General features: G+C 44.0%; 3 protein-coding genes and 2 long non-coding RNA genes across 11 annotated transcripts; 3 read left to right on the top strand and 2 right to left on the bottom strand.

Annotated features, from left to right (window-relative positions):
• Positions 1–52,636: 52,636 nt before the first annotated feature.
• Positions 52,637–177,957, top strand: TMEFF2 (transmembrane protein with EGF like and two follistatin like domains 2). The gene is made up of 11 exons (XM_053948470.1): positions 52,637–52,924; positions 54,279–54,388; positions 60,107–60,236; positions 62,991–63,017; positions 125,388–125,484; positions 145,078–145,226; positions 146,363–146,422; positions 169,848–169,971; positions 171,507–171,665; positions 176,216–176,302; positions 176,705–177,957. The coding sequence occupies exons 1-11, from the start codon at positions 52,744–52,746 to the stop codon at positions 176,799–176,801; spliced, it is 1,221 nt and encodes a 406-aa protein (XP_053804445.1). The 5' UTR covers positions 52,637–52,743; the 3' UTR covers positions 176,802–177,957.
• Positions 172,322–265,995, bottom strand: NABP1 (nucleic acid binding protein 1). 3 transcript variants are annotated; one of them, XM_053948474.1, is made up of 7 exons: positions 265,683–265,995; positions 265,437–265,575; positions 262,358–262,429; positions 260,931–261,003; positions 260,593–260,659; positions 259,716–259,787; positions 172,322–172,389 (listed from the first exon to the last, which is right to left on the bottom strand). In XM_053948474.1, exons 1-7 carry the CDS (start codon positions 265,771–265,773, stop codon positions 172,337–172,339), a joined length of 567 nt encoding a protein of 188 aa, XP_053804449.1. In that variant the 5' UTR covers positions 265,774–265,995; the 3' UTR covers positions 172,322–172,336. The 3 variants fall into 3 exon arrangements, with proteins under 3 accessions (XP_053804449.1, XP_053804448.1, XP_053804447.1); XM_053948473.1 differs by lacking the exon at positions 172,322–172,389 and adding an exon at positions 257,802–258,001; XM_053948472.1 differs by lacking the exon at positions 172,322–172,389 and having other exon boundaries at positions 258,655–259,787.
• On the top strand, positions 204,355–214,702 carry CAVIN2 (caveolae associated protein 2). Its single transcript, XM_053948471.1, has 2 exons — positions 204,355–204,747; positions 212,120–214,702. The coding sequence occupies exons 1-2, from the start codon at positions 204,355–204,357 to the stop codon at positions 212,903–212,905; spliced, it is 1,179 nt and encodes a 392-aa protein (XP_053804446.1). The 3' UTR covers positions 212,906–214,702.
• Positions 265,996–266,097: 102 nt separating the features above from the next.
• Positions 266,098–276,022, bottom strand: LOC128791111 (uncharacterized). Of its 4 annotated transcripts, none has more exons than XR_008431980.1 (6): positions 275,373–276,022; positions 275,228–275,281; positions 273,492–273,599; positions 271,526–272,950; positions 269,151–269,292; positions 266,098–268,979 (listed from the first exon to the last, which is right to left on the bottom strand). It is a non-coding gene; the product is annotated as an uncharacterized LOC128791111 (long non-coding RNA). The 4 variants fall into 4 exon arrangements; XR_008431979.1 differs by having other exon boundaries at positions 266,098–269,292; positions 271,526–272,766; positions 272,905–272,950; XR_008431977.1 differs by having other exon boundaries at positions 266,098–269,292.
• Positions 276,023–276,596: 574 nt separating this feature from the next.
• Positions 276,597–281,446, top strand: LOC128791112 (uncharacterized). 2 transcript variants are annotated; one of them, XR_008431982.1, is made up of 3 exons: positions 276,597–277,167; positions 278,615–278,733; positions 281,240–281,446. It is a non-coding gene; the product is annotated as an uncharacterized LOC128791112 (long non-coding RNA). The 2 variants fall into 2 exon arrangements; XR_008431981.1 differs by lacking the exon at positions 276,597–277,167 and having other exon boundaries at positions 277,177–278,733.
• The last annotated feature ends 6,912 nt before the right edge of the window (positions 281,447–288,358 follow it).

Below are 288,358 nucleotides of genomic sequence, written 5' to 3'. Positions count from 1 at the left end.
TCTGCAGAAAAGTGGCACAACAGGAAGGATGACAGAGGGTGGCATAACACTTAGTTCACTGGGAAAGGAAAGGACGGAGGAGGAAAAAGAGATCAAGTGTCTGTATTTCCTACTAGACTGTGACTCAGGGTGGGATTTAAGCCAAGTGACCAGATTTAATGCTTCTAATCACTTTTTTATTCTGCTGTTCTTTTTTTCCCCTCCATGACTAGCACCATTTAAGAAAAGACTTAACAGGCCAATGTTCATCTTAATTATGCTCTTTCAGGTTTGTGCACACTCACAATGCCAAGTATTCAAGGCAATCCAATTTTTTCCTGCCTTTGGCAGAGGGAATTAGATGCCTGCTCCTAACACTTATATCCTATGTGCTGTATGTCACAGCCCCATTGAAGTAAGAGTGGAAATGTTCAAATGAGGTTATAGCTTCTGAATATTTTAGATGTTTAGAATCACAAATTGAGGAAGGTAAAGCAGAGTTCGGCTGCCAGTTGAAGACTACTAATAGGGATCCCTTATATTTGAGAATTGCTGGTTCTTGGCATGGTGTGTGCACGACTGTAGTGAGTTCTAAACATGTACACCTGTGGTATCTGCATTCAGAATTACACCAGGTGCCTCTTACAAAATTATTTTTGAATGAGCATCAATGCAAAATGACAGCCACTGTTGTATTTGCTTGGTTTTAGAGTGTTCTAGGGACTTGGAGGTTTTTGGTGTAATGTGGGTTCTGGGAATTGAAGCTGCTGTAAGGCCAGTTGCTGGCTCCTGTTATTTCTTTGTCTACATCACTGGAAGACCCTTCCTCTGTGGTGTGCTTTGAGAGCTCTTTATTTGTGGCATTTATGAACAGTAAACATAAAAATTCTAAATTTTTACTACTAAATTTTACAGGAATTAATTAAATAACTGGGCAATCTAATCAAAATTACAGTCTTTTTTTTTCTTTTTTTTGGTCACTGACTTTTATGACTTACTGTTATTTCCATATTCCTGAAATATAGGTTCCTAAATTGGAATGCAATATTTAGAAATAGATTTCCCTTGGTGTGCAACTCAAGATGACATTAGCCCCACTAATTTCATGTCAGCTAAGAGCTCCTCTTGAGCAACTTAACTCTGATCCTTAAACACTCTCTAACTCATTTCATAGTTCCAGCCAGGGTATTTTTTTTCCATATGGTTGTGTTAAGCATATTCTCGGATTATTGCCAGTTTATCAGGTCACTGTACAGTCACCAGTTTACCTACTCACTTTTTCATCTTATTGCTGAAATATTCTTTGTGCCCCTCAGCACTTTCACAAGTGTTTCCAGCTGTAGTGCCTCATTATTGAACTGCATCAAACCTGATCCCTTCAGGACTCCACTCACTCAAATCTGGTTTGCTGATGTTACCTATATCTGGTAGAAGCTGTACAACTGTTACGTCTTCAAATTTAGAAAGGAACTGTGTAGTTCATTAATGTGTCCATTATAAAGATATTTAATTATGTTGTGAACATCTGAGTGGAGATAATCCCGTGGTAAAAGGTTAGCTTGTATCATTATTTTTGCCCTTCTCGATCAGGTCTTTGGCCTTCTACACTTGAAAAGCAGAGGGAGATTTTTTTTTCCAACTCAAATGCACTTGTTATCAAATACTTTGATAATCCGATGGTAACTTTGAAGTTATTTTGTCTTGTGTTTATGTCAGACAATCACTTCCACAGGATCGTGGGATAATTCAGGTTCAAAGAGACCCCTACTCCGACCTCCCCCAAGCAGTGTTAGATGTGAGACAAGGCTGCTCAGGGCATTAACCAGGCAGACCTTGACAACTTTCAAGTATGGAAACTGCACAACCTGGATCCCCCTTTCTCTGTCTTCATGGTGAAAAGGCTTCTATTATCCCTTTCACCTTCACACAGTTTTTATTATTTTTATTTATTTAATATCTGCAGCATTTGAAGTTAAAGCAATTTTTTCATAGTTTTTATTAAGCTGGCCTAGGTTATTACTTTAAAAATGTTAGTAAGTGATGGGACAACCTATAATTATTAAATTGATGCAAATCTGAACAGGAAGGGTTTTGTACAAACTTTGTCCTTTGACACAGAAGAGGGTTTTGTTGCAAAAATACTTCCCATTCTAAACTAAAGAACTGTGATGTTTTCCAGACAAACAAAATGTTTTAATATATTGTTCTGTAACAAGATAGTATTCTGTATCTTCAGAACAGACATCTGAGAGGCTGAAGGTTGCTGCTGCTGATGGCAGTTGTCACTGTGCAGTGAGTAGATGCTCCAAATCTAGTTATCACAGAAAGCACACTGGGTTAGACAGCATCAGTTTGTGCTTCAGTTGGCAGAAAAGCTGTGCTGTCCCTGGGGAGCCTGATCCAAGGCAGAAGGAAAGTTTTTCCCAAGCCGAGTTCTTTCTGTAGAGGAAATGGCATCTGCTTGCATTGTTTTATACCTGTTTTGAGAGTCTCTGCTGAATAGCTGTCTGCATTGGCATCCAAGGCTACCAACCCAACCTCACAAGCACTGCAATTTCCCTGTAATCCCTCCCATGTGAATTGAGGCACACTCTGAGTGAATTACTGGGAAGAAGGATGGGAATTGTGTTGTTCTAGTGGAAGCATTTTAGGAGCAGATACCAAGTGCAGGGAATGACTCCTGCACTGATCATAACACAGTGTTCTAAAGTGCTGTCCCTTTGTCTCCCAGAGCAGACTTAAGGGAGTGCTTGGGTTTATTAAATGTCATTTATCCCTCAGCTCTTTTAGTTCTTCTCAATCTTCTCTTCCTTCTAGTGCTGAGGAAAACACAAGTCCACACTGGACAATACTTGGTAGGTCACTTACTCAGCAGAAGTCCAGCAATGTCACTAAGAGCCAGGAAGCCAAATTCCAAATAGCAGATAACTGCTCATAATGACAGACTTCAAACTATTCAAGCTTCAAATTGCAATTACTATTTATAGTAACTTTAAAATAATGGTGTCCACATTTAAAAGACCGGCCCAGCTGTAGGGTAGATGTGAGATATTTCAGTGTGGGCCTTTCTTACGATATATGAAGTTGTAAGGATGGCTGAAATGGATCCATAGGTTTGCTAGCTTGAACACTTTAAAAGTCTTAGTGTAAATCCCAGAGTGTGTGTTTTAAAACGTGATATTCCCAGCGCTGTTGCTGCACGAGGTGGGGTGAAGTGCCCATCCAACTTGTGTCATATTTCAAACAGTGGGCATTTGAGGCTACTTAAGGAAAGAGCATTAAAAAAGGTGCGAAGCAAAGGATTATATTTTTCCTAGTACACCTCCAATTTAAAGACTCCCTGGGGCAGCATGCATTAAAAATTGTTCTGGAAGGTGTCAAGATGGCACACTGATGTGCCTAGGCTAATTTTGATCACTAGTTAGATAAATACGGTGTTAAAATTGAACTAGTGTTTGTCATCTCTTCTACCCTAACAATTTCTTTCAAATTTTATCTGATAAATTGCATTCAATCTAGGAAATTCAGCCTTATAGTTAAACTGTAAAAAATCTCAAGAATGAGAATGTTCAGCTAAGTGGCACACATAGCCTAAACTCAGTCCTTTGCCAATGGTACACATTAATTATTATTTAAGTATTTAAATATGGTCTTAGTTTGAATTAGCTGCAAAAAAATGCAGCTTGTCTTTGGGAGACTCGTCCAGATGTTCTTTTTTATTGTTTCCATCACTATAGGGCAGAGTTAAGGCTGTTTGGATGGCCTCAACTGTAATTATGCTATTGCAAGCAATTTATGAAATGTTTACATGCATATAATACATTGTATATTAACTTCATTAACCCTAATGCACTTTGGATCAGGTCCAACATTGATGTGTTGCTGAATTTGTAAAATGCTTTGGGATACTTCAGATAAAAGGCACTGTGATAAAGTGGGAGTTAGTAATTACCATAAGCATGAGGAAGTGGTTATATATGACTCTAGCCATTGACCCGTAACTCTTGGAAAGAAATTGAAAATGAAATGATAGAGACTGCAGAGTAGCATCCCATCAGAAAATCTACGCAATTTTCTAGTGTCTAATCCAGCTACCCGGTTCCGAAGGCAGAGGGTGAGACATTTTCGTCTGCTTACAGTTAAACAAAGTGCCGAGTGCTTCTTTTCCCAACCCGCTCTTGTGCTGAGCTGTAGGCTTGCCTGCGGCGTGGCACAGCCTCCAGAGCATCAGCATGGCCAGCTGCAGTGTTCTAAAGACAATCCCATTCCACAGGGTCCTCCTTCCTCTCAGCTGTCGTGACCATCCCTGTCCCTGTTGCCTTGGCACTGCGGTACACGGTGCATGTGACCCACAGTCTTTGTGATCAGTCTCCTTCTGGTGATCTCTGTTGGCCTTTACCTACGTGAAATTGCTCAGCTGAGTGCTGGCAAGGCTGCACACTGACATGGTCAGGTACCCAGCAGAACAGGAATCTGCCAGGCTCCACATCTCATGAAATCTGGGCATCGTCCGTTTGGCTACCAGCAGTGAAACTTGGCTAGCAAGAGGCAAGGAGAATGTTTCTGAGAATTGACAGCACAACGTGTCTCACTGAAGCCAGGTTAGGAGGAATTCAGTGGTTTTGCTAAGTGGGTGCTTGTTACAACTGTCCTCACCTCATCCCAGTTTTGTCACAAGGGAAAGCTGAGGGGCAGGCACTGAGCTCTGCTCTGTAGTGACCAGTGACAGGACTCGAGGGAATGGCCTGGAGTTATGTCAGGAAGGTTTAGGCTGGATATTTGGAAGAGGTTCTTCACCCAGAGGGTGGTTAGGCACTGTAGGCTCCCCAGGGAAGTGCTCAGGGTCCCAACCTTGCCAGACATCACAGAGCATTTGAACAACATTCTTGAGCAAGTGGTGGAATTTTTGAGCTGTTTTGTGCAGAACAAGGAGCTGGGCTTTGATCCCAGTTGAGTCCCTTCCAACCCAGGCTATTCTGTGATGTCAGTGTAAGGAGGGTAAGCACATTCTGAGGTAGGAAGGAAGAGAAAACTTGCCTGTCTGGTTTGCACAGTCAACAACTACGAAGTACATCTTGTCCTTTTCTTGAGATTTGTATTTGGGAGTTAAAATCATCTTTTTTTTTTTTTTTTTTTGCTTTTTGAACAGAAGATTGTTCAAGTCCTGTATATTTATATAGAATATTCTACTGGAGGTGATCCCAATGCTAACTGTTAAACTGAATGTCACAATAGCATAGCCAAGAGCTCTCTGGACAGTAGGAGAAACATGGAAACACTTACAAAAACTTACATGAAAAAGGTAAGTTGAAAATAATCATTGTCTCTTCTATTGACAATGGATAATGGTGAAAGGAACTTGGGGAAGAGGGCATGACCTCCAAAGGCTTGAGGGGAGTGGTGCAATTTCAAGTGTAAAGTGAAACATGCTACTGAAATCAGTTTATCTCTGCAAATTCTGAAAATAAGGTCCTGGAGAGAGGTTTAGTTTTTATCTCTCTTGAAAGAATCCTGCTGTCTGTGGCTCAGGAGCATGAATTCATCTGTCCTGCTGAGGGGTGTCCCTCTTCTGCCAAGTGGTCCTGAGTATCCTGTAGATTGTAGTTCAGCTGTGCAGGGGCCTGAATCCATCACAGACAAAAGGGCTGAACTTCCTCTCCATTTTCTGGTATTTAATAACTTTCCCATTGTATCAGAAATATTATTTATTGTATTTCCTATATTGGTAAATATTTGTCATGGTGAGTAATCTGCATGTACATCACAGGAAAGGTCACAACAAATGTATGATTTGACAACAGAGTTATAAACCAACTCTTTCTTCTGCTGCCAGTTTTTGTGTACAAAAGCTACTTCTCACTGCTGCAGAGAGCACAGTGGATGTCCCAGAAATGCAAATATTCTTAGTTAGAAGATGGATGTCAGAACCATCCCCATCATTTACAGGGCAGCTTTGTTTCTGGACAGAAAATGTCCTTGATGTATTTAAAAACAAAATGAAAAAAAACCCTCACACCAAGGAGTTCAAATCCTCCTCTCCCAATGAGAAAGAAGTTAACTGTGCTGTGTGGCACTAGATATAATCTGCTTACAAAGAGGGCATATTTTTGCCAGTAAAGCAATTTATTTAGAAAACCAGACATATCAATCTAAGATAATTACAAATTGCACTAGGAAAATTAAAGTAAGTACCTCAGAGGCACTTGTGTAAGGAATTTTCAAATAGAAACATACTGGATGGAAAAATACAATATGTATTGTTTCTGTCCACAGTGTAGATTAGTTGCTGCATTAATATACACTAATGTACATTTATGCACTCCTGCTAATCATATCCAGAGCACTTCTGAAGTAAATAGACTTGTCGTGTTCCAGCTAGTCCTGTTGTACAAAGCACAGCACTAATCAAGCAAGTTATCTGTGCAATTAGGGAATAGAAATCACTGGGGACATCATGTATTATGATCTGTCCGCTCTATTTTTAAGATCCTGAAATGCAAACAGATAATAAATTGTGTTAGTGGTAAATTTTTATTATTCTATCTTGAAATTAGTGTTAGACAGGCACCCAAATGGCACATATTGTCAGAAATTGCTGCCTTCTTTCATCCCTTCCCCCTCCCACTCCCCATGCATGACATGTTGTTGAAGCACCTAACTCTCCTTCCTTGCCAGAAAGGCAAGAATGGGGCTACTGTTAGGTCCTGAGCTATCCTAGAGTCAGATGCTTTTCTCTGCCTTGCAGCACAGGGAAGGCTGAGCTATCCTAGAGTCAGATGCTTTTCTCTGCCTTGCAGCACAGGGACAGGAGGGTCAGAGGGGAGAAATCAGAGGGAGTCAGGGAAGCCAGTGCTCTGATCTGTGCGAAACACTCTGAAATGCCCCTTCTGACAGAGAGTATCTCTGAGTCTGGGGGAGGGAGGGAGGGTGGCCTTGGGCTTGGCATCAGGAACCAATTTGCTCTTTTTGTTTGATTAATCATGAGATCTCTGGCAGCCTGAGTCTTGTCATTCCCCTTGGAGCTCCAAAACCGGTGTAGAATAAAGATTGTGAATAAAGATTGGTGGCAGCCATCGGTGCAAACTGAGCACACTTAGGCTTGGACGGTCCAGGAGAGTCACAATGGCCAAACTGATTTTTAAGAAATTGGAGTTGTCTTTGCACGTGGGGAGCAATCATCTCTTTCATGAGTTTGCCTGAACCATTCATATTTTGGGTAGAGTATGGGCTTGAATTCCCAAAATTACTTATTGAGGCTTCTGTGCTGCTATTTATATCCTCAGATAACTGTTGTCATAGAACCACATCTAAGGTATGTCATTTGGGAGGATGCAGCACCACACTGGTTCTGGAAATCAGTAACCAAACATGATCCATGCATGTAGGGACAGAGGAGATGTGGTCTGAACCAGGAAGAAAACTCACATAGTTAATATTTTTTTCAAGCAGAATTTACTTAATGTAGAAATTTAATCAAATATCCTTAGTCCTGCAGACAACTCTGTGCAAAGCTGTTATGGAAAGGTAGCAAACAAGATAGGAAGTCCCTTACCAATGTCTTAGAGAAAGATAAATGTACAAGACAATTGTACAAGAGAAGGATCTGGCCCACAATATTTGTAAATTCAAGTTTTCTTTACCATATCACTTGTTTCCCATAAAATAATGTAAAATTCTATCAAGTGAAAGGTGACCACTAGTATCTTTTAATCCAAATGTTGGTATGAGGATGCAGAATGTACAGAGTGAACTGTTCCATCCCTCTAGGTAGGGGGGGAAATTTCTAAATAGGAATAATTTTGAAGACTGCATACATCCCACTTGTTTTTACAGGTTGAAAAATAACCTAAATTTATTTGAAGACACTTTGTTTTTTCTGAATTAGTTGCTTATCTCCCGGTGATACAAACCAAGCACGTGTGAGATCTTTCTGAGGGGTGGAGGATTGGTGTCAGTGTGCCATAAATAGAGCTCTCAAAGAGCCAGGCCTAGGAGCTCTGAATAAAGGGCAGCTGTTAGAGGGTGCAGAGGTGGATGTGGACAGCAGGAATTTATCCCCAGTTAGCTCAGAGAGAAAACCCTCCCTGCACATGTGCATTGAGCAGGGCATCCCAGGGGTGCCTGCTGTCAGGTAATCTATCGATTGCAGACGGATTGCTGCAGGAGGGAGAAGCTCTCAGTCAAAATATGGTTCTCTTGCAGCAGCTGGAGCTGAGCAAATTTATTAACTGCCAAAAAAGTAGTTGGCATGTTTGATCATCCCCTTCCACTCTTTCTTCAGATTCCTCAATATAAGGGTATTTAGATATTTTGCTTTTTCCAGGGTGTTTGAATAAAGCAGGTTTGTTCTTTACAAGCTTTCAGTAGCAGATAAATCAATAGTTGTAGTCCAGAGGGGCAAGGGGGTGAAACTGCCAGGCAGCCACGGGGTTTAAGCCACAGCCTGTGGAAATCATCTGTTGAGAAAGGCAAAACACATTCAGGCTTCAGAGAAAGGGAAAATTAAGCAAAGAAACTAAACTGAGCAAAGTTAGTGGAAACCAAAAAAGAGTAAGGGCTGCAGATGTTGGGCAGACAGGACAAGACAAGCCATGTTGTCTGTTCAGTGCTTCTTTCTCTCCATAGTTCTTGTGTCTGCTGATCTTTGGAATTTTATGGGAGGTTTGCATTCATTTTCTTAGAAGGTTATTTTCAAAATGGAAATCCTGGGATTTGTTAAAGTGAAAGGAAATAAATTTATTAATGCATTTTCAATATTGTGGTTTTGCTATTGGGGTGCTATAATTTATAACTGGTTGCTTTTCTTGGCATCTCTTCACTGTTTGATATTAACTAAATGGAAAATTCAAATTGCAAAGTCATCTGAACTACAGATGTTTTGAAAAGAGAAGGCTTCCACTTTCCACCTACAGACCTTATAGGAGGAATATCTTGTTTTGGAGAGAGGGAAATTTAAAAAAACACAAAACCAAAGCAAAAAAATAAAGCAAAAGCAAACATACCAAAGCAAACTGAACCCCCAAAAATTAAACCCACACCCTCCAGAGGGTTACAGGAAGGTGTACCCCGAGGCCCTGGCTCAGTGAAGTGCTGCAGCACCTGCTTGGTTTCCAGGAGTGGTGCCTCTTTCAGCATCAATAACCGAGCACTTAGAGCACTGATCAGGCAACTCGCTGGTTGGAGACAAGATTAGCTTCAGCTGATCATATCTGTAGCAGCTTCTGTCTCCTTCAGAGCTTTCTCCCCTCCCTTGAACAGAAAACAAAAATAATGTGTTTTTATACCCCTGTGGAAAATGGATTTGGGCTTCTCTGGAAATGTTACCCTGCTGTTTGTATAGGACCTGCTTGCAGATGGAGTAATCAACAGTGCCTTTGTGTATGCTATTCTAGTCATCCATGTCAGAAGGTCATGCTCTTTTCTCTTAATTTAAAAAGGGGGTGAGGAGTTTTTAATAACTCTATTAAAAAAAAAAAATTACTTCATGAAACATCTACCATTCAGTGGTGCTTTGTTATACAATTCAGTATGCCCCTATAAAACGCAGTGCCAAAGCAAAAAACGGGATGAAAAAATCCTTTCAGTCCAGAAGCACAGCTGGGCTGCAGCTCTGGTGCCTTGCAGAGAATCTGAGCTCTCTGGAATACACACTTGAATTGTCACATAGTCCCAGATACATGCCTTGGATGTGGGCCTCAACCTCCATTTGATGGGATGAGCTTGGTAATTTTGGGTGAGAACATGGTGCCATCTGAGTGCTTGTCTGAGCAGCATCTGCTCTGTCAAGGGGATCGTATAAAATCCAGCTGGATTTTGGTGACTCCAGTGTTTCAGTTCTCTGTCACAACATCGGGGCACGTCCAGGTCCTCTGGGTACTATTTTTGTTAATAGAATAACTTCTCTTCACCTCTAATCTTCTTCCCACATCCTCTTCCTCCAGTTACCAGGTGAAAAGCCAAGGCTAATGAAGCATCCTTTTCCACGCTGGGCCCCCACTGGTGTCTGTAGGTTGTGGTTTTAATGAGCAGGGTGACAGAGGATAGAGGCCGGGGTGGGGTTCAGTGCCCACATTTGCCCCAGGATCACTATTAGTGTACTGCTAGTTTAAAAAAAAAAATCTAACAAAGGGGCATTTTTTTGAGTCGCTGACAGCAGCCTATTTTTGCCAAAAAATATCAGTTCAGGCAATGAAGTCAGATGAAGAAAATGGAAGTTTACAGGTGCCATGGCTAAGTGCATTCCTTTCTACCTGAATCCAAGCAATGTGCATCCCCATGATCAAAACCATGAAATATAACTGTGGCTAGTACTCAAACAACACCTTGGATGAGGAAGGACAGCAATTTTTCAGTTTTGAGACACTTGAAGATGTGACTTCTGTCCCTATAGTTGCTGAAGTTGTCTGTCTTATTTCTTGTATCCTCCCCCTACAACACTTCTGAACAAGCATCAGAGGATTTGCAAGGCAATGCAAAATGACATTGGAGATACCAGCCCCAAACAAAGACAGGTGAATGTATGATAGATACCAAAAGGTCAAATTCTGCACTGACATTTACCAAGAAGTCTCTATAGGTCTTGATATTTTTTTCTATTATCCCCATGCTTACAGTTTATATTCATGTTGTCTAGATTCTGCAGTTCTCACCTCCAAGCACACCTCTTATTTTAACCACCTCTTTCTACCTGTTCTCTTTGTGTACCCATATCTCCCATATCTTAAAATAATTGCTATGTACCTCGCTATACATTTATAGTAAGTTATTTTACTTGTTTTACTTAAAGGCAAACCATAGAAGCAAAAGTAGGTAGTCTCGTCAGTCTCACGTTATGGCCCTTTGTGGATACCATGAATTTAAAAGAAGTTCTGCCCCATTTCCTAATGGTAGCTAGAGAAAACCAAGATATTAGCTGCAAAATAGCCAGAAGACCAAGCTTATCTTTAAATGAAGAATTTCTGAAGGCCAGGCAATAGTTGGTCTGAATCCTGAACTTGAATGCATCAGTAACTTAGATTTCTCATTACTGCCTGCAGATCATGGGATATGACAGCTATGAGTCCACTGTGGTCTCATACTGACTGTAATTTAAAAGGTGGTGTTTGAAGAACTTAAAGATGACAAAGTTAAGGTCTAATTTGTTTGGAAATGCTAAAGTTCTTTGTGCCCCCTCAGTTCAACATCCATGTTCATGCTCTAAAATACAGTTTCAAGTACTTGAAAATTTATATCAATGTGCCACTTCTCTTTCTTTCTGAATTTGAGTACCTGCCATGGGTTATAAAAGGATCTTGCAAAATAGAAGGGATTTTTAAAACTGTGCTGTTTAAGGTTGTGGAGGGGCACTCACCTTGTCAAAGCTTCCTCGGTGATGGGCAATTGCTTAACAGGGTCTTTTGTACAGGCAGTGTGTTGGAAGCATTACTGTCACCTCGTGTATCTTCACTTAAGTTAAATCAGAAGGACATATCTGGCCATTAAAATGTAGTACCTAAAAAAATGGTGTGAACTGCTTGTGAAGTTCCATGTGAAACAACTTCAGTTAAAGGTATTTCTGAGCTTTCTTTCTTCTATTGTAAGCCCTAAGTCCTTACCCTCAACCAGAACATGATTGCAAATTAAATGTATTCATAAACGCTGCAAGACAAGACAATGCAAAATAAGACAATGAAGTCAGAATAATCCTGTGGTAATTGGACCACTCATAGCAAGAAACTCAAATTTTCTTTTTTTCCTTTTCTACCCTTTTGTACATTAGTTGCTTCATCAGCAAAAATCTGGGTCACATGGGGTTGGTGTTCATGGGGTTTTTAAAAACATTCCAGAGTTAGCAGAGCCACAGAAATGTGACGCATTCTTCTTGTAGTAATATTGCTAATCATAAAATGATGTGTGATTAAGTGCAAATTAAGTAGTAAAACAAAACAACTGAGTGAATAAAAAGATCATTAAACTGAACATAAGGTGATATTAGGAGCATAAAACTGCTGAGAAACAAGTTTATATCAGAGTAACAAATAGGTTCTCTAATCTGAGATCTGTATCTCTCAGTTTGTACTCAAAAAGCACTTCCTCTCTTTTAAGGGAAGCGGGTCTTTAAGTACTCAGAATGCAGGAGCAAGTTTCCCTTCTTGTCAGTCTGCATGAGCAGAACATGATTGGGAAAGAGATTACAAAGAAATAAAAGGATATTTGAAGTGTCAGTGATGACAAAGTATGATCCAATTCTGCTGCTGGTCTTTTTAAGTAGAGTGGTAAAACTGCATTTTTATGTAAAGTGACTTTCCCCTTTTGGTTCGTCTCCCTTTTTAAAGTGCATATGGAGAATAACTCGTTCCACTGCTGTTGCCTCCTTTCACGGGTGAGTTTTGATCAGAATTAAGCTTTTGATGTCAGGTAACGTTTATTCTATTTCATTGGAAATAGTTACGTGATCCCAGTCAAAGAGCAAGTGCTTTGCTCATCCTCCATCTGCAGCCTTCCTTTTAGGATTAGCCCTGGGCGCTCACCAGTCACATCTCTGAACTGCTGCATCCCAACACGCTTTTTGTTTCACCTGTGAATTGTGCAAGTGCAAACCTTTGTGTACATAGAGCACTTCTGTAGTTTTGTCTGCTACTTCAGTGGATTCTTTGTGCCATTCCCACATTGCCTATTTTTTTATTCTTTTTGGTACAATGCAGCTTGCTTCACTTGCAATGTGCTGCAAGTCATGTGTGTTTGCTGCTGGATGAGAGAGTCAACTTTTCTCTAATTTTAGTTTTCTATGACTCCATGTCATTCTTAAATAAGACTTTATTTGGCATGACACTGTGTTTATTGTAAAAGGAAGAATAGGACAGGTAACACTTTTTAAAATTAGAAATAACCAAGTGTAATATAGAAAAAAACCCCGCAAGTTTGCTTAGGTACTTCAGTGAAACCAGCAGTACACTTTCCCACTGATAGCATATCAAATGTAAAAGTTGTAGACCTGTATTTTAGAGGAAAAACTGTGTTTCAGATTTTAGGTCACTAAAGAATATTATTGGCAAGGATTAGATCTGCAATCAAAAGGTACTATAGTCTTGGTGAGGCAAACAGAATTATAAAGCTCAAGTAGCCGTGCATAACTGCAAACCAGATGCTACAGCACACTTCTGATCTAACCACTGAGCCAACATCCACATTGGAAACAGAAATAGTTTTCAGGAGAGGAATGAGGTTCATCCATTCTCTCTGAATAAATACAGTTGTCTTTGATTTTCTCCCTCATTGTCCTCATTCTATGAACTTATATATATGAGGACAGATTTTTTTTTTTCTGTGTGTAGAGAAGAAAGGCTTATTGCTGGCTTCTCTAAATTGGAAGCTTCTGTCTGTAACAATTTCACCAACAATGGGGATGTTTATTGAGTGGAAACCCACTAGAGGTTGGGCATTTCAATTAGAGAACATCACTCCTTGCCAGAGCCTACCATAGCAGATGTCTCATTTTCTAATACAGTACTGAATTCTTCCTGACATTTAAATTTTCATCATGGCAATGCTGTTCTGCAGATATGGAGGCAAACTAAATTAATCTGTTGTGCTTTAAGGGGAGGAGAAAGGGTTTGAGTCTTTGTGCATGTGTGTGTGAAGAATATGGCATGACAAATAGCAAAATTCTTGATGGCTTTGTTATGGCTGTTGTTTGTTTTTTAAGTAGTAGAAAAGTATTCTGAAGACATATGGAAATGCAAAATAGTCTAAGAACTATCTGATGGGATATGTGATGAAAAGCAGGTGTACTGTGTGGGAGGGCAATGGAATAGCCTCCAGGACTTTATTTGTAAGAATGTCCTTTATCTCTGTTTTCCTCCAGCAGACATGTGGCAAAACTGTCTTTTCAAAAGTGGATCAAAGAATGCTACCGATACATTCTTCTCATCTCCCATTTATCCTTCCATGTCTGTCATACAGCCCATTTATTTTAGGCTCCAAGGAAAGTGGAGAAATTAAATTTTCTGCCAACTTGATTTCAATGCCATCTTCCTTTGTTTCAGATTAATTGGTGCACTGTGTGATGTTCTTAAATAAGCTGTTACCTGACTCAGTGGAAGTGATGGAGAGGCAAGGGGATACCTGACAGTGACAGTACAGCTGCTCCCTTATAGGAGTCCTGTGGCTTTTCAGATGTGACTCAGGGTCTTCAGCTTCTCATCAGTAAATCACTGATGGTCCCAAGACCAAATAAGTTCAGTGCATGTAGGCACAGAAACATAATAGTGCTTCATACTAAAATTTACCCAAGGCATCAGAAAGAAAAACTTGCCCAGTACTACTTAGGTACCCTATGCACCTTTAAGGTTATTTCTCATGTCATGGGTGTGCTGAGATGCATGATCTGCAAATTACTTGAGACCTGGGTTGTCCTTTCCTGAAGCTATTCAAACACCCTCCTAAATTTTCCCACTCAGATAATTTTTTTAATGGAAGCATGTTAGAAAGGTATTGGCTTCTGTTTATGTGGAGGGGAAGAGGAACAGCCATTAGCTGGACATTTTCCCTCAAAAAGGGAACAGTCTCTCTTTCAAAATCACAGCTAAAGCAGCCTTGCTTTTATTAGATTTTTTTTTGGCAAAAGCTCAGTTACCCTGTCTCTAGGAGGAACAATGACAGCAAGAGAGGATGGAGAAAGGGGAAAGTAATGATGAGAGAACGGCTAGAAATTAGGGCCCACAGAAATGTGGGAGACCAGTCTCATCCAGGTCTGCCTTAGGACCCATCTCTGTTCTTTCACTGAAATCAGTGGCATGGCTCCCACTTCTTGCAAAGGCATGAGAAGGAATGCTGAGCCCACAGTGCTGTCTGTTTTCTTAGGATACGTGTTTTGGAGATGAAGAGAAATGGAAAATCATCAAACGCTCTGTCAGCAATTGCATAATTGACTGCTGCAGTGTGATAGCTGCAGATAAGAGCATGGGGCCTCAGCTCGCTGTAGGTCCATCCCTGCCCTTCTGCACACCTCTTGGTAAAGATGTGGGACAGACTTCCCAAGACAGATGTGCTAAAAGAAACAGAATAACTAGAATTGTCTGTATCCATGGATTTTATGAATGATATATTGGAAAGAGCATTAAATACTAACAGGAGTCCAAGTGTGAAGCCTGCATTGTTTCTGTTCCAAGCTCGCAGATGGATAATTCACTATGCAAGAGATTTTCATGACCAACATTTCAAGCAATCCTGTTTGCCTTGGACCAGCTTCCTTTAAAAAGAGAAAAAAAAAATCTTAATTTTTTGTATCTGGAAGTTTTGATTTCTTTTGGGTAGAGTGTAAAGAGAGGAAGCAAAGAAAGCTGCCTGAGGAATTTTCCCCCCCACCCCTTAAGTAACTGAGAGAACACAGGAGTCTTTGTTAAATTCAGTTAAACTGGAAAGGGGAAAGTAAAGGTTGGATGGCAATAAGTCTTTCGTAAGATGTGTGCTATGCTATGAAAGTCAGTGCCATAAGATTTCATTAGCTAGAAATTTAATAAAAACCATGAAAGTGGCTGAAGTATTAATAATATTTTAAATACTTTTTCAAAATAGAAAGCTTTAAAAGACACCTGAGCCTTTGTGGTATAAGCTCTTTCTTAGACCACAGTGAAAGAACTTCTTGTATCATCCTTACTTCTCTCTTCCCTTCCTCTATTGCTTCCATCAGTGGCTGTTGTCCAGCTTGCATTCTGAATCACCAGACTCCACACCAAAATACTCTGGGTTTTCCCACTTTGGACAAACTGAGCCTGCTCATTATGAACAGCAGTCTCAAATGCATTGCTCCAGGAGACAGTGTTAGCTATTACTCTGTTTGTCAAGCAACAAGCTGCGAGTTAATGCTCCTGGGTGCCCACCCTCCTATTTTTGTCTGATTCCTGCTTGTGTTTAGCAGACAGTGAAAGCAGAGTGCTGGTGATTTTGGTACAAATCCCTGTACTGAGTTACAGTAAATATCTAGAATCCTTCCTTGCCAAAAGGATTCTACCTTAGCATTCTTGCTGATGCCCTCCTCATTTTATTGGGCAAAATTCCCTCTTGTAATTGGGCAAATGAGCCTTCCTAAGGGACAGTGCCTTGCCTGGTGCTTAAGTGCCTGTGGAGCTGATGAGGATTTCTCATGTACATGTTCAATATCTGCATGCATGCACGAGTGCATGCTGCTTTTTAGATCTTAAAAATGTGAGCCCACTCTGGGGAACGTTTTCCTTTCTCCCAGAGGGAAGCTTTTAAATATCTATATTTAAATAAACGTAAAAACCCCTGCTAATGAGTTCACAGTAATAAGTTTTACATGTTTGTTTTCTCACCCATGTCCACTTAACACTGTGGATAATGAAGACAGGTGATAGAGCAGCACTAAAATTTCTATCTAATCAACTCCAAGATGAGGTGTATGCTGGCAAGAGTGAGGCAAAACAATGGTGTAACCACACACAAGATACCTTAAGCATCTTTTCCCCCAAATTGCAAATGTTGTTTCAACCGAAAAACAAATATTTTGCCCTCTATTTTGTTGCTCAGTCATCACTGCTAAAGTTTAGAGGTTGCTTGCCCCTTTCAACTGCAGCCTCCACATGTGAAAATGCAACATTGCTATGGTAACAAGCTGATTCTCCCATCCATAAAAATAAAGGGCCAGCTTTTCTTCCCCAGTGATAACAACTTATGTTTAACTGCCTTGAGCAATGCTGACAGGGGCAATCCTTGTTACAATAGCTGGTGCTTCTTGGTCAAGCAAATGAAAAAACTACCTGAGGAAGCTGACTGGGATGGACCCAATCATAAACCCTTAACTCTGATATTTATTGCTCCAAACAAATGGATAAGTGTCCCTCTGGCTCTCCTTCCCTGCGAGGTGCAGAGCACTCATGTTGGTTTCTTATTTGGAGTAATACATGATGTTGAATTCCAAGTGTTTTGTTTGGTTTTTTTTTTTTTAAATGAGGCTTCAATCCAGAGTGCTTTAGGTTAGACACAGTCTGGTAACAAGTACCAGGGACTGCCTTCTAAGACACTTCACAGGAGCAGAGGTAAAATGCAGTAATTACAAAAATGTACACAGCCCTCTTGCTTAAGAGATCATTGCATTGTGTCCTCTGCTAGGATTTCTGGGCGCCTCTTGCCAACCTTCCTGCTGCTGTACCCAAATGCCTCTCACGAATGTACCCAAATGCCCTGCTGAAGGACAATGCTGTTTTCAACATGCAGCTGAAAAATGAAATGGAGAATGGGAAGGAAGAGCATTTTTACTCAAATGTATTTTCATGTATTTAGAACAGCCTGGGCTAGAAATTACAGGTAGATAATTCACAGGTCGTTAAGTCAAAAGTGTGGAGCTGAAAATCCAAGTGTTTCTGATCACACCTCGAAGTACCTGAATGTACTAAGCTGGGGAGAAGGATGGTAGGACCTGTGCTGAAGTGACTTGCCACAGTAGCCCAAGAAACTGATCCCACAGCAGTGAGATGGGCAAGAAATGCAAATTGGCATCCTAGTGTTCAGTTTTCCTTATTCTGAAATGCTCTCTAGTTATTCCCTCTGTTGTTCAGGTCAAATTGGGTACAGCGGGCTTAAAACTTGGTCTCCCCAGCAGAGATACTATTTGGGAGAAGGATGGTTTGGAAATGTTGTCTGGAGTGACAGTACTTTGGTACTTGGGTGTACATCAATATCTACTGGAATCTGTATGTATTTATCTTAAAACAGAAACAACATACAGACATCTAGAGCCTGAGACAGACTCCACAAAACTAAATAATTACACTTAATGCTAAATATTTCCTGCATAAAACAAAATAATTACACTTAGTGCTAAATATTCCCTGCAGGACCTGCCACTGTGGGAAAATGTAAAGAATTTATACTTATGAAGTGTACCAGAGTGTTCCAGTAATGCTTCAAAATGCATCCCAAAACGTTGCCAATATGTCTGTATTTCACAGCAAAAGCTAATCCTTCCCAAGGTCTGAGGGCGTGAAGCCATGTTTACTCATTGGCTAATAGCAGGCTTCAGCCACTGACAAGTCAGCCCACTGATACACAGCATGCAGTGGTAGCTGTTACTGCAAATGGACAAAAAAATATAGGTTTAAATAACTTGTATGGCTTTTTGTGCTCTTGGTGTACAAGCATCATCTTGTGCAAAGGTTATCCAGGGCCGTTCCAGCCCTTTCTGTACTTTGCTTAATTGGAGTCCACAAGCATTTGATAGATAAAAAGATGCTTCTGCAAGCACATTTGAATTGAGGTCTTTGAGATTTCAGAGAATTTTCTCCTGCCTTTACCGGTTTATAAGACAAGGCACCTGGGGAGCACTTTTCATTCCTGCAGCCATAGCTCGTGGGCTTGCTCAGTGGTAGGAGGCTAGGTCAGACAGTGTCTCCGTGCTCAGCACAGCTCCCTTTGAAGCACTGATGTGATGCCATTCCGGGGTGATGGCAGTCCTTAGGAAGCCTATATTCCCACCTCTTTTAAGAGACTAAAGGAAATAATTGGTTTGTAATGGTTGCCAACAGGGCAAACACTGTGAGAGGGCTGTTATGTGTTTCTCTGCTAAGTGATCACTCCATGGGACCTCCTTCACCGATTCTGAACACACCTGGGGCAGCTTCCAGTATTCCTCCAAGGCACCGCTCTGCGTGTGCTCTGCTCAGGCTGAGAGAGACAATACCACTGCTAAAAAACTTTGGCTGCAGCACTGCAGGTGTGTGATGTGGGTCCACACTTAGTGTATCTGATCTGTGCATCTCTTCTGCACTGACTGAGGGATTGACAATTGAGTCTTAATTGTTAATACTGTTGGAAGATTTTCTTTTCAATGATTGTTCAAGTGTAAAAGTCCACCAAACACCATCTTTTCTCAATGTGGATGTTTTTTATAATATCATTTACTTTCTCCTTTCTTCCTCCTTGCTTTCTTACCTTGTTCAGTAAAAGCCTTTTCTCCAGTAGTCAACACTGAAGCAATGTATCTAAGTATAATTTTTGCCTTTGAATGCAACAAATAATTAAAGAAAACTATCCATTGCTGCATGTGCTACTTCCTGGGACCCTACCATCATTATCAGTGTGGAGTACAATTGCCTTTTTTTTTCCCCTGAGGAGGGAATGAGGCATGCAGAAGTTTGATCAAATACTGTAAGATTTCAGTGCTTGTTCTTGGTGTCCTCAATTCCATCACCCTGTAAAATTAGTCCTCTTCTACCTCTTTGGGTTTTTCCTCTCCCTTGCTATTTTTGGTTTTGTTTTGGGTTTTTTTTTCCCCTTTTTACAGTAGTGGCAATATCTGTAAAATGACCCAGCAGTACAAACTGCTTGAAAGCTCTCAACCTTTATAGATCAGTCTTAAGAATTTGTGATGAATTTTATCACCCTTTAAATGAAAATGTTCTTCACTTCTACGTGTTTCCTGTTCTTTTTGAAGTTTTAGTGTGAAACCCCAACAGACCTCAGTGGGTGAATTCAGGCTGAGTACAATGGGTAGAGGGGTGTGTTTATCTTGGAACATTTCTCACTGTGGAGGAGAAGAGAAACGAAAAGGGAGAATGACCTTTCCAATCCTGTCTTGGGCTTTACTTCTCGGAGATAGAATGAAAAAAAGAGAAAAAGACATCTAGGTTTGCCAAAGACCATTATTAGAATGAAAACAGGCAAAACTCAATAGACAAATTATCTTCCTGTAACAAGTCAGCTACAGATGTAAACTTAGATTAAATCACGCTTCTCTTAGGGCAGCAGCATCATATGTGACAGCGCAAAGTAATTTTACCATTTAGATAATTTAATTGCAAATAGAGGGGGTTTGAGACTATAAGAAAAATTTTGGTTGTGCTTCTGGGGCATGTGGCTTTTTGCCTGGGGGTCCTGTTCCTCTGCTGTAGAAGCACAGGACTGTGCAGATTTCCCCTCCCTATGTGGGACTGCTGCATTAAAACACAAAGGGGAAAAAAAGATAATGAGCCTTTTTTCAATTTATATCTGAGGGGTGTGGAAGGTGTAGCAGAAGATAAATGCAAAATCAGGCTTCCTGTCCATATAAAACAAGTAATAATTTATGCACTTTTAACTGGGTGCACCTCATTACACAGCAGTAAATGTTGATGCCAATATCTTACAGCTGGCTTGCATTTGAAAGCCCTGCACGTTTAATTGTAGGGTACCATTTAGAAGGGAAACTCTCCTCAAAGACCACACAGGCATTACTGGAAAGGATTTTGTGGTGTGGGAGAGATCCAGTGGTAGGCATCCAATGGTTTGCTTCTACCTGAACTTAATGGATGGTAATGCATCTTTTATGTCATGCATAATGATAAATTTACTACACTAATAGGGCTATATGCCATAAGAATAGACCACTGCTCCAGTAAGTTCCTCTCTTCTATGAAAAATTGCTGGTGCATTGAGCAGAGGCTGACAGATAAATTGCTGGATGCTACCATCTTTGGTACAATGATGAACTATGTCTCCAGTGAAAACTATTAAATCAAAGTCTGTTAATGAAAGAAGGAGGGGAAAACAAGAAATTAGGTAAGGAAGAGAATCACTTCAATTCTCTTAAGTAAACATATATAGAATAGGACTGCTATAAAGAAGGGCTTTGCTTCACTGCTGAACTACAAAGCAATACTTCAAACTACTCAAATATTTACTTCTAATGATACATTTCCAAGGCAGTTGCTAATCCTTTATTTTTCTTATTACCTCAGCATTCAAAAAATATGTTCAACTATCTATTCAAAATACATTGAACTATCAATCAAAAGATATTCAAATAATTTGGCTTTTTTTACAAATTCAGAATTACTTGGAAGAAATCTATGCCATACCTAAGATCTCTGCAAGTCCCTCCTTTCTCTCCCCCATTTTCCTTTCTCCTTCTTACTCTTGTCCTTGCTTTTACTTTCATCCCCAGCGTGCAGTATGATTTCAGCTTAGTGGCAACAGGGAAATACATTACAGAAGAAGCTACAATCACCTCTTTAGACCCTAAATGCAGATGGTCTCCCTTAAAATGGGGCAGTAGTGCAGCTACAGGAGGGGAGAGTGCTGGCAAACAGGTGTGTTTATCTTTTGAAGGCAAATCTCCCTTGAGCAGGTGAAGGACCTCTGTAAGAGACACCAGGAGATCTTCTGCTGTGGGAGTATCTTAAGTGCATCACTAACACCCATTAGTTTGGCTTAACTTTAGCTGAAATATTTTAATGTAAATTAAAGGTAATGTTTCTTATTGGCTATCTCTTCAGCAGTGGGAAAAGAATAGAAAAAAAATTAAGATTGCCATTTTCAGCAGATTGTCACAAATTTGGGCCAAGTGGAACTGTGTCAGCTAATCCTGCTGGAGGTCGTGGCTTAGGCCTTTTCACAATGGGACTGGATGGAGAATAGATGACATTTGTCCAGAATCAAAAATAAACACAATTATCATCATCATTACAGTCTCATTGTTTGCTGCACCAAAGAGTGAATGTCACAACTGTGGGGGTTTTGTAAGGGCTATTATTAGATCTTGACCCTGAAAACATGTGCCAGAACTCTGCTAAAAAAAAAACCAAAAAAGGACATTTTATTTGAAAGAAATTCATCCTCCTTAAGCAAAATAAAAGCATGAATTTAACTCAGCTATCATCTTTGAAAAGGCACAGTTGAATTTCTTCTCTGTGAATAATGAGAGAAAATGGACAATTGCGAGCCAATTTCTGCTCTAGGGGCTTAAAATCATCTCTGCCAGTGTCATAGAAAAAAATCCAATTAACTCCAGTAAGCACTGGGTCAGGCCCATATTTTGTAGGGTATCTTGCCAGTAGAGCCTATCCCAACAGTTCCAAGCTCATGGGGCAAAACAATTATCAGTGTCAGGCTGCAGTCTACAAGGGCTGCATATGCTTGCATCAAAACTCAGTATGATCCCCCCTTTACTACTGCTGAAATATATGTCAGCTTTCATTGTGTTCCATTCCTGCACTTTTGATTAAAGAATTATATAAAGTGAAGCTGTTTGAAAATATACATATGGTATTTGAAGGATTTCAGATTTTTAATTATTAGTTTATCATGCTTCATAAGTAACAGACAGAAAACTTGTGGTCAGGGCTGTGTGCATCTTGGTTTTCCCTTCAAAGCAACTTCAGACAATGCTCTTGTACTGCATTAGCAGTGCTGATTTCTTCTCTGCTGGGGCCCAGGAAATGAAACCTTAAACAGGCTCAAGGGCTGCTAAACCAGTAACCCAAATGTCTTCATTGATTGGAAACCACTGCAAGCAGAATGAGCAGATTTATTATTTCTCCATTGCTATTGACATGGAGGTAGGTAGTAAGGCTACAACACCACAGCTCCAATGCAAACAGGTTTTTGGAGGCAGACCCAGCTCATAGTGATGACGAGTAAAAGCTTTTTGAGTTGCAGGACTCAGACTCCTGAGTAAGCTCTAACCGAGGTACCCTGAGTACCAAGAGAAATGATTTAGTGGCCACAGTGTGAAGCCACCTCACATTTCCTCTTTGGGTTTGAAGCCTGTTTCGTGAGCCCTATACCCAGTGACTGTGGCAATGGAATTAGCATGTAAGGAAAAAAGCAAATGTAAAAGTGACTGTAAGAGTTTGTGATACAGAGGTTGCACCCAGATAACTGTGAACAGTGGAGACCTGCTGGAGGCTATTTCAGCACAGGACATTTTTTGGTTTGCAATTCTGGTCTCAGTAGCCTGTTCTTTCAGTGCTCAGGCTTCCTCAGTTGGCTCCACCACACATTTAGTCTTTGCTTTTCCATCCTTTGCCCCAATCTTCTGATGATCAAAATGTCTCACTCTACCCTTGGCAATCTGGGCAAATTTCACCTGTAACTGGGTTCTCACTCTGATATGGTATTAATGATTTGGAATAATGCAAAATTTATCTCCTGATTTTAAGCTGTGTTTACCTAACAGGGATACAGTTCCCAGTCATAACTAAGTTTTTATGCTTATTGTGGCTATCCACTCCTACAGAGCACTGGAACAGTAGTCAGTGCACGTATTATTAAATGCATAGCCATTTTCCAAACATTTTCTGGCAAAACCCACTAAATTACTCTTGGGAATAAAAAGCTTAATTAATTATGCTGAATGTTCAGGCATTGGATCCAAAATACCACAATAGAGAATTTAAGGGAGGAAAAATATTTGAAAAGAAATCTTGTTATGTTCCTGTTTATGCCAAAAGCCAGATAATTGTTCAGCTTTATTTGTGAATATAAAAATAGAAGTTTTATCCCCATGATCATTTTAGCAAGGAAAATACAGATAATATTTGTCAACCATAAACAACTAATTCTAATGGGAAGTAAAGACTCTAAATTGATGAAGACATGAGCATGAGATAGGAGTTTATCAAGGAATTGCAGGGGATTATGCCTGGGACAACAAAAAAAAATCAATTTCGCAGTATCATTACCAAACTCTGATGATATAAAGAAAAAAATAAAAGAAGCAAAAATAATTCTTACATCAAAATGTCTTACCAGTATTTCCTTAACTGTCTTGCTTTCAAGAAAAGTTCTGTCCTTTTCCCCTTTGGCTTGCACAGTTTCAGGACATTTTCTTGTGGCAGCCTCTCTTCATTCTCTACCTGTGGCCAGGTGTTAATGGAACTGGTGGTCCAAATATTCAGAACGTCCTGGCAAGAGTTTTTGGGTACAGTCAGCCATTTCTTCTGCAGTCCTTCCCTCTGAAAAGGCTGCTTTTCATGTAAGCAAAGAAATGTAGTTGAAGTACAGGAGATCCCATTTTATGCTGCCTTCTAATTTATCTAGAAGAATAAGCTGCTTGAGAAATTTAATAATCATTTAGTAGTTTCAGATTCTATTTAAGATTTAAATATTATACCAGAATGAAAGCTTATATATCATTTGGTTTGACTCAGGTATGAATAACAGCAAGCCTCCCGTGTTTCCCATTAATTTTCTGTGGGAAGAACTTGGGCTGGCTGCAGCTACTACACTGCATCTAGAGCAGACCTGGGTGCTGCATCTGCCTACATGATCCAGGCATCCACACTTGGAGAGGTGGAGGAAAAAAAAAACAACGAGCCTTGCTATTAATAATAGAGTGATGTTGTGTTTCGTGGCCCTAGCTGAGGAACAAAGATGTCACGGAAGAGTGGAATTGCAAGGCATCATTTTTGTGTGAGTTAAAGTTCAAACCCATTCTTGAAAACAAACAGCTTCTAAATTTAGCATGCTTTATCTACTCTTTTTCAAGCTCCCTCGTCACCACTTTTCACCCATTAGGCTGTGACATCCGTCATCCCCTTGGCCCAAAGAGGCAAGGGATCTGATCACTTCAGCTGGGCATGAGCAGAGAGAGCCTGACACCATCAGCCAGTGCCCACCCAGGCAGAGTGCTCTGATCTCCCTCCACTTTGAAATATTCAATTAAAATAGGTGTAAAGGATTGACAAGACCCACTGAAAGTGGCTCAATATTTCAAAGAGAAGAACTTGTCATGCTGGGATGCAGGGTGTGAGAATCTACATAGGAGGGCAAAGAGAAAAAGATTTTTAGTTATAAAATATTCAGGAATATCTTGGCTCAGCTGGGGAAAGAGGATAGGAATTTGCTGCTGGAAGATAAAGCTCACAAGAAGAGTATTTCAAATTTAAACATATCTGTATTATTCATCCTAGCTTGAAAGAGATCAGGCAGTCCCTGTGCTTGGAGAAGTTGATTTTTGTTTTTTTAAATCCTGGGTTTAAGTCCTGGCCACTGTGGCCATCTTGACACCACTGATTAGGCTGTTGTGAGGTGGGTGCAAAGCCCCTTGAGTTTAAAAATGTGAATTTGCAACCCTAGGTACAAACAGCCTTTGCACTTTGGGCTAATTGTTGGCTTTTTAGCTGTGTTTTTGCACTTCTCTACTCAGGTTGATTCTGAAATCTCGTTTACTCTGGTAAAAGGAGGAATATTTTCTTCTCTTTTCTCAGCAGACTCACTGCAGGCTGATGGCTAGTTTTATGCTTCTGACTCCTTCCACTAAGAGTAAAACCAGGTTGATGGCGAGCTTTTAGTTACTCTTGACACAAAATTATGTTTCATTCTCTCTGAGCCCACTAAAAATTCATTCAAAGTTTTGCAGATTTTGAGTAGGTGATGGCAATTTCCTGAAATGACAAGAATAATGAATTCACAATCAACTTGGTATTTAGAGGAGCAGCCACGAGCTGTGCTTGCTCTTGTGAAACATAAGTGACAGCACTATGAGGATTCCCTTCAACTCTCAGTTCTCCTGGTGGTACTTGAGCATCCTGAAGCATTTTGCTGTTTGTGACTTCCAGCAGTAGCTGCTCTTTTCTTACACACTGCAAGGGGTGTGTAACAAATTACTGTGAGAGAGCAATGAGGACCAGAGAATCTGTGAGTAAGGGGGTCCAGAAATCCAGCCCAGAAATGTCAGCAGGAGGATATGTTGTAGGTCCAGCATGCTCCTCCTTCCCTGGCACAGCTCACAATTGAACAGACCTGGTCAGCTTCCTGGAGACAAATCTCAGCAGATGCAGCAGCTTTTCCTTGCATCCCAACAAATCCGTGGGAAAGGCTTGTTTCCCCCATAACTCTGCTGCCTAGTCTTACATGGAGAGCTCTGCTACATTTACAAGATGTATAAATTTTCTCCACCCAGCTGTATTCCAGGCCCCACCTCAAGTGCCAGCCCAGGGATGTGAAATGCTGTTTCCTGATTACTTGCTCACAGCCAGCATGTACACATCCTGCTATATAAATGATTTGCGGGAATTTTTTGAAAATGTCATGCACACATAAATCTTGGGATGATTCCTACTCGTGCTGGTTTGTGGGGATTGTCTTTGTGAATTTATAGTTTACAGGAAACCAAATGTGCACCCTACTAGAAATTACTGGAAGAAAATGCTAGTCTTATTTAACTGGAATGAGGAAGGCAGTTTTTCTAGCACTTGTGCAGATACTCCTAAAAAAGCAGTAGAAAAATTACTGGTACTGCATTTCTCTCTTCTTCTCTCTCCATGTGGAGCACACAGCCTGCAGGCTCTGGAAGTCTGTGATTTCTGACTTCTCTTGTAAGAAGTGCTAGTCATCTCCAGCTTGAGTATCTTTCTGTGGATTTGCGTTTTAGGGGCTCCAGGTTTTGACACTGGGGAATTCAGGTACTCTCCGCTGTCCAGTGGTAGGAACTGCCAGGAAATCCCACACCTGTGGGTGTTCCTCTCACTTTTTTGAGCCACTTTGCCAAAAACACAGTGGCTAGAGGAGGCTGCTGCCTCCTCTGGGAGGGCTGTTCCCTGGTCAGTACCCTGTGTGTCCATAAACACCTCCACCTTCAGGCAGAGTCCCTTAAGGCTGTGCAGTTCAAGTTGCAGTGTGGAAACAATGGGAGGGATCTGCTGGACACCTCCACTTGAGAGGAATATTAGGGATGTGCTAATCTGAGCTTTCTCCTCAGACACCTTTAGCTGAGCTTGACTGAGTTGTGGTGACAGCTCTGCAGTGCTCTCCTTCCTTTTATCCTTTTAGCACGAGCGCCAAAGGTAGCTCTCTTCCCTGTGTCAGGGAGAAACAGCTAAGGATGATTAAGGTTAGGGTTGGGTTAGGATTCACTTGGTAAAATGAGGCTAAGGGGATCACTTGCTAAGTGCTATAGCCCCTTCAATTCTGGGAACAGGTAATAATTCAAGACAAGATTCAGGTGAGAGTTGAGGGTGATGTTTGGATGGGAAAAGGTCAGACAAGTCCACAGACATTGTCTCCCTCTATTAGTCTTTGCCTGTGTTTATATTCAGACCACAAACCCTCAAGTAACTGCACCCTTAAATGAATGCTTTTTCACTCCAAATAATGCATACTGTTTCCCAGTTGAAATACATGCTTGAAGAATGAGTTCCTGCCATTTCTACAGCACTCATGTTTTGCCACCCCAGTAGTGCTTAGGATGTCAGTGCCACAGTTCTGGGTGGGCCTGAGGGGTTTGGTGATTATCACAGATTTGTGCCTGGTCTTTCTCCTTCATTCATAGAGTGGACATAAAGCAGATCTTAAGCGCTTGTTTTCTGTGGTATTTCAGAACAGCTTTATTCTTGACTATACAGTGGAATTTGCAAATAAGGGAGCCTTACCCAGCTTTAAAATCTAAACCTTTTGTATTTTCCAATATTAAGTGGAGGGCTTTGTTTTGTTTTGCTGTTTAAGGAAGAAATGAGGTCTGGCATTCCATTAAGTGACAGAGGAGTTCATCCCAAACACGTTTCCATGTGTTTCAGGATGGAAACCAAGCAGCATGAATTAAACTCTGTGCACACCCTCTCTGTCTTGTGCACTTCTGCTGAAATGTGTGTGGTAACAGTGTGGTCTCCTGCAGCTCAGCAGTGGGGTTGAGGATATTGCAGGATCTGGAAAAAGCCTTTGTCACTGTGTGGAAAAGCAGATCCTAGTATTCTGAAAACCTTGGTAAAACCCGACATAAGGGGAGAAACAATTGTGCCATGGCAACTTCCTTGTCCAATAATTAATAGTGGGAGTTCAGGCTCCTCAGCTTGTCCCCGTCTCCTGGCAGGGACAGGAGAGGACAGCTGGTCATATTCTGAAGTTCAAGATCAATTTATTAAAGACTACTGTTATTAGCTCTGGTTTTTCTGTTGACAAACAGGTATGGGAGCCTCTCTTGCCACCTCACTCTATCACAGGAGAGCATTATGTGTAATTAAGTCTTGAAGATAATTGTTAATTCCAGTTGCAGCATGTCTCAGACAGTGCTGGTTATGTCTGTGCTCTGAGCACTCAGCCCTGCTGCCTGGGATGGACGAGGCTGTGTTTGAGCTGGTGTGGCTGCCCCAGCTCCACCAAAGCAAGCGGGACAATGTGCTGCACATGCCCCAGTGTTCTGATGTTTACACAGGTCAGAGTCTTCCCCCAAACATGCCAGCTTCAGTGGACTCTGGTTAGGCCATATACCTACAAGAACATTGTTCTGTAACATAGAGTAATTCCCATGATGGCAAATTCCTGGGGAAGAAACAGGTTCTGTTCTCATTGCATTCACAGTTGTGTTTCAGTCCTAACAGCAAAGTAGAAAGGTCTCAGAAATATTCCAGTCAATCTCACGGCATCTTAAAATATGTCTCCCTAATTAAACAATATCCAATTTCTTGTGTGGAAACAGAATGAAGCAATCCATCTGTGTCATAGTTTTGAGGCCACGATGGACAGTGTTTCTTACTGTGTGGATTGAATAAAGACCTATAAAATAAATTATTTCAATTCTTCAAGCTTAATCCTTGCCAGCCTCTCAAAATACAAAATTGAATACAGTATTAAATATTGAACCCTTGTTTAAACTGCTCTATTTGCTATCATGCTGCTTTATTTTGATGGCTTTTGCTGCAATCTTGTGCAACTCTGTCAGAAATTTTTAGTATTGTCTGATATGTGATCTAACATGACCAATCAGAGGCATATTCAACAACATAAATTCCACCAGGACAATCAGTATATTGGCATCAAATAAGGTTTGATCATTGTTTTGCTACCAAATCTAAAGTTGAAGCTGGTAACATGGAGTACTTTTCTGAAGTTACATGCAACTCCACCGTAATATATTCACTGTTGTAACAGTCCATGTTGTAATATTAATTATTTATCTTATTTTACAATTGTTGGAAAGGATCATAAATCAGAAAACTGTGGGGAAAAGTAGTGAAAATCCACATGACTCTCCTTTCCTAACTTTTCTTCAAGATCTTTCTCCATCCCCCTTGGTTCTGCAAGCAGTGCCTTAAAAGTGAGCTTAGATTGCTACTGAACCCTCAGTGCTCCCCAAGCTTATTGAAGCCAAATTTAACATAGTTTTTAAAATGTGTTCCATAGTGTGCACTTACATCAGGACAATGGTGTTAAATTAAGCAAGACATCATATTTGAAAAGGTTTATTAGGTATGTACGACCGCTCCAGGACATGACAGGTGCAAAGATGCCATCTGGAGAAGTTCCTACCTACATTTGAATGGGATGTGAGCAGTGAAGGTCATCACAGAGGGGAGAAGGAGCACTAAACCTACTCCCTAATTCTATGATCCTTCAAACCTTGAGCTCTCCAGCAGCATTCAACTGAGCAGTTCTGTTAAATATAGTGTTTTGCTTCAGCTTTGCGTTTTGGCTGTGACTCTTTGAATTCTCATCCAGCCTCCTCCACTCTGTCTGTCTTGGTAGTTTTCCTGCTTCCTTTTCCCTGCTCTTGGCATTCTGTTCCCTGGCTCCCTTGCCAGCCTTCCCCCCTGCCCACCGTGCCAGGGAGCCTGAGAAGGGACGTGCTCCCCGGCGTGGAATGGGACAGCAGGACCCTTCTCCCTGGGAGGCGCCAGGCACGGCACAGGCTGCAGCAGGAGCTTTCTCTTCGGATGGCTGAAGAGCATCCTTCACAGCCTGCTTCATAGATTTGGGAAAGAGAGCAGAGAATGATAAGGGCTGCTGCTTTTTTCAATTTTTTTCAGTCCTTCATCTCACAATGCACCTGCCTCCTATTTCTTTAAATCTGCAGCAGAAAGATAGGCAGGAGGCTGGACGGGAGGAAAAAAAAAAGTTTTTAAACTATAACAACAGGTCTCTAAGAAAAAGGCAAGTTTTTATCTGCTTCAGCTGAGGCAGACTGTGAGTTGAATTCTGCCAAATTCTTTGTCCATCTCTCTTTCCAACAGTGTCCTTGTCTGCCCTGATCACAGTCCTCACCTTCTCTTTTTTTTACTATCCCCACATGTCGGAGAAATTCATATTCTCATTTAAAATGCTAGTGTTGCTGGCTCTGACTTCTCATATTTTCTTTTCTTCAGACTCCTGTGGTACTTGGATGTGTTTTTCTAGGCAGAGCTCAAGAATCTAAGGGTTATGTGAAAAGCTGTTTTTGTTTAAAGGAAGTATTTCTCTGGACTTTTGTTTGAATATGAAAAAAGTTTGCAAAATAAATGTTCTCTAGAGGCTCAAAAGGCAGCAAGGGTGCAATTCTCTGCTTATTGATATCTCAGGGTTTGATCAGCATTGTGGTTTTCGGCAATGTGACACATGCTGGTTTAGAGCTGGAGGTCAGTAAAGCTGGGTGAAGGGGCTGTTTTCTGCATCTACAAAGAGCAAAATCAAGATCTCACATCCAAACATGCTGGAGTTAGATAGGATTCACTTTCCTGTGCAGAGTCACCTCTCACCTCAGTATTTATGTGATCTAAAGTACCACATAAATGTCCCTTGAAAATATGCATCTAGTAAGGGCCTCATGTTTATTTTGTGTGTCAAAGCCCAGAAGAAGACAAAAAAAATATAATTCCAGTAGCAATATTCCCTTGCCATGGCAGTACCTGAACTCTGTAGTAACAAGGACTGAAAAGAACCACCCCAATACAATAATTTTCTTTCTCTGGTAAGAAACAAAAGCTCTGACACATAGAACATCTTTGCTGCTATTTAAGAGAGAAGGAGGAATATGGTGTTATGACACATGTGCTGGGGAAATGGAAAAGATTGAAGACAGTATTCTTATTTTTATTGCCCTGACAGGTCTATGTTAGTGGACTATATGAGTACATATTAAGCAGTGCTGTCAAGAACTCCAGCAGTTTCTCTCCAAAGAGAGCTCGCTGCTAGTGCTGTTGATAAATTCTAACATGGCCTCAGAGGTCACGGAACATCACCCTGAAGATTTCCATGTCTCTGCCCTCTTTGTGATGGGTAGGAAATGGAAAACTAGGCAAGGTGTATTCCTTGAACCTGAACTCAGGAAAAGAAACCAGAAAGATCCAGCTTTACTATCCCACCACAGATCAGAGGGACCAGAGTCACCACTGCCCTGTCTGAGCAGTACCACTCATCCATAGACTTGCATTAAAGCTAAAATGCAGCTAAAATGCAGCATGATCCCATGTCATTCAGGTGGAGAGGGGACCCAGAGTGCTTTACCTTCATGTCCTCCAGCAGTTTTCTGCAGAGTGGCAAAAACACATTGCTCTGGACTGCCCAGGGCCCCTTCTCACCACCCTGATCTTCACCCTAGCAGTGAAGCTCAGGGGCAGTTCAGTCAGTACTGTGGAAGGGTTGAAGGGGGGCAGTGGGTTTTATTCTGTATTAGAGGGTTTATGATCTTGGACCTGAAATTTTGAACTTTCCACTAATATATCAGGCAATCTATTTAGTGACTGGTGTTGAAACAGTTACCCAATATTTTTGCTTCAAAACAGAGGCTGTGTCTTTTTTATAACAGATTTGTGTAGACCCTAGAAAATAGAGCCCAGATCTTTAGTTGCATTAATTCAGTGACTGACGTGATTATTTTTTTTAAATTATGAGTACTCATGCGGTGGTTTGATGTACTAAGTCAGTCCAATGTTTATTAATGTCCTTCATTTTATATTTGCTTCCTTATCTTTTTAATAAAATGAGCATATTACGGAACAAATGAGGTACACTTTCACTGATATCAGCAAAAATGGATGCAATGACTGAATCATGGCCACAATTAAAAGAGAACAGATAAATCTGGAGACTCAACTGAGCAAATCACCAGATTAATATGGCAGATAACTTGTCAAGGGTTATGCAAAATGTATTTGCTTTGTGGTGCTTTGGCATGAGGGGAAGTTGAAGGAGACTATTTTGTTTCAATCCATGGCTCGAGCCTATCCTAGGCAGCATGGTGTGGTGACCTAGACAGCAAAGATAACACCAGTCCCTTCTGGCCTTAGGTCCTTGCCAAGTGACACTGCCCAAAACAGATGGCAATCCATCCTGGTTCGTTTAATTTGCCCTCAGCAGCTCTCTGTGAATGCACTCTCGTTAAATCTCACTGTTGTTGCAAGTTTCTAATTTATTGTTGGTTTTTGTTACTCATCCCTTCTGCACAGTAAGACAGAATCTGTCAGCCACATAAATGCTGTTTAAACCCTACACATTAGCAGTTTTTAAATGACATTCCTTGCTGACTGTGGACTGTACAGAAATGATGGTGGCAGACCCAGAAAGGGGCGCTTTTGTGAAATGAGAATAGCTAACGAGTAAATATTATTAAAAGTTCCCTAAAATGTGTGTGTTCACATTCATTACTGGAGCATGAAGACACTTTTTCATCATGAAAAAAATAAAATGCCTTGGAGTTTTCTCTCCTTTTTCTTTTTTTTACTTCAGTGTAATAATGTCCTGTGGTTGCCAGTGGCACCACAGCCAGTCTCTGCTGGAAGCTGTCTGTCAGGTTTTTGGGTGACTTGACCAGGCAGGAGAGGAGAAGCAGGTGACATTGATGCTGGCCAGAAAATTAGTGATTTTCCTTCCTTCTGCCCTGCAGTTTCCCATAGTCTTTTCCCAATAAAGTGGTTTTGGGATCCTTAGTGTCCCGAGCAGTCTGGTGGGAAGGAGGGGACGCACTCTGCTTGCACCCGTCACTGGTGGACTCTGTATCACAGTGGAAAATCCCATAGCCAAATAAGCATGGATGCTGCCTTTCTGCTTAGTTTGTTTGGGTTTTTTTCCCTGGAATTGCCTCACTCTGTTGTAGCCAGGTGTTCTTCCAGAAAAGCAGATTAGGGGGAGGCAGTGGGTCTGTGCCAGGAAGAAGGGTGTTAGTGCTGCCACTTAGGTTAATGGACATTAGTTCTGCTGACTGTGGGTCTAATGATCTAATCTACACAGTCACTGCCTTTTCCTTACAGTTGCTATTCCTTGATCTAAATTAGGAAATTAATAGTTGTAAGATCATAAATTGCTCTGATGACTTTTAACCTCAAATCAGAAGTTGTTTCGCACATCTCCAAATAGATTGCTTTTCTAACTAAACAATTAAAATTTTCCCAGCACAGCTGGAAGCTGAACCTGTGTCCCTCATGTGTAGTCTAAATTGTATACAATTAGCTCTTTAATTTCTATTAGAATATGAAACAGCAGCCTAAGGTTCAACAAAGACCAGACAAATCCTGTAACCTTTACAGGAGTGGCATTAGTTCCGTGTTTGTGTGGTATCAGACTGTGGTCACAGTGGTAATTTATTGAGAAGTAGTTCTGGTGCTCTTTGCAAGGACTCCAGCTTCTGCCTTTTCTCCAAAATAGATCCCTGTTACAGAGAGTCGATCCTTGCTGATGACGTAGAGGAAAAAAGCAACAGTAAGTGTTGGAGAGCAGAAACCATTCTGAAAGCAGGCAGGAGCTGAGCATGTGCCCATCTGTAACATTTGGGTTTCTATCACTGGAATAATCTTTTTCTCTTAAGAACAAACTCTCCCTTCCACTCCCACCTCCTTTGCCTCATCTCCTTACCAGGAGCAGTGTTTTAAAGTGCCACACCAGGGAGGGCAGATGGGCAGGGACAGCAGGTCACCAGCCCATTTCTCAGTTGTGGAGGCTGAGCCTAGGGAAGGGGCAGACCTGTCCACAAGGCCATGTAAAACTTCTTCAAAATATTTTCCTCTTTAACATCTTTAATAAGGAATTGCTGATTGGCAGTGCCCCAGGAGAAGGGTTGATCCAGCTTTTGTAAGGGTTGTGCTTGCTTTACATTATATTAATATTTGTCCCTTTCCTTAACCAAGGGGGATTGAGGAATGGTACCTGTGTTGGCTCCTGTATTCAGCTTCTTACTGCAGTTAAGTGTTTAAAAGGTCTCCTTATCCCCTGGTACTAGAAATATTTAGACAGCTTATTGTATTATTTAGACAGCATATTTGGGCATGCCTCCTGCAATATAGGCTGATGAGGTTTTAAAGAAAAACAAACAAAAAAAAAAAAGCCCCAAGAAACTGGGGAAAACTGAAAAGGTCCATGGGGGTTTGTCCATTTCTAGGCATACATTTGTGTTGTGTGTAGGACTCTGTGGCAGTTACTATACAGCTAGACCATTTCAAAATTTTCTCTTCCTGCAACAAATATCCTACTAATAGCCATTTTTCTTTACTTAGACTGCACTAGCCTAGGTGTGCTATCTCTGTTCCAGAGACAGGAACTGTCTCAGAGTCAGATAAAATCTAGAAAGAACAGAGGCACAGAAACACAAGCTTAGGGGCAGGGGGAATGCAGAATTAAATGATCACAGCAAATGCTGCGAAAAATCTCATCATTTTAGATGCCTGCTTGGTTTTCTCTGTTAAACACATTTATTTCCCTTTTTCCTGTCATATAAAATCAAATCAGATAAGTACACTGACAATTCATGCAGATTTATTAAACAGGTCTTAAAAAATGTAAACAAAGATACCTCTTCATATCTCTCATAGGAAAAAGAATCCTGTTAAAATTTTAGTTTAAAAATATGAGCGGAGTTGTTTTGTTGGGGATTTTTTTTGCCATTCACTATTGTAGGGCCAGGATCCAAGTCAGCCATTCATTTCAGAGTAAATGCCATCCTTATTTTACTCCAAACATGGATACTGTATGTGTCTTGTATATTATTATTAAAAGCTCCATCACAATAACTCATGCTATGCTATTTCAAGATACTGGAGCTTTGTTTTGTCCCTGTTCTTCAGGGGACTGCCAGAATCATTTGGCTGAGGTCAGGAAATACTGACACCAAGCCAGTCTAAGTGACAGATGAATCAAACCACATACTGAACTCAGATTTAGTTTATTCATTGCTTGAGTTTGGTATAGATTTTGTTTTTCTGATCTCTCTGCACACACACTGAATTTTGTTTCCAGCCATCATCTGCTGGGAAAAGAGATATGCTGTATTTAGCACAATCTAACTCAAAGCTCAGTGAAGTGTGCAGAGACACACAGAAATTTAGGTTGGACCCATACAGTTTTGAACAAAATTCACATTATATTGATTAATCAAACTCTCAAAAGCAAGAGCACTGTCACACCTTTCCAAATGGCACAGCTGTTTGCAGAGGTGGCCTTCCAGCATATGGGAAAAGCAGGATCCATCCAGCAATCTCCTGCAAATGAATCACAAATCCCAGAAATTGCCTCCAGTGAGCATCCTCTAACCAAGGAGAAGGTAGCTAAAGAACAGCTGGTTTCCAGGTGACTCAGAGAAAACAGCTGCCACCAAAACAGCCGCCGAGCACTCAGCACAACCTCAGCCAGGATTCTGAAGCACATTCTAGGTATAAAGCCAGAATTTAGTAACACAGTGTTTGTAATCTGCAGGCATAGGTTTATGTGGAAGGAGTAGAGCCAGCAGGAAAGGGGAAAAAATCAAAAAATAGAACAAAATAGAACAAAAAAAAGCAAAAAAAAAAAAAAACCAAATCCAACAACAACAAAAAAATCAAATTCTGCTTGCACAGTAGATGCAAAGAAGTGAGTTTTTGTTCCAAGATGGGGAAGAAGCAGAATGCCACTTCTCGCTTTTGGGTGAGCATATATACAACAGCTGTTGTATCTGCATAACTTTGTGAAATCTGTGGCTACTTTTCAGAAAGCAATTTACACCAGATGTCTTCAAGGAATGAGCAATTCAGAGGTGTAATTGGAACCAAACTTTGTGAGCAGAGGAATGATCATTCAGTGGCCCATCTAGAGCTAGGAGATATACTTTGTTTTGTCACCCAGAATTTTTTGCTGGTTTGGTCTTCATTAATTTGGCAGAGTTACAGACAATATTGCCCAGGGATAACATGAAGGACATTCTTCTAAGAGCCACTTAAATATTTGCCATCTCTGTATTCTGTTGACCTGCTTGGGGATGAGATTTGGGGTAGTTATATACTTAAGGATGCATTTAAACAGAAGACAAGTGATCTGGCAGTATGGGACTGCCTTTGTTATCTTTCATTATTATCTGCACAGCAGTAAGATGATCCAGGACTAGACATAAAGATAAACCACTTAGTTTCTGGTTTTGTCCTGGACTGACTATTGTATATGGACTGGGTGATTCTCTTTTCATCTAGATAAATAGGAGTAACCTTACTTTAGCATTTGACATATCAGATTTGGGAGTTTTGGTTTTATGGTTGTTGCTTTTGGTGGTTTTTTTTTCCCAGAAAGGGAGATGCTTTGAGAATCAGAAAAACAATGAAGAGAAAGTGAAATGATCCTAAGTAGAACAGAACTTCCACCAATTAGAAAAAATTGAGCTTTAAAGAAAAATTAATTGGGAGGGGAAATTAGAAAAAAATCCCTGTACACCATACTTGTGAAGACATGTTTGTAATGTGTGTGCCCCATGAGAACAGCTACCTCTGTTCTGCTGTCGTACCCCATCCCTGCAAAAAGAGTCATGAAAAATGAGTGTGGCTCTGAAAGGACACTGAGGCTTACCGTGCCTACAAGTAATGGCTTTTCTCCAGCTGTTGGGAATTAGTGGATTAGATGCCATTCCCTATGTGTGTGGCTCTTAATACCTGATTGCCACATATATACATTTTTCCTACTTCTGATGGTTTTGTTGGAGACCCGTTGAAATTTTTAAAATTTGGGATGTTGATTTTATAATTAAGTCTCAAGAGAAAAGTTACTGGGGGGATATCATTGCAATCAACAGGGCATGTAAATCAAACTGCAAGCAGAGGAGCAGTTCTCTGAAAATTCCAGCTATCCTGGGATGCTGCCTCTTCACATGCTTTGGACTCTCTTCCTGAAGCTTCCTTCTGAAGCTATGAGCTGTTCCTCTAGTGCTTCCCAGGCTGATTACATAACTTGAACCAGCTGGTAGGAGCCAACTGGTGTCAGAGGGTAGGTGGTTAGAAAACAAAAAAGATACAAGAAACAAGATATGTAAAAATAAAATCTAGAAGACAAGTTATGCTTTAAGTGGGAAAAAGGGAGGCCTGTATGGTAATTTCCTCATTTTCTCCAGGGTCTTTGAGGTTCCTTCTTTGTATCCCCCCATTGTGTGAATGCCTTACTATCTGTTGCATCTTTCTTTATAGAGACCAAAGGCATCATCCTCATTTTAGCACCATTGCACAAATCCTAACCCATAATCACACAGAAGTGTGTGGCAGAGCAGTAATGTCTCTCCAGATTTTAGGACAGTTTCCTAACTTTGTACCATACTTTCAACACATTGAGCATCCATGCCAAATGCAAGGTGCACGCAGCAGCTGATGGCAGCTGACACAGACTCATCAGCACCAAATTTGTGTCTAATTTGTCTCTAAAGACCCTTGACATGGGTCAGAGTTTCATGTGGATTTTATTTGTAGTTGGTATCATTAGTTGAATCTCCTCTTGAGATTCTTTGGTGTCTATTAAAAAGCTCAGTTCAGAGCATATCTAGGGTCTCTGTCCTTTTCCTATTTGTCTGCTTCAATGAAACTTGTAGGAATTTAATTACTTTGGAGAAATCTTTGTTTCTCTAGTTTGGTTGAAAGCAGCCAATTGAATAAATAATGTATGAAGGAGAAAAGAGTTGCATGCTCATAACCAGTGTAATCCCATAAGCCCTGTTTCCACTGGAAAGGAGGCTGGGACCTGACCTCCTCACCGTGCTGTGAAGCTTTTCACATCTCTAACAGCGAGGATGTAGCAGGAGCTATCTGCACTAAAAATGAACAATAACTGAAAATGATTAATGCCTCTGTAAAGAAAGCACACATAAGAACTTAATACTTGGGTTTGTTTGAAGCTCTCTATGAAGCTTTTTCCCCCTAAAGTTTTCACAGTGTGGTTGTAGGAAATTATTTAGCCCAAGTGGGCACATACACTCAAAACAGAGGTTGCAGCTGCAGCAGGGTTAAATAATTTCTCATGACAAGTTACTTTTGTTGTGGTTGTTCCTCTAGTTAGATGTGAACCAACTGTGATTTCATTAATAGCTTGCAGTGTTCTATTTCTTGTGTAAGTCCTGATCTGAGTGACTTAGCTTTTCAAGCAAGAGGGAGACAATCTCATTATCATTCAATAAGCCAAGCAACTTCTGCTGGTCAGAACTGCTGAAACTGGTGGGACAATGACAATGACAAGCACTTTGTTGTGAGTGCTCCTGTGATTGCTTCCCGAGGGTATTACCTGGGAAGACTCTCTTAACATCACACACCAGTTACTATTTTGTCCACTGTTGCATGATAAGTAACAGCAAAGAGAAGTCTGTAATCTTGCTAATCTACTCTTTGCCAAACTGCACGTTTTATAAATGTGGCAAGAGGAAGACAAACACTCCTTCTCCTTTCTCAGCATAGATGAAATGACAGAGTGGGAAGTGATTTCCTCTGTATTCCAAAGGTTTCATTACTTTTTAAAAAATAGAGTATAGCCTGTTAAGAGCAATGATAAATTATTAATTTTAAATTACAGCTCTCTAAATCAATACACAATATACATTTTGGTCACAGTGTTTTTTCCTCTCCTTCTTCACTTACTTGGTAATTAACAAAATTCTGTAATGTGCTATGGGTCTCCTAGGTATTACAAACACAGAGAGTATGTGGTAATTGCAATTGAGAACCCCAAGCTGGCTATTTATTTAATGCTGGTGTATCTTCATGCTTTGTCACTATCTACAGCAGTGCTGTGATTTTGTTTTCATTTTGTACATTTTCCAGAAATCTTACTTCTAAGCCATTTGACAGTCTTTAACAAACGTATCGTGCGCAGAATGCAGTTGAGCATTTGCCTCTGGAGCACCATCTCTCGTGGGCAGGGGTTCTCTGGATGAGCAGCCTTGGCCCTGTCCCTCCTCCTCAAGCTCACACCTTCCCTTGGTGGCTGCTGGGCTGGGCACCCAGCCAGACCCCAGCACCAGCCCTCGTGGCCTTCACGCCGTGCTTGCTGCAGGACCTGCTGGCACAGGGGAGGGACAGGCCACATGCTCAACTCCTCCCCAGCGGGAAGTCAGAAATGCATTTGAACTCGGATTTGGGAAGCGCTCCTGAGCTTGGCTCCAGCCACGGCTTCCCCACCTCTGTGGGTCAGCTGGAAGAGCAAATGTGCCTCTGGGGAGCCGTGGTGGGCAGCTCGGGCCTGCCCTGGGCAGCTCTGCTAACGAGGCAGGGAGACATTTTCTTTTAAGTCTGTACCGGGGCTGCTTTCCAGCACAGAACAAATTTCTGCAGTAAAGTGCTGGCTGGCATGCTGGTTTTAGGTACTGGAGAGAAAGGTAGTAGTGCACACATACTGGTGCTTTAAAGAAACTGTTTTCTCTATATTTCAAGGTGCCAAGTTGGTTAAAAGTGCTCTTGAAGGACAAACAAAGAAACAGATAATTTTGATTCAGCAAAATAACCCAGACGTGTTTATGACAATAGTAAAGAGGATCTGACCAGGCAATCCAGAGCTCACTCCCCACATCATCTGGGCCATTTTACATTCTCTGAATGTACATATGTTGTATGTGTATCAGAAGAGATAAATATGACTGGGAGGGGTGTTTGGACTGGATCTGCCCCATCAGTATCACTGAAAAATGTGCTGTTATGGCAATACAAACCCTTAACAATGGTTAAGCCTGAGAGAAAAGAGACATGATTATATACAAATAATATGCACTTGAAATAAGTATTATTGACACAAAAAAAGAGAAGCCTTCTTCTCTGGAAAAAAAACTTAAAAGTTCTAACTAAAACTAAAATGCTGCTTGAGGTGTGGAAAATCCCCAAGAGTGCTAGGAGGTCTCTTGTACTACCCCTAGTACATCACCTGGCCCTGAGCAGAGTCAGTGTCTGTTCCTGCAAGAACACGTTAAAAATCCTCCATCTGGGTTCATGAGCTCCTGAGCACTCACGTTTCCACACCACATTTAACTGACTGCGAGAGCAGCACTGCTGCTACCAGCAGTTCTGCCTTTCTCACTCCTGAAAGCCTTGGATCTGGGATTATTTTGCTTCATTTGCTGAAGCCATTGGCACTAACCCCGACTCTGGAGACAGGGGATGTTAAAGAATTTTGTACGCAGTGCTCACATCCAATCCAGATTGTTTTAGCTTTCTATTTGGACAAAGCTTAGAAGGTGATAATCACCTTTCCATGTCCCAAATAGGGCTTTTGCCAGCATGCAGCATTAACGAGCCCCACAGATTTGACTGTGCACTGTTGGAAAGTGTTCTGCCTCAGTATCAAAGAACATTTCAGGCAGCAGACTGTTAAGGCAGCCATAATTTAAATTGAAAAAGATGCTTTGGCTTAAATGTGCATAATAGATACTGTTTTCAAAACAAGGGCTGAAACTTCCTGATGCCACCTGGCAACTGAGATGGGGGCGATGTGAGGGAGTTCAAACCCCTCTGATCCCTAAACGTTGCTCAGACAATTGTTTTCAATGAAGAATTGAAATAATTGTTTTCAATGAAGAATTTCTGCCTTCTGGTCACTCAGAAAGTACTTGGGCTTCTTTTTCCCTCATGGTCCCATATCTGTTCAGAGGTAGATTCAGGAAGTACCAAGATAAATAAAAGGGTTTTACTTGACTGCTAAGTAAGCTTTTCTAAATCTCCTATGCTGTACAGTTTGCATTAGTTTTAGATTAAGTTTATTTTTTAGATTATCCACACTGGTTCAGCAATCCCTTCTAAAGCCCAAACGATGTAATAAATAATAGCTGAGGAAATCAGGAACCAGGCTCCACGTGGAAGAATCTTTTTAAGGCACACCAGATGTTCAGACTGGGAGATTGAATCAGGGCACAGGTCCATAAAAGGAGAAGCATAATAAGTGAAATTCATTTTAGCAAATTTATCTTGAAAAATTCCCATCACCACTACCAGAACAGTTCTGTAGGGGAAGCCATGAATTCATTAGATAGCCTGTATTTGCAGAGCCACCACCTTTTCTTCTACACTTCAAGGTGAGTTTTTCTTTTATAGTTTCTAGTGCTGTAATAAAAAGAAATGAGCACAAGATTCTCTAAAGTTCATAGGGAGATAATAGCATGTAAATCAAGGACTAACTATATTAGTCATGAAAGCTGATGGAAAAAAATCCCGGCTAACTAAAATAACTAACTCACATTTACTTCTGGGGGATCAGAATGTCAGCCAACTTCCTTCCAATGCTAATACCAGCCTCTACCTCCTCATATGGGAGAAATCTGGCAGGGGGAGAATGACCTTGTATAAGAATGGAAGCTTTTGTTACATGACTCACACAGCTTCTGGTACCCCTATTAATACCAGAAAGGCTACAGTTCAGTGATGTAACTTACATTAACATCGTTAGAGTTCAACAGCTCCTTCTCAAACCTGAGAACAGACTTCCATGCAAGGCTTTGGAGAGTACCACAGATTTAATGACACTCATCTTCTGTAAAAAGTTCAGGTTCAGAAAACCAAAGTAAAGCAGTTTGCTCCTACCTCAACTCAGCTCAACTTCTCAGTGAAATTCATCCTTTTTTTTTTTTAATAGTCTGAAATACTAGATACTCTTCATGCAAAACAGGTGTCAGACCTAACTTACCTGACAAATCTTACCCAGGTACCTTCCTTAAATTCCTTCTGTAGCCTGTGGTTGGACTGGAGTCGGAGGAAGCAAGAGGAAAAACATGGACACACACAAACTTGGGAGCGGAGCTGGAAATTAGGGAGTGTTGTTCCTCTGGAGGGCACAGAAGGAAGGCAGCTCACTCAGGACTCCTCACTTTTACTGGTGCCAGTGCAAACCCCCTGCCCTCACCCTTATTTTTCTTGTGGCTGGAAATGGTTTGGGCACACTATCTAATAATGCTGTATTATGTTATTAACTTATTCTACCTTATTACATAATACTCTAATATTCTACATAGTCACGCTATTGCTTGATGGGGTTGAAATACTACAAGTCTGCATTTCTCCTTCCTATTATAATGGGAAGCAGCAGCTCTGCACCCTCACTTCTGTAGATGCCTTTATGGGGCAAGATTGAGAGAAAAAGGTATCATCAGTCTAATAATGAATGTGTGAGATTTTAGCAATTACATTTTCTCCCTACTTTGCTCCTGGAAAGTGCCAGGTACCTATAGGGAAAGGGATTATGAAAGTTAGTTTTATTTTCTTGCTAAGCTAATGACTACAGAAACATACAGCGATGGTGTTCCCTTTGCTAATTATTTAGTCAGCAATCACTCTGGCTGTCCCTGACATGAAACCAAGAAACAGAAGGAGTATAATATATATAGACAGGGATTGCTGACCAGAAAAATACATCACAGCTGAGTGGCAAAGGCCTCAGGACATGCTTTGTGGAAAACTGCATTTAAAGTAACAATAAAACCAAATTTAATTAAAAATCTAATAACATTTCCAGCAGAATTTCTAGTACATACACTAAATGGCCAGTTGTCTGTATAAAGTTGTGGTGTACAAACCCTCTTCCCTGTTTTAAGAGTGACTGAATAGTTATAAGAGTTTGGTTGCTTTTTTTATCTCTATATTTACTCAATTCACAAAATTTAGACTTGGTATATAAATCACTGCCCAAACTGAGAATGAGAGCTTCTCTTCTCTTCTCTTCTCTTCTCTTCTCTTCTCTCTTCTCTTCTCTTCTCTTCTCTTCTCTTCTCTTCTCTTCTCTCTCTTCTCTTCTCTTCTCTTCTCTTCTCTTCTTCTCTTCTCTTCTCTTCTCTCTTCTCTTCTCTTCTCTTCTCTTCTCTTCTCTTCTCTTCTTCTCTTCTCTTCTCTTCTCTTCTCTTCTCTTCTCTCCTCTCCTCTCCTCTCCTCTCCTCTCCTCTCCTCTCCTCTCCTCTCCTCTCCTCTCCTCTCCTCTCCTCTCCTCTCCTCTCCTCTCCTCTCCTCTCCTCTCCTCTCCTCTCCTCTCCTCTCCTCTCCTCTCCTCTCCTCTCCTCTCCTCTCCTCTCCTCTCCTCTCCTCTCCTCTCCTCTCCTCTCCTCTCCTCTCCTCTCCTCTCCTCTCCTCTCCTCTCCTCTCCTCTCCTCTCCTCTCCTCTCCTCTCCTCTCCTCTCCTCTCCTCTCTCCCAATTAAATGTTATCTACTGTAGTTACACAGTACTAAAAATTAATTTCAATTCTCTGTAGAATTTCTAACTGTGAGCATCCCTCCTGGACCCCCTCCCCTTAGGTGTGTTAGTTCATGTATGCTTGAGAAAATCAACTCTAAATAGACATAGCTCAACTGTTTAGTTAAGAAAATCTGACTTATTAACTACGTAACCCTGCTGGGACTGGCAGTACCTCTCCTTGCACACTAACAGGGCTACTGCAGAAGCATTATCTCAGCTTTTCCCAGCCTACTTAAACAGCCCTTAAATCTCATTTAAAGAATTAAAGGGAGATTTCAAGCGTGCCTTAGTGAGGAGTGAATTTTTGCCTTGAATTATTAAAACTAACAAAGCCAAGAACTTTGCTGTTTTTAGGCATGTCTGGGGAGAAGATGCCACAGTTCCATGCCATCCCTGTCCTGTCCCCAGGTCCAGTTTGAGTGGCTGTTTGGCTCCCGGCAGGCAGCAGCAGCAGTGCTCCCTAGCAGGAAGGTGGCTCAGCCCTGTGAAAGCCATAGGCCTCATATCTTGAGAGCCATCTACTGGCACCTCGTCTGTTATCAGCAAATTGCACATCCACACACCCTGCTCTCTTACAGGGCTGGCACAGAGCAGGTTTTACATCTTCCTGCTATGACAGAAGTATGAACCATTTTAAGCAGTCTAAGCTCATAAAACATCTGCAGGGGATCTCTTGGAGTCCTTCTTGCACCAGACTCCTCCATGCCCTGCCTGCAGTGAGGCAGTGGCTGATGCAGGGCAGGGGGTTGCAGAGAGCTTCTCATAACTGCTGTGTATTTCTCCTGCACGGAGTTTAATGGTGATTGCCTTGCACCAAAGTTGTGGCAAGTTCTAGGAAGTAAAGAAAAAACAAATGGTGAAGGTGTGTTCTGGGCAGAATGTGCCATTTCCTTAGGAAGCCAAAGCCTTTGCCAGTCCTATCCTCATACCCTCACCCATCTGGGATTGAGGTCCTCTAGCAGGGCTGCAGCAGGAGGAGGGTGGGCACTGAACCAAGACAACTTGAGCCAGAGGGTCTCACTTCTCCCAGCAGCGTGGGACCATGAGAGAGCAGGGTGTGTGCTGTGCCTGGAAACCTCACAGCACAGGGAAGAGCAGGGCAGGGTCAGCAAAGACATGGATCACCAGCAGAGGAAAACACAGCTGAGAGGTTGTGGACAGGGATGAGTAACTTTGTGGATATCACAGGTGCAGGGGTATCTTGCTCACCTTCAGTTTGGGTCTCCCAGTATTAGATGCAAAACCCACTTTTCATGTGTTGGGCAGCAAATACCCAGGACGTTTTCTATTCATGTGTCACAGACCTATGAAAAATTACTCTGCCACCATTTTCAGAGTAGATGGGAGTGATATTTAGGACTGCACTCTGCCTTTAATTCCTCTTTCTTTAAATGGAAGCTATTAAACTTTCTGATTAAGGCAGCAAGGAATTCTGTATTGTTCCAGAGCTTTACTTGATGTACTTGACAAATCTTTTTTTTTTTCTTTTATGTTACCATTTGTATATATAATTTGACATCATTTTAGCTAGTGAAGAATCTTCATTTGCATTTTTTACTGTTTTGAGTCAATATGCCTGCAAATAAAGGTAACTATTATGTAGAAATTGTCTGACTGATCATAAAAAATGTTTCTATCGTACACAAGCAATGACATTTTGAATTAAAATTTAATTATATGGAGTGAACTGTTTTCAGGTTTCAATAATACTTCACTGTATTGCTGTTTTGTTTCGTTTAAGGTAAAGTTAAATGCATGTGTGGTAGCTTGCAAATCAGATAGGAGATTAGTGTGGCTTGTTAAGAAACTCTACCTAAGTATTGGTGCCATATATTAAATGGGAAGCAATATTCATTTTCCTTAGAACACCATCTCTGTGCCTGCAGTTGGTAGCCTGTTGTGTACAATGTCAGTATTGCCAAAACATTCCTTTCAGATCCTGAGATGGAAAGTGCCCAATGATGTTTTACAAAACTGTAGCTCTTCTAGGCCTCCCCTTTCTCAGATGTGGAATCTGATTTCATAATATCTAATATTTCATACATGCGTGCTGGTATGAGTGCGTGTGTATGCAAAAATTTCTAAGGATTTTGACTTCTGATCCAGGTGAAAATCCTTCTTATGCAAATCCTTCAAGAGCCTTAGTGGTTTTTCTGTTATACTTAATTTTCATTGATGCTCCATTCCCAAGGAGAGCTGGCAATGGGTCCCATGACCCTTCACTCTCTGACCTGAGACAGGCCAGCTGAAGGCTGTCCACCAGGCTCTCACTGAGTAGCACACAGGACCACACCACCACTCTGGTCACCACTTTGGCACAATACCATGGCACAGCAGTTGAACTTATCCCAGTATTTGCCTGGGGTGTACAGGTGCTGTTTAGTTCCCAAACCCTTGTGTTTAACAGGTAACAGTGTCTTTGGGTTCACACTGTACCCATGCCATGTGCTCAGGACAGCAGGGACACTCTCAGGACTATAGAAGGGACACTCCTGCTGGCAGTGCATGCCCTGGTCAGACACTGCCCATTGATGCCTCTCATGGGTGCCAGATCTCCATCCCCGCTCAAAAGGAAAGCATGGGCAGGATGTTACCTGTTAGGGTGATTTAGCAATCTATCAGAAGACATGGAGCAGGGCTTACAGATAAGGGCTGGCACAAGGTGCTGAATATAAAATGATTGTTTATTACTTCATAATGCATGAAGTAGGAGTATCAAATGATGTTAGCAGGTGCCGAGTTTAGGAAAGCTATCTTCTCACATAGTTCGTGAAGCTCATGACCACAGGTCCTCCTGGCTGCCATATGTTCATGTGGTTCATGGGAAATTCATGGAAATGAAATCTACCAGGAGCTATTAACCACAGAGAGACTCCCTCTTATCCCTGAGCAGCACCATCCACCTCAAGGGTCTGCTGGAGGCAAGCCAGAAATGGCTCCTGTGATGAGCAGTGCTGCATCTGTCTGTGGCTGGGCTCTCTGCTCTACAGATAGACACAGTTCAGGTGTTCCTGTTGACAGCACTGCCAAGCAGAGACTGGAGGGATAGGTCAGACTGCTTGGATTTGCTCAGTTGAACTACGAACTTCCCTTGGTGGCTTGCAGTAATTGTATCTAGGTAGGATACAGTGTGGCCAGTTGAGGTGAGCCTAATGCAACTTCTGCAAGCTCCACTTCCACAGAGGGTGAAGCTAAAAGTTGACGGAGAAATACCATTTGAAAATGCTGGCTTATGTCTGAGTTGTTTTTCTTTTTCATTGAAACTGATTTATTACCTGCTAGGAAGAAAAGCAATCACTGCAATTCCAATGAGGTAAAGTAGCTAGAAAGACCAAAGTTATGCTAAGGCTGCACTTACTTTTACATTATAATCCTTTCAGGCCCTTTGTCTTAAAAACAACTCTGGGCAAAGGAGCCCAAAGACAGAAAATGAAAACAAGAAATGGATGTTACATTTCATCAGACAGAAGAAATTGTTCACATGGCCAAGAAATTGATGTCACACAGAAATTGTATCTGTGAATAGCTGCTGTGGGTTTTCTCCCTGCTGGCCCTAGTTCTGAATTTCCATTCAATACTGTGCTGAGAAAAGGGCTGCAAAAGTAAAGCTCAAGTACCTCCACAACAGTAAAGGTTGCCCCACCACCACCTCTTTGAATCCATTGCAGTGCTGTCTGTCCTGAGAGATGGAGGTGATTTCTACTGCTGGTAGCAAAATGTCCTGTGCTCCAAACATGCTTCTAAGAGCAAAGGCCTTTGCAAATCAGTAATGAGAAAAGACTTTTAAGTTGGCTAACGCTGGTAGTAAACCAGAGCTATGAATTTCTTCTTCTCCTTTGAAGATATTTTGTTGCTTTTCAGAAATAAACACTTCTGAATAACCATGACTTTTTATAAATAATACACTCCCTCCTACAAGCTGCATGAAATGTTAAAACTCCAGAATGGACTATAAACGGATTCATAAATCTTTAGGATCCATGCTTTTCAATCCATCTATTTAAAACTGAAGGTAAAAGGATCACAGTATTTATTTACGTTTTCCATGCCCTTTGTGCACTTTTTCCTGACATCAATTTCATGTGTGGAGCAGCACAAAATAGTGTTCCAGTATAAATTGCAATACTTTGTTCTGTCCCTTGGCATGTGCCAGCAAATTCAGCTGAAAGCGAAGCGTAACACAAGACAGCTTTTTTGGCACAACAGGTCACCAAAGCAGTGGAATGTTTCAGTCAAAACTCAAAGTGTGAGACATTGCTGAAAGGCAACTTATCTTTCAGGCAAAGCTGAGACCTTTCTTCATCTTTATACATGAGAAGTCTTGCTCTGAAGCAGTTAATTACAATGAAAAATATGGCATGGTTTTCTCATAACTGTACATGAATTGTGCTTGGATTCCATACTAGTTCCAGGGAAGAACAAGATCCATATTTTGTCTCATAAGCAAGTGGGGGGGGGGGAAAGTCTGTCATGATGTAGATGAATGTAATCTACTTGTTGTTTATAGACCCAAAGGATCCCTCAGAGCATTAAAAATCCATGTAATATCCAAGAGTGGCATACTTTGCATGGAGATATGTGATTTAGCTGTATAAAATCTGTAAAACTGCATGTAGGCAAAGAGCTCCCTACTGCCTGTGCATTCGAGTGAAGCCATGTGTGCTTTTCCTGCACACATGAAAAATAGATGATCATAAAATCTGCTGGAGATTCACAAACTTCTGACAGAAACACGTGTCTAGGCTAAGTATGCCAACTTTTGGTCAAACCAGGCCTTAAAATACACAGAGCTGAAATGAGCATTGTTCTTCCATGGTGAGGGGAGAAATTCCAGCTTCATACACAGCAACTGCATACAGGTTGTGTATCCTTCGCTGGTCTTCTGCTGGAATTGGTAATATCCTTTCCTTCTGCCTTGGGTCTTTCAACTGGCAACTGTGCTTCCAAGAATTTTCTGGTGGGATCTTTTGAAACAGACTCACATTTTGTCAAGAAGAATTACCACTGAAAATTGGTAAGCCCCCCACTCCATTTTTCTTTAGGATTAGCAGAGACCATGTGGGCAAATCTCTTGTAGGTTAAATAGAGTTTTTCACTTTTTTTTTCCTTAGGAACTACAACTAGTGGTGGTAGCTTGCAGTAGCTCACACACATGTAGCTCTCATTCTCTCAAGAATTGTGCAGAGTGGGGTTTGGTTAGGGTTTTTTCAATTCTGTAAATGTGTGTTTCATAAACAGGCTGTGATGTGGTGTCAGCAGGGAAGAGGCTAACTCAAATATCCCTTGTACATTTGGTGGGATTTGCTCTTAGCAGCTGTAGAACTGTCAGCCCATACTTCTAGTGCTGGCTCATAGAAAACACGGTTCATGAATATTAGCTGAACTGTAAGAAGCCTTTTTTCACTGATATTCTTGACCAAGGTTACCTTCCTATGGCCTTTAGAGACATCAGACACATAGTCATAGCTTCATAGATGGAGAAGAAAGAGAACGGGTGTTGTGTACCCAGAGCTCGTGTAGATGAGGAGGTTTTGGTACACTCATCTGTACCATTTGGCTTCTCCCAAGTTCTGGGAAACTTTTTGGAATCTGCAGCCTCCCAAGAGCAGCACAGCCAAGATATAATACAAGTGTGAATAACTGAGGTTGTGTAACTCCTCTCCAGTACAGCGTCTGCTGGCCAAGCACAGCAACAGAAGGTATTACTCACAGACGTGGCTACGTGGGACTGGGATCAGGTGCAGTCTGGCCCCAGTCTCTGCCAGCTGCTGCTGCCCAGTTGGGACTCAAGGAGTGCCATGCACAGCCAGGACCCACCCTGCCCTCAGTTTGAGACATTTGAGGGCCTGCAACACCTCAAACAGCTGCTTGTCAGCTGGGAGCTGATCTCTGAGCGCAGGTATGCATGGCACGGCCACGTGTACTGGATAAATCTGCATCGGTATCAGCTACCCTTGAATACACTCATCAGCCTGTTTCTTGTAGCATGAGCATCTCAAAACTGTGCAGGCCTCAGAAAAGCTCTACAAGAGGTGGGTTTAATACCTGAGATGTAGCCTGCCCTCATCATGTACGAGAAGGGCTCTTCCAAGAACGTTGTGATTATTTTTGCTGCTCATCTGGCATTAGAGTCAAGCATGTAGCTGCAAGGAACCCCACTGGTGGCTCAGTAGCATGACCTCAGTGTTTCAGGGAGGAGATGTTGGTCGCAATTTGTACCTCACACCAGCCTAGCGCTGCCTGCGTGGTTTACAAGTAGTAGTTTTTGTGCACTGGTGAGATGGGATGGGCACATCAGGGAGTACAAGCCTGTAGATGTCAACTAGCCTAAGTGTTGAAGTATAGCTGGGAATAATGTGCTGCTGAGAGATTGTGTGTGCAGTGTCGCATTAAGAGGGTAGAATGCTTTGGAGCTAGGAACTACATGAAAAAATGATTGTATCTCAGTCTCTATAATTCAAAAGAAATTGCTAGAGAGCGTAATTGAGAAAAGGGGCTTGTGGGTCTAGCCATCCCTTTTGGAGCAGACAGATTTTTTTTTTTTTAATCTTAATAAAATGTTTTTATAACTAGAGTTTTCATATCAACAAGGAAATACTTTTTTATGGAAGATACTGGTGCTAGTCAGAGGAAAAACTGTCCTACTCTGCCATACAGAGATTGCCTTTCAGACACTTTCAGGTTCACAGTTCAGGCATCATCTTGTGCCAAATACAGGACCTCTGGTGGAACTTCCACATCCCAATGTCTGAGAACCAGTATACAAACAGAGGGGCTTCTTCATCTCCCCAGGTAGTGCCTGTTGTGTGAGTGGCTGAAAACAAAGCAGGGTAATTGTTAGTCAGCACCGTGAGCCCAGCTCGGTGTTATATGGCACTCTGGGGACAGCACAGGCCAGAGCCAGGCTCTGCTGCTGGATTTAATGGTACTCTGTGAACACTGGGTACACTTGTGGGATCATCTGGAGTTATTGTGGCAGGAGGGACACATCAGAGAGGCTCTGGCTGCTCATGTGGGAAAGACTGACCTTGCAGTTTCATTCCCCATGTGGTCTGGTTAAACTGGTCTAGAGATGAGGCCAGCAGTGCCTTTATGACCTGTAGCTATGTAGAAATGAAGGCAGGTTGGGGTGGAAGAAGGGAGGAGAGTGGAGGAAAAGAAGAAGGGAATAGAAACTGCAGGCTTTGCTAATTGCTACCAGGGGAATGGAGAGAGGTGAGACCACACAGAAGAACCAGGGAAGTGGGGAGAAGAAACAAGGGGGGAGCAAAAAGACAGGAAGGGAGAGGAGAACATTCCCCTGGTGAGGCTGTGTGACTGTGGTATCTGTGGCCAGCCAGGACATTCTTGATTTTTAAGCACGTCAGTGATATGTCAGAGAGCTGAGTTTTAACAAGCAATAATGAATATGAGGGGGAAAAAAAAAAGAAAAAAAACTTAAAACCAAAAGGAAGAGCGGATGAGGAAATAAAAGGAATGTGGTAGTATATGAAATAACTGAATGGAATGAAAAAGCCATGAAAAGAGATAAAAGGAAAGAAAAAAATTGATCTGGCACCAAGCACTCAGCTGGCAGATGCTCTGTAAGCCACAGAAGATGAAGGATAAGATTCAGTGCAACCACTAGCAGGCAGTAAAAAATTAGTATTTTCTTTCTGCTTAGGTCTTGATTAGTAAATAGGAAACTGTAGGCACGGATTTGTGTGGGTCTTCATCAGAGTTTTAAAACATATTGGAATGTGCAAATTGATACCCTTTAATTGTAGCAAAGGTTTCTGGAGTACAGGTGGGCAGAAGAGGTCAATACAGATAGCAGCAGGTGGGCAGAGCAGGGAGCTCTGTACAGGGGAGAAAGGAGCCAGAAGAAAACCTGGTTTAGAGCTTAGGGAGAAGCTAGACAGGGATTAACTGAGCGTGAAGTATTCCTTGGCTCCCGCATACCATGCCCCTATATGAAGGGGTAACAAAGAGTAGTACTGGTGTAAGGATTTGTGTGTACTCTCGGCTTAGGGGTCGAAAAGGAGGTAATGCTTTCGGGAACAGCAAACTCCCAGCAGGGTCTCCTCGCACACATCCGGGGGTCTCCAGGCCCAGAGAGAGCTGTACCCTACTCCCCGCTGCAGCGCCCACTCTCGTAGCTCGCCCGTGCGGTGCCGGAGCCCTCGGAGATGCCGAGCTGCCCCCACGGGCGGAGGAGGGGCCGGGCCAGCCCAGCCCAGCCCACCTGCCGAACGCCCAACATCCGCGCCGAGCCCCGGTCCTGCCCGGCCCGGCTGCTCCGCCGGCGGCTCCCACCGGCACGGGCGCCCGCGGGGTCCAGCGCCCGTGTTTTACAAAGCGCTTCCCTGCTGCCATCTGCAGAAATCGATCCGATCGTTTTTTATTATTCTCCAGTCTAAGGCGTCCTTGTCGCCCAAGCCGCCGGCCGCCCCATCCCGCCGGCAGCACGGCCGCACGTTAAGCGCCGGTCGCGGGCCAGGGGTCCGATTTGCCTGGCGGGTGTCTGCCGGCTCCGCTGCGCCCGGGCGCCGAGCGGCGGCGGGCCCGGAGATGCGCGGAGGAGGGGGCGAAGTTGGGCCGCCCCGAGCCCTGCGGCGGGGCCGGCGGCTCCCAACACCGGCCGCGGAGGGAGGGTGAGGGGAACGCTGCTGCCGTGCTCCCGCCGCCGGGGGAGCGAGGGGAGTCCCCACCACCGTGCTGGCAACCGCCTGCTAAAACTGAAGCCCCAGATGGGAGGAGGGAGGAGGATCCTCGGCGCAGGGCGCAGCGGGGGAGGCGGCTCCCGCAGCCCCGTGCCACATCGCCGGCTGGAGGCGGCGGGATGCTGCTCCGGGGCTGCGCTCCGTCAGCGTGCCTTAGGTGTGGGGGCAAGAGCAGCCCTCCGTGCTAGAGTGATGGTGCATTTTCCTCCGGCTCCGTCGCGGGGATGGGGGGATGGTGCCGCAGCCCGAGAAGACCTTGGCCGCTGCCTGCCGAGGCTGGGCAAGATCTTCCCTCTCTCTCTCTTCTCCTTGCTTTCCCCGCACTGCTCGTTTCTTCCCCTCGTCACCTCTCCAGCCCAGTGCCCGCTCCAGACCCTACAGTCGTGACGGTGTTTTATTTTCCTAACGTCGCAGCCGCGCGTGATTGAACACCGGCACCCGGGCGCGCGGTTGGCAACTTCAGCAGCGCCCGGGCGTGTGCGCTGTGTGCGCGCGGAGGGTGTCGCGGATGTCCCTGCCCGCGGGCGCGCTTGCCACCTGCGGCTCGGCGCCGGCCGGGGCCGTGCGCGCACATGTGCGGACGCGGAGGGGCGCGGAGAGGCGCGGCGCTGCCCGGCCCGCGCCCCGTCGGGGCGGGCGCATCCCCGCGGCCGGCGGGACGGCGCCCCGGGGCGCAAGGGTGCGGAGCACCGCCCACGGCCCCGCCGGCCGCGCTCTCCCCGCGCCGCCGCCGCCGCCGCCGCCGCCGCCCGGCCCGGCCCGGCCCTGCCCCGGGCGCTGCCGCGGGGCGCAGCGGCTCCGCCGGCCCCGCCCGCCGGGCCCCGCATCCCGCTCGGCCAATGGGGGCGGCGCGGCGGCGCACGTGACGCGGCGGGCCGGGACCTGCTGCTTCCCCCGCGCAGAGGGATGCGGGCGGCAGAGCGGGGCAGGCGGCGGCGGCGGCGGCTGCGCGGCGGCGGCCCCTCCGCGCCCTCCCCCCGCTCCCCGCCGCCCGGCCCCTATGGCAGCTGCTCCCCGCCCCGCCGCCGCCCGCACCCCCGCGCCGCCCCGCCGGGCTCCGCCGCTCGCCCCAGCGTAGCGCCCGGCCGCCGCTCGCTGACCCGCTGCCGCCGCCGGCCGGGGCCCCGGGATGCCCAGCGGCCCCGCCGCCCGTCCCTGCCGCCCGCCGCGCCGCCCGGGGGGCACGCCGCTGCCGGAGAGTTGAGTTAGGAAGTCATGGTGCCCTGGGAGCCCTCCCCGCCCCGGCAGTGCGGCGGCGGCGGCTGGACGCTCTGCGACTGCTGCTGCTGGCTGCTGCTGCCCGCCGTGCTGCTCGTCCTCGCCCGCCCCGACAAGCTGGCGGCCTTCCCTACCTCCTTAAGCGACTGCCAGACGCCCACCGGCTGGAACTGCTCCGGTAAGCACCGGAGCATCCCGCGCCCGGCCCCGCCGTGCCCCGCCGGGCGCTCGGAGTTGCGCGGACGAGCCCGGGGGAGGCAACTTCAGAGGGTGATGCCGCGTCCCGTTGAATGCACGGGAATAGCGAAGGCTAAAAGTCTTGGGCGTCGGGGCTCGCCGCCGTTCCCGGTGCGACCGCAGCCGCCGGGGCACTCCGCGGTGCCGGGCGCGGCAGCCGCGCCCTCCACCGGTGCGGGAGGCTCCCCGGGCAGAGAGAGAGCCCCGGCCCCGGCGGAGCGCGGCTCTGCGCTGGAACGGGGCACTCGGCGTGCGGGAGCGGGAGACGGGGCCGCGTGTGCGCATCCTGCGGGCGGCTGTTTCCGTGCGCACCGAACGGAGAGCGGATCGGGGTGTCGGCGTGGCGGCACCGGGAACCCGCTGCCCGTGTCTTAAAGTCAGGCTGACCTTTGCAACGGGTTTCCTGTGCAGGTCAGCAGCCGGTCCTTCTCCGATACATAAAATAATTCGTAGCCTTCTGTGGTAGCCTTCTAAGGCGAAGAGCGTTATTTGGGGTGCTGCGTGGATCGCACATGACGTGTTAGATCGGGGGGAATTTGCGCTGTGAGCTCTTCGTTTTAAACATGTAGCGATACGGTTAAAGCGCACTCGAATGTTTAAAAAAAAAAAAAATCAATGGATTCAGATCTTAATGGGTCTGAAGTCTGATATGGCTGTTTTGTTTAGTATCTTGCCACTCGCTGTTGGAGTGGGAAGTCAGCTAGCGAAATCTGAAATTCATGCTTGTATTCGTGAACTGAATGTTCAGTCAGATCTGTTGGTTTTTCCTGGAGAATATGAAGGCAAAGAGCTCGGTTCACTCAGCGGCTCATGGGGATCCTGGCACTTCTGTTAACTTAGAGGTCATCAATCTTCATTGGGATCAGGCAGACCATCACAGAAAACACACAGCCTGTTTGTCTTTATTATTGGGGGCTTTGTTGTGTCATGGGCTGGAGAAATTCCAATTTGGACTTTTGTCCAACAGATTTGTGATCGGATGGGGATAAGTTGATGACATTTCCAACCCAGAGCCATGAAATAGCATAATTACCAGGTGACTTTTGAGGAAACCGAGTCCGTGAAATAGAAAAAAAAGTGTGTGAGGTAGTAGGGAATAAGAACTGAGAGAAACACTGAGGGAGAAACAAGAAGAAAAGTGAAAAGCTGAGGACAGGGAAGGACAAAAGGAAATCTGGACTCTATCAATTTCATCAACAAGGTTATTGTGCTGTGTGCATTAGAATGCAATCATCCCGTATTGTTCTCTTGCTAGACCAAAGCTGACTTTTTTTCTCCCTCTCTTTACATTTGAGGTTACGATGACAGAGAAAATGATCTCTTTCTCTGCGACACCAATACCTGTAAATTTGATGGGGAGTGTTTAAGGATTGGAGACAGTGTGACTTGTGTCTGTCAGTTCAAGGTAAGAAGATTGATATTTCATTCTCTAATTCACTAATGAGAATACAAATCAAGGATCTCCCTTTATAACCAATCACTTGGCAATTTATTTCTGTATGTGCAGAGAAGTTAGAGGGAAAACCTGGCAGTGTGTATAAAAGCTGGCAGGAGAACCAACTGGTGGCAAAAAGACGTAAGTTTCTCTGGGAAAATGCAGGCTCTGTGGCTTTAAATGTCCCTTCAGGTCTGCAGTTCCAGGTTGTGCATTTCTGATTTTTCATCCCTGCCCTTTTAACAAGGATTTAGAGTCCTTTCTAAATTCATTTCTGATACAGATCATGGCTTATTGTATTCGGAGTTCTGATCTAGTTAAAGAAATGGATCTGTAATGTGCTTATGCAATATTTTCAGGAAGGGCTGCATAGTGACAATGCTTCTGCCTGTTTATCTGCCCAGCTGATCAGATTAAGGAGCAATCCCTCTGTTCCAAAATGATGAACTTCCTTTAGGTTTTATATAGTTTTAGGAGAGCTATTACTGAGTAGTAAGGGGTTTTCCTTCTATTTCTTCTCTCTTCCTCTCTCAGCTACATCTAAACCTCAGCCCTTCTCAAAGTCAGATGATTTCATTATGAAGGATTCCATTTAATGTTTTAGCTAACTCGCAGAACAGCTGGTCTTTAAATAATGACCTGAATAGAAGTCACACAAATTAAAGGAGTTTAAAGCATGTACCAGCACAGGGTTGTATGTGTGTTTATGCCTCAGTGTTTTTCTGCATTTTAATGTGGATTGGTGAAGTTGTGAAACTTACTATGCCGATTGGAGTGTTTACAGTAGAGCAGGCCAAATAGCGCACAGCTCAAGACTGGGCACATCTGTAATGACTGTTAATATTGAGCTTTGATTCACGTTAAAGCATTGTAAGTATCGTTTGCATTTCTGGAGCCAAATGTGCCTTCAGAGATAAAACCCAAGTGATAAGTTCCTTCATTTTAAACAAGGAAGGAATTTCCTCTAATGACAGCAAGATAGTAGTTCTTAAACACTTGTGTTTCCCATGTTAGAAGGGAATTAATATTTACTGTGGGAGTCTTTTATTCTATTTGGAGTTTGCATGCAATCAAAAATTCAGCGTAAGAATGCTGTTTTGAGCATTTGCCTTCGCTCAGCATATGCAGGTCTTATGCAAGGATTATGGTCTGGTCTGTTTTATCTTTCTAAGAAGAATCTGTAAGGCAGTGAAACACCTATGACTTGTCCCATTGCCTGGTGGTAAGCCAGGGCAGATGTTGTGCCATGAGTCTCTGGAACTTAGAGCAGCCACTGAGAGTGCCTGGGTCTTGTCTTTGGTCCCTGTTTCATGTTGACAATTGGTATAAAGCAGTGAACTCATAGCCTGCAGGGTTCAAATTCAGATGTTGCTATTGGCAGGGAAGAAGGTGCTGTTTTCCCAAGGCAGGGTGCTAATGCCTGGTGATTTGGGGTAAATGAAGCTAGGTAAACCTCTCCAGGCTGTGTGGTCCCTAGTGGGCAGTTGAAACAGATTTAAGAAAATCAGGCAGTTGGTATATGAATATGTAAATAAGATCAAAAGAATGAGTTGGGCAATTGTGGGCCCGATCACTAGGAAATGGGTTGAAATCAACAGCAGTCTTTGGTTTCACTGGCCTTTGGATCAGGCCCTGTAAACACTCAGAGCTCTTTGTCTAGCTGTGAGCCCTCTGTGGAGCCGCAGGGCTGACTGTGACCTTGGAGGGCAAGTTACTTGTGGCTGATGCTGTGCCAGCGCTGCCAAGGGCGCTGTGGTGCCGGGGGCTTCTCTAGTCAAACGCGAGCGCTTTGATACAGGCAGAGCTTGGGGGGATGTTAGCTGCTCTTGTAACATCAGTGGACACTGTGACAAGCCAAAAAGATATGCCACTGGAGTAGAAAATTAATTTCTAGTGTGGTGTCTGAGGCTGGCTAAGTGAGGCAGAGCTGACCAGGTAACTTATGTAAGGGGGGCCTCCGTCAGAATTCAGGGCTCCCATTTCAGTGACAACTCTTTGTGGTGATAGTGAGCAAATCAATAGCAGACTCCTCATCACTATCACTGTGTTTTATGTCTTTTCAGAAATTTGAGAGAATAGACGAGGATAGAGAGCTCATTTTGCCTCCATACTGATGAAAAGTTCTGGGCTGACCAGCCTGTGTCTTAAGGGGCTGAGAACATGGAAGTGGAGAGCAGGGCTTCTGCAGTCTTTGTTTGGGTTTGTTCAATCCAGAATTACAGATGCTTCATGTCTGCCCAAGTGGAATTAAAATGAATTTATTTTTATTTGAAAAGATGAATATGATCAGACTGCTCTGGAACACCCAAGTTAGACTTCCAACCCTGGAGAGCCAGCGGGTATGTGCTGAGAGAGAGGCTCATATTGGCTGGTTCTCTTGTCACAGTCTACTGTGACAGCTCTCAGTGAGACATGTATTTCATTGACAAACACCATGTCCTGCTCTGCTCAGGAGATGCAGACCCATCCCCTGTGCAGGACAAGCCCAGACTTTGGTGCTGGAGGGAGGGAAGGCACTGGGACAGTGCTGGCTCCAGCAGGAGGGCTGAGCATGTGGGAAGCCACCAGCCCTTCCTTCCCTCAGACTCAGTGGGTCCAACAGGAGGTGTAGAGCTATGCCAGCAGGCAAGTGGTTGGGGGCATGGCTTGCTGGGGTCTGTACCTGTTTGCCCAAAGCCATAGTTCTGGCAGCTGGGCTCTTCCCTCTTACGTTTCATGAACATATCAAAAAATAAACCAAATATTTCCATCAGTGTCTTTCCTCTTGAGTCACCAAGCCTGTGGACAGTTACTGTTTTTTTATGGGAGGAAGGACTCCTGTTTTTATGCATGTTGAGTTTTCCATGTGCTTCAGTGTTTGTGGAGCTGCAACATCACCTGTCCTGATGACCTGTTGGACATCATCTGTTCAACTTCCAGCTTTGTTATATTTCCGGAATATATTTTTGTGCTGCTGGGTTCAAGATGTGGGTGGCATTTTAGAAGTAGTTGATCCATGAAAGTAGGAGGAGGTCAAGCTTTTAACAGTGTTACCAGGAGGAGTAGTTATACAGGTTACCATTATCTTTAGGAAACAATCCACCTGCTTTCAGTGCACAGCAGTGATTCAGAGGCTCCCAAAGATGGTTTGTCCCTGGCTGCAACAGTGGGCACTCGAGGCTGCAGGTGCTGAGGAAGGCAGCCTTTGACTGACACTTGATGCAATTGCATGAGTCCATTTCCCTGCTCTACAGCTGTATGTTAAGAACTGGCACATGTAAGAGAGAAGTGAACAGTATGGCACTGTGCTGCTGGGTTTAGTGGGAGTTTTAACATGGGTTTCCCTCAGGGCTTGCTCAATTTACTTGGGGATGAAGCATCGTCCCTACATCTAGGGCCTGGTCTAGTGAGCCCTAAGCCAATGACAAAAACATGTCACTAGACTGACGGAACTGACATTCAACACCTGATATTCTCCAGCACTAGCAGGAGGTATTTTGTGAGCATGATGAGCTGTGAGCACAGGATTCAGCATGGGCAAACACAAGAGTTTAGCTCTAGTGGGTTAGGAACCACCTGGTGACCAATATCACAACCTTCACATTGGTGGTCTTGTTTTCTTTCCTGGGTAACTTCCACTACATTTTCCAGCTCAAAGCCAAGGCAGGAAGATATCCTTCCCTTTGCTCCTTATGCTCCTGCTTTTTCCATTTGAATCCTAGTTTTCCAAAGGTGCTATTGAGAAGAGTGGACTACTAATACTTCCTGGGATCCTGATGTCTCTTGAATGCATTTTACCATTGCCTACCTCTGGAAGAAGTTCCAGCCTAGTTCAAAGCACTCCTCTGTGTGGATTGGGATTTCACCCTGTATGTGGGGCTGTCTGGCCTTTCAGATCTGCAGCTGAGTCCGTGTCAAAGATCGTCCCTTGCTCTGGGCGAAAGCAGCAGAGGAGTTGCCTTTGTGTTTCTCAGGCAGAAAAGTTGCCTCTGTGTTTCTTGGGCAAAGAACCCGACCTTGTTTCTACATGTAAGAAAGCCTGTTGAGATACTGCAGGCCAAATTCCTCACAAATCCTTGGGTGACAAGCAGATATTACACTTAAAGCAAGCATGATTTGATGCTTCATGCTTTAAAAAATATGCACGATTGTGTTAATTGTCCTGGTTATGTATTCCAGATCAGCCTCTAGCAATTGCTGTTGAGCTTCTGGATGAAGTTGGCATTTTATGCTTTAAACATTGCTCAGATTTGGAACATAATGGTGAAAACAGCCTAGAAACATTTTTAATCAACAGTTTAAAATCTCTGCATGGAGGAACCCTTCGTGAGGAGCAGAAGGAGAGGATTTCTGCTGTTGTGGCTGCTGTTTTTCTTCCATGTTCCGCGGGAAGAGGGTGCTGAGGATGGGCAACATCTTGGGAAGATTGAAGAGAATACAATGCAAAAGGAAAATGTCATTTGTTTTGGCCCAATCAAAATGTCACTCTGACCAACTATGAATAATTTCTTGGCAGCTGCTCTGTATGGAGGCCTGCAATTAATGCAATCTATGCAATTGTTTGTGTTAATCATTTCTGTAGTCGCTCAGTTTAAAGTATTTTTGATGTTAATATCCCTGATATTTCTGTTCTGTGTTTTACATTGTGCCCAACAAACACACCTCAGACACAGCTTAATAGGATGTATGATTTCTTCTAAATTTTTACTTGGATTTAGGCAGAGGTGAGCATTTGTAAATAATAATTGTGATCATTCCATTTGTTCTAATTAAACAATGAGGCATACCAGGAGTAGGGTAATCACGAGATAATCATATCCCTGGTATAATTGCCATGTACTGGGCACATCCAAGTATTTCTAAGCCTCCAAGGATGATTATCTTGTGATAACTGCACCCCGTAGGTTGCCCAATTTTCAGTCTAAAATGAAATGATTTTTTTTTTTTTAATGAATGAGAAGGGGCAAAACTGTCTTCCCATGGTAGAGGAAATCAGGCAGAGCTCAGCAGGAGTTTGAGCCAAAGCAGGGGTGCGTGGTGGGAGAAACTTCTGTACTGGCTGGGCTCGCTGCAGTGCTGCTGCTCCTACCCACTGGCCACCATGGGGAGAGCTTGGACCTTTGTGGAGCATCTCAGCTGCAGCTTGCCAGGAGCAGAAATGTCTGTGCAGAAAGAGGGATGGACTTCGATTGTTGGTGTCTCAGAAATAATTTCCCTCTGTCCAGTCAGTGCCTGAACAGTTAGACACACGCCTGTGTGTGTGCAGACCTCCGTAGCACTGCGGGGGGGTGTGTGCAGGAGGAGGGAAGAGAGAGCCTGTTCATTACTGTTTGCTTGGAGCCATCCAATGGAAACACAGGAGCTGTTATTGCAGATGTGAGGAGTCATTTGCCTTGCCCGTATTCCTTCCCTGGGAATGACCCCTGCTCCTGCTGGCAGTCAGAGACCTCTCTGGGGCACTTACTGAACACTTTGCCCATTTAGATTACCTAATCTCTTCAAATCTGATTTTTCTTTTAAAAAATACCCCTCCCTCTCCGCTGGTAGCTGTAAAGGTGAGAGAGGATTGTCAGTGTCCCTCTCTGTTGTTTTCCCAGGGTTTTAATGCTGGCAGGGAGCAGGGTGTGTGTGTGTATGGGGGCACCCAAATGGGTGCTGTGCCCTCTGCTCGTGTGACTAACGCTGCTGCTCTCTGTCCTTTCCCATCAGTGTAACAATGACTACGTGCCCGTGTGTGGCTCCAATGGTGACACCTACCAGAACGAGTGCTACTTGAAACAGGCTGCCTGCAAGCAGCAGAGTGAAATCCTGCTGGTGTCCGAGGGATCGTGTGCCACTGGTACGTATAACTCACGCCAGGCTGCCTGCCAACCCTGCCATGCCCCCAGGAAAATGGCAAAAACCATTTAAATTCTTGCTTTGAATTCATTACTGGTTAATTTTTTGGGGGCGTGAGAAGTCACTGCCATCCTTCCCTTTTAAGTAACTTACTATAGGCTCGCAGTCCCTGATGCACTGTACCCCTGGCACTGTTTGGAAGAGTTCAGCACAGAAGTAGATTTGATTTTTAATTTCTGTCTTGTGTTCCTGATCATCCTGTGCCCTGCCTACACTTCTGAGCTGTTACAACAAGTGAGCTGGTAGCAGATTAAGTGAGCAGATGTCTGATAAATGGGCATCTGGATTACCACAAACCTCTCTGTAATCTGGAGAGAGAGAACTGGAGCATTATTGCCTGCAATCCAGTTTCTTGGGTTTTTCCTTATCCTTGTAGGGCCAGATCCCCAGCTGGTATGATTCAACAGACCACTGGTTGTAATGAGTCCTGCCAATTTATACCAGCTGAAGATTTAGTCCAAAGCACACATAATGAACAGGTCTGTGCCACAGGTGTTTTGTTCTGGACTTGAGGAAGCTGACTGGCGTGTGAGACAGCTTTGCTCAACTCTGAGCCTCATGAGCTGTTTATATCTCAGCTTGTATGAAAACAGCTAGAAAGGTGAATGAGCAAAATCTGTCAGGAAAACCCAGTTGCTTATGTGCAGGAGTTCTTGATGTTTTTCTTTCGTGCTCGGTATTTGTTAGAGGTGGGCAGTGAAGTTAACTTGAAAAGAGCAGGAGTAAGCCTTTGTTCTTGAGAGAGTTCTTTAAACTTAAAGCAGAATTTTTTCTTGGCTGAGGATGGAGGAGTCAATAAAAAGTACATTAGACAAACTTTTTTCAGTGCTGTAATTTCATGTTTCATACACCTGAGAGAAAATAAACTCCTTTCTCTGGAAATGTTGTTTTTCTCTGAAGCTGTTACCTGACAATATTCAAGAAGAAAAAAACATATGCTGCAATTTTTTTGTCCATAAATTGGTATTAAATGGAGCTCAGGCTGACAAAACCTACTGTGGTGTAGGATTTGTTCAACTTAGTAAGTTCTCTCAGCACAGCAACTGGTCTTTTTGGTTCAAACCTTTTGATTAAAGGGATAATTTCAGTGCATTTCTACAACTTTTCTGAAACTTATTTGCCTGCTGGCAATGACTGTGTTGGCAGTGTTCTCTTTGAAACACATTGTGGATTTCAGAAAGAGAGAAGGAAAAAAAGATGTTTTCCTGAAGTCTTGATCAAGGTCTTTGGCCTCTTTTTCCTTTTCCCAAGGAGGAGCTCAGTGGAGAAGGGACCAGCCATTTTCCTTAAGCTTTCCCTATGGGATGGGGCAGAGAGAGAGGGTGCTGAAGAACCTCCAGCAGGGACCTGGGCTTCTGGGAGCAGTGTCAGTGAGCAGCCCTTGTGGCCCTGCCTGGCAGGGGTCTGGGCCCTGAAGGGTTGGCCAGGAGGAGGAACATGAGGTCCTTTCCTGCAGAGAGCCAGGTACCGTGGTAGCTCTCTGTGGCAGGCAGGTGATAGCAGGTGCTCGTTTCTTTTTCTGTGCTGGGGAGATCTGGCACACCTGGAAAAGCAAAGCTTCCCAGAGCCATGAGGGCAGTGTAGTGCAGACCTTTCTTCCCTCTTTCCTCAGTAGCTCTTTTGGGAAGGAGCATCAGGACAAAGGATCAGATCAGGAAAATCCAGGACACGGTCACTGGGAAAACACTGTTATTTCTGTTCCCTTTTTCAGCCACCTTTTGCAGCTGTCCTCTGCAGCCTTGCTGAATAAATCTACCATTTGAAGGAATTCTTGCAACCAATTATTTAGCGAAGATTTTCCTTTTCTTTCTTAGTTTTGAGCAGTGATGGCATGTGCAAGCTCAGATCCACCAGACCTCTCTGTCAGTAAATGAGATCTAAAGTTCACAGGGTACTTTCATCCCAAAGCAGCTGTTCCAAACTCCTTCTGATGCTGATAAATGCATAACTGTTTCACTAAGGGGGAGGATAGGATGGCAGCCTCCCTCCCTTCCCTGCAGAAGAAACTCTTCTTAGGCATTATTTTTGGTAGCCCTGTGTGTGCATTTCCGTGCTTTGCCTTGCTTAGAAAGTTTCTTACTGAAGCTCTGTGCTTGGCAATTTTGTGATGTTGCACTTTCTAAATTTGTGACTCTCATCATTCCAGCCAACAAAATGTTGAGCAGAGGAAAAAGAAAGCACTCAGTTTTGAAACTTGGCAACAACCTTGAGAAAAATGGCATTTTAATAATTTACCTGAAGACTTTGAATAATAATAATTTAATGGTTTATTCCAGCTAGTTATAACTTGATGTGATGTCCTGTTTCCTAAAGATAATGATACAAATTTACAGATGGGTTTTAAAATCTCTCCTTGGTGAGGATTTAGCAGTGACCAGCTAGTAACTTTGTACTGCTGTTGGGAACAAAGATTTATCTAAGTACAACAGAACGAGGTAGAGACTTCTAAGGACATTGCAGCATTCCGTGGCTTAGGTTATTTTCATCTGATAGAGAGACTTTAAAGAAAAAAAAAAATAGAGACATGAGAATGATGGCTTGAGTGAATTACATTCAGATTAGATCTCGATAATTTACCCAGGGATGCCATCAAAGGCGAGGTATGCTGTAGTACACTTCACTGAAGCCTTGCTTTGCATGCTCACAGCACATACTGGAGCACATGAATATAAATTCCTTTCTGTTCTTTTCTCAGATGCTGGCTCAGGATCTGGGGACGGAGGTAAGAGCCCTCTTTTAATATCCCTGTTCTTATGTGTGCACACATTGTCTTACACAATTTCAGATTGTAAGTGGGTATAGTTTGCAATTTAAGTTCTTGCACTACATACTGTCTTTTGTTCAGCTCTGTCTTTGAAAAAAGCAGTATTTTGCATTTCAGTCAAGCTGGAACCTAATCATGACATACTGTTTTCTAGGGAAATTCAGAAAGCTGTGTTACTTCTAATAGGACTTGGAATTATTCATAGGTTGTGCTAGGAGCTCTATCTCCATCTACTGTTACAGTTGCACTCATTTGTTTTATGTTTAGGGTAATATTTCTTTTGTTTTTAAAACATGAGCCAAACCCTTGGCTCCTCCTCACTGGAGGATTCAAGCCAAATATTTTGTGGTAGCAGAGAGCATTCTTTCAAAGATGTGAAGAAATGGCCCAGGGAAAGAACAATGTGTTTTTATAAGAACAGCAACAACAAAACTGAACATGGAAATAGCCTGAGCCCTTTGTGGCCTACAGGGGATACTGTAAAATGTAGGCAAACTAGCATTTAAGTAGGGGCTTATTTTATTGGTTTTTGGGGTTTTTTTTTAATTTCTTGGCGCAGTCACAATGGATTTGATTGTCTGACATCAGTCCTCCTTGGAAGTATAAGCATTGGGTCTGGGTAGTGCCCTGCCTTGGGGTAGGGAGTGTGACTTTGGGGCTGGTAGGTCAGGCTTCTCTGGGGGGCCAGGGCTACTCTGGGTAGCTTGGGAAGGCTGTCCTGGAGAGCTCCCCTCATTTCTGCCCCAGCTCCCTGACTAAGCTCCAGGAGCCCCCTGGCAGGGAAGGGCAAGGCCAGCATCAGGCTGGGAGGCTGCTGGGGCAGCCACCAGGAGCTGAGCCAGCTTTTGGTGTGACACAGACAGCAGGGCTGGGCTCAGACTCCTGGCTGGGTTCAGGTTTTTCAAATACAGTCAAGTTACTTGGCAAAGTATCCCCTAGTCCTTGTTTGATTTTGGTTACCAAGATATCAGTGAGTGCAGTGTGCATGGAAGGTATTATTTTTACCTGTGAAGTGGCCAACAACATGAACATGAGGCACTTCAAGGGGCCTGATTTTCTGACATCAGACTCAGGCTGCTTTCTGGAACTCAGAACACTTCAAGATGCTTCAAGTCTGGCTCCCCAAAAACTGCAGCGTGAAATATTGCTAGTTTTTTTTCCAGATATTTTATTCTAATGTTCTTTTAGATTGTCTTTTTAAACCATTACACCAGAAAAATACCTTGTTCAGTGCTTACTATAAATCTGCTATTTGATTTATATGTACAATAGGGTTTTCACGCCTATGGTCAATAAATTGGTTTTCAAATGAATTTGCACAAAATTCATTATGCATGTACCAAGGAAGACAGATAAAGTTTTCAGTTTGTTTTGTAACTGAGGAGATGGGAAAACAAACTTGGCCATTTTCTGAAAGTAATGCATTCCATTCTCAGAAAGTATAGGAGTTTAAAGGCATGAATTCCAAAGACTTTCATCTTAGAAGCTCGGGTTGACAGAAGATGAGCAGAGCAGGGCCTTGGGACTGACTGTGCGGGTAGTAAGGAAGCAGATTTGTGAAGGAGACAGAACCAAGTTGGTACATGTGTTTAAAGGTCTACAAAGCTGCCTTGTATTAGTCAAGATTTAGTGGGCAGCTATGGCTGCTCTTGAAGTACAAAAGTATATTTATGTGCCCTAAGCTAAATCCATACAAGTAAATGTTGTCACTACATCACTCTTTACTAGACATGGTCTTGTTGTAAAAGCTGTAATAAATTTTGGATGTCATCACAGTAAGTCTTGTAAAATCCACTCCAGCAGTCATGAGTGGGACGTGCTCCTATGAGAAGCTCGAGGACTTAGGCAATCTTGTGTGGTTTCTGATTTTTCATGAATGTTTTTTTTTCTTATGCTTCTCCAAGCAGTCTTGGTTAACAGAATAACCAGTGCAGCATCTTTTTTAGCAAAACTCCTGCCACAGGGATGGTCCCAGCCAGCCAGCTGTGGGAACAAAATTTTCAACTGACTTGTATCTCATGGTTGGATTTCTTTGGTCTGTTGAGGTACACATCTAGTAAGAAATCAACTCAAGTTGTGCTTTTCTGGTTCTTAGAACATGGCAAGTTTCCAGCTTTGAGGCGGTTTCCCCCATAACTGACAGCAGTTCAGCTCCCAGTACTGCTCCTCCTTCAGTGGATCTGTCACATGGAAACTGTAATTGCTAGAGGGCTCAGAAATAGCTGGAAAGGGTTTGATGTGAGGGACAGGTGTAGATAAGCACACCATGTGTTCATACAAGCCTCCTTTTCTCAGGAAACTGGTCAGAGCATGAACAAAACAGCCAGAGGCTGTGTTTTGCTGCCACGTTTTCCTTTTAGGTATTCCCATCTGGGTTTGCAGGGAAGCCTTCTCAATTCACTGTGTAGGATTTGGGGTTTTTTGCTTGCCTGTCATGGATGCTGAGATCAGAGGGGTCTCAGCTTTTCAGCACTTTAATGATCTTGAGGGCTTTCCAGAGGTGATTTAATCCTCCTTTATGCAGCAATAATATACAAAAGTCCTCTTATTTGTAGAGTGATGAGGGAATCTTAATCTCATTTGATTACTGAGCCCTCAGCATACACTTTTGGGGATATCCAGTAGATGGGTAGGACAGTAGGTGTTCAAATTTCTTACTGCAGAAGACATTTTTCCCTGTAAATGAAGATGAAAAATGCAGAATCAAGAGCCATTTCAGTGTTTTGATTGCAGAAGCTGGGAGTGTGGTGTGGAATTATTTAAAAACCCACATCCCAGAAAGATACTAATCAGAAAGCCAGAAAGGATGAATGTGAAAGACTTTATACAGAGAGTAATTTAAAGAGATTCCATTCATTTTCATCTATGCCGTTCTCTAGACAACTGGGTTTTTTTAGAACCCAATGATTCATGTTTTGGTCTTGAGCAGCTTTATAATGAATTCTTGCTCGTTTCCTGGCTTCCTTCTAACAGCAACAAACTCAAGATGCAGTATTTCATTATAGCTCTTAATGGGCTAAGAACATCTCTCCTCGGTTTCATTTTCACGCTGAGCACTTCTTTGCCCTGCCTGCATTGTCTGCACTCCCAGCTCTGTTGATTGGCTTTCATTCACAGTCTGGTGGATTCACTGAAGGTGACTGTCACCCTGGGTGTTGCTGTGACCCCCAGCAGGGCAGTGCATAAGCACCTACCTTGAATTCGTTTTGGAGCCTCCTTCAATTTCCATTCAAGTCCTAATGACTTCAGTGGGAATTCTGTGGGGCCTTGGATACACAGATCTTATCCTAGTTCGATTTTTATGTTAATTCTTTATGATCTAGACTAAAGCAAAATTAAAATAAAACCAATCAAAAGAGTGATAATTCATCAGTATCATCATCACTGTTTATTTTACAGTAGCATCTAGAGGTGCTAATTCTAAGATTAGGACTCCAGGGTGGTACACCCTGACACTGTGAAGCAGTTCTTCACAGCAGGGGAGAGAATAAAAACTCTGAAGCAGAGCCTGGGTAATCAAGTTGGGCAAGGGCTGGAAGTTGCATCACTTTCCAGTGTCTGAATTGGGAATAGCACATGTTGCTTCAGAGCCAGCCCAGTGCTGGGGCTTTTGAACCCCAGTGTTTGTCAGCAAGCCCATGTGATATCCAGAAAGAATCAGAGATTATACTGCTCTTAAACTTATTCCTGATCTGTTAGACAAACCTGAAAGCCAACAACCTTACAAGCCACCTCCTTTTCCTCCTCTCTCTGCCTCTCTAGCTTTGTGTGTGTATTTTAAGGATGAGCATGGCTTGTTTGTTTGTTCATTCTTTCAATTTGTCCCTTCAATCTTAGCCAGAAAAAAATGAAGCCCTGCAGCTTTTTGTAGGTGCCAATATGTAGATTTAATGATAGATTTGGTATTCTGGTCTGCCTTTCCTGTTGACTTAGAGATGTGTGAATAAACACATACATATTATAAATCTATATGGAGCAGCAGTCATCTTGAAACACTAACCCTGAGAAAATAGGCAGGAAAAAAATTAACACATTGCAGCCCGTGTTATTTTTTAAGGCAAACCATAATGTAGCATGTATATGCTTTTTTTTTTCCCTTTAAACAACAGGTAAATGGCTACTTTGACCCAATTCCCTTTGTATTTTCTCTGTACTAGTTTTGAATGGCTCACTTGAATTCAGCAGCTCTGCTGCTTTTCCAGTGATTTCCCTTTCTGCTTTATTATAGTGTTGATTGATGGGCAGGGCTATGCAGAACACGCTGAATATTGCTGTAAACACTGTCCTAGCAATCACACTTGAGCCAAAATACACCATAAAACCTGGATACACCATAATACACCATAAATTCATTGGTTTGAATGAAGCAGTGTATAAAATGTAGTGCTGATAAACACACGTATACACACATGTTCTCAGTATAGGGGAGAATACTCTGATTGTTCTAGTTTAACCTTGGAAAGAAAGGGAATTCATATTTTGAGCTACAGATTCTTTTCCTGGGTGTAATAGGTGATTCAAGCTTCTCTCATGTGAATTCAGAATATCTGCTGACCCCACGTGCGATTGTCAACTGCAATAAGGAAAGAGGAAAGCTTCTTCTACTCTAATTTGATTTGGGAGATATAATTTAAAGCAGCATCAGAAGGTACAGAATCAACTATAGCAACGTGCACCGACTGGGTAAATACCTCTGGAGGGAATGTTTAAATCTTAAATGATTGACCTGACTGTGGTTGGTCAAATATGTCTCCTTTGTTAAACGGGTTTTTACCTTGTTAACCTCAGCATGGCACTGAGCCCAAACCAATAAGCTCTTTGAAAGGCCGGGTTTATTAGCTCAGGCTCTTCATGTCCTAACATGATTACATGACTTCCAGTTCGGGCTGGTGCTCATCTGACCTATACAAGAGTTAGGTCAGGGAAAGGCAGTTCATGTCTCTTTGTGGCCTTTAAAAATTAGGAAAGGATCAAGTTCCCATATGTTTTTGTTGACTAGAAGAGAAACACTTGGGCATTTACAGGTGCTGGACTCCTAGTGCTGGGTAGGATGCATTAGCCATTTTGGAAAAATCTTAGGAAGTATGGAGATGACAGGAATACCAGTTTTTGGACTCCCCTTGGGCTCTCATTTAAGCTAAGTACTGAGCTCATCAACCCTGCTAGGCTGAGATGCTTGAGCAAATCCCCATAGCTCCTAGAAGCTCCCCAGGGTTTTAAAGTACCAGCCCTGGAAGATGGTGGGCTTGGATTGCCTGCATTTTGCCTGTGTTTTGCTTGCTGCTTCTGAAGCTGGGATGCAAGCATCCAGTGAAAAGTGCTGTGTTTTCTGCCTGTGCTTGCTGGGTTATTGATGGGCAGCAGTCCTTGCTGTGCTCCTGGTCCCATCAAGCAGACACTGAGAAATGCCACGGGGAAGAGTTTTGATGGGCAGTGAATGATTTGTGGCCAATTTTCAGCCATTCATGCAAAGCTGAAGAAAATGAATAGGAGATGCCATGAAAATCCACAGACTTGTGTAGGCAAGAAGTATGAATGACGTTCATTCATAGCCTCTTTCCTGCATTATGCAATCCTTTAGGTTTTTGGCACTTTGTGTAAGTAGTTCAGAGCCACACAGGGATTCTATGAATGGAAGATGTTCACCTACATCAAAAAATACTGAGGATGCCCTGGTTTTGCTTTAGAAGTCAAAATTGCTTCTCTGCATAGAAACAGAGGAAAAAAAATCCAAGATATGCTGGCTAATCATGTGAAATCTGTAAATCCACTAATAACTAAGTCATCAAATCATCAAACAAATCCTACGATACTCCAGCAAACAGATTAAAAAAGAAGCGCCCAATCACAAATACTCGTTTATTGGTCTGTTATTGAAAACACAGCAAGAGAGAGATGTAGTGGTCTAGATTTGTCTGCTACATCTCTGTAAACCTGGATTAATTTTCTTTGTGACAACTGTGGAGTCACTAGAGATTAGCCGTGATGACAGTGAGAGGCAAATCTGGCCCACTGTTTTGCTTTTTTGTGCAGGGAGTTCTTCCACAGAGGAAAATAATGGTTTTTAAGCTTTCAAATGGCTCTTCCAAGCTTGCTACAAACACCTTCCTTCATGGATCAAGAGCATGTGTTCGAGCAAATGCTTCATTTTTATCACATGCTTAAATGCCATTGACTTTTAAATTTCTCTTCTGAATGTGGATGTCTTGCACAAGTGGGATCTGAGGCAATCTGGGAGTGACCAGAACTGCTTCAGATCTTTATGCATCTCATCATTATGTATTCTGTGGTTTAGTGATTGAAGAAGCTGATTCAGTGTGCACTTGCTTTGAGCAGGTTCTGGTGTGACACAGGATTTTGTTAGATGCTCTCATGAGATCTTAAAAAGAAAAAATGGGATGAAAAGTGCCAAGTCTTTCTAAAGCTTTGTGTATTCGCTTTCTCTAACTCTGCATTTCACATCTCAGCTGCATCTGGCAAATTTAATATATTCTGCACTTGATGTTTAAATTCCCTTTTGTCTAAGAGGTTTTCTTTCCTTGCAGAGATTGGGAAATGAAACCAGAAATTTTGCCTGCTATATTTGAAGTCTGTGGGAGTTTATCCTCAGGAAGGGCACAACTGATTCCTAGACACTTAGCAAACTGGAGACAGCCTCCTCCTTTATGTAAATGCACACACAGGACAAGTTTAATGAGTGTGGTGCAAGCCCAGGAATCCAGAGCTATTCATACTCAAATCCAGACGAGTTAGAATTTTATGGGAGAGCACTACCAGTTCTTAAGATGTTGCCGTGAGTCTTTTAGCCCAGGTTTTTGAATAGCCTTACAGAACATGCTTAGTTTCTACTTTAAAACAAGCACATAGCTTGTTGCTCAGGAGAATACTTGAATAGAAGGCCAAAGTGTTCAACAACAGGGAGATCTCTAAACTGCAGTTTGAAAATGTCACAACTCAGGGAAGAAGAGGTCAAAGCCGTTCCATGTTATTTTATGTGAATTTTTTTAATGCCTTGGACTTGTTGATACCATTTCTTCTAGCTGCATAGGTGTTAGGTCATGATGGTGCCTATTTAAGCCCGTTGAAAAATCAGGTATCAAAGCAGGGCTCTTTTTACCCCTGCAGCCCCAAATATCTTGCAGGTAGCAGTGTAAAGAGATCTGGTTGAGGAATTTTCATGTTGGTTTACCATAAACCTAAGAACATGGGAAAGTTCTAAAGGTCTAAGAGAATGTAGATGTGTAGGTATTAAAAAGGGGAGGGGGGGAATCAGATATTTATAGGCCTGCCAATCTGACATTGATTGAGGTAGAACAGGACATGCAGTCCCGGACCTGCTCAATAAAGAAATAAATGAGAATTAATGCTGAGCAATATGGGCTGATGTAATAGATTCTGTCAACTAATTGAAATGTTATTTATGAAGCTACAAGTTTGGTTGATGTAGTGTCCGTGGATGTCAGTGAAGCGTTTGGCATGCTGCTACATGACACTGATTAAGGAACAAGAATCGTGCAAAATTGACGTGGTATGAAATTAGTGGAGTAAAAACTGCCTTTCAGGATGTAATTGTAAGTGGATTTATCATTGTTAGACAGACAGCAAAGGGATCTGCCTTGTGCTCTTTATTTGTTTGTTTGTTTTACCAGTGGCCTAGGTGGGGACATACTTTTCTTACTGATCAGATTCTCAAAAGTTATATCTGGAAAACTAAGACATGAATAGCTCACTGTCACAACCCACTCTGATTTATTTGGTACTCTGGTGCAAAAGCAGATCCTTTAATGTGGCCAAACATAAAGCCACAACCACAGAGCAAAGACAAGAAAGCAGAAAGTGAGTGGGGAAACACCACTGGAAACAGTGATGCTCCAGAGAAGGCTGAGTTTTGGTAGGGAGTGGGGGCTTGTGTGAGAGTGCTCTGCACACACAGCAGGGCAAAGGGCCACGGGTGTGTTTAAGAATCAGGCTCTTGAGCAGGAGTAAGGATGTCAGATTACCTCCACCTTCCCCAGAGGAGGTGACTGCAGCTCCAGAGGCCCTGAGAAGCAGGGGAGCAGGCTGTGTGCAGCCAAGGGCGTGGCTGCCAAGCAAACGCAGCCCTGAAAGCTTTGATGCCTTAGGCTTTGTCCAGGGAAAGGAAAGGGCTGCTTAGGTCACCATCGGTAAGTACCAGTGTGGGCAACACAAACGAGCAGCAGGCTCTTTATGCTGGCAGACAAAGGTCTAATGAGATGCTGGGCTGGCAATTAAAGCTGGACAAACTCTGAGTGAAGTATATGTGTGTTTGTAAATGAAGGCAATAGCACAATGAAGGAAGTGATTAAAAGTTATGTAGGATTCTGCAGCACTCGAGGTTTTGACCCTTGGGTGTCTGGATTGCTCTGCTCAAATGGGGATGAATTTGAAAGTCCAGAGCCTCTGTCATGTGGAAGATCACAACAGATGCTCAGCAGCTCTTCGTTCTAGGTACTATAAATTAGTTTACATGTGGATTAGGCAGAGTATAGCTTATTTTGTTCAGCCAGATTGCTGTGCTAAGCAGTCCAGAAAGAGATTGATTATGTGGATATTTTTGTTCGTTTCAGAATCCACACAAGTGTGTTTCTCTCTGCCCTCTCCCATGTGACTGTGTACATTTACATCTGCATGTAGTGGAAGCAATGTGGGCTTTAGTAGCAAGTGGAAAACTTCATGCATAATGCTCTGCTAATTGCTCTGTATTAAAAAATAGGCCAGACTACTCTGCATTGCATCCTAACACTTCTCTGTGTTGCCAGTACTGGGTAACTTCAGTAGCTCCTGATCTCATCTGAGTTGTGACAGGCTCCTTTGAGTTTCTCTCTGTCCTGCACTGCTTCCCTGATTCCCAGTGTTTTTACTGGTCTATTCCAGCTGGTGCCTGGAGAGAGTTCCGAAGGGGAGGAGGATCCCCAGATGTTTCTGGAGGATCTGTCCAGGATTCTTTTCCCTCTCATTTCTCCAGGGCAGGATCACACCCAAGGAGCTCTGAAGTTCCAACCAGTATTGATCATGATTAAATATAATTTGATTTTTATCTGTTGCTACAGAGAGCCTCCCTGTGTTTGATGTGGTGTATGTGATGTGTTTGGGAGGCAAGAGAGAAAGTACTGGAGCAGGCTGGAATTGCTTTGGCTCATAACACATTGTCCACTAGACTCAAACACTAGACTCAGAGAGGCATCTTCATATTTGTTATAATAGAGCCTTGATAAATAAATAAATAACTTCTTCTTTTGTACAGTGCCTGAAATTTTCATCAAAAGAGGAGGAAGCCTCTTACATGAATCACAAGGCCAGTGCAGGATAGGTCTGTGCTGTAATTCATTTAGACAAATGTTGAAGTGAATTGATGGACTCAGGTTTGTTTAGATTAGTGGCCTTTTGAAAAATGAGTTGTCCCGCGTGTACAATTTTTCAATCTGTTTACATCTAATTAGCTGTTCAGATTGGCTAAAATTAAGCGGTGTCACTTGTAATGCATTCAGAGGTGAGGATATGATAAAATAGGCTCTGTTATAATCTCTTCAGCAAGTGCCTTGGAGCACTGGCGCAGTGTGAACTGAGGGCGTGTGGACGATCTGTCTGTAAGGCGGAGGCAAATAGAATCAAGCTGCAATCTCACAAATGTAGTGAATTGTCTATAGCACCTCTCTGGTACGGATTCAGAGAGAGAGCAAGTTTTGTTGTCATCCTCTCCCAGGACTCCTTTTTGGCAGATGTGCCTGGCTGCCTGGGGCGTGGTGTTGGGGCGGCTGCCCTTGTACACTGGCATCTTTACCTGTTCCACTATTGATTCCTGCATGCTACATATTCCTCCCTGGAGACAAGTCATTTGAACAGCTTGAAATCTAAAAACTGATTGCTGCAATGTCAGGTTTCTAATTCTGCAGCACAGCTGACAGCTCTGGAAAGTCCCTATCAAAGGCAGAAAATACAACATTCTTCAGCAGACTTTGTTCTGCCACCATACGGCCCCGGTTCTATTTTACTGCTCCAAAGCCTACAGGCTTTTATGTGTTTCTGACCAAAAATTGTGCTATTAATATGGAAGCTACTTGGCAATTAAGCTGTGCTTATTGCTGCATCAGTGCTTTTAGACCGTGACCAGCAAGCAGCACCCTCTGCACGGCAGCAGCAATTCACTTCTCATGCTAAGTCATGGACACACATCCAAGGAGATTTTGGCACAGGTTTTCTCAAATATTTTTTGAAAGTTTTTGTTAGTCTTTTCTTTCTTCCTTGGCTCTCTGGAAGGTTTTTCTAGGGACATGCAGAGCAATCCCTGAGAAATAGAGCATTTGAGTGTTTGCAAAATTGTGAGCTCTGCCATGGTCAGTATTGGGTGCTGTCACCTGGCTCCTGCCTCCAGCGTTCTGTGGCATGGCACAGCAGTGCTGTCCCCTCTCAGCTGGACACTCAGCCCCACAGTACAGGACACCATGGGCTATGAGCCCCCCCTCCCATTTGTGCCAGGAGTGTCCTGGTGTCCTCTCTTCCCAAGTCCTGCTGTCCCAGGATCGGTAGGAATGCACCTGTGTGTGTGTGCTGGAAATGAAAGCTCAGCAAGTGCTCAGAACTTCAGGGATGGGGTCCTGCCATCCCCTCAGGTGGCCCAGAAACAGCAGCAGGGGACCTTTGAAAGCTGGCAGTAGGAGTGCCCTGTGAAGCCTTTGCAGGCAGCATGGAGAGGCTCAGCAGATGTTTGGTGACAGCACCCAGCGCCTTTGGCATCACGAGCCCCTCCTGACCCAGCTCCCTTGGACATTGCCCAATGCTGCTTTCAGACCCCTTACATTCCCCAGAGGGAGAGGGGAGCTGAGATGAGGTTACATTGTCACAGTCAAACCACGAGATCTTGGGGATTGGAGCCAAACCTGGCTCCATCCTTGCTGTTGGAGTTCTTTCTGGTTTCCTCCTGGAGTTTTTCTCCTCCTGCCCCCATGGTGGTGGCTGTCCCCTTGCTGGAGTATTGTCTGGGCCAGGCCAGGTTCCCTTGTGTCAGCAGGGAAAGGTTTCATCTTTCCTGTGCTGTGGGATCCTGGAAAATGTGTTTCATCAAATCTGAAGCCCTCAATCCCAATGCTTCATCAGTCTCTTAAAGGTGAGGATGACAAATGACTAAGCAGTGTCTACAGGCAGCAGCAGTAATTTTGGGGTTTTGTTAAAAAGAGAGCATTTTACATGGAGAGGAACTCTTTTAAACCAGTGGAGTAAATCTATATCTGAACCCATTAGTGCTACTTAAGGGCTCAGGATACAAAGGTGCAGCACGTACTAGCACCTCTGCTATAAGGAACTCTTTTCTGGATGCCTTTAGCTGTATAACAGCTGCTTTTAGTCTGAAATTTTCCTTCTATTGTCAGGAGGATTTTCTTGGATTCCCTTTTTATTTGAAAACACTAGCATGAACCACTTTTGAATTGACAATAATACATAGGAAGTGAAAAGTTTTGGGTTTAAGGTATTCATTCTTACTTGAAAAGAGCGGTTTTAACAGGTATAAGCTGGTACTGGGCTGTCTTTCACAGCATTTTCTGTTTTCCTTTGTGCCTATCCATCTAACCTGTACCTGAAGTTAAAGTACTGCCATTCCCTCTCAACTCCTGTGCTACAACATTTGTTGGTTAAAAGAGAACCTATTGATTTCTATGGGCAGTTATGGTAAGGTAAATCTATTTTACAGAGATCAGCTACACTGAGAATAATCCATGGTTTGATACAGTCTCAAGCAAGAACTGGGGTGGACAAAGAAGTACCCTTAATTTGGAAGTAATACTGAGAAAATCTGTCAGTGATTTATGTATTGGAAAGAATATCTGAAGTCACTTTCTAGAGCATTTCAGTTATCTGCAATCAATAATAAATGCAGAAAACAAGAAGGTTTAAAGTTAATAAACAAATGGGAAGAAACTTCTACACATAGTATCCTGGGAACTCACCAGGCTACTTCACCAGGTTTTCCTGTCTTCATCTCTAGATTTTCCTGCTAGATTGCTTTTCAGCTTCACAGGAAGGAGAGACTTTGCTTTGTCTTAACTAGGGAATTATACAGCTGCTAGGGGCAGGAAAAAGGGTGGCACAAGTAATCAATCTTGCATCGTATTATACGAGATGTATCTTCTTTCTTGAAGAGATTACTAGTGCAATCTGTATAATTAGGAATATGTGCCCCCATTTGTTTTAAACAACACGTGGTGGCTAGGCACATAATCTGAGTTTTCTCCCTGCCCATTAAAGTGCTGTGCTTTCAGCATCAGGGCCATCTCTGTCATCTCTGTGTTTTCTGTGTTTAATGGCATTGTAGGACGAGCTGATGAAATGCCATTAATTTAGAGAGATGTAGAAGGAGCATAAGATCCCCAGCAGACTCTGCTCTGACTGCAGTGAACTGCACGGGGAGCTGTCAGACTGCACCAGTTGCTAAGGCCAGGTTAAATTAGTGCCCAGTTACTTGTTCAGTGGTACTTGGTGCTAGCATGTATGATACAAGTGTCACCACATAAATCCCTGCAAATTCCAGTCTTAATTAATGGCACAGAGCATTTGTTTGGTCATGTCACTTGTCAAATGGCAGTGTCTCAGAGTGGGGCAGGCAGTGAGATTTTTCTGGCTTTTAGAACTTAATACTAACTTTTAGTGTTATTCATAAGGGGTTGGACTGGTTCAGCTTGATATCTCAGCTGAGCTTATAAGCAGTTCTAGCAACCCTCATCTTCATTACCTCCCATGAGGGGGAAAAATGGTGGTGAAGGTGCCATCATCTCATGGAGACAAAACTAAGCACACTCTCATAGTCATGTTTGTGTATAAAGAAGGGTGGGAGGGGACACTGCAGAGCACCCTGGCTTTGTGGCCCTTTGGGACATATGCTGAATACATCCAAGAGAGGTGGTGAGAGAACACTGTGAAGCACAGAAGAAATAACCAGTGGTGAGGAAGGGAAAGCTTCCTTCTGCTGTCTCATCCTCCTTGCTGTGGTTGCACTTATTGTTATTGTGTGGAAAGATTTAATGCCAGAGGGTTTCATAAAAGACAGCAATCCTGCAGGTTGTGATGCAGAACTTCTCTTCCTCTAAGGCAGGCAGTCACACAAGGCTGCTGGAACATGGCTCTCAGCAACAGCAGCCAGTAGTGCCATAAACACCATCGAGACAAATGCCACATTTACCAGAGGCAGACACCAGATGATTTATCTAAACCTTAGTGTGCTGCTGGCCAGAGTATTTTTTGGAATATTTTGCATTACACTGCCATTAAACAAATACTTTTAGTAGTAATAGTCCTCTCCTAGCTTGAGTTTCTTCAAAGGGCTCAACAAAGATCCCCCTGTTTGGAGGAAGGGCACACTGTGTGCTTTTCAAGAGCTCCCGTTGTAACCACCAGCTCTGTGTAGTTTACAGGCATTGTAGAGGCTTAGCTAGAGAGTACTCCAGAGGTGCTCTTCTCTTGTCATCCTGCAGCTGACAATGTCATCTGAGGGAGAAGAATGTAGGTAAGAAATGCAAATAAGCCAAGGAGAGTGAAAATGTTGCTTTTTCCTTTGACTTGTCTTTCAAAACCAGAAGGCAATCATTTCTGATCCTTTAAACCTACCCCTAAATGAAAGGATGTCAGGGCAGGCTCCAAAACATTTCCCTACTAGTGCCTTCTGTGTAGAAGCCATTCTGACTGTGAAAAGCTGTACCTCTGCTTTTACACTCAGAATTGTAATGTTGTAAAAAAAAAAAAAAAAAGTGAGGTTTTAGGCCAATCCCAATATCCTTGTGAGAAAAAGAAGAGAAAGATTAGTGAAGTCTATCCTTGATGAGAAGCAATCCCACCTGACATTCAGAAAAGTGGGGGGGTAAACTGAGCCATGCTCACATGCAGCAAGCATGATCAAGCTTTTCACTCATTTCAGCTTCTCCTGGGCAGTCATTTTCAACTAGATCTAGTCTTCAGCTAGATTTAATTGAGAAGCTGGTTTTGCTAATGAATTTGTAGGATTTTACTGGCCCTGGAAGTTTTTGCTGTATTGTGCTCAGTATATTATATTTAAAATGTATACCACAACTGAAGCAGTTCTGTAAAACAAGCTTTAATGCAGCATCTGCTTATTTGTGCCTTGGGGATGTGAGACAACAGCAAACTGCTTACTGCTTGAGAAATCAGCACACCACCACAGGCGTTGCTCTGGTGTTAGAAGTCAGGGCAGTGCCTTTATCTGGATGCAGATCAAATTGCTGTGTTGATAATTAGAAGACAATAAGCTTGCATGAAATTGAACCAAGATGTATTGAAATCAGGTAGTAATTTTCCTGAATGCTGACTGGAAGTAAGCCATGTCAGAAGGTAACCAGAATGCATTATTGTTTGCCATTATAAAAAGGTCCATTTAAATAGCTCTCTCTCACCAAGGGCTATTTAACCTTTTGTAGGTATGAGCATTACAAGGGAGCCTAATGCATACATTGTGTGCATTATTCTGCATAAATGCATGCCCACAGTTTTTATGTTTCTATGTGCATATTCATCATGAATCAGACTGGGGTCAATGTATTTCCAAATCATGTCACTAGAGATAGCCAGGAGCAGCTGTTTGCAAAGAAGGTGAAAGAAGCTTCATCCTTGAGCTACCCTAGTGGGAAATAGCTCTCTGAAAAACACCAACAAATGCTTGGCTTGTGCAACAAAATGGGAGTGTAAATGTGAACTTGAATGGTCTCATGTAAAAAATGAGTTTGTATCTGAGAACCAGCTGTGAATAAACCTAAATGCTCTGGTCTGGCGGTATGATAATGATCTCAATAGTGATCCCTTGGCTGGAATGAAACAGATTTCACTGGATGTTCTGTTTTCCTTGGATTCTGAAAGCTGAACACAAGACCCTTCAGGCCGTTAAGGACCTTTCCCTGTGCTGCCCCTTACCTTGTTTGCCTCTGTCTGCTCCTCTTAGCTTTAACTGCTTGGTAAAAGATAGGTGTTTTCTGGGGAGCACTGCTACTCTTGGGAACATTTTCTTTCCCAGCATTTCAGCTTGTCCATTTCCCCCCTGTGCTTTTTGCACACTGCTTTTTGTGCTAATAGGACATAACTAGTTATACCTCTGTTGAGTGCTGTTACTAATTGTTAGGTGATTGACTGTGGTGTGTCTCCACAGCCTGACATAACTGGTTTGTTGCATTTTTTCATAGTGCTTCTTTCAAACCAGATGAGCTTGTGCTTATGTTGATCAGTAACTAAAAGGAAGATGCTAAGGCAGCATTTGAAAGCTCATAGATACAGTGTGGCTGTGAGCTTTGGCTTGCTCTCATCAGCAGCTTTATGGTGGGTTTAATTTGGAAATCATTATTTGGACAAAACTGGGGCAGAGCTGCATCTCAGCTGGTCCTGAATAAGCTCGCAAACATCAGTTCCTCAGTGCCTGTGCAGCTCAGAGAGCAGATGCGCTGTTTATTTACAGACAGATGTAACTGGAAGCTCAGATCTACGCCTAATTTTGCACTGCCACAGTGAGGAGTTCTAAAAAAACTGTGTGGGCACCTTGCCATCACTCAGGCAGCAGGACAGGAGACACATCCTGTGGAGCTTGGCCAATGCAACATCCAAGAAACTTCCCACTGACTCCTCTCCTGCTCTCAGCTCCACAGCACCACTTCAGGTGGTGGTAGCAGCAGAGAGCAGAGTATTAAGATGAAGTGTTGTTTCTGTTTATGGTGTTAATTCAACTATCAAAACCATCAGCAGAAGCCCCTGCTGAAACTGGAGGCATTACTGTGCTGTTCGTTTTGGCAGATGGATTGGAAGAGTTTTAATACCCTTTCTGCACTCCATGCCAGAGCAGTCTCGGTGCAGGCAAATAGAGATGACCAGTGACATTGGCTGGAGGCTTATAATTTCCAAGGCTGCAGCTGGAGGAGTGAATTTAGTGGTGGTGTAGCTCTGCCTGAAGCCTGATAGCTAAATTAAACCAGCCACAGCAGTGTGTAGGCATTTAATGCTTCCCCTAACCATGTAATAGTGCAGAAGGAAGTACAGGTGATCTGAAACTTTGCTTCCTGAAGTCTGATGCCTCAGGAAATGCCTTTGTTTCTGAATTTTCTGCATGTAAGTATTTATTCGAGCACATAAGGATCATTCAGTCATGTGCTTACAAAACAAATAAATTCCTGAAAATATGTTAAATGTTTTTAATCTATAATGTCTTGAAAAAAAGCCAATGTAACCTCAGCAGATACAATGGCTTGTGCCATTCCTCAAGGGAGTCAGGATTCAAAGGTCTGAGATTAGTGCCTTCTGCTTAAAGGCATTTAAATGGGTGATCCTTTTCCTGCTTTGTTCTGGAAGCTCACTTTCTCTAAATACAAAAGCATTTTGTGGCTATTTCTTAGACCAGAACAGAAGGAGAGAAGAGCTGTGTGAGTGTCAGTGTTTGCATATGCATTACATAATATATGGGCATATAATAAGCAAGACCGAGTTACTTACATTTTTAAAAAATCAAAATGATTGGTTCATTTATTTTTAAAGCAGGATTGTCCTTTCTTCTGTCTTTTTTTTTAAAGGCCTGCAGCAGGCACGGACTATGGAAACCTGCATTATTAAAATTGACAATCACAATAATGCTCTAAAATCCACAGGAAGAGGCTCTGATGATTGAAAAGCCAAGGAAATAATCAGTAGTCAAGGGCAAGACAGGGTTCCTAAAGGGATTCCAGCTTGTAGAGAAGAAATAATACACCAGGAAGTAACAAATGGAATTAATTGGTTCTTCAAGTAGAACAGTTACAGAAGGAAGGAGGATTATACATATGTATTATTATTTAAATAACATGGATGAATAGAGGACTACAGACCTGCGGGTAGCACACAAACACTACTAAGAGACCCTGGGCTGCTGAAATAAATCTGCATTACAGCTGGGCAAGGAAAGAGGATAATAAGGTGCAGCAGGTTCACTTGAACTTACTTTTGCTGATGATAAATTTGTTAAAATGTTAGACCTTCAGGTTTTAAAACCCCATTTTTGAACACTGAAAAGTTCCATTTGCTTTTTATTTTTTTTTTTTCCCCACGGGTCCTTGGTTGCTCCAAAATAAGCAGCTTCAGAGTTAGAATTCTGCAGGCCTGACATTTAAATGGCAGTTTCAGTTGTATGTAATTTCCTTCTTCAGTCCTTTTGGGAGTATTTTAGTGTCCTATTATGCAGTGACTGTAGTACAAACTGGAGTTGTCTGTGTACAGTGGATTGCATGTCCTCTTCCATTTTATCTCTGTCTCTAGGTGTGAGTTCTGTGTGGGAATCTTAAAAGATTTGAGAGATGTTGTTTGTAGTTTGGCTGTGTGCTCTTTAAGTGTGGAGGTACTGCTCTAATTGTGAAGTGGAAAATCTTCAGCAAGTCTAAAGGCAGAAACTGGTCATAGCAGCTACGCTGTTTCCATTAGAGGAAATCCCTATAGCATCTCTCAAATAGACTGCATGTGTTTCTCCTAAAAGGCATAAACCAACTTTTTGCTTTTCCCAGTTCTTATAATTATAAGGGATAAAAATGTTTAGGATTTCAATGAGCCTTTCTGCATGAGTGCAGATGTGACTCTTGGTGACTCAACCATTTCCCAGAACTTAACTCACCCTCTATGTAATTATTTCAAAGAATTATCCTTCCAAAATTAGAAGAAAAAAAACATGTAATTACAACTGCAATATTAACATACTTAATGTCTGCCTAATGTCTGAGCATCAAGTCAGAGACCATATTTTCAAGAAGTATATAAACTGTGAGCAAAATTACTTTGGCCACACAATGTCTTCAGCAAAGATGCTAAATATATGAGCTCTGCATCATTTATGCTGTGATTGGCCATGGGACTCAAAGAGAAAGTGAGGCAAGTTACATTTCATTGGAATTGCTCTTTCCCTACCCTCTTTCTCCTTTACATATTGATCCGGCTGTTTTGTCAAGCGCAGCAGTCTCGGCTCAGCTCACCGTGGGCTGCTGAGGTCCTGCCCTGCCTTTTGCTGGCCTGGCACTTTTCACAGCTCCTTTCAGGACAACCCCCAGCAGGAAATGTCTCCTGTGTCTGTAGCTTTGTCCTCTGCCCACTGTTGCAGTGCAGGGGCTCAGCAGAGGGCCGGGCACGGGCCAGAAAAGACAGCAGAGGAGCTGGGGAGGGTGAACCGGTGTGCGATGCTACGTGGTTAGAGTGGTCAGCAAGGATCGTGGCTCTCAGTTCCACTGCTCTCTTCTTATGGAAGAATTGACTTTTAAAAAGGAGTGAGTGCCTGTTGTGGAAAATGGGGAGCAGGAAACAGGTCAGGCCAGAGATGTGTGTATTAGCAACAGCACTGGAAGAGGAGATGCTGTGGAAAGCCCTAGAGTTGCATTTTGTTTAAGGGATTAGTCAAATAGAAACACTAGAGCCTTAGGTAAAGTCAGGTTGTATAAAATGAGCATCATTTATGAGTTTTGGTGGTTGTTTTTTGTTTTAATATAACACCTGGTTGTATTCCCTCTTTTTTTTTTTTTCAAGAGGACTTTGTTTCGTGCATTAGTAGCTGGTTTGACCCCACCTATTTGAAAAATGAGTTTTGAGATTGCTGAGCCTCATTAAATCTTGCTGGACTTCTGCTCACAAGGAGCTGTGAGAAAGGAAAGCAGCACACTCAAATAAGGGGTAGAAAATGTAACTTGCAGCTCAGTGCTACAGTTATGTGACGTGACATGCTCATGTGAATCAAATGTGCTATTTTTACAGCATGTATTAAATGTGAAATTGTGACTGGTGTTAGAGCAGTGCCAAAACTCCTGCCAATGTGCCATGTAATTTTATTTTAAGAATGAAAGGTCTTGAATGAGAACCCTGTATTTCCAGCAAATTTATTCCATTTGTCTAGGGTCAGCTATGCCCGTAGGTCATTGCCCCCTTTATGTTTGATTTCTTCCTTATACAACATTTGATTTCATCTCGGGATATGAGCAGAGAAAACCTAGGTGACTTCTGCAGCTGTAAAATCATGTACAGTGCACAAGAACGACCCTTTTGTATGAGGTGTGCTCCACATCTTCAGCCACTGTTGACTGAAGTCGCTGGAGCAGTGTTAGCTTGGATCAGCAGTGGAAGAGCATAACCCAAGAGGTGAAGAGTTGAAGCACCCTTGGCTGGGAAATAGCTCCTCCCAAAAGTGGGACACCAAACCTGTGGTACTGTGTACAGCCCAGGGGGGTGTTATTAGTACAGAGATTATCCCAGAGCATGGTAAATAGTTTGTGGATCCCTGACTTCAGACATTTGGTTTTGCCATAAAAATGTGAGGTTTCAGAGGAACTGGCTCCTTAAAATCATGTCATGCTTTGCCAAGGAAAATGCCTGTCTGCTTTTAAAACACGGGCATGGCTTTGATCCCTCTGCATCAGGAGGAGGTGATTAATGCCAGGGACAGACTGGCAATGGAAAAGGAGAGTCCTGGTGGCCACCAGACTCTTGGGGAACTCCCCAGCTGCAGCAGGAGCCAGTGGGGCAATGGAGGAACAGCAATAAGTCACTGTTTTGGCTAATTGGGGTCTGTTGAGTTCAAGGGGACAAAATAGGCAATATGCAGATGAGCTCAGCAAAAAAAGAGTAGAAGGGATTCTGACATTCACCTCTGAAGTGTTTCTCATCTTTCATTATGTTTACTTAAGTTTATATCTCTAAAAATAAGAGTTATAAAAAAGTCCCACATATATAACATGATTTCAGGAAATTATTTTATAGTAATTATAGTTAATACAATTAAAGGTGATTTGTAATGACTGCAAATTAATTACAGAAATACTGGATTTAATGAGTGGATTACTATTTGTTTTGATAAAAAAGGAAATGCAAATATCAGGCTAGACTATTTAGTTCACTTAGATCACGCTGAGCTCAATACTGCTAGATTTACAGCAGCATTTGTTTCCACAACGAGGGAGAGCACAGTCCCAGCTGAACACATGGAGACCTTTTCCTTTCAAGGAGTGTATCTGTACAACACGGTCAGACTTCCATGATTTTCCTATAATGGAAATCAGATATGATGTCTGGGGTCAGAACTTGGTATAGTTGTTAAGTACAAAAGTATCTCTTTTTTTAGTAATTTTTTTTATCTTATTTTCAGTATAAGCTTGACCATGGGTTGCTGATTGACAAGATGCTTCCACGTACACACGAGGTACACACCACGTGCCTGTTCTCCCATCCAGCAGGAAGCTGAATCATTGCTGGGCTGATCCTGTAGTGGCCTGACCCTGCCTGGGAGGATACATGGGGAAATAAAGTGTGTGTTTGTAGCCAGGGCAGGCAACTGGCAGCCTGGCAAACCCAGGGTGCCCTCAGGAGAGCAGGCCTTGGTGGTGCAGTAAATACATGGGTGTGGGAAGGGATGTGGGAGTATTGCATCCTGCAGCTCTGAAGTGAAGCAAGGGCAAGTGCAGGGTTGGGATGTCCAGGGCTTTGATGGGTGGTGCTTTTAGCTGGGGGACACAGAGCAGATACCACAGCTGTGCTTCTGCACCTTCCTGGTCACAAGTTGTGTGATGTTATCCTGCTCCCCATGGGTCTGAAATGCAGGGGAGTTTGAGAGCTAACACTGAGGCTGCCTGCGTGTGTTGAAGGTGAAAGAAACATGTGTTGATAAGACTCAAGTCTTGGGAAGTCACCAGGTTTATAAAGGCAAGAAAAGCTCCCATATCAGGGAACACAAGTGTCTTGAGGCTCTGATGGGGGACTTCCCAAGTTACCGAGCACTGTACGAGTAGAAATGCAGAGGCTTGTTCCAGAGAGGTGCACAGACCTCAGCCAGGTGGTTTCTTAGTGGGCTTGCCACCTTCACCACCCTTCCCCTGCCTTTTTCTCATCTCATCAAACCTGTCGCTTCATTTTGACTGTCCATCACCTTCTGATCTGTGTGCCACCACCACACCATCCACTTGCTCCCCTGGATTCGCTTCATCATCGAGGCCTTTGCAGCTCTAAGTCAGTCTTAAGGCCTTGGAAATGCAGTTGTATTAGCAGTTTTCCTAAGAATCCAACTCTGGTTTTGTTGTTGAAGGTGATTGACTAAGTGAATGGAAATGAGCTTCCTTCCCAGCAGCTCTTGCAGCAAATTAGCAATGGAACAAACTGGTTCCTAAGGAAGTCAGAAACTACTGAGCAACCTGTAATCAAGGTTCTCCTAATGTTGTGTTTTAAGTAGACCCATTATCATAGCAATGTCTTCCTGAAAGTATTTAGACTTCATTACCCTATTAGAGAAATTAGCATATTTTAGTTGATAAGCTTCTGGCGCATTCAAAAACTTGTAATAATGCTGGGTGTTGAAGCTACTCTAAAACATGCTTTCATTAAGGGGGGCTTGTGCCACATAGGAAATGTATAAATAGAAAAACCATAATTAAAACGCTGCATTATCTTGTTCTAAACTTAGTGTGTCTTGAAATTTAAGTGTACAACAGTATCTTTAGAATTTTCCAGCAGAATTTTTCAATTTTATTAGTATAGACAGAGAGAAAATGGATGTGGTTTTGTTGGTTGTTTTGTTGGTTTTTTTTAAAAGAGCTGAATTTCAAATATGACTGTAATAACTGTCATTTTAATGAAAAAGTTGGAATAGGTCTTTTTAGACCAGTTACCGATTCTAAGAGGTAACTGATCATCACTGTGGTATTCAGAGGAGAGATTTTACAGGAGCACATCAGGAAGAAATGACAAGGAGGATCAGCAGGGTCAACGCAGAGCCCAGTGCGAGCGTTGTGTGTAATTGGAAAGTCAACACAGAAGAGCCGGTTTATGCCAGAATTTGATCTTGAACAAAAATGAAAAATAACAGAGTCCATAAATATGGATGTAAGGACACCTTCCTTTTTTGCTTTTTGCAAAAATAGCCAAAATTCAGATTTCTGAATGCTTTCATGGTCAGAAGAATGTATAAAGGCAGTGCCTGTGGTTTGGGTTCACAGCAGCTCTTCCTCCAAAGGCCCTTAATGCAGCATGATTTCTAGCACAGCCTTTCCATCAGTGGGAGCTCCGGCTGGGTATCTCATCTGAATGAAGCCGCCTATTCTCGTGAGGCTTGTAGGGAATTAGTATTATTTTAAAATCTGATCCAAAAGTTGTGGGAGTCATGCAGAGACTGACGGAAAGAGAAAATCAAAAAAGTTATTGTGCTTCTCTAGCAGTGATAGAAAGTGGCATGTGATCTCTGGAGGGCAGATTTAACTATAGAAGAGCTGAAACACTTTTGTATTTGCAGTGCAGGGCTGCCCCACTCTGTTCCAAATCAGAGTCGATGCCTGGCTATAACAGAGCTGTGAAAGCTCAAGCTGCAGCCCATATGCAGAGCACTGCATGGGCCCTGGGGTAACAGGGAAAGCATCCAAGGAGAAGGGATCAATACAGCCACTTGATTAGCAAAAGGGTGATGCAGAGCGTAAGGCTGGATCAGTGGACAGCTTCTGATTGTAATTAGTGTCACCTCTTCCATGTCATTTCATGGTCTTCCAGGTCAGAGGGAGATTTTATAGGTTTTGTCTTTTGAAGTAGTCTGTGTTTAAAAATAAACGAACACACAAAAAAAATAAAAAGCCTGCCCTTGTTCCTGGTTCATTCACAGAAATCTTAGACCTATTATTCTTTGCATATTTCCATAAGTTAGACCTATTTCACCTTTTTAAGAAGGACTGCAAACAGGGCACTGAGAAATTTCTCATGAGCAGGTGAAGGTTTGAGTGCTCATACTTCTTAATGGGCCTTGGATAATTGGCTGCCTTATTAGTCAATAAGTGACCTTCCGTGTGCTTACAGAAAATTATGTCTTGATTGATTGTAGGCATGTTGTGTGTTTTTGTTTGTTTGTTTCTGCTGATAGGGAACACCCCAGCAGCGTGGTCAGAGGCAATCTAGGTGTCGTTCCCTGGGTGCAGCTTTGTGATGTATTGGCCAAGCTCCACACAAAAGCAGCAAGTTCCCATTCATCAGCCTGAGCTTCAAAAGCGTGGCAGGGAGAGAGGGTTGTCTCTGTACTAATGATCTAATACACACTGTTTGTATCAAAACTGTCATAGCAAGGACACTGGTGGGAGTAAGAATGCAGTCAACTCAAAGCTGTGCTTCTGGCATTATCTGGCACATTGGCAAAATACATCCTCAAAAATGTAATTATGCAGAATTCACAGAGGTCTTTTGAAAAATGTGTCAAGCTGGATGTTTACTGCGATGGTAAACCAACTCTGATGTTCCTCTCTGGGGTGAAATATGATCATGTGTGGGTGTGTAATGATGTGTATTCACACACACATAGGTATCTGCATATGATATGCAGACAGAACTTGTATAGCATTGTCTGGGTGCATATTTATGTATTTGCTCTCTCACACATGCAGCAAAGAGGTGATTAGATGCCAAAAAAGGTAGATCTTCACAATAACTTTGTAAGGCCAACAAGTAATTCTCTGAAGCGGCGCCTTACATAAAAGTTTCCATGTGGCTTAGGCTTAAATCTGTCTTCCTCCTGTGCTCTAAAAGTAAGTTCTGTATTTCAAGTGGGGTTTTGAGGTCATGGGAGCCGCCTCACAAATGCATGGCTGCTGGGTTACCTGTGGTGGGCAGGTCAGTGGGCAGCAGGGGCTCGTCTCCTGCCCACGGCAGCAGCGCTGCGCTGGGCAGGGAGCAGCCTGGGAACGTCCCAGATACAGCCAAGACACAGGTACAGGTAGTACAGGGATCAGGGAGTGCTCCCAAATCCTGCCTTTGGCCTCCCTCTGCCTGACTACTAGCGCAGCATTTGACTTTCATGGCCTCTGCTGAATTTATAGAGGTGGTTATGCCAGGAAACTCTGCTCTGAAAACGCTTACGGGCTCCGCAGAGAAGACAAGCAAGCGGGCAAGGAAAAAGTAGTAGCTCTCCTTCCATTTTACTGCTAAAGAACTGAGATGCAAGAGATTAATGGATGTGCCCAAGGTCATATTGGAAATCTGCAGCAGAGCCAGGCACTGAATCCAGATACTCTGCATCCTAGCTCAGTGCCATAGCCATATTTTTTTTTCTGATAGTATTTAAAAGAAATACTGTTCCTGGAGAGTGGAACAAATCAGAAAAATAAGCTGGTGGTGTGCGAATGAGAAAAGGTCATTTGTCCTGTTTCATCACTTTGTTGTCCAAAGATCTAATTACTTTGGGAATTACCTCAATGGCTTTCAATCAGTGCCTGTCTGTCTTAGGTCATTCCACACACCTCACCTTGTCAGTTTAAGGTGCTTTGTAAAGATTTTTTTCTCTCTCTTAATTAAAAAATAATGCTTCTGGCCAGCTCTTCTGCACGTGTTTTTCAAACCTATGCATGAGGCTGAATACCAGTAGAACCAGGCACTTGTACTCCTGACATCTGCTGATTGCTGTGTAAGAAGCGAAGCGCTTTTACCTGCAATATATCAGAGCTTTCCACAGATTGGAGGTGACTTATAAATTACACTGTGGAGTTTCTTCACCTGCAATTGAAAAGTAATCGCCGGGGTGCTGGGAGGTGTGGGCCATTCAAGAGCACAGAATTTCTATACTGTGCTGTCCCTCATGGCACATTTTAAAATCAAGAATTACTCTAAATCAGCTTGCTTTAAAAAAATGTTTCAGGTTGGTTATTGCATTTCAGTTTCAGGATCTTTAATAGTGCACTTACATTTTCAAGGGTTTTTTTCTCTGCAGTCATAAGAGTTGGGCAAGACATCTCCTCAGACATTCCCCCATCCACTCCATGGAATCACTTCTGTGTTTTCTTGGTTCCAGCACTCCAGCCTGAACAAAACCAGCAGGTATCATACATATCACAGCAGAACCATGACAATAAGTGGTTCTCTGCAGATAGCAGGTTATGTCAGCACTGACCTGGAAGAACTAGAAAATCAAAAAGAATATGCTCATTCTCAGTGAACAGTGCTTTCAGCCTGAAAGATACTTGGGATCAGTTCTTGAATGGTCCTCTCCCACTCAACTTTGTAACTCTTCCAATTCTTTTTTACGCTGACCCAGATTCTGGATAACTGGTTCTGGGGAGGACTGTAGGTGTATCCCTGAGTTCTCATGAAAAGTTTCTTCTGACCTGGCTTCTGGCTTTTGCTGATCTTTACATGGAGAGGATGGTTACCTATTCTGATTTTGATGGGAAGACTTGAGTGTTAGATTGAACAATCTTTCTCTATTCTTTCCATTCTAGCTCACAAATTTCAAAACACATTTTGCCAGCTGCTAATTTCAAGTGAGAGCTCACGAAGTCCTTCAGCAGCAGAGACAGCTCACCTTCATGGCTTGGGGGATGAATATACTGGGGTGCAGGAGCTCTGGTCAGGGCCACAGACTGCATTTTGCAAGACAGGCAAGTACTAAGAGCAAGTCTTTGACCCTAGAAGTTTGCAATCTAAGTAGGCCAAATCTCAGTTAATGGCTTGAAAATAATTTCTACAAAGCTATAATTAGGTTAGATTGTACCTTACCCTCTTTCTTTCCCCCCTCTATGAATGGAGTCAGTGACCTAAAAGCTTTGTGCCTGACTCCATCCCTTTGTTTCTATAATTAACACTGTTTACTTAGTATTTTCCTCACTGCTGGGAGGGACAAAAGCTTTTTTTGTTCCCCTTAGATGCAATTTGTATGATACTGTATTTATTTAGAATTAATGACAATAACCATGTCCTTTCTGGGCCCTTATGCAATTAATCAATCTCCCTCAAATTCTTCAGGCATTAATGAGCTCACTTGGGTGGCAGAGAAAACACAAGAGTGAAGTTGCCTCATTTCACAGCTTTCCCAAAAATGTACCCTCATTTTCTTTTCTTCTCTTCCTCCTCTCTCTGTCTTCTCTTGCTCCTTGTCTGTGCAGTTTGCTACACCTGACCAGTGTAGTACAACCTGATCTTTACCTGAGAGCATAGTTGCAAATTCAACCCAGAATAAATGCAAAGTGGCTTCTGAATGGAAAGTAGAGAACTTTCCACTTTTTCAGCTATACCTTACAGCATTTGTTCATCTGGGGATGTAGAGGAATAAACTTTTCAATGGAAAAAGTCTGTTTTCTCAGACTCCTTGCTTATTTAGTGTTAGGACATTAGCTTTCCTCAAAGATCTTGAAAGCAATGGACAAGCTAGTTCACTGGTGACTAAGTAGAAGAGCAGCAGGTGAAGTCCAGCATTTTTGTAACAGCTTCTGTGGCTGCGAGAGGCCACAGATCTTTACTGCTCTTTATTGTACAGACAAGCACTAGGGGCTGGGTTTTGCAAGACAGCACCCAGATCACCTGAGCAGAAGAAATCAAAGAAAAGTCAGCCCGTGAAATGGAGTTCCACTCTTTGCAGAGCTCTACAGAGTGCCAAACTCTAGTTATCACCCCAATGGGAGTGACCATGAAATGCTCACTCTTGGTATAAGTCAGGGATTTTGGTAGTGCTCTGCTGAGGCTCTTATTTGCTGGCAGTTGTGGATCAGATTTACATTAAGCCCCAAATTGAATAAAGCCGTGTTACTCTGCAATTCCTTTTTCATGTCAGCAGCTAATTCAAGTTACTGTTGACCAAAGGTCCTTTCACAGTCACCTGGCAACTTCTACTGAATCACATTAATCATCCTCATAAAGATGTGCAGACGTGAAAGAGCTTTTACCAGTTTCAGACTGAAAGTGTCTTTTGAAAGAATAAATGGAATAATTTTGTGGCATTTAAAATACCACTGTGCCACGCTTCAGCCTGCACATCCTTGGCTGAGTTTAAAATTGCCCTTGTGTTAAGCGCAGTGAAAGGGTCTCTCCAACGTGTCTGTAACACTCTGCTGCAGGTCACACAGAGGATTGCTTTTTTCCCTCCCAATGGGAAAAGAGTAGCAATATCAGTTTTGAAACTTTTGGACCGATCTGTCAGCTTAGTCCTTTACTCAGTGTGACCTTTATCATCCCTTATCTTATTAGAGCCAGAGATTAGTGATTTGTCTTTTGAAAGATCAAACTCATCATTTCTAGATGCTGTTTCATATCTGTATATTTATATCATACTCTCCCTTGACACTTCTGTGTATGATATGAAGCATTGGGTTTTAGCTCTAACAGTTCTAAGAGGGGAAGAACAAAACACTTAGTGAAGTGTCAGCATTATTATAGCTTAAAGAAGAATATCACAGTGTTTGCAGTCAGTGTGTGTCTTCTTGTGATGAAGCTACGTTCCTCTCTGGGAAGAGTACAGTTATTTTACAAATAAGCAATTGAAATATAAATAAGCATATTTATAAGCATAAATAAGTTTTACTGAGATTGTAGAAGGAGCTTTGAGAGAGCCAGTTCATCTTTCACAAATCTGATCAAATCAGCTAATGGAGAAAGATTTATGCAAGAACAGAAAACAGAAATCACTGGGTGTGTGTAAGAAAACATCCATAACCACGCCAGACTGGTACTTTCTGATGTGTCATTCTTTGTACCTGGAACTTGGTTTCTAAGTGTTCCCTACAGTGAAGTAGAGAGCATTGGTGTTTATTAATGCTCTTCTTTGGTCAAAAATGACTGCTTAGCACAGTAATTCTCATAATGTATGGGGTAATATTTTGGTCAAGTGGTAAACCTAAAGACTGATAGGGAAAACATTTTTTTTTTTCCTTTTTGAATTTTTTTTTTTTTTTTGCAAGAGCCAAACTTTGTAGTATTTGTCGAACAAAATGCATGAAAGTTTATTAAGCAAACTAAATAGAGGAAAATCAAAATATTTAATCATACAACTACAAAGGGAGGAATGAAACAGCTTGGCAAATTGCATTTGCAGCACAGTAAAATGTGTACCGTGTCTGCATAAGTAGTAAATCAGCATTTTTATAGTACTACTGTGTGAAGCCTCAAACTAGAGATATGTAAATATTACAAAGTACAGATATGTTTGAATATAAGAATGTAAATACACCAAACCATAGACAAAAATTAGGCAGTCACCTCCTAATAATTATTTGTAAACATCCTGTTAATCTTAGAACTCTCTATTTGATGTTTCAATACTCCATTCAGGGATGATGCATTGCATGTAAGGCTGCATTCAAATAGTCATTAGTTTGGAAGTTTCCATTGTTAGCAGGATACTGGGAAGATAAATGATGAATTGTGGTTTCCTGATTCCATCTTTTCTTTGCTCCCCATAGGCCTCGTGCTGTCTCCTCTTGATTTTTGCCAGAATCAGAACTTGCTTTCAGTCTGACTGGTCTAGTCCGAGTACAGGCTTCCTTCTGGGTCTGCAGCAGGGAAAGCAAACCCGTTGGGAGCTGCCACACATCTTGTCCCTGGGGCCTAAGAAAACCTTCATTTCCACACTGCTGGTTTTCTCTTCCATGGCTTACAGACTGGCTGTCTCTAGAGGCCTGCTCTGGAGGTCATTAAAAGCATTGGGAATGCTGATATTGCCTTAATGGCTCCATGTATAGCTAGATATTGTCAAGAGAGCTGTAAATAAATGCTTTGGGAAGATGGCTCCTTTCCCAACTGTGCATAGCAAGGGGTGGCATTTGCTGCCAAGTTTTGTGGTTTCATCATGGGCTCTGTGGTCTTTTGAACTTGCACACAAGCTTAGGATCCTCTACATGTGATTTATTGAAGATCTGAGATTTCTTTGATTGCTTTTAAGGAGTTTGTCTTGTCACTCTGTGGTAGAAAGCAAGCTGGCAATGCAGTCTAGAAACCAAAGGGGGAAAAGGTGTGCTTCAGATTGATCATTTTTGATGAAAGGTATTTTTTAAGCTGGATTCATGGTTCCTGGGTCCTCTCTCATCAATTTGAATGCTTGTCCTTGTTTGCTGAGCCCTTGCTCTGCAGCCATGCTGCTTTGCTTTCTCACTCCTCTTAACGGTGCTGGGTATTAAGGTGTTTTATCCTGTTCGCCCAGTTTACAGTCATCCAAGGTAACTACAAAGAGTGAAAACACAAAAGAGGCCTAAAGAAAGCCTGTGATTAAAGTGGAGAAGAGGATGGAAAGGCAGGTCCAGGATTCAGTCCAAATACCCAGCTCAACAGAAATCTTTTAATTGCAGATCAGACCCTGAACACAGATGTGCTGTTCCTGTGCTTTGAGTCTGAACCTCGATAAAGCACTTTGACATGAATGGATCTCTGGGAATAAACAGCAGGTTGCCAGTACAAGGCAGTTGTTCCAGTGCTGCCTGAGCAGTGGATGAGCTGCTTATTGCTCAGGGCCTCTGCCAGCACTTTGACAAGAGAGTACAAGGGAGATGATGAGCCAAAGGAGGGTGGAACCTGAAGAGGAACTTGCTCCAGTTAGCAGAAGGCATCTCATCAGACCGAGCTGAGCACGGAGCACACTCGGGGTTAGCTCCAGTCTTGCCTTTCCCCTTGAACAGTTACATAAGTGTTTGGAAAAATAACTTCGCTTGGCAGAACACGGTGTATGGAAAATGAACTCGTTTCTCATGATGATTTAGATGCCACAGAGATTATGAAGTTAAGGCTCTTGTTTTAAAGGGTTGCAGGCTTTTAACAGAGATCACAAGGAACATCATGCTTTGGGATTTAACATTTATTCATTCAGTTCATCAAGTACTGATGTGCACATAGTACTTTGTTGCAAGCATCACAGTGCTGATAGTAGCCTGAGGTTATGAACAAGGGATCTCTAGACAGTACAGAAAAGGTTGGCCTTGTGTAGTTCTAACCCAGTTGTCATATAATTTTTCCTTAGATCTGACTTGCACGTTTTGTACTTTGAACAAATACAAGCAGTGCTTTAGCTTACCTCCCCTGCTTTCTGTTGATAAAGGGCTTTACCAATTGATTCTCGAAGGAGCAGTGAAATGGGTGATTTTTCTTTTCAGTGAGTTTCAGCCATACCAGGACTGTGATAAAATCACCGGAGCCTCTCTGTGCTGAACACTAAAGTAATCAAAATGAACATTCTACTAAATTTTCACAGAAGCCTTTGAGTTAAAATTATTAAACACCTTCCATTTCCTTTGAAAACATTAACACAGTCTGGGTTTGCAGAGATCATAGAGTAATCAGAGTAGGGTTTCAACTGAGTTCATGTCAGAATTTCACTGGCTGCATTCGGGAGGAGGGAAGGGGACATGATAAATACAGTGTAATGTTATCAAAAACATTGTCCATTGATTTAGGTAAGGAATGATATTTCCATGTGCATTTCCTTCTCTCTTGTGCTTTATTTTCCCCCCATTTTTAAAACCTTACAAAAATGCTGTCACTTTTTCCATAGAGGTGAAAAGTTCAACATATAAATTCCAACAGAATCGTTGGATCTCATGGTAATTCCTGCATGTGGATCTTCCATCAGGAAAGAAGTCCAAGTTTGCAGTGCAGATCTCCCCTGATGAGAGCCAGCTGAGTATCTACATATAGAAGTGGCAGAGACCAAATGGCCCATTGATCCCAGTTCTTTCCACTTCCTTACACGTGTCCTCTCTCTCCAGACCCACAGTATCCTGTGATAGCCATTGCATTTCTTCTCAGCCTCTGCCTTAGGTCAAACAAGCCAAAGTCTGTGTACCTTTCCTATTTCCCCTTGTGCACAGAAATTATGTTGAGAAATTAGAATTGGTTCAGCATGGCCACTAGAGCTTAGCACAGCACTCCAGGAATGGGAATGGCACTTCTTTGGTGGTGAAAACGTGTCATCTCAGAAACTCTTAAGGTTTTGTTGCCTTTCTCACGGTGGCATCAGATCTCAGTCTGTCCATCACTGCCTCATTGCCCCTGTGGTGTTGCTGTATCTGCAGTGTTTCTCATGACTAAAGGAGTTCTGGTCATTGCTACAGCTGTCTAAACTTGGCTCCAAAGTCTGGATGCTCAGATATCACTGGAAGCTGATGCTGGAAGTGACTTTCCTGTTGATTACCTGGAGAGATTTTTATGCTCAGACAGTGTGTAGCAAGTGTATTAGTGCCCATCTACCACTTCAGCTCGTGGCAAGTTGTCTTCTGCATCACTCCTCTCCAAAGAGGCAAGGAATGCAGGTCAGGCATAGGGGTCACACGTGGTGGGGGTCTTAATTTTGTCACAGGTCCTTCCTGATGGACAACATGAACAGTGTCTGTGCTTTGATATGCACTGTGGCTGTTGCTCACAGGAGCTTTTTCAGCATTTTGCTCACTTGGAGTAGAAGGATGGAGATGATGTTGGTTTTTCTAGTCAAGAAACTGATGATAGTTGATGAGCTAGATGGCACCAGGCTTGTTCTCCATTAATGCTCGCTGTAACTGCACAGCACAGTGCCAGGACCCACTGTACACAATGTGTTTTCATTTGCACTAAGCTGTTTGGGGATTTTTATTCTCAGAACTCAGCCCTCTCTATACTCACAGTAACTGTTGTCCTAGAAATCTTCATGAAAGATTATTGCAGTTGTAAGACAATTTGATGAAACAGCACTCTTAATGCAATTATTTATAACAATAATCACAGAAATGAAGAAAATACATGTTGAAAAAACTTACTAAAAAGCTGGTAAAAGCAATATTGCTCACACTGTTGATTAACAGCATTCAGTTGCTTTGCATTGCTCATTACAATGAAATCAATGGCCTTGCTCTCTTTCTTTTCCATTTGTGTAAATACAATCCATGCTAATGAATATGATGTTTGAGCACATCCAAACTGTTTGTCTTGGGGACTACAAGTACCAGTTTATTTATAACCTCATTGGAATCAGATCAACATCCAGGCCAAGCTTTTTTTCTCTCTTTATTAAGAGCTTGGAGTAACTTTCATACAATTATATATATGTTGCTAGAGCAGAACTCATGTAGTGCAGGGAAGCTCATAGCACTGGATTATTTGCCATGTCTCTAATGTTTTCAGTAGCTGCAAGCTAACCCTTTAGAAATCAGTCAATGCTTTCACTAAATGGTAACATCTAATTTTTGAGTGCTTTTACAAAATCCACACAGTTGATGAAAGCAGATTAAAGGAGCATGAAATTAGTGGGGCTTGCATCTCTTTATGGTTTGTGAGCTGAACTATTACTGGTCTCCAGACCTGATTCAGAATCTCAGTAAATGAAGGCCAAAGTTTCTTATATTTAGATTTTCTAAATAGAGGAGCCTTTAAATTACCTTCTTCACACCAGATGAGCACCAAATCTCTTGTACGTTTGTGTATGAAATTACCCTCCGTTCTTCTCTTTAAGCTGTAACAAAAAAGAGTAAAATGTTGAATGAACTAACACTTTGGCATGAATTTCAGGGCCAATGGTGATTACTAGGGCCTAGGGAGAAGTGTTCCCTGGGGCCACATTATTGCCTTGATTCTAATGATGGGCTGGCGCTTGGAAATCAAATAATGCACCAGACTGTTAAACTCCCATTAAAATGGTGGTGTCTGTGGATCAGAGCTTGTATTATTATGTAAACCTCAGTCCACAGTTAAAGAAGTACTGTGTAGGAGCACCTGGAAAAGATCTGGGCTTGTCCACTGGTCCAGATGACTATTGTTATATGACTATTTTATTATTTCTATGATAATATCCATACTGGTTTAAAATCCTCCTGGTGGAAAAAGAAGACCCTGAGAGTTCAAGTTCTTCAAGCAGAAAGGTGAGTAAGTAGAGACTGGTTTTACAAAAGGCTACAGGATGCAAGCAGAGCTGTAAAAATTGTTTGTGGTCACACCTTGATGTAGTAACTTCCTTCTTCCTTTTATGCTGACTTTGTTTCCCTTTTCAAGCATGGTGCAGAAAATTATGTTCAGGAAGGTGTCATGAAGGTTTATATGCTTTATAGGTCTTCTGTGAAAGCAAGAAAGCAATGGATATATGGGTTTGTAGTGTTTGTAAGAGCCAGAGAGACAGGATGGACACCAGGAAGGTGCCAGGGATGAAAATACACAGCGGGGGGAGTGAGGGAAAAGTTGTACTTCTGGAGGAGATGGAATATTAAAGCAGTACTGCACTCCTGAAGAGAGAAAGGCTGGTCAAAACACTGTTCTGAGAATGTTTTAACAGGTAGAGAGACTTGTGTGTGTTTGCAAGGTGAGACAGGCTGTAAGACAGCGTGGAAATGATCAAATCCCAAGTAAGGCAGATAACTTCTAGAAGCAAGAAATGGCAGGTGGAGGAAGATTCCCACTGTGTGATGCAAGACAAGAGCTCAGTGGTGGGCTTGGGCTTGGTTTCTTCCCTCTGGGGAAGTGAGACATCCCTGGGATTTATTAAATTCTCTGTAATTTTAGCTTTTGCTTAAGTTGGTGTCTGAAGAACTGTTGAGCCAACTGACAGCTCCATTTTTGATTGCATGCTCTTCATGTTTAGGGTGGCTCAGTTGACATTTTGGCATGTTAATCTCACTTTATACACATGAATGTAAGGCACACACACTTCAGCCTCTTGGAGTGACTGCTCAGGATGTGAGGGCATGGGCTACATCAATTCCAGCCACGTCTGAAAGGAGGTGCAGTGCTTGCTAGGAGGTTTAAAACTTGTGCTGCCAAAACCATTTCACTGTTAAGATCATCTGCTTTCATGCCAAAATGAAGGGAAAAAAAAAATCAGGAAAAAAATGTTTATGATCCAATCAGAAGCAGAATAATCTGTGATTCCTAGAAAGCTCTGCTAAGCAAAGCTTCCACAAATGTGAGAGCCTATTGCTTAGGAAAAAAAGATGGGAAAGGAAAAGCTATTTGCCAGATTTAAAGTTACAGTTTGATTTTTGGTATTGTTTTCATTTAAAAAAAAAAAATTGCTCCAGTGCCTTAGTCACAAAAAACCTGGTCTTATATGTAATGTTCTTAACAAACAGGGGTTCTCAGCTGTCCCCAGATAGTTTTAGTTTATAAACACAAAGACTTTTGTTCCTCTGTCTTGCTCTTCTTCACAGTTCTGTAATTCTTTTTTAGAGAGTAAATACTGCTTCACCTTCACAGTCTGTAGAGATACAGAAGCACCAGCCCTACTGGTATTGCTACACTGGGATAATATGTAGCACAGAGCTGGATCCCAGATATCTCTAATGAAAGAAAAATGCCAGGTGAATTGCAGCTTCTGCCTGTTCACCTGCTCTTAGGACAGAATAAATGTGTTGTAGCAGCTGAGGATGGATGGCAGGGTCTGCTGCCCCTTAAAGGAGCCCCTGTAAAAGTCAGGTGTTTGCAGTGAGCCTGCACCATTGTGTAATGTACAGTTAGAGTAGCCAAAATAAGAATATAAGCTTGAGTTCTTGCACAAAAAAAATCAAAAAGTTTTCATTGAAAGCAGAAACTTCTGCCCTGAATGCCACATTTGGGTTAAGGACATTTTTTTACTGGAGAAACTTTAAGTTTTCAGTGAAATTTAATTTCTTACAGTTTCATTTTTCACCCATCCATCTGTCCATCTATTCACCGAGCACATTAGCTGTGTCAGTGCTGCTTTTGATGGGCAGAGCCTGAGAGAGATCCATTCCCTCTCCCAGGCCTCGCAGGGAGCTGGAGGGTGACCCAGCAAAGCAGACAAGCAATCTGCACAGCAGAGAATTTCACCTGGAGCCTTTTGTGTGCTCCTTTTTTATGTGCTGGGTTATTACTGAGTTATTACACTCATACCAAGGTACATAAACGTTGTGGGGTTTGGGTTTTTTCTTTCTCCAAATGCACAGCTATAAAACCATCCTTGCTGAGAGAAAAGGCAGTGTAACAACTACGTTCTTTTCAATGTCTTTTTGTTTCTGTTTGGTGTCTCTGGCTGAAAAATATTTCAGCCATCAAAGCTTTAATCCAAGCTAAGAGAATATGCACATTGCTCTGTTTTCAGCAGGAGATTACATTCATAAACCGGTTTTGATTAATATTAACACCAGGTTTTAGATTCTCCGTTCAGATGACAGAAGAGACCTTTGAATATAGCTTGGCTGCATTGCCTGCATACTTAAACATCTTCACATATTTCAAGACTGAAAAATCAGCCCTGTGCCTACAGTGGTACTTCTGAGGTGAGGGACTCAGAGAAGGGCCAAGCAGTGACCTCTGAAGACATCTCACAAAGGAGACAGGGCACTGTGATATTATGCACTATCACAGGGAAAGAAATCAGAATGAATCCTTTTAATCAAATAAAGATCAGAGTGTTAGGACCAGAAGATAGCTTTTTCATCTGCAGGAAATGAAATCTCAGATGAAAAATTCTCGCCAAATACTCGCAAATGTATGCTCACTTCCAGCTAGCATGAGAGCAAAGATCAGATTTGCTGTTTTACCTGTAAACAATTAAAGAAGTGAGAACTCCAAGAGCTGTCTACCAGCAACCTTAAAATGTGTCAGAACCTGAAATTTATGGCAAACTTGATGTTAGTCTCAGTCCCATTAAGTTCTCACTAGGCTTGCAAGTTAGTTGTTAGCATCAAGAAAAAGTTGGCAAATGATGGTACAATGTGCTAAGTGTTAAAAATAACAGTGAAGCTATTGTGTGGTTTGCTTAGAATTTAATGAATTAACACGAGACAGATCCTCTAGGATAAGTGCTCAGTTCACTTATGGCACTAGAGATCTTCATGGCCAGCAGAGCCGCTCTCTGAGAAATTGCCCTGACTTCTCTGAGCTGGATTTGTTTTGCTTTTGTTTGATTTAGAATATCATTATTTTTGAGACCAGGCAACCACAGGCTATTATGATTTCTTTATCTTATATCCTGCACAAGAAAAGCATAGCCCAAAACTTTCTAGAAGGTCAGTCATAATATCTCATTTACCTAATCAGATCAACACTCAACAAAGGGGTGTGAGCCAACGAGCTGTGCAAATGCTGTTCTGCAGCTGGTAAGCTGTTGTAATCTGCTACGTGAGGGTCAAAGCACGGAGAAACCAGCCTAAAAACCTCTGTTGATTTTGGTAGATCATACCCTAGGGCTTACTGACACATGCAGTTTTTATATTTGGTAGTAGAGAATGTTGTACATGTTCACCAACAAGTGATTTCTGATGGTTTGGTCCTCATGAGCAATATTCCAGATTTGAATGGAACATTATAAAGGACTTTTTTATTTCTAGTCTTTCCATTTCACTTGCTATCACAATTAAATTCTGCATTTTTTTAAATGATTTGTCTAGCAAGCAGTTGAAAACACAGGCTACCTCCTGACTGAGTGAATGATCTAAAAGTTCATTTAAAAGAAATGGATTGACCAAAAATCCAAAAATCCAAAAGCATGTGTGGCAAACTAAAAATTGTAAATTATTTATTTTCCACCTTTTTCAGCCAAAGATCTGTACACCAACATCAATATCTGAAGGTAGGAAAGTTGGTTAAAACAACATAAAGTTTCTGTTGTGTTAATGCCCATATTTGGCTTGCCATGCATGATTTTCTAATAGTCCTCTTTGAGTTACGTGTGTGCTCCTTTTGTGATAGGTGCTAAGTTTATGGTTTTCATAACTTGGAAGTAAATCTTAAAGGTTTATCAAACTTTCTAGGCTCACTATCAGTGATATGGTTATATGTGTGATCTTTCTTGAGATTCTAGCAAACTGGACCTAGTGGCTCACTGGGTCCCTTCCAAACCCAATGTTCTAAGATAAGCACATTTCTGAGATGGTAGGGATGGTGATTTGGGGTTTTCTCACTGGATTGGGTATCAGACTGTCACTATTAAATGATTGTAAAGGCCACTGTAAGAGGAGAGGTGCTGACTTTCAGACACAACATCATTAACTTGTGGTCATTAGAAAAACCCCATGATACTTTTAGAAAAAGTAGAGTAGTTAACCTTGGTGGCTTGGCCCAACTCCAGCTTTTGTAATTGCATCCTGCCTAACTAAAATTGCATTGCACTCATTCAATTGGATGGCGTATTCTTCACCTTTTACCCCAAGCTGCTGAGTAGTTCTGTTCAATATTTTCTATATTTCAACCCAGAAATATCTTAATTCAGCATTATTTGTTTTGAATGATAGTTCTTAAAGTGCTTTGAAATCCTTCTGGCTGAAAGTTGCTGTCAGCTGTAAATGTAAATTTTCTTTGTTGCCAGCTGTAAAATCATACAGAATTTGACATCAAAAGATCTATGCCTTGCACCACTATGATTTGAGTTGAAGAGCTCCTGAAAGCCCAGGCAGAGCGTGCATTAAACACAGCCCTTTGCTGCAGGGCTGCCAAAGCCAAGCAAGTAACATAATCTACCTGTGGATCAATAGTGTGCCCTTCAGGGACACTGATACTCCGGGGCACTCAGGGAATTAGCGACGTGGTGTGCAAATGCTGTGCTGCTAGTGATGGTCTCAGCTTTAAGAGAGCACGGCCATGCTCCAAACACTGCAAGAGGTTAATGTCCTGTATGCTACAGGCTTGTCTGAAATGTGACTTTTGTGGGCAGCCAAGGGAAGCTTTTGCTTGTTTGCACTGAAACCCGTCAGGGGAGTTTGGAGTGAACTGTGGTCTAAATACAGTGGTGATTGTTTTCTAAGCAACTCTTACAATATTTTTGACAAAAGACTTCCATCCATGCATCAAAGCAATTGCACTTCAAGGGACTTTATCTCTGTAGATAAGGCTGTGTGATACAGGAATTAGGAAAGGAATAAAGCTGGAATTAGTGCTAAATCCACAGTAATATTCTGCTGTGAGATACTTCGACCCGCAGTTCTTTTCAAGTTGCACTGTGTGCGCTGCCAGCCCGCTGTATGTGCTTGTAATGAAACATTAAAGGAGGTTTCAGGCACCTGAAGGTGAAAATCACCTGTTTATTGTTCTCCTGGTAGTATCTACTGTGAGAGTCAAAACCTGCCCATGTCCCCAGAAAGCAAGCAGAGAATTCAAGGGTGAACATGAAAGAGGAAATAAAAAATCTGCCTAGGGAGAGAGGTAATAAAGACAAAGCTCTGTGCTTTGCCCAAGTGTAAATTCAGGATTGTTTTTCCTTCAGATAATTCTCTGTATTTCTCCTTGATTTGTTTTCCTGTGGGACGCAGGCAGACTGCACCAGCACAGGAAATTCTGCTCTTGGGATGGCTTTTGCTGGCATCTGTGGCTTGATCCAATGCTGACCAAAGGCAACACAATGCTCCCTGTGGACTTCAGCGAGTTTGAGAGCAGAAAGCTCAAGTGCTCCAACAGTGCCTTTATTCTGCCAGTCTCTTCAGAGGGGAGATGCTTAAAGCCACCTTTCAACCAAAAAGCCTGAAAGTTTTTAGGCTTTCATGTGCTCAGACTGGGGAAGTTTTTTTCCCTTTTCTGCTGAGAGCCTGTGGCCCCTGTTCATAGGCTGATAACCTGCCTGGTGCCTGATCTGTCCGAGCAGAGCACCTTTCTGTAGGGCTTACAGAAGAGCAGAGCCTGCTGCCTGCAGAAGGGGGCAGGCATTTTCCAGCCAGGGCTGTCTCCTGTCCTGTGCAGCATTGCCACTCAACAAGCAGTGTTGTGTTATCTGAGACACAGCTTATAAAGGTCATTAGAGGGCCATGGGTGTAACAATTATGGCAAAAGGAGCAAGGATAACATCGGCTTTGTGCTGAATGTGGGGCTAATCAGGGACCCTTGGCACCAAGCATATTTTGTAGTTCCTTGTCCTGGTGGAAGTGGCAGGCAGAGGTGACAGCCTGCCCACAGCCTCTGTTGCAGGGCTTTTTGGGAGCAGGGAGACCTTCTCCCATTCACCATGCTGCTTTCCAGTGAGACTGGAGCAGGCAGGGAGAGGGGAAAACACTGGCAGTGTATAAAACAAACAGCTGACCTCTTCAGTCTCCTGGCAGCGCTACTGCAAATCTGATTTCAGATCATGTTTCAATATATTCAGTAGCAGTTAGGTTTTATTCACACAGAGCCAACCCCCTTCCTTAATGTGATGACTTTCCTTCCCTACCCAAGGAAATACTTTACCCACCCTTCTTCATTTCTGCAAATGGTTCAAATTGAGCCCACAAGGATTATTTACTCATCGACATGCCTTGCTTCATGAAACAATGAAGTCTGTGAAATGAATCATAGGCAGAGGTGGTTTTGTTTTTTAAATACCATGATTAACCCTTGCTCTTGGCTCTTTTAATATCCACTTGTATTCAGAGTATGCAGAACTGCTACTCAGACATTGTTGTTACAGTAAGTCTGGATGTGCTTATTATAAATTTATTAAATTGCTGCTGGTATTCCAGATTCCCTTAGAAATGCAAAATTCATAGAAGTATGGTTGAACTTAGGGAGTTGGCAGTTTTAACAGCTGAAGATGTATGGTCTTATTTAGTTGGGCAAGGCACAAATATTGATGTAGTTAACATTGCTCCTCCAAAGCCTGGTGATGGGGACCCTGGTATTCTTTGTCATTTTATTCTCTGCTTTCCATGTGTTCAGGCTGATTTTCTAGTTATCTACACACTCAGCTATTTTCCTCAGGTATTCTCCAGCTGTGAAAACAAGTTTACATTAGGCCTTATGGAACGCACTGCTCTACTGGAAACAGCTCTTCCACCTCTAACGACGACACGTGGTGTTGCCATAGGAGTTTCTTCTTACCTGTCTGTGGAATGTCTACCACAAACCCTGTCTCCTTCAAAGCCTTCTGCTCCACACAGGGATGCTTCCAGAGGAACGGTGACTGGCAGTGAGAACGTTAGCCTGGGCTTCTGCCAAGCTGAGCTCAGACTCTGTTCCCAAAGACTGTGCTGAGAGTGGCCGTGTTCTGGTCCTGTACAAGGACAGCATATGGATATGGTGCATAATCCCAGCTCCTACCCTCAGCATGTGCAAAGTGAGAAAATAGAGCTTTGTGGCCCCAGAATGTGGCCAAGTCTGCTGGGCTGTGGCTGGGCAGTGGGAACACACAGCTCTGCAGTGCCCACACAGTGAGCAGCCTCAGTACAGCCTCCTTGCTTAGGTCTCTTCATGTGACGTGTGGACAGTGGTTTTCTCTCTAGGAAGTGTTCCATTGCAAAAGAAAGCCAGGGTCTAAAAAGGGCCACTAAGACCCAGTGAGACACTGTAAATGGCCAGCAAAACCATCCTGTCCACTTCTATTGCCTTCAGCATCCAGCAACCACTGTTCTCCTGTGCAAAGCCACCTCTTTTCTCTAGCCCAGGACTCACATGGCTGCTCCTGCACGTTAACATGTGCTGGAAGCAGGTGTTTCCAGGATGATACTGATGAGTTTTTCTGGGGCATTCAATAGATTTGAGAGCAGGTGACAGGTAAATGAGAATGTAGTAGCTATATTTTGGTTTCTGTAGTCATCTCACCAGAACAAAGCTCCTCGGGCTCAAGGGACACCTCATCAGAGGATGAGATCTTTGGTGGGGGTCCATGGCACTTATCTCTTATATACTAATGGTGGAATTTGCTGTAATGTGATCAAAAGGTGACATCTTTGTTTCTCTTCTAGCAGAATTTTTCTAGCAGATTCTTTGTCTAGTAGCAGCGAGGTTAGCTTTGAAGCTTACAGATGGCTGCGTAGTCCTAGGAACAATAATTGCAATGCCTAAAATCCCAAACCAAATTAGAGCATGAGGATGGGTGCTAGAGTGTATCTAGAGATAAGAAGGATGTATTAGTAATAGACTGAAAGCATTATCTGCACCTGTCAGCCTTTTCAGTGGAGCAGGGTGCAAAATTGCTATGAATTCAAATGTACTTAAATGGTTTGAAAAAACAGGTCTGCAACAATATCATGATCTGAGTAGGCAGCAGAGGTTATGGTTCCCTCCTTCCCATCTAACTCCTTCCCTCCTTCCCATCTAACTCCAAAGAGGCAATAGTGATGTTCAAAATTGGTGGAAGCAATTAAGGAAAAAGCCCTGGTGTCATGAGGCCTGTCCAGGATTTCAGGACTGGTTTATGGGCCAGCTGGACAGTGTGGAAAAACAGACTCAGCCAGAACAGCATGCAAAAGAGGAATATCAAGGAGGTTTGGCCTTTTGCAAAGTACACACCAGGGAACAGTGCTCTGAAATACTATATAGGTGCTGGGGAATCCACTGAAATACTATACAGGTGCTGGGAAGTGCACTGAAATATTATATAGGTGCTGGGGAATCCACTGAAACATTATATGGTTCTGGGGAATCCACTGAAACATTATACAGGTGCTGGGGAATGTCTGCTGCACCAGACCAGTTGCAGAAGATAAATAAAAAAGGGAACAGTGTTACCAAAGACACCCTGGAAATAAATCATTGAGCTCTGATTAAGTCTCAGGGATCTCAAGCCAAAAGAATATGAAGAAGGAATGCAGATAGGCTCCAGGAAATTGAATGTCTCCAAGAATGACCTGTATCATTTTTTCCATTTGTTAATGGTACCTTTGATGTGATTTAGAGCTCAGCTAGTTGGACTATTTAGATCCATCCATTTGGATACTGGTAGCAAGAGAGAAGAGTAGCTCACAGAGACAAGGTGTTTATGACCCTGGCAAGGATTTTTGAAGCTGACTATAATGTTTTTCAACTGCTTAATGTCCTCACTGGCTTTGAAAGGGTTCTGAACCAAATACTGGAGAAGCAAGCATATAGCAGGCACACCATTTCACCTTGGCAGTGGTGAAAGACCACATATTATTTGGGATAGCATTTACTCAGATGCTTAGGTTTGCCACTGTTTTAGAAGGAGGAGAAATAGCGTGAATCAAAGCCAAAGTTAAAGTAATAGTACTGCTTGGTAAGCAGGAGCATATTTCAGCATCATTGTTTAAACAGGGATTGGTTCAGAGCAAGAAGAGCCTATTCTGACCTGTCAGGGAGGCAGTGACAATCAGTACTTACAGACAGAACAGGGAAAAGACAGGTACCTGTCCCACAGGCATGTGTGACCACAGGCTGAGATGAAACTTCTGATACTGCATAAATTCTGTTAATCTATTTATATGGTAAATAAAAAGTAGCCATTGAAAGGGCAGTAGTGGTTTAACCCCAGCCGGCCAAAATACAGCCCTCTATGAGTCACTGTGAAGAAAGTTAACCGTACCTCAGCCAAAATCAGCACAAAATCTTATGCTTCCAGAGGGAAAATAGGTAATCTGTACATGTTAATATCCAGAGTCCAGTGTAAGTATGGACTTCTGTTTGCAAATGTATTTTGTAAAGGGCAGGAATAAAATAAGTAAGAAAAAAATGTAGAAGCTGATTGAAAAACATAATGGTGTATATGCCACTGAGATTAGCTCAGATGGTCAGAGCATGATGCTAATAACACCAGGGTTGTGGGATTGATCCCTGTGTGGGCCATTTACTTAAGAGTTGGACTCAATGATCCTTGTGGGTCCCTTCCAACTCAGAGCATTCTGTGATTCAGTGATTGTATTTTTTTTTCCTTTGTTTCAAATAATGGTAGTTTGGTAGAATAGCTTAATGGATGTTTTTCCTTTGGCCGGATGCAGGTCCAAGAGCAAAATGGAATCCACTTAAGTAGGATATGCATATATGTCTTATAGGTCACATACTGCAGGGAGTGTTTTAGTAAACCTGACCACAAGTCCCTAGACACTACTTCTGATAGCTGAGAGTGTCTAATGCACACTGTTCTTGAGGGTAATTACCAGGAAATGCAGAGGGATCAATCATACTTGATGCGCTGAGCAATTATATTTATTCCCTGAAAAGTCTTTAATGTTCATGGGATGCAAAGTGTGTGAATTTCATTTTAGCATGGAAATATTGTTAGGAAAACAACAGCAATAATGAAGCAGAGAGGCACAGTGTAAGGCCATGAAGCTGCTCAGACATTAGGGAGATGATTCCCATAAAATAATCCCATTTTAGATACATGAACTAAGAAAGAAGTGGGAATTTGCAAATTGGGTTGGGGTCTTTGAGAAGAGCCATTCCTTATGTGCAGACCAAAATCATACAGGGGTAGATGTGGTGCTTTGTCAGTGAGGGCTCTGAGATGGTAAAGAGTGAAGAAAGTGAACCCAGATCCAGACAAGGATGTGATGAAGAAGGCTGTGCCTGATTTAAGAGTGATAAATACCAGGTTCTTTGAGATAAGAGAGAACTGTGTTTTGTGCTCTGCTGCGGGGTTTTGGATATGCTGGTGAGCACTTGGAGCTCTTTGCAGGCTTAGCTCCTGGAAATGGTCCATTGTGTTGGCAGAGCTGGGTCGCCTGCTTTGCAGCCAGCTCAGCCGCCAACTGTCAGGTCACTGGAGGTTTCTGTTCCTCTAAAGCATCTTTCTTGCAGCCAGCACAATGCATGGCTGTGTTTTTCCCACTTGCTTCATTAGCGCTTTGATTAAACTACCTGTGATAGTAAGACCAGAAAAGGGGATCTGTGTTTTCATTAATAAAGTGGTAACTGGGAGCTGGGCAGAGCATCTGGTGGATGCTGGTTGTGTGGTGCAGCTGGGATCCTCTCAGATGGACTCCTGCTACCCACCCTGACTTCTTCCAGCCCTCCCCTGACTTCTGCAGCTGTCCACTGCGTGCCACTGATGCTCCCACCAAACGCTGGAGGGCAGAGGATGAGTTCTGCTCTGCTGAAAAGCAAGGCCATTAGCAAACTTCCTACAACCACGGTTATCTTAGGAAACAAAGAGCTGCCAGCTCTGGTTTGGACAGCTGGGATTTTCTGGCCTGTCCACATTCCGGGCAGTGATGCAAAAGCCTGTGCTGTCCTCCATGAGTGTTCAGATTCAAAAGAAACCTGGAAGCAGAAATCAAAGCTGGTAATTGTTTCTGGTTTGTTGGAGCAGTGTGATCAGAAAGGCGGTGCTGCCCAGAGTTGGTGGCAGGCAGTGGGGCTTTGCCACCACCTTCTCACAGTGCTGCTGGAACCACAGTGCCAGCCCCCATGGAATGGGCAGGAGGAGACAGCACCAGGAGCTGCCTGCTTGAAATCCCAGAATAAGAGATGTGATGCAGACACTAAGTTTTGTTAAACTGAAAGAAGGCCTTATCAGATGGCAGGTCTTTTATGAATCACCTCTGTCTGGAGGGCTGCAGCTCATCGGGGCTGCTGGCATTTCGAGTAGTGATATTTAACCAACAGTTTCTCTTTTTCTTCTTTTCTTTCATTTTTGCTCTTTGAAGTGTCTTCCTGAGATTTGTGATGGGGCATCCCTAAAGTTCCTCCTCCCACTCAGCCAGGCCAGACTTTTTGGGGGAGCTTTTTGCTCCTGATGCAAAAGGATGACAAAATTCTCAACTCCCATGGTGAGAGCTAATAGCAGGATGTCTTCAAAACATTCAGGTGCTAGGACTTTAGGCAGGCACAGAGCCCATATGAGTACTGTTAATGGGAGAGTCATGCCTGGGGTACAAATCACTGTATAAACCAGATCACACACACCACATGAAGTCCGAGCCTGTGTTTGCTCTTTATTTACACTGTCAGTGTATTAACATGATTTCACTCGCACCCAAAATGGGAAAGCAGCTTTAAAACGGCATTTGGAAAATGAAGCAGGCAAATTATCAGGCTACAGAGAAGAATGTGTCTGGTTTTTTTAAGGTGTATTCACAAGTTAATTCAGGTAGGAAATTATTCTGACAGGTAGAGAGTAAAGTTTGCTCCCGTAGGCTATTTATGCTTTATTTAGGGCTTAAATGAAGCGCAAAAGCTCATGAAAGACAGAAAATTCTTCAACGTGGAAGACAAGCCTGTGGAGGTGAAATGTGGTTAATCCAACACCACCTTGCCCCCAGTGATTTCGACTGCTGCCTGAGAGCAGTGCAAGGAGCTGGCAGCCCCTGTTAATCCAGCCCGTGGCATGCTCAGGGACCGGGGTCAGAAAGCTGATTTCTCCACTACCTCTCTCCACATATAAATAGACTCTTTTAAGCTTTCCTGTGTATGCTTCAGGGTGCCAGGCTCCCAAGGAGGATAAAACACCCCTTGGAAACACACATGGTTATTTTCAAAACCATGCACTGCTGTCAATGGGGTTATGAGCAGACTGAACTGGGACAGTGCTGGTAGCTGCCAGAGGGCTTTTTAATGTGTGGTTTTCCCTCAAATGAGTAGTTTTCTGGTTTTCCTATGGTTGAGACATGGATACAAGCTATGCACCTTGCACTTACATTTAAATGTAGAAATGTTATTGCAGAGTCTGAGGTAATTACCTGGTTGTTCCTTTTACTGCATGTAATTACAACAAAATTCTACGGGGATAGTTTATAGCAACTCGGTGTGAAAATAAGGTACTTGAAAGCCATGGTTGTGTTAGGTGATGTTTACGCTTCTTTCGCTCTGAACAGGATTTGAAAAGAAATGTATCCACGTTTCCCATATGTTAAGTAGCTTTTCCTAAGAAATTTTCATGGTGAGCACACAGGGCTTGGTCCCAACATGTTAGGAGGCAGTTCTGCTCCCCTGAAGTCTGATGGGCGCCGACCTGAGAGGCGCTGAAAGCTGACCTCCCATCCATGAGCTAGGGGGCACACCCTCCTTCCTCATTGTGCTGTGTGTCTGGGGCCATAACAGGTAGAATTTATCCCCAGGGGTTTTCCTGAAGCCACATTTTCACAGTGTCTTGAGCAAGAAGAGCATTGCATCTTCTGTAGCAAACACTTAAAATGTGATAACTGAAGACTTTTCCTTACCACACTGGGCCAGATCCTTTTTTTCTGCCTCTCTGTATTACACATTGGATTGGACTGCTTGGCTATGTTTATGTTCCTTGGCTATGCATGGAGAGTCTGGTTGCCTTACCTGATGTGTAGCTGCCATTTCAGTGACTAGGCTTTCTTTCTTCTTACCTCTGTGCTCTATCTACCCAAACAGACCTAAAGGGTTTAGTGGGATTGTTAGCAGAGGTAATGGAGAGAGTCCTGTTGATTAGAACAGGACCTGAATCAGACCCTTCATTTTTCCTGGCTGTCACATGGGACACGTTTATTGTTCTGGCCTTTTTTTTTTTTTTTCCCTTACATCAGAATTCACCATGGACATTTTTTCTATCATTATCTAAGAGTTTGTGGAAGGAAAAATTGCATTTTAAAAAGTGCCTGCCTTGCTGCAATTTATTCCACTCTCTGTTTCCTGATTTTAGCTGTGCCCTCTTGCTCTAGCAGGGTTATAGAGGTTGAGTTTCCTCAGCACTACGTAGAGAGAAAATCTCAAGGTGATCAGGAACCGTGCATGTAATATTCTTAATTGTTTTGTGCATCATTAAAATGCTCACGGATTCCATGTACTTCGGGCTCAAAATTGCCCATTCAGCTTTAGCAGGTAATTACAGGAATGACCAGGCATTCACAGGGCACCTGTGTGCTTTTTGGAGATGACAGATGGATGTGCCTGCACCCAATCCATTGTTTTGGATTTCCTTTCTGGAAGGCTGTGTTATCACTGTGCAAAGGAACTGGAATCCTGCCCTGAGCCTGACTGCTCTCGAAGGAAAAAGGAGGGGAACAAAAGCGCACCCCGTGTGGCCCCTGGCACCTACATGGAGTGGGCACCCGAGGCTGCCTTGGCTGTCAAAGGGCTGCTCAGTGCTTGGAAGCAGGAGCAGAGGGGACACACTTTGTGCTGTGCCTCTGGCAGGTGCGCTGCAGAAAGTGCAGCCCTGGGGGACACGGAACAAAGGTGGCTGCGAGCCCTCTGCGCTGCGTGGCTCGTGGCTCTCGCGCGGGCCACCGAGGCTCCTGACACACATTCGGTCAGGCACAGGCGGCTCTGGTTGGAAGTAGGGCTCCCTGAGGTTGCCAGCTTTCCTGTCCCCAGATTTGGAGTTGACATTAGGAGCTTCACTGCTTCCATCACCTCCTGCCCTCTGCATCAGGGCACAGTCTCCACAGGTAGCATCATTTTGGCGTGAGGGTGACGAGCTGAGCGCTAACACTGGAAACTCATTGCTGAGTGCTCTGGGAAATGCATTACCTGTATTTCTGCATTAACGGAGATTTTGCAGTCCATTTAACAATTTTTTTTAAGTGTCTTCATTTTAAAGAGGTCTGTGCCTTTTCTCTAAAAGGTATTTTATTATAATGGAACAAAATCTTGGTCAAGTGGAACAGATATATTCAAATCACTGTGTCTAAGGGAATAAACCTCCCTCCCAAGAGAGGAAGATGTGGTAGGCTCCCCTACTTCTTCAGGATCAGACAAGCTGAAATCTTGACTGCAAGGTCTTAGGTGTGACCAAATCCTCCGTATTTGCAGGAGTCAGAAACTTTGAGAGATTATGAAAAAATATGCCCATACATGGACATTCATCACACACCCAGATGACATGAAGATGTTTTAATAATGTTACCAAAAAGTGTGCCATGATTTCAGTGGGAATTTGTGCAAGTAAAGATTTGAGTAGTGCACAGTGTGGAGCCCAGCCATTCCCTGGCTTGCAGGAAAGGTGTAGTCATAGGCACGTAGTTCTGGAAGTAGCTTCAACTGATCATGTCATCCATCCTCCTCAATCTGATAGGAACAACTATAGTTAGACCGTCCCTTGCTCAGACCTTGCATGGAGCAGTCTCAGAAGCCACCTCTGAGCACACCGGCTTCATTTCAGCGCAGCCTGTTCCAGCCCATGGTAATTATTAGAGGATGGGGGGACAAAGTCTCCTCATATCTAACTTAAATCTCCTTTGCTGTAAATTATGTCAATTATTTCTTGTCTCAGGATGTGGAGAACAATGGACTATCCTTCTTTTTATAGCAGCCTTTTTTACATTCCTTTTCGTATCAGACGAGTAGTCTCCTTTCAGTCTTCTTTTCCAAAGTAAAAAATTTCCATTCCCCTAAGCTCACCATGGAACTGTGTTTTGTAAATCTTGTCATCCTTGCAGCTCTCCCTTGGACTCTGCAAAGGTGGCTGTCCCTTTTTAAATGCTCTGCTGAAGCATTTCTCTACATGAAGCCAGAGCAGCATCAAGCAGAGTGGGCTAAGAATGCCTTATAAATGTGTCAAAATGTGGGGGAATAAATAGACATCGGAGTAGCCAAAATATTGATTTCTTTTTTTTAAGCTCAGAATAAAACTGAAATTGAAGCTTCTAAATTTCTTCTGCATTACACATTTTCTCTGCCAGTTGTCCTGTTTTGACCTTTCCTGTCCCCAGGAGGTTTGTACTAGCAACTTCTATTGTATTATAACAATCTGGTCCTGGTTAATCAATGTGCAGAGCTCTTGGTCTCTACTCAACTACATGTCTGTGTTTCCTCCTCTAAATCATTCATGCTTTCTCTGTTTTGGTGTTCAGCCACTCCACTAGTAACAGTTCTGAGAAAATTGCTTACCCTCTACATCAAAGGGTAATATCTTGCATGTTTCTGCATCTTGTAGGTCTGAGTTTCCTCTAAGTAATTGTTCTTACTCTGCCTTGGATTTCAATTTTAAAAAGCCTTAACCTGGTATTTAATCAGCATTGGCAGCAATAGACCATTCATGGGGTTTTATGTCCTGCAGGTAAATAGCTTGTTCCCTTCATTGTTCATTAAAAACAAATACAGTTTGCACCCTTTGTCTCTCCCCTTTAAAAAAAAAAAACAAAATGCCAAATAAAACTTTACTGTATTGCCCACCAGCAAATATTTCATTATTTATTGTGCAACTGCTGTTTCATACTTGGCATAAAAGATGTAAAATAGGGTGGGACTGCTGGAGGAATGGTTATTAGTGGTGAGGGGGAGAAGCAGACCCAAGACAGCTGTGGCAGTGCCTCACCCGGTGGTGCTCGGTGTCATTAGCCAAGACAGCAAACCCTCTCAGCGGGCATGGTGAACCCTCACACCATGGAGCACTTGGAATGGCTCCTCTGTGGCGCTGCACCACGGAGAGACACCATTTCCTGACTCGTTCCTGTTGGTTTGAAATGAGAGCCACAGTCTGCGGATGCGACCTCTCCAAAGGAGCTCCGTGCTTGATCATCCTCTTCGTATTTAACTGGGGTTTATAGTGTCCACTTGAGTCTACTGACACAGTGGGTGAGAAAATAGAGAATTAATCTTCTATCACATTGCCTTCTGTAGAGAAATTTCCTAATTAAACATAGCAGAAAATTACTTTAAAAGTAGCAGGAGGGGGGGCGGGGGGGGAATCTTTCCTCTGTTGTGAGCATGGGCAGCATTAATTGAAAAATTGTCATTTATTCATGCAAAGCTTCTAACTGCTCCTCATGTCCGCAGTGCTGTTGCTAACATGGCACTAGCTTTGCCCCTAACAAGGACTTGTGTTAGGAAAATAGAAGAATGTACTATAATTACTGTTTTGCTTCTGGTCAGTTTGCTTCAGCTTTTCTGTTCATGTTTATTGGTGTTTTCAAATTTGAGAAAAATCCCTTGATAATTGCCTCTTCTCTAAGATCTTCTCACTGTGACAGTTGTCACACACACTGAGAATTTTCCATTTTAATATTCCACTCTATTAGCTGCTAAGAGCACAGATAAGATAACAAGAAATGAACGTCCCTTTTTTAAGCATTTTTGCTTTAAAATGATAACTTTAAATGTATTGCTCTGTTTAGAAAGAAAAATCTGAGTGGATGGCATGATGGGTAATGATATGTAAATGACCATTCATGCATGAAAATCAGGGCCACAGTTGAATGTATTAAGCAATGACTGATATAATCATTATTTTGGATTTTGCATCTGAAGAAGGGGGGATTGCAGATATCAAGTGAATTGCATATTTAAAGAAAACATTAATGTGCATGTAGAATAAAGAATATTTATTACATTTTTGCATTAAGTATTCTAGTGTTATGCTGTTTGAGCTTAAATAAGGTCAATACGCTGGGTTGATGCTTTTTATATTAAGTCTGGCTCTCTTTGCCAGATCCTCCCTTTCCCTGTTTGTACAGGACACCATCAGAGTGCCAAGTTTGTAATGTCAACTCTTTTCAGCTCCCTATAATGCATTTATCTACAGAAAGCTGCCTCTTGCTCACATGGGGGAGAGCTCAGGGAAAGCCGGTTGCTCGCATTTTTAGAGCAATATTTGAAAGTTTACCATGGCTGTAATGCCTTTGTCTCTCTGGGGTTTTACAGGCACTTGCCACATCAGTGGGATGGTGGGGGAAAGTTGATGCTGCAGTTCTGCTGGAGCTCTGGGGGTTATTGCCCAGGAGGTGACAGTATAACTCACTCCTTTGCTTCCCAGCCAGGGCTCTGCAGCTGCTCTGCTTTCAAAGTGCTGCTCTCACGAGGAGACTGAAATAAGGAGAGGACAACTTGAGAGGTGCAGGCACACAGGCTGTGGTGATTGGCAGTGGGGCTGTGCTGTGGCACACAGTGTGGGGTGATTGGCAGTGGGGCTGTGCTGTGGCACACAGTGTGGGGTGATTGGCAGTGGGGCTGTGCTGTGGCACACAGGCTGTGGTGATTGGCAGTGGGGCTGTGCTGTGGCACACAACCTGTGGTGATTGGCAGTGGGGCTGTGCTGTGGCACACAGTTTGTGGTGATTGGCAGTGGGGCTGTGCTGTGGCACACAGGCTGTGGTGATTGGCAGTGGGGCTGTGCTGTGGCACACAGGCTGTGGTGATTGGCAGTGGGGCTGTGCTGTGGCACACAGTTTGTGGTGATTGGCAGTGGGGCTGTGCTGTGGCACACAGTTTGTGGTGATTGGCAGTGGGGCTGTGCTGTGGCACACAGTTTGTGGTGATTGGCAGTGGGGCTGCAGCCCAGCCTCATCCCCCATGGGCACAGCTGTGAGAAGCAGGTGAGCAGCATTGACAGCAATGAGCCATGGAGTGCCCAGGTGCACTGAGCAACCACCAAAGGGAACAGAGGGCACACAGGTGCACTGCATGAACAGGAGGGGTATAAATGGTTGGGCTAAAGAGCAAGAAGGGTAGAGGCTTGTAGCTTTCTGAAGTGATGTGTTGTTACTCTGCATGGGTTGAAGCCTTCTGATATGGTAAGGTGTAACTCTGTTTGGGTGAAAACTTAAAGCCTTGTGAAATTCTATGGTGATACTCTGTGTATCGTGGAAATCTTGGCTGTGGCATATGCTGTGTCAGAGAGGTTGTGTTTTCCTGTCTCATCTCATTTTGTGCGAAGATCTTTAAAGGAAAAAGAAAACTCCAATTTGGAATATGAGAGAAATAAGCTCCTGTTACACAGTATCTGCATTAACAGATTTCTTGTATCAAAGGCAGAAAATAGCTGTGGTACAAACTAAAATGAATACATCTTGAGTTTGGAGAACATTGTGCTGAATGTCCCCTTCAGCAGTAGCATATGATCAATTTTGCTACTTTGTCCTTACCTAATTATTGCTGTTGCTAATGAAGGGAAGTCGAGAAAAACATGTCTTAGTAGGTTAATAAGCCATCCAGAAAATTATATTAGCATGATCAATCCTTAATGATTATGGTTTCTCTGGATATTAGATCACCTGAAAGGTGTTTTTGGCAGAAATGTGAGGGGCAGTATATATCATTTCGCAGCCATTCTTCCAGGAGTGCTCACTTGGTGTTTGGAGGGAAATACAGTCTAACTTTAACTCAGGAGTTTTGACTCTCAGAAACATTGATTTACTCATTGGAACTGACTTTTATTTTATCGTGCAAGGATCTGGAAGGGCAGCAAGTGTGGGGGATTTTCTGCTTTCCCTTCTTCCCTTCCCAAATATTTGTGGGTAGGGGTTGTGCAGGTTTTGTGTGAATAAGCTGCCAGTCTCAGATCAGTCTGACCACCTTGCAGCTGGCATTTCCCCCCTTCCTCTCTCCATGATGATACACCTTCACTTGCAATCTAGTATCTGGATCTAGCATCTGTCAGGATTTCTTTCGGTTCTATGGGTTTTTCTGTCATTGTTTCTTCTTTAAGTACCCGTGTAGCCACCACTGCAGCTTACTCGGACATGTTTGTTTCAAGGAAAGCCTTTCTCTTAGAGCATGTCCAAAGAATTAAAGCAAATAGCAGAGAGTAACGATCCTCAAACATCAGACTCATCAGACTCCTTTTTTTATTTTATTTATTTAAAGATTTCCCCCAAATTAAACTGAATCACAATCCTCCCTTTTAATTTGTTAATTACACTTCTGCAATGGTAATGCAATCAGTGAATATAGCTAAAGTGTTTGTGTGTGGGAATCAGTATTAATGAGAAAGAGCGTATTTGCAAAGTGTAATATGTATCAGCTGCTTGCCTTGTGTCTGTCTGCTGGGGTAAGGCTGCTGTCAACTGGACCCAGCTCAGCCAAGGAGGCACAGCTGCAGGAAGAAAAAGGGAAGAGTCCCTTCCAGGTCATTCATTCCCTATAGTCCCTTCTACACTTCCCATACTCGGGGAAAGTGGGGCAGGGCGCACTGCTGTTTGGGGCAGGGGAGTGCCCCATTTTGGGCAGCAGAGCTCTTGGAGAGCTCAAGCTCAGCAGCTGTGGTCCCCTGGCCAAAGCAGCAAGCCAGGGCTTTTGCAGCCTGCGTGCCCCGAGTGACTTCACAGGTGACAGAACGCCGAGCGAGCTCATAAAGGTTAATCACCACTAAGTGAGAATGAAATCTGGCATTTTCCTGCTGGGCTTCCAATTTTCTGTATATGCAGTGTATTGAAGCTAAGTGAGATTAAATGTTTAAACCTTTTGTGCCATGTGGCTCCCCCTATATCATAAACATGTCTGTAAAATTATACTCAGAAGGGCAGCATTGTTCTGGTGTAAATGGATTCAAATCCACGCTTTTCTGCTGCTTCAAAGTCAAGGCTGAGTTTGAAGTGTCACACTCAGCCTGTTTGTCCTGTTAGTGAAGGTCTGGGAGGCTTTTTCTCCCAGAAATGTAAATTCTGGGTGACAGCACAAAATTAGACCCCCTGTTTATTCACAGACCTGGTTCATGGCAGCTCCTGCTCCTAAATCCTGGCCACCCTTGCAGGGAGTGGCTGTGCTTCTCATTCATGAGCTGCCTTGCCTTTCTGCCTAGGTTATCAGCAGTGCTGCCAGTGTTTCTCATGGATTTTTTGGACACAACGATTTCACTGCATAAACCATAAAACAAGGAGTGCTTTAAGCCAGTACTTGTGCACTGCCTCAACCTGCCCACTAATAATGGAATAAAAGGGGAAAAATTGCTTGATTGGGGTTTTTTCCCCATTTGTCTTGAAAGATTATCTTCCTACCAAGTATTTTCATGCAATTAACTGATGCCATATGTTTTCATGTTTGTTGAAGAGTAGGGTTATGTAAAAGATATGATCTATGTTGCATAAATATTGTATCTCCTCCAGCAAGACTTGGAGGCTTTGCAGCTGCCCTTGTCTCAGCTTCTGGCAAGTTCTTTAGGTGCCAGCACTGCTGTGCACCCCGAGCTGCAGCAGAGACCCAAGGACTACCTACCTACAGCCTTGGGAAGGCAGAAATACCGTCACATGTGTCAGGAGGGATGTTGTAACAACTAGCTCTGAGATGCATTTTGGCTTTGTTTTTGTTTTTAAGGGGAGTTCTCACAGGGAAAGGAGCAAACTCGGGGATGTGCCCTGGTTGTACAGTTTGGAGGACCACATCAGTGGTGGCAATTGCAGATCAGGGGGTGCTACTGCAGAAGGGCTAAATTCTGGGGTAGGAGCTGTGAAGGGGGATTGGGGATCCCCTGAGCTGATGGAGGAGGGGGCAGCTAAGGAGCCATCTCTCACGGCTCCCAGTCATGAGGTGGCAGCCTGGCTGAACGTGGGTTGTGACTGTCAGTGTTGGCACCCCACTGAACTGCCCCCTTCTGAGACCCCACTACTGGAAATGAGCTTGGCACACGAGCTTGATGCTCCTGAGCCCCAAGGCAGCTCCAGCTCTCTGTTACCTGTGTGTAACCTGCATTAACACCACAGAAATTAAGAGACGGGACTATTACATGGAAGAAAAGTGGAGAGGGAGAAGAAAACTCTGTTCCTCTTGTTGCATCCAGTGATAGGTAGACTCAAGTCATTTTTACAGTGGATCCACTTTACACACTGCTGATTATGTAAATGGGACATCAACTAAATTGGACTTTCACTTGCTCTGGCACTCCCTTCCATTGCCAGATTGATTTTACAGCAGCTTTAGTATAAATTAAAACCAGGACCAGTGTCTGCCATCCATGCTTTAGGATTTAAAACCAGTCATTTCCCAAGATAATTGTGGTGCAGTTTGAGACCAGGAGCAGCTTCCCAAAAATTGGTTAATACCCAGATTTGGGTTTCTTCACTGGCTTAAATGGAGTGGAATATTATCTCCTCTATAGTCTGCCTAAAAGATAGATTTGATGTCTGCAAGCAAAGACATGAAATTGCTATAGGCTTCCATTCTTATAGCCTGCCACCTATTTGATTTATGTGATAAGTGATCTCAGATGACCCTCCAAGGCACTGAACCATTAGAGAGTTATGTTGCACAGCGATAAGAAATCTTCAGAGATACCTAAATCTTCTTTCACCACTGGGAGTTTCATCTGTTCTGGAATAAAGAACATTTTTATGTATGATGTTGCTATCTTGCTAGCCATACTAATATTCAAAAGGATACACAGACTTAAATCAACAGCAAAATGACAAAGATCTTAAAACTGAAGTAGTCACCAAGTGGATGCCAGACAGCTCTTTTAGGTTTTATCTTTGTTCCTTTCATTCTGTTTGTTGAAAGATGAGTAGCTGTAAGGGTTCACATTTAAGACTTCTGTTAATCTTTCCACCAGGTAGGAAGCTGGCAAAGGCAGCCTTTCAGTGTGGAAAGCCCTGGAAAGTCACATCACTGGTTTGGGGCTTGCTTATTTTAGGCTTTGTGAAAACACGGCTTTGGATATTTTTTTTTTTCACTAAATTTCTGTAAACTTGGTGATGCAGGTTTCTCTCTGCCTAGAATGAATGAAAATGCTCAGAACCTCAGATGGGATGTGAATTCTTGGCAGAGGTCAGGGAAAGCACAGATGGGTAATTTCTGTGGTTTATGTCCAACTGTAACATCTTCTCTGACAGAGGAAGGCAGTGCTGCCTCGTATTCCTCTAACTGAGCCTGCGTCTCACGCAGTATTTCTTCACAGAATTTGTAAGCACTGTTGTTCCAGCATGTATAGAGTCCATACACTCCATCTATAGAATTCCATCCTGGCCTGCTCTGCTTCTTTCTGGCACATAGGGCCAGCCAGCCAGAAGCAGCTCACACTTGACTCTGCTTCAGGGTAAGCTGTGATGGCCATTTTCTGACAAATAAGAAAAGCATTAACACATTGGGCACTTTCCTGGGCTGCAGCTTCCTACCTACCTTGACACAGTGCTGAGGCTTAATGATCTGTGTGGTCAGGCAACTCAACCTGAGGGAGGAATCAGACATCATCTTTTTTTATTTCTCCTTGATCCTGAAAAATCTTCTGGTCCTTGCAATTAGAGGTACAGTAATTTCCTTCCAGGGTCTTTAATAATTGCCTTGATTGGTGACCTGTGGCATTCCATCCTCCCAGCTGTGGCCATGTCCACTTGGTTATTTCATTCATCCTGTTGTGCATATGGAAATACATAAAAGCAGGGACTGATGCCACCAAAGCTTTGGCAGTATTGCAGGCATGTTTTTCCAAAAAGATGTATCTATTTCTTGAAAATTCTCCTCCAAGGAAGTGAAGCTTCCCTTTAAATTAATGCAAGGCAGAGATGAATAGTCCCCATGTGCTATTTTAGCTTTTTACTCAAAGCTGTTTGTGAGGGGGAGCTCTTGGCAAAATTAAATGAACCTTCTTCCTCACGCTGGCAAATACTGTCAGTGCTGGTCATTGTACACCTTCATAAAGGTGCTGGCACCTAAATCTGCAGTGCTGGCAGCCCACAGACACCAGGCAAATGTCAAATTTTGTAGGGGGACCACACAATGGTGCAATAACCACAGCTGTTTCATGTCAGTGTTCAGAAAGCTTACAATAGGGTTTTATTCAATGAGCCATTCCTTTTGTAACACCATTAGAGTTATTTGCTAGGAGAAACTGGCCTCGACTAATCGCATTTAATTTTTTATCAAATGCGCTGTGGGAGCTGCAGGAATATGCATGAGACAGCAACAAGCAAGTGGTGTTTGTTTAGAATAAATACACTTTGAGTAAGAAATGAATCTGTTCCCTTCTGGCCACGGTTGTAGAAATGCAGACGAGTCCCTGCAGGGGTCTGTGGAGGGTCATGGCCTGGCTTCAGACACGGATGCTGCAGGAGCACCAGCTGAAAGGAGAGAGCTGCAGGCAGACAGGTGCAGAGGAGCAGCGCTGATCCTGGGAAACCATTCCCATCCCATCTACTTTCAGCCACAATAAGCAAGCTTTAGAGGGTGGGGATGCTGCCAGGGGAGACCCTCGAGCCCCCGGGCTCAGTGACAGCTGGAGAAGGCTCCCGAGATGTTGAGCTGGGCCAAGAGCTGCTCCAGGTGTTTGGGGAAGTGCCGCTGGGAAACTGAGTGGTGGGAAAAGGAAAGAAGAGCCAAGAGAATTAGAAGGCAAGACAAGAGGTAAAAAGTAAAGACAGAGCAGGAGTGCTTAGTAATAGTGTGGAAAAAATTTTTGTACTAGGTATTCCCCAAACTCAGGGCACTCCCAGGCAATTTTCTTGTACTAGGAGACTCCATATCCAGGGCAGAAGCACAGCCTTCACCCACAGAGTGTGAGTGAACCCAGCACAGGGCTGTGCACAAGGGTGAGCTGCTCCAGAAGTGCTGCTTTCCTGTCTGACATCAACTCAGCACTGGACTGAAAAATCATGAATCAGCCCTGCAAAAGTAGTTTTTAAAAATTATAAACATGAGTGTTCCCGGTGTTTGTTGTATTCATAAGCCTTTTCTCCACTGCTCTAAAGCTTAGGCATACCTTTCAAAGCAAATATATACATGGAAGCTGAGATCCTTATATGTTGAGATAAGCCACTGGTTATGATTTTTAAGGGAAAAAACCATAAGCTGAGAATCACAGTATAAATACAAGAGCTGAAAAACACTGCAAATTGAGTCTGACTGGCATCAAAGCAGTGCCGGGCTCTATCTACATGGTCTTTAGCAATAAGATAAGAGCACATTTTGTCAGCAATCTGAGCTATGGCTGAGTGCATCTAGTTCCTCCTCAAAAACCCTGCTCGGTATTTACATCACGCTGAAGTCATCCCATTAACCTTTTCCAGCACTTGGCTGAGAATGGCAAGGCAGAGGTGTCCAAGGATGGGCCCTGAGGCAGTATAAACCCTGAGAAAGGGGGTCTGATTTCCCAGGCAGCCAGTTCAGGTATGGCACAGCCCCGGTGCTGTTTAAATCACCTGCCATAGAGCAGAGACAGGGTTTCAAGGACTCACCTGTGGTGCTATGGAGGAACCATCAAAGGCACGTTGGTGTGATGGAGAATATTTCAGGTCTCCTTAAGAAGTTCTGTGTTGGGCCCTGAGCTGGGCACAGACACTGTTTTCCCCTGCAATAAGTAATTTCCCCAAAGTGTTTATGGGTGTGAGAGAGGGCAAATTTGTATTTATTGAGATGGAGCCAGCTGGCAGGAGTGAAGCAGAGCAAGGCACGTCAGAGTTTGAATTTATTACCAATACTGTAGGCCATTTTCCTTTCATTTTGACGGTAATGCCGTTCTGAGCCTCCGCCAGGCTTTGAGGGCAGAGCCATTGGCAAGTTGACCCCCTGCTTCACACCCTTCATTTTTCTCACTTTGCAGGTTTTGACTGAGCTAATGCTTTCAGGAAAAAAGGCTTATTGATTAGAGTGAAGTCGCTTGCAGCATCTGGGCTTTTATTGGTGCAGTTTGTGAGGTGTTGTTAGCTGTCTGGTAGTGCAGGTAGTGCTTGTTCTCACACATTTGTAAATTCTGCTCGCTTCTCTGCCCTCCTTGCTTAGACCTTTCTCACTTTATCCACTCACCTTCTCACCTGCCCAGAGCACTCCTGTTAGGACTGAAGTGTGTGGCAAGATCACCTCAGCTGATCTGAAGAGCATCCTCCTCCACTACATTTTAATTTGCACATTGTTTTTCATGACCATCAACTCTCATCTCCATGTGATCTTTGTAATTACCTAGATTTTATAGCTGAAAACAAGCATGTATCCTGTTAGGATGAGCTAGAGCAAGCCTTTTTTTGAAGTTTTTCTTTCAACAGTAGCAAAGATCTCCCACCATGAGGAGTCAAGTCAGAATCAGGGGTTGTGATAAGCACGTGTCTGATCACATCGATCAAAGGAAGACTACATCAGAGTAATCATAATTCATAATTCATTATAGTCATATTTTGTATCTTCAAGCACGTGGTGATGTTTTATATTGTTTCTTTGTTGTGTTCTCCAGTGTAGTTGAAATATATTGAACAAAGATTGTTATAATAGTTCTAAAAAGCTATGTGAAGACTGAGCTGAGGCTTTCTTGAGTTTGCCCTATTACCTTCAGAGGCAAAGAGAGGTTCAGAGATCTGTGTCTAGCCAGTGTTGCCACCTGCTTGTCTCTCTCTCTCGTGGCTCACCAGCTACTCTTCCCACACCCCTTTACTCCTTGCAGTATGGCCTGTGGGGCAAGGTACCTGCATGTCCCTTGTGGCACTTTGTGCACCAGATCAAGATGCTGTGCATACTCCTAACCGTGCTGCTGGAACTGCTCTTCTGGAAATAGAAAGGAATTCATTACCATCCTGCTTTGCCACTCATCACACACCTTGGGAAGACACTGAGCAGGGGTTATTCAGAGGCTTGAACACAGAGATTTTGATGTCTATGTTTTAAAACCTCTAAACCACTGATCCAGCTCCTAATAGAGCATGAGTCTGGGACACTGCGTTGGCAAAGTCCTAGCATGATATTTTGGGATTGTAGCTACAACCATTTTGTAGGTCTGTACCTACAGAAGACTTGATTCAAAGAGATTGAATGTAAGGAGAAATTAGAGATAGCTACAGTGGCAGTGGACATTTTTGGGGCTTTTAGTTTTCTCCTGATGTTACAGGAAATAAGCACAGGGTCAGACCAGTCTACTGATGATGCTTTCAGTCTGTTTTTTTTTTTCAGCTAGGGAGACAGAGAGAAATGCCTCAGAAATGGTTTCTTTCTTGTGGGACCTGCAAACAATACAAACATTCTTGAAATCACAGCTATCTCATCTGAGCACTGTGAGAATGCCAGAGAAGGACCAAATGATTAAAACAGGAGCTGTTGTGGTTACCACAGTCCATTGACTCTGTAAATTGTGTGTAGTGCCTTCACAGCTGAGAATTTATATTGCTTAGGAGATTGACATAGTCTCTGAAGTGACTTTCAGGTAATGTTAGTGACCTTCTAACCCTTGTTAGCACATTTCTTTGGACTCTCAAAGTTGATAATCTTGCTATTAAAATAGGAATTTGAGGCTTAACATTTCTCAGTTGTGTGAGTAATAAGTGGTGGGCTTCAGTGATTAGCCTCCCTGGAGCCCTGCTATGTTCCTGCAGGGCCTTGGTGTTAAAACCTCAGTAGCTGCTAATGTGAAGAGTACCTAACATGCATGAGAAGAAGACTCATTCTCTGTTTTAGAAGAGGAATCCAGAAAATAGATTATTTTTTGCTAACAAATTTTTCCAGTTGGGTTAGAAAAGAAGTGCAAATCAGCAAGTGCAGTGAGGAGAAAAAAAGAAAAAAATAGTCACCTTAGAAAATAAGCATCCACTAGTCCTCAAGCTAGAAAGCAGCAGGAAATATTGGGAAAATAACTCTTTGCAAGATGTCTTATTTATCAAAGCACTTATCTGCACAGCATGGAGAAAACAAGCCCTGTGTGTGTCAGTTCTGGGTGTGGGTGCATATGCCAGTGGGTATGTTTGTGTAGGGAGAGAAAACACACCTATAAGAAATGTAAAGAATAATGTTATCTGTGTTACAGACAACAGAAAGAGCATAAACAGGAGATGAAGAGATGTGTTTTTTAGTAAGGACTGCTGCACATTTGCACATTTAATGACAATGTGCACATTTACTATGGAAAGCTGGTCACAGGGCTTCTTCAGAAAAATATGAAGGAGTGACCTAGTATTTTCAAATGGAAATTCAGAACTGCAACATGCTGAAGAGAGGATGATCTCTAAACCAGCTACTTCTCTTCAACATGTTCAGTCTTTCAAATGCCTTTTTTAATGGTTTAAGTAGCTGTTTCACTTACTCTGTGATGTAGAGCCGTGTGAGGTCCCCGGCCAAGCGACACGTGCTGGGCAGTGATGAATAGAAACGTTACAGGGAGGAAGAGAGCAGGGCATATGTTTTAAATTAAAAGGAAATGCAAGGGAAGTGATTTGCAGAATAACAAAATAAAGAAATTAAAGCTCCATTCCATAAAGTATGTATTCTCACCCTCCTGAACTGGAGCAATTGTCATGTTTCTGATAGGTGAGGAATGCTTGGCTGTTGTAAGCCCATAGATGCCATAGCCACTTGTTACATGTCCTGCCTAGGATCTGAACCACTGGAAATCCCCTGCCACGATTGGTTGTCAGAGCTATCTCCTCAGTAAAAGAGATTTCTATATTTAAAATGTAAATGAAACATTGCAGGCCTGGATGCAGCTGCAAGGGAGGTGGGAGGATCTCATATGAGCCTCGTGATGCTGTGGGGCCAGAATCACACAGGCAGCACGTGCAGATGCTAATGGTGTGAGGATGGGGCACCTGGACTCCTTGACCACCCTTGTACATTGGCTTTTATAATATGTGAGCCTAGAGAGTTTCCCAGTCATTTAAGGAAACAGAAAAACCACAGCTCAGACCCTCCCTCTAAAGCCTGACAACACAGTAGAACAAAAATCCAGAGCGTGTCTTTCCTGGTTTCCCCTTTGGTTTTTTGTACATGAATTTTATGGATATAAAGGTGAGGAAATTTGTACAAATAGAGCAAAACTACCTTTTTTTTTTTTTTTTTTTCCTTATGGGATAATCAGATAATCAGAATGCTTTTCACAGGTGATTTTTTTTTCAGTTTAATATAGTCTAAATTCAAGCATGACTGATAGGAAATTAATGCAGCATAGTCCATACCTAAAAATACCAACACTTACTTTGACTATATTAAGGCTCAGGTAAAGGCATTTTAGATAAGTTATCTACCTTTGGTATTTCTGTGATTTCTATCACTGTAGTATCTAAGCTTATCACAATATTTTACTATATTTGTTTCCATATTCTCTGTTGGGAGGAAATGATATTATTCCTCTTATCACACAGCGGGAAGCATGGCAGAGGTTATATAACTTGTCCAAGATAGGGAAGCAAATTTGTTGGAAAAAGAGGCATTGGAGTCACCCTTGCTCTTCTAGGGGCAAAATCCCTTTCTCCTCAAACAGCTTTAAGAAAGCCTGGAATTCTCGTTGTTTTTTGAGTAAATAACAAAAGCAGCTTTTTCAAACTCAGAGCCCTCTGACACAGAAGCCTCTGGTAACAACCTGGATGTACATCAGGCAGATGTTTTGTCCAGTGAATGTCACTGGGGCTACCAACACGCTTCAGCACGTCCACCAGCTTTGGTGGGCTGCACCCAGGTGTGCAGAAGCCTGCACCACACTGCTGATTCCAAATGCAGGAGAGATGACGCTGCAGAGGCTGTTGGTGCAGATAACAACATCATTCTGAGCAGAGCTGATTGACGCCTAAAGTCTGCGTTGGTTTAATAACTCTGCAACTGGCAGGATATCTCTAGGTACAGTGTCTTGCTGGAGTGTGGCATCTTTCAGAAGATACCAAAGGGTGTTTATACACTTCAGTAGAAACATGGATAATGTTTCTTTTGGGTCTTTTAACAAATCTTCTTCTTGGTGCCTACCTTAGTGGTCTCTTTCTGTCTTTCAGTACTCAGCCATCAGTATTTTTTTGCAGTCCTCTTACACCCATATTTTTATTTTCCCTTTAGTCTCTTCTTGTTTTTGTCTTACGGGCCAGGTACAAACCTTACACAATTGCAGACATCAGCATTGACTCTCCCCTGGTTTCGGATTTAACCTATGCTGGAGATTGTCCTCTCCTCTGGACAGCACTAAATCTTCCCTGGCAGAGATAACTAGTCCTCGGGGCTCATAGCTGTGCTTCTGCACAGAAAAATGTTTTGCCTTTGGAGTGGACTAGATTGTGCCACACGGCAGGTAATTTCAAAACATTTTCGAGGAAAGCATCCCCTTGGGGCCATCTCAAGGCCTTCATGGGTAAAGGACACGAGGCAGCATGTGATGCTATCAATGCCCCTCCATTATTTTCCCAGGGAACAATGCAGTAAGGCTCAGTGGGGACATGACCTTCTGGGCTGCGGCTTGAAGGGGTCATTGATTAAGGGGAGAGGGAAAAGGAAGGGTTTTTCTCTGGTTTTCCTTTTAACTCTGTAATTGAGGGGATTTATCAGAGGCCAGCATGGAAATCTCTGTTTTGTTGGCCCGCTCAGGAACACTGTTGGCTGGCCATCAGCTTTGTGAGCAGCACATTAAGCTGATGCAATGAATAGATTTTTCTAGAGAGAGAGAAGTGCTTTGCTGCAGTGCTGTCTTTACTAATGTGTATTCTTCTGCTTTCCATCAAACAGTCAATGAAGGCTCAGGTGAAACCAGTCAAAAAGAGACATCGACCTGTGACATTTGCCAGTTTGGGGCAGAGTGCGATGAAGATGCAGAGGATGTTTGGTACAGTAATTTGCTCTACTCTTCTATTTTAATGAATGTTGTATTATTTAAAGGTGCTGTGGTTTGGAAAGCATTACAAATGTTAGATAATCTGTTTTCTGCACACAGAGATTCATCTCAAAGTGACTGAGGTAGTTATCACTGAAAAAATGTATAAAACACTCTGGTTTATAATTTTGGAACATGCACAATTCAGACCAAGTGTAGAAACACAGTTATCCATTTTGTTGCCATTATAACTTATGTTATTCCATCTGGGGTTTTACAGCTTCATACTTCAGTAAAAATAGAATTGGGAAAAATAATTGACCTAAAGCTTTTCCAGTTAAAAAGTATCATTAGTATTATCATCATGTTAATTCATGTGTGGCATTAGAAAGGCTGGGAAATCTGTCTCGCTCTTTCCTAGTTTGTTGGAGTTGAAAACCTTGCCCTCAGTTGCTTGAAAAAATGAGAGCACACACTTAGACATTTTCTCAATGGAAGTGGTTTTAATTTTTATTTTTTAAAAAGGGCTTCAAAATTATTCAGATTTTTTTTATTTTAAACCTTAATTACAAAAGCTGAAGGGAAAGAATTCTATTAACTCAGACATTTATTTTTCATTTTGCCTAGAATATATGCAAACTTACATTAAGCCAACTCTGAGCTAATAATTTCATTGTGATTTTTGGAACAGCCAATAGATCAAAAAGGCCACAATTCACAGAGCTGTATTTCTATCACTGCCCTAATGCCACGACTCCTGTTTCTCTCTAAGTAACTAAAACAGATTTATAGAGACAACAAAATAACCATGCAAATGTCAGAGCTGTTGTCTGGACGGTGCTTCTGGAGCTGTGGGCTAGTGGTAGCTAAAGAATGGATACACAAACTGGGCAGTGAGGTGTCAGTAAAACAGTGAGGCCAGAGCTCTAGTATGGAGAATCAGAATGGAGCAGAGAGGAGTCCATAAATGAATGGTGAACATGATGGCTGGGCCCAGTGTTGGGCAGCTGACCCCAATCTGTGCACCCTTGGTCAGGCATGAAATTAGGAACAGTTCTGCTGTTGAGTGAAGGAGCTCAGGAATATGGTCATGGTGATCCATTGCTGCTCGTTTTGGTTTTGTCTTGCCAGCCTCTTAGTAATCTCTGGTTCTAGTTCCTAAAAAAAACTTTGAGCAAAAAAACCACTGAGTCCTTGCTCTGACTTCAGTCACCAAAGGAAATTGTGGTGTTGAAAAACAGGAGCAAGGTGCATCATGGTTATAGGTTTCAGTAATGTAATGAAATTTGTGAGTAAGAAATTGCCTAATGTTGACTTTGCTTAAGAAAATTACCTCAGGTGTTATGATTTTCATTGTCTCCTTGACTGGTTGTCCTTGAGAGCTTTGGTGGCGCAGTTTAGAAACAAAACCATGGTGAAATTAATATATCAAAATTCACAGTCTAGTGCTCATGTTTTCATAATTAAGTGCGCTTCCAAATTGGAAGGCAGGAGAAGAGAGGGGCAAGGAATAAAATTAGCTACAAGATAACATTATTAATCATAAGCACTGAGTAGCAGTGTTTATTTTTTTTTTCCAGAAATAACTTGGTAAAACTGCTTGCTCCAACTTACCCCAGTGTTCCCACTGCAGCTTTTGCACAATCTAATTCCTCCCCTCTGAAACAACTTGGCTTTTACAGAGCAGCATAATGATGGCAGGCGCTGAGGTGCTCAGTCTTTATTGACAGGCACTCTTTCTGCAGGGGAAGCTGCTTCTGGGGGCAGGAAGCAGGGAAGGGCTGGCACTGGGAAGATGCTCCCAGACAAACTGTTAGGGGGCAGGAAAGCCAATTCCCATCCAAAAACCCAAGCCCCATGTAAAGCCTGTGAAAGGTCTGCTTTGAAGTAAGCAACTTCATATGCCATAACAAAGCTCTATTTTCCTGTCCTTGCCCCCTGGTTAGTCTTGGATAAGTATCTTCCTAAATAATGAGCCTTCTGGCTGTCAACTTTTCATTATTTTTATTTCTAGAATCAAAGTGGACTATGTATAGAGGTTGTAGAATCCCTCTCTCCAATATATGTTAGTTGAATTTTCATGTTTGGTACCAGAGGCACATATTGCCCCACTCCCCTTGCCAAGAAATGTCAATTTATTATTTGTTCACTATTTTTATGTGGATCAAGTACCAGATGTAAGCTGGGCTCCTTTAGCTCTCTCACCTGACTGATGAGGTTTGTAAAATCCAAACAGGGCCAGCAGTTCCTGATGGTCCTGGGACCTGCTATTACAGGATGTCAATCCCAGCACCAGCAGCAAATCCCTTTCAGTCAGGAGCAGTCTGAGGGTGCAGGGTCAGTGCCTGATCTACTCCAGGTGAGAGGAATGCAGGCTGGTAGCAGAGCCAGACTTCAGAGAGCTGGAGATGCAAGGCTGGCTGTTTGCCTACTATTTCCAGGGTGCCAGAGTAGATCAGAAAAGAGAGCACAGGTGTGATAGCAGATGTGGCTGGGCTGCTGATGATTTAAAGTGACAATTGACATTCTTCTGCATTGTCACAGTCTATATTTTGCAGACCGTTATCTCCAGTTTAACTCCTTTTTTTTTTTTTTTTTTTGGTTATTCATTGCCAGTTGTCACTCATCTAAATTGTGCTATTGTACTCTGTCACCATTATTTTTAATTCTTTTTATTTGCGTAAAACCAATCTGTTAATGGCTAGGCTCCTGGGATTCTAATGGGGGGGTTGGCATACAGAAGATTACTTGAAGGGGTAAGATTTGTGTGAACATTTTCTGGAAAGTACCGAGGAAAGGCAGGAAAGAAACCTCTGTAATAACAGGTTTTCCATGGCATGCAGAAGCACACATGTGTTATTATCCTATTCTGCAGTCAAGTATCACGAGAGTGAATGCAATTTGGCATTCCATTAGTGAATCTCTTTCTCTAAGTTAAAAACAAAGATTGTTCACTTGAAAGTCTTTAACATCTTGCTGCTTTAATATGTGAAAGCTTCTTGTCACTAAGAGGATTGTGTATTACTGGCATTATTCCCACCTTTAATGCATTTTGCACCAGTGGGCTTCATGAATATTTAAAGCAGGGCAGTGGCTACGCTCTTTAGCACGGAGTTGCAATCTATTGGTAAATCAGACATTTGGTGTTGCTTGCTTTGGGTTTTATTTCTGAGCTGGCTAAGGAATAATTGATTTTGTAAGACAGGGCTACTCAACGTAACACTCCGAGAGATACACTTAAAAGGAATTGAAGAATGAGGCGTAACGTTTTGAACCGTGGTGTATTGCTCAGATCTTCCAAAAAGCATCTATGAAACACTCACTGTACATAAATAGTGCTCACCAAATGGAGTGCCTGCTCTCTGCTGGAGTGGCTTAGTGTCAGTGCAGAACCACGTCAGAAACCTGGGTTCCAGCATTAATTTCCTTCTTATGGGCCACTGAGGAAATAAGAGCACTCCCTACACTGGGCAAGCCATGGTTTGGATATATACTGGGCAGCTGTTTCAGAGGTCCACCAATATGTCCAGAGTGGAAGGAGATAAACACTAAGAAAGATCCTTTGGTTGAGTTTCCAGTTGGAGAATGCTGACAATAGAGAGGAGAGGAGTATTTTCTTAAAACAAGATTAAAGCCTGCAAACCTCTGACTTGCAGAGTTAATCAAAATCAAAATGATGAATTGGGGTTAAATATGCATACTCTCCCTTTGCATTCCAATATCAGCAGGTCAGCCAGCAGCAGTGTGGAAGTGCCCACAGTGAGATGCAGGTTGCTAGCTGGAGGGCAGACACACAGCACTGTGCTCGGAGAGAGCTTCCCCTACAGCCTGGCAGTGTCCAAGGAGGTGAGGAGACCCCCTCCAGAGTGCTCCTCTGCCTGCTCCTTCCTCCCTCTGGAGGCTGCAGGTGGAGGAGAGAGGCAGCAGTTCCCTGGCAGGAGGTGCCCAACCCTGGAATGGGCCACTCAAGTGTTTGTACCAGTGATAAAAAGGTGCCTAAATGTCCCTGCTGCTTCCTGCAGCTTTATCCTACTCACCCCAGGGACTTCTCCTTGTCTGGGAGTGGAGTATCATGCTCTGCAATAGGCACTGTGCTCGTGGTAGGGAACTTCCTTCCCTCCTCATAAGCCTGGCCCACAATGGAGGAGCCTTTTCCATTCCTTGCAAGTGGACAAGGATCCCTCTGGGCAGGTTCAGCTCAGGAGATGCTGAAGCCATTCTTGAGGGTCACTGATGACCCTGAGCTGGGACTTGGAGGGAGGCATCCAGGCCTGGAGGAAGGAGCTGGGCTTGCTCACTGTGTGGGTCAGTGGGGAAGGAAGGAGGGCTGGTCCCAGGCATGCTGTGCCCCTGGGTGGCATTCCCAGGTGAGGCAGTGACACTGCAGCGTAATTACAGCAGGTCCCTGTGTCCTGTGCCTCTGTCCACACAGCTGGGACAATAAACTCCACTTACCCACAGCAGACAGGCCCGTACACTAAAGGTATTACAAAGATGAACTCTTTCAGTCACTTGTTTCATATTTTACTGCTAATCACTGGTACATTTAGTTTGGATAAATGCTCCTATAAGGCAAGCAAACAGTCAGAAGCACGTGAGGAGGGTGAAACCATATTCTCATGCAAATAAGTGGCTCTGTATACGGGAGATATCTGTGCAAATCATGCAGCTGCCATCTGCAGTGACCCCTGCAATCAATACTGCCCCAGCAATCAATATTTATCTTTATTATAGTATAGAAAGAAAACATAAAAGAAACTAATGATTTTGCCAGCTTCTCGATCCACACAGCAATTAGGTCAGTCAGCTTTGGGGCCCTTCCCCCTTCCATCAGTTGCTCTCAAGCAGAGCATTTGCAAACAAGATGCTGTACTGCTGTGAAGTACTAAAAGGTGGTTTGAAGTCTCACATACATTACACGGGTATTGGCTGCTTCATGTTCAGCAGTGTGTATAATAACTATGTGTGACCTACTTGTTCCAGATGCAGAAACAACGAGCTGCTTTAACATCTGCAATGTCCCAGGCATTATACAGTAGATAGATTGCTGGTTTCTGCTGCTTTTCGTTCTCTTCTAGTGAAAATACACATCTGTGTTCATGGCTGGGCATAATACTTACACATACGTGTTGGAGTTGTGCTCAAATTAGCACAGGAATGGAAGAAAATCATTAAACATGCACAATTCTGCAAAAACTTAAATTTCTGCTTAACTTGAGATCATACCTAAGGCATGAAGTGAAGCTGCTGCAGCATAAATCTTCACATGGAGCTTAATAGTCATGTCTAATAAGAGTCCAGGCAAGGGTTTGCAGAGGGAGTTAAAGGCACTGGAGCACGGTCTCCGCATTGCACAGCAGCAGGTGACCAAGCAGGTTGCACCCTCTCACACCCATGTCACTTATCTTAACCCCAACCTGATAGCACAGCTACCTCCAGTGCCTGCCCAGAAATCAGCCCACTTCTGTCTCTATTACCTGGTAATGCTTCATTTGGTGTGTGTTCTTTGATTAAAAGATTTTGAAATAAAAGGAAAGCAGCTGACTCCCAGGGAAACTGTTGAGATGCCATGTCGAGATAAGTGTAGGGACACCATTCAGTGGGTTAAGAATCAGCAATACTGGAAAAAATGTAGCCTAAGCAACTGGAAATTAGTCAATGAAGTGTTTGCAATGAAAGGCAAAACATGAGGAATGTTAGAAAAAGCAAGATGATGCCTATCAATCTGCATATTACGTTTTAATTATGAAGCCTGCTCTAAGAAAGGGCCAGGTTGGAGGCTTTTATAGGAGGCTGTTCAGCCAGATCCTGCTGCCTGGAGTATGAGAGCTGAAGAGAGAACCCAGAACTTCTTCATTTGGGACTGGGGGAAAAAAATGCCATATGAACAGACACAAAAGTGGGAAAATTAGCAAAATACAAAATTATAGCTTGAATTGCTGTCCACAGCACAAAAAAGAACAACATTGCAGCAGCTCCAGCTTAGGTGAAAGATCTGGCTTATTAGAAACCAGGGTCTAGACATTGTGTTAGGGTCAGAAAATGAGATCCCCAGGTAAGCATTGTATGAATGCCATGGTTCCTGTCAGGTTTCTCTCTGGCAACCTGCTGAAGTACTGTAGGACTCTTTTCAGAGGGCAGTTTCAACCTAAACTAGTCTAGGTGTAAAAGTGATTTTCTTCTCAAACATAAACAGGGAAAGATTCCCACAGCCTTCAGAAATACCCTAAATCAAGTTAAAAATAGGTGGTTTTCCTCTTTCTCAAAAGGGGTCTGCAGAAGGAGTCAGGAAAGGTATGGAAAAAGCAGTTGGCTTTATCTGCAACAGCCCTGAGAAAAACTATGATCCAGTTCTCCAGAGGAGGATGAGGGAATGAGCTCCTTGTGTTTCTAAACTGATTGCACTACTGGTGCCCTGGCTAGAAAGGTAATGCTTGGAAAAATGATGGCTTGTTTGGCCAGCTGGTGAAATTGTTGTACTCTACATATATATTTTTTGGGTTTAGTTAAAACCAGCCATTTTTCCCAGTCAGGTGAGTTTCACAGAACCACTTCACCATCTCTGCATCCTTCATCCTGTGCCAAAATAGCCTATTTAATTTTGAAGTGAGACTGATTCCCAGCTCCTTTAGGATGATGGCTGGGAGAATTTGACCTTTCTCTCTATTGAGTCAATACAATCCTTCAGAGGCTTATGCTCATTTGAGTAAGTCCTGCCTTTCCAGATTCTCAGGATTTATTTTCTTAATGACATCCTTAAAAAAAAAAAAAAAAAAAAAAAAACAAAAAAAAACACCCTTGTTTTAACATAAGCCAAGATTGTCTGGAGTTACTTATACTTCATAGTGTTTTATTACCAATACACTTTGGAACACTCTGGTAAATAATTCAGCCTACACAAAGAAATTGGCTATATTTTCTCTATACATCGAGGAAGTCTGTTGTGTAGACTATATATCATGGCTCTAAATGTTCTCAGATAAATGCAAACCCACATTGTATTCCATCTGTACTACTCACCCAAGCAGGTTTTTAAGGACCCCATATGACACATCCATCTCTTATCCAAAAACTAGAATCTCTAACATTTGGTTTTGTAATAAAAATGACATTTTTTATCTTTTGCAATTACAGCAAAACCTGCTGTGTGTCCAGGGAATAATACTCTACACAATCATAAAGCTTTTAGATAATTTTTTCCCTTGTGCTTCTCTTTTCAGATGCTCACCCAAACTTGATTTTCAGTTCAAAAGGTGAACTTCCACCTTTCCAACTTAAGGAAGTAAATGGAAGTTATCCCACTGACTTCAGTGAAACAAAAGTTCTCTCCCAGTTTGATAACTATGGAGTAGTTATCTCCTAACTTCTCAGTAGCCTGTGGAGCCTTTTGCCTGGTAGAAGGGAGAACAAACTCAGTTAGATTGTGAATGCTCTGAATAACTTGGAAATTTTGATGATAAAAGCAGAATTTGCCTTAATGACTGCTTCAGTTGCTTCAGAGGAAATACTGATTTGTGAAAAGCCAAAAATAATTTCTGAGATTTTGGGGGGTTTTCATGTATTACCATGCCATGCTCTTGTATAAGCAAGACACAAATTCTTCTGAAATTCAAGGAGAGGAAGGCTTGTAAGAGACACAGTCATCATTTGTCTTTGCAATTAGTAGTCTGTCAACATTAGAGTTGGTGGAAAAAAGCTGCAATAATTTCAAAAGCGTGGCTCAACACAGACTGATTTTCCTGTTAGGTTTCCATGGCCAAGATGCCTATGTGTGTGTGTGGATGGGTGGTCATGGCAGAGAAGCCTGCAGGGACAGAGGACTGTGGAAGCAGGGAGGAAATGTAAAGCTGACTTGCAATTAGCCCAGTTGGCTGTTTGCTGAAGAGTGGGGAGGAGCTGCAGCGGCTGCCCACGTTCAGGGGCTCGGGGAGGGTTTTGGGGACACTTCCCAAAGGTGGAAGGGAGGTTGGCCTCTCCTGCCTTCCCTCTGCCTGGCTGGGGGGCTGGAATGGCTCACCCAGCAGGAGCAGGTGAATTAAAGGTTGCTGTGACGTGGGCAGCTGGAGGATGTGGGGTGGTAGCCTCGAGCTGGTGTGGCTGTGGGACTGCATTAACACTGCCCTGCAGCTGTTACAAGGGTGCACGTGTGTGGGGCAGCAGCAGCATCCCTCTCTCTTCTCAGGCAGTGTCTAGGTACAACATATACATGTGACAGCATGGTGGAGAGCCACCATTTCATGTGTGCAGATCAACAGGGGAGCAAATGAACCCAGGTTTTGGGGTTTTTTTTTACTCCTCTGCCACCAGCTATGACTGTAGTTTTCAGTCCTGGGTAGGAAAGTGTCCCAGCCTTCTGAGCACATGCCTTTATCTGCACTGAGAGGAATGGCTTTGGCAGTCTGTTTTGTGCTCCTTCTGTAATACAGGGTGTTGTAAAGATGCCCCAGCTCCTGCTGCTTTGTGAGAGGGGCGCAGGCGGGTCCCTTTGGGCCCTGCAGGGCAGCGCTGTGCGCGGGTGCTGCCTGGAGCTGAGCGAGGCTCAGTTTGTACCCCCACGGTGACGTTGGTTGTGTCACCCCGTGGCTGGGAGAGCCTGGGCTCACCAGGCTGTGAAAGTGCACATAAGGGATGATAATGTGGTAATGCACATCAGATATTAATGTGCATTGACACATAATCATCTGCGTACATCGAGGCATTACAGCATGAAAGAGCAAGTGCAAAGGCCTTGCAGAGCAACGTGCTTTTGCACCTTTCTTTTCCCCCTGCTTTCTCTCAGCCTTGTTATTTAAAAGTAAGCTTTCCTCCCTCCCTGGCCCCCATTTAGGCAAAGTCATCCCCCAGCAGTGAAGAGAGCGGTGCCTTCCTGACGGCCTATTTAGTGGCAATAAAAAGCCGATTGGCCTAATGCGCAATCAAGAAAAGAGTGACATTTATTGCTTTGGTTTTATGATGCTGTGAACTGAGCAAGATTTGGAGCCTTACAGTGCCTTCAGGGGGCAGGAGATCACCAGCAATGAATTGTATTTATACCTTTTCCAATTTCCTACTAGCGTTTTAGCAATAAATAGACTGTGTTGTTATTGAGTTTTATGTAAGTATGTTTACGAAAGCAGGAATACAACTTTGTAGCTCAGAATTACATATGTTGGCTAAATAGATCAACAGAGAGAATAACTATGTAAAACACTGGGAAAGCACTTACCAATTTATTATCAAATGTCTTAATGGAATGCTTCATCTCTTCCATCTTTATGTTAACTATTAAAATAGAACTGCATCCATTGCAGGAGGTCGGAGGCTCCTTCACACACCCATGTAGGAACATCAAGGCCACGGTTTGTTCACACATCTAAACCATTAAAAATACATTCCATGCATTAAATATGAGCCTGAGGAAAACTCAGTAGGAGCTGATGCACAGGGCTGACCTCAGCTCTCACAGCCCCTGCAGAGTGGCAGGTGTCCCTTCCTCGCAGAGCCCATCCCAGTCCCTTCCCACGTGTGGGCTGCGGCTAAAAGCCTGTGTGAGATGTCCCCAGACGTACAGATTTAATTGCTATGGCTCAGTCTGCCCGTTTGGTAACAGAGCTCTCCCCTGTGGAGCAGCACGGGTGCCCCAGGGACACCTGTCCTGGCCAGTGCACAGCACTTGCTCCTTTCAAGGAGCTGCAGGTGGATTCCACTGCTCCGTGTGCCAGCCCTGAAGAAGGTTACTCTCATCCCATTAGTTTCCTGGCAAGGACGTGTCCTTGAGATGGCACATTGCAGTCATTTGTCTGTCTTGCTTTCCCTGGCAGCAGTACTGTCCCTTGGGGCTTGATCCCAAAAGCAGCCAGCCCGTGGTCATCACGAGCAGCAAGAGCAGAGGCAGACCCCAGCCAGCAGGAATGCCTAGTTTTGTACAGCAGCTTTTACCTACAGCCCTGAAGGCTTTGAGGAAAAGAGGGTTACTATTGCACCCTCCTTGCAAATGCAGCGATTTGCTTGGCTGCCAGGCTCATACCTGTGGGCTGAGATAATGTGAGGTTATCCTGTGCACAGATGACCTTTCTGCCTGTGCAGGAGGTGCAAATAATGCCTGAAGGAAAGCCTGGAAGTATTCTCCTAAAATGTCATTGAATAGCAGACTGGATTTTGTTTTGTAGTTGAAGACAGCTGACCAAGCAGGGTATCCTGGAATATGTGGCCAGTTCAGATGGTGCTGCCTCAGGCAGGTAGCCCTGGTTAGGGTGTGGTGCTAGTAACACCAAGGTTGTGGGTCCAACCCCTGCATGGGCTGCTTTGCCTAAGGTGATCCTTGTGGGTCTCTTCCACCTCAGAGTGTTCTGTGAATCCCTGAGGAAGCGAGAGGCACACATGTTTAAGGACACAGAGGGGTTTATGGGGGTAGCTGTTCTGGGCATGTGGAGGCAGACTTCACATTGGGGAATTCCTTTGCCACAGCTTTTGCTCATTTTAGGAAGGTCCCCACTTCCCTTCCCCACCAGCTCATGTGCAGCAAGGGAGGGTGCTGGCAGCACACTGGTCTCTGCTAGCCAAAAGGCCATCATCCCTTTACTTTCACTGATAAATCAGAGTCCACTTTCCACTTTCAGAAATAACGTCTAGTGTTAGCAGAAGTTTCAGCAGAAATTTGCAGTTGGTCCCAGACAGAGCTGCAGTTCTTTGTGAGCAGATGGATCCTTCCTGCATGGAAGGCCCATGCCAGGACCTGCAGCCAGCTAGTGTCCCATACTTCCCACTGAACATTGCAATATTCCCACTGGCTCTTCTGTCCACAGTGAAACTGTGGGATTTGTGGAAACAATTTTCATTATTCTGCTGGCTTTAAAGAGAGGAGTGAAGAGTATCAGCAGTGTGAGGCACACAGCAATAAACCGTTCATGAAGGACAGCCTCAAATGTTTACAGAGAGAGAAACAGTCAGCAAAGCTTTGTTTTAGCACAGACCACAGAGACATGAAGGACACCAGGGGCAGGCAAACCACAGAATGGCATTTATTTTATTCTATGAGTTCTAAATAAACTTTACACATTAGATACCTGCAGACACTTGAATTGGCATGTGCACAGAATCAGAATTTTCTTGTCTGGTCACACAGCTAGCATGGGGGCTTTTCCATGACTCTTCAGACCCAGTCATCAGCCTTGGGATTCTCTGTTTGGCTTTAAAGCATCCAGTGTAGCAAATATCACTTTATACAACTTAGTATCTTTTCAATAACAATGATATTTAGCAGGACAAAAAAAGAGAGAGAGAGGGACATGTTTATTTTGCCGTAAAGTTGTTAGCACATAATTTAATGTACTGTTGAGGGCACCAGAGGCATTGGGAAGCCAGGTGAAGGTCACACTATAATTGGTGCTGTGAATTGTAAAAAAGAAGCAAAGGTGACATTTGTAATTTTTTTTTTTTGATCAAAAATTTAGTAAAAAAGTTACAGGTCAAAAATTAAAGGGGAATTAGGACTCAAGTTGCAGTGTCTTGCACTGCAGATGAAAGTTTTTTTTTTTTCCTGGAGCTGCAGCCTCCAGGATGACTTCTTGACAGCTGGAGGAGCATGAGCCCAGCTCCTCACGGAGCTCTGGGAAGCAGCCAGTGCCCAGGGACTCTCTTCAGGGCTGTACAGCAAGGGGTCTCCAGGAACAGCCCATGCTTTTGGAACATCCTCCATGAGGTGCCATGCAAAGCATGCTCTGAAAAATCTATGGGTATTTTTAAGCACTGCCAGTGCATCCCTGCTATGTAGTAGCAGCAGCAGTGTGGCAGCTGTAGCCCAAGCTCCTGGCTCTGTCTCCAGCTACACTCCCAGAGTGTGTTGCATTTGGTATGGAAGGAAGGCCATCAGTAAATATATTCACCACTTTAGTGCATTTTAGCTTGACATATGTCCAGTAAACAATATTTTGGGCTCTTGCAGTTAAAAAAAAAAAAAATCACCTGATTATTCAGTGCTTCCTTCTGTTATGATGCTTTGGGGTCCTTCAAATCATTTTCATTATGCACTACATAATAATAAAAATCTCCATGCAATATGCTGATAATTCTGTGCATGGTCTCTGTGATTTCTAATTGTTTGAATAACAGGATGCTATTGAAATGCCATGCAGAAACATTGAATCACCCTGAGGGAATCAAGCTTTTCTCCTTTTATTCCTGGTGAAGATAAACATTTGAACAGTTGAAATAAGTAAAATATCCCAGGGAAGCCACCATGCAAAGTAGGCATGCTAAAGCCCTTAGTGCAGAAGCAGGGCTGCAAAGGACAAAAAGGAAAAATAAATTAGATAAATAAATAAGTAACAAACATTGAATGGAAGGCACTCAAAATAAGCTGTGCTTTTCTTCTCTTGTGATCTTAAAGCAGAAGAGAAGCACTAGCAGGCCCAGGAAAGAAATACTGCATGCTATTTTTGTGCTGCCATTATAAAATATGTATTGTTTATTGTTCTGCACTGCAGCTAAAGTTTTGCATCAACCTCAAAAATTACGGCAAAATTTGTTTTGAAGGAGACACGCAGAGTCTCTATTCTTTAAGCCTCTTAATGATGTTCTTAAGAGTGCAGTGATAGGATTTCAGGCTCCTGGCAAGCACAGACAGGTTGTAGGGTATGATTCATAGAAAGTGTAAAACACTGTGTGCCAGTGTGCACTCTGAATACATTTTATGTATATGTATGTCAGCAGATATATGATGTTCAGTGCATGCCAGAGCAGGCAATGATGCCAGGCAGTTTTGGGTGCCATCCTCTTGGGCTGAGCTCCACGTGCTGCAGAGGCCACTGTGGGGTACCTGAGTTTGGCCAGACTACCAAAGGTCCCTGGTGACTCTGCATTGAGCACGACACCCCTTGCCTCTCTGTTAGGGATGTAATGGTGCCAGCCCATTTCTGTAGGGCTGTCTGAGCCCACTGTAAAGCTCAGAGGTGTGCTTGGAGATGGGCTGAGGGTCAGAAGCTCAGATTTATGTGCTCCTTTTGATACTCACATCAAAGCAAAGGTGTGTCAAAGCTGCCTGGAGCAATCCAGTTTTGCTGCCTGTGTGTGCAGGTGGCTTTGTGGGTGGGTGATATGCCGAGGTAGGTACAGAGGTGACCTGTCCCTGCTCCCCAGTGAAGGGCTGTCACAGGCTGTGTGTCTGAGCAAGCTACCTGAGCTCCCAGAGGTTCACCTTGCCCAGTCCCTGCCTAGAGCTCACTCCAACGTCTCTGCATGATGCTGTGTTGAGACATTAAACACCCCCAAAGCTGCCTGGGTAAATGAGAGCTCCCACAGCCTCCTGACACGTGGCTGAGCCGTGCTACAATGCCTGTTCCAGTGTCAAGGCATAATGTTAAGCCTGGCTTCATTTCAGCTTGCCTGCTGGTAATGTCAACAAAGATGCCCTGTGTACCAGAAAGAAAAACCTTGATGATAGAGAAGGCATTTGAGACTGATTGCCAGCTTCTTTATGCAGGCATATATACTGCCAGGTTTGCTTTAATGGCAAATGGGCATTAAATGGGCATTTAATGTCCTACTCAGAGGGGTAGGGGGCTTGGAGAGGTCTATGCTGACATTCAGAACTTTGAGTTTCTGATCACCATGTTCTAGTCAGAGCAGAGGAAGATAAGAAATGTCTCTGATTGAAATATCATAAATGTACAACAAATGTGTTATTATTTATACACTGTTTTCTGGCAAAGGACTTTGGGCTTTTTTATGCTGCAGAATTTTCTTGGGGTTTTCAATGGGTTTTTTTTGTTGTTGTTGTGTTGGTTTTTTTGTTGTTTTTTTTTTTTTTTTTGTGCCTGGAGAAAATATATAACATTTAAAATTATTGCAGAATGGAACTTCACCTTCCCTGTAAAATAGTGCTCTCTGAGCCATGGTGGGATCTCACACTTGACCAAATTAGCATATGCACTCAAATATCAGAGCTCTGACTAGTAAAAATAACACTAGATTTGCATGTTCACATTTTTAGCTCTTGCCTCCCTGTCTCTTTGGTTTTATGTCTTTTTTCTTGACTGACAATTCTCTTTGTGGCAGATTTATTGCTGTTCTGCTGTTTGGACCCTGTAATCAACTAGGCATTTGGCTGAAGACGTTAGTCATTTCATTAAGTACTTCTCTCTCAGATATCTCAGGCACAATTTTCTGTTGCTCTGGTTCCAAAAAGCAAATGACCCATGGCCAGCAAAGTCTGAATATGAATCTTTAATAAACAGAGGTAGTACCAACAATGCTCTCAGGTTTCCAAACAGCAGAGGGCTAATTAAAAGATGCTGAATGGGGAAGGACTGCCACTGCCATCTCGCTCTGACAGAAATGTGCCTGCATCTGTTCCCAGTGAAACCACTCTTTTGGAAGCATTGTCTCATTTATCCACCTTGCTTCTCATCAGAGCTACATAGGAAACCTTCCTCATGCTACGTGCAGATACTGCATAGTAATTTTTTTTTAATTATTTTTCAGTAATACATTGCTGGAAACAAAGACTGAATAGTTGTCTTAGGAATAAAGATAAAGCATGGAGTGTGTTTCTTTTTGTCATCACTCTGTCACTAATGATTATATTCTATTCATGAACTAAGGAAATAGAATTATAGTATTTTCCTACCCTTTGTGGGCAAAGAACCATTCTCTCATTTTATTGAGACTCCTCCCTAAAACACAGCTCCTCCTTCCAGGGACAGCCCTTCATAGCCATGAATCCTCAGTACCTTGCTCTCTGTGGGCAAAGGTACTCGCTGTGCCCAGAAAATAATACCATATGTTATTTGCAGAAGCGTGGAGTGTTAGGAGACTGTGCACTCACCCACGCTTGGTTTATTGACCCCATTAATTTTTATGGAGACTGATTCAAGAGGAAGCCAAGTTGGCTGCTCCAGCTTGGCCAAGCAGCCTGGTGCAGCACATCCCCATCACTGCTGGCACGTGGACCAGACTGAGGGCTGGGCAGCATTTCGTCATGATCAGGATTTGGGCTGGAAAGGAGTTCTTTGTGCTCTTCTCTCATTTCCCTGGGGAGGGAAGAAGCACGATAAACAGGTGAAATCCCAAATTGCCCGTGGGCTCCCTTGTGCTGCTGAGCACCCTCTTTGCAGTTCTGCCTTGTTGGAAGCTGCCAAAGCTCACAGACCAGAGTGCAGCAGCACACGCCCCACAAGTGGGTAGTGAGGCACAAGGAGGTGCCTGTCAGCATCTCACCTGCCTCAGGCTAAGCTCAGCTCTGCCAGCTCTCCCCCAGGCATCCTCCTGGGCCTCTCCTGCATCTTATCTGCAGAGCTGCACCTCTGCCTGCAGACACTTTCTGGTTCATTCCGGGTGTGACATTCTTATGACAGGATCCAGTGTCTTCAAGCAGTGTTGCAAGATCCACCATGGCGAGGTAGCCCAAAATCCCCTTAGGAGGTGCCCAGGCTTGTCCCTTCAGCAGTCCTTTTTAGTTTGCTTTGGTGTTTTTTGCTTCCATGATCACCAAAGTAACCACATTGACTGCTGGATGTTCAGCTCCTCCAGGATTATCATCATGTGAAATGAAATGGAATGAAATAAAGTGTATGAAAGAAAGGGAATGCATTGGAGATTATCACAATGACCTGGAAGAAAAGACATAAGAAAATGAGCCTTGTTTAATGATTGTTTATAGTGGCAGCCCAAATTTTAATCAATTAACATATGAGCCCATTACTTGAAGATGCAAAGGGCCTGTAGAATAATATTCCTTCCTTTTCAGAGGAGCTGCAGGGTATCTGCTGACATCTTGGAGGCTCTCCTTCCTCACAGAGGCTTTTAAAGCTGCATTTCTGACTGCAGAAGGCATGGTTAAATCTTACACATGTAGTCTGTGTATGCTCTTGGGTAGAGTTTCATTCTGTGACCCCCTAGGAGACCTCATTGACCTTCCCACAGTGTCTTGAGCACCAGGAACGCTCAGTCAGCCTTTCTATTGCCAGGCTTACTTCAGTGCTACACTTAGGAACACAGAAAGCAAATAGATTTATTGATAGAACTATAATCAGAAGTCATAGGCAGGATGATAACATGGTCAAATGATCAAATTAGTTAAAATTCAAGGCATACTGGAGTGCCTCAGGGACTGGGAAGCTGCAGGCAGCCAGCCAGCCCATTGGACACACCCTTGGCAGTGGGATGGGTGCTGCCAACCCTGTGCATGACAAGTGTTAGGGAGAGGCTCTCTTCAGGGTAGGGGCTTTCTGTGTCCCACAAGAGCTGAAGGTACTCTCTGTGCCCAGAAAATAACACCCTGAGCCAAGGGATGTCACAGTTTGGTTCTTGTTTAACACAAGAGAGTCCCACTCTTGCATTTTATAATACTTCAAGAAGTGAAGGCACCTTTACAGGTTTTCATTCCATCAAATGCATTAAGTGCTGTTCAGCATGTATTTATTACCTGGCTGGTGGATCCCACTGGAGTCTGAGCTGTTCTCAGAGGCTGCATTTGCCTGGGCACACATGTTTGGAGTATGTGCCTCGTCTCTTTCCCTGCAATTTGCCCTTCTGGAATCTGGCAGTATGGTCCAAATGGCAGACTTTTGCTTCCTCCAGTTTGAAAAAATGTGTTGGAATACCATCATTTTCCCTGATAAGAGAAGCACTATAAATTAAAAAGAGCCAGCAACACAGGCACATTAATCTTCCTTATGCAATCCTACCTTTTGCACTTCATGACATATATTGGATGTCAACTTAATTGTGCAGCCTTAAAAGTAGGATTTGAGTGTATAACTGCAAAAGCAGTAATAAACTGTGGATGCAAGCTAGAAGTTGTCTGCTGAAAACTGTGCAAGGAGCAGATGACCCTTGCAGCAAGGAGATCAGAGCGGCAAGTTTGGTGTTTTTTCAGCATCCCCCTAGCTGACTCTGAAAATCAGGCTTCACACAGGGGATCCCATAAGGCTTTGGAGCATATGGTGTCATCCTGGGGGAGTCCTTTTCTGCTTCAGAGTGACCTGACCCCAGCACAAGCAGCACGTGGCTTGTGGTGCTCACATGGTGTGTCCTCTTCATGCAGCTGCTGCAGAGGTTTGCTTGGAAAATGTGACAACTGGTGTCACAGTTGAAATTTTAGAATGGAGTACAGAAAAACCTTGGTTCTCTTCTCAGTTTTGCTGGAAGAGGTCTGGAAAGTAATTTTGGGTCTTTGTGTTTTGGAAGGTACCAGAAGATGTAAATAAATGCCTAGTGGGCTCTGAAGCAGTCTTTGAAATCATGGGAAATAGGTCTCTGAGATACCGGAAATCCCACACAAAGTGTTTGCGTGCATCTTTAAGCATTTAAACACCTTTAAAAATATGTCTCTAAAGTGTCTAACTCTGAGCAGAGGTTCCTGCATCCCCTAGGTATTCTTGAAACTGCATCCAAAGTTGCTGAGATTTCTCCTAAGAGCACCCTTTTGTTGTAATTTTCCCGTTGGCTTAATTTTCTCTTGACTTGAAACATAATATATATTAACCTTCACTCATTTTTCTGTAGCAAAATGTAGAGAAGTGAAGCTGTTTCTTAGCTGGTTTATTACAAAAAAAAAGGAGCATATGGCTGATTGTGTCCCATCTGAAATGCAAATGGTAGAGCTACGTGGAAAGAATTGCTATTACTTGAGCAGTAAATGTTTCCTAATGAAGTGAGTTTGACTAAGGTGGGAAGCTGGAAATGGCTGCAGGAAGAAATGATGATGGTTAATATTTCAGTGGAGCAGAACATTCTTATTCTGCTGATAAGGAGATTCTTGGGAAATGCACTGGATTTTTTTCTTATATTCTGTATGTTTATCAGTGTGGGGAAATTGCTACGCACAGGGAGCTAGACGCTTTTCTTTGAGTTATGAAATCATGTAATTTAATTTATAACCACAGCTTTTCACCACTGGCCTCTTTTTGAACTGAAGTTTTCTGTATTTAGTGAACATTTGGGGTAAACAGACCTACCCAGTGTAAGAAAAAAATTCTAAAAGACAACTACTGGCTCCACTGTTTTCCATCACCCTGGGCACATTCCTGGAGGCCAGAAGCCAAATGTGGTGATGAAGAGATTTGACCCTAACTCTCCAATTTCCTTCTTCCTCTTTCCACCCAAGTTTTGTGTATATCCCTCTACACCTCCAGTAGTCAAAGGTGTCCAGATGTCTGCTGCAAATGGGAGGTGGACTGACTTTTAAACACTTTCTTAAATCAAGCAGCGAGGCTGGAGGCTTGACATTTCCATTACTTAGCTCTCCAAAGGGAGAGCCGGGGAGCTGGCACTGCGAGGTTCAGCACAACCAGTGGGCTGGAAGATAGAGCATCAATCGCACTGCTTTGCCTTAATGTCAGAAGGAGCCAGGAAGAGTTTGGATAGCAGCATGTGCACAATTACGTGCTCAGAAGAGCTGGAGCAGCTGCCAGGTTAGACCTCTGGCTTTGTCCCCAGGCAAGATCACGTTGGGTTTGCTGAGGCTGAGCTGTCTGTTACACGGCACAGCTGGGGGACAGAAGATTAGCGTGCCTTTCCCCTGCCGATGCCCAAGGCTACCTGACGTTGCTAATGATAATGAAATAGCAGAAACCTAAAGAAAAGAGTCTGCAGCCTGCTGTCAATGGACATAATTAGGTTTCTCCATCTTAGAAGCAATGGCGAGGCTTGCTGGGATCAGGGTGTGTCCACGTTAGTGCATTAGTTCAGATCCAGAGCAAGTGGAAAGTGGAAGTGAGTACCTCCCTGTGCTCTGGTTAACATCACAGGGCAGCCCAGGAGCTCACAAACTGGGATCTGGAGTCTCTGGAGATGGCCCTAAGCAATCTGAGGATGGGGCCACCACTGCCCTGCCTGCATTTGCCCACACTGTGCTCTTGGACATGGGAGCCCTCACCCCTCAGAGAGCACAACAGGAGACCTTCCTGGGTAGCACCTGCGTAAGGCTTTTTGCTTGCTGAGTTATCCAGCTGCTTCATAAAATGCTTGTGCACAAAGTCTTCCCTAAAACAGTATTCTCCTGGTTTTAATAGTGAGTAGCCTCTCTGTGTCCAGGAGCTGGGGAGATCCCACCAGCCCGAGGCACAGAGAGAGTGCAATCACATCCCTGCTCCAGTCTCAGCCTTGGCAGGTGGTTTTATCCCAGTGGGGTGAAGTAAGGCTTCAGTTTCACATCTGTTACATTTAGAGTGCTTCTAGGTGCTGTAATTATTTTCAGAATTAACTCATAAATCAATATAAACCCACATTTATATGGTATTCCATACAATGGACTGCACCTGAACAGAGGCGAATTTTGTGGCTTCTTTAGTTTGCAGGAGGGCTCAGCAGCTTTCTTTATCTGCATCTCTCTTTGGTTTACAGGGGATTACAAGTGGTAATGCTGTAGTACAGTTTTCCATGTAAAACATACTTCTTTTAGCTTTCTTTTTGCTTGCTTTTATGTGCCTCTTCCCTCTCCCTGCATCTCATTTCCATCAAGAAATACGAATGACCTCTTGACAGAACATTCTGCTTTCATTATGTTGATTTGCATTGTACAGTCAGAATAATACAAACACTTACATTTCTGAGATGTATTTGTGATGTCTTGAAAAAAGTTTCTCATATTAGCCTCTTCTTTTTTCTCTTTCTATATCTTTTCAGGTGTGTGTGCAACATTGACTGTTCTCAAACCAACTTCAATCCTCTTTGTGCTTCCGATGGGAAATCTTATGATAATGCATGTCAAATCAAAGAGGCATCATGCCAGAAACAGGAGAAAATTGAAGTCATGTCTTTGGGTCGATGTCAAGGTAACTCTCATAACAAAACTCATTTCAAAGAATGTTTTCAATTTTTGTTCAGGGAGAAAAAAACAGAACCAGGGCTGGCTTCTTATTTGGTAATTGTTGTATTTCCATTAGACTGCTGCAGTTGATACTGTAGAGCACAGAGAGGTGAGAGGCAGAGCCCTCCGTGGTGCAGACACAGCGAGGCATGAGAGGGGGGCACCACTCCTGACCCTGCCCACGGCCTGCCCCCAGCAGCAGCAGGGCACTGCCCAGCCCTGCCTGTGGTTCTGCATCAGTCACCAGTCTCCTGCCCCGAGCAGCTTGCCCAGAGCTCTGGCTGCCAGGCAGCAGCTGGAGCAGGACAGTGGGAATGCCCCTCAGATACATTTTGCCACCCAGGATGGATATTCTGGTGCTCCCTCAACTGGAGCAGCATGAGGCAGTCTTGGGAGATTCTCTGAAGAGGTGCTCCCAAACACAGTGCTTGGGCTGGTTCTTCAGCTGACCCTTGCTGGGCCCCATGATGCCCAGGATGCCTGGAAGGAAGTTTTCCAATCATGGCTCGAGGCTCTCTCTGTTTCTCCATGATACAGTGTTTCTCTGTGCCTATCTCTTGAGCTATTACATCACCCTTAACCCTTGAGCTGATTTTAAAAACCCTGTTTTTCTCTAAAATGAAAACGAAGAGAATTTGCCTTTCAATAGCTCCTGTAAATAAAGTGTCTGCTGAGGCTCAGACTCCCAATAGCTTTTTTCCTTAGCTTCTGACCCATCAATCCTCAGTATATCTACTTACAAGGCCATAGTATGCAGGTGTATTAAACACATTCCAGTTTACTCCTGTCCCTTTAACGTTAACCAGCCTAAGTGGCAGTTCATTTCAGGGTACATATTAAAACTCCCCAATTACTTCAAGTAGAGCAGAAATGACAACTCCTGCTTCAGACTGATATATTTATCCCAGCTGCAATCTGTTATCACATATTGTTAGAAAAAAGATCCTGCTGCTTTCACCTGGCAGGCCCAGGAGAGCCTTGCAGCCAGCAGAGGTGATGTGTGTGCAAGTGAAGTTAGCCCTGCCTGGGCACTGTGGTGGGGGCATGGGCTGTATCGAGCTCAGGCTCCCCAGGCAACTCAACACATTTCTTTTCACACAGACAATACTACAACAACTACAAAATCAGAAGATGGGCATTATGCAAGGACAGATTATGCAGGTATGGTTCCTGTTCTGTGAGAATCACAATTCACAGGATCTGTGTAAGTCTCTTTTCTCCTTCATTTGCTGAGGTGAAGTGTCCTCATATTCTAGTATGGTTTTCCTGGTTTACTTTAAGAAAACGCTGTATTTTCATTACTCTTTCTTTCACTACAAACTCTCTTCTTAATAAATGGGCTGCTTCTATTTTTGTCAACCTACAACTACTCTGGCCATAAAACACCTGTTTTGACAGAGGAAATAAGTACTGTAAATTATTTGCCAGAATTAGCAGACATTATTGAAAATTACAGAATCAGTGTACTAGATTATGCATATTTTTGTCATGATATACAGGTTTAAGGAAGTGAAAATCCAGCTCATAGCACTGCTGGGATACTACGAAACGCTCCCATAATAGATATTACCTGTCAGCATTTAACTATGAAGTTAATAAGGCTCTTAAAATGTGGGGGGTTTAGGTGATAAATGGGTTTAATTTATTTAGAAGCCACAGTAAAATGTAATGGCTGAATAGCCCTATATGACACTTGAAATTAAAAACATGTAAATACTAGTGAGGTTTGGGAGACATTTTTTACACCCTTTGCCTGGGAGGATTGATTTAGAAATTGAACATGTGTGTGCACGCGCACGTGCATGCAAATGTTCACAGCTCACACTGAGAACGAAAGCCTCTGGGAAGGTCTGGTGAAAATGGGTCAGGTGATGCACTCATTGCTTCAGTTTCACAATATTTCTGTGGTTTTGAAGTGTTTGGAGGGAGTAGGTGTGGATTGCTGGGTTTGCCTGAGCTGCATGGCTCAGGTGACACCCAGGTGATGGTTTCACAGGTGTGAACATTTCCTGCTGGGAGAGTGCTGAGGCAGTATTTAATCCAGCTGGTCATCTCCTGTGCTATCCCTGTGGCAGTGGGGTACCCGGCCTTAGAAATTATTGTTCTGTTCCTACTTAAAACAGTGTGTGATGATTAAAACATAGAGCTCTGAATAAATGATGTCTCGGTGAGGCAGAGCAGTGTGAGGTATTGCAGCACAAAGCAGGGAGGGTAGAAGTTGCTATGGAAAGAAAATGCTGGGATGAATTTCTAAAAGATCAAGGGTGAGCCATGGCCCAGGTGTTTCCTACTGCCAAGGAGCCCTTCCATTGGTGAAGACAGGGGCATGCAAAGAAAAAGTCTTCAGTGTCTTTCCTACAAATTCTTGATTACCCTCAGCTTTTCGTGGTAGGTAGTAGTCAGTTTCTATAAAAGGCTGGAAAGGCTGATGTTGTGTCCTGGGGGGACAGGGGATAGGAGATAAGGCCAAGTAGGCCAAAATTATTTAAGTTAGAAACAAGGCCAATTAATGTTATCTTAAATCCTTTCTCCTTCTTGCTGGAGAGCTGAGGAGAGCACTGGCTTCCCCAAGCTGAGATGAAGGCCTGGAGACCCTTTTCAGTGTGCAGCCTGTCCTAGGCTGCTGCTGCTGCCTGGTGGATTTGCTTTAGGATGGCAGGAGCTCACATCAGCTAGAGAGGCAACAGCAGGCAGTAACTGAGTTGTAACAAGAAGGGAAGGAAAGGCAGGCTGGGGATTAGGGAGGAGGAGGAGATTGCAGTGGTGATAATAGAAAGCCACATCATGGGTCATGGAGGAAGAGGAGCACAGAAGGCACCTTGAGCTCAAGTGGGAAGAAGGAAGAGAACAGCTCTTGCTTAGGAGAGATTATCTTTCAGCCCACATTCAAGAGGAGAGGTGGTGGGTAGAAGAAAATTGACTGCAGCAAAATGTTGTCAGGGGTTGGGAGCCAAGGAGAGACCTCAGGAGGAATCTGGGTTACTTGACAGGGAGGGCAGTGCCAAGGCACAGAGGAGCAGGTCTGTAGTGGAGATGGTCTCCAAGCACCAGGAGGTCAGAAGGAGTGTGGGAACAGATGGTCCAGTGAGAGATGACAAAGCCTGTGGAAAGGACACAGGGCACCTTCCTCCCCTACAGCCGTGGGAACGATGGAGACGTCCTGAATCAGAGTGAAATCCAGCAGGTACCTCAGGCACAGGAAGACACCATTGTTGCCCCTTAGAAACCCCCTTCTTGGGGTTTCTGGTCTGGCTCAGGCCCCAGTGGGCTTCTCAAGGGTGGTGACTGTGTTCCCTGGGCAGGTCTCAGCAGTTCTATCCATTGATTTAACCTCAGCCACAGTCATCTGTGCCAGCTGATGTCTTTTTTGTGTGCACCTATTCCTCTGGCCTAATTTTTTCATTTTTACATACAATAACAGCATGTAGGGTGAAAATTGCTAGTTTATGCAGGGCAATCCACTTGCCTCCAGTGTCGCCAAATGTCTGGGGCATAACCCTGTCAGAAGACCTTAGGGGAATGGGACTGCTGTATCAAAAAGCTGCAACAACTCCATCCTTCCGGTAATAATCAGGGAAAAGGAAAGCAGCAGTGTAAAACTGAGGCTCGGTGAACATTCATGCATCAGCTTTTGCCAGACAGGAAGCTCTGTGCCATCCTCTTGTTCTTTCAGCTGCAGAAACATTTGATGGTGATGCCTGTGATAATGTGGTATGTACTACTTTTTTCCCACCTTCGTATCTCCTCAGACAGGAAATGCTGCCCTAACCATGGGAAGCTTTGTGTGAAAAAGCAGCAGTTCCTCAGCCTCTGAAGCAGTTCTTCCTCAGTTCCTCAGCCTCTGAAACAATTTCCCCGAGCCTGCGGCTTTCCACAGAATACCTTTGTTCTCTACCATTTAATGGCACTAAAAATTGCCGAGACCGTGAACACCGCACGCTTGTAAAAACATTGCCTTGTATGGACGGCCTTTCCCAGGGGAGAGTATAGCAGTGGGCATAATTGATGTTGTCAATTATGCTAATGCAGCCAAATGCTCTTTGCAGGGACTGTGGTGGCTGAGCAGTGCGGGTTTTTCCATAACCTCCCCCGCATGGCCACCACAGGGCCCCGGCAAGGCAGCAGCCCTGCAAACAGCCACAAGTCCCAACACCCAGCTGAGTTTTTCCATATCAAACTGTTTAAACTGTCTGTTCATCAGCGCTGTCGCTCCCTCCTGTTCTTGCCAGCCCGCTGATGCCCACCACTAATGCACAAATCTTTCAGTCTGCGAAGCCGAGGGTACTCATTCCTTCGGGGAGTAAATCTGTGCAGTAGGTTTGCATCGCCTCAGTTTCTAAGGGCTCTTGCTTTACACAGGCAGGATTTATGCCAGCACTCCGAAGTGCCAGACCAATATCACCCAAAAAGTGGTACCCCCTCTTACAACAAAGCAAACCTGAGAAGAGTGAGCTGCAGGAGGCCCTTCTCTGACCCTGTCCTGCCTCTCCAGGGTCACCATTCTGCCCTTGCCACGGCTGCCCGTGCCATTCGTGCACCCTTGTGCCTCTGTGCAGTTCTGGCCTCTCCTTTTTCTGAAACCCCAAGGTATTTATCAGACTTGGGCAGATTTTCATTCTCCTCAACAAATGGCAGATGGTTGACCTTGATCAAGTTTGTGCAGTGAGATTTGGTTTTACTGAATAAATGAATGGGTGTGATTTTTCCCTCAAATCCAATAGAAATACACTTTATCTTGCAATTTCCATGAAAGAGCATTTTGAAGCATTTTAAGTGTAATGTATGTTTTAGAATGTAGTGTCTGAGCTGAAAGTCCCATGATGGATGTTTTCTTGAATTTCCCCATTATATGCATAAATAAGGCTGTTTTGGTGGCATTTTGGAATTCAGAGGCCAGGCAATCAAGGAGTTCTCATCTTGTTAATCCATTTGCCTATTTATTTATATTCTTCAATATTTATATTCTCTTCTTAAGATCTGGATATTAGCAATTATCCCCCTAATGACTTTATCCTTTCTCATGATCAAATTACAGAGGGTTTTTTCCAAGCCGTTTTGAGCACCATAAGGAATAAGTCAGTATGGATGTGCCATATTTCAATGTTATATATTCATGAAAATTGTCAGCGAAGACACTGACAAATTTGATAGACCTATTCAATAATATCATCTTCCAGGCCAGACAAACCTCCCCATATGAGCATTGATTAGATCAAGTCTCAGCAACTGAATGCCAGCAGCGCAGAGAAACTGATGGAAGGGGGAAGGAGACATTTTCAGCCCAAACAGTCTCCTCTGGTGAAAAATGTGCATCCACAAGTGGTCAGTTTGAGCTCTATTTTTGGGTTCCTCGAGGGCAGTAAACTCTCCCTTGGCAGCAGCCTCAGGTGGTGCCTTCTGGGACTCCTGCAGGCAGTGCCTTGGCCTGGCTTGCCAGTGCTGTTGCTGTGCCCAAAACTGATAATGAGCACAAAATGCTGCACGTCTGCTCATGGCTGCTCTGTTCCCTGCTTACCCTCCTGGCTTCCCATGGGATTTCAAACCTGCATGACAGTCTTGGATCTTTTTCAGCGTGCTTCCTGGCACCAGGGCCGTCCTGGCACTCCCAGGGCTGCTTGGGCGAGTAATCCAGCAGATGGATGTGTTGCCCAAGCAAACTCAGAGCTCCACCAAAAAGGGCAAAATCCATCTTTGTCAACACATCATCTTCCCTTGGCTGGGGCAGGGCTGTGGAATGAAGGCCACGAGAGCCATCACACATTACAAAGATAAAGAAGAGTCTCAGACTCTTCAATGAGTCCCTTCAAAAGTCCAAGAGTCTTGGAGTCCAAAATAAATGCAATTCAGTCACCGGCATCTTCATTGTCTGTAGCAGGCCTGGAGAGTAGCCAGGAATCAGAACAGCAGTGCTGAATTTCTATAGTGACAATTTAATTTTTTTTTCCCCCCCTGGATTAAAACATGAGAACTTCAGACTAGATTCCTTCTCCAGATCATAACATTTTCAAAGCAGGTTAAGTTTGGAATCTAAACCACTTGACATTGTCCGTTTAAATTAAATTCTGTGTCTACTACTGTGTTCAGCCATTTGCTGAACTGCTGAAGAATAATAAAGCCCCAGAGCTTAGCTATGGGATATAAACTATGGTGCATTTTTGCTGAGCCTTTGTCAACCAGGCTTTCCTTTCTTCTTAATGGAATTAGCAAGTGAGACACAAAGCTGAACACTGCAACCATCACAGCTAGAGAGAAACTATTTCTCATCTGCAGCTTTGTAAAAATGTGAGGGAAATTACACCCTTGCATATGCAGATTTGCTTGCCTTTCGATTCCTCAGACTCAGAGGTTTTCACACTAAATAAATAGATTATATAGAAAGCCTTCCTGCTATTCCATCAAATCACTTAAAAATTGAAAAAACTAGATTTTAATATTTTGACACCTGTGTGGCAGCATGAATGCTCTCTAGCTGCAGCTTCCACCTGTGCTCACACACAGACACACCCACTCTGACCTGTGGAAAGAACAAGAATGGTACAATTGACACCTTTTTTTCAAAAAAAACGGGAAGCTTTTTAATGTTGCTTGAATTTTTGTTTGCATTTACAAATTGCTATTTGCATTTGTTTGCAAGGTTTTATGAAAATATACTTAAGCTTTATGCACAGTGAAAGTCTTCAAAAGGTGGTAGATGAGCTCTGCAAAACACAGGAAAAAAAACCCAGTCTAGATTCTTCTGAGAGGTTTTCAAACACCAGAGAGATCCCTGAGTTCTGGTAGCCTGGTGGTCTCCAGCCCTTCTGTTGCCTTGCAGCTCCTCCAGTGTTGTTGGTATCCAGAGGAAAATCTGAAAAGCAGTGATAGATCCCAGCTGTTAGGTCAGTAAATCTTACTGCCAGATACTTCTGAACTCAAGTCTGAGAACACAACAGAGTCAGTCCCAATGACTCTTGCGGCCCCCAAACCTCCACTTGTCCTGGGTGTTTTTGAAATGAAAACCTGCAGCTATTTCTTTTGTGATTTAACTTCAGGGCTGTAAAAGGTGGAGTGTGGAAAGTCCCACTCAAGCATTTTCCTGAGTCATAAGGAAGACTGGGAGTTTTATTTCTAAAATAGGAAAGGCTGGGGCAATAATGCAGCTGTCTTGCTATGGACACTGCAGCACAGGCTACCCCAAGTGATTTTCTTCTGTAGAAACCTCTCAAATTTACCTTCAGATGCTGCTTGGCTATATCTTGCTGAAATCTACGTAATTTTTTTGGAATGGGAGACAGACACGCTGTCACATAGGGGTCGCATAATAGCCTCACAAACAAGCCCCCTGCCAGGAAGGAAACTGCAGCACTCCAGAGCACAGTGCCATGTGATTTAACAGCACTTACTCCTAACAGTCTCTTCCTGAGGAGCATGCAAAATAAAAACAGGCTTATGGAGATTTTAAAAACAAGCGAGAGGGAGAGAGAAATATTGCTCATTTACTCTGCCAGGCTCAAGAGAATACCTCACTTTTTATGGGAGTTCTCCTCTAACTTTGAATTGCACGCGCTAAGCTTGGTAAAATGTGCCTTGTTCTTTTGGATTTCTGGGGGGTTTTTGGTTTTATAATGAGATAAATTGTGCCTTTTCATTACTTACAATTTCCCAGTGTCATGCTCATGGAAACTGTAATTGTTAGCATTAAAACTTAAATTAGGTCTCAGGTGAACTGCTAGGTATCTCTTTACCTTAGACTGATGTAGCTCAAGGAGGAAGAACATTTCCATTTGTGCCTCTAAACCTTAGCCATTAATTCAGTCACTAATTAGTGTGAATCAAAAGTTGCAGAATTTGTTTGTGCTTTTTCCCATAATAAACAAATTCAGTATTGTTGTGAGTGAACATTATAAAGAAAGCTATTTGATTTGCATTAAAGCTTGGGAGCCTGAAAATTCAGTAAATCCAGGCTAAGAATTTGATCTGTAGGAAACAAACAGGGAAAACAATTCCAACTTGTAAAACCAGTATGGGAATAGGTAGCTTAAAAATATACAAAACCAGACCAGGCTATTTTACTGTTGTCAGCATCTCTGAAGCATTTAACTCCTGGAAGTGAATTCAGATGTAAATGATATGTGGGGTGAGGGTGGAGGTTGTAATGCAAGTATGTTTTTTCATGTGGGGTTTCCATCAGAACTGTGAGAAATTCATGAAGCTTGCTCCAAACACTTCTGCTTGCCCAAGACTTGCTTGCTATGTGCCTTACTTGTTGGTTTTCCCCTTATGCTATCATGTTAGCAGTCTTCTGTAACATTTTGTTCTCTTAAAGGTTATGGATAAAAACAGAAATTCTATGTGCACTAGAGATGAGCAGACCTGAGTTCATGAAGGCATTTCTACAGATTCCTCCATTTGTGTCCCAGTCCATAAACACTCCATTTACATATATTTGGTTGTAGGCACACGGGGTGTGGTGATTGGCAGTGGGGCTGTGCTGTGGCACACAGGTTGTGGTGATTGGCAGTGGGGCTGTGCTGTGGCACTCAGGCTGTGGTGATTGGCAGTGGGGCTGTGCTGTGGCACACAGTTTGTGCTGATTGGCAGTGGGGCTGTGCTGTGGCACACAGTTTGTGGTGATTGGCAGTGGGGCTGCAGCCCAGCCTCATCCCCCATGGGCACAGCTGTGAGAAGCAGGTGAGCAGCACTGACAGCAATGAGCCATGGAGTGCCCAGGTGCACTGAGCAACCACCAAAGGGAGCAGAGGGCACACAGGGGCACTGCATGAACAGGAGGGGTAGAAAAGGTTGGGCTAAGGAACAAGGGCCAATGCTTGCAGCCTTCTGAAGTGACCTGGTGTTACTCTCTACGGGCAGATGCCTGAAGCCTTCTGATGTGGTGTGGTGTTACTCTGTTTGGGTGAATGCTTAAAGCTTTCTGAAATGGTATGGTGATATTCTGTGTGTTGTAGCCTTCTCAACTGTGACATTTGGTGTTATTTGGAGCACAGGAACCCATCTTTACCAGCAAACCTGAACCTTTCAGTACTTGCTGATCTTCTGGTCCTCTGCTCAGTATCTGTGTTTTGATCAGAATGTGTAAGCTGAAAGGAAGGTAAAGCTTGCAGAAAAGAAAGATAACTTCCTGCTTACACATAAAAATGTGATCCCCAAAACTCAACACAAGCTGAATTGTGCCTGATTTCTCAAGTTGTCTTTAACCAGATACCTATTCCTAAATAGGACCTCTAGTGGAAAGGGCAGGGACCGTAAAAATTACATTTATGGTTTGCAGTCATGCTAGTTTTTATGCTCTAGTTGTAGCTACTCTCAAAATTTGTTTTTCCTAACTTTTGTTTTCTGAGGTTTATGGGAATGAAACAACATGACCTACAGCCAGTGTTTGGCTGCCATGGATATATGGAATATGCACCATAATTCCTGGCTGTAGCCACTGCCATTGTGAAGGGATTTACAGTTAACCGAAAAGGTCTCTTTATACCTGACTAAATCACTTTGAAGCACCTAGCTAATACTGCAGCTTTGCTGTTTTTCAGGCCCCTCCTTTGAGCTAGACCAGCATTAAGTAGCAGAGTTCTGTATGATCTCCACCATGAAGTGGCTTCACAGATCTGTACTTAAATTAACTGCAGACAGCCCCAGATCTACTGCACACCAGAAGTTGCAGGGAAGCTTAAGTTCTTCTCCCTTTGGGGTCTAGAAGGACTGTGCAGCCCAGTTCCTCTGTGGGACCAACAGTCTGACACTTACAGTGACACAGGGTGGTGGCACATGTGACTCCTGGGGGACTCTGCTGGGGTGCCTGGGATTCACACTGTGCTGCTGTTGTAGGTATCAGTCTGCAACCCCAGCACTTCATCCACGTGCCAGGAGCATGGTAGATCCTGTCTTTGGCATTTTGACACCCTGAAGGTATTTCCCTCTTGATAGCATCTTCTTTCCTTTCTCAACTCCCATGCTTCCCCTACAAGAAAAGAAAGTTTAAAAAAAAATGGCATCTGAGACAAAGTTAAAAAAAAAAAACCAAAAGGTATCTGAGACAAAACTCTATCAATCTTCCTCAAGGAACAGGCTGGGAAATTAGTCCTGTTTTTTGGATTTGGGGAGGGATATCCCTCACCCTTGGTTCCATCCTTCCTCTGGGCTCCAGGCACTTTGATCATCTCAAGAGTCATCCTTGAAGGATACTGTTCAAAATGGTGCACAGCACCTGTTTGCCATCCACTACACTAATTTGAATTAGTTGGTAGATATTAAGGAGTACCACAGTGTATTTTTCTGTCCAGCAGCTCTATTTTAGGCCTAGTTTCTGTGAACTTGCTGTTAGGAATCCTTGCCTTCCCAAGGATTTGAGAGTTAAAGTTATAATGAGATGCTAGAATATCCATTTTCAGGAAACATCAACATTTAAATATTTGCATTTGATCTAGTCTGAAATGTTAAAAAAAATATTTTGAAATATTCATAGAACTGAATTTCCTCAGAATTTTGTTTCATGGGATGTTTTGGCATTCTTTATGAAATGCTAGATATCAAAATACCACGAGATGAAAGCATATGACAGTTGTAATAAATAAGTTGTAACCATAAGGAAAGTTGCTACTTAGAACTGACTGAAACATCCTTTTTTGTAGAAGGAGTATCATCATGTCAAATTGCAATACAAACACGAGATAATTTGATCATTTAGACACGTGCAGTGGCAACCTGAGCCTTATTTCACCTGGATTCAGGAGTATAAATGCATCTGGTGGAATTAAAGGAAATACAGTTGGGGAAGAAAAGAAGGAGCTGGTGTATTTAGTTTTAGTAGACCTTCAGAATTAGACTAGATGGAGACAAGTGACAAATTTTGCCTGGTTTAATAGATTTGGGTAAAGAAAGTAAAAATGGACAAATATTTTACCACAACAGTTTCACTTGGCTGATGGGTCCACTTCTTTTTTCATTGAACACACCTGCTAAAAGCCACACCCTGCACTGATTTTTTGAGCAATGCAACATAACTATGCATATTAACATTTAATGTATGAAACCACAAGTGACAGAAGCTTGTTTCTGGAAGAAAATGGAAATAGTTCAGAGAAAGTATGAATTTCAGTGGAAGATGCAGCAGTTTGAATATAAGCTGTGCCTTTTCCCATACTTCTGTCCATACAAACATTCCTCTGCATTCAGGATAAACCCAGCCTCGGCAGTTAGAGGAGCACCTCTGTATCACCAAGCAAGCAGAAGTGCTCTTAATAACTCAGGTTTGAAAAGCAATATTTACCTGCCTAGAAAGGTGGCTTCTTACACACTTGGGCTGTCATTTTACCTTGTACCCATGAGTGTTAAGTGACTGTGAAACTCTCTTCTTGGAAACACAACAGCTGTAAACAAAATGTGCTATTAGAGTAGCTGTGGCAGCCCATGTCAGAATATTATCAGCACAGAATCAAAATGCACTGCTTTGCCTACTGCTGTTACCACAAGCCTTAGCCATTTCAGACAGCATTACATAATGGCAAAATACTTTTCAGGGGGGAAAAATAAATTAAAACTCTCCCTATGGTTTTAATCTCCCTCTAATTTTATCTGTGGTTTAAAGCTGTGTCAGGTATACATCAAAAACACCCCTTCCCTAGAGTATTTAGTTTACAATTTCATTTAATAATGGAAGTGTGCTTCCATCCAGCTAGGACGGGAAAGGATTAAATAAAAAGCACTGTTCTAAAATCAAGTAACAGTAGTGCAGCCTGTCTCTATGCTCTGCAAATGAAGTAGCCATGGAAAAGCTTGTTATTAGTCTATAATATCAAAACTGATAAACTATTAGTGTTTTGTCAGGCATGATAAATGCTAAACATTTTCCTCTGCAGATTGCTTCAACAAGAACTGTGACTGTTTTTAGACACATCTGGCACTGCAGATTTTTTTCCATCCTGCATTTCAGTGATTTAAAAGGCCTTGGCTGGGCAGAAGGATGTCAGCTGTTTGGTTTAAAATGCTGTTATAAGAGTCAATAAGATTTAAAGAGGCAGTAGGTAAAATTCCAGCCTTGCTGAAGGTAGTGGGAGAGTGGCCATTGAGTTTAATAGCTTTGAGATTTTTCTGTATGGCTTTTTTGTCCATTTTTATTCTTAGTAAATTTTCCATTTCCCAGAATTACCCTTTCTTTTCCATTCAGCTTCTCCTGCTTTCAATATTAGCTCTAGGAGTGGGCGTGGAGTTAAAATACCAAACCATTTATTTTCACAAATGCCATCTTTACAGCTCACTTCTGTGGCACTGCTGCAAGACAATAATGACAGGTGTATAAAAATAGTAAATGCAGGTATTCATTTATTAAAAAAAAAAAGATGTTCTTAATAGACTTTTCTGTCTGTGCTTCAAAATGAGCTGAGTGGCCAGTGATAAATGCCAGGACCTCTGGGGCGTAGAGAAGCTTTTCCACTCTTCATGGAAGGAAATTGCAGGGCGAGCTCTGTGCTTGCTTTCTGTCCCATCACACAGGGATGGCCAGGGGTCTGGATGGAAGAGTTTGGTGGGAGATAGGCCACCAGATGCTGTCTGCTGTTGGCCTATTTCAGCAGGCAGAGTCTGGCCTGGGTCCGTGGGGAAGTCAGCTGAAGGACATTGGAAGAGTTTGCAGTCAGCGGGCAAGGGGAGGTGACAGCTCCGTAGTGATGTCTTCAGTGTGCCTTGGAGGGGTCTCTCGCAGCCCCTCAGGCTCTGATAGGCACAGATTGTCTTCTGCAGCCTTGGGTGGGCTCCTCTCTGTGTCTCAGAGATCAGCTACTGCCTGATAGACCTGTGGTGCTGGAGGAACAGGCAAAAAGCTTAAATTTGTGTGGTGACATTGGACCCTTTTGATGCAAACCCAAGAACATGCAAAGGTTTTGGCTCTGTCCCTCCATTGCAGGGTTTCAGGCCAGATGGGAAACTGTATCTTTGGTAAAATACTAAAGGAATGTAGCAGGTTTTGCTGCAGTGACATTTTATATTGTTTTATCCATTTTCTGCTACACTTAAAATTGGGATATCTCTCCAGCTCCAGGCATGGGAAAGGATGCACACTGCTTGGTGTGTTCCTGTTTACCAAGTAGGAATTTCAAACATACAGTCTGCTGAAAACCAACCCTCTGAGCAGCCACAAAAGATTTTAACAATACAGCTGGACTGATAAAAAAAGCAAGGTTGTAGACTGTGTGGACCCATTGCCATCACAGTTTTACAGTGCAGGACTCAGGGCAAAGGGGTGAGTAAAAATAGCATCAAACCACGCAGGATTCATCCCTTAGCAAGTGCAGCATTTGATTTGTATGGAGGAGTGATCATGGGTTTGCAACATGCCAATAAAATGTTTCTGAGCATAACAAAACTTTTCTGAATAGCCTGAACAAAAGCAGTGAAAAATATGGCTGAAACCATGCTTTTAGCCAGCAACAGACATATCTCTGAGTAGTCACAGGCCATTCAGGGTCATGCTCTGGCAACTAAAATAATCAGGATATTCACAAGGGATTTGCCAGCCATGTGATCCAGGAAGTGTACAAAAATACCACATATAGGAGTCAAGTATTTTTATTTCAGTCTCCTATTTTCTCACACACACTTCCCCCAAATTCTGCAGCTCTTCCTTTAGTTTCCTGGATGAATCCTCTCAGGCAGCATGTTTTTACAAGCACAGATGCTACCTTGGAAAAAAAGAAAGGAGGGAAGGGAGCCAAATGGGTGTTACACTTCAGCTTGGCAGCATCTTGCCAACATGTGCCCCCAAAAAAATGGGAAAAAAAATAGACTGCTTTTAGTAATCAAAACTGAATATAAAATCAGTGTAGAACTAGGACTGTAAAACCTTCAGATTGTCAAAAGGACTGAAGGAAACACCTTGTAGCCAAAATGACATCCCTGACCTACTTGTCCACGCTGTCACATACCTGGGTAACCTTTTCTTATCGTGCCTTCCATCAAACCTCTGGCAATTTTGCAATTCATACTTGCTTTCAGCTGTAATTTTTTAAGATTATTTGAAGTGTGAAACCAGAAAGTAAAGTCTCATAACACCATGCTGGCAGACCTAAATATAAGTCAGAGACCTTTTCAAGCACCACTTCTCTGTGGAAAACAATCCATTCAGACCTGGAGTTTCTATTGGAAATTAGGGGGCAGCCTGGTAATTGGATTAGGGTGTGCTTTTATACGCAGCAGTTTCTCAAGAGGAAGTTCCTACTTTGTTTCATTGATTGTCTGCCTGATCTTTCTGCCAGTAAAAGCCATGCAGGCAGCTGAAGGGGTGAGGATGGATGGAAAATGCAGCTCTGTGTTATGTAAGATGTGCCTGTTCTCTGAATTTGATCAGGTGGATAGAGGTTCTAAATGCATCTCCACACAAACTGGAAGCATGCTTTGTTAATATACAGTTTAATTGCTTAAAAGCAATTTCTATCAGTGTAGTCCTTACAATCTGGAAGAGCTGCTATTTGCACCAGTGCTTAAATTCCTGCATATGTGCCAAAGAAGGGAAAACTTCAGGACATCTGGGGTTGGATGTGTGAATTGTACATTATTCTAGACATTGGAGGGAAAAGGAAGAAACTGTATTTGTCTTCCACATTTCCAGAGAGGGTTTAGAAATACCAGATTAAATTTACAGGTGTGATGCTGGGAACATGCCTCAGTCATACTTGGTGCAGGAGCTAATGTGGCAGGAATTGCAAGGGTATAACTTAGGGCACAGCAGTGCTGCTCCAAGAGGACTTGCACCCCATTTCTCCAATTTCATCATCCCCATCAAGGCAGCAATATGTCCTAGGTGGGCAAGATGAATCCTGGTCTTTTTCTGGATGGGCTCCCCTTTTTCTGCTTGAGCCCCCTCCAAGCACACCCTCAGCAGGGAGATGGAGACATCATCAGTCATGCGACTGTCCCCCGGGGCAACGCCAGCCAAACGATGCTGCTCCTTCCACACATCAATATTCCTGACACCCGTCTTAAAACTTAGGTCATGCATATCCATCTACTTTTCAAAAAGTGTCAGAAGGATACAAATATCCCTTCACTATTTTTAGAGCCATATCAAAAGTATTTATCAGCTTTCTGGCACCTCATCCCATTTGTCATAGTTGATGCTATCTACCAGTTGGCAGTGGAGGATGAGGTGCTCTAGAAATGCAGTAGCGAGTTGATGAAACTCTGTAAGCTGAGATCACGGCGAAGGTGACTCCTGGGAGTTGTTGTACCTGTTGTCACAGTCAGGAAGTGCCTGTCATGGTCTTCTGAGAGCAGGCAGAGCTCGGGGGCTCACGGGAGCAGCTCATCCCCACCTCGGTGTTTCCCAGCCCAAGGGGATGGGGAGGGAGCGGGGCTGAGCTGTGGGAGAGGAGGACAGCTGATGTCTTGTGACCACCACAGGCTCTACTGCCCACCAGCCCTCCCACACTGCCTGGTGATGCCCAAGGAGTGCTTTCCTCAGCACACACCCCGGCTGTGCATCCCAGCTGCAGCGTGCACGAGGACAAGGCTCAGTCTGTGTGTTGCACGTAATGCGTACTGCTCATGCAAGGTGGTGCAGGAGAAGTGCTGAGAGGTGTGTTTTGCCATGCACACATTGACAACAGGAAACTCTTCCAGCTCATACCTCGAGGCCTGGCATCAGGCAGCTCTTCAATGTGCAGGTAGCATGTTCATCTGCCTCATGCCACAAAATCCGCTGTTTTCAGAGCACTGTTGGTTTTTAGAAGGCAATGTATTCAGGTTGAAACTTTGCCCACATACCATCTGCTTCAGCCTTATCTTCTTTGACAAGAAAGCTGAATATATAATGTCCACTTGGCTTTCCTGGTGTTACATAAGGTTATGGTTTTTGTGTTAGGTTTGCAGTTTCAGAGCTCCTCAGCAGCTCCTGCAACATGCTCCTGCTCTTGTTTTCAAGTGGAAAATCAGTGACAAAAATCAATACCATCTTCATAGCTATAATGAATGTGACCCACAGGCTTTTTTAGGATGACCACAAGCTTCCATCATATGTCTGAGGCCTATTTGCAAATATTGATTGGTATTGCAGATTATCTGTAGCCATTTCATATGAAATCTTAAGGTCTTGCAGTTTTGCTCTCTGCACTTGGATTGGTATCAAAGGTACAGCTATAAATCACAAGACCCACCCAGAGACACAGTTGATAAGTAAGACTGCTGAATTGTGAAAATTAGGTGTTTCAGGGTTTTTTAGCTGCTTAAGGAAGATGGTTCTCAGTCAGCTCCAAGTGAGGGAAAGCACTGCTTTGGAATTGCAGCAGACTCTGTTTACTTGAAGCTGGGGAAAAAAAGTGGAACCTTCATATGCAAATGTATGGCATTTGGAAATGTCATATAGCCACATCTACATATAAATAAGCTGCTCTGGAGTGCTGCACTAGCCGGGCTGCTTTGATACAGAAATTGCATAGTAGCATACAAAGCAGAAACAGCAGGATGCCACTCGGCCAGGTTCTGGAGTTTTGTTCCTTAATCATCATATAACAAAGTTAACTAATAGTGCTGTGTCACTGCAGTGCTCCACTGGGAAGGGTCGTGAAGAGCTGCTGGTTAGTGAGAATCATGTCTATGTGCTGCTGGGGCTGTGCAGCAGGGATGGTGGTCTGTCTCCTGTGCCCTAAAAGACAGTGCTGAGCGTAGAGCTATTCCTCTGGCAGTGTCCCTCTTAGCCATCCTCTGCAGATCCACGCCTGCTTTCTTTGAAGGAGACACAATTTGGTTGTATAAAGAAGTATCTTCTGCTGCTAACATCCACATACTGGGGTGCTGTTTCCATCTCTGTTTAATCTGGCATTAAGCAGTACATTGAAACTCTCAGGCATAGTTTCTCAGAGGGGAGGACATAGAGAGGAGCCCTGATCTGGTTGCTCCTGTCCATTTTTCACCCCCTCCAGCACTGGTGCTAATGAGCAGCTGGAGGAGAGGTGGATGGGAGAGAAAACAAGCTGTGGGCTCAGCTGTTGGGAGAAATTTCTCACAGAGGGTGACACCCGCTCTGCTCCTGCAGTGCTGCATGTGATGGATCCAGTGCTCGGCCCTCTGCCTTCAGGCATGCAGCCTAATTGGAGGGAACCTCACAAATCTCTAAACTGACACCAACGCTTTTTCAACACAGAATTACAATAATAATAAGGTTAACTCATCCTCTAAGGGCTCTGTCATGAGCTGCATAAGGAGATCATGTGCAAGGAGATAAACCATGACTTTATTTCTTTACACTGCTGGTTTCTGAAGGGGGAGGATGCTGCTCCCACAGGGCTGGTGGCATCTCTCTTAGGCAGGAGAATCTGAGTGAAGGGAACGTCAGCAGCTTGCCAAAAACAAGGAATAGTTGAGTTAGCATGAAGAGGCGTTTAATATATTCTAAGAATGGGGTTAACACAGATTTATTCAATCCTGACACAAAAGAATGCAACACAAACTGTAAGGGCCCCTTTACCCAGGGCTTTGATAAATCCACAATACAGCCCTGCATCATTAAATCCCAACCTAGCAGTGATTGCAGCCCTCAGGACTGGCCCCGGCAGCAGCTGCCTTAAAGAGCTCTGTCTGTGTCACTTCATCCACAAAAGTGTGGGGAGATGGCCTGGGGACAGCTGACACACAGATGACACGGGCAGCTGGGGACATCGCCAGTCTGCTGGCCTGGGAAGTGGCAGGTGCCACTGACACAGGGACAAGCAGCTCTGTGGAGCTGCTGCAGGGAGAGCTCAGTGCATCAGCCTCCTCTGGGCGTCCTGGAATCCAGGGTGGAGTGCAGCATCAAAGAGCAGTGACTGCTGCTTTAGGGGGGCCTCAGTCAGGGTGAGAGGCTGAAATGTGGTGGGAAGCAGAGGAGGAGGTTGGACAAGGTGAGGCAGCAGCCTGATTTACCTCACTGAATGAAACAATCACCCCAGGGAGCAGCTGAGCCTAATGTGAGCACCTGGACATGGAGAAATCCTGCTTTGGAGCAACACATTAGCCCATGTGGTGTTTTTTCTCTTCCAGTTTAGCTGATATTGCTGGGTGTTCCTGTTTGGACGTATGAGCAGTGGTTGCTGCCATGTACTCACATTGCTGTGCAACTTTGGGTTGTATTGCACCTTGTATTGCAGTAACTACTTGGTAGAACCTTCTTTTACATGCAGGAGCCTTGGCTTTTAGGGACTTGTGCAATATCTAGGGTAAGGCATCTGTGAATGCAAGGGGACAACAAACACTGTGAAAAACAAGGGTAAAAAAAAAAAAAAACAGTCCTGGTTTAGTTTTGAGTAGACAAATGGTCTTGTTATGTATGCAGGAAAATGATTAACAAGTTGCTTGATTTCAATCAGTTTTCTCAAAGAAGGGAAGATATGTTCACAGATGTTGTAAGTAAAAGTGCTTCTTGATTTCCAAAGTTCAGCAACAGCTTTAACATATATAGCATAGCCCCTATATATATGCTGACAAGCTAAAAGTATTTTGTTCTCCATTTGAACATCTGGGGATTATTAGTGTCTTAATTCATTGGTTTCTATTATTAATTATGGCAGCAGGCTGAATAATTATGATGCATTACTGCAAAGACAGAGCACAATATTTTTTTTCGAAGTGCACTAGGACATCTTGCCATCATCTCAAACATAAAAAGCCCTAGATTATTTTTAAAAAGGAAAGTGGATTTTATCTTATTCCAGGGAACTGATTTGCATAGGGACATTTAAAATTAATAAATTACTGTGTTCAGCAAGCCTATTTTGTGCCTGAGAAAAGAAGTGAATGCAATTTATTTCACCGTGTTCCATTTCTTTTTTCCCCCTTGGTGAAGCAGCTAATATGGGAAGGGTATTTTTTGTGCAGTTTATGTAGAAAAACTAGCTTCAAGTTTGTACTTGGAGTGGCTGCAGGAGGAATTTAGGCTCAGGCTGCAACATAGTGGTGCCAGACGTTTTCAGCTGACATTTGGTGTCTCATTTTCCTCTTGCTCTCAGGGAGAGTGGGCTGGTGAGCTCCCTCTTGAGCAGCAGCAAGCACTTCCTTCAGAATTCTCACTCAACGCCCACCCAAACAGCGATTTTCAGGCGAGTTGCTTGCACACATTTTCTTCATTGTGAAGAGGTGCTCTGTAATTGTAAAAGCCAGATTTCAGGAGAAGGGAATGTGAGGGGTGAAGGTGCTCCTGGGGCTGGCCCTGAGCAGCTGGCAGCAGAGCAGCAGGACAGTTTGCCAAGGACAACGTGCCTTGAGCCAGGAGAAATCTCTGTTCTCTCATCAGAGCTGGGTCTGAGCTGGGATTTATCATGGCAGTTCTTCATTACAAGGGAGGAGAACGCCTGCCTAAAGACTTCATCCCTAAGCTGCTGCGGGATCTCGCTTCCTGTTGGATGCTATTGAAGAGGCGGGGGAAGTACCAGCAAACCTGCTAAAGAAATTCTGCATTTTCAGAGGAAGCAGCACCATTACCATCCTTCTCCTGGACCTTTGAACCATTCCTGCAGATGTTCCTGGCCTGACAAAGTTCCCTTTCACATCCAAAGAGCAGCAGTCGCTGACTCTATGAAGACTGAAGATGAGTAGCATAAATATCCCTAGGCTTATCCACAGGGTTCAGATTCTCAACTGCAGTCAATCAGCTGAAGCTCTTTCCCAAAATTCAGGGCATCCCTGCCTTTGCTCCACAGGTGGATACTCTCTGGATGTTTGTTTTGATTTCAAACAAGAATTGCACAAGAAGTCTCTTTCATGTAGAGCAGAAGAGCTTTCTTAAGAAAGTTCCCAGTGCTGTGCTCTGCAGCATCTCTTTGGGAGACCTGCCAGGGAGGTACAAGGGGGATATGCTTCCAGAAGTGGTTGAGAATGTTAAAGACATACATTTGACCCCAAAATCCCTTTTTCCCTTCATGTGTCCTCTGATAATGTGATGTGTAAGGAGTCACTACTTCAATATCAGCGAGAGCTTCCGTCTGCAAATTTGACTGACCTCAGCAGTATTAAAAGATTAAATTATTATGTAGTCAATTCTCCTTAACCACTTTTTCCAATGAGATAGGTGTCAAAATAGTTTCTGCTGCATATCATTCACTGTCTCATCCCTTCTTTGATGAAATATATGTGTCTATATGTATTTTCAGGCCTTCCCTTGGTGCAGGGATGACTGTACACTAGGTGTTAACATTGTATGTGAGCCAATATTTTCTCATATGGGCATAGCCTAATAGTTATTATTTCCAAAGCTCCAACATTACCTGCTGTACATCAGCCAAAATGCTAACGTCAGAATTTATGGGCTGTGTATATTCTACTTTGCTTGCTTGAAATCACCTAGAAAGTCTCACTGATTCACACATGAAGAATGACAGACTTATCAGCCCTGCAGAACTAATTGTTAAGTGCCTGGCAGTCAGTTCTTGAATACAAGAATCCTATTTTTGTCTAGATTTTTATTTTAATTTCTCTAAAGTGAATTGTAGGACCTTATGTCTAGAAAGAATTTTCTGGGCACTCCAGACAGTACTTCATATAATCCTCATCAAGGGCACTAATGGATTTATTCCTTTGTCAGCAGCACTACTGCACATGTTTGGTTGTGGAACAGAAGCTCCACGTTAGCTCAGATGGGAGCTGGGGACCAGTGAGGGCTGCCCAGAGAAGAGTCTGGCTGCCTTGTTTTCATCACTTGCAGAGTCACATCCTGCCACCAGGCAGACTGTTCCAGCTTTTGAATTTCAGCTTTCACTGAAATTGTTACCTGAGAATCTGAAGGTTGTACTTTCAACTTCCAAAGACTGAAGGAAAGCCACATAGCTAAACCAGAAATGAAAATTAAAATGATACAAAATATATTTGAAATCATTCTTCTGCGCCGTCTTGATGAAAGACAGGAACAGGCACGGATATTAAGGAATTTATACAAGATAGTTTTAAATAATTTATTTAACATTTCAGAAGACAATCCATCAGGAAAAGCAAGATCACTGAATGGGTGGTCAGCCACACTGGCTATCTTTTTAGCATCCAGTTTATCCTAGAGAAATAGCTCAGCATCTCCCTGCCATCCACAGAGAGGTTGAAGAGCAAGGGTTCAGCTGAAGACTTTTCCAGTGAAAGATGATAAGCTGTTTCAAACTACACAAAGTAGCATCTGGCCTCCGTGCACTTAAAAATAACGTGTTTTGACTAGTGTGTCTTATTTGATAGGCTATCATGTCATGTGCTGGCACTAACAAGGGATGTGAACAATATGAAATGTCATGTTAGGCTAAAGATGAAAAAAATGCTGCAGAAATGCAAAACATGTTGGCTTCATCAGAGTGACTTTTTCGATCACAAAAGTGCTTCAAGAAAAAGATTCCTGAATACAATTGATCTGGATGGGGAGGATGTATTTCTTTTTTGAAATAAAAAGGACAAGCATTTTGAGAAACGTGGCAGGAATTTCTTTTGTCCAGAGATAGGAGAGACTGATCCAATCAGTCCAATTTTTACCTCTAGTCTTTGCAGCTGGCTTCCGCCTCAAATCCTGTCCACCACAAAAAGGTACAAGGTCTTTTCTTCTGGCACAAATAAAACTTGCCCACGTTGTTGCCAATAATAATGCAGCAAGTCTAGTGTGTGAAGAGGAGCTATTGAAGTTAACATTACTGAAACCTGAGTAACTTTGAATTTAGTCTGTGTTATTGCTTTATATATACAGATCTACTTGTGCATGAAAAAAGTGGGTTTATATTTAGCTTAACTCTCTGTAGGTGTGAGGTTGGTGTGGTAGAGGGGCTCCTTAGTGTAGTGATACTGTAGTTTGACTTGTACAAATTGCATCCAATACTGAATTTATAAATAATCCAAAGTTTTTATAAGGGTGGAAGTCGTGATTTATTTAATTTAGGTTTAATTTTTTTAAGATATGTACAGTTCTTGTTTGCTTCATAACCTCAGCATGGTTTTTATTTCTATCCTCTCTTTTTAGAATCAGTTTATAGTTCTTGTTTCATGGTGATGTAAACCCTGTGATACATCCATAAGAGTTAGTATCTCATCAACAGCTGGATTGCTGGAAAGTGCTCAGGTCCTTCCAGAAATGGGAGCAGTCAGTTTGAACATGAAGGGACTTTTAGAGCATGCCTGGGTGTCTGGGTCTCTATATCAAAGAGATATCTGAAAAGATGGATTTTGTAGTGAGAAAAATAACCTGTTCTGAGGCAGGGAAATGCTCAGCCTGAACAAAATGATGTTTTTATTGTGGTCTGTACTTAGAGTAAACTAAATGGCAGGTCAAACTAAAAATGTGGTTTTCCCCTGCTCTGCCTTTATATAAATCCCTGACTCTGTTGGAGGAGTCATCAACCAAAATGAGATACAGATAATTTCTTTCTAAGTTTTGTGGGCTCTTCTAAGACAGGTGACAAGTGTTCCTGTATCAAGTGTTTACCCTATGAAGTGTTTATCCTACAAGCTAAGTTTATCCTAGCAAAACTTGGGCCATCTCAGTTTAGATTCAGTAAAGCATTTTCCATCACAACAGTATGCTTAGAGGTGTAATTACAAGTTCTGCACCATCCTAGGTTTACTTCAAAGTGTGCTAGAGACCTTGTTTAAGAAAACATGGTTTCTGCCCAATGCCAGCCCTACAGCCTACACACAATGAGAGCATCTGCACATCCAGATAGGTCCTGATCCCCCTTTCAAGTCCCAGGTGAGTCTGTACTGGAAGTTATAATTTCCCCCCATCTTGAAGTGAGCCTTAAAAAAAAAAAATTAAACCAAAGGATTTCATACTGTTTTAATCACACTGCTGGCTGATCTGAGAGAAGAGGGATTCTTGCACTGAGTGGTGGTGCACAGACATGGCAGAGGTACCTCAGTACCTGAGAAGGAACAATCAGAGATACACACACATATGTGTATGTCCATTGATAGCTGACATATCACACACATTTATTATGTTGGGGGGATTTCCAGGGCATAAAGGAACATGCATGAAGTGGTGATAACTTTGTGTGTATATTTCACTTGTTGGTAGCCAATGTCTTAGAGGGTGATAGGTAGCCAAAAATGTTTAGTGCCAGACCAAATGGATCTTGTGTTCCCACCTTTTTCTGGTGGCAAAAATTGCTGAGTAAGCTGTCAAAGGAGGTTATACCATACCTGTAACATGCCTCCTGTCAGCACATCCTGTCTGTGCTGTCCCAGAGACAGCTGTCAGCCCCCAGCCCAAGAATCCTCAGTGCCCCCATGCTCCTGCACTGCATGGTCCCCAACAGCCTCCAACAGCCTCAAACATCCAAAGGTATCCCCATGTAATCAGGGAACAGGGAGAGGCACATGGGCTTATGTGCATTTGAAAAGATGCAATAATGGTCCAGAGTGCAGAGGTCCTGAAAATCCTAAGGATGAAAGAGAAGCTAATGCTGTCAGCAGGGACATAGAGGTTGCCTGGGATTTGCTGGGAGCTGGTCCTCGCCTGTTTTCGCATAAGGGCAATGTAACCAACTTTATTAGTGCAAGTGGTTAGAGACTCTTACAGCTCTCCTTGGACAGCAGCGACAGAAAAGAAATTCATTATGAAAATCTGAATCTTGGATCTGCTGCACACACTTTTCCCGGAGGTGGGATAATACCTAAGCATGCCTGCTGCTGGCATGACTGGCTCGGAGGCAGAACACAAATTGCAATTGTTTTATAACACTCGGGGACTTCCTTTGGAAGATAAAAATGCTTCAACTTATCTGCGTGCAAGCTACGTTTCCTCAGACATCCATCATGAGATTTATTCTTCTGTTTTTAATTAATCATGGCTAGAAGACACTATCACATGAAAAGGAGTGTTACCATTTGAGATATCATAAGTATTGGTTAAATGGAGGAATTTGCCAACCCAGATTAATTAATACCTTGGTGGTCTACGAAATTCATGTGAGTTTATGGTGGTAACACTCTGTGTTTCAGCCTGTGAAGTTGAGCACATACCTGTTTGAAAGCTAAATGAAGCCTCCATTTTCCTGGCTGCATGAAGGGATTTCCCAGGATTTGCAGTCTCAGTGACTCTTTAACTGCTGCAGAAGTAGGCTCAGAATGCCAGACTAGTTCAAAGTGCTGAGTGCTGTGGGATGTGGAGGAGACCACTGGGCTTTGGGGCAGGGGCATGTAGCATTGATGATAAACTTCAGCTCTGGACTCCCGCTCTACCTCAGCCATAAAATTGTTTTTCTGTATATGTTGTGTTGAATTAAAAATGCATAATGTATATTACATGCAAATGTCCAGACTCTCTTTCCCAACTTTGTCTTAGTTTGACAAGACAGTCCATAAAGTAAAACAGAAATAACCAGGTATTTTTCATGTGCCTTTCTGTCATCAGATTTTGAATAGTCACGTTATTTCCTCAGGTGTCTCATTTGCTGTAACTTGACAGGAATCATAAAAGACCTGAGATAAGCCCTTGCAAATCTCACCAACCTGTTTGAAGGGGCAAACCCTTGCTCTTGCTTCCCATGAGCAACATCTTTCACATCTTGCTCTCTGGTTTTCCTTTCTTTCATTTGCTGAGTTCTTTCCATCACTTCACCTTATCCTACATGGTCAGGTTAATGTTCCCTTTCACCTGTGTTCACAGAGAATGCAAATAAACTGGAAGAAAGTGCAAGAGGGATCTACATCCCTTGTCCAGAGCATTACAACGGCTTCTGCATGCATGGCAAGTGTGAGCACTCCACAAACATGCTGGAACCGTCGTGCAGGTAACCCTTCTCCTGCCAGCAAGGGAAGGCTACACACATGGAAATAATGACTTACAGAAACACTTAATCTGCATCAGCTATGGAAAATAATGGCAACCATGGCCCTTTGTGCTACAAAATCCATCAGACTTAAATTATTCAACAAAGTTCCAAAAGTGTATTGAGTTATGAACAATGTTAACTGACTGTAAAGCCATCCAGTAACCTTCAGTTATATTTAGATGTGTTTTTAAAAGCCATTCACAATGCACTCAGACCTTGCTAGGTGCCCTCCTCAGCCTGAGGGAGAGGAGTGCCACCACTGTATGTCCCTGCTGGGGCAGGAGTGGTGCTCGTGGGGCAGCTGGCTGGGGCAGAGGTGGCTGCTTCAGCAGGAGGTGATTTTGGAGGAGGTTTGGGCAGGGAGGAGGAATATAGTGAAAGCACTGTAGTGCTCCTGCAGTGAATGCTCCCTGCACAGGTGCAGATATTCTTTCTGAAGTCCACACAGTGGCCATGTGGCTGGAAAAGGACTATTACACGTGAAGCATCATTTTCCTGGGACACTGGAATGGGAGCACAAAGATACACACCAGACTCTCCCCAGGGCAGAACCTCACGCCAGCTTCTCCCAGTTCACACAAGCAGCCAGGACACATTTTGCTCTTTGCAGCTTCTGCATTTTAGGTGCTCCATTCAGCTGAAAAATATCATTTCCTCAAGGTGCTGGCAGCTGTGGGAATGCAGGAGAAGGAAGGAAAAGGCTTAACCCATCGGGGTTAGTGCCCCACTAACACACCTGAGAGGAGCCCAAGCCATCTGTCTCAGTCCCTGGCAGTTGCTGCTGCCAGTGACCTGGATTTTCACATCTTGCTTGGGCAATTAAGGGGAAACAGGGCAAGAGCTAAAACTGTAAAAGCACTGCTTGGCCCCAAAATCACAGAGCAGAGTGGAGCTGTCAGGCTGCAGGAGGGGAACTGGTGAGCAGTGCAGCAGGCAGCATTGGGGTGGATGGCTGCAGCATCAATAGAGGGGCTTTTTATAGCAACCAGACGAAATGTAAATGATGTATCCACTTTCAGGAACATCTAATCACATTTCATATGGAGCCTGGATGATTGCTTATCACCTCCTTAGGGGTAATCTGCATAAGGAACCACAGCTCGATGGCTTTTCACCCTCCCCCACCTCCCCAAAGAAAGGGAGAAATCTAAAGTATGTTGTGCGAGGAACTAAATGGGTTCTCATCACAACGTGCAAGTAGTTCCACTTGAAGCCAGTTATGTCTTGGTCCCCTGGGCACCTCCTGGTACTCTCACAGTGTTCTTCACTCTCACAGACCTTGGTGTCACTGAGGACCACAAGTCTTTCCTCTGAGAGGTTGAGCACTAACTGATACTCTCTCTGTGGGAGTCCATTCTGAAAAAAAAAAAAATCAACAAAAAAAAACACATAAGCTTATGCTTCAGCCACTAATTTTTTTTCCAAATACAATTTTTCCAGCATTCGTTAAAAGCATCAGGTATAACAAGGAAAAAAATATTTTTTTATTTCAGATGCGATGCCGGCTATACTGGACAACACTGTGAAAAAAAGGACTACAGCGTTTTATATGTGGTTCCAGGTCCAGTACGATTTCAGTATGTCTTAATAGCAGCTGTGATTGGAACCATCCAGATTGCTATCATCTGTGTTGTAGTCCTTTGTATTACAAGGTCAGTATCTCTGGTATTTTACAGTAGAAAGAGAAAATCCTTTTGTTTTTCCTGCAATGTGCGCTGATTATACTGATTTCTGCAGTGACACTACTGATAACAAATGCTACTTCATTCACCAACAAACAGAAGATATCATCTGGTCCAGCCAGCCAGTGCTCCTTCATTATTATGACTGAATTTTTATTTCCATCTTAATCAAACTTAGGTAGCAACGGTGCCTACAGCAAGTGAAGTTCTCTATTTTGTATTCAGATGCTTGGACAAATATTGTTCATATAAATAGGGGAAATATAAATACAGCAGCTGGATCAACACTTAATAAAACTAATCATATCTCCATCTGGCTTCCTTAAGGGCCCATTCCCTTAGTCCTAATCAGGCAAAGCACACAGACTTTTAAGCCTGTTTGTAACCCTGCTGATTAAATGATTTCATTAGGCTTGAGTGCATGTTCAAAGGCACTGCGCATGTTTTAGGGTCTTCTATATATGATGTAGTCGGGTCTTTTTTTTTTTCTTTAGTGAGGAGAAGAGGGTTGTGTGAATGGAAAAAGCCCCAGGGTAGTTAGCAACACTGATAAATCACTCTTTTAAAACTTATTTTCTTTCTAAAATAAAAAAAAAAGCTAAGTATCATACCTCCATATAAAATAAAATCTCTACTTTACTTCAGTCGCTAAGTTGCACTACCTGGCTGGAAGACAAGTGTAGAGCATTTGTTCCTGGAAAAGAATAAAAAAAAAAATTTCATAAATCCTTTTCTGGCCTAAAGGCACAAAACAAAACCTTTTTTAGCCAGAGTTCATCACCTGAATGGCAACTACCTAATGAGGCAGTAGATTACAGGAGGTGGTATTCACAGAGGTAATTCAAACAACTAAAAATACAGCGTGTAGTGAGAGAAAGAAAGTGGTGTAGTAACTGATAATGGAATAAATGTGTATTGTTTTGTCGAGTCTAGTTTTGTCACCTTGCTGCAGTGAGCAAAGTACTTTATACTGAAGAATGAAGACAGGGAGCTCTGAGTGATCCAGTACTGTAATGCAAATTACCTGTCACACTGTTTTCATACAGAGACAGTACCTTTTCCCCACACACTTTGTAACCAAGTCAATTTATGATCTTTTGACTTTTTTCTGTAATGCATGTAATTACTGCAGAGCATCCTCCATCCCAGCATAATGATTTGAGATACATTTGCAGAAGTGTGCTCTTAAGTGGCCTAAGAGAAATCCACATGACAAGAGAGCGTTGTGGCAGCATATGCATGAGCAATTGAGTTTTTGAAGTTGTCTGCTTTGGGGAACCTGACTGTACTGGTTTGAACTCCACTCCCTGAATCCCTGAAAGTGCTGAAACCACCTTGCCAGGTTCCTGGGAGAAAGAAGGGAAACTTCACTCAGAGGGCATTGTGGCCAAATTCTTTGCTGCTCATTTCGGTGCAACTTCAGCTAATTAATTAATCAAGCAAGTTTGGTGCACCACATCCATGTGAGCCTCACAAAACTACCATTGTAATCTTCCAGCTATCATTACTGTTGTTGCTTTTAAAATTTTACCTTAAAATCTCTGGTGCAAATCTCTGGGGGTGTCCTCCATTGCTGGAAGGCTCTCGGCAAGTCCTGGTGACTTTTAGGGCTGTTGTTGCACAGACACTTTAATCTGAATAAACAGGCTGCTGACAGATCAGGTTTGTCCCTGCCCCTTCCTCTGCCTTCTGGGCACTTGGCCCTCCAAGTTGCTACCATTACCATTTCTGTAGCCACACAACCAACAGAGTCAGAGGATGAACTCAGCTGAAAATGCAACCAACAGAAGTGATGATGTTTGGGGTTTAAGTGACTCTACTCGTCACTACTGCCAGCAATGGGAATAAGTTTCTGAGGTGGAGGAGTAGGGAACCAGAGGCCAAGAGGTAAAACAGTGAGGCACAGTCTGCCCAAGGACTTTCAGCTTAGAGATAAGGCAAAAAAAGAAGCAGTGATTAAAGTGAAGGAGAATGGCAAATAATATAGGTATGGCCTAGTGTAATAATGATTCTCAGCAGTTTTCTTTACAGCTTTGCATTTTTAGTGCTTCCCTAATGTTTAGTCACAGCAGCTTATTTATGTGAAGAAATAACTTGATTAAAAATGAATGCGTAACGTGTTTTACCTGCTATGAATCACATTGTGAGTAACTCGAACTCGCGAGCAAAGCTTCAGTGGGGGGAGGGAGGGAGGGCAGCGTGTGCTCCAGTACTTGGTTTACATCGATGTAACTGCTGTGTTCATAAAAGAATGCACCCCACACACAGTGCACTACAAAGGACTTTTGATTAAACAGTTAAGGACCAAGGAAAACCTATCACTCATTTTTAGCAGATGATTAAGTCTCAAAAGCTGGTTAAATGCCAGTGCTCCCCTTAAGAACCCCTGCTGCACTTCAGATACAACCCACCTGTAAATGCAGTAGCATTGTGTGTAAGCAGCCTGGGGCCTTCCAAAGCTCCCAGCCATGGGTAATGTACAATTGAAACATGGGCATTTTTGGTTTAAAGATGCTTTTTCATCATCTTAATTGGAGTAATCTCTACATTTGAATTGATTTCTCTCGAGCTTGAAGTGACTATGTAGATACTGTCAGTGTTGGTTTGGGGAAAGTGCCTATGAGATGTTCATCTCCTTGCTTCCAGTTGGAGCAGTTGGTATCCACCATGCACAGCTGCATCCCCTGGGATTGCTGAGCATCCTCATCATCTCCCAGCCACCTGGCTCCTCCACATTTCATAGAAAATCAGTCTGGTTGTGCCCACTGTGCCCTGGTTCCCTAACCCTACTTCACATGGCTGAGTGCTAGGGCAAAGCAGGGCTGTAAATCCAGATACTGGGGCTGTCTCAGCCCGTGGAAGTGGCACTGGCCATGTCCTGCAGAGCACCACGAGGCCCCGCTGTGCCGGCCGGGCAGGAGAGGCCGTGCGGGGACAGTGGCCGAGGGCTCTCGGTGTGCCCGTGATGCACGGGGAGCCAGCTCTGTGCCTGCCAGCAGCGGCTCCCTGACTCACTCCCGAATCTTGACGGCCTTCCCAGGGAACTCACAGTGAATAATGAGTTCGTCTTGAGCTCACAGACCGGCTGAAGTCTGCCTCCGTTCCGTAATGAAAGCTCTGCCGTGACCCCTGAGAGCGCAGGAGACGCAGCCTGGTTTTTCCTGGAGTATTGATAGCAGCCTACTTCACTGCTTCCCAGGAAGGAACGAGGCAAAATATAGCCCACAGCCATACAGCTTCTCATGAGGGGGTGGTCCTGGTGGCTTAAAAGTGAGGCAAGTCAGGACAGTCTGACCCATATTTTGCTCAACACTTACATAATTGTATTCCAGCATTTTTTCAAAATGCTTCCCAAGTTCTCATACTCTTGTTTAGCCTTTCAGTTGACGTCACAAAACTATAACATCACTCCCATTCAACAGCGGGGGGAAAAAATGACCTTTTTTATTTTATTTCACTCTGTTCTGCTCTTAGTTATTTGACACAGAGCTGCAGGCAAGTGCTTTAAGCTCTCACTGCACTGAGGGGGGTCTCCCCAGTGCATAACCCATAGGGTTCCACCTAGTGCTGCTGAAAGCCCTCCTGTAACAGAAGAACAAGTCAGCCCCATACAAAGGGATTTTTTTTCTCATGTCAGTGTCATCTGGAGTATTGTGGGGCCTCTTCTCATGGCACTCCAAGAGAGTGTTTCAGTGTCTGTTGTGCAGCTGCCCACAGTTTTTACCACAACCACCCTTGGCTTTCAGCTGATTAGAATATCCTGTGGCCTCCACCTGGGATTAAACTTCTCCATGCTTTCTGCCTGAGGGTGCCTTTCCATGAGAGGAAGCCAGAAACACACCATCAGCTTTCCATTAGGGAGAAATATAGCATCCCCTCAGCAGGTGCTGCTGCAGGTGAAAGGCTGAAACGTGCCCTTACTGAGGAACACTGGAGGTCCTGAGACACAAGGGGTTTGCCCCTGCAGCTGTCCAAAGGAATAGCAGATTTGGGGCTTTCCAGAACAAACGCTTTCCTCACCAAGCCAAGCAGCCGTGGCACGGTGCAGGCACGGTGTTTGCTCATGGGCTGAGCATGGAGCATTTCCATGGAGACCTGGGGGCTGCAGACACTTAGGGCCTTGGAAAGGCAGCCACTGTGTAAGCACCTCACAGACCTGGGGTGCTGGCCAGGTGAGCATGGGATCATCGTGGATCTTCCACCCGCACCTCGCTCAAAATAAACTCTGAACAAAGCTGAACAACGCGGTGCAGCTGGGATCACTGCAGCGCAGAGTGTCCAGGGTTCAGGAATCCAAACATCTCCCTTGCCATAATTTTGTTCACAGTATGTGTTTGGGGATGTGGTGGCTTTTTTTTTTGTGGTGCCATTGCCATTAGCCAGCTGGTTTCATTTCATTGAGGAGGAAGGCACTGAGGGCTGGAGGATGCCCCTCTTGCCCTCGCGTCCCTGCTGCCCCCGCCACCTCTCGAGCAGATGTGTTGCTAAGAGCCGTGTATTCTCACAACTCTCTTTTCCAGGAAATGTCCCAGGAGCAACAGAATCCACAGACAGAAGCAAAACACAGGGCACTACAGTTCAGACAACACAACAAGAGCATCGACAAGGTTAATTTAAAGAGCGCATGTTTCCACAATGGCAAAACTAACTGCAGAGAGCTTGGACTACAAAATACAGTATTATAGACAAAAGATTAAGACAAGATCTACACATGTTGCCTTGCATTTGTGGTAATCTACACCAATGAGAACATGTACTACAGCTATATTTGATTATGTATGGATATATTTGAAATAGTATACATTGTCTTGATGTTTTTCTGTAATGTAAATAAACTATTTATATCACACAATATAGTTTTTTCTTTTTCATGTATTTGTTATATATAATAAATACTCAGTGATGAGAAAAAAATTGCCTTTCTTAAATTTGCTGTATCTCATAGCTGTGTATAGTCTTGGGATATTGTGTATGGACACTAACTAGTCTCTTTTTTTTTCTTTTTCCAGTTCTAGTGGCAATTTTGAGTCTACTGAACTCAGTAGTAGGGTTTTGAGTTGGTCCAAGATCAGCGACAATTATGGATGTGGGAAAGGTGAAGAATAATTTAACCTACATTGAGAAGGGATAAAATATTTCAGATCCGGAGTCAACTACATTTCATCAGCCTTCTTCTCCCATGCCATCTATCTTTATTCTCCCATAGCTTAGGAAGTCTTTGCCTTCTAAATTAAGTCCTAACCGAAGGGGAAATGGAAATTCTCGGTGACCGCAATGAGAGTGTCGGGGGTAGCATTTCCATTTGGGATGGAATTAGGTGTCTGTCAAGGTGAACCCTACAAGAACACTTGGCAGAATCTCCAACTCTGGTCACTGGAGTGAGTGAAAATTGCTTCTCACTCTTGATTGAAAATTATTAGGTTAAAAAAGTTAATAACATAATAACAGCTGAAATGCCAGTCCCATTTGCACCTTGTGAACATGCTGATATAATTTATTTTTTCAAAGAGAAGGTGAAAAACACTCAGAAAATACCTTATGAATAACTTTATGGGTGACCCTACTCCATTAAATGTAATGAACCCAAATGTTGGTTATACCTCAGGAAAATAAGGGCATGTGTTTTGTCACATCCACACGATGGACAAGATGCAAAGTTATTTCTGTGATAGCTGAAACTCTCCAAAGCACAGCCTCTCGAGAAGGTAATTCTGCTCTAGTTTGTGCTGTGAATTTTGAAGACAGCAGAGTGAGACTGCAGGGCAGAGTGGGGTAATGTCACTGCTGCTGCTGGATAACATTCTCTGCACTGAGTGCCCAAGCTCTAGTCCCACTGAGTACCAGAACTGAACTAAAGAGCCCTTGTAACAGCAGTCACTGTGCTGCTCCTCTCCAAAGAGACTGCCCAGGCAGAACGTACCCAAGACAAGAGTTAGGAGTATTTCTCACTGTCATCACCATGTCAGAGTCACACCTGGGGTTACCTGGGATGATGTCTCATGAGTGTGTTTCCATTTCCTGCTTCAGCATCCATCTGGTCACTCACAGCAGTCACCACCAACCCCACCAGTGACAGCCCACCCAGCCTGGTCTTCAGACACGGGTGCAGCGATACTTCTACTCTAACATGACTTTTGGTCTTCCCCTCCCTACCCCAGCCTGCTTTAAAGTGAATCCATTGCATGATGTTCACACGGTCTCAGTTTTTGTCTTGTTCTGGGTTTTTTGGCTTTTTAAAGGTAATAAAAGGTGATTGGCAAGAGATGCTTCCAGACACCTGGTCTGTGCTGATTGATGGGAGTGGGAGTGGTGCTTGCACAGGCAGAGGGGCAGATGATGGCACAGGGCAGCTCTCTGGCACTGGGATGCTTGCCCTGCAAGGACCTTCTGCTCCCTGGTACTGTAGGCTGGGCCAAGGCAGGGGAGAGGGCTGTCCCCCAACCCTCTGCTCCTCAGCCCTCGCCCCAGCTCTCCAGTCTTGGAGCCTTGTTTTCAGAATGGAAGAGTGATAGAGTCGGGCAGGAGTGCACAGCAGAGGCTGAGAGCAGATGTGATCCTGGCTGGCTGCACCACAGGGACGTTTCCAGGCTCAAACCCACTGCAAGATACTCCTCTCTGTCCCAGTCCTTGCAGGCTTTGTGTCCCACGCTCAGGCTCAGCCAGGGTGGTCTGACAAGGAGCGCAGGCCAGGCACGGCAGCGCTGCACTGTACAGGTTTGGGGGCACAAGACCCCCTCTAGGGAGACTTTGCAAGCTCTGGTAACTCATGCCCAAGTGGCATTACAGTGTCCCTCCTGAGACCCCTCCATTGCTACACCTGACACAGCAATGGCAGCGAGCTCCTCTGCAGGAGGAGCACTTCAGCAGCAGGCTGAGGATTAGGCTGAAAGAGGCGAACGTAGCTCTAACCTGCAGACACCCTCCCTTTGTACTTTGTGCTTCTGAGTGAAGAGTTGGATTCTAACAGCATCAAAACCACATATTTTGAGCCAATTCCAAATGTCAGTCCCCCCACTGAGACAATCAGGTCTGGATTGTTTATGTCGGTTGCTTACATTAGATACAAAAATCAAACATTAGGACATACACATTGCCATGGAGCTATAGCAATAAACCTAATTTAAAAAGGCAAGGTTTGGCCTGGACAAAAATATCACACCATCACTTAGGAGTGAAAATAGGAGTCCAACACACTCTCTCCAAACTTCTCAACCTTATGAGCCTGGCTTTTACAGAGCAGTGGCACATTTTATCCCCAAACAGCATTTGCCAGATGTCATTAGCTGCATCCCCAGCTGCAGGGCCTGTCACAAAGCCTCACACCTCCCCAGCAAGGCCAACATTTAAATACCTGCTGCAGACAGGAGGGCAGAGAAGGGAAAGGGATTTTATTTTCAACACATGGGGCAGGTCCCACCTCTTTCGGTCTATCAAACTTAACTTCAACATGCTGGCATGGGCACACAGTCTGACAGTAACGGTGTCTTGGGGCTGTACGTACAGGAACGGAGATTTCTACCAAAGACATTTGCAGAAACTACAAAACACAGCAAATTTGGAGGTGTGGATTTTTCCTTTTCTGAAGGTCTGGAAAATGTGTGTTTGTTAGACCCCTATGCTGGCCAGAACTCGAGACGTGGCAATGTCTGTGCAGTTTAACAGAAGATGCAGGGAGGTGGGCTGGGCACATAAAAACCCGGCCAGGCAAAGCCATGGCAATGAGAATTGTGCCATGCACCAAGGCAGAGCCCAGCTCCTCTTCTTGGAGTCACACAGAGGGGTGAAAATGTGTTGCTGTTTGTCCTCTTCTCAGTGCACACTTCAGCAGCACTGAGCACAGAGCAAGGTCCCTTGTGATGCCCGTGGAGATAGACTCAGTCCTTGGGGAGGGCAGTAATTCATCTCTTTGGGCTGTTTCATAGGCTTTCTTTTCATGGCACAATGACAACTGCAAATAACCTCAACTACCAGCATTCACCTACTTTAAAAACCACACTAAATGACCAAATGCGCAAAAACCACTGAAAATACCAGTATTCCACACTCAATGTCATGGCTTTGGGGCAGCACACATGGCCCAACAGCCTGGAATCACTTCCTGGCTGTTGTTTTACCACAAGCCTCACTGAAAGGTATAAAAGGTAAAATTAAGAGGTAAAAATAGGACTGTTGGCACACCCATTCCCTAAGGATCAGCCTGTAACATTCCTGGAGCAAGAAACCATGTCCTTATTTTGTATGTGATGCATTTACCACATACAAACAGCATCCTGACCTCAGTCCTCAAAATAAAGCCAGGCATGCTATTGGCAGAGCCCCTCACCCTCCCCAGCCTGGGATGGTCAGATGGCTCCCACACCTTTGTGCCTTCGGATGCTGGGCTGGATCCCAGCCCATAGGGAACTGACCTGCAGCTACCACCCTGACTGACTGCAGCAGTGGGGCCTTGTGGAGGGAGGCATGTGTGACACACACCTCACCTTTGCCCACCCCAAATGCTGCATCACAGGACAGGCACAGCCCCATGCCTCACCATCGTGGTGCTTCTCCTTAAAGTCTGATTAGATGTTCATTATCAGTCCCTTTCATCCAAAGATAATAAGACATGATTTACAGAACATTATCATTACAAAACTGTTATAATTAATGAAGGCATGCTGGACACCCTATTCTAACTGCTTAGAATAGGTGTGTTCCTGCTCCCTCAGGGTGTCACCAGCACGGGCAGCTCTGGTTTTGCAGAGGTTCTCTGTGCCAGCCGTGCTGGTGGCAGGGATGCCCAGGTGTGTCCCGTGCACAGGTTAACCGAGCGGGCGCGGTGGGCGCGGGTGCCGTCTATCGCTGCCTCCTATTTTCCAGAAGCAGCCCTCAAAAAAGCCTCATCTTCAAAGAGCTCTCTAAAGCTTCTTTGAAAACAAAATGATTAAAGGCTATCTTCCCTCTCATCCAACATCAGACACATCGCACGCCGCATCCTTGCTTTCACCCCTGATTATGCATGCAGCTTTTCCCAGCTCCAGTTTTGCGTCGGCATGGAAGTTACGGCCCCGAATTAAAAGCGAGGTTCATTACTGCACATCAAAGCCGGCACTGTGCCTCGGCCAGCCTGGCCCTTTCTTTAATTTATGGGTGCATGGCCAGGCTGCAGCTCTGCTTGGAAGGTGTCTGCAGCCCCCACAGGTTTGTAAGGCAAGGTGAGGGTGTCTAGCGCTGTTGGTGGGGCTTTTCCAGAATTATCAACAACCTCAGCTGAACTTGAAGGGAGATAGAGAAACACAGGGCCATTCCACATGAAGTTAGACTTATTTAAAACTATTCTTATTAATGATATAAATAATACAATTATTTTAGCAGTATTTCTGGTCTCGACAGGCCACAGCCTGGCTGGTGGAGCCTCTTACACTATGCTCTCTCTGACATGGAAGCCAAAATCTCATTTTTTTGCCCCCCACATACACAGAGCATCTGGGATGCTGCACTCTGACAGTGCCACCAATGCAGCCTCTGCTGGCACCTGCAAGCAGGAGGGGCAGGGGGACAGGAGGGACACAAGGAACAGGCACAGCAGCTCCTACCCTGCCAGCCCTTGGGCTGATGCTTTGCTTTCAAATGCTTGTCATATTAGGCGAGCTTAATTTATTTTAGTTTCAGTTTAATTAACAGTTTTGTCACAGCAGGAGGGCTGTTAAAAACAGAGATGCATGTAAAAAGAAAAAAAAAAAAAAAGGCAGGATTTTTTGTCAACTTTTCATTTTCTTTTTTTTTATTTGCCGTATTGAATGCGAGCCACAAGGCAGTAAAATATTCCGCAGTCTCACACAGCAGCAGCCAAGCTGCAGAATAAAAAAAAGCATGTGAGGAATCCGCTCTATAATGCTAACGAGGTGGCACCCGCCACCACCGCTTTGTCCGTAAAATGGGAGGCCTTTTTCACTCAGTTCAGGGAGCACGGACACTCAGGGAGGAGCCTTGGGGTCAGTCCCTCTCCCATTTGACTTTCCCAGGGCTGTGGGAGCCGTGGTCCAGCGCTGGGGGTGTTACCCCGGCAGTGCCCCAGCCCAAGGGACACGGAGGTGGCCGCAGCCAGTGCCACCCGCTCTGCGGGCACCGCGGTGCCTTCACCTCCCGCTGCCCCTGCCCCAAGTAAGAAAATGTAGTAACGCCTCATAAACTTGCCACGAGAGAAGCTTTAAAAGGGGCTTGGTTTACGTGGGGTCACTGGGAAAAGAGGTGTAGTTATTCAGGGTAAGATCTGGGCTCGAAAAGCAAACGCGGGCGACAGCCCATCATCAGCCCCGACGGCAGCGCTGGCTTTGCGGCAGAGCTTTCAGCTGAGCAGGGATGAGCACAGAGGTGAGGCAGAGCCGTGTAATGTGACCTGAATTAGCGGCTATAGATAGTGCTTCCTGCATGTTTTACATTTTCAAATAAAAAGGATCTTCTTGTTTAATGGTTAATAAAAATGATTAGTGCTCCCAGGGCATGGATCCTGACAGATGCAAAGTGTGCTGGAGAGACCAGCTACAAGACACAAGAGAAGACGAAACCGATGATTTTATTTTTTTTTCTCCTGTGGAGTACATCACCACCAGCATTTGCAAGTTAATTTGTAATATAATTATATGTTGCTTCTGTCACAGAAGCACAGCACGTGTGTGGGGCCAGCGGCCTGCCAGTGGCAGCACTGCTGCAGGGAGGAGCAGCCGGGAGCTGAGGGGCTCTGTGTGTGTGTACACACAGGTATGGACAGGCTGGGATGTATAAATACATGTATGGACACGTATATGCACCTGTGTGTGTTCACACATGTACCCCTATACACAGGGGTATGCCTACGTACTCATACATCTAATAAATACACATGCACATACAAAAACACAATTTTATATAGAAAAATAAAATTATGTTTGTGTGATGGATACTGTAGAGAAGAGCCAGCTGACTGACCTGCACCATTTCCTGCATCAAAGCCACAAAGAATGACAGGGCAGAAGAGCTGTACCCTGCTGAGCTCCCTGTGCAGCTCCCAGCTTCCTAACAAAACCAAAACCTGCCATGCCAGCCTCATGGCAGCATTACACCCTCACTCTGAAAGCTGGGTTGACTTTTTTCCTTTAATTAATTTATTATTTCTTTTCATGGCATGCCATGTAGAAGATTATGGTCAGTAATAGTTTTCCAAGAAATAAAGTCTATGAAAGTAATTGTTAGGAACAAGCTGCAATAGCAAATTGCTGAGTGGTTGCCATAGTGCAGCAGCACAATTTGAGATTTAATATCATTACTAATGATATTTACTTGGCCTGCAGGAGAGAGTGAGACTTGTGCTCTCTAAATGTCATTTGACTGCTAATATGTCAGCGTGCACACCCAGCCCGGCCGTGGGGAGGGACTTGCAGTGGCCAGGGCCAGCACTGCCCGCAGGCAGCGATGCTGTGCTGGTGGCCCCTGCCCAGCCTGTGCCAAGGAGCCCCATGTGACAGGGATGGGGGACCCCAAAGGGCAAACTTGTAGCAGCAGTGCTGGGGCTCAGCTCCTCCCTGGGACACCCAAAACCAGCCCCAGTCTCCTGCTTACTGATCTCTTTTGGCTCATCCACACAGACTGCGAGCTCAGGCTTCCTCTCCTGTTGGGTTTCTCCATGGGAGGGGCAGACATTGCCTTGCTGTAAAGTGAGCCATTTAGCTTATTAAACGCTGTTAAGGGTGCCCTGAGGTCTGTGCACATGTGGGACCATCATGAGGGAATCGTTATTATTATTGTTCTTATTAGTCATAGTCATTTTCCCAGCAATAAGGCTCATGTCCAGATGTCTTCCCATCCATTGCTTAAATTTTCTGAGGCCAACACAAAACTGTTGTGAAGATGGACTAGTCCAAGTCCCGCTTCAAACAGTGCAGGAGCAGAACATCCATGCAAAAATAAATATGTATGTTTTTAAATTAAAAGACAAATGAAAGAAAGGGTCATAGTTGGCTAAAAATGAATTGCGCAGTGCGTAAAAGAGAAAACAGATTAGACAAGATAACGTTTTAGTTTAAGTGTTCCATCATTATTAATTCATTTGGTGCTCTTTATGATAATACCAATCATTTGGAATTCATTTGGTGTTTATGTGGATGTCATCTCAACTCCTGCAGAAATTCCAAAGTAATTCAGCATTAATGTGCTATTAAAAATTGTTACCAGCCACTACCTTCATTACTTCACCAGCACAGCCTAATCTTTCTTCTCTCATTCTCTAAATTCAAATTCCAGTGTTTATTTTGCTTTTATCTTTATTAGGGTTCTAAAACGTAATGCTTCTATTTAAAAATTCTCCTTATGCTACATAAGCATTGTCTCTATTTTGACAGCATCAAAATTATGCAAATAAAAGAGGGGCGATTCTTCATTTTATTGCTGGCACGTGACTGAGACGCAACCAAAGAGGCTTCAGCTTATCATTTACAAGAGTCAATTTACCAGGCTGGTACTTGTGTGTGCAGCAGATAACAGCGAACCAAATGTGGATGAAATAACACCTGTCCCATGTGGAGGTCTCTGAGTTTGGGCACTGCAGGTGCCTCAGGGGAAGGGATGTGGCTGCCACAGCCCTCCCAAGGGTGCAAGGTCCCCAGGAGGGACCGAGCTGCCACTGATGACCCTTTTCTGCACTCACCCCACCACTGGAGCATCCCTCTGCTTCCAGCTGGGAACAGTGGGGTGGCAGCTGTCAAAATGGATGTTCTAGGTCCAAGCCCCAGCAGCAGAGGAAAAAAGGCTGCACTTTCATGTAGCTTTAACAAAACAAAATAAAGGAGATTAAATGCAAAACCCTTACATTAAAGGAATATCAATTAGCTTTTATAGTCAGAAACTTGATGGTTAGAAGCTGTCAGATTGCTGAGAAAAATAAAAAAGAAAATCCCAAGGCTGAAGTCAGCCCCTAGCTGTGCCTGTCTTGTTGTGCAGCTCCATAATTATATGATCCACACTACTTTTTCCCCCTGGATATCTGCTTCTTTGGACCACACACATGTAATGGCACACTGGGGCAGAGGAAAGTCTGGGCTTGGCAGCTCTCAACTCCAGCATCCACAACTGGAGTGTTGACCTTGCCACCAAACACTCTTCCCTTAACGCTGTTTCTTAGCAAATATTACTTGTCTGCAACCACAGACTGCCCCAGCCAGTGAGCAAAGGCGCAGGGGCGGGGATTCTCAGTGCTCCAGAGCCCCAAGGGAGCAGGGAACACAGCACACAGCTGGCCACCAAGCACTCTGAGCACGGTTTTCATGGGGAGCAGACCCAAAGTCCCCTGGGTGACAGGCAGGGCCACCAGCAGGGCCAGGTCAGTACCCAGGTGGGAGAAGGGGAACAGCCAAGACTGGTCACACCACAGCTGACACTAAGCAGCCCTGGTGCTCACCTGGCTGTGGAATAGGGAGGTGACACCCCCATCCCACAGCATGGCCTGGTCCCAGCTGAGCATCCCCTGCCACTCACACAACCACAGAGCACAGATTTACAAGGAGAATAAAGCCTGTTGCAGAGGAATTTTCCACTTAATCAGAACCCTGCGAAGGATATGAATGCTTATAGGTTAAAGGAACCTGGCAGCTCTAACTTGCCTGTCATGTCTTTAAGGATTGCCATTAAGTCATAAACGTGACAAAGATTAAAGAGTTTATTAATGTTATTAGAGAGTTGAGATAAAACGCTATGCCTTGCAGGGTCTCTCTCCCTCTCTCACTATTTAATGAAAACATTTTCATCACTTTCTGAATCCATTATACCAAATATTCATTTCAGGAGTCCTAAGATGATTTTACTTTAATTAGAAAAGATGTGGCAACCACCTGAAAGTAATACAGTTAAAGTACTTTGCCATAGCTCCCCTTCTCACTGCTGCCATCAGATGAGTTTCCTCAGCCTTACCATGGCAGGAGAGTGGGCCCAGGTGAGTGAAGGAGCACAGGGAAGTTCTGAGGCATGGCAAGACCATCAGGCCAGCCCCTCCTGGACATCCTGAGAGCCAGCAGCACCTCAGCCCAGGCCTTGCAAATGGCTCTGTGCATGTCCAAAGTCACCACCAAGCTTATGGGGTGAGGAGAGACACTGCACTCACAGGTAGGACCAGGGGTACATCCCTGGGGAGCAAGCAAGGGGTGGGAGCATCTTCTGCAGGCACAGGAAATAAACTGAGGTGCTGGCTGGTGGAGCAAAGAAGTGAAGGAAAAGAAGCTCAAGAAGATGAAAAAGGGAGTTTGTGATGTCCCATGAAAGGAACCCCATCCTCTGCAAATCTCTGGCAACTAGAAGAAGTCAGGCAGCAAAAGCCTTTCTTGATGTGGGTGCTTGACTTGGGTTGATATTATACCATGGCTGAGTTTTAATTCATGGTTACAGCAGGTCCAGTCTTTTGCTGATAAAAGACTGGAAATCAAAGCAGCACTGGGACAGTTACATGTTTCTGTGTGAGCCTTCCCTTCCAGCTCAAGACTTTGTAACTGTATTTGTAATGCAAGGAGCTCACAGATGTCCCTCCTTTTTAAACTTTCCAAGTAACCCAATTTAATTTGTTAATTTATTCTGTAACCTGATTTACTGTTAATTTATTTTGGTGAGTAAGATATTCCAGCTTTAAGTTCCAATTAAATAAAGGGGAGGGCTTAATGCTTTTGCTGCACAATATCTTCATGCCACACCGTATTCCATTTTAACACCACGCTGAAGCATTGCCAAAGTTTATTGCCACTAACTAATACAAATCCACACATCTGCAAATTAATGTCATGCACACAGCAGATTGCTCCTTGCAAACTACCTTTAAGAGGGCAGTATTGGCTATAGCAAGCATCACTTGTTGCTTAGCAACAGCCATAGCATCACTTGGGGCAGGCCTATCCTAAACAGGAATGTAAAGCCCAGGGATGTGGCAGTTGCTGCTCACCCTGGTTAATAGATCCAGCATTTGCTATTTTATTTTATTTTTTTTTTAGGTGTGTTTCATTTTAGGGATGCTAAAAACAATAAAATAATCCTCAGCCGTTAAACTGACTTTAAGTAGCAACCCCAAAGCTTGCTGTCCCATTCTGATCATGTTGACAGTGCCAGCCCAAGTCAGCACGAGCACAAACTGCTCAGGTTGGGCTACACTGCTGCCAGCTCAGCATTCTGCACCGGAGACTTTTAAAAAATTTACACACAGTTTGTTGCAATCAACTCAAGACAACAAGAGGGAAATCAGATTGTATTAAAACCATCCTGAGGGTATCCTGAGGCTCTTCTGAGTCTTCCTGAAGCCCAGGGAAGCCCCTAGAGCCAGAAACTGTCAGCTCTCACCTCCACTCTTACAACCAGCCCCTGCTGTGACAAATGACCTTTGAGTGGTGCGTGCATCCCTGCACCCACCCACTGTCCATCCATCCGTCTGTCCGTCCATCCATCCATCCATCCATCCATCCATCCATCCATCCATCCATCCATCCGCATTGCTGTGCCTCCCCCAGCTCCTCCCCTGGGTGGCTCTGCCTGCCAAGCAGCTCTCTCCCCATGCTGCTCCTGCCTGCCCTCTGCCAGCTGTGGGTGCCAGCCAGCTGCTGCCCTGGGCCAAAAAAGTGGCAAGTAAATAATCTAACAGCCTCCATTAGCCCTGCCTTGGACAGCCCGAGCAGAGGGCCCCACAGGCTCAGGCCCAGGTTTTTAAAGCCATTATGGCGTGACTGTAGGCACGGCTTATTCACAAAAGATGAATGCAGGGTTTGCAATCAAGGGGAAATTAGCATCTCCGCCAGCAGAGAGGGTGAAGATGCGAGCCAGCCAGCACTGCCAACAACCTTGATTCTGTTTTTGGCAAAGCTGGCTGGCTTGGCAAACACAATGGTAATGAGATAAACTGAAATACCAGGCAACAGGGCCGCTCTTTGAAGTAACTATCCTCCAGGGCAACAAGGAACAAGACAAAAAGGTTTTTAGAGACATGGTTTGGATGCACAGGGAACATTATTTGCATTCCTGAAGTCTGCCCTTGGTTTGCAAGGCTTAGGTGTGCTGATGCCAAGCAGCCAGAGCAAGGGCAGGAAAGCCCGAGCAGCAGGTACAGTAACAAGGCAGGACAGAGAGAAGGGGAGCCCTGCAAGGAGCTTGGCAATGGAGGTCAAGCCCTTATTCCTCCTGAGAAATGCCCGTTGGGGTGGCCACACCCATCCCAGGGCACTGAGATGCTGTGTTTCAAGCATTTAACTTTCAGAAGGATTAAATAATGCCCTGTCAAACCCCTCAGTCAGGAAGTACAGGTAAGCAGCGAGTGGGATTTCATCTGGCAGGATCTGCAATGTCATGGACACAGGAGAAGGAGCAAAAGGCAAGGAAAGGGTAATACATGGCACAAAGTGCTCCCTTGGGCTGTTTATGACTAAGCAAGGTAAGATGCTGGCTTTTCCCTATGGGGACACTTGAGTCTAGTCTAAATTTTAGACCTTAAAATTATTTTCCAAGTAACACATTGACACCACCAGTTCCCTGTGCACAATTGGCCATGAGGCACAGGTTTTAGGAGAGGCCACTCACTGCCTGGGCAGGCAGGAGGGATGGTGAGCACATCCCCAGCTCAGATGGAGGGGACAGGCTGGGCAGGGTGCAGGACATGTCCTGCAGCTCCTGGCTTCCCCTGCAGACAGCAGGGCCTGTGTCCATACTCCTCAAGCACTTAGGAATTTAAATATTTTTTTAAAGTAATTACAAAGGCTAAACAGGTGAAAGCTCTATTTTTTTTTGCCCACAATCATGAGGAGGAGGGAGCCACCGGCCCAATTAGCCCAGTCATAGACTCACAGTATGGTTTGAGTTGGAAAGGACCTTTTAAAGGTCATCAAGTTGATGACCCCCCCCTCCAATGAGCAGGAACCTCCTCAGCTAGACCAGACTCCTCAGAGGCCAGTCCAGACTGGCCTTGAATGTTTTCAGGGATTTCTGCTGGACCTTAGAAACCTTTCCTTCTAACACAGAGAAGAACCAGATGGTGAAGCCTAGGTGTATTCTCCAAATCCCTTTAAAAAAAACCCAACATTTTTAAGAAAGATTGTGCAGGAACACCTCCAGGGGGCTAGCCCAAGGCTCCTGCCCAGGCTGGATCCCTGCAAATGGTGATTTTGGAAAGAAAAACTCTATTCTATCAAAAGTGCCACGTTTTCCTTTGCACCAAAAATAGTCCCTCTTAGAGCAGAGCCAACTGAGGCAAAAATGTTTATTACATAGGAGAATTGTAAGAGAGAAGCGCCTGAATCGGAACAAAATGTAAAAGAGGGGAAACAAATGTAAAAAGCTCTATAAAAGTTTTAATGGATCCTTTCAGATGTGGAGTGGCATTTTAATGTGATACTTAAAATTATTTCTTTTTTTTTTTTCTCTTCAGCTCTTAGGCAGACCATTAATCTGAGGGGCTTTTTCTGCCTGCAGAGGAGTAATGCTTCAAAGAAGGCACCTACCAGATGCTGGCTGGTGGGCAAAGCACAGGTGGGGTGGGAAAAGTCAGAGCCCTGGGCTTTGCAGCACGGGGAGGATGATGTCCCAAATGCCATGCACCCACTGAGACCCCAGAGCACCCGAGCCCGTGGGAGCCTTGCTGCAGGTGTGGTGTGGAGGGACAAAGAGCCAGCACAAAATGGAGTGGGAACATCTCCTGCTGCTTACACATGCACACAGATACAGCAAGGCAGCCCTCGCTAGATGCTTCTTCTTTCCTTGTGCCAAGGAACTACTTTTAGGATTTGGCTCCAGCCTATGCACTTCCAGCACCTTAAAAGTCTCAAACTCTGTGCTTAAATATCTTTGGCCTATTGCTGACCTTTCTGAGTCCCGGGAACAGCTATTTCTTCTTGCTGATGCAGATGCAGAAAATTCTTAACTAAATCCTAACTGAAAGCCAGAAAAGCAGATAAGCAGGCTAATCCCATCAGACCCTAGGCTCCCTGGGACTGCAGGTCGAGCCCTTCTCTGCAGCCCAGCTCAGCAGTTTGCTCACCCCTCTCTTGGCTGCACTGTGTGTGCCTCTCCAGGGCTGGGAAGGAAAGCATCCCCACTTTCCAAGGTGGGAAATATTTTGCTGCCCTAAATTGATTTGCTGACATTTGTGGTGCATGAAGCCAGTCTCTGGCTACTGCTCCCTTCACAACAGACCTTGCAGAAGTCTGTGGAAAATGTATTCAAAGGAACACACGTGGTTCATGTGGTGGGGTTTGTGTGTATTTTTTAGGTTCTGGGTGCATAAAAAGCCCTCCCCTCCTCAAAATCCAAATTATCACCACAAATATGTGATAATACTCCATCAGGAATAGCCATGACTTTTAAAGATATGTTTCTATTAGTTAATAGGGGCAAATAGATTCAAATGCAAAAAGTATCCATTTTGATGCCTTCAGAGACTCTGCTCTGGTCAAATGGAAATCAAAAAGAAGACGGAAGCAATTTAATCTAGAAAACTGTCACTTTTGTCTGAATTCGGTCTGCTTTCTCAAGAAGGGCTCTGGAAAACCAGTACAGGGGGAAAATGAAATCCCAGCCATTCACTCATTAATGAAAGAGCAACAAACTCATTAAGAGCAGCGAGTGCTGCCGAGGGTGCCCCGTGTGCAGCAGCTGCTCCCTGCAGCAGAGCCCTGCCAGGAGCCCCAGTTAGGCTGGGGGAGCTGGCAGGGGCCAGCCTGGCCCAGCAGTTTGGAGGAACCAGGTCCATGAGGGGCTGTGACAATGACAGAGACACCCCTGATGTTAAAAACAACCCTGCAAGGGCTGCTGCAGAGGAGCCCCTTGCGGAGGGATGGTCAGGAGGGCGAGGGCAGTGTGCCCTGTGCTTATCTGCAGTGCCACTCCATAGGTCACACACACAGACCCCTGTCCTCTCCATCACCAAAGGCTGGAGCTCTCCAGTCTGCTCTTTTGGCCTTTATTTCACACCCCCTCTGCTAAATGCTTCCTGTGCAATTCTCCCTGAGCCTGCAAGCAGGCAGCATTAAAGTCAAAGGCAGGAGGAAGAGGGAGAGAAAACAATGGAGTTCATTGGAAATACCATTAATAAACCAGCTCCCCTGGAGGTTAGTTTTGTCCCCTTGCCTTTTAGGCTTCTGTAGGACTGCTCTTACCAAGCCTGCTCACCAAGAAGAGACCTGAGATCCCTGCAAACCCCAGCCATGGCTTGGTTTGCCTGTGCTGCAGCTGCTGGAGCCCAGCCCTAACCTGAAGGACAGCCTGGCACAAGATCAAAGAAAAGCGGGCAGCCTTTCAGCTTGGAGTTGTCTACAGCCCATGTCCCAGAAGCTGACAAGTCTTGTGCTGGAGGTGGAAGCCTGAAGGTCAAAAAACAATCCCATGCTTAAAAGTGAAGAAGTAATTTCGGAGGAGGGCGAGTGACATTGCGGACGTGCTGCACAGAGAGCACGTGGGGCCAGAGTCATGCCTGCAGGACAGCCTGGGGCCTTGGCCCTGCTCTCCTCCAAGCTGGGAGAAAAATGATCCTGGGAGGGCAAGAACACAATACCTACAGCGCTGTTGTTTAAAAATACTGCTTTTAAAATATATTTGCTCTACCAAGTGCCACTTAGAAGACTGGCTGCAAGTGTTCAATGTCATTTCTCCCTCAGGGAGCCAAATTTCTTCACCCCAACACACATCAACTGCTGAGGCAGTCACAGCTGCTGTGCCAGAGGCTACACAAGGAACACAGGGCCCCTCACACCAGGGCATGCCCAAGGTCCAGCCAGCCCTGCTCCTCACCCCTGGCTCCAGTCAATAGCAGAGGAAGCTTGTGTCCCTCAGCACACTGTGTCCCTCAGCAGGGCTGCCCTGATGAACACGAACTCCTGCTGCCTTCTAGCAGTCACCTGCAGGCCCTCTTCCATCAATGCCAATGGACCAGCACTGGGGAAGGGCAGCCTGGGGATTTTGGGGTGGACAAATGCTGCATTGGATGGCCCACCCTGTTCTGTGCAATAACAGCAAGGGGAACCTCAGCTTCCCTCTCTCTTTCTCACAGGTCTTCACAAATGGAACACACATTTGCTTGGTATTAAAATTGGTATATATTTATGTTGCCATAATTAGTACTTGGATAAAGTAAGAAAAAAAAAAAAAAACCCAGAATACTAAGAAACACTAAGCTCAAAACCAGGAGTTCAGCAGCACAGCTGAAGTACTTCCAACCCTCTCCTATCAAAAATAGAGAATGAAGGAACCTCTTGACCATGTCCTTATCTCACCCTTGTGAGCTCCAGGGACTGGAGGGCTGGGGGAGAATTGTGTGCTCTACACAGCAGATTATTAAAGGTTGGTCTAATGGATGCAGAATGTATTTGTATATCACATATTACACAGGTACTCTGTGTTACACAGCTTCCACATCTTCAGATTCACCCACATCACTGGAAACAGCATCACCTCCCTGTGGGTTACTGGAAGCCCAAGGCCCCCACAAGTGCTAGACATGGTCCTCTCACTGGCTTGACCTGCCCTTCCATGTCCCCATACCTTTGGTTGCTCTATGTATGTGCTTAGTGTTTCTAGATGAAATTTTTTCCTGGGCCATATCAACATATCCTGATGACAAAATATGTCAGTCATAGCACAGTGAAGCAGCAAAACCAACAGCATTACACAGCACTTCCCTTCACCAGACTAAGACCTACCCTCCTACGTGAAACCCATGGTCCCAGCAGAAGTCTCAAACTTGGATTTTCCCCATGTCTGTGGCACCTTTTGCAGTCGTTCTCTGAAGGGGGTGGCACAAAGGCAGCAGCTCACAAAGAGCAAATACGTCAGAAGATCTTTTGTGACTGCAACGATGCTCTGGCCATCAGCCAGGTTTGGTGTCCTGCCCCTAACTGAGACCACTTACTGACTGCACCACACTGCTCCCCAGTGCCCCGGGCACAAAGAAAATGAATAATACTGACACCACAGGGCAAGGACTTGAAAAAGAACACATCACTGCCCCTGACTTTGCTGGACTGTACCCAGCAGAATTTGGTCAACTGACTGATCTGGTCAACTGGCAACATCATGCTGAATTTGATTAATACTTTTCATGAGGAAAGAAAACCCTAAATCCAGAAATAAATATTTTGACAAAGGCCTTAACATTTTCTCAAACTTTGTTTTGTTACCTTGAATTTTTCTAGAAGGGCACACACAATAGATTGTAGACATTTTGTCCTTATCTGGTATTCTCTCTTTGTAAGTAAAGGAGAGATTTAAGATGCTTTTAAAATTAGCTGCTGAAAAGCCTCTGCAGACAACCATCATCTTCCACAAAGAATGTGTCAAGGGACACCAGCTAGCACTTCTAGACACTGCTGATGGTGAAACTTCTCCTCCCACTATGTTTGGAAATTCCCACATGTCTTAATGCACCTGGAAAGACTGCTGAAAAGTATTGCTTGCCCTTTAAAAGCAAAAACCTTTCAAACCTAAAAAATAATTACATGGATTTCACATGAAGTGACACCAGTAATATGCTGTTAAATAGAGACAGGCAAGGCAACAGACAAAAATGTCAAGATCAGAAATGGACTAATCCCAAAAAGCCACTCTTACAGGAGAGACAGAGGGGGAAAGGGAAAACAATCATGGTCTGAATAATATTGGAGAGTAAGTACTGAAAGGTGCAAAATTAACCTTTTCCTAATTAATTACGAGTTGCAAGGCAAAGAAAATCAGCCAGTTGAGAGCGAGATGGGGATTTCAGCCCTTGAAATACTTTGGTTGTCCTTTAAAAGCAGCAGGAGAGGAGGGGAAGCAGCTGCCGTCAGGAGAGGGGGTGGGATGGAGCTGGGACAGTGCCCCAGGGCACCGGGCACAGGCACCGGAGCCTGCGAGCACCGAGACAGCAGATAGCGATCAGCAGATAGCGATCAGCAAACGCATCCTGAACCGGGTTATCCGAAAGGCAATCAAATTTTTGCAAGAGGAAAATTATCCAAGAAGTTGGACTTCAGAAGACTTCTTTAACCTCCCGCAACCTTCCATTTCATATGCTCTTACCATCAGCTCTTATTTCTTTAAATATTACTTTATTTAGTAACAGGAGAAGATGTGAAATTACTTGCTGAAGGTATAAAGTAGAGAAAATTTGATTTTTTTTTTCCCCTTTAGTCTGGATCTGCAGTTCTCAAATCATCCATTGACTCACTGCAAACCTCCTGCAACATCCCTATGGCACATACCTTGAGCGCAACTTGGCCAGAAGCGGGGGTTTTTTCTCTTCTTTATTTTTAAACCACTTCATTTTTATTAACACCCACACTCTTACATCTCAAGATGGAGAGCTCTCACGGACACCGGACTCGCAAAAATGCGGATCTGGCAAATGACGTAGAGAGGATTCAGGTGGACAGCGACACTGTTCCGTCTGCCTGGTCCTCTCAAAGCTCATTAGAGCAGCAGAAGGTGCAGACCTGCTGTCTGGCACAGTAATGTTGAATCTGGGAAAATACACAGCTTTAGAGAATGCTGCTTGCTTCCTTGAATTACGTGCTGTCACACTACACAAAGCCCTTAACTGGTGTGATGATAAACAGGGGGAAAATATTTAGCAGCATTAAAAAGAAAAGAGGAACAGAGAGGATGGAGAGAGTGCTATGAATTTAGCCTACCTTTTTTTCCCTTCACCTCCCATTCAGCTGGGTGTTGTCCAAGAGGACAAGATATTTTTCTGAGTCACTTAAATGGTATTTTTCAACTCAAGTCAGCTAAAGAAGCCAGGATTTCCATTCATATTAGTCCTTGGATTTACATGCAGCTCATTTAGAGCAGTCAGCTTTTTTTGATCTGTACATGAAGGTTAAAAGCATGTTGCTTGCCTTAACCCAGCGTGGCATCCTCAGATGCCTAGAAATCACTCAGAAACAAACAAACAAACCAGCCCACTGCAGCACTGTACACTGCAGAATAGTTGCTATGATGTCTAGTGCTAAGAAACAGAGTTATTAGTGAAGCTCTGAGATTGGGCAAACATGTTTAGCAGTGAGGAACCAGGCTTGTTTTGTTCTTCTGTACTTTTTAGGACAAACTTTACTAAAGCAAAATGCCAATGGAATATAAACATTTCTTTTTGGGGGCCTATAGTTTTTATGAAAGGGAGTTTATCTAAGGGAAAAAAAAGAAAAAACATGCTGCTCTATTTCTTCAATTACAACTTTCCCCTGCTATGGCCTTTCTTGCTCCAATTCAGTATTGAATTTGTGGCTACTGCTCCTGGCAAGCAATGAAGAATTTGGAAAGGGAGCTTCTGTGGAGAAAGCATGCTAGGAGAAAAAGCCCTTCCCAAATGAAGATTGATTTTCTCAACCCTTCCTTCAGCAATCTGCAATACTGTCAGAAGATACAGAGGGAAAAATACTTTGGTGTTTGTTCTGGGATTTTTTTTGTTTTTTGAGGGATGAGGTCCCTTTACAATAGATCTGCACTACCAAAAATCAAAATCCTATACTGAGGAAATCTCTCAAGTATGTGAGATCCCCATGTACTCCTCCTGTGCCCTAAATCCCCAAGCTCTCTCTGTCCTCCCTTCCTAAGTGATGAAGAGCAGAAGAGATGAGCAGGGGAAGCTGTGGGACCTGGGGACCTTCCTGCAGCTGGCATTGTGCACACAGGGACAGGTACAGTTGCCACAGATTTATGCGTCACGCGGGGGAATTCTTAGTGAAATGATTCAAGCAGCACCATGTGAGTATGACATCAGGGTGAGAGCCAGGTGAAAAGTAATGGCCCAGCAGCTGCTTGGTTTGGAGGACTAATTATGGCACAGAGTCTTACACATCTGGGCCATGGCTTCACATCCATCTCAGCTGCACACTAGCGACAAGGGCATCACTCTTTGATAGCTCCTTGGTGGCACACAGGAAATGCTCTGCAGGGCCAGACTGGTTTGTAGGGCACTGGGCTGATCCTCAGGGTACCCCACATGACAGGGATTAATTGATCTTTCTGTTGGCAGCCTAAACAGATCTCAGGGCTGATTTGATGCACAGCAAGAGGCCAGCCTGGAAGATTGGCTACCCTACCAGCTTCCGTGTCACCCAGAGAACAGAACGCTCTTCCACAAGCTTGCTCGAACACATTTGACACTGCAAAACAAAATGGACTTTGGCAAAGGATCAAGAGTAGCAGAGTGCACCCAGTGCAACCTCTTCACCATCCTTTCTCACAGCAGGAGTAACCTTTATGTGGCTGCAACCCTGAATTGTCTGAGCTATCGCCAGAAAGCCTGGCAAGACATCCTGGAGCCTGTGGACAGAGTCTGGCTTTAGTAGTTAGAGATCCATGAGCTAAAATAAAACCAGGCTATACATACACCCATTGGAGGGCTGCAGCAGCCTCGTGGTGCAGGCAATGGGAGATTCTCTGGGACGGCAGAGGAGGAGGAGGTTCACAGCTCTGGGGTGGGTTACGGGCTGCTGCAGGGCACCAGCAAGCGGTCATGTGAAACCCTGAGCAGCACCACGGGTTCAGCCCTGCAGCCAGCACATGTAAATGACTCCTGGTGAACCCTGCTCGGGTTAAAAACCAAGTTCAGCCCGCTCATGGCTGTGATTTGAACACGGGGTCACCGCCTGTAACCCAGAGCGCGACAGCACGCGAGAGGGCAACTCTGAAACCCTCAGTGCTCGCTGCGTAAACAAACCAATTTGCGGCCTGACATTTTAGCCATGTCCTATGTAGATTACTTTCTGCTTATTCAATACTTCTGAATAAAAATGCTTAATGCCTGTGAAGTAATAAATAAGCCATTAATACGGTGCAACGTGGATGCTCAGTACCTGATTTAACTTTTTTCTTCTTCTAACCTCAACAGGGATGCTGAAAAATATGCAATTTTTAAAACTAAGTTAATAAGTGTTTTGAATCACTGAAAATAATCACTGTCAAGAACAGAGAGCAGTATGCATAGGGCATATGAAAGCCAGCAAGGGGGAGAGTGCAGGTGAAAGAGAGGGAGAACAAGAGAAAAAATGCTGTCCAATACCCCAGATTCTTCCAGCCTAGATTTCTGATTTTCACAAATAAGAATAAGCAGTTTTCAAAATATTCCTCTGTGAAGAGGAAGTAACTCTAGAGGTCCAGGCTCACCCCACTTTTGACTTTTTGGATGCTCTCTGACCCTGTTGCTCCCAGGGGGCTGAGCTGGCTTCTCCCTGGAGCCCTGTCAGATCACACCAATGCAGTTTGCATGACAAACTGGCTGGGCAAGATTTACATCAAACTTTGGGTTTTAATAATTTGATTTCAGTTCCTCATTTAACCAGTTCACACAATTTTCCATATTTCTGGGGAGTTGCTTTTTCTTTCCTTCTTTCACTGCCTTAACACAGGCACTCTATTGGTGACCTCTGTAAAAGGATAAGTCAAAACCCAAAGTGCTGTGGTGGGCAGAGGCGGTCACGGAGGCCAGCTGGCCTGTGACAGATCCTGTTTGACTATTTCTCACACTGTTGTCGTGCCCAGCCCCGTGAACCTGGCCCCAAACAGGTACTCAGCAATGAGCTCTGGGATGTGCACCCGGAGCCTGCTGCTCTTTCATCCTTTTCATGCCATCATGTCCCATCAGTGCTGCTCATCACAAACAGTAACTCAGGTTGACATCATTCCTACCAGAGATGGGAGCTATTGAATTATCTAAGGACAAACCTAAATACTAGCTTTTAAAGGATAACTGATCTACTAAAAGCAAGTATTGTTTTGGACATGCCATGTCATATTTATCACGCTCGGCTTTGCATTGCACTGTTATCTTCTGCCATGTCATCAGAACAACATGAAGTTGCATGGCACAACATGACAGATGCCTCAGCAATGAAAGAAAGACACTCTCTAGACTCCAAGTCCATTATAGCTCATCTCAAATAAAAGATTCAAAGGTTATGAATGATGGTATATCTGCAGGCCAAAAGTGACTCAAGTCTCCTCAATTATCTGCAGAAAACAGATCTCAATTCATGTCCTTTTCACATAATTAATGCCCTACTTGCTTCCATTTAATGTTATTTCATTATCATCCTATTCCTAACAACCTGATTGCAAAGTAGGGAAACCTCTTCTTTCAGCTTTGTAACAAAAAATAAAAATTCTCAATAAAGGCACAATTCCTTTTTGTCACAGCATATATCACAGATGAGACTGCCACAATACACAGAGTATCATCATACAACTTGAGAAAGCTTTAACCCAAACAGAGTAACACCACACCTCATCAGAAGGCTTCAAGCATCAGCCCATACAGAGTAACATCACTCTAGAACACTGTAAATGTCTGCTCTTCCTGTTCCTTAGCCCAACCTTTTCTACCCCTCCTGTTCATGCAGTGCACCTGTGTGCCCTCTGCTCCCTTTGGTGGTTGCTCAGTGCACCTGGGCACTCCATGGCTCATTGCTGTCAGTGCTGCTCACCTGCTTCTCACAGCTGTGCCCATGGGGGATGAGGCTGGGCTGCAGCCCCACTGCCAATCACCACACCCTGAGTGCCACAGCACAGCCCCACTGCCAATCACCACAAACTGTGTGCCACAGCACAGCCCCACTGCCAATCACCACACCCTGTGTGCCTACACCTTTTACATACAATACTCATCATAATCCCTTATTTACTGCTAGAAAATCTCCCCTCTGTTATGATGAGGCATCACCTCAAGTAATCTCCACAACAGAAGAACAGTGTCAGTCTTCACAGGAGCAGCCCATTCTTGTCCTTTCCAAGAGGGTTGATTTCTTAAATGCTCCTTGGGAAATTTCAGAAGACAATAAATCATTGAGAACATATTGTAATAAAAAGTATCCTAGGAGAAAGCATCCGTGTGTATTCAACTTCAAGTTATTAAAAGCTTTCTAATTTTTACTCTCTTTTATTGAAGAGGGAAAGAAAAAGCAGACAGGTTATCCTGCCTTTCACTGAAAACTACATCCCCTTTTTCCAGAAATATCCAAAAGTGAAAGGGAAAAGTAGCTGTTTCCATATATAGCTTCTGATCCGAAACTGGGAAAAACAAACAGCATTTTCTTCCAAAGAACACAGCCCTTTTGAAGGAAGTTAAAACACTGGTGAGCATTTCAATCACACTTCCTAAAAGCCCACCCACCATTTGGAAAGGGCTTTTACCAGAAACAACAAAACCCCTTCCTGAAGCTCTGGGTGCCTGGTCCCTGTGACCTTGCAGATCCTCACAGCCACCACAAAGGCTCGGCTGCAGGAGCAGGTGTCGAGGACGAAGCTGGTTCTCTGCTCCAAAGGCAGAGCTTGTTCCCTGTAGGTAATCATGGCCCAACCTGCGGATCCTGCCATTTTTCACGTCCTTTTAATATCACCTCTGTATCATTTTTTTAATGGAGCTGCTCCTCCTGCTCCGTGCCCCACATATCTGCTAGAGGAATACAATGCACTGGCAGGTCCGGGCTGACAGGCCATATGCTGTTCAATTTGTAACTGCTGGTGTCCTGACCTCGCTTTTGTCCGAGCTGCAGAAAAGTCCAACTGAGCAGCTGAAATATTCTCTTTTATCTGAAGCTAAGGAAACTATTTTTCCCCCATCACAAAACTTAATTTGCTTTTCAAAGGGGAAAAAAAAAAATAAAAAAACAGAAACCAAACACGTAGTTTATTATTGTGCTCCTCGAATGTCTGAGGAAATACACAGAAAATGCCTTGCACATATGGTATTTTTATGTGGCTTATTTTTTTCCTTTGTCTGCAAGTCTGCATAGAATCATTACTGCTTGGCACACAGCAAAAGGAAGTCTCCTGTGCACAACATGATTTAGTCTGGCCGATAAAGTGGAAGTGGATTTCTTCATTGCATATTAAGTTCTACTGGATACCATTTCCACAAGAGAGTAAAATTGCAGTTTCATGTTGTTCTATGCCGATACATTTCCTGTCAGACAGCCACATCACTCTCTTTCCCCAAATATTAAAATTTCTCCTAGCAGTGACTCTCCAAATTTCCCATTCTCACCAGTGGGCTCTCCAAATACAGTTACTCTTGTGAGCACTGAGGTGCCAGCTGGGAGCCAGGCACTGGGGTTCTCTCCTGTGGGGAGCAGGCTGGGTGGCCATGGGACAAACAGAGCCCTTACAGGGAGGGCCCTGCTTCCCTGCACACCCCAGGGACAGTGCTGCAGGAGGGGTGGTGACTTCCTGGAGCCTCTTCCAGCCACCGCCTCACCCGCAGCCTCTCTCTGCTTCTCAAAGGCTCACGCTGCCAGGGTGCCGAGGATGCTGCTGCATCCTCCTCCTACAGCCCCCATTCCACCAAGCTCCCTCTCTTCCAGCAGAAGCCCCAGGTCCCACATGCTGCCCAGATCCCAATCCACCTTGTGCACGGGTGGTGGGTTTCCCCTTGCTCCCCTCATGCTAAATATTCCCTGGACCTGCCAGGCTGTGTGCAGTCTCCCAGGGCTGAATCCCTCGCCTCAGGAGCTGTGGAGCAGTAAGAGGTTTCCCCTCCCCAGCTCAAGTGCTTGCTCCTCTATACAAAACACTACATCATATCTGAGATACTGATACCTTCCCAAAATTTAAGGGCTAGTAACTACTGCTAGAGGAGAGCTGGTCCACAATGCACTGCAGTTGCTGGCATCCATCAGCAGGCTGGGGTGAGTTGTACTGGTCCAGACTGGCTGCTCGGTGCCAGAGACAATGCAGGAAATCAGCCCCTGCTTCTCTAACCCACTACAGTTCTTCTCTAATGCTTTCAGAGCACAACAAACAGGGTGCTTCCAGTGAGGCTGACTCGTAACAGACATACTCCTTTCTTTTAAAAAACATCAAAAGGCAACATTAGGGGTTCACGGACTAATTTCTCTGGGCTGTTCCCTGGAAGAAGCAACCTGTGCTGAGAGGGGAAATGTCTTCCACTGGAATAAGTCCCATCAGCATTGTTAGTCTCACTGCCTAATAACATAAACCTCACTCGATCATCACACGTTTAACAAACCAGCCAGTCCAGGCTCCGTTTCCCCAGAAGTTTCTGACCAGTGTCAAACAACCCTGGCTGAGCAGCAGAGGTGCCAACAGCATGACAAGCGTCACTGTGACAGATGGAGCAGGCTGACAGGAGGGAAATGGCACTGTGACCCAGCCCTCAGAGAAGCCCTTCAGCAGCAGGCAACCAGATTTCATGTCTTCAGCCCTTGCTGGGTGCAGACACTGCTGGCTCTGGTGCACGAGATGCAGCACCACTTCTTCCCAAGCCACATCCCATCCATATCCCCTTTTCTGCCCTGTCCAAGCATAGCAGACATCAGCCCCTCAAGGCACCAGCCCTCCCATGCTGGGCTCTCCTCCCACACCTTCCACAGCTCTTCCCATTAGCCAGCCCCTCACCTCAGCAGTTAGATGGCCTCCCACCATCTCTTTAAAGTCACTGGTAGCATGGACATGAAATTCAATAACATGACGATGACCTGTACGGCCCCTGCCGTTCTTCCCTCCCCTATTAATTCCCTTCTCCATCCTTTCCTGTCATTTTGTTTTACCTATTACTCCATGCCTAATAAATTATCAGTAATGCTCCAGCATCAAACATTTATTATCCTGAGCACCACGTGAGTAATGAGTAAGTTAACCTCCAATTTTTGTCCGTATAATTCACGCATATTGATTTTACATGAAAAGAACTCTTGACTTACATCGGATGACCCTGATAAATTTAATCTCTTTAATGCTTCTTCTTTCTAAATAAATGTAAAATGTTTTCCTCTAGAAAGTTTCTCACTAGTAAAATCTGTATTGAAACTTGGCAAAAACCTCCTCCACTACTCTGCCAAATTAATCGATAAAATTAAAAACCCCAAACCTGCATAAAGATCCTCCAATTCCTCCAAGCACTGGCAGCCCAGCAGCCTGACAGTGTTGTCACAAAAGTGACAGGTAATCAGAGATGACAGCTGGTATCAAAACCCCCAGCTAGAATTTAGCAGCAGAATGGGACAGGTACCAGTTTGGGGCCATCGTTTCTCCTGTTCTCATCACCCCTTCTTTCCCTACAGCGTTGCCTCAGGGCTGGTGGCCCAAGCAGCAATTCTGGGAAGGGAACATAGGGACAACACAGCACCTCTTCCCAAGCCATGGGGACCCTGAGGAATCCTCTGCCATGGGTGTCCACAGCCCTTGTAGCTCCATCAGGGCTGCAGTCCCTGGCTTGGCTTTGCTGGGTCAGAGGACTGGCCAGGAACCCAAACTGTGTTTTGTGCTGGTTCCCATGGGGTGCCACAACTTCTCCGTAGGATGCACACGGGGCTGGGAGTTTTAAACACTCAAAAACTTGCAGACCCTTTGCAGATGGCTTGCAGCAGGAGTCAGGAGAGTGTTTCTTTAGATTCCATAGGTAGGGCAGCTCTCTCCTCCACCATCCATCTGTGCCAGGTACTGCAGAAGGTTGCTGCAAGAAGGCTGGAGGAGACGGGTTCCAGAGACGGGTTGGGAAGGCAGCTTGGCCAGCAGCTGGGACCACAGCCAGGCCAGGGCTTTGCCACAGCCCAGCAAAACTAGAGAAAAAATTAATTTGGAAAATTAAAAAGCTATTTTGCCACAGGAAAGATATGTAGCTGGGCATGGACACAGATTGCTCCCTGCCAGAGCAAGGTAAGCCACTGCTCTCTGCAAAAATTCCTCCTTTTTGCCTTGACTTCAGGTCCCAGCCAAAATGAAGGGAGGGAGAGAGGAAGCGAGATGGGCAGGATGCTGTGCTGAGAGGGGCTGACACTGGCAGCCCTCTGGAGACACAAACACGTCCTTCCTAGGGAAGGGTGTATCAGGTAGTGCTGGCAGGGAGAGCTCGTGGAAACAGAAGGGTTTTGTTTAGGTTGTGCCTTTAAAATATGTCCACTCCCCTCTCAGCCTGCATATTTTACAGTCTCAGCATAGTTTCCCCTGTGGACAGCTCTGGCAGACTCAGTGATTCTTTTTCCGAAGTGAACTCACTCACAAATGCATTTTTCAAGCTCCCACAACTTGAAGAATAGAAGTTGCAGCCTGAGGGGAAAAAAAAGAAAAAAAAAAAAAAAGCAAGGACCAAAACCAAAAAAGCGTAACATTGCAGAACATTCAGGGGCTCAAGCACACAGTATTTTAAATGGGTTACTCATTTGCATAGCCCTTCAGTCATTAGGTTTCATTCCTTTTCATGGTAAAATACTTTTTTTTTCTTCTGTGTACAAAGGAAAGGGCAGGAATCATAGTCATTTGGACTCCAAATAGATGCTTTTAACCTGCAGGATGTAGGGAAATCATGAAGTATATTTGGCCAAATATTAGAAAATGTAATATGTCAGCTACCCAAATATTAGAATCCTATATAGCCAAGCACTGGAAACATCTGTGTTGCAGCAAGAAGTCCTGTTTCCAAGCAAATGTAAAGGAGAGAAGATAGATATTGACTGCTTGAGAACATCAGTACAGGATGAAACACCCAAGTCCACAGAATTTTGCAACATTTTCCCTGGTGATAACAGCTTTGGGTCTGTCCCGGGAAGAGTTATGCACTTTTCTAAATAAACAGCTTGGTATTTCTTCATGCCAAATAGCTCCTTTTGGTGCTTGGGAACACAGTGCCTCTGCCACCACACCCAGTTTATCACTATCCCCCCAGAACAGCCACGCTGAACCTTATGATTCTTTTTTACTGAAGAAACCCTGGCGAATCCAGGCAGGACAACCAGAGTGCCCAGCTAATCTCCACATCCCAAGCAGGGAATCCAAGCTCCTGGCATTCCCTCCACCCATGCAACAACACACTTGTTTGTTTTGGATTTTTTACTAACAAAATGAATAGAATAGAATAGAATAGAATAGAATAGAATAGAATAGAATAGAATAGAATAGAATAGAATAGAATAGAATAGAATAGAATAGAATAGAATAATCATCACCTAAATTATTTTAAAGCCCTGTAATAATAACAATAATAACAATGAGGAAATAAAACTATTTACATTATTATTAAAAAAAAAAAAAAAACAAAACCCCATCCGGTGTTGCATGGGGTAGAAGGAAACAAGTAAATGTTTCATAAGTCTGTTAGGTATTATGACAATTATTACAAATTATCATCAGGATGCTGATATAAGAATAACTATACCGATACCATTTTATTGTATATTGTGAGAGCACATTAATACGTAATTATGTAATGAATCTGTAATAATGTAATAATTGATGTATTTATTACAGCAGTAATTTACTTTTTTAGAAGCACTTCGACATACGATTATTGTAATAATTGTGATATCGATTACAGCAATAATGCAATCAGTTTTAGTTATCCTTATTAGTTTAAGGCCTTCAGACTACACGACAGGCTCGAGCTCCAGTCTACACCCACATCTCTCCCCGGACCATCACCAGCAACACATCCTCCTTCTCCTCGCCCCTTCAGAGGGGCTGCATTCCGCGGTATCTCCTGCCATCTACTGATGCCGGCGAGGAGGCAGCGAGCGCGGGGCGACAATTCCCCGCCGGCCGCTCGGAGCGGGCCGCCGGGCGGGACGGGGGAAGGCTCCGCGGTCCCGGGGCGGTCACAGCCTGCTGCCCGGGGCGGGCCGGGGCCGGGCTCTGCCCGAAACCTCCCCGGGGGAGGGCGGAGGCGCAGCCCTTAAGAGCGGCGCCGGGCGCGCCGTGCCGGCCCGGTGCAGCCATGGGGGAGGCGGCGGCGGGCAGCGCGGTGCCCCCGCTCCCGGCCGCGGAGGCGGGCGGCGGGCAGGTGAACGCGCTGACCGTGCTGGCCCTGCTGGAGAAGCTGGTCTCCATGCTGGAGGCGGTGGAAGGCCACCAGCGGCAGATGGAGCAGAGGCAGCGGGGCTTGGAAGGGGCGGTGCGGGGCATCCAGGGGGACCTGGTGAAGCTGTGCCGCAGCCACGGCGCCACGGGGGAGGCGGTGGAGAAGCTGCTGGAGAAGTCGCGGAAGGTGTGCGCGCACACCCGCGCCGTGCGGGAGCGCCTGGACCGCCAGTGCGACCAGGTGCGGCGCCTGGAGCAGCACCACGCCCAGCTGCTCCGCCGGGACCGCTTCAAGGTGCTCATCTTCCAGGTGAGAGCCCTGCTCCCGGCCGGGGGAACAGCCCGCTGCCGCTCGCTGCCAGCGAGCTCGGGGAAAGAGCTCACTGCCTACTAACCCCGGCAACCAGAGCTGTCTTGGTGCTAACTTGGCAAACGTGGAAGAAAAACCTTTGCACCTTAGCGAACTTGGGGAAAGAGTAGTCTTTTGCTAACTCTTAAACTTGGGGAACGTGCCCGCATTTATTCTTAGCAAATTCAGGGGAAACGCCCACTTTTCTTCTTCGTGGACGTGCGGAAAGCATGTTTTCCTAACTCTTAGGAAATCTGGGAAAAGGCCTGTCTTTCTTCTTTACTCTTGCAAACTCAGGGAAAATGCACTTTTCCCCCTTTGTTTTCTTTTTTTATTTTTTGCTAACTTTTAGCAAACTTTGGGAAAGACTAGAATACAATATTCTCTTTAACTCTTGCAGTCTTGGAAATAAAGTTGTCTTTTGCTAACTCCTAGCAAACGTGAGGAAAGAGACCTTGTTTTGCTAACTCTTAGCATGCATGAGAAAACTGCCACCTTTTATTCTCTGCAAACCAAGGGAAAGAGCCGTGTTTTACTAACTCCAAGCATATGTTTGGGGAAAGGTTTGTTTCGTTGTGTATTTTGAGGTTTAAGTAAACTGGAACAGCCCTTATGTTTTTCCAAACTCTTGGCACACTTGAGGAAAGAGCCCATTTTGCAAACTTGCAGTAGAAATGCCCCTAAAAACTACCACTGCCTCTACCCTTTGGAAGCAGGAGAGGGGCAGGGCTGCATCTCCCTGTCTCGTGCCCTGCTTCACTCTGCAGGACTGATCTGGCCCATTCAGGGATGAGCTAAAAATTCAGCTTAAAAACTCAGCTTCCTGGGAGTCCATCCAGTGATAGCAGCAGTTTGCATATTTTCCCCTTTTTAAGCAATGGTCTGGATAGAGCACGCCGTGAGCTTTAACTAAACACAGGACGTGACTTTCACACATTTCAAAAAAATAAAGACAGGCCTCCACAAATCGCTGAGGGAGGGCAGGAGGGCAAATGCTGGGCTGGGGTAGTCACAGCTCCGGCACCTCACCGTACTGAGCTTCTCAGCTGGGCGTTCCCTCTGTCAGCCACTAACCCTGCTCCTTGGGTTGTTGGGCCTTTTTCCTAAACAATCCCAAAATAAGAGAGCAGTGCTTGATTGTAAAAAGCTGGCAGGCCTGGTTAGTGCACAGGCAATTCCCCCAGAAAGGAAGCTCCCACTTCCCTGCTTATTGTTCTCCTAGATTACAGTCCACGCTTGTCAGGCCAGAAGAGGAGGGGCTGCTGCATGTTTCCACCCCAGAAGGAATGTGGAAATTATTCCAGAGACTGGGTAAATTAAAATACACATGTTCTCTGCAGTTCTGAAAGTAATTTAGGATCCATAACTGTGTCAAAACACTGCCATCTCCCAGGCCCCATTAGCTAATGACTGACTCCTGCCTCCAGGATCAGACCTAGACATTGTCCTGTGGGGTGGGTGCATCAGCAAGGCCTGGGGGAAGGTAATTTTTAACATTTCTCATATCTCTGAGCATGAGAATTAAGGCCTTGCTGTTGCAAGGAGTGTCTTCCTCCAGAGAACTCAATATTTACTATTATAGGATGACATAATGCAGAGAGGAAAAACAAACAGAGCTCTGTGTGTGCAGGACAGTTGGCATTACCTCGGGTGGGGCTCTTCCACTGGCAGCCATCTGCAGGGACTGGGTGAAAGCAACAGTAAAAATCCCCAAGAAAGGTTTTGAGGGGTAAAGCAACAGTAAAAATCCCCAAGAAGGGTTTGAGGTGTCCTGCTGGCTTGTTTCCTGACACTAAATAGGGGTGTAAAGCTAAGGCCTGTTTAAACCTCCGAACCTTTCCTTAACACTGCACAAACTTAAGGCAAACAACAGAGGCCCGTGTCCCAGTACAACAATAAAGAAAACCCACTGCCTGTCCCTTTGGTCAGCAGGTCTGTTCTCCACAGCTTTTACAGGGATTTAGGTGACTCTGTTCCCTTCTCACCAGAAAATATATCACCACAGTGCAGGATGATGAACTTAACCAATCCCAAGCCAATGCAGATCAAGAGCACAAGACTTAAAAAAAGAAAAACTGCAGTTAAATTTACTTCCCAAAAAAATTCATCTTTGAGCTGGGGATTGCTCCTGGCAGTGGCCTGCAGTTAAATGGCAGCATGGACTGTCCCTCCTCCAGCAATGTCCTTTCAGGCTGAAGGAGGGACAGTCTGGTAGTCAGCAGGGCCACTGCCTTGCTAGGATAACTGCACAGGGGAAAAAAACAGCAGGCTGGCTGGGTTTCTGTCCTGCCTTGCACAGGAATCCATGGAAAAACAATTGCAGGAAGAAGTCACAGTAATGAAACCGTATTGACGCCAGATCTCTGGGAAAACAAAGGGGAATCTGGGATGTATGAGACTCCTCTTCAGCTGGGGGATCCTTCTTTTCCACTGAAAAAAACAATGCCAAACTTCACAGAGCATGTTCCTCATTAGAAGCAGCTTCCCCATCTTAGGGAGACAGCTCAAAATGAAAATAAAAATTCACATTTGCGATTCAGTTCTGCATTCACCATATACCCTCAACTCCTAATACTTGGTGGGAGCACTGAGCTCAGGCAAAACACACGACTGAGCTCCAGCTCTGCATTTTATGAAGTTGTGCTGCCACATGCCAGCATCAGTTTTCCCTCTGCATATGCACTGAGAATGAACTGTGTTTAGAAAAGTTCACCTATTAACATATTTTCCATTAAAATCTCTTCATTTTCTCTCCCTAGAATGTCTGCATATATTTCTTTAATTGGTGGCATATTTTAAGGGAGCTCCATTCCAAGAATTTGAGGATGCTAAAGTTATTATAAATGACACAGCAATTCAGCAAAACACTGAAGTGACTGTTTTAAAAATCCTTGTTAAGCTTTGGCATTGTTCCCCTCTATTTTGTTCATGCCACATGACCGGCTTTTTGGTTCTGGTTTGGTGGGGGTTTTGTTTGCTTTGTTAGCTCCAAAAGCAAAATGGAAGATAAAAAAAGGCTCATGTTTAATTTTTTCAATTAAATGTCATATTTACTGGTTAAATGTCATGGAAATAGGACAGATAAAATAAGTAAAAATTGCAGCTTGGGGTCAAGCACATTCAAGTCCATTTCAGATGCTGCTGTTGGTAAATCCTTCATCCTAAAATGAAGCAAGAGGAGGGCACCAAAAATTAGCCATTTTATGTATGTTCTTGTTCAGATCACTGCAATAATCTTTTGCAAAAGCAACTTCAATCCCACACATGAACAAGTGAGGGAACCAGAAGAATTACAAGCTGATAATGCTGTATTCCCCACTGGAGCCTTGCAGGGAGAACACTCTGATATTGATTAATGACAAAAATACCTCCCATGGCTCTTTGGGCTTGGCCCAGCTGTGCTGTGGGAGGTCAGGGGATGGTGCAGCCACCGCCCCAGCCTGCATGGGCCGTGCAAATGGACTGCTGGCACTTTGCTCCTGCCTGCCCTCTCTCCCCACTGTGACACCCAAGCCTGCAGAGCTGCATTTGTCCAAAGGAAAGTAGCTGCAGCTGGTTTCGGGAGGATTTGTCATGTTTTGACCTATTTTGTGTAGCAAAATAAGTTTTAGGCTAGTGATCATTTGGGTATATTATAGCAACATAAAGAGGAACAGGACTGGGAAAATGCCATCTCTCCTTCTTGAAGGTCATGGCCTCATACAGCAAATATAACAAAAAAACCAAACCAAACCAAACCAGATTGATTTCCCTCATGCAGCATCAGAGAATCAGCACTTCCTGAGTAAATTAACTACCTGTTGACTCAGGCCACCCAGTTTTGTAGTACACTGTTACGGATCTTATTCCTTTTCGTAACAGATAGGGATGAAATTGTGACCTGCAGGAAGTTCCCAAGGATGGCTGATAAAAGCCACAAGGACGGCACCAATTTTAACTATGCAAGTATTACTAGTGTTAGCAAGCGTTGTTTTATGCAGAGGACTTCCACTATTCTATTCATCTCCTACATGGAAAAATAAAATTCAGAGGAGCTAGCTACCTACAGTCAAGCCCATCTGAGAAAAAAATGCAAGGGCTGTTTTTGAACTCAGATGTGGAAAATACAAAGGTGTATTGCTTTCTTAGAATTTTAGATTAGATCAAGAAGAAAAGATCAAAGTTCTACTTCTTTTGGCATGGAAAATAGTTATGCAGTTTGTAACAGCTGGCATTTTTCAGTGTATTGTTCTAGTCTTCCTAAATGAAATAGCAGACTGCTTAAAAATGTATCAAAAGCAAAATACAGCTGTCACATAAACTTGTAAGACTAAAAAGTTATCACTAGCCCACTTACAACATGTTATCAGTAACCATGTTTGAAATAGAAATGTCTATTCCACCACAGAGCATTCCTGCTATAGCACCCTCATGTTTTCAAAGCATTTTACTTAATTTATTTTCATTTGCATTTTAATAGTTCCTGTAATCCTAAAGTCTTTTGGAAGCATGACATAGGAAGCGTATCATTCCTATTTTATAAGCACACAAATAGATGCCCAGAGGCTGATGTTTTCCAGAGCCATGCAGGAAGCTTAGACAGAGGGGTGATCACTTGAATTCCAGTACTGTCTGATAGCCAGAGACCACCTAGGATCTTCTTTTAATTCAATCATTAGCTCATTATTATATAGTATATTTTTGTTTGCTTGTTTGTTTTCCCTTTATAAACATGGGTAGCTTGACAGTCTCTCTTCTACTTAATCAGAAATTTGATAAAAATTGTACCCAAATCTATATCCATATTCTTCTAGAGACTGCATGCAGCACTTCAGTTTAGACAGAGCTAAACTGACCTTGAGAAGGACCTTTCAGACCCATCTCTGGCTCTGACTGCGCTGTGATTAAACTCATATGACACCACTTTCCTAGATAAAATACTTAAAAAGTAACAACCCACCTCTCTACTCATTGAAATCAGAGTTTTCTATACCACTCAGGCACTCACACCTGAATGTTCAGATGTCTAAAACTCTGCATGATTACCTAGGTTTGGAAAGAATGCACTAGACATGAAAATTATGTTTTATACTGAGTTCTCATGCTCTGGGGAATAATTCAACGCTGCACCCACTCATGTAATCCACATTTCATTAACTGCAGTGGAGAGAAAATATAAATATTTGTACAGCAGTTAACAGCTGGTTTCACTTAAAGCTGGTGCAGGTTTCCTTTGTTTTGTTATCTTGGTCACTGTTGCCGACAGTTGCAACAACACAATAGGTGTCAGGAGAAGAGTGTGGGCTTCCTTAGATGTTCCACTGCGGGCAGAGGGCTTGTAAAGCTGTGTGCCAGTGTATCTGACTGAGGCCACTGGCCCAGAAAGGTGTGCAGAACCCATAGGAATAAAGCATGTACAAACTGTCAAACCAGCATCCATTTCTTTTATACTTTTCATTTTTATATCCACGCAGGATATTAACCAACATACTCAAATCACTCTGTGTGTGTGTGTGTGTGTGTGTGTGTATATATATATATGGTATAAAATTATTCTGCCTATTGCATATTCTTGGGTGTCAGAAGGGCTAACAAAGTAGGCCTAGTTTTTAACAGAATCACAGAACAACAGAAACAATTAGGCTGCAAACGAGATTGAGACCAGCCTGTGACCCAAGACCACCTTGTCAAGCAGACCATGATGCCAAGTGTCACGTCCCGTCTTTTCTTAAACACCTCCAGGGATGCCTCCACCACCTTCCTGGGCAGCGCATTCCAGTGTCTAATCACTCTCTCTGTGAAGAAATTATTCCTAATGTCCAACCTACCCTCTCTGACACACAGTTTCAGTGTCCTCTTGTCCTGTCACGGGTTGCCTGGGAGAAGAGCCTGACCCCCACCTGGCCACAACCTCCTTTCAGGGAGTTGTAGAAAGCAATAAGGTCACCCCTGAGCCTCCTCTTCCCCAGACTAAACAAGAACCATGTACAACAGCCTTGACAGCAAATTTAACCCAAGACACTATTCTCTGCAGTGTTCACAACTGTATGCTCAGTCCTGAAATAATGAGCATGAACTTGGAAGTGTATGTGGCCTTTTTTCCCCTTAACTGTACACTCAGGCCCACTAGGGACAGATCTGAGCCTATTACAACCATTTTCACTCAGCACTTACTGCTTTTTGTATCTAAAGATAAATGTGGAGGGAGGAGGGAAAAGAAAATCCTTCCAATGCATGTGAGGAAGTGAAATTGCATGCATTCTGTCTGAAAGTGATAAAAAAGGTAATGAGTAGAGACTATGCAGATCCGAGGCTCAAAGCACTGAGAGGAGAAGGGAGTGTGCAGGGAGCCTCGTTTTCTTTGCATGGGCAGATGCCTGCAAACCTGCACAGAACAGAGTGTTCATTGTGCTGCCTCTGAGCTGCTCGGGATCGCAGAGCTTCTGCACTCAGTGGGCACAGACATCCCTTGCTATGACCTGCAGCTTCTGCCCTTGCCCTGGTTTTAGATTCTTTCTTTCTGTGTCCTTTCTTGGTTTTGTTTCTAAAAAGCAATACTTACCCTGTTAGCTAGAAGCTCCTATTCTCTATGTGGTATAGTGTCTTTTTATTTTTGTATACCATAAATTTGTATCCTTACATTTCAAGGAGTTGTCCTATCCACATTTTAATGTTTACCAACAAAATTTATTAGTTTTTTTTTTTCGCCTGTAAATTGCTGTAAAATAGGAGATATGCTAAACACCGTAAACTTAATGGTTTCTCAGTATCAACAATCCATTTCTAACAGCAACGTATATTTTCCAGGAATATGGCAAAAGTGCTAACTGCATTTGCCATTTGAGATACTTCCCAGATGCACCCAACACCTCTGCTGGGATATTCTCAGTCATTGGCTCAAGAAATTGAGAGCTCTGTGGGGTTATGTGACTTCTGGAGGTCTGCTCCGGGGTCTGCAGTACCACCTCCCTCCCCACCATACCCTCCCTTCTTCCCAGGGACAGGTGCACAATGTGACAGCTAAACTCTCGTTAAAGAGTATCTAATATAAATTAAAAGAACAGAATTTCCATTCTACTTACATCCCAAGTCACTTTGAAAGAGTAGTCTTAGAGCTGACAGCTCAGAAGTCTTAAACTTTGCCAGATAATGGTTCAGTGGGCTTTGAGGGGTTTGTTACTGGTTAAACGTAAAAATAATGGTTAAATGTAAAATTTACTGGAAAAAAACAGTAAATGTTCAGCATTCATCTCATCATGGGGGAGGAGGGGGGAATAATTTTTCAGGATTGTGCTTTGCTTACTAAATTTTAATCCTGTGAACTATGAAACTCAAATACTGTCAATTCTTTCAGGAGGAAAATGAGATCCCTGCCAGTGTTTTTGCAAAAGAGCCCATTCCTAGCATTACAGAAGGAAAAGAGGAGCCTGTGGATGAGAACAAAACACTGGAAGAAACCTTGCACACAGTGGAGTTGGGTTCAGATGATGAAATGTTTCATGAGGGAGATGACTTGGATGACAGTGCAGAGGAGAAAACAGAAGAATCAAGAGCTGAGAAACTTAAAAGATCCAGCCTCAAGAAGGTGGACAGCCTCAAGAAAGCATTTTCCCGCCAAAACATTGAGAAGAAGATGAACAAGATCAGCACAAAGATCGTGTCGCCTGAAAGGAGAGAAAAGATCAAGAAGTCACTTACTGTGCATCACCAGAAATCCTCCTCTGCCAAGGGCTCAGGTTTCAAAGTGGGATTCAGCACGAAGAAAGGCCGGGAGGGAGAAAGCCCCGCAGAAGCTGAGGACAGGCCCTCAGAAACTGCAAGCAACGACCAGGCTGAGAACGAGGACGAAATGTCCTTCGCCGACATGCACTCGGATATGACTCCCACCACCTCCCTGGCCGAGGAGGGCAAAGCAGCCGTCGATTCTCTGGAGAAGGAGGCCAGAGCAGAAGGGAAGGCCGCGATGAACAACAACATCGAGCTGTCCATCGTGGAAGATGACGAAGAGTACGGGGTGCCTCTAGAAGTTTCTAGCCAGAAACTGTTCGATGAGAGAAACAACCCAGTTGGCGGGGAGGTGGAACAATCTGACGAAGAAACGACCCAAGCAGCCGTCCTGCAGGTGGACCAAACAGCGTAGGCAGCCCAAGCCCCGCTTCGCCTGCCAGACACACACGGTTTTCCTTAGGCGAGGAACTGGTTCCAGCTGCACGGGCAGGAGAAGCGACTCTTCCATCCTTTCCTCTGCAGTGGTAATTTATTGCATCGTGTTGGAATGCAGAGTGGACAAGGTCAACGACTAAAGCTGCAACGTGCTCTGTTTTAGGCCGAGTCAATGGTGTTCATGAATTTAGAGGTGCTGCCAGCTGGTGTCAGAGACTAGCAGGAAGAGAGGATGTCTGGTAGAAGCGAGCTCATCAGCTGGCTTTCTTAGAGTTAGGTCAGAGGAACGCGTGGAGAGTAGTCGAGACCCAAGCATTTCTGTTCTCTTTTCTTCCCCCCAGTATTTCCCAGCACTGTGAGTAGTTTTGTATGTAAATGTAGGAATACCAGTGGGAATGTTTGATTCCAGTTGCCTTGCCATGCTCTGTGAACAATTACAGCCTCAGTAATTGTGCACACATGTACAGTTTCTTTGGGGCTTTGCTCCACGGCACCATAGGACTAAAAGAGCAGAGTATTTGGAGGGCAAAGCTGAAAACCCAGTTCCATCCATTTCAGCAAGGGAAAGATTTTTGCCAGTAGTCACTCGCTATTCATTTAGAAGAAATCACTGTGTTTAGGTGGTGGGGGGGGAAGAAAAAAAAGTATTTTTCAATCTAACAGAGTTATGGAAATACATTAACGACAAGCATGAATGTGTGATCAGTTACTGTACCTTTAAGGGCTCAGAAATTGAAAAGAAAAAAATAAGTATTTGATAGGAATATGAAGGTATCCTGAAGAAAACATGAAATGCTATGAAATGTAAAAAAAGCAAAAATAACCCCCCACAGTATTCAATCTATACTCCCAGCTTAAAGTATATATACTTAGATAACACTAATTAATTCATAGTCTTTATAGCAATATACTATCAAATTTTGCACCTGCACAACTTTGTATCTCAGAGTATTTTGCAAATAGCATAATTTATCTTTTTACAGATTATTTCATATATAGAGCTATATCTACACAGGAGAGTTAGATAATTACAGGGATGTAAGGACAATTTCTTCAAAAAGGTGAAATACTCTTTCAGGCATGTCCAAAGGGAACAATGTGTTATGGATTGAACTTCATGGCAGGGATGAGTTTATGTAAGTATGAACCTGCAAAGCCACAGGATTTGGTTCTCTGCTAGTAACTCTGATCAAAGTCACCCACCTGCTCTCAAAATTAGTAGTCTGTAATTTTTCAAAATTAATTGAAAATGAGAGGTTACAGGGTAGTTTGTTCACTATGAATGTTCATTCCTGTCACTTAAAGGTAAGGGGCAAGGGAGGAAAGGGAAGCACAATACCCACAACAGTTCCCTTACATCCTTGGTTGTTTATGCAGTGGGTTTTTTTATTTTTTTATATACATAAAAATTCTACTGATACTTAACATTGCACTAAAAGGTTGCTTCCTTTTGTGTTTAGAATCACAAATTACAGGGGAAATACAAGCTACAGCAGAAGTACCATTATGAAATAATTAATAGGTATTACTCCACAGGGATAATATCTGTAACCAGTAAATCACACTGGAAGTTAGTCAGAGCTTAGTGTAGGTAAGTACTATTAAGAGTTAAGCTCTTAAGTGCATGGTATCATATAGAAGATACTGTTTCTAAGAAAGATCATGGCATAACTGGTGCAGCTATATTTTTATTTTGTATTAACTACAGTGGATTTCAATAATTTTTATTTGTAACTAACTATGAATATGACAAATAAAAGCATAATATAAACCACAGCCATGTCAGTCTTTGGGAGAAGCAGTCTGAGAAGCTGGCAAAGATGAAATTTAAAGGTCAGGTATTTATTACTTCAGTTCATGTCCCTGTTGTATCTACACTATTTTCTTTCTCATCCTATGCTGTTATTTAGCAATGCAAACACCAGTGCTTTGCTTTCCAGACACTTCTAGCCCATCTAAACGTACTCAGGCACTTTCCAAAATCTCCTGGCTCAATCTGCATCTTTTTATTGGACTGCAGCATACTCCTAATACTCTAAATAGTCCTGAAAGCATATTTATATGGAAGACTATGTTCTGTTTATGCACACAGATAAACTCTTGTCTTCTAGAGTGCCACATAGTCTTTAGCAGGCTTAATTTTACTGACAGGCCAAAGAAAGCACGTTTAACCTTTATGCAGCAGCTGTCAACCTCCCACAGCCACGATGTGCTAACCAGGAGCCCCAGCATCATGTTTACATTTTGCTTTCAGATATGCTGGTTTGTTTGTCCTGCTAAGCTTTAATTCAAACAATACCCCTGGTCATGCTTTATCCAGTTTTAGAGATGCTGAAACGAATCCCACGCACAGTGTCCTAAGAGCATTACAATGCTATCCAGCAAAACCATTGGAAATGCAGATACTGAGCATCTGGGGGAATTAACTCAAATACCCACTTCAGAATACAGCACACACAGAGCCATCAGTTGCAGGACTAGAATTAAATGTTTTCTCCATCACAATTGCACGTTTACAAGGACAGGTGGGTCTGTAATCCTAACAAACAAAAGAAAGCATGCATTGCAAGAGAGAAAAATGTTCTCTCAACTTGTGAATGTCTGCTTTTGTGCTGTCTTATAAACCAGAGAAGGAAGCAAGCTCAGGCTCTCAAGATGCCTCCCAAGCTGTTTCTTCCCCTTGCCTTCCACTCTCAAGGCCTGACTGAAAACATCAGCCTGCAGAATTACTGTTTGAGGGAGGAGACAGACTGTGGGACCAGCAGCATTGTATTCTTTCAAGCATCTCAAGTATGTGCCTGGATCTCGTCAGGCTGGCAGATGTCAGGCATATGCATGAGTATTCCATGATTGTGCTGACAGGTTTGTCTACATAATTACTTTTTTTAAAAACTGCTTGTTTACGCTTCCTAACACAGTAACAGTGAGCTCCACTTGTATGATTATTCCTTGGGAGACCTGACCTGTGAGCTGCTGCACAGATTCAGAGTCTGACCTCCACCGGAATCGGCAGCAGCTTTGCACAAAGAAAAAGGGTGGGATGAAGCCCTTATGGTATAAATATTTAAACTAGCAGCACTCAGCAGCTGCTAATACTTCCATTTTCAATGACACAAAACCAGCTGACATTTCTGTCCCCTTTTAGGGGAAAGAGCAAAGAGCATCCCATGCTGACCCCCACGTGCTAATCCACGAGCCGGCTCCTCTGAAAAGGCATAGATACGGGTTTTCTGGACCATTTCACTGTCAAATAAGAGAGTGCAGTGAAAGCCATCCTATGGCCTGAGTGAAGCATGTTCTGTCTCTTTAACAGACAGAAGAAAGGGGAGAAGAAAAGGATCAGAAGGTAAAATACACCTGGACAGCCCTTTACACTGGTGCAATGAAAACCCTTTGTTGTTGTAGGCTGTAATGCCAAGCAGCTGCACAACTGATGACTGATAGTCACACACTTAAAAAGGAGGTAAGCTTAGAAGAATTAGTGAAGTAATGGCAATTTGTTCGAGGTCAAACTCTTCACATGGGGCCAGTCCAACCCTGAAAGTTCATGAAAAGCCTTCAGCTGGCTCAAAAGACGCTTTGAGCCACACAATGGTTTGGGGCCACACGTACAGTGATCATCAGTAAGCTGTGTGCACAGATGCAGGACATGAGATCCGTGTATCTCTCCAATCCAATCTGCTTAGCTCATCAACCCAACAAAAAGTTTTCCTGCCATCAGCACAGCAGATGCAGCAGTGTGGCAGAAAGGAAGGCTCTTCCCTGCTTTGCAGGGTGCATTGTGAGCAAAATTCCAAGCTAAGTTCTGACTGCAAGGTGTGTGCTGTCGGGAGCTGCCTGTGACAGAGCAAGTGCAAGTAGCTACAGCTCTTGAAAACATCAGGCAGACAGGGGTAAAAGTTTTACTGTGACCCACTAACACACACTCGCTCTGTGTGTCAAAGGGAAGCTGTCAGGTAAAGAAAGCTACAGGCAAAGAAAAAAAGATCCACCCATAGCAAAGCGAAGGCAGCACGCAGCTGTTTGGCCTCTCCCTTGTCAGGGCTTTGCCTGGGCAAGGAAACGAGGGGCAGGAAACTACTGGCAGAGCCCCGGAGGTGCTGACTCAGCACCCAAGCATCCACCACTCCCTGACTCACCGCCCTGGCTTTCCCAAATAATCGGAAAAAGGCTGAGAGCCACTTTCCACCACTTTAGACTGCCCGTTGCCAGGGTTTTGTTTCAGGATTTGCATTGCACCAGCATCCACCCCGGGCTGAGGCTAACTGCATGCATAAAGAAATTTTAATCAGCATACTTGCAGCTGTCAGTGGTGGCTGATCTTTCCTGCCCTCCTTTTGCTCAAACTGCCTTTTTTCCCTTCCTCTTACTCCACCAAGTCATTTGCAGGAGCCTGAATTCAAATAAGGAACTCTCCCTAACTGCATGTTGAAAACTGATAATCAATGTCATCTTTAATTTTTCTTATGTAGTTATCCCCTTTAATGGAGTGTGCTGCAGTAACTGGGAATAAATCTGTTTTGGGTTAAGCTAGAGATTGTTATTTATTTTTCTTTCAGATCAGAGATTAATATTGCTGTATGACCATTGGCACTAACCTCTTTTTCCATAGCAACACCAAAGAGAACATAAACTATGACTCATAATTTCTCTCTGGAGGACTTTTTTGTAATTATGATCATTCCACAGTTCCTAAAATATGTTAGCTGATATATAGCTCTGGTATAACAGCTTTGATTTTCCTTCATTTGAACACCCAGGCAGAAAGAAGAGACTTCCATTATTTTCTCTCTCTCAGGCTGAGCTAAACACCACACGAAGTATCATATATTCATTATTCATTATAACTGTGTGGCTCCTAAAAACTCCACAGCAATGTTTTGTTCATAAAGGTGAAACAGGTTTACTCACTTTCAATAACCTTAAATAATACTGACCTTCTAAAAGAAAACTCGTGTCCTTCCTACCATGGTTAGTAAATTGGGGTCTGAGAGCTGGAATTGATCCAAACTGGGAACTGTATTACACTGGCTGGCAGCAAGGTTGCACACTAGCATTGCTCCTCTGCCAGTCAATGGTGTTAAACTCTCCAACATTTCCTCTCCCTCAGATCACAGTTGCAATACACTGTCCAAATTCCAAAGTCATCATGATACTCTTCACTCCCTTCAGTGAAAATCTGGCCTTGGAACAACTTGTCTGTACAGTTCCCTGGAATATCTCAGCAGATAATCACATTGGATCATCACAGGAGATTACATGACTTTTTATGCGTGTGTGTGTGTGGCTGTCCTACATTTTCCTTACAACGCAGTCTGCTGTGTCCTGGTGCAAAGTGCCCAGAAAACCTGTAGTGCCTGTTGCTGGAGAATAATTAGAAAAACACAATTAGCAAATTCAAGGACACACACATTCAGCCAATAGCCATAATCTAATCCAAAATGGAGAGACAAGCTTGCATCTCTCTGCTCTGCAGGGTGATCCCCAGCAGCTAAACCAAGCCTAGTTGCACCAACAGGAGGGACACGTGGTTTGCTCTTGGCCTCTCCAGTATGAAGCTGCACATACAGGCTCAGGCTTGTGCAGGCACACTGTGAAAGAGCAGAACATCAACCAACACAGCATCGATCACACTACAGGCTTCTCTACTCCTGCCTCAAGGTTTGTGGAAAAGCACCCTGAACCTTCAAATTCCTGAAGGTAGGGAGCAGAAAGTCGCTGTAACCCCTATGCCACTATCTGCAGTGAGAAAACTCTGGCTTTGCCTTCTTTACTCCCTCCCATCAGGCTTAAGCTGTGTAGAAGTGCAGGTGATGTGAACGGTGATGGATACTGGAAATGTGCAAGACAGTGTTAGGAACAAATAGCACACAAGGGATGACTGCACTGCACACCACATACACATACTCATTTGGATCAAGTACCAGGCACAGCCTAACTACAGAAACACAGCACTGTTCAAGAAAATTTATCTTATTCCTCAGCTACTTAGCTCCTGATGTCCTACACTATCCATTTAAAGGGAGTTTCAGCATCTTTTCAGTACGCTGCCAGCTACAGTTATATATGCCCTTCTATTACTTGTTCCTTCTGACATGCCTGTAGGCAAACGAGCCCCATGAGGGTGACAACATGAGCTGCATTAACTCACTGCCTGGTCCCTGAATCACTGCAGCTCAACACAGCACTGCCAGAGACATGGAAAAAGGGACACTGAGAACATCTGACTAGTGGTAAACAAATTATGAACACAAGGAAGTTGCCTGCATTTGCAGAGTCAGTTGTCACTTCCACACGCTATGAGCGCTGTGTGACTTTTTCTAAATAACCTTCATTTCCCTGCAAGGTTCACCATTTTACTGTTGGCAATAGCTGGAGATTGGCATTCAGAGAGCAGGTTATGACTGAAGGCTGAAGGGTGACATGTCCTGCAAGACCTGTGTAAATATGTCCTGAGTAAAACCAAAAAGAAGGAGGTTTCTTTTGGCATATTCAGGCATAAGCTGTTTAGAAGAATAGCTTTGTGTCCTGTGCGTGCCACTGCACAACTCTTCAAAGGAAAAGCAAGCTGCAGGACACAGAAATACACATTCCTGAGTTGGGCTCAACAGCACAGAGATCTCAACTGAAACAAGATCGTGTCATGCTGTAGCTATTAAACACTACATATGTCATAGATATGCAATGTATATGACATGAAGCTTCAAATAAGGTGAGAACCTGGAAAGGTTTTAATGGATTTTGAAGTGGCTGTAAATTCTTTTGCTAAAAAAGTAAGTAGACTGATAGGATCCTACAAATCTAGTCCTAAAAAACAATGCATCAGGGATATTTTTATTTTAATTAGTTCTCAGTAATTTTTAATGCTACAATAGTTGACATGCAGCCAGAAGTGGAGGGAGGCATTAAACAAGAAGTGTGTAGGAGGAGAAAAAAGTAGGAAAATGTGGATAAGAAGTGGAACAGCAGGGTGTGCATGAGAGAAGGGAATGTGTGAGGGAAAGAGTCACTAGGAGGGGTGGAGAACTGGAGGAAGGAGCTGGAAGGCTACTGAGGAACACCGGCAGAGTGCCCAGAACAAAGGCTGGGGCAGAACCAAGAGGCACTAACAAAAACAGGAAAAAGGAAAAACAAGAGTCAATAGGGTCTACAGTTCAATAAGATGGAAATGGGAGTAGGGAATCATAAATTACTGTGGGACAGCTGCCATGTAAGAGACAGCAATAGTGAGCAAAGAGCTCAATATTTATCATCTCTCTACCTGCCAAAATGTATTGCTGAAGCAATGCCCAGGATTAGGTCTAGAAGTGATTTTTTACTGTGCAATGTAGTCAATCATTTTTATTTTGCTTAGAGTTTTTGTTTGTTTTGTATGATAAAAGTTGGTCTGGAATAGGCAAAAGCAATGTCTTACATCAAAATAGCTCAGCCTGAGCCTGCAGAAACCCATGATGGTGACAGCACCTTGCCAGGTCTGCAGTGCAAGCTCCCAGATCACATTTGCCATGCCTACTTGCTTCTAAGGCTTGGGGGAAAGAGGTTAGAGGGAAGAGGAGAGGTTCTGTGAGCAGCAGGATGGAGTCTCCTCCTGTCCAGACATTTAGGTCATTCCCCACTGAGTACAGACCTCCTGCAGACAAGGGGCAGGCAGGATTTGCTGGAAGCACTGAGGAATGCACCTCCAACAGCTGGATTTCACTGGCAGATCACTGAACCCCAATGCTTTGCTGCAGCACAGCCAGCAGGATTTCTTTCCTATTGCAAACAGGGTTTGGGGAAAGCAAACCCAGCTCTCCTCCTCCACCAGGCCTCACCCCCTTGCTTTGCCAAGAAGCAGGGCTATATTAAGCTATGAGGCAGCCATGCTGGCTGGGCCATTTCTCTCTCCTTCGTGCTCAGCCTCCCGTGGGAGTTGCTCCATTCTCACGTATCTGTTGAGAAACAGCTTGTTCTTTCTGGCTTTCCTCAGTTTCTTTATTTAGTGGTGCCACTTCGCACAGTGGAAGCCAGGTTCTGCTCTAACCCCAGAACAGACCTGCCCAAGTCCCCTTCCCACCACACATTCTTCAGAAAATAAAGCAGCAGCTCTCTCCTGCTCCACTCCTAACATCTCCTACGTTGTTGCCTATCATTTTATTGTACTTTTTCAGAAACTCTCCATTTGCTATATAACTCTCTCATAAAATGGAAGGCTGCACTATGAATTCTTGTTAATGACTTACAGGATGCAGGTTAATAGATACAGGGGTTTTCATAATTACCATACTTGGATCATTTCCTGTGCAGAAGAACATGGGGAGAAAATGATGAAAATGGGGAGAAAATGATGAAAAGCTTTAAAATAACAGAAGGAAAAACCTGGATTAAGGTTCAAAGCCTTAAATGGAAATTGTCTCTTCACCTATTTGTTTGCTGCTGTCAAATTTCAGTGCCTGGAAAGAAAATCTTCTTCTACAGAAGGGAGGAAGGGAAAGGTGCATTTAGAGATAGAAATGTACCTCATACATGTGTACAGCTATGTAATATACATCACACATGTACCTCTATATGCTCACCTTCATACCCATCCTTGCTATTTAATATAAGGATTAATGTGCTGAACCCCCCCCAAAAAATGCATATACTTGGCATCAAAGGCTCCTTGATTTTGAAGACATCTACACACTTACACCTCATCAAACTAATAAAGACAAAGTTCCTCAAAAGCTTTCCTCCTGGTATTTTTTAAAGTGCCTGTGCTACCAGAGTATTCAGCATCCAGCCTGAAAACGAAACAATTTCAGACAGTTCCCTTTTGCAATATGTGACAGTAGTCAAAATCTGTGCCAGCAGTGGGAGACTACCAAAATCAGTGTTTATAGAAAATCAGGGACAAGAGAACTTGAACTGGTGCTTCTTGATCATACATAACCTACTCAAGCTGCAGATCTAATAGGAGTAATTTCATATTACTGAGAGTGTTTCACTTTATAACAATTTCACAAAATCACTCTGCAAGTCTTTCACGCACAGTTTTGCACAATATTTTTCAGGCAGAGGCAATGTTCACACTGAGAGAGGCACCAGCTCACTCTACCCATGCTTCAAGCCAAGTGGAAGACATGGTAAATGTCAGATGTTGCCCCAAGCTAAAATGCCACATCTCTCATTAGGGCACGGCACTAACTGCATCCATATGGTGCCTGGTCAGCTCAAAATGCAGACAGGGTGAGATCATCTCTGCCTCTACAACACTCCCAGGCAATGCACACAGGGAGTTTTGCCTGCATGAACAATGCAGTTGCAGGGGATGTTAATCCACTGTTGCCCCATTAATGCCTAATCCACCCCTAGTATTGGACTAAAAAGAATCCTCAGGCTATAATTTGGAATAGAACAAAGAAATCTGGTGATTGTTTTACCTGTAGTAAGTACTGAAGCCAGAGGTAAAAATGTCTACTCAGAACTCAGCTGATGTGCTTGTTATAGCCAGAAGTGTGGCAAAACTCCCTTTCTGATGCCATCCTAGTGGAGCAACCTGAAAGATTATTTTGGTTCTATAGCTCCTAATCATCACACTACAATACAGAGCTTGGTGTCTGCTCTCATTTTCTCTGCACAAGGCTCAATATGAGAGTAAAGGAGGGATCAGCTAAACTCTGCAGGGGTTTTCTTCTAGTCTGAATCCTCCAGGGAAAGTCACATGAAATATTGCCTGTGGACTCAGCAGCAAGGCATGTGCCTGCCCCTCTGTAGCACACAGCCCCATCCTTTGGGGCCCTGGGCAAAGCTCACAGTCACATTCATCACCAGCAGCAGTTCTCCTGCCATGGCTGTGCCATCCACATGAACACAGGGGCCTGAGGTGGAAGAAAGGGAAAGATGCTTTTCTGATATTCCTGAGATGCACAAAATAATTACTTCATGCAGGTAATGAACAGACTTTAGCCTACTTCTGTATCCCCGCTAGGATGGAGACTATTTATTCTTGAAGGTTGTATATTATTCAATGTGTTCTGCCATCTTTCTCCAAATATTATTTTCACTCAACAGCGCAGCTGGCCAAAAACTGCAGAAAAAGCATTAGCTGAAAAGTTATTTGCCAGGAAACAAGGTTTCCTATTCTCCACCTAAGGCACTCCAGCAAGTTCCAGCTACATTGCTTCCTCCCAGCATTTAGCTTGACAAAGCATGTGGTGAGCCTGGCAAGAATCTGAAAACCTCAAATGTTCATGATTATCAGCATTAACCATTGCTATTGTTCTTATCTCAATACTTAAAGCTTGCCCTTAGCATGAAATGCTGTTTTTCCTCATTACTACAGATTTCTTTTTGCACAATAATCCTCTTTTCATAGCTTCATGATATTTTCAGATTTTCCTGTTCAGCTTTGAATGCTACACGTATACTGCTTGGTGAGGAAAAACATACTACATATTATTTTAATACAGCGATTATTTGTTGTTGTTCCTTTCCCCAGCTGCATTGCTGTGACTCTGCCTTCTAAGTCCCTTTACCTTTTTTCCCTCATGCACATTTCCCTAGCATTACCACCATAGTACCAGATTGTTTCTCACAGGCTTCTATAAAGCTGTGTTAAACTTTGCAGCCACCTGACTGTACTGGGTTTTTGAGGGACTGGTGATGGGGAAGGTGGGGGGTCCTGACAAGCATCAGCAGTGGCATCCAGGAATCATTTGTTTTACCACCCATTTATTTACTTTTATCCTGACCAGTCACAGTAGGAGTCCTCATGCTGCTGCTTGTCTTCAAATCTGAGTTTGCAGAGGGAGAATAATTCTACTTTTGAATGCAGTTTTGGAACAAACACACTGAAGGCAAGGAAACTTTGTAAGCTCTGCCTGTGCTGTGCAGCACAGGAGATGAACATGAACCAACCTGCCCTGCACAGCCAGGCTGGGATTGCAGAACTCCTCTTTGCAGGAATGCACAAGTCCTCTACAAGTTGCTTCAAAATACCACCTCTTTACTACCTTCAGGACCAAGAGCTTGACCTCAAAGGTGGTTGATGGATTCAAAGCAACTCCAGAATGCTTTGCATTTGATGCAAATCAAGATCTCCCTCGTTGCTATAACCTCCCCAAGTACTTTAACTACATAAACTAGCTTTAAAGAGAGCCTGCTCTGAAGAGTGTGAACTCACATCCGCAAGACATTTCTTTGGATTCAAGGCAAAGTACCCAGATGCAGTTCTGAGGAGTATGATACACAATATCTTAATTCTCACTCAAACAGTTCCTGTTTATCTTCATAGAGGACTAAGGCAAATATTAGCTTTGGGATTTGATAAGGGACACATTAAACAAACACTGCTGCCTGTATCATAAAAAACTGGCTCCCAGCCAGATAAGTGAAGCTCTGCCTACAAATTAAGTATTCCTATATTCAAGGGTGTGCTTGCAGTGGTATTTTCTTCCACTGCCTGCATTTTTCTTTTCAGTAGTGCATAAGCATATCTAATAGAGTAGCTTGCAGGGAGATTTCAATCACCCCCAGCACAGGAGAAATGAGACATTTCTGATGCCAGCTCAGCTGCACACAGCACTCGTCTCCCTCCCAAGAACTCTGGTAAGAGCTGCGGGTCTGAGGCACCGTTTTGTTACTCCATTATCATGCAGTCATTAAGGAAACAACACTTTAATTGTTTTCTATTCGTGAGATAATGAATTACTCCTCTCTCTAAAACAGAGAGGCAGCAAAAGAAGGAACACGAATACTCATTTCCTTTCCCAGTAAACAATTACAACACTTGTCAAAAAATATGACAATTGGAAAAATCAATGTAAAATTTGGCAATAGCTTGGCACTTTCAATATTGCACAAACTCTCACCTAATAATCTCAACTAATAGCCTTACTAAAGCTGATTGGTTCCTTGAAATTAATGGTGCTTCCTGTGGGCTATGCTGCTTCTCAGCATGAATTAGACAAACAAAAAAATACAGTGTCTTACAAAGGAATTCTGAAGAAGATCTACAATAATTCCCAGAGAGCTCTTTTGATTTAAAAAGTAAAAAAGAAAAGCAAAACCAAACTCAGCCAACAAAATAAAATCGAAAAGGGAGGGTAAGAAAAAGTCACAGTTGACAGAAAACAATGAAAGTTTTCACAGGTATTTACCAACTTCTTTACCCTCCACAGTGCAAATGTTTAAACACATTGTTACTAGATCTTCCAACAGATAGCAAACAGTTTCCCCCTTGAAGGTGACTTCCACATCTTCTCTAACCTGTTTTTTTTTTTTTCCTCAGGTTTTCCTGAAAACACAGGTGCTGCCTAAAATGCCAGAATTTGCCACCTGAAATCAACAGCACCTTTGGAATTTGGCTTACAAACTCCTTTTCCCAGGCCTCAGCCTTCCACTGCTCACATTCCTAAGGCAAATGCTGAAAGGGGCTTTATTGCTCAGGTTGGCCATAAATACCACCAGCTCCAACACTCTTTTAAGAGCCAATTTGTTTTTTCCATAAAACTTGAGAAAAACACCAAACTTCAGCCAGTCCCTGAGGAACTGTCACCTTTCATCCCAATCCTGCTCATAATCAATTCCCTGCACAAGGGGGCTCTGAACCGTGCCTGTGGCTCTCGGATGCTGCCACAATCACGAGTAAATAGTGGAAACACCAGCAGGTTTCCCCCGGGGGGATTGCATCCAGGCAATCCTCGCAGTGAGCATCCAAACAATCAGAGGTGCTGCTCTCAGAACAGTTCCTGTGCTCCCCAGTCTCATGAGAGGTAAAGGAGAAGATTTCCCTCTCAGGAGCTGCTTGTAGGCACACACACTTCCCTGAGCCCCAGCTCACCCCTGGCCCTTGTTGCTCAGCCTGCCCTGCCCTCAATCAGTTCAAAGGAGAAAGGGCCACAATAGGAAACAGCACGGCTCACTTGTGCACTCTTTGCCATAGATTTAATGTGCTCTCTTTCTCTCTCAGCCCCAGGTTCAACAACGTGGGCTGTACCTGGACACTGCTGTCTGCTCAGGGAGAAGTGCTGAAACAGGTCATTGCTGAGGAGGGGCCCTTCTCAGGGGCAAGCAAAACTCTATTTCAGAAAAACTGGCTCTAACTGGAGCCCAGAGCAGTGAGAAAGCAAGGATGAGTACAGACTTTTCCCCAGGCAGGCAAGATTCCATTAGAAAACTGTTTCCAAAGGTTTAGGATAGACTGTGATACCTGCCAGGTGATATAAAGCCCCGAGCATCCTCAGCAGACCTTGTTCCACAAAGCAGGTAAATAAGCTTCCAGCAGCCAAAGTGACACAACACCCAGCTTCTGGCTCCCATCGAGCAGAGTCACCCAGGAAGCAAGATGTATTCTGCTGAAGGGTACAGAAGGCCTGTTCCCACAGGAGAGCTTTGCTTCCAGCTTTGGGAAAACCAAATGGGTTGATTATGTCTGCTACAGGCTCATAAATCCACATCAGCTGCTGCCTCAGGGACAGGCATTGCTCCTCTGGGTGATTTTCTTCCTCACTTAGAGAAGATGAACAGCTGGTTACGTATATCACAGCTCCAGCAACACACTCACCCATAGCCTTCTGCCACTGAAGGAGCAGGTTTCTGTCATTGAGACCACGGGAAAGCAGGACACAAAGCAGAGGAAGCTTATTTTCTTTTACACCAGCTTTTTCAGGTCAGGAGAAAAAACGGTAGTCAGAGCGAGCATTGGTAGCTGGCCTTCCAAAAGGAGCTAGATGCAGACCAAAGAACCCACATTTTAAGCCTGCTAATGTAATTTAATTTGTAAAGTTATTGTGATTTGCACAGACAATAAAATAAACTTATGTACTAAAAACCAGCATGAGCCTAGATAAGACAGATTCTGCACTGTGGAGAGAGGGCTGGTGCAGAAATGTGCCTCAGAATACAGGAGCTTCCCCTGCAGTTACACGAGGCTCCAGCACCAGGGCCGTGTCACACAGCCAGCCCTGCTGCTCAGGATGAACTTTAGCCTGGCCATGGCACGGCACACCCTGTGACCCACCCCAGCCTGGACCAGCTGCAGGCAGGCAGCACCAGCCTGGGCAGTTCTGACACTGAGTCACTGCCTGGGCTCGCTCATCTGGGTCCCACATTGCCCAGTGGGGCTTCTGACCCCAGGGTTCTGTCTCCAGGGACAGCCCTTATGATACAGACATACAGGCAAAAAGATTAATCATCATGAGCAGATTTAGTAAAACCACATCATCACAAAGCTCCAGGAAATGTGCAGCCCTGATTTTTTCTCTAAAAACACACACGGCTCCACTGATACCAACAGAGAGACATCAGCTCATACCCACTGAAAATCAAGCACAAAATGAATTGGGGTAACACTGGCTTGGTGCTTCTAAGAGTTTTAAAACACGCTGCTTTGCATGCATATGGCAAGTTTGCAAGGCACATAAAGTTCCTTTGTAGAGGGGCAGAAGTATTATCACACGAGTTCTCAACAGTCTGGTTTTCCTTTCATAGCTGGACGTGCCAAACAGACCACAGCCAGCAGATAAGAAATGCCTACAGAATCAAAGTGCAGATTAGAGAGGCAGCAGCAGCTGAGAGAACCATCTACCACAGCTGCGAGACAGATCAAGGGAGCTGAGAAGAGCTAAGTGCAGATTCAAACTTTACATGACATTCAATAAGTAAATAGGGCATGACAAGGCTGTGAAAACACTGATCTTTCTTTCCTGCTTGTTAGCCATGGACTCTGTGACATCAGTTGTGGCCAGCACTGCTGCTCAAGACACCAAAAGGCACGAACACAAAGCAGAAGTAAATTGGCCCCTTCCCTCAGCTTAGAGGGGAGATTTCATGTATCAGTGTCCGTGAGGATATACCCATCTGTTTTCAGCAAACTGCCACAGCAATGTTAAAACCTGGAGCTATTCATATGGGGGTGCTCTGTGACTGAAAGACATGCCTGAGTGTAAACCTCTCCCTGCAATACACACAATACCTGGAACTAACACAGCTACAGGGTTTGCATACCCAGGCACAAATTTATGTCATGCAGTATCCAGGCAAGGAATGCAACAGGACAAGGCCTGCAGTATTTCCCAGTGCTTCAGAGCTCCAAGTAAGCTCTCATCAGGAATCCTGTCCTAAAGCTTTGTCTAAAGGAAGCAATGCAGTATGGAAACGGTCCCCTAGTAGGGACCCAAAAAGGCCAAGAGATCATCAAATTCCCTAACTCAGACAAATAGGGCTCTGATCAGGCATCCTTTGCCCATATTGGTGAGCACCTGAGGCAGCAGCATCTCCCACCAGATGAGGATCAGCATTTATGGGTACCCTGGGGGCTTCAGGCAAGCTAAAATGCTGCATCTATGGGAAAACCAAAGACAAGCATCTGCTGTCTGGGGTAATATGGCAGAAAGCAGCACCAGCTAGGGAACTTAATTCCCTTTAATAATGTATTGCTTGTTAAGCCAATTGATTCATGTTTGCAAGTGTGGAAAATTAACTTCTTAGGCACCAGGTAGTTCAGTTTAATTGTCCTGAATTTCCAGGTGGGAACTTCAACCAGCATTTAAAAATAAATCCCTCTCTGTTTAAACTGGGTCCATGCAGCCAGATTCTGGCAGCCAGATTCTGGCAGGTGCTTATCACATCTATGACAATGACATCTATGGCATCACCTGACAAACAATGCTCTGTAACCCCAGCTAACGTTGAAGAAATTTACCAGAGCCATTGAGATTTCTTAGCTGGTCCCCAGAAGGCAGGGCATGGAACCTTGCTATTTTACCTTAGCTTTGTTCTCTTTGGGGACAAGAGCACCCTGATTACAAATGGCAGAAATCAGACTATGCAATTTTTTACTTTAGTGTCAAAAAGAATGATTAAAAAAAAACAGTAAAGACCATCTTCCACTTCTTCCACATCATAGTCCTTTGATCTACAACGACAATCCCACCCTCTGAAATCCACCATTTCCAAAACACATCGTTCTTCTTGGTATGAGAACATAAATTCAAAATGAAAACATCACATGAATGCAACTCTGCCCCTGATGTCAAAATAGGAACAGAATCTAAGAGTAAACACACAAGATGCACATGGGAGTTGTCCTCTCTTGAAAAAGAGTGGTAGGATGCTCTGAAGTCCATAATGCCCCTCGCAGCACAGCATCTTTTTGTATGGCTTGAACGACTCTCAAGGACTGTATTTACCCACTCACAATAAGCCAAATAAAGTGGTTTGAAATGAAATTGCCACACTTAACAAAAAAAAAAACCACTGTGGCAGCTTCAAACCTCCACCCCATTTCCTGCTCCAGCTCAATGCGGCCGCAGCTGCGTTTATGCTGTGATGATGAAACTCCTACAATGCACAGACAGTACAAGAGCTTAGACAAACATCCAGGGTGCTATTGAATTTCAATTGAAAATCTTACAGCACTTAAAGTATCCACTTATTTTTACCTCGAGTTCTGGTGATTAACAAGCTGTGAATGTCAGATCCATCTAACTCACCCTGAAAGCACAGGAGAGGGAACCAAGGAGCAGGTCCTTAGCACCACTTGCCGAAACAATACAAATGTAAGAATTATTATTATTGCTAGCTCCACTATTGCACTTCAATTCAACTGAAAATCTGCCCTCCCGTAACACAAAGGTAACTCAGGTGCCTCGGGAGATGAAACAACCAGCATTTTCTCCAGCTTAGCTTATATCATACCTCACAAAATGAAACTATGAGAAATCAACTTTCTCTGTATGCCTCACATACACAGGTGCTTTTAATTCACAGCTCTGCTTTCTCTTCCCCTCCCCATGAAAGTGTCAGAGTATTATGAATATCAATTAAGATAAGACTGTGGTACTAAAGGCTTAACATGCCTCACTACCTAACATCTACACGCCTGTGTGGCTAAGCATCAGGCCAAAGCAGGAAACAGTGTCTGCCTCAGGAAAAAGTGTGTAGCTGGGAATTACCTTCCAGTGGAAAATATTTAACCAGATGGGAATGCTATTTATATGTGATGCTTCCCATTAGCAGTGACTAACATTTACTCTATGAAATATCCCCTTATTACAGCACTAGACTTATGACATGCTTTTAACACTTAGCACTTTTTTTTTTTCCTTCCCCAGCCCATTCTTTCAAGCCATCTATGCAAGAATCGCTAAACTATTATGGTCTGGTGAGTTGCTTAGCACAAAGCAAGGCAGCAGCCAGAAGATAAGGAAGGGAAGAGAGGCAGTGGCGGGGACTGGAGTTCGTCACTGAGTTATGATTCATCACTCATTTATGCGGGATGCTGCGTAGCACAGGCAAAATCCAAGGACACACAGACACATTTTCTTCTCTGCATATAGGTGGGGCTCAGTTCACAGGATTTCCCCTTCCTCTGGCATTAGAGATCTTCAAGGTTGCTTACCCAACAGGGAACATGGGTTGGAAATGCTCTGGGAAACCCACAGTTCACCCCAGCTGAGGGCAGGTCAGTGCTATCTCCTCAGGACAGCTCAGGCTGCAAATGCCTCAGGACAGGAATTTTTTAGACCTTAAAATTTTTGCATGAGTCAGTGTGTGTTTATGTAAAGGCTGTATTTTCCTGCCACAAGATCTTGTGCTTAAAGTTACACTATGTCCAGTACATGGGTCTTTTTAAAAAGTATTTATTTCATGTCCAGAAGCACAAAGTCTTGGTGCAGCCATTTTGCAGGTAGGCAGAGCCCAGCTCCCAGACCTGGGACAGCCTGGAGGTTACCAAGGCTTGGGAAGAAGGATGTACCCTTGATAGTGCACACAAAGAAAGCAGAATTTAGGGGCCACAAGGGCAATTGGCAGAACCCCCAAGATAAGGATGAAACTAATAAAGCCATCACAGCAACTGTGCTGAATCAGGTCCAGCTGTGTAAAAGGTAGTTTTGGCAGGGACAGATCACAACCACCAACTCATGGCCACCCACCCAAAAAATGCCCCAACCCAAAAGAAGAGAGTGACTGAGCATATGGACTAATTAGCATGAGAAGCAAGAGATTCATGAACCAATGGAAGATATGATACTAATTAATAAGAGAATATTGATGCCTTTGTTCACTAAAGTATATAAATAGTGAAAAGTTTTAATAATCTTTGTGGTGGCTTTGGGGATTTGCCACCCAGCTCTCCTTTCTGTGCAGAACAGTAAATCAAGTATCTCAAGGCTCTGTGTAGATTGGCCTTTTGCTCACCAGGTGAAAGAATTAATTTGGGACAACATCTCCACAGCACCAGGCTGCTTGCTCCCATTGTCCATGCCCTCTCCAACAGCAGCTGCCCTGCAGGCTGGCACAACCCCAGAGAGGGGCCAGAGCAGATCACCTGGCAGCCTTCCACTCAGGATCTCTTCCTCAGCGCTCCCTTTGTCCCTCAGGCTGCAGGCTGGCAGGGCAGAAGCCCCTCTTACCATGGCAGGCACTAAAAGGGGCAAAACCAGCTCTCCAGCACCCATCCACCTTCTCCTCATTAAACCTGCTGTCAGCACAGCCCTGCTGAGACAGCAGCTCTCGGAGCTGGCGCGTTGGCTGGCTGCACCTCAAGCCCCACTGGAAAGCAATGAAAGCTGAGGCCAGCCCTTGCTGGGGAGCTCAGGGCTGGCAGGGCAGAGGCAGAGCATGTCCAGCCAGCACGTCCCTGCCGGAGGCTGTGCAGGCAGCCTGGCCAGGGCACGGCAGGGTGACACCGGAGGAACCGACAGGAACGGACGCAGAGCCACGGGCTCTCCTGTCTAAGCTTGGGTCATCCAAATCCCAGGGAGCTCAGAGGAAAATAAATATGGAAAGGAAATCCCTCCCATTTCTTTCTGCTTGGCCTGTCCATCAAGTTTGTCCCTGTTTTAACGGGATCATATAGTAGGACTGGACAAAACTTGCACGAGTATCCACTATCATCACGTGCTTGCCTTCTTTTTTAAGTAGGAGTGATGACACATATTTTGCCTTTGGGAAGGCTTTCTTTGCAGACATAATAATTGAAAAAAGAGGGATACACGACCTAGACTACAGAAGAAACTCTTCTTAGAAAGCAGTATCAGTGGTTCACTGTCAAATTGAAAGGATATTTTCCATGATGATCTGTCTTGGGTGACTCAAACACTTTCATGAGTAATCTGGATGATGGAAAGGAACATGCTTACTAATCCTGCAGATGACAAAATCTTTAAGGAAGTTTGACAACAGAGCTAGAATGAACACGATTTTGATAAAGCTGAAGAACAAACAGTTTTAAAAATATAACCTGGTGAAGAAAGATACAGTGGTCTACATTTAGTAAAGATAAACACCTGTGTGAAACAGGAAAGGGCACGGTAGTGGCATAGGAATTCTTCTGGGATGTTTGTAAGGAATCTTAAAATTAATATGTGTCAAAGTCATGTTGATGCAAAAAGACTTAGATCATAAAATGCAGTATCTGTAAGAAATCCCTATGGAGCAAAATAACAGTAGAGCCAAGAGTCCTTAGACCTTGGCTGAAATAATGCCCTCACAGAGCTACAGGCCAGTCAGACAGCCAAGAGTGTCAAAGGAACAGAAACTATGACATGATGCATTTGTCATCATTCTTTCAACCATCCTACACAAAGCGAAGGTTGAATGAAAACATAACTGACTGTCAGGTACAAGGAGGAATTCCCAAAACTAGGAAGGAATCCTCTAGGTATTACCTCCCTAAAGGAAGGGGAAAAGCAATGACCTAAGATGTCAGTAGTGAGAGTTAGAGTGAACATCAGAAGGGGTGAGGGGATGCTCTTTAACAGCAGCCACCATGAAGCACTAGTGAGATTGCTCAGGTAGGCTGTGGAGCCACCATCATCACCATCATCAGTTAAAGCAGGTGGGACAAACCTCTGCCAGGAATGACACACTTGGAGGTGCTGGGACCAGACCCTTGCAGCACTGAGGTTTAGTTCTGTTCACTGGCAAGGATGGAAGTGAGGGCGTTGCTGAGTCGGCCCTCCCCAAGTCACACCGAGCATCCACTCAGCTTTTTGCTACCCTCTGCCTGCAGGAATGCAAACACCAGGCAGCTTTATGAGATTGACCAGTCCTCCGAACAGCACTGCTTAAAATACCTCCCTCCCTCCTGGGGCTATAAACAATCTCGGTAGATGAAATGCAAAACTGGTGTTAAGTCTCTGACTGGCCACAGGAAATAAAAAATTGTATACTCTGACTTGAAGGGTTTATGTGAATCCAGTCAGAACCTTCTGAAGTGGATGCCTCAGATCAAGCCATTAAGTCCCTTCACAGAAGCCTAAATCAGTGACCTCATTTTCAAACACACACTGAGCACTCGGCAGCTCCTGGAACGTCTAAGAGGAGATGGTGATTGCTTGTCACATCTGAGAACTCGTGCCACTTGGCTCGGAAGCATCGACCTGAAAGCAATTTTCTATGCAATTTTTCACGCTCCTAATCTTGGTGTTTTGTGAACACCTTCCCTAGATTTTTTTTTCCCCTGGACCATTATTTTCTTTGTAATGTAAAAATAAATATTTCGCATTAAAGCAACTCCAAAGCTCTAACTTTAGAAATCTTCAATGGGTGCAGAACTTCAGGCTGAGAACTACAGCCCACCGAAGATTTTACCATATCAAACAGAGTTTGCAGTCCCACATCCCCTCATAATTACATTCTGACTCACATTATAATCACATTTGGGTTCCAGTCCTGCTTTGGAAATTCCATGGCTGCAGGCAGGAACGTATCTTCCAGTGCACAGCACCCATCTCCAGGTAAGCTGTGTGGAACCATTATTGCCACAGCCAGGGAACAGATTCCTCACCATTTGTATGCACCACTCCTGCACCTGGACTTGTGGCTGCAAAAGCCTGTGGTGCAGAATCCTCAACAGCTTCTTTACTAAATGGAGGTGCAAAAAGGAACACTGTTCTAGCATCAAATGGAGATATTTTGTTACTGTCTCTCTGTAAGATTGCTTGATTTTTCAGAGCTTAGGGATAAAACAACTATTCTCTAAGAGGGATAAGAATTGGTTACCTATTCTTCTAGCAAAACAGGAAAAAATCAATTTTACTCCCAAATTCTATTTATTTTTGATGCAAAATGCATCAAATGCCTGCTTCAAACTGGAATTCCCAATTTTTCCCAGAGTACATCATCCACAAACTCTAAGAGCACATCTCAGGAATTCAGCCAGGAGGATGCACAGTCAGTAACAGATGCTTGGTACACTAATCAGTGGTCAAAAATAGGAGAAAGGGATCCCCTTAAAATGTTATCCTATTACTGTGGAGCACACGTGTTGGGCCAGCTTACCCAGGGTAGCAGCATGTCCACAGCAGGGAAAGAAAGAGCTCCCACTTGCTTTAATGACTGGTTTTCCTTGGATTATCAGCTGGCTTTCCTTAGTTTACTGCATTTGTGTCAGGTGGTTCATTTTAGAGGGTTGCAATTCATACAGCATCAAGATTGCTCTCCTTTCCCCCATTCCTCTTCATAAACCTCACAATTAAGAGGTTTATAGGGAACCACACACATACCAGAGAATAAGAGCCCTTACCTGACCTGAACTCCTTAGATTTCAGCTATTTTAAATGAAGTACAAGATAATTACAAATCCATTTATAGTATACTAAGGACATATTTCTTAAGAAGGCTTTATTTTATGTGTGTTTATGCTGTCCTCCCATTTCTCCACCTAGAGATCAAGATATCCCAAGGACATTCATGAGCCATGCTGAAACTGGAAAAACAGCCAGCAAGTACCTGCTGAGTCCTCTTAGATCAGATGCAAACATCAACAGCTTTCCTTATTTCAGTAATTTCCACTTCACAACTATTAAAACATGACTTGTTTTTGTCTTCACATTAAAGATCCTACCTGACAATGAAAAAAATCCCCTACCACTTCCAGTAAGTCACCCCAACACGAAGCAGCTATAAATCTGGAAGCTGTTTCCCACCGTCACACAGGAGACCTCTAGGTCCTCAGAATAAAGTCAAACACCACCCTGGCGACAGGGACAGAGGGACAGGAGATGGCCCCCCATGCCTGTGTGAGACAGATGGGGAAAGTCACATGGCAGCAGTGTGGGGGGCACACATCTGGCCAGGCCACCCTGCTGACACAACCTGCCTCTGCAGTGTCTGAGAAGGCAACAACACAGAGCCAGTAAACACTTCCTCAGTCTTATCCCTCTCTACAGATGTTTTAGTAGCTCCTAGAAACAAGTCAGCACCTGGAAATAAACCAGCAGAGGAATCAACATCAACAGGCTGAAGCAGCCACAGATCTGAAGGTGCAACAGTTCTGCAGGAGGCTAACAATATGAACATTGTTTTAAATTATTATTAATTATATATTTCAATAAGTTATTTTGAATGCTTTACCTCTTACCAAGAAAGTTTTTATTACCATGAGCTGTTTTGTCTGAAGCTATAATTATTTGGATTCAGAGAAAGAAGAACAGGCAGCAGGCTTCTCCAGTTAAAAACTTGGTTGTGTTTCAGAGCGAATAAATAAATCCTAAACCAGTCATATCTATTAGCTAGTCCAGTCAGAGATGTTCAGAACCATATAGGCAACGATAAGACATTTGAGCTTGTGCTTCAAAGCAAATCCTAAATACCGAGCACCATCACCAAGGCGTTGCTTTGAGCAGGAGGGCTGGGCTTGTGGGCCAGGGCTCGGAGCAGGCACGCCCAGACCTCCTGAATATCTGCTGTCCGCCGCAGGAGGGCAAAGCGAGCCCGAGCGAACTACACAGAGCTCAGGAAAGCAGCCAGACCGGGGCAGCATCACACGGGGAAAGGGGACGTGGTGGCAGGACCAACTAGAGGATATACAGACTATTCCTGCACGTCCAAAGGGGTTTTTCCCACTTCTCATTAGCAGCAGGAAGGGCCATCAGACAGTCCAGAGAGGAGCAGGCAGTCGCCAGCAAGGGGCTTTGGGGACCAGGCTCCCTTTGTGCAAGCCCAGCCCCAACTGGCAGCTCTCTGCACACCAGAAAATGAGGCCCAAAGGCCTCAATAGCTGCGGAGCCGTTTGCCAATCAGAGCCCCGAGCACTGATTTCCGAGCAAACCTATTTGGCCACGGCAGACACAGCAGCTATTCATAATTCAGCCTCAATCACAAACAATTTTGTGATTTGAAAGAATACTCGTTTTTCATAAACGCTGGCATCTCCCCAGCAATCAGTGAACTCCCTGGCAGCCGGCCAGGCACATCCACTGGTGGCAGCAGTAATTCCTCCTCATTATAATGTTTATATGTGCATAGATGTGAGCCAGGTGAATTCACAATATACATTAGAAAGACAAATGGATCACATACAGCAAAGGGTTGAGAAGGTGACTCTCAAGATTTTGTCACTAGATGAAAGCACGATCCAAATACACAGTTCTCAAGATTTTGGAGTTCCCAAATGTATCAGAGTTCTGCTAGACTTTAGCCTTTTACTTTGGCCATGGATTTACCTCAGTTTTCATTAAATAGATGATAAAGATAACCAGTGGATTATTTGTTTTGTAACTTGGTTGATTTTTTTTTTAATTTAAATACTCTTGAAACTTTTTTTTAAAGTAAATCTTATTTTTACCCTAGAAAGATAAAGCAGATCATGCCTAGCTTTGCTGCGGGACCTGAGGGAAATAAAGGGTGCTTATTCTATGCATTTTTCATCATAGCTTAGAGCTGTTATATGCAGGTTTATTTTTTTTCCCCCTCTTGAACACATTCTCTTTTCTCATTATCAAAAAAATCAAGTCTTGGGGGGACCCAACAGAGCACAAAGGACACTGTGTTTTAATTTGTTCCTTGTGTGTTTACATCATCCAAAGGAAAAATTATTTCAGCACACACATGACCAGAAAGTCAGAAGGCTGCCTCCACCTGCACTGGTACTGCATTTTAACCAAGGTGAGCTCTTCTCAATATGCACATGTCAACAGCCATGGCCAAAACAGCTTGGCTAAAAATCCATGTCTTCTAGTCTAAAAAAGCCCAGTATTTCAAATGTAAAAGTCATACAAAACAGCAAGACTTTTCAGAATGATCCTTTTTGCCCTGAGCTATATATCTCAAAGCAGCAAATCCAGGGGAAAACATTCCTTCATGTGCCACCTTAAAAAGAAAAGACAGCTGGGAATAGCTGCCAATAGCACTCCAATATTATCACTCTGGTTTCCTCCAAAGAAATCATGGCCCCTAAAGCAAAAAATCTTTATAATGAGGGGTTATGTACCTTTGCCTTGTGGTTTCCAAGCCAGATGCACACCCCTGATGAAAACCCCCATGCTTTCAGGCCAATTTTATTTGATGAAAGCAGTCTGATCACAAGACTGGAATCTTGAAGCCTTAGGAAAATATCGACCATCATGAGACTGCCTTGCAACAAAACAGGGGTGAATTGTGAAGGGGAGAGGCCCTGAAACACAGAGGCTGTGTTTCCCATCCATGCCATTTGCCTGCTTGTGCAGGAAGCACGTGCCTGGCTTCTCCCCGCAGTTCAGCTTTCCATCCCAGAGCTGAATTTGCAATTTCCAGGTGTATTTCAAGAGGAATTTGAAAGATCCTCTGCTTGTCTGCAGGTATTTCAATCCCATCACTCAGACAGGAACTGAACAGCTGCTACACTAAAGGGAAAGCCTCAACATCAGAAGCAGAGAAAAGGAAGATGCTACAAGCAGACCTGAGCAAAAGGCAGCTAATGATTTTGTCATGAGAAGGTAATTAGGGGTGTAAGAGCACAGGAATACCCTGGCAGATACTTTCTTTGAGGCCTCCACCTTGGGAAGGCAAGAGGCTCTGCTGCAAATGTGTGCAGGGTCCACGTCAGCTCTTCTTGTCACAGATCCCTGCTAACTTCCAGGGCTCCCACACTGAGACAGGCTAAAGCAGGACTTGGTGAAGGAAACTGGTGCCACCATGCTTGTGTCCAACTCAGTGTGAAGAGCAGTTAAAGTAATAGGGACAACTGACTTTTACAACACCCGGGGAAAGGCATTGAACCTGAGGTAGCCTGTCCTGATGCATTCAGGCCTGCTTTTAAATTGCCCCAGTTACAATTTCCCAGGTGAGGATTTTTAGCTCACACTGCGGTGGGGTTGCAGACAGGCAGGAGCAACACCTAAGGCAAGAATGAAAAGGAGGGATGAGGCAGCAGCTGAGGAACCAGGGAAGAGCTACTGGACTGTGGGATGCAAGAACATGCACAGAGGCAGAACAAAAGAGTATTATTTCAAAATGATGGGAGGGACAGGAACAGCTGAGCCAGAGATAACAGGAGTCAGCAGGGGAAGGATCTCAGGTCAGACAGGAGCAGGAGGACTTCACCACTGGAAAGTTTAAGTGACAAAGAGAGATACTGGGGGTTAGCAAATACAGGAAAAGAAGGGAAAGTCAGAGTCTTTCTATACAAGGCTGCTTTGAGGAAGGTCAAGCTCCTTGCATTTGGTGGGCAGGGGGGATGGATAAGAAATACTTTTTAAAATCCTTGAGCTGCTTTATGATCTTTTGAGTTACCTTGGGTTGAGTTTAATTCACTATTTGCATATAATTAGTTTTTGCTGCTAGGTGGTCATATTTGCCATTTTGAGTCCAATTAATCATTAAGGCACCTGGAGTCTTTGTACTGACATTTGAGAGATTCAATATATAAAGGCAGGTTTGCTTTGGTTCTTTGATTTGTGTCTTTGCTGAAAACAAAACCAGGGGCAGATCTAACATCATCATAACACTGCATGCACATAACCTTCAAACCTTGACAATCCGGTGTCTTTATAAGCATTTCATGTGCACACTTCTAAGTCAAACTCTATACTCAGAATGTCTTTCACTGCAACTACTCATCTGTTTGGTGCAGAAATAGATTTTGAAAAGCCAAATACACTACAAAGGATGCAAGGGAGTAAAAATACTTTCCTGTCTGTATATGCTTAATCAGAGAGCAGTCACTCAAAGCCAGTGAGATGGGCCTCTTCAGGGAAGGATTCAGCATCATCAGGGTAAGTTTTTTGAACATCTAGGACAGCAGACAAACTCTGGGAAATGGCACAGCTCAGAGACTGACAGCAGGATAGAAATCCTGGGACTGTGGGTTCAGCTCAGCCCAGTTTCACGTGGAGCAGAATGTAGTGTTTGCTAAAACGAGGTGTTCCCAAGGGCACAAGATACAGTCGGTACAAGGGGGAGGAGGAGAAGGAGGAGGAGTCTCAAATACAGCTGGACTCAGCCTAGCCGAGTCCTCGGGGGCACACTCCACAATCTTTAGGCAAGTAATTAAGTATTTTGAGTAAACACTCTGCCATCTAAGTAGACAACAGGAATTAAAAGGGTAAAATTTGTAACAGAAAAGGCTGTGAATATCAAAATTCACAAAAATTTCAGTTCTCCCCAAGTGAATCAGACACAGAATCAGAAGAAATAAGGCACGTTTCTAACACTGATTTACTAGAGCTGCACTTTGCATTTTTGCCATTATCATTATAGTAATAGTTTTGATTGACACAAGCTCATTTTTAATTAGCCACATCAACCAAGGCACAACATTGGCATTTCTGAAAGCATCTGACAAAGCAGCCTACTTCTGCAAGAAAAGCTTATTTTCTTTTGAAGAGTAAAGGTTCTAGACAGCAGTAATATGTTTCTATCTGCCATTTCAAAAGGAAGACTTGAAAACATCAGGCAGTAGCACATGAGAGATTAAAAGATACAAGAAGGAAACTCACAACCAATCCTGCTCCTCACAGGTCCTTCTTCCTTAATCCTGTCCAGTGACAGCCTTTAACAGGAACAGTATAACTGCATTAATCAAGGATTATTAGCAAGAGATCTTAATGCAGTTTTCCCCATCCATCTTGGATGCAGTCTGTGTTTCACTGCCATCATCCCCACAATCAGCAACAAGAGAATCACACAATATAGAGTGCAGAGACCCCTCCTGCCTGGCAGAGCAGGTTGTGTGCTGGGCCAGAGCCAGCAGAGAAGCCGGGACCAGGGCAAGGTCTGCTCCTTGGCTACAAGGGAGACCACTGCCACCTTTTCCTGTGCCTTGGCTTCAGCACTGTGCTGTGAGAGGAGGGCAGCTGGGAAGGGAAGGGAGAGAACACATGGCAGAAATACCAGATCTACCTTAGCTTTTCTCTTCCAACCTGTCTGAGGAATGCCGTGATCAATCCACAAATGTGCCAAAGTGACAGTGTAGTAGAAAAGCTGTCCAAACCCCATTGTCTCCACTGCTCCTATCCCATGTAATGTTCTCGCTGTTAGAGACCTGTTTACCCAAGTAACATATTCCTGAAGCACACTGCTTTTCCAGACAGCATTTCTGCTGGCAGATATAGTGCTTTCCATTAAAGCAGGCACAGAGGCTGGGCAGGGGCACGCAGGAGCACACACAAACCATGGCTTCAGCAAATCAGCGTCACAGTGACCATGGGGGAGGATAGTGGATGTACCTGATGATCTTGCAGAACAGGACAAACAGAATAAAAATGTACTCTGCCTTGAGAACACACCCAGCTATTTTTACACCCAAACCAGATGTTTCCACTTTGATGAAAGCAGTCCAAAAGAATTTTTTTTTGTTTGTTTCAATGTGAAACAGACACAGCTAAAAACCTTGAAAGCTGCAGCAAAGAGGAACTGTCATTCCCTGGACAGCTGGGACAGGGTGACTGCCAGCTACAGGGCTTGGAAATAAACCCTTGTAGAAAATATTCCTGCAGCCAGACTGCACCACTTCAGTTTCTCACTCAGCTTCATCTTCTCCTTACAGTGGGGTATCCATGAGCATTAATTTCTTCTGTTGAGTGGACCTGCAAACAGCTACTCATAGGGATCAACTTCTGGAGAAAAAGCTAAGCCAAATATTTCCATATAATAAATTTAGACTCAACAACCCCACAGTTAACCACTGGAAACACCAGGACAGACCTCCTCTGGCAGTGAAAGTCCTGATGGCTTTGTGCTCCTGCACATAGTTAACTCTGCCTCTGATTTAGACCAGATTTCCCCAACTGGCAACACAACCATCTGCAAACTTTACAGGACACATTTACAGTCTGATTGACAAACTATGCAATTGTACATTCAGCATGCAGTGACTTGTTAGACACCCAGCTTTAGTTTAAATCCTCTTTTCCCTTTATTTTTAGCAGTCATAGCTGCATTAGCTGAAACCAGGGGGCTTTGCCACTTCTGCTCAGCATCAGCAAGGTTTTCACTTTCCCTCATAGCCATTTAATTGGCATGCAGAACATGGAGACCAACAGTCTGATTGCTTTGCTGTCCTCCCCTGTTTGTTCCAGAGCTCACTTGGAGGAGCACAGCTCACCCCTCTTGCAGCAAGGCTGGGGCAGCCACTGCCAGCAAGCCCAGGGCTCCCACTGACCTGGGCATTACACTGGGGCTAACACAGCCTGTCTAGATGTCACCTCCCGAGAGCCCGTGCAAGTGGCACACATGACAGCACACTGCCTCTGCTGGTTTGGTACTGGCTGGATATTGAGAAGGGCCATATTTAAGAGTGTGCTTTTGCTTACAAGGTTCAGCTTTTCCTCCTCCGATCCCTGTAGCCTAAACACGTACTGCAATCTTGGAAAAGCTGCTCTAGCTTTCCAGAAGCCGTAGCAAACTTGCACCACCTATCGACACAAGAGAGCCGCTGGTTTGGGGCCAGAAGGCAGCGCTGCAATCCAGGAGTGCCCCGTAGTACGGAAACTCATCCCCGCACTCCCAGCATCCTACGTTATACTGGGCTGCAAAAAGCAGCGCTCCACCTTAGCGCTGTCTGGCACACACCCGGGTACAGCAGATGTGGCTGTATCCCTCCCACCCATCCCGGGGCAGCGGCTAATCTGGGGGCCCCGGGCTGGCCGAGGTGTGCTGCTGTCCCTTTGTCACCAGCTGTGCTTTGCAGAGATGTCCTGTGCCTCCTCACCTCTGGCTCAGGCATTTTTGGATTCATTGTCACAAAGAGCCCGGACCATAGAGAACTTCCTTCACTTGAAATTAACCATTTTTTTCCCTCATTCCCATGTATTCCATGAACATCTTCTCCAATTTAATTTATTCCTGCTATATAGCAAACTCAGTTTACCACACTGACCCTGCAAGGAAGGGGTGCCCATCCCTTGTGCAGGTCGCAGGCATCCCTGGCACCTCTGCCCCACTGAGCCTCTCCTACACACTTCACAGCAGGCACTGACACATTGCTATTATCAGAAATACTCCATTAAATAAACTTTTCCCCCAGCATCATCTCTCCTCTGTGTGCAGCAGAAAGCTGCAGATACTTTGGGAGGCTGTCCCAGGTGGTGACATCTGCGGTGACTTCTTTACAAGTCACAGCTATGAGCACTGCGCACAATGCCTGCCAGCAACCAAAGGATGCTATTTCTTCCTCACCTTTGACCACGACTCGGTGCCCACAGGTCAGGGTCTCTGCAGAGGAGGGATCTCAGTGACCTGAGAACACAGCAGCCTCTCAAAGAACAGAGCAGGTGTGACCGAGATGGACACCAGCCCTGCCCAGGGCACAGAAGCTGGGAAGCTTTTCTTTTGCTGTTCCGTGGAGGCAAAAGGGTCAAACACCCTCAGAACAAGAGCTCCACAGGAATACAGGGTGTCTTGCCAGGCTCTTCCCAGACAATTTAGCTGCTATTCAGCATGCCCCATGTTTTGACCACAGAAATTGTACATTAATTCCACCGTAATGTGCTGAGCTTCCTACTGTGGGTATTGTGGATTTGCTTCATATTATAATTTTAACTTGCAGGCTACAGCATTATCAGTGCACATTAACTCCTTCTAAGCTATGTGCTTGCTAGGAAAAGCTGGTTTTATTTATCCCATTTTCCCCCATGTGCTTGGCCCATGCTCAGCTTTCTACTAGCTGAAGAATCAAATCAAAGCAATGGTGTCAGCATTTTCAGATTAGGACTTTAGATGGCATTAGATTTAGGTCATTAGATGTCTATGACCCTCAGGGTTTAATTTCACCTTGTACATAAAAGGAACATGGGGAAAACGTTACCATATGAACACCAAGGATTTGAACAGCACCTCTCCATTCCTCATAATAAATCCTTTTCTCAGACACAAATTAAATCACATCAGTTCCTCTGGAGATAAGGAGAGGCAATACCCAGCAGATGAGAATTTGCCCAGCAATGAAAAAATATACAGTGCAGAGGGCAAAAACCACCTGGAGTTTGCTCCTTTTGGTGGTGACACCACTCTCCACCCTCTGCAGTAATAGGGGGTTCCTTCAGCCCCTTCCAGATCTCATCCTTCTCTCCCACCCCTGAAGCATGGACCTGCTTTGATCTCCTTGCCAATGAGCCCTTTGGCTCCCAAGCCCTTTCTAACCTCACTAACAACATCCTGAAGCACACACAGCTGATGGAGGATAAATCCTGAGTGGGCACAGCTCCTGCCAGCTCAGCCACAGGCTCACAGCAGGCAGGATCCAGCTCCAAACCTCCGGCCCAGGAGGACAAAGCTCTGGCCACAGGTACCAAATCTGGAGCCAGCCCAGAAGTGATGAGGAATGGACAACTCTTTTGTCTGAGTCCCATACCAGAGTCTTCACATCTCCAAGGGCCACAAAACACACACAGCAAACCTCAGAGATAACCAGGGGTTATCTGAACCCAAGTGGTTTCAGAGTTGAGATGCGATTGATTTCAGAAATGCTTCCGTGGCCTCAAGCTCAGTAATTCTGTTTCAGAGCACTTGGGCACTTAGCAATTAGGTGGAACTTCCATTCCTGTGTGAAATAACACAAAAATTCCAGGACAATCAACACCTGGGGGAAAAAAAACCCAAAACATTGACTTGGGAAAGGTTTGGGAGCTTGGGATTTCAAAGTTTAAGATTGAAGCTTGTTAAGGTGTAAAACTGCTTCAAGTATCAATACTTGTATTGTATACTGTATCAAGTAGGAGGAAGTTTGCTGGAGAAAGCCAGAAGCACAATCCAGTTCTACTCAGCACAATGTCCAGTTGCCTCTTTAACATAACCAAGACTATTTCAGTTTAATGTGATGAATCAGTATAACATAAACACTATGATACAAGTGATGCAAAATGTAGAAACTACTTTTTCTGGCAGTCTTCAAAGACAGAAGGAGAAACTCCCTTTCAAAGCAGAGATTGTTCAAATAACTGAATGAATAAATGATTAAATAAAAAGCTATTTCAACCCTACTGGCCTGATCCATCTAATCTCTGAGACCCCAAGCACCTTATTTGTGTGTTTTATACACTTACACCCAGGGTATATTAGTCAGCACTTGGAAGAGGAACTGGTGGCATCCAGAGGCAAATTTATTTCTTTTAGTAAAAGACTCAGCTACATCCCAGCTTTGATGCTTAGTTTTACATAGGGCAGCATCTGCCAAATGACAGCAGTCTCCATGCACAGGTAAGAACCTCATGCCAAGAAAATACAGCAGTTATTTCATGAACAGTTTTGAACAAACATGTCTTCGCTTTTCAACGTATCTACTTGTATTACCCAATCCATTACTCTGCATGAGCTCTACAGCTTGAAAGGTCTGAGGTATTTTAATCCATATTTTTCCAACTCTCATTCTGATATTTGGAAAAAATTGCACTGTTGTCTTTCTTCATATATTATATATTACTATTTAATTGCAGAATAACCTACTGTAACCTAGAAAACATTATTATTAAGGACTCCTTTTCAAATGTTCCTTTCCCAGGTCACTCCCTTGACTGGGATAAAGCAAGCACCAAGAAGCTGCAGTGATCCAGAAAGTGCTCACCAACTCACATGAGGGCCAGATTCTCATCTTTATTATAATATTGTTTCTTTCCACAAATTATGTATGAGACAAGTCTTTTGATATTCAATAACCTGTTTACGGGAAATGACTTTACACAAAACATCAAATGACTTGACAGCAGATTGAATTTAAAATATGATTTTTTAAAATGCTCATGAAATTCATATTGCTTTAAATATAAATTAGCAGGAGTGCCAGAAGGGATGAATGTATTTCACTTCTTGACTGCAGATAATTTAAATGTACAGTTTTACCTGCATTACCTCTATTCATTGTTCTTTCCTATTAAGGGATGAAGGAGCTTTCCTAGCTGCTCTGCTGCCTGGTCACACAGATTTCCTGGGAATGTCAGGAAGTGAAGGGATGAAAGGAGAAGCCTTTGGACAGGCACACTGCCATGTCAGTGCCAGATCAACAACCATGGCTCTCCTAGATCTACAGGATCCCAGGAGGAAAACAACTGCACAGCATGAGGGGTGGTATAATTTTCCTTTTGCAACCCAGATTGTCACCTTGATTCCCAAAACATTAACTGCTCTACTGTGATGTGCCACCCTTAAGGGGAAGGCAGCACCCAAGATTCACAGATCCCTGTGGTTGAGAAGAATGACAAAAATCAGAAGGTCAGCAAAAGCTTACTAAGTTTTATTAGTAAATTGCTCACTTGGCATGGAAATTGCTACAATAGTCCCTGAACTCCTTTGTAGGTACACAACAGTGGGGTTTGAATAAAGAGGGAAGGTGAAAGGGAAGAGAGAAAGATTAGAGAGGAGAGATGAAGGAAGAAAAAGATATTACCAGCGCTAGCTCCAGCATGGATGCAGCTGATGGAGTGTCCAAGGGTCCTTGGAGTACTCACACACCAGGGCTTGGTGGGAGTAAATTTTCATAGGTAGGCTTTCCCTGCTCTGGAAAGTTTCTCATGTTCTATGCAAATTAGTTACATGCACAGTCCATTCTTTCAGACCTTTCTGGAAACAGGTCAGAGGGTTTTGGTGGTCTCAATCCCCCGACACCCATGCCCACTTCTCAGCCTCCATCCTGTGCTTCTGCTGGGTTGTATTTCTCTCCAGGAGCCAGAACAAGGATGTTTGTCCCAGGAAAGTGCTGCCCTGCCCCATAAGGCCCCTTCCTCAGCCACATCCCATTCTTTCTCACAGTGTGTTCTTACCAACAACACTTGGCTCTTACTACCAACATTCTTTGGTTGATTCCACAGCTATCTGGATATCAGTGTTTGATAAATACACATTGGCCCCTTATCTTCCGAGCTTCTGCAGCTATTGAACATGCATGTATCCAAATTAAGAGTGAAACTAGGCTCTTATATCCTCTGACCACTGTTCACCTTATAGTAGCATCTCTCACCTAAAGCAGGTGTTTCACAGGGCAAACTATAATCTAATAATTATATTATTCTAATGTGAATTCTTCCCACAGCTTTAAATAGAGTCAATAGTCTTTATTTTCTGCCCATAAATACTTTATGTTTTAAAGATTTGCTGCCTGCTACCCCAAAGTGAAGCTAATGGGATACATGCAAATTATTTTGAAAAACCCCTGAGCTCCTATGGAGAAATACGCTCAGCTTCAGAATTTTACAATCATTTACAAATCCATAAAGGAAGTAACAATAATACACATTTGATGGTTCATACTACTCTCACAAAGACCTTAATTCTCACACTTACATAGATATATAGGCTTATATAAAATCATATCCAAAATTTCACTTAATATTTGAATTCAACCTCATCCAAGAGAAATAACCATCCCATTAGTTGCTTGCTTTCCATGCACTCAACCAAATACTTCTGGAGTTCTATTTTTGCAGTGGAAGTAAAGCAGGAGGCAGCCAATATGATCAATCAAGAATAAACCTAATTGATCTCCACAGCCAGAATCCACATACTTGAGACAGAGTCCTCAAAATCCCATTACCTGCACAGCCATGTGCTATCTACATGGTTCCTCTTTCACTCTAAGTACAAAGTATTTAAAGACCTGGTAAATTGCCACAGATGTGTGCAAGGTTTAAGAGTGCTTCAACAGAGAGTGACAACTAAAATAAACCTCTCTGCATAAATTCAGCTCTGTGTATTTTTCCACCCTCTATCAAATAACAACATCCCCAAATTATCTTAAGAGAAGTCCTGTCTAAAATGTGAGGTGCTGTACTTCATCAACTATCTGAGATGACTCAGGATTACAAGTACTGAAATAAAATGGACATCCTGTTCCAGTTTCTTTAACTGAATTTTCTCCCTCAAATAGCATCAACAAGTGACTCAGTACAATGTCATAACAAACAGTACTTGTGCTGCAGCAATGTACTTGGCAAACAGCAACTCTCACAAATAAATCAGACACATTTTACTGTAGTCACTAATCAAAAGATCATTTTATCTTGGGGGGGGAAGGGGGGGAAGAAAATCATGTATAATAACCAGATGGCAAGTAAACAAATTATTTTCATAATAGTGGGAAAACTATTTGCCTGCTTTTTGGATGAACCCATAAACAATGTCTAGGACTAAATTTGGCTCCAAATTGTGACACCAATTTTATAATAAGAATGTACTGCTCTTCTGTCTCACTGAGACCAGCAAAAGGGACATCCTTTTCTCTTCCACAGTTTGGCTGGAGTATTCCAAGCACCAGTGCCAGCTAGGCCAGGGAGAAAATGTTTTATGGCACAGCAGGACCAGCCTGCTTTAGATCAGAATCACTTGTGCAGGGAAGTAACATCATTTGGGGCTGCCTACGAGCTGCACCTGTACACCATTCTGGGCGGTTTCTGACGCACTAGAGAGACACCGTGTCTGTCCCACAGGCCCAGCTTCCAAGCAGTGACTTTATTGCCACCTCAGTGCTATCAAAGCATCACTATCTCTACACTACTGTCTGCACTGCAAGTTCCTTACATTTGGGAATCCTGGTAAAAGACTGAAAGCCTCTTCTCAAAAAGCATTCTTTACTCCTGAGCAGTCAGCCATGTTACCACACATTACATCTTGCATTATATTTAGAAAGAAAAAAAAACAAAAAACAACAAAACAAACCTCAACCTACATCACTAGAATACCCAGTTCTCAGATTAAAAAATTCTGTATGTAAGGATATGCCATTTGGAGAATCCACTCATTCCCATCAAACAATCTCATTAAAAATAAACTTCTCACCTGTAGCTAGCTTAGTAATTAGGTGCAGCTAGATTCATTAGTTATAATTCAGAGGTTACATGGGATAATAGCATGCTCTAAAAAGGAAAAACAACACTTGGCTTATGAACATGTGGGTTTGTGGCAATTTCCTTAAAGAGGAGCCTGCTTTATTAAAAACTATGGATACAAACAAAGTAGCAGTTTTAATTGTTTACTGTGAGAAGTGAATATGAAGACATTTCTCAGAAGCCCAGGAAACCAACCTTGCTCTTTCTTCCAAACATCAAGTAGTCATTCTGAAGTTTTTTGGGGTTTTTTTTGAGTAGTGGGAGCCCCCGAAGTTCTGTGCTGCCCCATCCTAGCCATGAGAGAGCCCAGGGCACCTGCTGAGGCAGAGCCTTAATAGCACACAGGTGAGACCTGGGCAGCAAATGGTGGGTTCATTTTCTCATCAAGGGTGCTACAACCAAGCAGCAGGGCTGTGACTGGGTGGAGATTCCTTTTCTTGCTGCAGACTACAGGAATCAAAACCCATTAGCTTGTGATTGACTTCTCTGCAGCCCTCAATAACCTCCCTGTGAACCTCCTGCTGACAACCTTCAGCTGTTCCTTGCCTGTCAATTCATTTTCCTGCCCTGCACGTTGGGGTTAGCACAGTCGTATACACAAAATTCAAGCAATACACAATCTCTCATTATTGAACACCTTGTTTTCACCCTGACAAACAAAAGCAACATCAGTACTGCTTCCCCACGTGACCTGCCAGTTTTCTGGTAGATTTTCCAGCATCAATTTCTCCCTGTAAGAAAGACTGCACAGCAGCCTCCCTCAGAAATTAAACAGGCACCAGGGCATTGCAATTCACCACAAAACATAAAAGTACTAGCAGTGAAAAGATTTTGGGGAGGGTGAGGCCACATTTGAAGTGGATGGAGCTGCCTTTGTTATTTTAAAGTAATAACCTATCCTTATGTGCCAGTGGAAAGCATATTGCCCCCTAAATTCAGAACACTTTTTTTTATATATCTAAAATCACATAGTGGTGATAGTTCTGACATTCTCATTAATAACAATTTAAGTTTCAACCCAAGAAACAAAGTTGTAGTCTTCCAAATAGTTTTACAGTGACTTCATATTTAACTTGCTACCTAGCAGGTCAGAGAGCTTTTGGGCACCCTAATACACTTACTCACGGGGTCTAGGTATGACCACATACCATATTAAAGCAAAGGCAGTATTTGCAGAATACCTTCCTTAAGTCACATGAAAGGTTTTTTTTAGCTCAAAACAATTATTTGTTCAAACCTTCACAAACTTTATGCTATGGAACTACCAAAAGAAACATTATGAACATGCACCAAACAATTTATTCTGCCACAATGTTACCAAAGTTAGGTGTTTTCTTAAGCAATTGTAGAAAGTCAGATGCATGGGGGGAAAAAAACAGGTCTTTATCTTGTAAAATTAAACATTTTTCTGTTTGGAGAGAGAGAAATAATGTTTTTTAACATAGAGCTGTTATGAAAACAACACAGCTGTTGCTCATTCACTTACCCTACTTCTGCCATAGTCTCCAGCAGCTGCAAATCCAGACTCTATCTTAGAACATTCCAATTTTGATTGTTACCCTTGAGTGGGAAGTCCCTTGCAGGGCAGTTAGCAGCACACTGGGATGCCACTAGATTGTCTAAAACTCCACAACCAAATGCACAGTCCAACTTTTTGACAGCTCAGATGTTTCAAGCTACCCTAGAGTGGCATTTGAAGGCCTAAATGCTGCTGCCAGCCCAACGTGCTGTTTCTGAGATCTTACCCACCCCTAGGAGAGCCCAGGAACAGCTCCCTACTCTGCTGTCTGCTGAAGAGTTGTGCTTTTAATGAGTTTCTGCAACAGCTCCTTCTGCTGAGTAGATAAAAAAGATCACCTGAGATTAATTACAGTAATAATTAAGAGCTGACCTTCTGGCAGTTAAGCCAGATACCTTGCCTTCCTAATGGCCCACAGGTGCAGCATGATGCTGTAGTTCTTCAGGACAAGTTACTCCTCACCTCTTTAGAGATGTGCAATTTGCACATAAATCACAGCCTCAAAACCCAAACCACTATCATTTTCAGGACTCAGTGATTTTTCAGAAGTAGAAAAACATTTATTTCCATGTTCAAGGGACAGCAGACTTGTTTTCTCTAGTATTAATGACTTCTGCCCTTGCAAACAAAAATATAAATCTAGATGTTAGTGATAGCCACAAGAGGCAAAACTTACCCACTCTAGATTTAATTATTTTATAGCACAAATTAGGAAAAGATCCTAGAATTGAAACAATACTGGTAACCCCACTTCCCAGCAGAGATGCCTGGTGCCCTGGGCATGGTGAGGAAGAAGAACAGCAGGTGACCTGGCCACACACTGCCTATCTCCATGGGGCCTCACATGAACATCTAAAAACCTTCTAAGTATCCAGCACCAGAGCACTATGTGGATTTTGGGATGGCAAACAGCCACTAGCACAAGCCACAAGCCCAGCAGTCACTCCTTCCTCCTCCCTGTCCATCACTTGCCTCAAAAACTGGTGTAGGAATAGGTATTTCCAAAAGCAGCCAGCCTGGTGAGACAGACTCCAGGCTTTGCTATTCAGAACAGTTCAGCCTTGGTTTAAGCAGCTATTTTGTTGTTTGTTCAGCTCTTTTCCCCCATATCTTGGCACCTCATTGAAATGAGCTTTACTAGGCACTTACATAGCAGAGCTGTAAAGAAACCAGCTGGTTAATTTAAAAGAGTGCAGTCCTTATAGCTTTCCCCTCCGGGAATTTCTTGAAGCACACACACAAAAAAAATTTATATTGTAACACTTTTTCTACCACATCATGAGTTTTACTTCCAAATCCATACTCTGAGGGGAAAAAAAGTCTCACTATCACTCTGCATTTTGCAGGGGCAAAAGGAGATGCTAAATAAAGACTAAAAAACCACGTAAGAGCAGGAGTATGGTCTCACCTCCCATCCAAAGCCACGAAGAAATTACTGTCTCTGCCAAGAGTACATTTTGTCACTAAAATAGTTGCTACTGCAGGCCAGCATTAGCCCAGATCTAGCACATATCAATAGTGAACACCTGACATTCAGCTGGACAGGCTGAGGCTGCAGCCCCCTGCAAGGGACAGTGACAGGCAGTGCCAAGAAACTTTTATGACAAGGGACAAGGTTTGGATAGGGCAAGGCAGGGAGCTGATACAGGAGAGAAGGAACAGACAGACAGGCAGGGTCCTGAAAGCCCTTGGAAGTGGCAGAGTAACAAAAAGCTGAACCACTGGAGCCACAGGAGTTCAGACAAGGCACAGAGCAAGGCTGGAGGCAAAGGAAGGCAAAAATAATCTATAAACCTATTTCAGAAAGGAAAGCAAGAAGAATTTGAAGGGAGAAAGGGGAGTATTGCCCTGTGGGAACAATGCATGTGTACTCATACAGCTATTTTAGTGTCGCCTTTTAGTAGGAGCAGATATTGTTGTTTGTTGGACAACAAATCCTTCCAAGGCCACGAAGCCAACCAAGAAATCCTTACCCAACCCTCAGTCCCAGAAACTATCCATTAAAAAGCTACTCAGCAGTTCTCCTTCGGTGTTCTGCACCCCACTGCCCAGTGACATTCCAAAGAAATCCAGCTCCACACAGGGCCAACCCGTCAGATGCCAGAGACACAGAGCTACCCCAGCAAGTCTGCAGAGTATTTAAGAAGCAGTTTGCTAAATTATACAAAGGGAATAATTTGCAATGTAATGGTGTGTTTGAATTCTGAATATCTGATTTCCTGTTCAACAAATAACCTAAACACTCCCAACCAAATGAAATGTAGACAAGACTTAAAATGTTTGAAGAAAAGCACTCATCCAGAAAATTAAGGTCAACACGGAACAGATGGTGCCTCTGAAAAATGTGGCTTCAACATTTATCTTTATGTAAAATAAAAATCTTTTAAAAACCTCCGGCTGTTTGGTGACAGTCCTACTTGAAATATTGGACCTTGCACTCCATGGATAATAAAGAAGCACTAAAAAATGGCTTCAAAATACTAAATCTAAATAAAGTTCTCTCAACTAGCGTGCAATAAGATTTCTGTGGGCACGTAAATACATATCAATAAAATATAGATTCAAGCGCTTCTGTAACTGCCATAAATATTGCAACTGCTCTGCCCATTTCCATAAATATGACCCACGACTCCCAAGTGAGAAGCTTTTTCATTTGCAGCAGTCAGGGAAAAAAACAGTCCTTTCTTCTTTATCAAAGTCTTTTGAAAGGCTGAATTTGAAGCCCAGCACATGGGGAGCTGTGAACAACTTGTTACAGCGATGCATGAAACGCCTTCGCCAGCCTCAGAGGATTCCATCAATGGGATTGCAGGAAGATCATGGTTATTCTTGAGGGCAGGCAATGTCACACCCGGCTGGGGAAGGAAACAGGGGCTCTAATTGGGCAGGCCTGTAAATTACTTTGGTAATACAGAAAGCAGCTGCAACAAGCAGAAATAATGAGACAGACCTGCCAAACACCCGAGGAGTAGTAACATGTTAAGGGACAAACGAGAAGAGGTCGAGCACTGGTGGGAGCAGCAGTGCAAGTGCCCACAGGGCAAGGTAACCACAGGCAGGGGAAGGCTCAGCAGGACACCAGGGGAGCGCCTCCACTGGGAAGGTTTTCTCAGGACAGGTAAAAGAGAAGGCAGTCAAAGAAACCACAGAGCTGCACAGCAGGCAGCTCTCAAGTTTACAAGAAAGAAACAAACAAAAAAACCCAAAGCCCTCATATCCTGAGTGAACCAAATATTTCTGGGAGATGAGGTAACCTGTGGTACCTGAAAATACTGTCCTGTGGAGATCTCCTCCTGTGCATCACCCTGCTGACAGCTGGGACCCTCTGACAGGCTGTTACTGCTGATCACAGGCTGCACACAACACCTGAAGCTAATCCCTTAAGCTAATTCCTCAGGGGCCACCCGTGTGCCTGGACTGAAGAAGCCTCATCAGTTTTGGCCATCAAAGCAGCCACAGCCATAGAAGGAGCCATTCGTTCATACCACCCAAACTAAATCACAATTAGCCCAGTGACAACAGGCTGCTGGAGCACATCCCCAAAACCACAAGGTAATTACAGATCTACTATCAGTTCTTGTTTCCCAGTCACCAGGCATCCAAAAGAACAACCATGATCAATGCACCTCTTTTTTCCAGCGCAGCTTCCAGACATTTACATCTACTATAAAGACCCAGATTTTTGCAACTGTTGCCTTCAGGTCCAGCACTGATGAAGTTGCACAGTGAGCTTCTGCAAATCCACCTGGCTAAAAAGACTACAGGAAGCTAATTGCAGCAATTTTCCTGAGCTGACATATCCTTCTAATTGGCTTCATGTACTGACTTACTGATATTTTGGGTCCCACTTCCTCTAGAAATTATCTCTGATTCCCCATACTACTGGGGAAAATAAGCTTAGCAACAACATTTAGACTCACTGTCCCTAGCAATGGGCCCTGCCATCAGTAAAGCACAGCCAAAATGAAACCAGACTGGGCATTCCAGGGAAACACTTGCAAGAATGGCGTTTGCACAGAAGTTTCTTGCTTCAAGGTCATCCCAACCCACATCACAGACAGCTCTGATAAGCAACAGCACAACAGCTCACCAGAGACTTAAAAATAGTAGAGAGTTTATGAAGTTCTCGTTCTCTCCCTACCTAAGGTTTTTTAAAACTAAAATAGATATTTTATTTTCTTCTAAAAGAAGGTTGTGTTGATTTTGTTGGTCCTATTGCATAGCCAAGTGCTGCTGCTGCTGCACATAGAAACATCTATCTCCATCAGGCCTCAACTCACTATTTCTAAAAATAAAGTAAGTAATAATAAATAATTTGTTCCTCCAGCACCTGGTGTTTAAACTTATTTCTTGGCAACTTCTGTTCTCAGCATTTAAACATTTTTCATATTCACCTTAAGTCTGGCAGCACTATTGATTATCCTTCTCTGCCTCACTAATAATTTGGTTGATGGCATGCAGGTGGGTCTCTCATAATTAAAAAACCCATTTGCAAAGTTTGCATTAGGTGATCTGAAAAAATAGAGCACTCCTTTCAAAGGTTAAATAAGTAAGCCGCAGAGCTCCATGAAAATATTGCATAATTTAGGGATAAAAATAGTTTTGCTTTATTCAAGCTAGGCTGGATAGGTAGATTTTTACCGCAATCAGCCTAAACCTCATCTCTCCAAGTTACATGCTCAAGTTGATTATAGAAAATTAAATTTAGTATTAATCAAGCTAGGAAGAAGGAAATTACAAAAATTAAGCTAATGCATAAATCATAGAAAAGAATGGTGGAGCCAGCTAGAGATCATTTAATGCATCTTCATCTTGTCCCACACCAGAACCAACTCCCCCCCCTCCCCAAGCCACTCTGACAGTTATTATCCAATCCTTTCAAAAATTTACCCACAACACAGGTACCAGAAGCCACCAGTCAGAGCCCTGAAGAGCCCCACCAGCCCTTCTGCTCCAGGCCTTGCCTTTGGGGTATCCCCCATCCCTGCCCCAGCTGGCAGGGCCCAGGAAAGCAGCTCCTCCCAGTTTCACTGACAGGTCACTTGCAGTTTTGGGCACAGAACTGCAGCACTTGGCACCACTGGAAGAAAAAAGAGCAAACCCAAAAGGGCAAGTCCAATTACCTCACTACAAAGGATCCAGGCTTAGAAATATATATTTGTAAAAGTTTTCTGATTTAGGAAGAACTCTACATTGGCTGTGGCTTTCATCTTCTCCACACCATCCACACCATAAATGACGAATTTAGTATCTGACAGATCTGCACTACCACTTTATTCCAGTTTTACAGATGAGAAACTACTGCCTGCATAGGACCTGATCCAAATTATCCTTGAAGTTAGTGGGATCTCCGAGTGAGCCCCATGGGACATAGGGTGGACAAGCATGGTTCCATATTTCCCAAATTGCTGTCCAGTACTTTGCAAAACCACTTTATCCTCTGGACACAAACCCAAAGAAAGCTTGGTAGAGGGTTCTGCTGACACACTACAACCAACATACAACTACACCTCCATGGAGTCACAGCTGGTGGTGTATGAAGCCAATTTTGTCTTTTATATGCAAATTTATTAAACATGGAGCAGCCAATCAGCCCTACAATCCACTCTACACAGCCAAAACCATGCAATTTAAACTTGTATAATAAGGAAATATTTAGCTCTGATGATACATTTAGAGAACAAGAGTTTTCTTCTCTGAGCTACAACCTGTTTTCTACCTTCCCTAATCTTACTTGCTAGGACATGTACAAATCCAGACGGTCTTTATCAGCTGGGGGTGTGGGAGGGCAGTTTCAGATGAAGCTCTTACAACTGCATGGTTTTCTTTATGAGAAAAAAAAAAAACATCAGCAACTTAGAGAAATTAAAAACCTAAATGAAGTCCTTAAGAGTTGTCCTTAGTCACTTCCAAACCTTTTTCCTAATCCCTATGAACTCCAGTAGTTTAATCAGCAGCTTGTTTAGGATTAATCATCTCATCCCAGTTACGCACACACACACACACCCTCCCAGTGTCCATCACAGAATAAATTAAAAAGCAGAATCCCCATAAAGAGCCATAACAATTTCACATTCTCTGGAAGCAAGAATAAAGGACTCAGTAAGACAAAGGCAGAAGACAGAAAGAGCATCTCTTAATGAATTCCTGGGGCCCCTGTGCTCCTCAGCAGCAGGGCCAGGCTCACCCTGCAGCACTGCACAGTCAGGGGCAGACCTGGCTGGGGCACAGCTGGCAGGAGCTCCACTGCAGTCATTAACGGAGCTCAGCACGTCCGGGCTGGGCAGCCACAGCCCTGCAGCCTCCCCAGGAGCATGCAATTCCCCAGATTAACTGACTGCAGCTCCAGAGCCAGCTGCCAGCAAGGGCTGCAGGGAGACTGCAAGGCAGCTCCCGGGATGCCGTGGGAAAGCACTGCTGGACACCACACACACAGTGCAAATAACTGCTTGGCTCAGGGCTTAAGGACAAAGAGCATGTTTGACTGGGCACATCTACAAGCATTAGAGAGGTAAGGGAACAACCTGGCAGGTGAAAACACATGGGCCATGAAGGAGCCCAGGAGACTTCCCCAGAAACACTCCAAACCCCATTGCTTTTACTAATTCCTAGTCCTATACAAGCACTTCAGGAGTTTCCTAAGAAAACTGCCTTACAGTGGGGAAAAGATCCCTTGTTTTAGGAGTATGTACATGAGCTGCAAAAGATGGCCATAGCAGCCAGGTCACTATGAAACACAAGGTTCAATGTCTATGAAAAACATAAGGGGTTTCAGGGAACAGCACCTGTCTCCTGAACACTCCCTTGGCCAGAGAACATGGTGGACAGCCCTGCAGTGCTGCTAAGGGGGTTGGCTGTGCAGACACTGCACTGAGGTAGAAAAGGTGTTTTGCACCACCCATCGTGGCTTTGCAGAAGCAGCACTCACTGCAGACACCCTTCCTGGGATTTGTGATGCTAAAGATCAGCATTATTTGGAGAGCACAGGACTGCAACCTGCCAGTTTCAAGTTAAGGCCAAAACTAAATAAACAAGTTGTAAAGGCAGATTACATTCCAGGTACTGCTTTTTGGTCTAGTATTTATATTTGTTTTTATAGCACCTTCCCATTTTCACTGTGGACATGGAGTGAGTGACTTTCCCCTGTATCCAAAGTTATGACAGTATTTCACTGTACAGGACTGCTTTGCCACTTTCAAATCAAGGTGATTCATGCAAAGGATGGACAGAAAAAACAGACGGCAGCAGAAATACAGTAAGAACTCTTTCCACTGCCACTCTGCCATCAGTCCTTGTGCTGGGCAGGTAGGAGAGGGGGAGTTGTTGTCAGGTGATGAGAACAGGGCATCTTGTGATTCGAGTGTATGGGGACTACTCAGCAGCACTTCAGCACTGTGCAGTTTGTGTCTGGGTACATGGACACTTTTCCTTTGGAAATCTGTATTATCCAGAATGAGACTACCCTCAGTGCAGCCTAACCATTAACAGGAAGACATCTATAAAGAGACTCCTTGACCTCATCACTGAGCACCGAGGAACTGCCTTAGCATGTTACAGTAATTCACAACTGCTTGTTTGCACAGAGATGTGTGTCTGTGAACCGAGGTGATAGGTTCCCAACAGCTGTAAGGCTCCCAGATTCCTCTGCAAGCTGAGAGCTCACTATCTCGACACTGATACCTCTGAGGGAAACAACTTTGTCACAGGTTCAGTGGAAGATCAGAGGACCTTGAAAAATTATATTTAAGTCCATGTCCATTTCAGGGCACAGATTTCCCCTGCAAAGAAGTAAAAATTTATTAATAAACTGCAATAGTTTAATGTAAGAAACAGGAAAGTAGGAATGTTACTAACCTTGAGAATGTGAAGACCAGTCTCTTGCTTTTTTCCTCCCAACTGCACATCAGTCATCCACTTCACTGCAGGGTTTTATTCTTATGCCTCTTATTAGCATTAATCATATCACTTTTTACTTGGCATTTGTGAACAAGTATTCTGTTTATTAGCTTAATAAAAGCTCAGATGCATAGAGCTACAAACATCAGGCACCTCAGCACGCACTAACACAGGATTGCCCTTGATTTTAACTTCTTTATGCCACAGAGAAGACCACCAGTGTGCACTTGAAATCCACACTGGAGATAGTCCAATGAACACAAAGACCCCACCATGCCATCACCTGCACTGTTCACTTTGCTAACTTTACAGCTACTACTGACGGGGCAGCATGGCTCTCACACCATACTTACATCTCATGTACCTCTGGAACACATCACAGATAGTTCCTGGGTTTAGAAGTCCTCTGGGCTTCCTTCTCACAAGCATGTCATATGTCTTAGAGCAACACTGCAGAAGAAGGTTGTCCATGCATCTAGACTATACATCACATTTATTTAAACAAATAAGCAATTTAAAGTCCCTGAGTTACATGTCACCTCCTTACACCATTTCCCCAGAAATGCCTGCTTTCTGCTTCACCAATGACCAGTATATTCTTCCACAGCAGCATGCAGAGGGGATCTCCTGAGGCATGCCACCCTCTTGTGTCCAGAACAAGTTTCTCTAGTTCCACCTGGAAGTACCAGGAAAGCACTTTATCAGAGTACAGATATACAGCCCTCAGGTGTCTCGGCATACAGGTCTCTCTCAACCACCCTTCAGCACTTTGTTGTTGCTGATGCTTGCATTTCAAAGTTCAGTATTTCACACCAAGCAGGGAACTTGCACCAATTAGAAACAATTTTCAACATATCATGATAGAGTACCAAAAGCAAAAAGTATCAAATGTAAACAACTTGTAAACATTAGTAACACATTGGTAGATTCGAATAACGTGAATGACCAGAGACAACTCACAATTCAGAAACAGCCTTTTGTCATGAAGTCTTTATGGCTTGACAGAAAGAAAGTTAGATTTGTTTTTGATGTGGTTAGTGCAATTTTTTTTTTATTTGAGAGGTCAGTTAAGAAGAGTTAAACAGATGAATCCAGTATGACACCTCAGTTTCCGAGTTGCTTTTGAACCTGATCTGAAATATGGCACTGGACTCTCATCTAGAGTCAAGGCATTTGTGATCTCAGAAATAAAACCAGCTATTTGCCTCCCAGGATATGGAGAAGGCTCTTCAAGGGATAATTCATGTTTCATATAAAACAGAGGAAGGAAAGCTTAACAGCATCACAAGTGCAGTTGTGTGCTTGGCCAGTACCTCTGCAATCCACATATACAGCTTCATCTAATACATAATTTATTTGGAAAAGTGAATGAAGGAAGGAGGAGTAGGCAGACTCATTGAAGTAATTGGGTAATGCAGCATTTGAGAACAGTCCACTCCTGGAAATTCAGGCTCCTGCAAAGTAACCTTGGGTTTTGACAAAAGGAAAGGCTACAAAATGCATATTTCCCAACACTGTCTGAATTTAGATCCTCCTATTCTGCTATCTCATGCAAAGCAAGAACAAATATCCATGCTTCTATCCAAAGCAAAAATCATTGTCACTTTCCTTGACAGTGATAATGGTGTTTAGACAGAATTTTTCAAGTAGTGTATACCTTTCTGGAATCAGAATCAAGCTTCACGACACTCACCACATCTTCAGCTTTGATTCAAGCTATCCATTCCCTGATTCCAGAGACACCACTAGGTCTGGCACCACCATTTCCTTACACTTATTGCTTCACAAGCTGTATTAATTCCCAGGACACCTAGCTCACCAGACTGCTTTTGCTCTTCCCTTCATTTCTCTTCCCACAAAAAGAGCTCCCATTATCCCTAACGGAAGTCAACACACGCGTACACAGGACAGAGTAGACCTATTAAGGCTACATGGCTGACCAACAAAAATACATGTATGTAACTGAAATTTTCTTCTGTTCAGCAAAGGGCACTGAGTTTTAATTGAGACATTTTCACCTGTGACCCTTACTTCCTCATATCTACCTTCTCCCCCTACCCCCTTTATGTATGGGGAAGACTCACTGTGCTTCCCTGATGCAAAACAAGAACTAGATCACATCAAGTTTGCTCCATACACCAAAAAAGTTAAAAAAAAAAAAAAAAAAAAAAAACCAAAGGAAAACTGGTTCACAGTTAACTATAAATAAAAGTGCAGTAAGTGTTCAAGTAGAGTGTAGAGTTTAAGCAAGCTGTACACACACATTTGGCATAGTCATCTTTTAAAGGCCCTGCGTGGGTCCCTCCCGTTACTGACAGCAGGAGGAAGAGGCTGAACACTATTAGCTGCTGCTGGATTTACAGGTCCTCGTCCATTGCCTCTCCCACTACCTGCATAAATGTGGCCGTGGTTATATGTGAATGGAAATCCACTTGCTTCAGGTCCAGTTTGTAAACCATTTCCTAAAAAGACAGAAAAAACGTTATCACGAGTTCCATGGGTTGAAATCACTGATTCCTTACATAAGTTTACCAACAGGGAATACGTGGAGTTTGCAGTAAACACCAAACCCTGAAGACCAGAAGGAAAAGCCTCCCTGGCACTGCAAAACCCCAAATCACAGCTTACCCTTCCTTTCCCAAACTACCTTCCCTCCATCCCTTTCTCAACTAAAGCAAGAAGGGTCATGATAACAGCTGTATAATACCAGCTACTGAGTATGGGCATTGTGTAGGCAGGCTGGAACTAAGGTTCCCTCTCAGTTTACACCTGCTCAAAGCCTTGAAGCATTTTCATATTTAAGATTCTATGTTTAAATACAGCACAAAATGATCTGGGTAAGTCAAATATTGAAATTCAGATTACCACCACATCTGCTTTTGTGAGCTAACCAGGCAGGAAAGCCATGGTGTCTAGCAAGACTGAAGTAATTTTTAAAGCAAATGGCTCAGGAAGTTTAAAAAAAGCAGAATTTCAAGTGCAGCAAAAACTTTTCAAAAGCATCACAACAATTTAAGATTAGTCAAGACCTCTTATGTGATATAAGCAACCCAGATATTCTAATCTCCTCCTCTCTCGTACAGAAGAAATCCTAAAAACAGTTTCAGAAAATGTTCATGCTTACATGCTTGAGGTTCTGGCCCCAGTCTGAATGACTTTTTAGAGCCTAGTACATTTTATCCCAAGAATGGAGAACCCTTGAAATAAATTTCTATTCCCATTAAGTGTTTCTCATTTTTTCATTTCTACAAACTGAAAAGAACTTACCCAGTGGCCCAAAAGTACAAGTACCCATACCACTTGATGCAGAAATATTATTCTGTTCACCCTGTGCCTTTAGAGAAAAGTTAAAAAAAAAAAAAAAAATAGACATGGATCAGAGAAAGAAAATTCCTATTTTTACAGAAAGGGGCTGATTCTTTCCCCTCTGTGTTCTTACAGTGGCTCCACATGGAATTTATCTGCTACTTCAATTATTGGCTCATTTTTAGCTATATATCACTGAGTCCCTTTTTCCAGAAGAGTCACATCTGATCATAGCCTAGTGTGAAATATTCAGAACAAAGAGCACTTTAGGCCAGAAGCCTCAGACAAGTTTAACATACCAGTTTGTTCTGCCCGACGTGTTCTGAGTTGGGTTCGCTGTAGTTTGGCACTTCTGAGTACACCATGCAGAACCTGGGAAGAAATTAGGATTATTAGAAAGTTCTAAAGCCATTTTTTAACAGAGTTCTCAGCTCCACAATTCACAGAGCATATATTCTTGACACATCCCATCAGATAGAAGTAATTACTCCAGACCCCACTGTTCAGAAAATATCTGTAGGTATTAAAAGGCTCTTTGATCCCTTTATAGGCTTGTGGTGAGGCTGCCACATCTTCCTGATGAGGGCATTTCAATCAAGCAGAGGCAAGGATTCATTTAATCAGGGAGGTAAACTGGCCTAAGTAAAACAAAAAGTGATGAAAGGGCTCCCTTTGTCTCTCTTCCAGCTGCATAATCTTGTCCAGCACCCACTCACAAGGTCACCTGAGGCACTGAGTCACCCAGCCTGCTCCCAGACAGGGACTGCATTACACCTCTAGAGAAAACTCACTCCCACACACTCCCATACTGTGCAGTGCCCCATTAACAATAATAGCACAGGGGAGCCCAAAACAGGCAATGAAATTCAAAGCATCCTTTTCCATTTAAGGGGACTGTGGCAGAATAGGCTCATCAACTCACAACATGGAAATTATGGCAGAGAAGAAGAAAGATCTGGATCATTACACTGCTTAGAATGGTTAAACTCAAGTGGAGCTCCCACCTGCTGCTGAGAGGTACAACTCAGATAAGGACTCTCATCACTCCAGCCTGCTGGAGAGTAAGTCAGCTGGGTGACTTCGGAGGTAATGGATTTTGTACAAGACAATCTGTAGATTTTTTTTTGTGTAAATCCATCTGAACACTGGGCGTTTCTGAACCATAAAGGAGGATATGTAGCAACCCCAGAGCCCCACTTCCCTGATGACTGCAAGGTTTCCCACAGCACTTTGTGCAACAGTGGAAGTACTCTTCTGGTTAGAAAATGTTGCTAGTTTTTTCTATTGCTCAAGTATGTTAGTCATGTTTGTCCTTAGGCAGGAGCTGTTGCCCCAGTCTGTGGGCAGTTTAAAGCAGGTTTAATGAGGCTTGCTTCTGCTTGGATATGATTCACTGGAGTGACCTTGCTCTTCCTTCTCTGCATTGCCTGTCCCTCAAGGATGACACACATACAAAAGGCTTCCACCAAAATGAAGTGGTTAATCAAGATAAGGCCTAGGTAAGCAAAGCAAATTGTCATTTTTACAGTTCCTCCTCCTAGACCTGTGCCAATGAAGGAGGCTGGTTTTCCTCAAAGTACCTACAGTCCAGACAGGGTCAGAGCTCATTATACCCACAACCAACTGAGAACACACTTTTGCTGCCCTGAATTCCACTTCCTAAGAGCTACCAGGTCTCATACTTACCATGGCACTCTGCTGAGAGGTATGAACACACAATACTTACTCCCCAATTTTATGCAGCTCCCCTCCTCGTCCCGTGTAAAGTGTCAGGCATCCTTTCCACAGAGATGCGTACCTGGCCAGAGAAAGGAGAAGTGAAGCAGTTTCTTAGTGAATGAGCTTACAGAGGAAGTGGAAGAATGCTATCTTCCAGGAAGTTAACAAGTATTACACGCCAGCATGGACTAAAAAAATTCCCAGGTTCCTCAATGTCACCGACACCAATGGTTTACAGATCCCCATGTACTACTTCTAGCAAAAGGTACCGGAAACTCAGCAGACTCCTTTGACAATTCCAGGAAAGCAGCCAATTATTTTGAGATTGGATGCTCTTTTGTTGACTGGAACAACCCTTATGACTTGTCCTGCAGAGAAAAGGCATTTTGCCAAAAGCAGTATCTGTGTTATATTTGGTGACAACTCTCAGTTCTGCTTTCAGCAGGAGCCAGGAAGAATCACCTTTGCTTGCTGGAGAACAGCTACTGCTACTGAATGTGTATGTTCAAAAGTGCTTCCATTCTTAATATAGGTCCTTACCAGACTGGGTTTTTCAAAGGCACAAGTTTGGCCATCAAACTCCAAGTGATGTATAGAAACACACTGAAATTGGTTTTTGAATGCAGGAACATTCCCTTACAAAGACAGGGTGAGTGCACTCTGTTCTTTATGGTGGCACTTGACTTCAAGCACAGAAATCTGAGCCATACAAAACTTTCTGTGTAATTGTTCCCTTCAGTGAGGAGCATCACATATGTGTAGAGAATGAGGAAAATGCAGACCAGAAACACAGGCACAGTGTAAGGGAGTTAAAAAGAATATAGGTGTCTTCTAGCACAGGAACAGGCAGCCTCAGCAACTGCACTCACAGGAGTCACCACTCTGGAAAAGTCACCACTTCCTTACGCTCCGGGTGTATCTCTGGAACAGAGATAACAAACCTTCCTCTTGCCCTCTGCCTTATCTGCTGAGACTGGGAGACATCCGGCCAAAGGCAGGGCCCTGAAGAGGCACCAGGGAGGAGTCAGGCTGGCAGGAGAGGACAGCACTGCCAGTGCAGTGATAACCTTCTTTGTACTTCAGCAGGAAAGCACAGGCACTGTAACTGCAGATACTATCTCGGGAGCTTTCCATCCAGAACAAGGATTAGTGTTCTTCACCTCATAGATTCACTTTTAAGATTCCCTCACTGCTTAACCTTTAATAACCAGCTAGTCAGGCAGTCTTGTGGCAGAAAACAAAGGGAAAGAGCTACCAAATAATAAACGTAAGTCAAATGTACATTTACTGGAAAAAGACCCAGCAAACCACGTGACTAACAACCCCCAGCACAAAGTTATTCCACGTATGCAAGCATTGGTTTTTATCTCAAAAAGTGCTGGCCATAAAGCACTAAACTCCAGCACTAATTTCAAATTTAGAAATATTAAGTAGAACAGCTTCCTCTAACTGGGTTCACCACCCAGTGACGAAAGCAAGCAACAGTGTCTGCTTTTGCAGAGGAATGCATCTGCAGCTTGAAATTCAGCAAGGGGCAAAAAAAAGGCATGTTTACTGATGGTTCCTGTGTAAGCTTTTCTGCTTGCATCAGAGGGCATCCTGCACTATGAAGCCAGATTGGCCTACAGAGCTGAAATTTACCTGCCTTGTAATGGCAACATCACACACTCAATTCTATTTAAATATAAAACTGTGTTTGGAGAACCCTGTATGCCAGCATGAGGCCAGTTTTCTGAAGATGAGAGCCAAAGCAGAATGGATTTAGCTTTTGCCATTTCACTCCCTCCGCAGTCCTAAGGGAGCATGTAATTCATGTGAACGAAGGCATGACTTTGCCACCCACCAGAATCTGTGATGTCACCTCATAAATTTAATACATACAAGCCAAGCTCGGTTTTTTACATTAAACAATGCCATGACTCGTTGCACAGAAACACCAGAGCAGTTACAGTAAGCCAGTCACAGAAGGGAGTACAGTAATGCAGCTGAACAGTATTGCTCTTAATTTGTTTCAATGTCATTTACACACGGGGCTTTGTGCTGGCCCCGAGCTCTGGTTTAGTTCCACCCATCCCTGCGCTCCACGTGCTCTCCACGCAAGCAGCCTTCCCCAGAACCACCTCTGCTGAGGAGTCAGCTCATTTCGTGTAAAAGGACATTCGCATAGGAGGAAGCAGCTGTAGTTTTGGTGGCAAGGGTCATGCAATTTCAGTCCAGAACTGAGAATTACACTCAAATGAACAACTTAAGAGCAGCCCAGTTAGCAGCCCGAGTTGCCTTTCACCTACTTTTTCATAAAAACAAATTAACAGGACCTTACACACACTGCAGATCCTGGAGTGCTGTAGGTCAAAGGATCGGTGTAATGGATTGCTAAAAGTGCAACCTAACTGGCATGAAGAACTCAAATGAAACTTACTATGACTTAGTGACAATTTAAGTGACACTGAAAAGGATTTTCAGATTGCCTGTAACATTCTCACAACAACTTTGGGGGTTGGGTTTCTTTCTTTTTTTAATTAAATTACCTCTGAGTAATTATTTGAACCTCAACAAATTAACACATTCTACAGTGTAGCCCTAGAATTAATTTTTATAGTGAAACTGAAAAGGTTCTCCTCTGCCTGTCACTTTTGTTACATCATTCTAATGAAAAGCAACTTTTCTGTGTGATATGTAATCATCCTCACCTTTCATTAGGGAGCTGACTACGAGAGTAAAGAATTAGCTGTGAAAATAAGAACATGCTTTGGGACTTCCCCTGCTTGATTTACAGGCCAGGACTGACTGTTGCATTCCCCCCCTGCCCCAGAAGTATTTTCCGAGGAAGCTTTTTAAAGCCAACACAAATCTCTTCACCACCACCTCCTCATTACAAACCCACGCCCCTCCTTGCCTGTACACTCACGCTAGGCATGTTCTGGCCTGGGAAAGGTGGGTTTAATTTGGCAAGTGACCTTAGGGCGCCGGCTCGGTTACAGGGAGCGGGTCGGAGGCGGCGGCCGTGTCCCCCGCGGCCCTGGAGGGGCCCCGCGGGTGACAAAGGGCAGCGCGGCCCGGCGGGCGCGGGGCGGCCCCGTACGCACCCTTTGGTCAGGCGGATGATGTCCCCCGGCTGGATGAGGCCGCCGATCTCGTCCCACACGCAGATGGTGATGCTGCCCGTCTTGTCCGCCACCTTGCAGGACCTCACCTCGTGCCCGTCCTTCGTCTTGGTGACTCGCCCTGCGGGGAGAAGCGCGGCTCAGGGGGGGACACGGCGCCGCCGGCCCCCCCGCCCGCCGTGACACGCGTGGGCGGCCCGGGGGTGGGGCGTGCCGGGCGCCACTTACCGATCTCCAGCACAATAAAGATGACATTTAAGTTTTTCAGTCCGGGTTTTATGTCTTTTATAAGGAAATACGTGTCGCTCGCCGCGCTCATGCTGCGGCCGGCGCGGGGGTGAGGGCTAGCGGGGCGGGCCGAGCCCGCATCCCGCGGGGGAGCAGAAGAAGCGCGGGGCCGGGCAGGGGGGCACCGGCGACCCTCACAGGGGACGGGGACACGAGCACCGAGGGGCTGTGCGGTGACTGTGCGGCACGCCCGACCCCCACCGCTCCCTCTCCACACCGACACCAGCAGCACAGCGCCCACCCCGCCTCCCTCTCCCGCCGGCACTGAGGCGCACACGTGCGCCGCGCTCCGCTTTATACCGGCCGGGCGCCACCAACCCGGGCGCGCGGAGGGGGCGATTGCGGCGAATGGAATCGTCCGGGGCACGCGGAGCGCCGGGACTGGGTAACGGGCGGGCGCGAGCCGGCGCCGCGCGCTGATTGGTCAACGCTGCTGCCGCCATTTTCTTCTTCTCGGGGCGCTGCCGCTGCTGAGTCGGGGCTGCCGAGCCGGGTGTGCTCCGTCAGCGCGCCCGGCCTCCCCTCAGCCCCTTGCCCACCGACTGACTTCCCTCCGGGCACCAGCCCCGCGGCGCCCCGAGAGCGGCTGGTGCGGCGCAGCGGAGTAAGGGAGCGGTTCGCTGCCCTTCCGCGCCATTTTAAGCCCCGGCTGTAACACTGAGAGGAGCGTTGTCACAGGTTTCCCGGCAGTTCCGCCCTCCTTCACTAGGAATAAAGACATAAAGATTTGTGAGATAGTTTTTTGTTTTCCGGAAGAGATTTGGTGTTGGTTTCCACCAAGCAGAAAAGGCTGTTGTCAGGTCTGGGGCACCTCAGGGTTTGGCAGGGCTACACATCATTCTGCCCCGGGACCGAATGCTCGTGGCATGTAGGGAAAGACAGGGATTCTGCCGCAGCCTGCTTTAAGCCTTCCTATGCTTAAAATGTGAGTCTAAATCGTGATGAACACGAAAAAAGTTCTCAAAGCATCTGAATTCTGCCAGCAGTTTCTTGGGGAGATGCGTTACTCCCGTGAGCTTGGCTGTAGGCAGGGGGTAAAATAGGAGGGAAGGGCAGCTTCTCCAGGCAGGAAGCCATCGAGGTGATGGACTAGCCCCCACAAGCATTGTGACATCCTTGGCTGGTGGGTCCCAAGGAAACAGCTCTGTGCCACACAACAGCCCAGACACGTGCAGGTGGTCCTGTAATTCAGCTCTCCCCCTTAGGAAGGGTATTTGAGCAGTGTATGTGCACTGCTGCTCCTTGTCAGAGCCAAACCGAGCTAGCTGGGCTTTCCCTTTCTGTTTGTGCGAGCAGAAATCCATAGATGACAGCAGTTGTGAAACGCCTGGCCACACGTTCTGCCACACGGGAGCTCTGGCCCAAGGAATTTTGAGCAGTATTTGTGTTTAGGCAGCAGAGCAGCCTTGCTGGGTGCCACTCGGGGCTCAGAATGAAATACGCTGCAGGAATCTGAAAGGAGAGTTTGCTTAAAGCCCCCCAAGAGCTTAATCCACTTCTGTACTGAATCCTTCAGTGAGTGCAGATGAGGGAAATGACAGACTCCCTCAGGGGCCTATCTCCTGGTGGGATCTATAATACGGTAGCACTAAAACTTTCAGAGTCATCAACTGTATTTCACTACATGAATGGCTTTAATTTAGTCACTTGGGAAAGATTTCAAGCCAAACTCTAGGAATGACAGTGTCTCTAGCAAAGGTTGGACAAATATACTTCTACCTTTATTTAGAACTGGTAACATTTTTTCATACATAGGTGGTTTTTCTGCCTTCATTTCTTCCTTTTGTCTGCCACATCTATTTAGAGCCCTTGGAAAGAATAATTTTGTATCCTGTGTTTTCAGCCCTAAGCACAATAGATTTGAGGAGAACCCTTCAATTTTTCAAGGAAAAAAACCCTTAAAACAACCAGTTAAGAAAGCTTATTCACGCTATGGTGAGCCTTGAGCAGAAAGGAAGTCACAAGTGTTGTTAGCTGAAAAGCAGAAAACACTAACACACTTCTCCAAGAACACTTATGTGGTGTGTCGCTGGTGAGATGGTTTCGGGTGAACATCCGTCCAGGAAGGCAAGTGCTGGTGCCCCAGAGCAGCTGGAGAGGTGCACAGGACACCAGGTGTGGGCTCCAAGCCACCTCACAGCCAGCACACCTGGAAATGCTGCACCGGGCCTGCAGCAGGGAGCACAGGGACCAGCAACCAGCGTGGAGGAGGTGGATTTATTTTACACCAAGGTTTCCTTTGAAGCTGCTAGGAACAGGTTTGAGCTAGAAATGACAACACAGCAGCAGGGGCCCAAGCAATCTAGGCAAGTTCAGGAGCACACTGACAACTCCCTGGCGTGGCTGATCGAGGAACTAATAAGCAAGGGTGCTCTGCTGGACCTCAGAATCTTAAGGAAGAACTGCTTGCAAACATGAAGGTGGGTCAGCATTTGGTCCAGTGCCTGTGAGACAGTGGAGTTCAGGATCATGAGAAGGGACAGTGGCACAAAAGGCAAGAAAACTCTGATTTTGAAGAGCAGAATTTGGCCTCTTCGGGGATCTGCTTGTGACATGGTCCTGGAGATCACAGCATCCAGAAAAGCTGCCTGGCTTTCCAAGATCACCTGCAGGTGCTGCCAAGGTCCATCCCCAGCACAGAGAACAAGAGGGAGGCAGACTGTTCTCAGTAGTGTCCACTGACAGGGTAAGAGACACAAACTGAAACACCAGATTCCACCTGAACACAAAAAACCTTTTTTTCTTTTTTACTGTGAGAATGCCCAAAAGCAAGTCAGTTGTGCAGAAAGGTGGTGGAATCTCACTCCATGGAGATACTCAAAAACCAACTGGACACAATCCTTGGCAACCTGTGCTAAATCACCAACCAATTTCATTGATTCTGTGATTCTGTGAAATATTTCCTGTTTTCTAAAATGCAAAAAGAAACACAGCTGCAAAAAGCTTGATGTGTGGGATAGGAAGGCAAGGTCACAAACTCCTTCTGTAAGGGACTGGGACTGTGCTGGAAAGACAGAGCTGGTCATCTGCTCCCTTAAAGATCCTTCCAGATTCATTAAATACATTGTTTACAGTGTCTGTTCCACCACTGATGAACAATTTTGCTCTGTTTGTTTCTCAAGGAGACACTTAAAATCTTGCTCATATTTTTTTAATAATTCCAATTGCCAGCCTCCAAGAGTGCCCTTGGTATTATCCAGCAGCAACTGAATGATTCCTGTTTGCTGTGAAGGTGACCTACAAAGCAAAACAGTTTTCCCCATCCTGCTTCTTTAAAATGTATAAAGAAAACAGAATTATTGTTAATTTATTTTGTTTTTCCAGCCCCTCTTTTCCTGCTTAATTTTTGACCTCAGAACCATAAGGTTATCAAGTCACAGCTGTGGGTAATGGAAGCACCACTCTGACCTTTCTGGGGCTGTAGTCTCACAAACAGGAGCACAGGGACTTTGATGCAGGTGTGTCTGCATTCTCAAGAGCTTCCAGCAAATACCCTGGGACAATGGATAGGCCTGGAAAAGGAGCTGGGATGCCAGGACAGCCATATACACTGTAAAGAGAAGAGAGAAGTACATTGTCAATATCTAGAGTTCCTGGTGTTCAAAAAATGTTGATGAGCACTAACTGCATGAATGAATTACACTGAGAGCACCAAAACTTTGCTCCTGCCTTTCACAGGAGTAACAGGGAGCACGTCCAATAAACTGTGACTGCAGCCAAGCATGAGCCCTTCCATCACTGAGGGAGACGAGTGTCTCTGAGCCACTCTGTGTCTTACCACACAAACCAAATTTAGCCCACAGTGAATGTCTACAGCAAGGGTTCCACTGATGAAGTTTAAATCATTTCCAAGCTCACTTGCTTGCTGCGGAACATTTTTCTTCTGTGTGAAAGATGCAAGTGTTTCTAGGCTGAGATCCACAGGGAGGTTTCAGTCCAAAGCAAAATCAGGGTTGAGTTGCTAAAAGAGTTCTCAGCAGTTGAAGCCTGGCACAAGTCCCATGCATCTCAACAGGCCTGGGATTTCACCCTCTGGCTGCAATGGAGTTACGCCAGCAAAGACATTGCTCCAAACTCCCTATTTCTGTCACTTGCTCAGTATTCAGTGCTACTGGAGTCCCAAAGTAGATCTTCCCACAAGAAATCTGCCAGCAAGAGCAAAAGCTAATGTGTAATATTTTATTGTATACAGAGATTAAAAATGTACAGATGCCTGCAAACGCCACCTTTCACCAAGCCTTACCAGACCATTACCATATGTCTGACAAGCCCCTAAATTAAGCTACAGGTTCAGGTTTATAACATTGATGACACTTCAGCTCCCTAATGGCACATCAGTGTGTGTTTAACAAGCTGGCAGCTAGTCTGGCAGTCTGGAGACCCTAGCAAACAGTAGTTTGGTGTCTTCAGCATCTCAAACACATGATATTCTGCCATCAGGGTCAGTATTTCCCCAAGGAAATAGGAGTGATGCCTGGGAATGACACACAGGTTTGAGAGGAACTTCTAGAAGTCAGTGGGGCAGGTACATTGTGGAATCCCCACTCTGTTGGGATCCTGTTCCTGACACAGGAACACATCCAAGTTGCCTGCTGTCCTCCTGCCGGATGCCTGAAGCAGGAAGGTGCCTGTCAAGTGTCTGATGCCAGGATTCCATGCAGCTCCATCTACCTCACTAGCTGTTAGCTAGAAAGGTTGAATGAAAACCAGGGCGCTGTAAATACCACAGGGCAAGCAAACGATCAGAATTTGCAGCATTCTTATTCTTTCCAGAGGAGCCATGTGCTCATGTGGCTGCACTAATGTAGCCTTTTCTTCCTGGGTCCCACACATTTTAGTACATGTTTTCATCTGAGAACCCAGTCCTCCAAGGTGTTTCTGCAAGTTATTCATTTCCCTCTTTTGACAAATCCCTCACACATCAGTCAGATGACTTACATGAAATCACTGATGTGGGGCAGTTCTAGGTCACCTTTCCTGCTCAGCTGTGAATCAGCTTGAACCAGAGGAATTTGGGTCTAACTTCGCCCCATACAGATGGAGTGCAGAGGAGCCGGTGCCTCTTCATCTTTTCCACTACAGTTCAAATGAACAAGTCTCAAAGCCCACTACTCACAACTGCTGTTTCTTGGTCTCTGGTGAGTGCTGTAGCAAAACCCTGACCTCTCAGCCTTGCACCTTCATCAAAGTAATCTTTAATTAAAAGGTTTAACAAGTGCAGATGGGGGGATTAGCACTTTCCAACTGTAGCTGTGCCAGAACAACCCACACTCTGTTCACAGGGACTCAAGTCACAGTCACCTAAACCAATTCAGTAACTCCTGCTTACATAGGGAAAATAGATACCAGCTTTATGCCAGCAAAACTGTGGAGTGATCCCTTAAGCTGCCCCACTGCCAAGGCTGATAGAAGAGACAAACACTTCAACTCGGAGGATGAGGGCAGTTCCAGTGGGACACCAGGCTCTGACAAACCTATGCCTTCCCGACTGAACCAAGTTCCTTGTTTCACACAGGACAGTCGGCACTGGGGAGTTGTGTGAAGTGGCTCAGAAGTCCTTCAGGTGCCTTCAAGGTGAGCCCTTGCCTATCAGTTTTAGCCAGGGGAGGCAACATTCAGAAGGCTTTGCAAATGCCTTCTCCTTTTGCCAGCCGTGTCTCTTCTAGGAGTGATTCCTGCTTTCCATGAGCTTGTGCCATGGCACCCTTGGCAGCAGCGCATTCCCTTGAAGATGAGAAGGATCTTGTAACTCCTTCCACTGCAGGAGGGGTTTTACATCTTACCTCTTCTCCAGTGCCTGGGGGAGGTATGCAGACACACCACATCATCCGTCTGCCGCCTGGCTCCGCAGAGCCTAATGGGCTGGAAGTTCAGCCTTGTTCTTGCATCATCTAATGCTGACCTTCAAAAGAAAAATAGGGGATTTATGTCCAGAAGGAGGCTTTGAAAATTTAATTTGGTTTGGATTTACTTTTTGAGATAGGGATTTGTGTTTCTTTTCTATATTCTTGTTTCTTTTTTTTGTTTTTGTTTTTTTTTTCCTGTAGCAGTGTCAGCTTCTTTACAAAATTTTGGTGGTGATCTTAACAATATGGACTTCTACCTTTCTCAAATCTTAATAAGCAATAGGGTGTGTTAAAGATGGAAAAAGCCACAGCCTTCCCACAGATGTGTTCCCTAGGCAGAGGAACCACTTTTTTCACACTGCCACAGAGCTGGCTGAAGGTGCCATGACCCCCACCCTGCCCAAGGCTGTCACCAGCCCTCCCCCCTGGCCTGCCAGCAGCGCTGTGTGTGACAGCTGCATTCCTGTGCGGCAGACAGCGTGCCTGCCCTGCCAAGCAAGGCAGAGGCAGCTCCAACATCTGGTGGAGGAAGGGGGTGTGGTGCTGGGATGAGTAACTGTGGGAATATTAGCCCTCCCCTCGGTGCTGTGCAAACAAGGCAGCCGTGCTGCCGGGGATGTGGCTCACAGCTGACAGGCACCAGGCATGGAGCAAGCTCCTATCTGCAAGAGAGCATGTAGACACAGCCTCGCTTGTTTAGCTCTGTGTTAACAGAGAAAAACAAATCCTAAGTGGACTAAACAAATCTCATCGTGGCAAAGTGCTTCATCAATTACTAATTCAGCCTCTGGCAGACTAATAGGGAGTAAAGCTGTTTACCTCAGAGTATGACACATTTTTCTTTCTTGTCTTCTCCCTGTGGCACCTGTAGATAGATTCTGCTGTGCAAAGCTTTGTGTCAGTGACTAATGAGAAACAATTGCTGCAGAATTCTATAAGCTGCATATCATCACTGCTATTAAAGACATTAGGAAAAGCCCTAAGAATCATCCACCTGGGCCAAAAAGTAAAAAAACATTCTTTCAGAACATCAAACCTGATGATGCAGCACATTTCAAGTGCCACTGGCAACAAGAAGAGGTTTTGTACCACAGCTTTTTTATTTTCACTTCCATTTTCTGACCATATATAGCAAAAACATTCCTGTCCAGGTGGGATAACAAAGGAAATTGTTCCATCTGAAAACCATGAATAAATGTGAAGTAAAATGGGTACTTCAAGTGGTCCTTTGGAATGAGCACCCCTGGGAAGGTACTGTTTGAAACCAAGTTGTAGTTTGGGATCTTTTAAAACAGGAATTAAAAAGCCTTACTCACAGTGACGTTTGTAGGTCACCATTTGACTGCATCCTGTGTTGTTGCCCTATGTTGTGTGAGTTGTGGGAGGGAATGGAAAAATACACAGAGTACAGTGAAAGCTTCCTAGGGCTTCCCAGCTCTTGGGCTTGCTGATAACAGACAGTTCAGGAACACAGGTTCCCAGATATTCCTGAATAATCCAGACAGGGCAGCACAGAATAGGACTGAGCAGCCAGTGAGTTACTGGGCAACAGGCATTGCACATTGAATTCAAACACAGCTGAAAGGCATGTGCTCAGGAGGGGCAGCACGGCGGGGTGATGTGGGCAGGGCACACCAGGGACAGAGCCAACGTGGGCATGGCACACCAGGGACAGAGCTGACACTGGCATTGCACACACAGGGACAGAGCTGGTGTAGGCATGGCACCCCAGGGACAGAGCCAACGTGGGCATGGCACACCAGGGACAGAGCCAGCACGGGCATGGCATACACCAGGACAGAGCCATCAAGAGCATGGCACACACAGGGACAGAATCAGCCATCTCTGTATGATCCCACAGCAACCCCAGTCACAAAAGCTGTGCAACAAGCTCTCGGGTTACCTGTGCACGTCATCAGCCTCAGACCAGCTGGGTGAACATTCCCTCCTGGCATCCCACGCCTGGCCACAGGTTTAGCTTTAGAGGCCTCATTTAGGTCTCCAGGAGATCCTACAAGAAAACAGTGCCAGTGGAGCAAGCACCAGGTACTCAAAGGGGATTTTACCCATGCGAATCAATCTGTATCCATTGTCTGAGTGACTGCAGGTTCACTTTAGGAAAGAGGAGTGTGATTCTTCACTGGCACTGCTGGGGAAATGGTTAATCCCAAGCCATCAGATGCCTTCACTGCTTTCATTTAAAGGGGTTTGCCAACTGGGTGCATTTCCACTGTTGTAAAACTAGTACTACAGGAAATAATTATTGTTTCTGTTCTGCTGGGTCTCCTTGACCAATAAAATGCTTTAGTAATAGTAAAATATAAGGTAATGTCTTCATGTAGCCAGTCACTCCATTCCCTTCCTGTTACTATTATATATGTACAAAGGGAGCTAAAGATTCAGTTCTTGTAGGTACTAATTTTTTGTGGTTTTTTAACCATTAAGATGTTGGTGCTGCCCAGAATACTTCTTGATGAGGTTACATTTAAAGCTTTTCTAAGAGTCTAATCTTTGCTGCAGAGTGGTATTAGAATATAGAATATATTTTCTGCAAAGAATAATTAATTATTGCAATTTAGCTTAACAAGAAAACACAAAGTCTTATCTAGCCAGAGGATCAAAAACTGCAGTTAATTCAGCTTGCAGTTGTATTATCTATTGGTGCCATAGTTTCATTATGTTCTCCAGGCAAGCCAGACAATACTGAAATCTTAGCACACAAGAAAGTTATTTTGTATTGCAGATATTTCATTACTGATAATATGAAGAGTATCTTATACCCATTTAGCATCTTCCATAGATGCTTCCACAGGAGGCACATCATCTGTGTATTGTCATTTAGTCATCCATCCCTTACAACAGAGTTTCAGCTACTGTGATGCAGAATTGAGAGACGTCAACACCTCAATAACACAGTTCAGTAACCCCCTAAGTTATATCCTGATTCATATCAGATGCCATGTAAAAGAAGATACATAGTGACACACATAATGAATAATTTTGTACAGGTTTTCCATATTCAGGCTCATTTTTATCTTGTGTTATATCAAGAGTTTAAAAAGTTCCTATAAACCAGGCTTTAACCAGATGTTAATTTCAGAATCTTGATGGCACCATTCTGGTTATGAAATCCAGCCCTATGTTGGAACTATAATGAGACTTCAATGTATATGTTCCATTAAGTAACCTCCCCATGGCATTTGTCAGCCTAGCTACCAAGGTGAAGTCATGGCCAGAGGTGTGCATTTGTACATCTGCAGTGCACAGGGACCATGGAGCAGTACTGAGATCTCATTGCTGGCCGGAGATTGTTTGTTTCGTCTGTCAGACCTTCTCAGCTCTGCCTCTGCCGTGGATGCTCAGCCCCAGGAAATCCACTTGAATTCCCAGCAGTGGGAGCCACCCCTGCAGTTCCCCTCAGCCTTCTCTGAAGTCTGCAGGGCAAAGGAGCTCCCTTCTGATGGCCTCCCTGTGGCACACCTGTGGAACCACGGCATCATTTCCCTTCCTGCTGTTTAATTTTCCAAAATGCTTCTGTGCCAACACAACTGGGTTTCTTTTCCAGCCAGATAAGAAGTGGCTTTTCCTACTTGCAGTGTGTTCACTTCCCTTGAGTTAGAAATTGTGGTCTTTACATACCTTTCTTTATCCCAGACATGTTGCTGTATTTCTGAACAGGAATGTCAGTAAATCCTGAAGAAGGTTAAAAAACCCAACCAAGCACTATTGTATTACCCATTCCAGGTTTCTCTCCCAAGTTTTTACCCTTCACCTCTGCACTCACTGAGTCAGATGGTCACTATCCCAGAGATCTTAGCTTTGCAGCTTTCCTTAATTAGCAGGTAGCAGAGCAACACATAATTAGCCATGAGAGTTGTCTGTTTTCAGCCAAATGATGCACCTGTGGAGGGTGCAGGGAATTCACGTGGAGCATATGTCACAGAAGCCACTCCATGCTGGCATTAGGACCATGCAGGCTCTTCCTGGAAGAGCTCACCAGGTTACCCAACACCTCAGCAGAGAGGCGTGAGACACTCAGAGCATCGTTTTGATAGCCACCCTCTAATTTCATGGGCTGGATCTGGCATGGAGGGACCTGGGCTGCATATCACAGACTGAGTGAAGGGCCATATCAGAAGACTCAGCTTTATCAACCATCACTCCCCTGAGCCCAGTAGCAACACTCAAAACATTGGCAGGAGACCCATTGCTAAGGGTGCATCCTGCAACTGAAATCAGCAGTGGTGGCTGATGCAAAACACTTGCTCTTTCATGTCAAGACCCAAGAGTGGGAAATACTAACTTTTACCACAGTTTGAGCAGAGATATGTCAAAACAAAACTGTTTCATGACCATGGTAATTGAATAATTTTCCTTCAGTTTGTCAAATGGAATAAAAAACTCCCCCAAACAGTTGATTTTGTTCAGCTTGGAATTAACAGGTACCTACCCAAGCTGCCAAAGTACTTCATAGGATCTACAAATAGGATTTTGAATTATTTCATGTCCCTGTTCTCCTACATGGACCATGTTCCCCCGTTTAATTTTCCATCCCACTGTCCTTCCTCACCAGCAACAGGGCCTCATGTGGTTTCCTTGGCTACGACACAGCACAGAAGTTGCTGCCCTGCTGGAAGTCTCAGCCACAGAGGAAAACTGAGAACACAGGGTATCCAAGCCACCAGTTCCCATGGACACTGCTGCTCAGGCAGGGGACTTCTCTTCCTGGCTGACCTGGCAAACACAGCCCCAGCATTGCAGAGCCATGATCTTTTTCAGCAAGGAAAACACCTCACCTGGGGGCAAAGAAGTGTCAAAGTACCACAGTTCTCCATGGACAGAATTTGTTGTTACTACTCTCCTGACAAAAGCCCACTCAGCCCTGTCCAAAGAAGGTCAGCAGGGAGGGAAGGCTGCCCGCACGTGCCCTGTCAGCAGCAAAAGGGACAGGCATCAGCAATGGCCAGGAAAGCAAGGTAAAAACAAAACCTCCTAACACAATCTGGCATTGAATGCCAGAAAAGCGTCAGTGGAGCTTTCCTGGGCTTCCTTATCAGGCCTGACAGTTTTGCATAAACACTGCCAGTGTGTGCACTGCAAGGCAGTGTCCCCAGGACTGCCTGTCCCCCCACTACACAGCTGTGCTGGCCCAGCAACCAAAGGGTTCATTCTGCTCACAGGGGTATCACTTGTTTGAAGAATCAGTCACTAGACACCAGGTAGTTTCCACAGCTGGTAATTAAACCAATTTGGACATCCAAAGGGCAGTTCTCCTGCCAAAGTGCAGCAGCTCCTGGCAGCCAGCCCTCCCAGCTCTCCTGCATCCTGCTGTTGCCATGGCAGCACGCAGGATGTGCACCTCAGTGCTTATTAGGCTCCAAGAAGCATTTCCCATGTGAGTTGGGCTGCACAATCACAAGCACATAACTGTTAAGCCATCATGGTGTGACAATTAGCCATGGCCACAATTACCCAAAACTTGAAAAGCTGGAAGAGCCCTCATCTTTGTGCATTGGTTGTCCCCATTTAAGGCTTTATCTCTTGACTTGCAAAACTCCAATAAGCAGTATCTGCTACAGGTAAACAGACATCCTTTATGTTTGACAAAGGACCTTTCCTTTCCTTTAATATTTACCCCACATGCAGTGTTTATTCTGCAGTTGGAAAGGAGATTCATCTGCTGTGCCTGTTCTAGCAAACCCTTGGAATTGCCAGCAGCAAATGTAAACTCCAGTGTGACCTCCTGGGTCCGTAAAGCCTGTTGCCCTCAATCGTACTCTGCTGTTTTAGTTTTTTAGGATTCCACAGATGCCAAAAGTAATCTTAGTTTACATTAAGTACAGGCAGGCCAAAGACACTCTGCTGAAGCCAAGAGAACTACTTGCACAAGTAGGGCCTACTTGCAGGGAAAGGATTACTGGTAGAAATAGGGATTAAAAGACTGAAGCCATCAGACTGTAAGTCTCTCTTTTGCTGTGTCAAGTCTTGATTATGTAAACTGGCCAGTGGAGCTGAAAGACTCCCAGGATGACGTTTCCTGGGGATCATAGCCCCACCTACATTCGCTCAGGGTTACGCTTGGGGCTTTTAAAGTTTTTGTCATTTTGGAGGACACCCAAGCCTAATTACAGTAGGGACTGGGGGCTGCCAAAAGCACAGAAGCTGTTCAAAATGTCTTCATAGTGTAATACTGCAAAAGTGGCTCACTGAAGCTGAGCAGTTGGTCCAGGCTCTGGCTCCCCACAGAGGGGTATATTAAGGAGTGAGGCAGTGACAAAGCACAGGTGGCAGTGACCCTTTCAGGGCTGTCACAACACCCTGCATCAGAATAGAGTGTGCACTAGCTGGCTGACACAAGGGTCCTCCAAAGCACATGGGGGACAAGGTCACAAACAGGTGCAGGGTGACCCAGTATGTTAATGTGAGACATTTGCAGCAGAGGGGGAACACTGCTGTGTTGAATCGTGTCACACAGCCACTGCTTTGGCCCAATGACTTGGTTACAGTCTGGGATGCTGCCCTGCCTCCTGCTTGTTAGCTGGGACACAGGGAATTTTGCCCAGATCATGACCTAGGAGCGTGAGATAGAGTGGCTCTGATCTCTTTCTTTGCTTCTTTCCTAATTTCAACTACAAGCAAGTCTGCCTTTTATGATTCATCAATCACCAGTGAACTCTGGTCTTCTGTGTAGGGGTGGATATCAGAGCCCTGATGTCTGTGCTGGATGGGGGCTACCTCTGGGTAGGACTGTCCTGCACACATTGCCTCAATCCTGGTTTCTCTCTGGCCATGCACAATGCTCCTAGGGAGGACCTGCAGCCTGCTAAAAACCGCCATGCTGGCAGGAGCCACAACCTGCATGGGATGGGATGGGGCAATGGGGAAAAGGTCCACACAGGGATGGAGATGAGAGGCTTTTCCTAGGAGCCTCCAGCAACAGCAGCTTTTCAAACCCCCACATACATGCAAGCCAATATTTCAGTGCCTGCAGGTTGCCATGGACAACCAAAGATTTCTAAACTGCAGAGCCCAAACACCCCGTACACTGCAGTAACACTTGACACTGCTGTTACCAAGAGCTCCATGTTGGAAAGGAAGGAATCCTGTCACCACTTGTCACCTGAAGAGGCTCCGATCACTATGAGGTGAAACTGATCCCTGAGGTAACCCCCACCCATTTAAATGCTCTAAAACCTGAAATCACCTCCTCAAACATGCAGCCCCTTCAGACAGCCCACACAGCAGCAGGGACTAACTGTGTGGAAGCAAGTCACTGGGATGAGAGCATGTTCTAGAGGATGACAGGGGAACAATGTGGGGAAAGATCCATGGAGTCAAGTTCCCCATGCATGTAATCCTGGCCACAGAAATTGCAGGTCTGAGCTGACTGCACATACAGCACTGCACACCTGACCTGCAGGTGAGACCTCTCCTTTGCAAAGGGCCTGCCACAGCATGCACCAAGGCTTGTGTTCCCTGGCCACCCGCTCCCTTGGGAAGAGGAGTGTCCTTCCCAGCCAAACAGAGGCGTAACAGGGCTCCTCTTACATGGCTGCACACACAGCAAGGGCTGTTCACAGAGCCATGAAGAGGATGGGACAGGATGCAGGAGCCTCTGAGACCCCCCCCATCCATCCAGCTGGCATCTGCCTTGTGCAGCCCATCCTCACACAGTTTCAGGAATGAAGAAAACACACCCACAAGTTCTTTCTTTGGATCTATCTCATGAACATTAACGAGGTGTTATTAAGGCTGTGCCTTCTGGATGCAGAAGTGCTGTTGCCTGCAGTAAGAGTAGGGGAAACAAGGTAGAGCAAAATGATCTGCCAACATCATGCAGGAGATCTGTGGCAAAGCTATAGCAGACTTGGGTCTCCAGAGCCTGCTGAAAGCATTGCAGTTTCTGTCAGAACCAAGACAACTATGAAATGTAGTTACTCCCATTTTAAGAGGGTGAAACTGCCTGTATAGTCTGCAGTCACAGAAACTCGCCCCCCACAACTTCTTGCCATAAGCACAGAAATGCACTTTCATTTGGTCTAAAATGAAAACTGTGATACAGAAGTATGCAGAATAGTTAGTAAAAGCACAATCTGGACCATTATTTGGCTTGGCACAGGGAAAATGTCAAGGAAAAAGATCTAGGAGTAGGTTTTGCTTATCCTGCTCCATCTATACTCAATGCATGTCCTCCTCTCTTTCAGCAGATCTGCAAAGTGCCACCTAATTTATCTTCCCACTGACACAGGCACAGAGAGCACACCTCCATGATTAATAGACTTTTACACTCGAGGAGTTGGTTACATTGCAGCAGACAATGAGAAATTTGATTACCGCTAATACGATATTGACACAAATGTCAATGCTCTGAGACACACAATATCATTTTGAATCAAGGATCCCTTTCATCATTGTTATTTTTGTTTGCTTCTTCCATTTTAATAAGCTGTTGCTCTGTGTATTACCCAAATACTCCAGGCTAAAACTACCTGGGGACAATTTAGTTTTCATCTAACACTTCATTAAGTAGGAGGCACCTTTAACAAAAAGGTGTTTGTGTTCACATAGCCCCGTTATCATTTAAATACACAATGCTCCAGCTGAAAACTGTGGTCAGCTGATGCCTTTACCTTAGTGATAACTAATCTCTTGTTTTATCAAAGTCAAATATAGCAGGAAGTGGGAATAATGGCTTTTTCTTTTTTGCCTCTGGAGAACTGTACTGATCAAATCAGCCAAATCTTGACCAGTCAAAAATTAAATTAAGCTTGTCAATCATGCCATGTAGCCAAATAACCGAGGCAGTCAGAGCCACAGGTGGGATCTCTCCTTGCAAAGGGCCCACACAGCATGAGCAGAGGCTGCAGCTGGCCAAGGCTTCTGTTTCCCTGGCCACCTTCCTTCCCAGCTGGGCAGAGGCACAACAGGGCTACCCTGCTGAGCTGTCTGTGGGAGCAGAGACTTCATGAGAGGCTGAAGGGCTTTAGACTCAAATGTCTTTACTGGTTCTGGATTTCCTTAGCCAGGCTGCTGGTTTTGGACTGTGGGGCCTGACTTGGGCCTTACCTCCTGCTTCTGGTTTGGCTGATGGAAGTGGGTCCATGAAGAAACCCAGTTACCCTGGTTAAATTCCATACCTTCAAGAAGGAATTAGCTTAGCTTCTGACACAAAATGTTGATAAGGACTGGAGAAATAGGCAGGGTGGGGAAAAAAGCAGCATTTCTGGGGATGAGGGCTCTTAAAGATCTTAAACTCAGCATGGAGGCTACACAAGAAGTTGTACCAAGCCTTGAAGCTAATCTCACTTCTATCCAGAACCTAGAGCAGAGGAGGAGGAGCAGGAGGCAGGGGAGAGTCAAGCCTTATGACCAAGTGGCAAAGCTCACTTTAAATTCTAAAGCTGTGCTTCAAGAAACGAAAGCAGAGCCCAGGCAAAATAAACACAGAGCTTAGTTGGGAAAAACCTGACTGGAAACCAACAAAACCAAAACACTTTAGGAGCTAAAGAAATTTAAAAGTATACTTTTTATTAATAGATTACAAGTTCAAAATCTGTAAAACCATTTGTAACCCTCTGAAAGGAGCAAAGTATGAGATAGAAATGTACTGTGAGGCTGCTAAATAATCTCCTTGTCTCTGTACTGCTGCAGGATGCGATTGGGTGGCATCTGCATCCAGCCTCCTTGGAGCAATGGACTGAGGCACTGTCCAGAGGGGGTGTGAAAGGAGGACACAGAAGCTCAAACTGATAAATGAAACAGAAAAAAACTTCCCACAGGACACTGAAATTATGGTTCTGCTGCTCATGCTGCTAGTATCAACTCCATTAAAACAACCATCTACTTTTCTCCTTCGGATATTATGGCCTCTGACTTGTTTTGTCTGACAAACATGTTACACCTTCTGGCCAGCAATTACTTACACAGCCATTCCTTTCTTCCTTAAGACCTAGAAGTTCTCACAACCCAGTGTTATAATAGATTTACTATTTACTGGTAACAGCATATTTAAAATCCAAAAAGAAGGAACTGAGTCAGAAGAGCAATTTGAAACTACCTTCAGGCATGGGAGAGAGTCAATTTTATAAATCAGGAACACAGTGCAATAGAATAGAGAAGAAAAGGCTGATTCTGAGTCTGCCCATGTGCTCTCCAGCCACAGAAAGTCACAGGACTTTCAGCACAGCTCTGCTCTTCCCAAATCATATTCCAACTCCCAGAACATTATAAGGGAGGCAGAAAAGATCACTACACAAATTGCTGGTCATTAGTTCAATCTATCAAACAACCAGAGACAAGAACTACAATTACACCAGTGAAGATAAAAACTGTATGGAAATACCATCCTTTTCACACCGCAGGCTATGAGACAGGCAACAGCTGTGACAAGGAAAAACATTCCCTTCCTCATCACTGGAGATTTAAAACAGAGAGTTGGACAAGAACCTGCCTGGTGAAGGCAAAGCCAGTCCTGCCCTGGGGCAACAGGGTAGCCTGAATGACTTAGAAAATGTTGTCCAAGCCCTGTTTGCACGTGCAACACTTCCCCAGTGCAGCAGGGACTGTCCAGCAGCCTGTGTCTGCTGGCAGATGAGATCATGGTTACTACAGTAACCACGGTGGGTTTCTTTTTGAAGGGAGAGACAGGGGAGGTTTTTTCACTCAAACTGTAAGAATGCTCCACTCACATGTTTGGAAGCCTGCTGCTGCCAGGCTCTGCAGACCAGCCCTGAACCAGACAGTGACAGCAAAGTTTGGTCCTTGTGTGGGCACTGGTGGCATCCTCAGTACAGAGCTGCAGAGCTGAGCACTGCTCTCACAAAAGCTTTAGGGGTGGGGGGGGAATATTTTTTTTAAATGCCCCCACAAATCTCCTCCCTCCAGATTTTAAAAAAGGCAAATTAAAACCTAAGTGAAATAAGTATAGAGACAGAGAACGAGGACAAAAAACCAAGAGCATTAAGGGATCTCCTTAGCAGGTGGGGAGCAAGCTTGGTGTGAGGCTGGGACCTGCTGTGCACCCTGTAAATCAGACCCGTGTAGCATACATTAGACTGAGTGTAGGTGGCATGTTCCTAAGTCACTGGCACTGCTTTACAATTCAGCCTGCACGTGTAACTAACCCTCCCACTTAGCCCTACCCTTTGAACTAAGCGTGAGGGCTTGATCTGACACGTTTATCGTTATTTGCTTTAAACATTGCTCCATTGCTTTACATTTGCTTTCTGTAACAGAAATAAATGTTGTTCTTCCTTTGGTTACCTACGAGCCCTCTATTGGTACTCATATTGCTGACAGGGATAGTCTCTAACTGTCCTAATCCTCCAGTCCTTATTTGGGGAGTCATTACTTGGGAAAAATTCATTTTGAATCATCAGACTTGGCCTGAAATTGAACTTTTGGAGAATTTATTCACCCCAGATGAGCATTAAATGCTCACCAGTAAGAGCAAAGTCTTTCTAAACTGGCCCTTACTTTGCAAGTGGGACTCACACTTCCCATCCCAATGCTGATCAACTGCAGAGATCATCCCAAGGACATTTCTACTGCCAAGTAAGTCTGAAATTTTTATTAATTTATTGATGCCAATGCTGGTTTGATGCCATGTATCCCATTTTCATTGCCATATGTGAAACTTGGGGATTTTCTCCTCACCCACTCTGTGAAAGTCTTCCACAGGAACGTGCTTCTTAGTGCTGGGCACATCTAACAGGATCAGAGTCCCCTTTTCCCCAGCACATAGTTTCCCATCCTATTATATTTATGCCTTTCCTTCACTTTCTCTACCAGCACATTTGTTGTGAGAATAACAGCCCTTGGGGGCAGATAGCTCTTATATTTTTCTCATGCCTAAAATAACTGTACCCACTTATTAAAAACCTCACTGACAGTATGATACAATAACCTTTGTGATTTATTTATCTTTCAGTGAGCTTTAGAGAGAGCTACAGCCTCTTTTCCAACTTTGTGCTGTACAGTCCATCATCAAATGCAGTGCTGCACTCTGATGTTTGCAACATCCTACAACAAGAAATTGGTCTTTGAATTACATTTATTCTACCCTTATCTAGTTGATTTACCGGTTCCTCAAATATTTGCTTCCTTATACTATCTTAATTGAAGATTCCTCCTGCCTGTATTTCCTTTCACTGCTATTCTACAGAGAGCAGCACTCTCCAAACAGCACGTTTATGCTGTCTTCCCCACCTTCTGTGTACACCACCATTCCTACTTTTTTCCATCACTTTAGCCTTTAAAAAACTCCAAGCTAAAGATTTCAAGGGTACCAAAACCAGCTGGATTCTATGATGAGTTTTTACTTTTCCCCAAGGAAGGCTTGCCTTCTGAAGGCACAAGCAAAACATTTATAGGCAGTAAGGAACCTCCTTAAGATCCCTTGTCCTTGTCTTGTTCTTGTCCAGTATTTTTCTGATAACTTGGCATGCAAGGCAGAAGGTGCTGCTGATTCCAGACCTTTCAGTGTCTCAGCTCTCAGAGAGCCCCAGCAGACTGGGACAGCAGAGACAAGGTTTTTCCAGACAAACAATGAAGCTTTGCTAGCTCAGCCCCACTATCAGTTGGATCTGTACCTACAAATGAAAAGCAGATGAAAAGATGTACAGATTTAATCTGTTGGACGGTGTTTGTTTTTTCAGCCAGGTAACTGGAGTATGGGATCTCACATCACAGAGCAGGCTAACAACTCAAGAGTGTAAGTAAGCAGTAGCAAAAAGCAAAACAGAAAAGGAACAGGTTCTTCCAGAAAAATACCAAACAGAAAAGGCAATTCTTAAATATATTAGAGGCAGACACACACAGGGGGCTGGTACAATTCAAGGGCAATAACTAAGAACTTCACTTCCTGCACCATACCAACTTCTTACATAAAGTAGAATTTATTGGCAAGAATTTTCACAAATTAATTCTAAGCATTCCTTTGATTAGTTTAGCCCTTCTAAGTTTTTGAATGTTTCACTGTCTCCTGTTTACCTGCAAAAGACAGAAGGGACATGGAGTGCCTGATTATCTCCTCACAATATCACAGTGCGTGGCATGGCACATGATAGCACTCCTTATTCTTTTCTAGTACCTGTTAAAGTTTGCCAGGGCTACTAACACATTTGCAGACAGATTTTGAAGGCTCCTTCAAAAAAAAAAAAAAAAAAAAAAAAAAAAAAAAAAAAAAAAAAAAACCAAAAACATCCACAACTATGTCTTGTTGAATTTTTTAATTATATCCAAAGAAGGCAATTAATAATGACCACAAATAGAAAAGATTAGCCTGAAGTTGATAATAATATTCTATCATCTTATCTTTAAATTCTTTTTTGTGGATTAGAGATGCTAATAATTATGAATCCCCCCAGTTTCATTTTATCTAGTACAGTAATATAATCAAAATCATCCTGCTCTAAACTCTCTATAGCAAATCCTCTTTTTAAAGCCCTTGTTCAATGTTCTCCCTCATTTTAATTTCCTTTGCTGCTGCTTATTATGCTAAAGCCTGGCATCTGAAAACTAAACTGTAGCATTAACCATTTTTTCAGCACAGACCATACCTATTCTTTCTGGCTATTGATGCTGTAAGTATATTTTTAAACACCAGGATGCCTGCAGTGAAATGCCTTGCATTCCCATTGTGTTACTGTAAATACCATTATTATGAAGAAATGATTGACTTTGTTTAACGCACTGTTCAAATAGTCTGCAGAGATGTCTGTGGTGCCAGTGTCATTCTCTTGCCTTAATTATATTTTTAATCATCTGTGATCTTCCATTTGTTTGTGCAGTAAGATAATTATTTTTTCTATCACAAAGCACCAAAACTATGTCTATGTATTATTATTTTTAATATTGATTTGCACTACACTCCTGCTCACTCACTCCACTAGATCCTCTGTTTCCAATGCTGCTCCTAAAAACCCACCATCTAATGGTACATCCTAAAATGGCCTGCTGCATCCTAAACCCCATCTAATTTCTTCTGCCTCCTGCCCTGTGCTCATTAGCAGGGTATTTGCTGACTCGTTTAGGTTTGGGCTTGCTATGCTCACCTGTAGGGCAGCGGAACAGTTCAGCACAACCCACAGCTCTGGGACCTCTCAAAGCCCTTTCCATGCCCTGTGGCCAGTAGCCACATCTGCTGTCCTTCCCAGCTCCTGGCAGACTAAGCCCTCTGCTTTCAGGTCTACAAATTCCCACAAGAAGGGAGATGTAAGAGCAAGGAGCCCAATCTCCTGTGACGTGTCTGCCTTCCGCACTACTTCCACGTTATCTTTGGCAGGCAGATCCAGGGGAACTGACTCTGCTCTGCCACCTGGAGTCCACGATGTGACACCAGTCCTGAGACAGCAGACTGGGGCAATGCACTCTTTCATCACACAGCAAGCTCACCTCAGGCTGCAGCAGAGTCCACACAGCTCAGTTGTGAAGGACCAACGTGAGGTCACTTCAAGCCCACTGGAAGCTCGGACTCTCATCCTGACCACAGGCACAAGAAGACACGAGTCACCCAGGTGGCTATCACTGCCTTGCAGCGGGTGGGTGTCGCAGCAAATGTCACAGTCGAGATGGCCACGATACACAGAGTATCACCATATAATTTCAGAGAGCTTCAACCTGTACAGAGTGACACCACAGCACATCAGAAGGCTTCAAGCATCCACCCCTACAGAGTAACATCATGTCACTTCAGAAGGCTGCACGCATCTGCCTGCCTCAGTTCCCTATTGACTTCAATTTCTTATTCTTGATTCCTCTCCACTTCCCATAGTCTTTCCCTAACTTATTTCCAAACACTAAAAGCAGTACTTGCATCAGTCTTAAAATCTCACAACTTTGTCCATAGTAAAACACTATGACAGTGTAGTCAGTAGCCTTAATGCCTTCTCTTCTGAACAAACCTTTCCATTGGATAAATACATGCTGTTCTTCACTTAATAAGTTATTTCCATTATGTCCCCAGTGGCTCACCTGTACCCCAGGTGTCAAAATCATTCTGGTCTGGACCAGTCAGCATCTCCTGCTGCTCTCAGTGCTATGCTGGGCTCCATCTCCAGCCGTACCTCACCCTGCAGCCCAATCCCAAATCACGTCAGGGTCACCGTGTGCCACAGCATGTGTCACAGTTGAGATAGCCACAATACACAGAGTATCATCAAACATTTTCAGAAGGCTTTAAATACCTACCCTTCTTGTTCCCTAGCCCAACCTTTTATACCCTTATCATACATGCATTGCACCTGTGTGCCCTCTGCTCCCTTTGGTGGTTGCTCAGTGCACCTGGGCACTCCATGGCTCATTGCTGTCAGTGCTGCTCACCTGCTTCTCACAGCTGTGCCCACTGGGGATGAGGCTGCAGCCCCACTCCCAGTTACCACAAACTGTACCTACAAGTGTGGGGGGGTCTACCTTTTTAATCAAGCTTATCCTAATGTAAGGTGTAACTTTATTTCTACTTGATTACCCAGGCATGCAAGGGGAAGCACTGAAGCCCTATTAGCAGCCACCCTCTGAGAAGCAGAAGACCCTGTAGCAGCATACTGTCTGTAATTATAAGCCACTGAACTACGGAATGTCAAAAATAGCAGAAAACACGGGGTTTGTAGGATTTGCTGTATTAGTTCCTCAGAAGGAGATTCACTGATGGGTTTTGACAAACGCTGTCTTCCCCTGAATATAAATGTCAGGCTGCAATCAGCGCAGACGTACGGGGGCAGGCAGACGGCCGCAGAGGTTCTCTGCAGAGGCACAGCAAAGGGACCTGCAGCACCTCTGGGCTGGGGTTGGGGGTTTCTCAGCATTCCCAGTCTGCACGTGCCACGCACAAAGAGGTGTGTGCTCATCCGAGACTTTGAGAGCACCTTCAGGCAGGTTAAAAATCAGCCTGATAAGAACATGCCCCAAGTCTGAATGCAGAAAATCTGGAAAATACCTTAAAACTCATGCTGGGCTGACTGAGCCTACTGCTCCCCACAGTCTTAACTCAAGGAGGGACACGAAGGACTCCCTGGATATTTCCCAAACCTCCTGGCAGGCTGCACCTGAGCAAGGGAAACATGACTGATTGTAGGGAGCAATACCAGGGCTGCAGAAGCCGATCCCCCAGTCTGCTCAGCCACCTGCAAGAAGTACCAGATCACCTGCCTGTGTTCATCTGGGAAGTCAGGAAAAAATAAAACTCTCCACCTGATTATCCTCATCAGTCTTTGGATGCCTGTACACACTGGAGAGCCTGTAGGTCATCTCCAGGAGCCAGAAAATAAATATTACTTAGAAACAGTTAAAGAGAGGCTTAGGCTGTGATGCTGGATTCATTTTTTAAAAAAATCCTCAAGCACGGCAGGTATTTGGGTATTGATTGTTAGTTCATATCCACACCTGGAAATGCAGCAAACTTCTGTTACTTTTCTGCTCCTGTAATTTCAATGAACAGGTGTTAGACGTGCTGCGATGTCACTTGATATTCTGCTTTTCTGCTTTTGTCTGTTTTTATCTGTGGGTTTCTTAGTTCAGTGTGAAGGGTTTCTCATCCTCCAGCGAGCTGCTGGCAGCTGCCTGCCCTCTCCTGGCAGCCTGGGGCTGCAGAGAAGGGACTTGCCTATCGGGAGCTGGTTTCATGCAGAGCCAGGGACCCAAAGCAGATCCACACAAAGGTTCTCACAGGCTGCTGCAGTGCATGCTGGAGTCTTCCAGTGATGAATTAATCTTGCAATGTGAACTGTACCAGAATACTATGCTTTCAAATGTTCCTGAAATAACATAAATATT

The sequence above is a fragment of the Vidua chalybeata genome, chromosome 7, assembly GCF_026979565.1.
Source record: "Vidua chalybeata isolate OUT-0048 chromosome 7, bVidCha1 merged haplotype, whole genome shotgun sequence".
Classification (NCBI taxonomy): domain Eukaryota; kingdom Metazoa; phylum Chordata; class Aves; order Passeriformes; family Viduidae; genus Vidua; species Vidua chalybeata.
The sequence above is the reverse complement of the archived record's forward strand: the minus strand, read 5'-3'. Positions and strand labels throughout refer to the sequence as shown.

Bases quoted from the DNA above. Each gene is read 5' to 3' on its own strand.
- TMEFF2 (XM_053948470.1), top strand. From the start codon at position 52,744: ATGGTGCCCTGGGAGCCCTCCCCGCCCCGGCAGTGCGGCGGCGGCGGC. The intron at 125,485-145,077 runs GTACAGTAATTT...ATATCTTTTCAG, and splicing joins GAAGATGCAGAGGATGTTTG to GTGTGTGTGCAACATTGACT. The intron at 145,227-146,362 runs GTAACTCTCATA...CTTTTCACACAG, and splicing joins GTCTTTGGGTCGATGTCAAG to ACAATACTACAACAACTACA.
- CAVIN2 (XM_053948471.1), top strand. From the start codon at position 204,355: ATGGGGGAGGCGGCGGCGGGCAGCGCGGTGCCCCCGCTCCCGGCCGCG. The intron at 204,748-212,119 runs GTGAGAGCCCTG...CAATTCTTTCAG, and splicing joins TCAAGGTGCTCATCTTCCAG to GAGGAAAATGAGATCCCTGC.
- NABP1 (XM_053948472.1), bottom strand. From the start codon at position 265,773: ATGAGCGCGGCGAGCGACACGTATTTCCTTATAAAAGACATAAAACCC. The intron at 262,430-265,436 runs GTGCGTACGGGG...TTCTCTGGCCAG, and splicing joins ATCATCCGCCTGACCAAAGG to GTACGCATCTCTGTGGAAAG. The intron at 261,004-262,357 runs GTAAGTATTGTG...ATTTCTTCCCAG, and splicing joins GAGCTGCATAAAATTGGGGA to GTTCTGCATGGTGTACTCAG.